Below are 254,123 nucleotides of genomic sequence, written 5' to 3'. Positions count from 1 at the left end.
ATCATATCGAGCTAAAAAAAAAAAGCTGGATGCAAAAGACTACAAATTGTAGGATTCTTTTTAAGAGAAGTTCAAGAGCAGACAAAATTAATCTATGGGGATAGAAGTAAAAATGGGGGGGCGCCTGGGTGGCTCAGTCGTTAAGTGTCTGCCTTCAGCTCAGGGCGTGATCTCAGAGTCCTAGGATCGAGCCCCATATCGGGCTCCTCCGCTGGGAGGCTGCTTCTTCCTCTCCCACTCCCCCTACTGTGTTCTCTCTCTCGCTGGCTGTCTCTCTCTCTGTAGAATAAATAAATAAATAAAATCTTAAAAAAAAAAAAAGAAGTAAAAATAGGGGTTACTTGATGGGGATGGGAGAGTATTGACTGGGAAGGGGCATGAAGAAGCCCTCTGTAGTGGTAAAAATGTTCTCTATCTTGATGTGGGTGTGTGTGTATGCGTTCGCTGAGTTGTGAGATTTATACATTTCGCTGTAGGTATATCTCAACTAAAACAATTCAGACCGTAACACTCCTGTTTCCGATAACACATTAAAAATAAAAATCCTCCCTCTCTGACCCCCTCTCCTACCCCCCCTCCTCTCACTCCCCCCTCCCCCGACAGCCACATTGACCGCTTTACTGTTCCTAAACACCTAACACCCATTCCTATCTCAGGAAACCACCTTTGCTCTTTCCTGAGCCTTCCCTGACCACGCTGACCCCATCTCACCCCCCCGTCCCCTACCCCCCATATTGTCTTCTAGACACTCATCACCCCCTGACATCATATATACTTCTCCGTGTATTTTCTTCATGCCTCGGCTCCTACACGAATGTTAGCTCTTAGCTCCATGAATGTCTTATTCGCTCTCCAGAGCCGAGAACAGTACCTGGCACAGAGAAGGTACTCGATACATATTTGCTGAATGAATAAATTAGGTTTGTTGAAATAAGAGCTGTAAGAGCAGACAAGACGCGAGATGACAAGCCCTCTAGGAATTGAGCCAAAGAGATTCACTACCAGTCTGGGGATAGGGGGTGGGGGACAAGTAAAAGAAAGCTTCTTGAAAGAGATGACCCAGGACCCAAAGCAGGCTTGATGGCCAAGGTGTGGAAGTGGGAGGTCAGGGATGAGGCGCTGGGAGGCACTGCTCAGCATTGTGAGCTGCCCCTGCCCTGTGGACAGGTCACAAGGGGAGCCAGATGTGTGGGGGCTGGACAGGCTCTGCCCTCCTCAAAGGGTGCTGGTCCCACTTTGGAGGACTCCATGCCCTGGGGCAGGATCATAGGGGCCAGTCCTTTCTGTCTCTGCTCCTCTACCCCGGGGAGGGCATGGAGAGTCGTATGGGTTATTCCCCTTATCCCCATCTTGGCCATCTTCAGACCCACCCGTCATCTGCTCCCTTTCGGGGGTGATGATGAGAATTGACATTTGGAAGGGTGTCCTTTACCACCCACTATGCTTGGCTTTATGTGCGTTCTCTCATTTAGTCTTCCCAACAAAGAGGTTGGCTCTATCAGTCTCACTTTCCAGGTGAGAACTGAGGTCATGAGAAATTTCTCATCAGGGACACAGAGAGGCCAGGTCTCAAAGCTCGCGAGAATTTGAACCCAGTTATTCTGACTCCAGAGCCCACAGTTTAAGGTCTGCACAATCCCGACAGTTTGAATAACTAAGCAATGTCCAGCTTGCACTCACCAGACTGCAGTGGCCACCTGACTATAGCTGGGGGGGTGGGGTGGGGAGACTATCCTTTCTGCTCCTTTCCTCCACTCTGCCTGAGTTCTGCCTCCCCGTGTGGAGAGTGCCCAAGACACGAGACGTGGTCAAGGGCTCTGTGGGCTGTGTGGGGAGAGGACGAACATTCTTAGTAGCATCGCACATCCCAGGCTGGTCTAGCAAGGAACAAAAGGGTGACAATGATTTGGCGTGGTCGGAGGACCAGCAAGGTAAGACGCCCTCCTGATCACGGGTAGAGAGGCGAGTGTAGAATTTAAGCAGTGCCCTTTGAATCCACTAGGTGTCACCACCAAAATTACTTTCTCTTCACTCTTGGCGTTAGTGAGGAGGGTAGAGTCTTTCTTGGGGGAATATTGAATCTCTCTTACGGTCTACCCCCAGGCATGAGTCAGAAGTTTGACCATCCCTGACTTCCCATTTGTATCTTTCATTCTGCTCTTTCTTTCTTTCTTTTTTTTTTTTTTAAAGATTTTATTTGACACACAGAGAGAGCACAAGTAGGCAGAGCCATGACAGAGGCAGAGGGAGAAGCAGGCTCCCCACTGAGCAGGGAGCCTAATGCAGGGCTCAGTCCCAGGACCCTGGGATCATGACCTGAGCCGAAGGCAGACGCTCAACCGACTGAGCCACCCAGGCGCTCTTCATTCTCCTCTTTCTGCTGGGGCTTTCCCATTTAGCATTTAAACCCTCTCAGCTACCCCCCCTTTAAAAAAAAAAATTGTATTTATTTATTTGACACAGAGAGAGAGACAGCCCGCAAGAGAGGGAACACAAGCAGGGGGAGTGGGAGAGGAAGAAACAGGCTCCCAGTGGAGCAGGGAGCCTGATGTGGGGCTCGATCCCAGGACCCCAGCTGGGACCATGACCTGAGCTTAATGACTGAGCCCCCCAGGCACCCCCTCAACTCCCCATTTTTAAAAACACTTTCCTTGACCCGATATGCCTGCTCCAGCTACTGTCCCCTCTCTCACTTCCAGCTCAAGGCCAATCTTCTGGAAAGGATTATCTCCACGTCCTCATCTCCCATTCATTCCTTTTTTATTTTGTCTTGTCTCCCCAACTTTTCATCATGAATCAGCTCAAACACAGAAAAGTTTAAAGATTAGTAGTGAATATCCATAAAACCTTCTAGATTGTGTAATGACCATTTTGCTAAATTTGCTTTTGTTGTCTCTCTCTTTTTCTCCCTTTTCTCTTTACACACACACACACACACACACACACACACACACACTTTTTCTTTTACCAAGCTATTTGAAAGTAAGTTGCAAATATTAATATCATTTCACTCCTAAAAGCCTCAGCGAGAACCTCCCAAGAATAAGAATGATTTCCTACCACAGCATCAGCACACCTAGGAAAGTCAGTAGTAGTTGTACGTCACCTCATATCCAGTCTCCATTTGATTTTCCCAATTGTCTCAAAAATACCTTTTTAAAAAGGTAAAAAAAAAGAGGGGTGCCTGACTGGCTCAGTCAGTTTAGCATGGGACTCTTACTCTTTTTTTTTTTTAAGATTTTATTTATTTATGTGACAGAGAGACAGCCAGCGAGAGAGGGAACACAAGCAGGGGGAGTGGGAGAGGAAGAAACAGGCTCCCAGCGGAGGAGCCCGATGTGGGGCTCGATCCCAGAACGCCAGGATCACGCCCTGAGCCGAAGGCAGACGCTTAACGACTGCGTTACCCAGGTGTCCCGGGACTCTTACTCTTCATCTTGAGGTCTTGAGTTTAAGCTCCACATCGGGACCAGAGATTACTTTAAAAAAAATTAAATCTTGAAAGAAAGAAAGAAAGAAAAAAGCAAGAAAGCAAGAAAGAAAGAAAGAAAGAAAGAAAGAAAGGGAAAGAAGCTTGATCCAATCAGGGCCCATGCATTGCGTTGCGTTCTTATATTTCTTTTGTCTCTTTTAATCTAGAAGAGTTCCTTTGCTTTTCTTTTTTTCCAACGACATTGACTTTTCGAAGTCTAGGAGAAATGTCTTGTAAAATGTCCCAAGTTCTTGACCTGTCTGATTGTTTCCCCGAGCTCTTGTTCACTTGTACTTTCATCCCCTTTAATGTAATTTACATTTTTCTGATAGTCACGCTTAAAAAGCAAGAAGAAACAGGAGAACTAATATTCATAATATATTCTATTTAACTCAATATATACAAGATAATATTATTTCCACATGTAACTGACATAAAAATACTAATGAGATCTTTTACTTCGTTTCGTAGTAAGTCTTTGAAACCTGGCGTTCATTTTATACTTGCAGCATATGTCAGTTCTGACGAGTCACCTTTTAATCGTTGAATAGCTACCTGTGGCTAGCAGCTTTGTAACTGGACAGCATAGTTCATTCTAGGGGTTTTCTGGAGCTTAAATATTTTAGAGGATAATATGGGTGATGCTGGTAATAGCATTAACAGCATTACACCAGGCAGCCAATAATGCCAGGTTGGCTCCCATGAGTGATGGCTGAGTTTCTCAAGGCGGAATTGCCAGATCTCTCCATGAAAAAGATACATTTTTTTCTCTCTTTGTTGTTAGTATGTGGTGATTTTTGCTTCTTGCAAAATATCGTGTTTATCCCAATCATTCATTCCTGTTAGGAAGTTATTTTTAAATGTGTCATGTAATTTTTCAATTGCGCAAAAGTTTTAAAGATTAATATAATGAACACCCACGTCTCCCCACCCAGCTTCAGAAATAAAGCCATACCCTGCCGTTGAGGTCCCGGGTGCCTTTCCCTAATCACATCCCCTTCCTTTCTCCCAGAGACAATGGCTTCCCCGAGTGTGGTATCATTTCCGTGTGTTTCTGTAAACGTTTACTGTGTACACAGACATCTCACAACAATATGGTTTTTGTATTCTGGGGGGTAACAATTTATCCTTCACATGCACTATTTATAGTGTACAGTTAAATGGCTTTTATTTTATTTTTTTTAAAGATTTTATTTATTTATTAGACAGAGAGAGAGAGACACAGCCAATGAGAGAGGGAACACAAGCAGGGGGAGTGGGAGAGGAAGAAGCAGGCTCCCAGCGGAGGAGCCCGATGTGGGGCTCGATCCCACAACGCCGGGATCACGCCCTGAGCCGAAGGCAGATGCTTAACCGCTGTGCCACCCAGGCGCCCCTAGTTAAATGGCTTTTAGCATAACCACAGAGTTGTGTGACAATGGCCACAATCAAATTTAGAATGCGTTCATCACCTCGAACAGAAACTGTACAAGAGCGTTCATAGCAACATCATTTGTAATAGCCAAAAAGTGGAAACCACTCAGTGTCCATCCACTGATGAGTGCGTAAACTAGATCGCGATACATCCATAACATGAAATATTATTTGGCCAGAAAAAGGAATGAAGTGCTGAAACATGTTACAGCAGGGACACACCCTGAAAACATTATGCTGCGGAGAAGCAGCCAGGCACAAAAGCCCACATGTCGTGTGAGTCCCATTTACAGGAAATGTCCAGCATAGGCAAAGCCACAGAGAGAGAGAGTGGATTCGTGGTCGCCAGGACACAGAGAGTGGCGACGGGAGGAAGGCAGAATTGGGAGAGGTTATTCACGGGTATAGGGTTTCTTTTTGGGGCGATGAAAACGTGCTGGAATTAGTGGTGACAGTCGCACAAAACTGCGAATATACTAAGACCTGCTCAACTGTCCACTTTGAAGTGAGTAAAAGGGTTTCTGTTTACGGGAACTTTGGTTGCTTGACTTGGACACACGTCACCGCAGTCTCTGCTCTGTCTTCACATGCTTTTCTCCTGTGTGTGCCCTCTTCCTGCAAGGACACCAGTCATTGGACTGGGGCCACCCCGATCCCCGTCACCTCATTTTGATCCACGCAACTTCAACCGGACTAATTCTATCTCCGGAGATCTTATTTCCAAACAAGGTCAACTTCTGAGGTTCCAAGTGAATGTGAATTGTGGGGCGGACACCGTTCAATCCACTTCAAGATCCTTTACCCATGGCTTAAGTGGGTTATTTGTCTTTTTATTATTGAGTTTTGAGAGTTTTTAATAGTCACATGTTTTAAAACTTTATATAAATACTGTCCTCCTGGGTACCGTGTGCGGCCACTTTCCCCCCCTCAACATTACGCTTGTGAGATTCACCCAGGTCAATAGGCGTAATTCTTTTTGTTTTTAATATCATATTTATTTATTTGAGAGAGACAGAAATAGCGAGAGAGAGCACGAGCAGGAAGGAGGAGGAGAAGCAGACTCCCTGCAGCGTAGGGAGCCTGACTCAGGGCTCGAGCCTGAGACCCTGGGACCATGACCTGAGCCGAAGGCAGTCGCTTAACGACTGAGCCACCCAGGCGCCCCCATAGAGGTAATTCTTAAAACAAACAAACAAACAAACAAACAAACAAACAAAAAAACCAGAAACATACCAGTTTGTTTGGTTTTGTTGCTTTTTCATTCTTCAACCCCCTGCATCTGGTGTCCGCCCTCAGGACTCACTGAAACTGTTCTTGTCAAGGTCACTGACTCCCATGTTACCACACTTATCTGTTCTTTCACTGGCATTTGATATTTTTGACCATTCTTCCTTCCTGAGCCCTTATCACCGCTTCCAGGACACTATGTTCTCAGGATTTCCCTCCATCCTATTTATCTCCGTCTCCCTTGTAAGCCTTGTCCCTCAGCTCGGTCCTTGCACATGGGGTGCCTTGGTTCTGTCTTAAGCCCTCTTCTCTTCTCACTCTCCACCTAGGCTTAGAGTTCATCAATTTCATTCTGTGTAGGGATCTATAGCTGCCTAACCAACTATTCTAAACTTAATGGCTTAAAACCACCACCGTTTTAGAACTTCTCATGATCCTCCAGGTTGATGGGGGCTTGGCGAGACAGTTCTGTTGTCTTACTTGGGGTGTCTCATGTGGCCGCAGTCAGAAGGTAACCGGGGCTGGAATGTCCAAGATGACTAGTTCGCTTGTCTCACACTCTGGTGGCAATGACTGGACTGCTGGGATAGCTGGACCTCTCTTTCTCCAGGTGAAAGCTTCTCTCTCCAGATGACCTCTGCAGCAGAGTAGCTGATTTCTCACATGGGAGATCAGGGGTCCCAAAAGCAAAAGTGGAAGCTTCTGGGTCTTCTTAAAGCTTAGTCCTGGATCTGGTACAGCATGACTTCTGCTGCATTAAAGGTTGTCACAGGTCAGCCCAGACCCAATGAATACAAGGAGTCCTGCGATGGTCGGGCCATCTTTGGAGAGTAGCTACCACAGTTTAGGAGTCCCAAATTGCTAGGATTTTTCTTCTAAGTTCCAGACCCAAACATGTAGTGGCCTACTGGACCTCTCTTTCCTCCCTCCTCACCAGGTTCCTCAGGCTCATTCACAGCCCTGGCCTCTCTAAGCTAAGGAGTTACGTGTTAGTACCACATGCACACAGGAGTTTAGCCGGAAGCTTGGGAGCCATCTTTGGCTCCTCCCTGTCCTCAGCTCTCACATTCCACTTCTTAAATATCTCTAGAATTACTTCTTCTCCATATCTACTGCTCATACCTAATAATGATCATGGCTAAGATTAGTGGGTTCTTTCCAAGTATGTACACACTTTGGACACATTCCATCCAGTCTTATATCACCATTTCATAGATGAGAAGCCTGAGAGTGATAGAGGTTGAATAACTTGCTCAAAGTCTCACCCTATTCAGTAGTGGGGAGAACTGAAACTTGAGCCCTTTGGCTCTGGAGACAGGCAGCCTTGCCTCCAAAGCCTTTCTGTCCAGCTGGTGCCCAGCTGCCCCTCAGTTCAGGCAGCCATCATCTCTCACTTCGAGGTCCACAGCAGCCTCCCAACAGGTGTTTCTGCCTCCAGTCTGGCCCCATCTAATCTATCCTCCATCCTGCAGTCTGAGGGATTTTTCTAGAAGGCAAAAGGGGTCATGGCACCTCTCTGCTTAAACCTTTCAATGGTTTCCCTCTCACCCAGAAGATAAAAATCTAACTTTTCACAATGGATAATAAAGTGCTTCATACATTGGCTCCTGTCGACTTGACAGTGTACCTTGGGGCAGTGGTTTTCCATCGGGGCATTTTGGAAATTTGTGAAGGCTTTTTTTTTTTTGTTTATCACAACGATAAGGATGTGCTATAGGCATTTGGTAAGCAGGGGTCAGGGATGGTAGAGCGCTGTGATGCAAGGGACGGATCCACATAACGAAGAATTATCCTGGGTTCCACATGGCTTTCAATGTCTGATTGAACATTCCATGTGAAAAATCCACGTATTAAAAAAAGATGTATCTAAGCCTATATCTCCATTAACCCTATAGCCAAGGGAGGAGGGGACAGGCTTATTTCTGGCTCACCCTTACCAGAAATACAGCCCTGTATCTCTTTGGGGTCCCATCTTTATGACGAGAATCTTTTGTTAAAATTCCCCAGTTGAGGAGGTTCTGAGGTGTTTCCCTTTTCCATCAGACACTGACAGAAGCTCAGGTTCACTTAGTTAGGCAAATGTCCTCAGAGCAAAAACCTGCCTCGGTGTTCTACTTACCTCTTTCTAGAAACCCTGCCTTTGTTTACTTTGCTTTGCCAACGTTCCTTACTTTTTCATCAAAGCATTTAAGTGTTTTTCACGGCTCCCCACTTCGTGCTTCAATACTCAGCGCTGGAGATGTTCATTTGTAGAGATCCAGATGCATCTTCCTGCGTCTCACGCTGATTCCGTGGATGTTCAGGCTGGTCTGGTACCTATCCAGCTCGACTCAGGGGACCGGCTGAAAAAGGGGTCCCCTACTCCTCCGCCATCTTAACTCCTACCTCTAAGATGTTTTTCAATATTATTCTTTTGTTGTTTTTTGGGAGGTCTCCCAGGTACTTGGCCTGTCATTTTATCGAAAAAGTATAAGCATGAAATATTTTTGCACAAACTTAATATAACCTGTGTTGTTTTGTGCTGTTGAGAACTTTACTAAGAGTCTTTCGCCATTTTGGGAAATGACACCACAAATGACAACGCAGGGGCACTTGGTATGGGCATTAACAGCACAGACTCTGGAGACAGTTCTGCTCTTTTGTGGGAATGTGACTTTGGGCAGGATGGCTAACCATGCCGTGTCTCGGTTTCTTCATTTGTAAAATGGGGGTAATAATACCTATCTCAGAAAGTTATTGTGAGGATTGAATGAGTTATGACATGTGAAGTTAGGCCAATGTCACATGGTAACACGATGTTAATTAAACGTCGGATGTTATGAAGACTTCTTTGACCTAATTCCTCATAAGTTTGCCTTTCTCGCAAGTTCTGGCTCAAGCTAGCCCATCCAAATGCTTGAAGTTTTTGGAACGCGCCATGGTGCCTCTTTTCTTGCATATACCTTCCCCCTGCTCTGGAACACTTCTCTCTCTTCTGCCTCTGCGTAATTCTTATTTTCCCATCAGGCCTCACTTAGATGTCACTTTCTTCATGAAGCCCACACCTAGTTCCCCAGGTGAGATGTCCCTGTATTCCACCCCAGTGGCTGCCTTTATCATAGAATGGTGTTACAGAGAATGCGGGGAGCTTATGTTAGCAACAGTGGGCAGGGAACGCCTCTGAGGAGGGGACATGTGAACGAAGGCTTGAAAAATGAGGAAGGGGCAGAGTAGAGCCAGTACAAAGGCCTTGAGGACCCACTTGGTGCATAGCAGTGATAGAAAGTAGGTCCACACAGTATACGGTGAGCAAGGAGGAGACAGAATGGACATGAAGTTGAAGAACTTCGAGTGTGGTGTCTACCATCTCCCTGACCCAATCACTCACCCCACCTTCAGACATGCAGGACTACATACCTGAAAATCTTTACCTTTGCACCCACTGATCCCTGGGCCTGGAATGTGTTCCCTGCCTTCTCTGATTGGCAATAAAATTCTACTCATCCTTCAAGGCCCAGTTCAAAACCACTTACGAAACCTTCTCCCATTCTTCGGCAGGAGTTCATCACTCCCTGTCTGACCTCTCACGGCACAGATGTCCCCATGGCACTAATTACACGCTGACTTATAGCTCAGCTAGCTGTTTACTCACCAGGCTGCCCGCCACACAGTGAGTGCCCTGAGAAGAGAGGCTCTTAGTCACCTCCGTAACCATCTGATGGCGCCCAGCCACAGGAGGGTCTCAATGAACGCCGCACACTGCCTAGTGGGTGCAGCCCAGCACTACTCATGGCAGAACAGAAGGAAAACAAAATTAACACAACTTATGGTTTATCACGTATTCCCATTCATTACTTGATTTGAGCCCTCCAACAACCCTATGAAACAGTCGAGACGGGCTCTATTAGCCCCATTTTACAGCTGGGTAGCTGAAGCCCAAGGGCATACAGCTAGTGAGTAGTGAGAACTAAATCCCAATCCTGTCCCCTTACTTTTTTTTTTTTAAGATTTCATTTATTTATTTGACAGACAGAGAGACAGCCAGCGAGAGAGGAAACACAAGCAGGGGGAGTGGGAGAGGGAGAAGCAGGCTCCCCGCTGAGCAGGGAGCCCCATGCGGGAGGATCCCAGGACCCTGGGATCACGCCCTGAGCCGAAGGCAGACGCTTAACGACGGAGCCACCCAGGCACCCCTGTCCCCTTACTTTGGATTCAACTCAAGGAGGGATGACAGAGAGAGGCAAAGAGCATTTTGAGGATATAAGGCAATGGGGTTAGCTATGGTGGAAAAGAGCTTTTGTGAGTGAACTAGGGAGAGATCCTTACTCAGCTGGTAAGGAGTTAGCAGCAGCCCCACTAGGGAGGGCCCAGGATTCCTCTCCAAAACCCAAGCAGCTGGAGGAGTCCGCAGCAGCATCCCCCAGCCTTGGAAACTAGGGAACCCCCCGGCCCGCGAAAGAGACGGGTGTTAAGGTCAGGTGGCTAAGATGACGTTAAGGATGACAAGTTAGCAAGGGCCTGCCTCTCTGTTGCTATGACAACAGGAGCTTGACTACTGGGCTTTGCAAGGTTGACTGAGGAGGGTCCTTCGTTAACTCGAAATTAGGGAAAGACATTTATGGGGTGGGTGTGTGCGTGCACGCGCGCGGTAAAATAAAGATGGAAAAGGTATATTCAAGACTAGCTCAGTCATTCTCCGCCTCGGCAACATGTTAGCTTCACCTGCGCAATTTTTAAAGCCTCGATGCCTAGGCCATAACCCAGACAAATTAAATCAGAATCTCGGGCTTCCCCATCTGCTTAAGTCTTCGCCGATGACTCTAATTGCAGACAAAGTTGCAAACCCTGCACTTAGAAGGCAGGCGGAACGCTCGCGACCTTCCCAAGATGGCGGCTACCCTACGGCTTCCGCCTTTACGTGCGCCGGCAGGGGGCGGGCTTTCCAGGGGCGCATGCGTATAGTGTCTCTTCGCTCCCAGCTCCCTCCTCCTCTTTCCCCCCGCCTCCATTTTGTTCGCGGACGCTGGGGACGGTGGGAGCAGATCCATTTCCGGGTTGGCAAAAGGGGCGGCGGCGGCGAGAGAGGGAGCTTGCTGGGGAGCGAGCAGGACGGGACGAAGCCGGAGCGGAGGTGGGGGAGGATTCGCTCCCGGGGCAGCTGTGGCCAGGTCGGAAAGAGGCAGAGGAGGCTGGGTATGTCGCTGAGGTGATCTGCGGACCTGAGTGGGAGGGAGGGCCGGGGGAGGGGAGGAATTGGGGCGGGGCTTGAAGAGAGAGGGGATTTTGGGGGAGGGGCCTGAGGGAGTGAGGGGGTCCTGGGGGCGGGGTCTGAGGGGTGGATGGAACGGAGTGGGGGGGCTGGGTCTGAAGAGCCTGGACTGGAGCGTGGGGAATCTAAGTAGGGAGGAGTGGTCGGGAATTGGTGTGGGGCGAGCGCAGACTGAAAATGGGAAGGAAGGTTATTGAGAGACAGGAAATAAGGGATCCTGAAGGGTTGGGTAAGGTGAGTAAGACGGCAACTCGGAGTGAGGGACAAGTAACCGTGCGCAAAAAGGGAGATGGGGAGGGAGGACCTGTTGTGAACAGGTAATTGACAGGATGCTCTGAGTGAGGAGGCCACTGTGACATTTTGGGGATTGAGTTGGGTGAAAACCAATGGCCCAGAGGATGATTCGGGAAACTGCTTACACTTGAGCGAATCTAGGAGCGTTGGTTGAGAAGGAATCAGAATTGAGTTAAAGGTTGGATTGAGAAGTGCTGAGTTGCTCATGGGAGCAACCTAGAGTTGAGGGTTCAGATTGGAGTGGTGTTGAAGTGAGGGAAGATGGAAATCTTAAAGTCTTAGACGTGGGCAGTGTGTGCTGTTGAGTTACTGATCAAGAAGGAAAATTCTTAGAACACTCGGATGAGGAGCTGGAAGAAGCTGGTGTGTACTGGAATTCATATTTTTAAAGGGATTTGAATAATCTGTTACTGCTTTGGACCCCCCCGCCCCAGGAGCCACCTCCTTTTTCATGGTGTTATTTTTGCCTTAGTGTTTTCTTCATGACTTAATGTTTTCACCGACTTTTTTCTCGTCTTACAAACCAAAAGAGAACCTCAGGGAATAAGGACTGTTCTAGCATACCTATGGATTTACTAAGTAACTTTGAGGCAAGTCATTAAACTGTCTCATTTTTTTTCCCTTTGAAAGACAGGTTTGGTTCCTCCCTGCCTCTAAAAGATTGTGTTAACTAAATGGGATCTTTAAAGTGGTTGCAAAGAAGTGATCTCTGAGAATATAATTGAGGTATCGGTATTTAGAAGACGTGTGTCTCTCAGTTTCTTCTTTTCAGCCTTGCTGCGTATGTTGTGCCAGGGAATAGCTGATTTTGATTTGATACATGTCCAGTTTTTTAACTTTTCTCAAAGTCAACTTTTAGTAGCCCCAAATTTCATATTATTGTTTTACATTGTATTGACTACCATCCAGATGGAGATAGGGAAGTTAGCACTGGGGCTGAATGAGGTCGATTGATGAAGAATGTGAGAGAATGCAGTGTCTTATTTTACTTTTTGACAAACACTGACTTTCCTCATGAACTCTGAGAATTTACTGAGAAACAGTATTCTAGACAGTTGAGTCTTTTGCTTTGGCCTAGGCACGTTGGCTTCATTGCCAGGTGGTGGGGAGCAGTGTGCTTGTGGACAGTTTTAGCTTCTTTATTGTTAATATTTTGAAATCTTGACTATTCCAGTTTTTTCTTTGGGCATAATATTCTAAACACTTTGCCCATAGGTGAACTTACTTAATTTAGTTTAGAAAAAGTGTTCCTGAAAGTCTTGGCATTTCTGAGGTCTGACGTGGGTTTGCTTAAGAAGAGGGCAGTTTCCAATTCTACCTCATACTTGATATCAGAGTAGTGTTTACTTCAGTTGGTGCTGATTAGTTACGTGATGTCCGCACAAAGGTGAAATGCAGGGGAAGGTGGAAGGTGGTGGGTGGTGAGAACAGTGGAGTTTTCAGGTTTTATTAGTGGCTTTTAAGAGGGGAAGGGAGAAGCCCTGTTCCTTTTGAAGAGAAGATTGTCAGATGTTCTTTCTTGACCTCTTTGGGAGAGTAACCTAGTGTACTTGAGTCTTTTTTTCCGTTGCTCCGAAGTGATTCTGAAAATCACGGGCCGCTGGTTCGGGCTGTTCCAGCAAACCCTAGTCTTCCTCCTAACCCCAGCAAGAGCAGGAAGAGCTGCAGGCTATAAAGTATATACTGTACGCTTATTTGGGGTTAAAAACCTGCTTAATATTTTGCTATTATTTCAACCACAGGATCTCTTTCTGTTTTGTTTTGTTTTGTTTTTTCTTCCAGAGGGTTTGGAAATAAGTTATGGGAGGCTCAGAGGTCTGCGCAGGCTTTTGGTATAGCCTGCTTCTTTAACATGATTTTCCATTTTTCCTGTCCTGTCACATTTTTCCATTGCTCTACTTGAGCCAGTCTTAGGTGGAAAATGGCAAATTACACATTTTTCCCCTCCTTTTTAGTCTCTGGTGGACATGTTGTCTGTGTCACAGTTTGATACCTCCAAAATGAAAGGATTCTTGACTGCTTCAAATGGGGAGGGTGACAGAGCTGAGCCGGGTTTTGTGGACCAGAGAATGGATTCTGTCAAAGCAAAGAATAGTTGCAGAGACACAAACTGGGACCTTAAGCTGTGACTAACATTTTGGCAACACGCTTCCCTTTGCCAAGTAACTTCCTTTCTTCTCGAGTGTGATTGTTGATCTCCTTCTCAAAGTAGGCTCTTGTTGCTACTGTTCTCCACACAACTCCCGAGCAGAAGTTGGCAGAGTTCCGGTTGAGGGACTATCTCTTGAGGGATATGTCCCGGATTAGAGTAGGTGGGGTGTTCCATGTCAAAATGAGGGTCATTGGCAGATCCTGAGAGCTGCTCTGCAAGGAAATAGAGGCAGTAGTTTTTTCTGAATGTTCTTGCACTCTTTTATGCTTTTTCTAAATTCAAACCTGTTTCTTATTCATCTGCTGATTAAATGCAAAATCATTGCCTCTGCCTAGCTTTCAAAGTCCAGGGCGCTGAGGAAAAGAGAGAGAAAGAATTTCCCACATTTTTTTGTTCCACTCTCACTCCCAGTCCTTTTAGCCTAGGAAGCCACAGGCTAAACTCATGAGCACTTCTTGGTATTATTATAGAGGGGTATTTTATTTTATTTTTTATTTTTAGAGAGTGCACAAGTCGGGAAGGGCAGAGGGAGAGGGAGAGAGAATCTTAAGCAGGCTCCACAGAGAGCGCCGAGCCCGATGTGGGGCTCGATCTCACAACCTTGAGATCATGACCTGAGCCAAAATCAAGAGCCGAATGCTTAACCTAGCTGAGGCGTCCAGGTGCCCTATAGAGAGATTTTTTAAAATGCCGAATAGAACTTTATGGAGAGGGGTACCTGGGTGGCTGAGTCAGTTGAGTGTCAGGGTTGTGAGTTCAAGCCTTGTGTTGGGCTCTGTGCTGGGTGGGGAGCCTACTTGGAAAAAAAAAAACAACTTTATGGAGAAAGGCAATGTTAGTAGGGAAAATAGGTGATTCATTTGCTAGTGTCTGTGTCTGTGTCAGTCTTATATCTCTTGAGATTTTGCCCTAACATGGAGAAAGAGCATTTGGAGGCAAGTAAGTTATCCAATTTGAGAGCCAGGAATTGGCTTCTAACTTGCCATATAACATGGCAAAGTTCTAACAATTTAGAATGGCTATACTAAGTACTTGGTTCTACTTAGTAAATGCCTTTTCAGTGTGTTCTACTTAGTAAATATTCTTTTGTTTTTTAAGGGATAGTCAGTTGAAGATAACTTTGTCTCCAATAGGTCTTGGGATGGATTATGAAGATCATTTCTTGCAGTCAATGGTAGTGGCCCTTGTAACATTGGAGATAACCCCAAAACAAATCCTCTGTCTGGTGGCCCTGGATTCAGGACAATCCTGCCATCGTTAGCCCAGAATATTCTGTTCCCCATATGCAGGTTCAGATCCAAAGGTTTTAACTCTCATCCAGGGCTTTGATTGTGGTAACAAACAGGATTATTTGGAGTTATGTTTAATCTTGTCTGTGATATTTCTTTACTGAAGAATGTCTTCAAGTATGGCAGATCTGTATATCTAAGGAATGCATATTGATTTCCTCACCTTTCTTATAATTGGTTTTCAAAAAATTTTTAGTTTTTTGAACTTTGTGGATTCGGATTAAGCTCCATTTAGATTTTGAGGCCCTCTGGTGAAAATAATTTGTTTTTAGTCAGTATTTATGATATTTCTTCAGTATTAATTCATTGACCTAATTTCTAAGCTTATAAAAATGCTGAATTCAGTAATCCCTTTTTTCTCCCAATAATTCCTTCTGACTATGAAAACATTCTCCATATGTCCAGATTGGGACAATTAGTTGCCAAAAAAAAAAAAAAAAAGTGGAAATTTTTTTCTAAAGTGGTATAATCTAGTATGGGACAGGCTATCTGAGATTTGTGGATAAGTGAGTTTTCCTTCTGTCCACTTCCTCCTCCCAGTGCTCAGCTAGCAGGCAGGATCACAAAGTCATTTAAACTCCATCGCTGTCTTAGAAATAAGGATAGGACTGTCTCTAGCAAATTCTATTTATTTATTTATTTATTGTTTAAAAAGTTTAATTTTATTTTTAGTAATCTCTGTACCCAACGTGGGCTCTACCTGACCCTGAGATCAAGAGTTGCACACCCTTCCAACTGAGCCAGCCAGGTGCCCCTGGCAAATTTTATTTTTTAAGAAGATAATTCATTCACATGATTCAAAATTTGAAAGTTAAAAAGAATGTACACTGAATAGTCTATCTTCTCTGCTTGTGTATTCATTCATCTGTCCAGTTGTCTTCCAGGGGCGGCTGATGTGTTCAGTTTTTTTGTTTTTTTTTTTTTAAGATTTTATTTATTCGACAGAGATAGAGACAGCCAGCGAGAGAGGGAACACAAGCAGGGGGAGTGGGAGAGGAAGAAGCAGGCTCATAGCGGAAGAGCCTGATGGGGGCTCGATCCCATAACACCGGGATCAAGCCCTGAGCCGAAGGCAGACGCTTAACCGCTGTGCCACCCAGGCGCCCCTGATGTGTTCAGTTTTTTAAGATCTTTTCCAGAGATAACATGTACATATAAAGTGTGTGTGTGTGTGTGTTTATGTAAATATATATATATATACCAAATATATATATAAATTTTTGCTTTTTCTATAGACAAATGTAGCACGCTGTTAGTACTGTCTACATTTTTTAAAAACTTAAATTTTGGCAATCATTCCATATAAGCAATAAAGAGATTTTGGCACCTGCCCTACACTGGTAGACATTTTAAGTATTTCCAGTGTTATGCTATTACCAATTATGCTCTGGTGAATAACCATATACATTTGGCCCTTAGCATGTGTGACTGTATCTGTAGGGTAAATTATAAGTAGAATTGCTAAAGCTGATGTGTTTTTAGCCCTGTTTCTCGTTTATTTGCCAGGAATTTTTGAAGCTCCTACTGTGTGACAAGCACTGTGCTTCGTCTGTAAACAGAAGTGACTTAGCCCTTGCAATTATGCAGCTGTATGGTCTGGTGGGGAAGACATCCATTAAACAATAATTAATTACTGCTGCTGTAAATACTGTGGAAACAGCTAACGGGAAGCCTAGCCAGGTTGGTTGAGAAACAGGCAATGAGGGAATGTCCTTAAAGAATTGGCTTTTAAGGCTGAAACCTAAAGGATGAGGGGCAGACCAAAGAGTGTTGCAGATGGAGAGAATGGCATACGTGAAGGTCCTGAGGAGGGAAAGAACACGGCTATTTTGAAGAATTGAAGAAGGTAAGTTCCAGTGTGTCTGGAGCTTAGGGAGTGAGAAGCAGAGAGGTAGGAGGTAAGGCTTAGGGATGTGAGGTCTCCAAAAAAACCACATAAAAGTGAATTTTGAGCCCAGTCTTTACAGGAGAGATTTTTTCTTTTTGTCAGTTCTTTTCACAGATACTAATTTACTGGGGTTGATGCTGAAATCATCAGTATCATAAAGAAATCTGATGCCTGTACAATGCAACATGTTTTCTGTAAGAACTTCTTTGGATAAAGGCTGTTCTTTTAGTCTTGATTTCTTTTAGGTCAAGCAAATTAAACTTGCATGGCTGGGTTAGGTCTTAAAATTTTAGGAATCTTGGAAATTGGTTTGGAGGTTAGTGATTATTGGGGAACCATTCTGAGATTCTGGGGGATGATGAGTCTGTGGCCATACTACCCTGAACGCATCCAGTCTTGTCAGATTATGGGGGATGATGAGATGGTTAGTTTGCCAGACCTGCTATTTAGGAACAGAAAACCTATTTAATTCTAGAGAATATTGACTGTTTTTTGTAAGCCTCGTAGGGCTAGAGAGAGAGCACAGATGTTCTCATTACGAACTGGTGAATATAATACTCTGTCGTACCCGTCATCTAGGCCATATGTCTTAACATGATGCATAACTCTTGTTGGACATGCAAATGAATCAGTAGCCCAAGGGCCATTATAACTCTGAATATATGAAAGCATTTTTATCTGCAAGTATTGACTTTTGTTCAGAAATCACAGTACTCTTGCTCAAAGCCCAGATGGTCCTGTTTGATTTAGTACCTTTCTTGTGTAATTGGATCAGCTTGCCCTGTTTTCATAACTTAAAGTAGAATCCTGGTTTAGCAGCCCAACACTAGTGAGCAGGGAATGAAAATGTGCAGATTTTCTAGCATTTCAGCAAGAAGCGTCTGTGTATCTGATGGCTTAAGGGCATTAGAGCGGGAGAAGAGACTCCTCAACAATGAAAGTGACAGCTTTGTTATTAGATTATCTGTGGTGAGTTGGGACTTAATATATTATCTTTGAAATGAGGCATGACACTTCTCTCCATGTGAAGTCTGGATCAACATCTTATGGAGCATCTGTTTAAGTTTTCTTTCAGGCCTTTTCTAATGGAGACTGTCATCACTGGATTTGCCTTACTTCTGGCTGCTCTCTGAATAGGCTTTTCCACTTGTCTGTCTGGGGCGTGTGGAATGAAGGCTGGCACATGGAAGCTGAGGCCTGGTCACATGAGACAGGGCTACCCTACAGTGAGAAGAGCCGTTTTTTGTCATCAGTGACTAGGTTTCAGCTTCCCTTGTAAACAGCCTTTTAATCTAATTAACAGTTTCTTTAAAACAAACAGTTTCTTATAACTTCTAAAGATATGACCACAGATGTTGGTTGTTTTTGTTTTTCAGTTGTGTTAATTGAAAACAAAACAAAAAGAGGAGGTGAGGTAATTGATTTTAAGATCCATCCCTCTGTTTTTGTACCTACCTTTGAAATTAATTTTGGTCATGATTTCTTACGGTGGCCTGGAAGTTCCTTGCATATCTGACATGTGGTAGAGTAAACTTGGTGGTGGTGAATGTTGTTAGGTGACACCCAGGCTGTGGCAGAGATTGAGGTCACATTAGGCAGCCTGCTTTCATTGGAGTTGAATCTGAGACACAGGTTCCTGAATTAAGCATAGTGGCCTTTTAATTATTTTGGTTGGTTTGAGATTTTCTGCTGTTCTTAATTACAGTGTAACAGATCCAGTATGGACCTTACGTTTTGAAATTTTGGTTAGTCTGAAGTTTGATTTTGCTTATACAGTGTTAGGATTTTTTGGTTTTTAGTAATTAAATTAAATGTTTGGATTTTGTAATTGACGTAGTAAGAATACATAATTTAAACAGTCAATAGTACTAGAAGACTTATAATTAAAAGAACAGCTGCTCCATCTTTCCTTATTTGTCCTCATTTTTAGTACTTTCAGTGGTTTTTTTTCTGATGCATATTATTTTCATATTTTTACATGGTATGCTTATACTATGGTTATACAGTATGCTTACACTGTTATTTTTTGTTTTTTCCAGTCTTAGATATCTGTTGAACTTTTATGGAAGATGATTTTTGCATTTTTTTTTAAAGATTTTTTAAAAAGATTTATGTATTGTATATGTAGCAAGAGAATGCGTGCACGCATGCGCAAGCTGGGGTGGGGAGGAGGGCAGAAGGAGAGTGGGAGAAGCAGACTCCCCCCCGAGCGTGGAGCTCAACACAGGGCTTGATCCCATGACCCCCGAGATCATGACCCAAGCTGAAATCAAGAGCCACCGAGGCGCCCCAGAGATTTTTTTATTTTTAAGTAATCTCTACACCCAATGTGAGGCTCAGACTCAAACCCTGAGATCAAGAGTCGCATGCTCTACCAACTGAGCCAGCCAGGTGCCCCTGATTTTGCATTCTTGTACTGCTACCTACCCTCAACCCTTCCTGCTCTCCTTCTAATACAGATCCATCACAGTTTTGATTAAATCAATATTTTGTATGTTTTTGTATTATATGTCAGGGTTCAATCAGAAAAACAAACCATTCTTGATGCTTCAAAGAGAATATTAGACGCTTACAAAAATCATTGGAAGGTCATTGGAATGCCACCTCGCAGGGATTCCAAAGAAACTGCTGCTATTAATAATCTTGGCCATCTTAAACACCAAAGCAGGCAATTTGTAGAATATTGGAAACCTGCAAAACCACATATCTGTCATCTGTTGGAGGCCACACACCTGCTCATTGCTGCTAGAAGAGCAATAATGGCACATACCTTTCTTACATCTTCTAGGCCTTGAATGAATGACTCTGTACTGATGGAATTTAAACCACAACCCCATTGGCAGAGCATTCTGGGAAATGTAGTTCCCAGGTTTTCAGTCTCGCCTTCCATCCCCCATGAGCCAGAAAGGGGGTAGAGGTAAATGTAGCCTAAAGAAGAAAAATTAACGTCCAATATAATGACTGTCTGTACTGTATTTATACTGTATTTCCTTATACATTTTCACTTTACATGTAATAATCACCATTCTTTTTTTTTCTTCCTTCCTTCTGCTTGATTATCAATTGCTAATTCATCCCTAAACTTCGACAAAAGTATAAATCTCTTTTCAGTACAAATACTTTAGTGGAGCCTCTTCCAGAGGCTTTATGAAAAAGGTTTCCATTGGAGAGGGTGCATTTTGGGGAGCCTTACATGTTTCTGCCCGCACACTGGTTGGAAGTTTGACTAGATATAAAATATTGTATTGGAGATGGCATTTCTTTGGAAATTTTAAGCCTCGTTTTGTGGTCTTCTAATTTTTTTTTTTTAAAGATTTATTTATTTATTAGACAGGGAGAGACAGCCAGCGAGAGAGGGAACACAAGCAGGGGGAGTGGAAGAGGAAGAAGCAGGCTCATAGCGGAGGAGCCTGATGTGGGGCTCGATCCCAGAACGCCGGGATCACACCCTGAGCCGAAGGCAGAAGCTTAACCGCTGTGCCATCCAGGCGCCCCTGGTCTTCTAACTTTTAATAGTAGTATTGTGAAGTTTGATGTTATTCTGATTCTGGATTCTTTGTATAGAATTTGTTTTTTCTTTGAAAGATTTTAGGTGGTTATCTTTACCCCAGGTATTCAGAAATACAGTGATACGTGACTGTGTACCTTCGTGTGACTATTCTAAAATTCATCATGGTTGGCATTTAGTGGGCCTTTTCAATCTGAAGCTTATTTCGATCCGTCCTTGGAAATTTTCTTGTATTATATTTTTATAATATATTCTTTGATAGTTCTCTCCTTTCTCTTTCCGGGAACCCCTGTTATCCAGATGGCAAAATTCCTACACTGGTTCCCTTAATTTTTTTTTTCCCCTTGTGATTTTGTCTTTTTTTCCCCCCTCTTTCAGTTTTCAGGTATTCTGAGCTTTTTTTCCCAGCTCTTCTATTGTATTTTTAATATTTGCTATTGATGTTTAAATTTCCAGGAGCTTTCTTTTGTTCTCAGAACTTTATATATAAAGTATTTTCACACGTTGTTAGGAATTCTGTTTTGTTTACTCTGATTTCTGTCTTTTCTGTTAGAGATTTTCTCCAAAAGTCTGGTAATTTTTGGCTGTCTGTTTACTTTTGAGAATGAGGCACTTACAAGCTCTGAGTTTGGAGCCCTGCCTCATCAAGTGGTAGGCATCACTGTAGGGTGTATTGGCATCTGGTCGTTTTTCTTGGAGAGGACTCCTCCAGTCTCCTGCCTAGAGAAGACAAGCCCAGCAGCAGGTGTTTTGGAGCCATGTGGGGGAAGAGAGCTAGGGAGGGGGAGAGGTCTCATGATTGAGTAGATAGACGTTCAGTCGATCTCCCTATTTTCAGTATGGTACTCCTGCCCTAGGCTGTAACTGCTCACTTGGTTCAGAGGTTCTCTGCCTGGCAGCATGGGCAAGGGAAAGAGGGAATCTTTCTTACGTAGACTTTCAACCAGTTCTCCTGTTTTAGCCCCTTCGACACCCCTTTGTTCAGAGTTACCAGGTGCCTTCAGTTTCTGAGCTTTTTCTGAGTGTCTGTGGTGGGAATTTACTTTCTGCTGCAAGCGTTTAACTTTTTCCTTTCCGTGAGGTTACTTGTCACTAGTGCATGTGCCTTCCAGCTTCCAAAATTTTGCTGACATCTTTCTGCTGTTGCATCCTTTTCCATTTTCTCTGTTTTTTTAGGCTCATGCCTTTAAAAACATCCCTTTGCTGTCATTTTAATGGTGTTTCATGAGGGAACACTGATAAATGCCTGCCACACATTTATGTTTAACCAGCATAGTCATCAGCTTTTCCTTGCTGCTCTCCATTCAGTCACAATAGTGTTGGTGTAATTGAGTACTAATACTCCCTCAGAACAATGTTTTTCAGACTTCCTTAACACCAAGAATTACTTAAGGTGCTTGTTGAATATACAGATCACCAGATCTCTCTGCTGGAAGATTTCTGATTTTAGTAGGTCTGAATTAAGGCCCAGGTGTGCGCGTGTGTTTTAAACAAATGCCCTAAGATGTGTCTTATCTTCAGGCAAGTTTGGAAACTCTGTTTTAGAAGGGCCTTCTAAACCTTTCTTGCTCCCAAGTCTCTGAGGCAAACTTCTCAGGCTCCACTTAATATTGCTTTTGTATTCAGACTGTGTTTTAGTCTGTCTGGCTTTGGTCTGGATTTTTAAATTAGAGTGTGTGTCCTTCATCTGATTAACTCCTCTCTTCTCTGGTTAAATGCTGGCTGATGGTAATAACTTTGGTCTTATGTGACTCCCATTTTTTTAGCCAGCACTTCTAGACCCATTGCTTGGTTGCTTGGTTCCTGGCCTGTGTGGGTGGGGAGGAAATATTAGTTATGAACATTGAGCTACTTTCTGCATCATTTCACTGTCCAAATCCAAGAATCTGTTAAATTTTTTTTGCTGAAGTGGAAAATTGACTCAGGCTTTGAAAACAGATGTATTAATTATCTGCCTTGGATTTATGCAGCATCATTTTTGAAGATATTAAAGGCTGTGATTTGAAGTTTGGTTTTAACTTTGATAATATGAAAGGGTGCATTGTCTTCTCCTTTTTGTGCTGTGGATCCCTAAGGCCTAGAAAAGAAAAATGGCTGTACCTTTTACTACCAGTCTGTAAGGCACCTGGAAATGAGGTGTTTGCAGCTGCTTCTTGGTTGCTGTGAATTGCTTGGCAGTCAGGAACCAAATAGTACATGTCTTATAATGTTGTAGAGGCCAAGTGTAGGATCCTATTTCTTAGTGTAGGATCCTATTTCTTAGTTCTTGGAAATCTTGTGACTGTTACTAGCTAAAATATAGCCTGAGGAAGTCATGTTGGCTCTGACATAGAGCCGATTTACATTCTAAGATGAACAGCTCCATAGAAACGGCTCTAATATGTTTTTGCAAGTTCCTTTGAAATGATTTTGGTGAATGAAGTCACAAAAACAGTGTGAAATCTAAAGTGTTACTGTCTCACAGATTATTGATCACTGGCTGTGTTATGAAGCACTACTTTGAACTGTTACTGATTTATTGCAGTTGGCTGTTTCTGTACACCTTCCCCCACCTTTCCAATACTTTAGTGTTTTCAGGTTAACAGGATTTTTTCTTTACTTCGAGGGGTGTAGTAGGGGCTGGTGATGTTTGGTGAGGTCATTCCCTGGTCTCTATTTAGGATGATTTTCAGACATTTAATTTACAGTTGCTCTTGCATTAGTTAATCTCTAGCCATCTTTTTTATGAAGCCATTCTTTGCAGCTGTGGTTATTTAATTGAACCGGAGTAGACTTCTCATTGATTTGCCATCATTTTAGGTAAGAGGACTTGGCTCCTGGGTTGCCCCGTATCTGGGACTAACCTGTGGTATCTAATATTTACTACATCAAGGTGTATATGAATAAGTAGACTTCTGAGTTTGTTTTTAGGGCTTTATTTTATGTATGTATGTATGTATTTATTTATTTTTAAAGACTTTATTTATTTATTTGACATGGAGTGACAGCAAGAGAGGGAACACAAGCAGGGGAAGTGGGAGAAACAGGCTTCCCGATGAGCAGGGAGCCCGATGCGGGGCTCGATCCCAGGACCTTGGGATCACGACCTGAGCCGAAGTCAGACTGCTTAACTGACTGAGCCACCCAGGTGCCTCTTTTTCTAGGGTTTTAAACAAATCTAGGACAAGAGGAAAGTGTCAACATTAGGAAGAAAAGCTGCATCATTGTGATGTGTACTTACGTTTCTTGCTAGAGAAATTATATTGAAAGGGTTTCATCATACAGTTACATATCTTTATTCTCCCTCTTTCCTTTTCTCTTTCAGGGTTGTGTGCTGCTTGTAATAGTGAAAAATCATTGATGTGGGGAGTAAAACAGTCAGGCTTAGTTGCAGGAGTTGAAGTATTTTCAGTTTAAATATTCATAGTGCATATGTGATTTTTTTCTTTATTACTTGTTTTGGATCAATCAGATTTGCTGCATAGTTGAATTTCCATGATGGAACATGCCTGCAGTTGGGAAAATGATTTTTTCCCTTTCGTGGAGTAACCTTGGAGTTTTAATTAATTCCATCTCTGTGCATGACAGAAATCTGTTTCACCAGAATTTTACTGAATTGAATTTCAAGGGGAAGGTAGCACCTTCTCCATTGAGAGCTGAGGGCTGTGGATTATTTTTAAACTATATAAAGCTTTTTTTGCAGGGTCGGGGGAAGGGTGGTAAGATCTCTATAACATGAATGGTATTCTAGTCTTTCTTTTTATTTAGAGAAACCAAAATGCTTTAGTGGAAACCCTCCACTATATTCTGCCCTAGAACACATAAAGGTGTGTTCATAATTCTGTGTTGACATCAGTTCCCATATAATTATAGGAACCTGTTTGGCTCCTGCTGTTTGTTAGTCTCCTGGAGTGGCATGTGAATACTCTTAGGTAGGTTCTGGCACTTCTCCCATGTTGGGGTTCTTTGGTTTGGGAACTGGATGCCATTGTGTTTACTGTGGTAATGAACTCCTACCTGGCCATGCTGTACTGCTTTTCAGGAGCAAAATTGAAGGGCAGGTGAACAGGCAGACATTATCATCAGGTGATTTTTTAACCCTGGAAGGCTTCCAGTTAGTATCTAAGTCCCTAGCTGTGCTTAAACCAAGTGATCGTGTACAGTCCTTGGGATTGAGATAACTGATTGAACTTGTTTACTTTGGGCATGGAACTGTTAGTTGGTTTAAACTTCTTTAGTATAGGCATATTGGATGGAAAAGGATACTACTTTTAAGGGATTTGGAGAATGGCCTGTAAGGTCTCAGATTTCATCTTCTACCACTCTTGTCTGTACTCTGTTCTAGCTACCCTCCTTTCTTACTAGTTCTCCGACATGTCAAGTTCATTCCCATCTTGGTCTTTTTACTTGCTCTTTTTTTTAATTCTTCTTGGCGTGCTCTTCCCCCAGATGTTCACAGGGGTTGCTCTGTTCATGGAGAGACTTCTTTGTAGAGAGCTGGCCCCCCTCCTTGCAACCCTATCTAAGAGAACACTCCTCCATACTCCTCCTGTCATCCTTCATGATTCTTTTTTTTTTCTTCAATTCTTTTTATCAGTGACTGAGATAACGAGATTTTGTTTCCTTGTTTATCTCTTCCACTAGAATGTAAGCCCCAAGATTGTAGAAACTTGTTCAGCTTCTAGAACTGGGTTTATCAACCTCAGCATTATTGACATTTTGGACTAGATGATTCTTTGTTGTTGGGACTGTCCTATGCATTATAAAATGTTTTCTATTCACTAGATGCCAGTAGCACCCCCTAGTCATGATAATAAAAAATGTTTTTTTCTGGACATTGCCAAGTATTTCCTGGGAGACAGAATCATTCCCCTTAGAACCATTGTTACAGAACAATGCTTTGGCACCATATTTATTGAATGGATTAAGTGATGGGTGCTCAAGTATTCACTGGATGATAGATAAATTTATGAATGAATGAATTTAGCAAGTTAAAAACTTTTGGAACACTAAACCACATAGCCTCCTTGTTTCTTCCTTTCCTTTTCTTTCTTTCTTTTTTTTTTTAATTTTACTTATTTGTCAGAAAGAGAGAGAGACAACACTCACGCGCTCAAGCAGGGGAGCGGCAGGCAGAGGGATAGGGAGAAGCAGGCTTACCCACTGAGCAAGGAGCCCGATGTGGTTATCGATCCCAGGACCCTGGGACCATGACCTGAGCCTAAGGGAGATGCTTAACCAACTGAGCCACCCAGGCGTCCCTCATTTTGAACTTGTTTGATGTGAATGTTTCTAGTGTTTGTAGTGTGGTTATGAACATTTGATTGATTAGTGGGTTTCAGTGTCTGTGCTTGGAAGTTTTGCTACCCTACCTACCTGGGTTATTGAAGCCACATTAGGCAAGGTTGTAGTTCCTTCTGGCTGGGATTAAAATACACCAAATAAAAACCCCATTTTGCATTGTGACTTTCTTTGTTTCAGAGCAACTGGTTTTCTATTTCCGCCAAACATTTATGTTCCATCTCTGATACTATTAGATTTATTTTGATTTGAACTGTTGAATTAGAAGAATTCCATTGAGGGGAATGTCTAGAATCTTTCCTCTTGAAATCACAACTCTCTTTTCTTTAGATGATCTGGAGACAAGAGTAGGCAGAGTTATTGGTCTTTCAGAGAGGGTCTTGAAATGTCTCTTTCATCTGTCTGTTTCTTTAAATTTATTTATTTGACAGAGAGAGTGTGCCAGAGAGAGAGAAAGCACCAGCGGGGCGAGCAAGGGGCAGAGGGAGAGGGAGAAGCAGACTCCCCACTGAGCAGGGAGCCCGACATGGGCCTTGATCCCAGGGCCCTGAAATCACAATCTGTGCCAAAGGCGGACGCTGAACCAACTAAGCCAGCCATGTATTTAAGAAAGGAGAGAGGGGTGCCTGGGTGGCTTAGTCAGTTAAGCGTCTCTGCCTTCTGCTCAGATCATGATCCTTCCGCTCAGGTCATGATCCCAGCATCCTGGGATGGAGCCCTGCATCAGGCTCTCTGCTCAGCGGGGAGTCTGCTTCTCCCTCTCCGCCCCCCCCCCCCCCCCCCCGCCCCTGTGCTTGCTCTCTCTCCCTCTCTGAAATAAAAGCTTAAAAAGGGGGGGGGGCACCTAGCTGGCTCAGTTGGTGGACCATGTGACTCCTGATCTCCGGGTCATGAGTTTGAGCCCCATGTTGGGCATAGAGAGTACTTTAAAAAAAAAAAAGAAAGAAAGAAAAGAGAGAGTTTTCTTATTGATATCCCAAATTCATATTCATATAACTGATTCTTGTAAAACTAAGGCCTTTGAGACTTTGCTGAGGGAGGGAGCCTACTTTTTAAGGTTAGTTTTTTCCCTCTGCTATGGGATTTTGTTGGGTACTTCAATACAAAAACTGTGATTTACTTGGTAATCAAAACTGAGATGAAAGTGCCGTTACCTAAGGTCTCTTAGTATGAAAGTAGATAGCATTTAGATTTAGATTTAAAATTTTTTTTTCTTTAAAAATAACTTGCAATTGAAACTTGAGTTTTATAATAGCAGAATGCCATTTGAATAAAGGCCCCAAATGGTAGTGGTAACTAGAATACTTTTGAGATAATTTTAAATATTTGAAAAAAGCAATAACTAAATTGGATTCTTCATTTATCAAATGTGAAAGGTCACTGTCTTTGTACTTGGGAAGTCTCCTGCTCCTAAAAGTAGGAATACATATTTGGAATGAAATGTTAAGAAATTGAATAGAAAAATAGGTTTTGAAATCTTTTGAGGAATAGAAGAGGGTGTTTTTTAAAAGTGCATTGCTTGAGTTTTATGAAGACTTATCTCTGAATTCTGTGAGAAATTTGACATCAGGAAGATTTGAAATAATGCTCTCTGATCTTGATTTCAAAGAAACTGACTCCTGAGGATGTGAAAAGCTTATTCTGTCATGGTTTCTAAGATAGAAGGGCTTAAGAAGGGAACGAGAATTGGTGTGTTGCTGAGCTGGGGCAGCCTCACAATATTTCTGAAAATCAAGGATTCTGAAGAACACAGATGGTGAGGTTTGTAGTTCTAATTTAAAAGATCAGAAAGGAAAGTCTTAAAATTCTGTGAAGAACCCTTTTTTCTCTTCTTCTTAGGTTTAATCTCAGGAATGTTACTTTTAAAAAATTGCAGTACACAGGAAGGCTGAAATTTGTCCTTTGATTAAAAGTAGTTGGTCACTCAAATTTGTCATTCTGTGGGGCGCCTGGGTGGCTCAGTCAGTTACGTGTCCAACTCTTGGTATCAGCTCAGGTCTTGATCTCAGGGTTGTGAGTTCAAGCCCTGCATTGGGCTCCATGCCCAGCATAGAGCCTACTTAAAAAAAATTGTCATTCTGTTATAAAACTTTATTAAGTGTTTTTGGTTCACTTGTTTTTAACTAAAAGTAGTTTTCAAAGCAGACCCTCTGCTTTGGATAAGTGATTGTATCAATATTAAATTAGTTTTAATAAAGCTTTTGGGGATTTTCAAGGGAAGGAATGTTGTATTAATGTAAATTTACTTAAGTTGGGCTGCTCTTGGGAAACATAGAAAGAGCTGTTTGTATTCTATTAATAAAATGGAAATTTGGGGTGGGTTGAATTTTCATTTGGGGAAAATAGTAGGAAATTGCTATGCCAAACCAATTTCCATCACAGATGTTTTTTGTGGTCATTAGTGAAATAGCAGGGGATCAGAAGATCTAGATTTGAGTGCTAATTCTGCTGTTTACTCCAGAATGATCTTGGGCAGCTGCCCTTAGATCAGTCTTTCTCTGTAGTGTGCATGCATGTGATTGCACCCACTCCTAGAGCTTTAGTGTCCTCACCTGTAAAATGGGAGGCAGTGATACTCTACCACAGTGTGGCATTGCGTACTCAGTGTCACTAATAGGGTCACGCAGTCTTTGTGGAGGCAGAGGAGAGGTTGAGAAGCACTGCTGGTTGTCAGCACGAAAGCCTGTCTCTTGATGAAGGTGATTTTTTTTTTAGTGGATCTATTTTGAAATTGGAGTTTGAATTGAGCCTATTTTAAGAAGGCATCTGTAACTGTAATATATTAGTGGTCTTTTCCAGTGGATTGCTTTAAAAAAAAGATTTGCCTTGCTAGAGAATTACTGTTTTGCCTTATAAACGGTGCTCATTGTCAGGCATAAGGTTGTCCCTCTAAGTGATTTCTTACTTTGTAGCGTGTAGGTTGGATCAGCCGTGGATATGAAAAGAATTAGGGACTGGTCTGAATCTCTTTTCCTGGTCATTCTAGGAGGCCGTTTCAGTCCTGGCAATGGCAAAGGGGTAGGTAGAACTAGAAACTCAGAAAAGGCAGGAACTGAGGTTGAAAATGTTCGTTTCTGAATAGATTATTATTATTATTATTATTTCCTATTGTTTTCTGCTAGCTTTATTTTTCATTTGTTTATTTTTAAAGATTTTATTTATTTGAGAGAGAGAGAGAGGGATTGCACAAGTGGTGGAGAAGAGGGAGAGGGACAAGTAGACTCCCCACTGAGCACAGTGCCTGAAATAGGTTTCGGTCTGAGGACCCTGAGATCATGACCTGAGCCAAAGGCAGATGCCTGAGCTACCCTGGTGCCTTCTGCTAGCTTTTTAAAAAAATGCTTTTGGGGGAGGCGCCTGGGTGGCTCAGTTGCTAAGGGTCTGCCTTAGGCTTAGGGCGTGATCCTGGAGTCCTGGGATCAAGTCCCACATCAGGCTCCTCCGCTGGGAGCCTGTTTCTTCCTCTCCCACTCCCCCTGCCTGTGTTCCCTCTCTCGCTGGCTGTCTCTGTCTCTGTCAAATAAATAAATCAAATCTTAAAAAAAAAAAATGCTTTGGGGGAACTACCAGAGTGAACCCAGAGAATTCAAATGAAGAAAGTTTTTTTTTCTTCTCTATATCTTTCATTTTAAATTTGCATGTCCCCCCATTATAGATAGATCATGAGGATTTACTATTTTGATCAATTTTTATTTTTTAAGATTTTATTTATTTATTTATTTAAGAGAGAGGAAGAGCATGAGGTGGGGGAAGGCGCAGTGGGAGAGGGAGAAGCAGGCTCCCCCGCTGAGCAGGGAGCCTGAAGCAGAGATCGATCCCAGGACCCTGGAGATCATGACCTGAGTTGAAGGCAGATGCTTAACCAACTGAGGCACCCAGGCGCCCCTATTTTGATCAGTTTTTAAAGTCTAGTATGTTAGATCCCTGGCAAAGAAAAACTAGTGTTAGCTTTGAAACCAGACATCAGAAGGTGTTTCCCTTGAAGGATGGTCAGCTGCTCGATTCTTTTTTTTTTTTTTTTTAAAGATCTTATTTATTTATTTGACAGAGAGAGAGACAGCCAGCGAGAGAGGGAACACAGGCAGGGGGAGTGGAGAGGAAGAAGCAGGCTCCCAGCGGAGGAGCCTGATGTGGGGCTTGATCCCAGGACTCTGGGATCACGCCCTGAGCCGAAGGCAGACACTTAACGACTGAGCCACCCAGGCGCCCCAGCTGCTCGATTCTTGAAGTGAGTTCAGACACCATTCCCATGGGAACCATCTAGCCAAAGTCTAGTTGTCCAAAGTCTACTGTCCAGTTCTTTATGATTGGAGCAAAAAGCTCTGTTCAGCATCCAGCCTATAGTGGCATTATTGGAAGGGTTGGGATTGTGAAGACCTTCACAGTCGTGTTTCTGATCAAATTCTACCTGCCTCTAAAGGTTCTTGGTTTTTAGAACCTTTGGAATATTTGCCCTTTCCTTTCATCATTGAGAAAGTGTTTAAATGGTTTTGAGAGCATTGAGGGAACTGTTTAAGTGGTTACTCCTTTATTCACAGGGAAATTTTGTTCACCTGTGTAAAGAGTTCAGGACCAAACTTCCTCAGTGGATTGCCATGCTGATTTTGATCTTTTAGGCTTGGCTTGGTACACATGGTCTCTCATCTCTGCTAGGGGCTACCTGTGAGATTTCCTATGTCCTAATCTCATTAATCACCTTGCTTGGAACCAGTTCTTCCGTGGATTAATTTGTGAAGTTGATTACCCTGTCTTGAACCTTTCTTGTCATGTGTAAGTTGTACTCCCAGTGATAATGTTATTTTGGCTTCGATTTTGGACAGGGGGTCAAGAAGTGGGATTTCCTTGGAACAACTTTTTGGGTGAATTATTGTTCTTGAGTTGTAGTTTTATTTTTGCCCCCTACTTTAATGTCTTAGCGCAAGACACTCCTTGGTTTTAGTCTCATTTGTAAAGTGAGGATCCCTTACAGACTGTAACAGGAGGACAGCTATATAGTTTTTGTGACCTGATAAGTAGCTAAATTCTCACATGGTATTTATGCTCTGATCAGATTCCAAGGATGTGACTATACGGGGAGTCAATAAACTATGGCCTACGAGTCATATCTGGTCCATGGTCTGTTTTTATAATGCCCATGAGCTATGAATGGTTTTTACATTTTTAAAATGTAAAAATGTAGTTTTAAAATGTAAAAATCAAGAGAAGGAGAAGACAGGCTACACACTGGGAGAAAATATTTGCAAAAGACACATCTGATAAAGGACAGTTATCCCAAAGAGACAAAGAATTCTTAAAACTCAGCAATAAGAAAACGACCATATTAAAAACTGTGCAAAAGACCTAAACAGACACCTCATTGAAGAAAATATACAGATGGGAAGTAAGCGTATGAAAAGAGATTTAACTTCATATGTCATCAGGGAATTGAAAAATTAAAACAGTGAGATTGCACTACTACAGATCTATTAGAATGGCTCAAATCTAAAACACTGACAGCACCAAATGCTGACAAGGATGTGCAGCAGCAGGAACACTCCTTCATTGCTGGTGGGAATGCAGAATGGTACAACCACTTAGACAGTTTGGCAGTTTATTATACAATGCAACTCTTACCATAGGATCTGGCAGTCACAGCCAGTGGTATTTACTCAAATGAGCCAAAATGTATGTCCCCACAAAAACTGCACAAGAATATTTATAACAGCTTTATTCATAATTGTTAAAACTTGGAAGCAACCAAGGTGTCCTTCAGTAGGTGAATGGGTAAACAAACTGTTGTACATCCAGACAGTGGAATATTATTCAGCACTAAAAAGAGCTATCAAGCCATGAAAAGGCATGGAGGAAATGTAAATGCATATTACTAATTGAAAGAAGCCAATCTGAAAAAGGCTACATATTATATGATTGCAACTATATGGCAGGCTGGAAAAGACAAAACTATGGGGACAGTAAAAAGGACCAGTGGATGGGGGAAAGGAGGGATAAATAGGCAGATCATAGATTTTTAGTGCAGTGAAACTATTCTCTATGATGCTACAATGTGTGTAGTTGTTGTTATACATTTGTCCAAACACATAAAATATAGCTTGCCAAGAGTAAGCCCTAATGTAAACTATGGACTTTGGATGGTGATGAGGTATCCATTGTATCAAATGTCCAACTGCAGGATGTAGATAGTGGGGGAGGCTGTCTGTATATGTGTGTGGGTGGAGGGGAAACAGGAGTATATGGATACTCTGTACTTGCTGCTCAATTTTGCTGTGAACCTGAAACTACTCTAAAAACTAAGGCTTATTATTTAAAAAATGTCAAAATAAAACAAATCAAAGAATAAAATGCGACAGAGACCCGTATGTGGCCTGTAAAGCCTAAAATATTAATTTTCTTTTTTTTTTAAAGGGGGACGGAAAGGTGCAGAGGGGGAGAGAGAACCTTAAGTAGGCTCCACACCGAGTGCAAAGCCTGACACGGGGCTCGATCTCACGACCCTGAAATCATGACCTGGGCCAAAATCCACAGTCAGCCTGACACCCCCCCAGGTGCCCAGTATTAATATTTATTATCTGGCCTTTTACAAAAAATGTTTACCAAGTCCTGGACTCTATCACAGAGGAACTAGGCGGTGAGGTGCTTAGTTTCTCTCTCGTGTCATGCCCAGTCCCCTAATTCTTCTGGGTACTCATGAGTGTCTCTGATGGCAGAGTTGTTCTCATTGAACTTGTTTCATCTGCAGGTATATGAGTGACCTAAAGCTGCAAATTAAAACGGAGAGAAAGCAGTGCCAACTGCGAGCAGGGCAAGGATGCCAATTCCTCCACCTCCTCCACCGCCCCCTGGTCCTCCTCCACCTCCCACTTTTAATCAGGTAGGTAATCTTTCCACCTGGCTATCTCAAAACTTTAATGGATACTCAGGGCTTCCTGGTGTAAGGCATACTGTACTCAAAGATATGTGGTGTGGAAAGAGAGTAAGTTAAGGCAAGTCTGTCTTCGTTAACTCATTCTGGTTTCTGAAAGGTCCTCTTAGGACTATAATGGCTTATCTTGTTTTCTTGTCCTGGTTCAGTCTAAATGGAGATTTGGACAGATCACATCAGAGCAGGAACTAGTCTTTTGCCCCTAAAACTATTTGTCTTGTAAAGGTCAGTACAGCATTTCTCTGGCATCATTGAGGAAAGGGACGGCAACTCTTAGTGGTTGTTTCTCGCTATTATTTCATCTCTTCCTCTTCTACTCCAAACCAGTTCATCCTAAAGCCAAGTCCGTCAAGTCTACCAGCCCATCAGAAAAGAAAGGAGTTTCTGGAAAATACTATTAAGAAGACTTAAAGGTTTGAAAATGGGAGGGAGAAAAACCAGTGTGGCTTCTGAACCAAAGAGGCAACCACTTTTACTATATGTGGATTGTGATATCTGGTGTCACGTGAGAAAGAAGCAACCTGGGTGCATTATCTCATTTTTTTTTTAAGATTTTATTTTATTTTATTTTTGTTTTATTTTATTTTTAAATTTTTTAAAGATTTTATATATTTATTTATTTTGAGAGAGAGAGCAGGGAGAGGGGGGAAAGGAGAGAGAGAATCTCAGGCATACTCCACGGTGAGCATGGAGCCTGACAGGGGGCTTGATCTCACAACCCTGAGATCATGTCCTGAGCCAAAATCAAGAGTTGGACAGTTAACTGACTGAGCCACCCAGGCACTCCTTAAGACTTTTTTTTTTTAAGGAACCTCTCCACCCAAGTGGGGCTCGAACTCACACCCCTGAGATCAAGAGTTGCATGCTGTACTGACTGAACCAACCACGTGCTCCTGCTTTATTCAATTTTGTAAAACTTAGAAGCGAAAGGAGCTATAGGGAATGAGTACCTGGGAGGGGGGTGTTATTTAACAGATGAGAAATAGTGCCTTAAAGTGTCGATATATGTTTGTGTTAGGTATGTAACAGATGACAGAGACCTGGCGAGGCATATGACTTAGAAAATCCAGATAATTTTACTCTATGCTTCTATATTGCTTGAGTCTTTCCCCACAAGCTTTATTTATATAATTAAAAGAAAGAGAGGGAAAACATGCAGATAAGAAAAAGAAGCAAATAGGGGCGCCTGGGTGGCACAGCGGTTAAGCGTCTGCCTTCGGCTCAGGGCGTGATCCCGGCGTTCCGGGATCGAGCCCCACATCAGGCTCCTCTGCTATGAGCCTGCTTCTTCCTCTCCCACTCCCCCTGCTTGTGTTCCCTCTCTCGCTGGCTGTCTCTGTCTCTGTCAAATAAATAAATAAAATCTTTAAAAAAAAAAAAAAAAGGAAGCAAATAAAAATAATCTGTAATATCATTGCCCAGAAATGAGACAATTTCTGCCTTCAAAGGCTCCCAGCACAATGGGCGAGATAGACAAGTCAACAGGGAAATTCCATGCTATGCAGGCATAAATGAGGCCACAAAGAAGCATGCCTCACATATTGGCTGGAGGCAGTGGAGGCAGTCGGAGAAGTCTTCTAGCCAGGAGGTGATACTTGAGCAGAGTCTTAAACGATGAGTAGTGTTTAGCCAGAAAGAGAAGAGGGAGGGCAGGTACTTGGTATTGAGGAAGTAGAATGAAAGGGTGCTGATTTGTGGGAAAGCATACTCAGGATTGGATCATTGCTTGAGGGGCTTGGTGGGAGAGGCAAAGGCTGAGGGTTTTCGCTTTTTCTCCAGGCAGCGATGGGGTGGTTGTGTATTTTCAGTTGCAGGAGTCACCTGACTGGGCGTGTGTTAGAAAGGTCGTCCTTCACAGTATAGACGGTGATATGGGGTTGAGACTGGAGACAGAGAATTGAAGACTTGGAGATAGAAGCCTGTTAACAGTTGAAAATCTGAGAGTTTGCATTAAAACCATGAGGATGGACGAGATATCGATGAGGGACACTTGGAAAGTAAAATCTTATTTGGTGACTGATGCAAGGAAGAGGAAGGAGTTTGGAACAACTCTAGTTTGGGGGATTGAATGACGGTGCCATTTACAAATCGAGTTTTGTGGAGGAGGATGTGAACTCAATTTTAGATATGTTGAGTAATGTTTTAATAATTTTCTCTTTACAAAAGTAATATATTCAAGAAATTTATGAACTATAGCTGGGGCGTGTGGCTGGCTCATTCGGTAAAGCATGGGACTCTTGATCTCAGAGTTGTGAGTTTGAGTCCCACAGTGGGCGTAGAATTTACTTAAAAAAAGAGATTTATGAACTACGGGTAAGCATAAAGGAGCAATTATCCATAATCCAGCAGTTCATAATAGTTTTATGTATATCCTTCCCTTCCTTCCTTCCTCCCTTTTATCTCCTACTTTTTTAAAAAGGAGGCTGTGCTGTATATACCTACTGATTTTTTTTGTTTTCTTTTTCTTCTTCCACCTCCCCCACACTGCTATGTGTACTGAGTTCTAATCTGCTCTTACGCATTAATACATCGTGAATGGCTTCTCACATCATTAAATGGTTAGTGATATCGTTACAGATTTTTTTACTGTACTAAAATGTGGCAAAAATTAGAGAATGCCAATAAAAATAGAAAATATTAAGCTATTAATAGTTAATCTTTGTTAATATTTTATATGTTTTATGTATTTATTATAGGAAAACTAGAAAATTCAAATAAATACAAAGAATTATTACCCAAAATTAATTTCTGTTGATATTAGTGTATATCCTTCTGGAAATGTTCTGTGGGTATGTACCTTTTCTTTCACTATAACTACTGCTTATTGAGCACCAGGCACTGTGCTAACCTCTTAAAAAAGAGTTCTTTAATTTTCAAAACTACCCTGCGAGATAGGTTCTAGTATTACTCTGTTTTATGGAAGAGAAAATTAATCTTGTTAAATGTTTTGTTTTATAATATTTTTTTATTTGATTGTGTCAAACATTTGCTGTCTAAAGATACTTACTTCCACATCTTTAAGAGCTTAACTGGCATTCCCTTCTATGCTTATGTCATCAGTGTTCCTTTTGATTGAACTTTTAGGTTATTTTCAGTTTTATGCTATTAATAACATCTTTGTGTACTTCTCTAGTTGTTTTCTTAAAGTTAATTCCTAGATAGAATTCTTGTGTAGATTTTTTAAAGGCACAAGGGGTGCCTGGTGGATTAGTCGGTTAAGTGTCCATCTCTTGATTTTGGCCCAGGTCATGATCTCGGGGTCGTGAGATCCAGCCCTGTGTCGAACCCTGCATTCGGTGTGGAGCCGCTTAAGATTCTTTCTCTCCCTCTCCCTCTGCCCCTCCCCACCGTTTCTCTCAAAAAAAAAAAAGAAAAGAAAAGTGGAGGGGAAAAAAAGGTGTTTGATACATAAACTACTTTCTGGAAAGATCATACTAATTTACCTTCCTCTGGATAATTTTTGTACCTGTTCCCCTAAATCCTTATGGCCACCATAAGACAGTTACGTGTTCTGCACAGTTTTTGAGCATCCTCCACGTGCCAGGCACTGTACAACAGTGAGCAGCGGACCCTGCCTTCATGAAGTAGCGGTCTCCTCTTAAAATTTTAACTTTTACCGGTTTCATTGGTAAATAATGATACTGTGTTTTAGCCTGCATTTTTAATTTTTTTTCCCGTATTTGCTGGCTCCATGATTTCTTTTACATAGCGTTCATACCTTTGCTTATTATCCTATTGATTTATAAGTCATCTTTATGTTAATACTGTATAGAGTTAGGATACTACCTTTGTGCGTCACAGATGATTTTTCCTTCAAGTCTATCATCTGCTTACTATATTCCTAAGTGGATAATTTATAATAAACGAGTCTTCCAGTTTTTCCCTGTATTTTAGTTGTCATGTCCTTCCCCTTACCTATTTTTTTCATATAGTACTTCTATGGGTTATTTTTACATTTATATTTTATAACTCAATTAGAATTTGTTTGAGAGTATGGGGGCGCCTGGGTGGCGCAGTTGTTAAGCGTCTGCCTTCGGCTCAGGGCGTGATCCCGGCATTCTGGGATCGAGCCCCACATCAGGCTCCTCTGCTAGGAGCCTGCTTCTTCCTCTCCCACTCCCCCTGCTTGTGTTCCCTCTCTTGCTGGCTGTCTCTCTCTGTGTCAAATAAAGAAATTAAAAAAAAAAAAAAAAGAATTTGTTTGAGAGTAAGCCATGAGGTAGAGATTTAACTTGATTTTTTCCCCCAAACTTAGCCAGTTATTATTAGTAGCTTATATTTAGTAATCTGTGCTTTCTGCATTGCTGAAATACACTTTTATTATTTCTTTTTCTTCTTTTTCAGAATTTTTTATTTATTCATTTGAAAGAGAGAACTAGCAAGAGCATGGGTAGAAGGGAGGGTCGGAGGGAGAGGGAGAAGCAGATTCCCTGCTGAACAGGGAGCCTGACAACGGGGCTGGATCCCAGGACCCCAGCATCATGACCTGAGCCAAAGGCAGATGCTTAACCGACTGAGCCACCCAGGCACCCCCACTTTTATTATTTCTTATATAGACTTGAGTTTGTTTATGGACTTTGTTTTGTTCCATTTATCTAGCTCTCTGTCCCTGTACTCCTGTTGTAGTTGGTCCTAGCTTTTGATGGTACTAGTTCCATTTTCTTAGTTTTTTTCCTATACTTAATCTTCCAGATGGATTTTAGAATCATTTTTTAATGGTTTCCAAAAATTCCACTGTGTGCTTAATTTAAAAAGCTCTACATTTAGAAATTGTGTAAGGAACATGGTATGATGTGTTGCATTTTAGGTACATGTGGGATATTCATTTGGAGATATCCTGTAGACATTGGCACATATGGTATTAAGCTCAGGGCCAGGAGTGGTGATGAGATATAAAGATTTGAGATACTTGGGCTTTTCAGTGGTATTCAAATCCTGTGACTGGGTGAGCTTGCTCAGGGAGATTTAGATGGAGGCTGAGGATAGGACTCTGAAGTGGCATTTAACAGGTAGGTGGAGGGTGAAGAACTCGAAAAGAAATATGGTGTTGGAAGAGACTGTAGGGTAAGTGGGAAAGGCATGGGCTTTAACACAGACCAGCTCTGCATGTACTAACCATGTGACATTAGCTTTTCTAAACCTTCATTTCCTCATCTTTGGAGCAAGGAGCCCAACACAGGGGTCGATCCCAGGACCCTGGGATCATGGCCTGAGCTAAAGGCAGCTGCTCAACTGACTGAGCCACCCACCCAGGCGCCCCTTGTTTTATTCTTCTTAAGATTTTATTTACTTAGTTATTTGAGAGAGTGTGTGCACACGAGCAGAGGGAGAGGGACAAGCAGACTCCAGGCCAAGCGTGGAGTGTGCCATGGGGCTTGATCTCACGACCCCAAGATCATGACTGAGGTGAAACCAAGACTCCGACTGAGCCACCCAGGTGCCCCAATATGGTCTATTTTATAACATTGTTTAGAAGATAAAGTAACAGGGGGGCGCCTGGGTGGCTCAGTTGTTGAGCGTCTGCCTTCGGCTCAGGGCGTGACTACGGGGTCCTGGGATCGAGCCCCGTGTCCACGTCGGGCTCCCTGCTCCGCTGGGAAGCCTGCTTCTTTCTCTCCCACTCCCCCTGCTTGTGTTCCTTCTCTCTCAAATAAATAAATAAAATATTTAAAAAAAGAAGAAGAAGATGATAAAGTAATAGGGAAGAAATACTGTTAGTCGAGATAAGAATTTTAGAGTCAACTGTCTGGGTTGGGATCCTTGCTTTACTATTTACTGGGTGCATGGCCTCAGGAACTGTTCAACTATTCGCACTGTCCAAATGGGTAATGTTGATAATACCTATTTCATAAAAATATTTCAAGATTTAAATTAGATGATGGAAGTAAAATCCTTAGCCTGAGGCATTGTAGGGACTCAAGTCAGTGTTTGCCTTCATAACATGTAAAGCTTCTAACACACAAGCCCAGCACACAGGTACTCAGTAAGTGTTAAGGCCTGCCCCCCCTTTTTTAAAGAGAGAGCGTGCGGGGGAGTGGGGGGGAGGGAGAGAGAAAATCCCAAGTAGGCTCCATGCCCAGGGCCTGATGCAGGGCTTGATCTCATAACGCCAAGATCATGACCTGAGCCGAAATCAAGAGTCAGACCTTAACTGACTGAGCCACCCAGGCGCCCCAGATAAGGCCTCCTTTCAGAATGTTCTGCATAGGAAGGGGACCTATACCCTTCACAGAAGGCACAACAGAAGAAGGACTAAAGAATGAGAGCACACATTGGTACCGATATTTGGTGCAGGATCTGATTAGGTTAGAGGGTCATTAATGAAATCCAGCTTGGCTTACGGTATTTATCCCAAGCTCCTGGTAAAGGGAACTATTTAGGATGAATAATTACATTTTCCCCTCTTCCTCTAGGCAAACACAGAGCAGCCCAAGCTGAGTAGAGATGAGCAGCGGAGTCGAGGTGCTCTCTTACAGGACATCTGCAAAGGGACCAAGCTGAAGAAGGTGACCAACATTAATGATCGGAGTGCTCCCATCCTTGAGAGTGAGTCTAATCTTCATTTCCTAGTGAGCCACCAGGATCCCAGGATTGACTTGGAGACTTGGCTGGCCTGTCATTTTTATTGTGGGGCCTTAAGTGGGAAAATTTTGTCCTTCAGGAGAGTTTTCTTTGAATGTTCTTTGGCTGTCTTCACATCTTTTCATTTAAACACCTTAGAATTTTCTTTTTGACCTTTGGGACACATTCTCTGGGGGAAGACTCCCATCTCCTACTGTAACTAGTGCTCCTTACGGCACATCCATGGCTGTTCTCCGAGGAGACCATCATGTTACTAAAAACCGCTAAGCTGAAGCTAGTGAAGATGTTATAATTGCCACAAGTGTCCATTCTGCTAGGCCTCTGGAGAGTTTGCTCACACCTGGATCCCTGAGTCCCTGGCCCCCTTACCATCTGGGACTTGGAAAGGAGAGCCCAGAGAACTCTGCTGAATGTGTCTTGATCCTGGTTTTCCCTCTGCCTTTCCTAAATAAGGGAAATTTGACTCCTTGTTCCTTTTGTTCTTTCTCTTGCATCACAGTGAGGAGTTTCATCTCCACATGAAGCTGTGGAGCTGAGAGGCCTAGCCTTTTTTTTTTTTTTTTTTTTTTAATGCAAAAGCAAGATTGGTTTGTTTGCAAATTAAAGCCCAAATAGAAGAGGGGTTTCTCCTCAGGATTAACTTGGTCACCAGCTCCCAGCATGTGAAGTGAAAACCCTAATGGTATGCTTTCCAGAGCCGAAAGGAAGCAGTGGTGGTTATGGCTCTGGAGCAGCTGCCCTGCAGCCCAAGGGAGGTCTCTTCCAAGGGGGAGTGCCAAAACTCCGACCTGTGGGAGCCAAGGACGTTTCAGGTATCTGATCAGTACTTTCTTCGGATATTTCCCAAGTGCGTTAATTTCTGATTAGTCCCAAGTGGGTCATCTAGGGTTAAGGTGTGTTGTAGAGGTGGGAGGAAGGAGAAGTGGGAGCAGGGGAGAAGTTACAGAGTAGAATAAAGCCAAAGCTGAGAGATTAAATAAAAATGTGTTCAACTTGTATTGGCAGTATTTGTCATGGGCCCTGAGCCTGAAACCACATTAAAATCCAGAACTATACAGGCATTTAACCTGCTACCATGCAGGTTACACTAAGGAGGCTGGGTGAAGTAGAGATACTGACTAACGTGTATCTAGCTCTGTTGATCGAGTGCTGTCTGGTGTATTTGTAGAGAACCTAGCTGGTAAGCCAGCCCTACAAGTCCCCAGTTCTCGAGCTGCTGCCCCAAGGCCACCGGTGTCAACAGCTAGTGGGCGCCCTCAAGATGATACAGACAGCAGCCGAGCCTCACTCCCAGAACTGCCCCGGATGCAGAGACCCTCGTTACCGGACCTCTCTCGGCCTAATACCACCAGCAGTACAGGCATGAAGCACAGCTCCTCTGCCCCTCCTCCACCACCCCCAGGGCGGCGTGCCAACGCACCCCCTACACCTCTGCCTGTGCACAGCAGCAAAGCCCCGGCCTACAACAGAGAGAAGCCCTTGCCACCCACACCTGGACAAAGGCTGCACCCTGGTCGAGAGGGACCTCCTGCTCCACCCCCAGTCAAACCACCTCCTTCCCCTGTGAATATCAGAACGGGACCAAGTGGCCAGTCTCTGGCTCCTCCTCCTCCGCCTTACCGCCAGCCTCCTGGGGTCCCCAATGGACCCTCCAGTCCCACTAATGAGTCAGCCCCTGAGCTGCCACAGAGACACAATTCTTTGCATAGGAAGACACCGGGGCCTGTCAGAGGCCTAGCGCCTCCTCCACCCACGTCAGCCTCTCCATCACTACAGAGTAATAGACCACCTCCCCCAGCCCGGGACCCTCCCAGTCGGGGAGCCGGTAAGTGCCTGGAAGCACCTTTTTTCCTATCAGATGTAGAATTGAGTTTATCTTCTCACCTTTTCCTCCAAAGCTCTCCTTCAGCGATTGAAAAGAAAAAGAATTCACTTACTCATTCAGCAGGTTTACTGAGTGCCTTTTTATGTTTCAGACTCTGTTTTTAGGGAAACAACAAACAGTAGAAAAGACAGAAGATTCCTCTTCTTTGGACAGTCAAGCAAATAAATTAGTTTAAAAAATTATATATGTAGATCTATATGTGTGTGTGTGTGTGAGTATGTATATATATAAAATCATATAATTATAAATATATACAAATAAAACTATAAAATTATATATATTATATGTTTTTATATATATATATATATATAAAGACAGTATGTAGATGTTTTAGAGAAATACAAAACAGAGAAAGGGAAATAGGATATACTGGGGTAGAGGGTGGTGGTGGTATTTTTTATTGCAGAGGTGGGGTGAGAGTAGGGTTAGGGAAGGCCTTACTGATAAAGTAACAATCTGAAGAGAGTGACGGAGTAGGCTAAGCAGTAATCTGGGAGAATAGGTATTGCAGGCATTGGGAACAGCAAATACAAAGGCCCTGAGACTGGGGACAGCAGGGAGGCCATTGTGGCAGGACTGGAATGAGTGAAGGGGGAAGAGTGGAAGGACGAGGAGGTCAGGAAGCTAGATTCGAAGCTAGATTTGCACAGGAGAACACTGTAGGACTTTGTCAAGACTGGGATTTACTCGGTGAGATGCTGAGCCCCTCTAGAGGCGTTGGAACGGAGGAGAAGTGTTGCTTTAGCTTTTAAAAGGATGACAAACTCAGGGCGCCCAGGCGGCTCAGTTGATTAAGCATCTGCCTTTGGCTCAGGTCATGATCCCAGGGTCCTGGGATTGAGCCCTGCATTGGGCTCCCTGCTCAGCAGGGAGCCTGCTTCTCCCTCTCCCTCTGCTGTTCCCCCTGCTTGTACTCTTTCTCTGTCAAATAAACAAAATCTTTAAAAAATAAAAAATAAAAGGATGACAAACTCTGGTGTTGAAAACAGACTGCAGGGGGACAGAGGTGGCAAGGGAGACCACTTCGGAGGCTGGTGCAGTAAATCAGGCAGATAGGTAGGGCCGCAGCAGGTTTGGGGGAAGAAGACAGGTGTTCACTTTTAGACAAGTCAAGTTTGACATGCCTGTTAGGCAAACACCAGTTCGTTATTTTCTCTTGGATTTCTGTCAGACTCTGAAGTTGAGGGGAAAGGTCTGGGCTAGAGAAATTTGAATGATATTGAAAACCACATGCTGGATAAGCTCCCCTAGGGAGTCAGTCTAGATAGAGAAGAGGTTGAGGCCTTTATATTAGAGGTCAGAGAGATGGAGAGTAGCAAGCAGAGGAAGCTGAGAAAGAGTCTATAGTGAGGAAGGAAGAAAACGAGAGGATGCTGGAAGGATGCCAAGAGGGAGTGATCAGCTGTGTTCAGGACTGGAAACTGAGAATGACATTGGTCTCGGCAACATGGAGTCTTTTGAGGGGGACCCCCAGACAACATGATATCCTTTTGATAATTTCGGTGGAGTGATGGAGGATGAGGGTGAAAGTCTAATTGAGATGTGTTTGGGAACTTGGGAATAAGAGGAGAGGAATTGGAGATAGCGATGTAGAACTCTGTTTGCTTAAAGGGGAGCGAGGGTGGGGGCGCAGATGAATGGTTGCTGGAGGAGAATGTGGGATTGAGGTTTGGGACCCCTCCCCTCCAAGATGGGAGATATTTCGGCATCTGTTTGTATACTGATGAAATGATACAGTAGAAAGGGGGGAAATTGCCTGAGTAATGTTTTCAAGAAGGCTAAAAGGAATGGAATCTGATTCATAGGTAAGGGGTTGACCTTAGATAAGAACACAGATAGTTCTTCCATGGTAACAGGAGGGAAGGCAGAGTGCATAGGCATAGATGCAAGTGGGTAGGTGGGCGTAGTGGTAGGATCATGTGCAAAGTTTTGTGTGTGTGTGTGTGTGTGTGTGTGTGTGTGTGTGTTTTAAAGATTTTATTTATTCATTTGACAGAGAACAAACAGGGGGAAGAGCAGAGGGAGAAGCAGGCTCTCCGCTGAGCAGGGAGCCCGGATACGGGGCTCTATCCCATTACCCTGGGATCATGACCTCAGCCAAAGGCAGATGCTTAACTGACTGAGCCACCCAGGCACACCTTCTGGTTTGTTTCTTATTGGTGAGATAGAAAGCAAGGACATCCACTGTGAATGAAGGGAGGGAAGGAGAGAGAGGGACATGAAGTGGTCCTCTGGGAGCATGGGAGAGTGAAGGGGATGGGGAAGTGTTCTGGGATAAGCAGCAGCATGAAAGGCCCACTCAGGATTAGGAGCTGTACACTCAAAGTGAGATTAGCACAGTGTGTGTTCAGCTGTGTGTTTGCAGGTACTAAGTGGGGGCAGCATGGTATTTAACCAGGCTTAGCTTTTTTAGGCATGTGGGACACTAAGGGAGAAAGAAAGCTAAGGGTGTAGGTCAGAGAATGATTGTAATAGTGGACCATGAGCCTAAACTGGGTGAAGAGGGGAGTAAGGAGCTCTAGAAAAAGTAGAAGAGGTTGTATAGTCTCTTTACAAAATAGCATGACTGAAAGTAGAGCATTAGGGAGACCATGAAGCTCTCTGGGACCTTCTTGGACCCAGGAATTTTGGCTCCCATGGCCTCTTATATCATTGGACTTTGAGCCACATCCTCCACAAATGGCTTTTGAGCTTTTAAACAGTCCTTGCAGGTTTGGATCATTGATTAAGAAATTAAGTCATCAGAAAGCACGTATTGAAAGTCCATTAACCTGTGCTGCTGCTTGGCGAGGTACATGGAGAGTTGGTGTTCTAGAAGCTGGCCGGCCAGCAGACGGCAGTTGTATGGTAACCTGTACATCCCTGACCCCATGTCTCCCTGGCTTTAGCCATAAGAATCCTAGTCCTAAGGTGGTCTTTGATTCTACAAAGTTTAGGTTAAAAATTATTTTTTAACTTAGGGATTTTTTTTAAAGATTTTATTTATTCATTTGTCAGCACAAACAAGGGGAGCAGCAGGCAGAGGGAGAAGCAGGCTCCCTGCTGAGGAAGGAGCCCAGTCCCGACTCTGGTCCCAGGACCCCGGGATCATGACCTGAACTGAAGGCAGACGCTTAACCAACTGAGCCACCCAGGTGTCCCAGGGATATATATATATTTTTTTAAACTTTATCTAAGCAGAGCCCATATCTTTCTAACCCTATCCAGGAATAGAAACAGGGAAAAAAATATAATTTCTGGGGCGCCTGGGTAGCGCAGTCGTTAAGCGTCTGCCTTCGGCTCAGGGCGTGATCCCGGCGTTCCGGGATCGAGTCCCACATCGGGCTCCTCTCCTCTGCTGGGAGCCTGCTTCTTCCTCTCCCACTCCCCCTGCCTGTGTTCCCTCACTCACTGGCTGTCTCTCTCTGTCGACTAAAAAAAAAAAAAAAATATATATATATATATATATATATATATAATTTCTGTGGGTTTAACTGAGTTGTTTTATTTTTTTAACTTTAATTAATTTTTAAAAATTAAGCTATAGGCCTAATGTTGGTCTTGAACTCAAGACCCCGAGATCAAGAGTCACATGCTCTACTGACTTAAGCCAGCCATGCACCCTGAATTGGGTAATTTCAGATGTCTGCAGACTTCTTGCTTCCCACTTCTCTGTTCTTTCTTTGTGGTTTCTTTAGAAGAATGTGAAATTATGAGCCTTGTTCTTCTGTCCCTTAGCCATCACCAACTTTGAGGCCTGATGGAGGCCTCGGGCAGCTTTCCATCTCTGTAACCAGAGCAGCAGTTCTTAGAGTGATAACACTGAGAGAAAATTGAGGTATTTTAGTCAGAGATCCTGTGAGTATTGGGTCTCTTTGTTGTGTGACATTGGGCAGATTGCTCTGATTCTCTAAGTTTGTTTCCTCATGTGTTCATAGTACCTTCAGGGGTGGTTGTAAAAAGTATGTATGAAAGTGCTTTGTAAACTGTAGTATGCTGATAACTGTTAGTGGTTTTATGCAAGGGTTTCCAGGTAGTTCATGGATTTATCTCTATTATTAAATCATATTATGACAATATTAAGTGATAATATACTTTTGTTTCCATATGAATTATTTACATTTGGAAAAGTATGGAGTCTTCTGTCTTCCCAGGGTGCTCAGGGACCAGTTTTATTGGTCCATAGCATTTCTGAATTTTTTCTTTGCAGAGTAAAACACTTTTTAAGGGATTTTTTTTTTTTTTTTTTTTTTTTTTAAAGAATCAGTACCATCCTGCTTTCCTCAGAATTGGGTTTATCTAGGTTTACAAAAGGTGGTCTCCCACCCCAAGGTTTCTTTTACAAACTGCTTCTTTCTTACGGTCCTTGGGTTCCAGTTCTGTCACTTGAAATGGTCTTAAAACTGTATGTGGCAAAGAGCCCAGAAACTTCCTGGAGATGGCAAAACCTGGTTGGGGTGACCCTGAGGGAGGGCACCAAAGGAGCAAGCAGATTGTCTGGGTTGGCTCTGATCACTGCCACCTGCCCATTGTCTGGCTGGTGTCCTTTTGAGCCTACCTAACCCTGCCTGCCTTACACTCCCTGGCCCTCCCCTAGAGAGATACAGACTCTTAGGGCCCTGAGAAATCTGGGTTTGAGGGAAATACTTTGAAGGTGGACTCAAAGAGCTGCAGATTTGGGATGAAATCAAGCTTCAGAGATCTGTTAGGTGGTGATAAGGAGATTTCTCTTTACTTATTGCTTCTAATAGCCCTTGTCCATACTTAAAACCTTGAAAAGAGTGAGGGAGACATTCAGAGTGCATCTTAGGGAAAGTGAAAACTAACATTTACTGGGCCTACAGTGCTGGACCCCTTGTCTACATAAATCATCCCATTACTGTTTCATTCTTAACTGCGGTCACTCTACAGAAATTCCGACAACAATTCAGGAGGAATAAGAAGATACACTCTTGGGTGTCTGGCTGGCTTAGTCGGTAGAGCACGTGACTCTTGATCTCAGCGTCATGCATTCAAGCCTCACGATGGCTTAGAGTGTACTTAAAAAAAGATGATGATGATACACCCTTTATCACTAATCCTTGTTGTCTGTTAAGCCGAGTAGTCTCTCCATGAATTATTTAGGAAACAGCTATTTATCAGACATGGCATTGGTACCAGAAGATAAACTTCCATCTCAGTGGGTTATACATTTTAGGGGGAGGTAATATAGTACCTGGGGTAGTTATGAAAAGCAGTGTGGGCGTAGTGGAAAGAGCAGATGTATGCTGACTCTATGAGATCTGTGACCTCAGACAAACAACCTGAGTCCCAGTTCCCCCATTTGTGAAATGGGGATAGTACCACATACTTTGCAGGAGTGGTGGAAGAGTTTTTAAAGATGTAATGCCTGTGAAGTACCCGGGACAGTGCCTGGAATATAACAGAAACCAAATAAATGGTAGCTGCTCTTTTTGTTAGTTAATGAAAAGAATAGAACGATATAATATAAACACCTTACTTAGAACCTATTCCAGTGATGTTGCCATGTCTTCAGACGTGTTGTTGATGTTACCTTGATTTTTGTCTTTTTTTTTTTTTTTTTTTTTTAAGATTTCATTTATTTGAGAGAGTGAGTGAGAGAGAGAGCACACAAGCAGGGGCAGAGGGAGAGGGAGAAGCAGACTCCCCACTGAGCAGGGAGCCCGACATGGGGCTCAATGCCAGGACCCTGGGATCATGACCTGAGCCAAAAGTAGACGCTTAACTGACTGAGCCACCCAGGTGCCCCACATTTTTGTCTTTTAAGAGTGAAGTGGAGGGGCGCCTGGGTGGCACAGCGGTTAAGCGTCTGCCTTCGGCTCAGGGCGTGATCCCGGCGTACCGGGATCGAGTCCCACATCGGGCTCCTCTGCTATGAGCCTGCTTCTTACTCTCCCACTCCCCCTGCTTGTGTTCCCTCTCTCGCTAGCTGTCTCTATCTCTGTCAAATAAATAAATAAAATCTTTAAAAAAAAAAAAAAGAGAGAGTGAAGTGGAGTCAGATGTAGGTATGAATATTTTTATTGATGGTTGTGCAATCTCAGAAATGAGATATGAGGGGCACCTGGGTGGCTCAGTCAGTTGACCGTCTGATTCTTGGTTTCAGCTCAGGTCACGATCTCAGAGTTATGAGATCAAGACCCGCATTGGGCTCCGTGCTCAGCACAGAGTCTCCTTATCCCTCTCCCTCTGCTCCTCCCCCAAGCTTGCACATGTGCGCACATGCACTCTTTGTCTCTAAAATAAATATATATGTAGGTACGTAGATAGATAAAATCTTTTAAAAAAATGAGATATGGACATCATATAATATTTACTGAACTGTCTGGTTAGAAACTGGGTTTGGAAGCAATTCCCAAAGAGACATTCCCAGTTTTTTTGAGCAATGAGCCTATCATTGGAGATATGCAATTCTGCAGATGAATCTACTATACATATCTTGAGAATCACTCATTTTGGTCTCTACTACTAAGTGCTAGAGTAAGTGACACAGCCTATAAATGCTATGGGAGAACAAAGAAGGAGGGGATTAGAATAGAGTGCATTGCTTTGGGAAAGCCTGTAGAAGATGGGGCTTGAGTGGAATCTTAAAAAAGAGAGGTAGGTTTTATAGTAAGGGAAGAGGGAAGGCATTTCCGCATCTTTTGGGGGAGTCACAGGAGCAAAGCATATGTGGTTTGGTTTAGTCAGCACATGTTGATTGCGTACCTACTGTGTGCTGTACATGTGGCTGAGCTTGGGAACTCAGATGAATGGACACGGCCCTGACTTGGGAAGAGGCACATAAAATGAGAAATTATAATACAATATGGTAGTGTAGTAGAGAGATACAGAGGCGACAGTGGGAGTCTCAGCCTAGGAATCAAGCAAGGAAGAGGGGAAGGTGAAATCAGGCTCCCTGGCGTGGTAAGTTGTTGTGTAAGAAAGGAGGATGATGTGGTGAGACCCAGTTGGGGTTGAAGCTAAGGATTTGAAACTTCATGATAGAGGAAATGCAAAGCCCTTAGAAAAGTTTGAGCAAGTATTTTGGAGGAGATTAGTGAGTCGAAATGAAGAATGGATTGGAATGGTAAGAGATGAGAAGCAAGGAGAACATTTGGGAAACTTTTTGCAGTAGAACAGGCTGAATATGAGAAAGCCTTGAATTAGGATTGTGGAGGAAGGCATGGAGAGGCAGGGAAAAGATATCAAGAGTAGGCAAAGTTCTTGACTGACTTGTCACAGGAAATGAAGAAGGTCACACATTTATTCTGGACTTTGGGATCTGGAAGAATGTTCCCGCTTAAATAGGGGTGAGAGGAGGGTGAATCTGATACTCGACAGGCTGCCCGGAGGCTCCCGGAGCCCAGATCTTTGGGAAGGCACCAAGGCACTCTTAGCGCACGTCTCTCAAATTCCCCTACCCCTCACCATCTCTGTATCTCAGCCTAAACTGCCTTGGATTTTCCTTGCAGCTCCTCCACCCCCACCACCTATGATCCGAAATGGTGCCAGGGATGCTCCCCCTCCCCCCCCACCATACCGAATGCATGGGTCAGAACCCCTGAGCCGAGGAAAGCCCCCACCTCCGCCCTCAAGGACGCCAGCTGGGCCACCCCCTCCTCCTCCACCACCCCTGAGGAATGGCCACAGAGATTCTATTACCACTGTCCGATCTTTCTTGGGTAAGTAACTAGCTGTTTTAGTCTCATAGTTCTGTGGTGACTTCACTAATTCCAGTGGCCACTCTAGAGTGGGAATGGTCACTAGGTATCCTTTGTTCACAACAGTTCCTCTCCTGATTTTCCCTCAGACTTTTGGGCCCCCTCCATTGACAGCCCTTGCCTTATGCAAATTCTAGGTATGAATGCTTTAGAAGAGATTGAAGTAAAATCAGTAGGTGTTGTGGTAATAACTCTGAAGCTGTTCTCTTGCTTGGATCATTTGTGGTTAGCTTTTAGGTCAGAGACTTTATCCTTTTCAGGATTATTCAGACAGGAATGATGTATCTTCTTAGGACGGAGAGGGCCTTTTCTGGACCTTTAAAAAACAACAAAAACCCATGGTGCACAACATTAATAATACAGAGCCACTACCTAGCTGTCCTACTTTGAGGAAGTCACTTCGCTGCTCTGGGCCTCGCTTCCCTCATCTGTGAAATGAGGTGGATGAGATCAGGAGTGTATGAGATTTACCTTTTTCAAGGTTAATAAATGAGTCTTAGGCCCCACCTAAGAGATTCTGGTTCATTGGGTCGAAGATGGAGCTGCAAGCAAAGGTTGTCCATCAGGTTTCCTCAGACCCTCTGTTGAGGACCCCTGGAAAGATCTGTACCATCTCCTTCAACCCTAACACTCTAGATTCTTGAATGGTTGCCCTCTTCTCTGTCCCCAGTCTAGTCTTTTCCTAATTAGTAGACCAGGGTTTTTGGAATGTGTTTGAGCCACACTGATTGAAAATCTGAGCCTTCTTCTAGAGGGGACACGTAAAGTGGGAGCAGAGGCCATGAGATGCTGTCCCAACTCTATTGTAGAGCTAAATGAGGGTAACCTGGGCCAGAGGGGCATTATCTGGTCAGATCTCTCACTAACTGGTGACAGAAATACCCATTTTAGGTTAATGTCTACCGATCTGTGGATTCAGTTCAGTTGGTTTCCCATGGTGACAGTCTCTAAAATGACTGTTAACTGAAACAGAGCTGTATTTCCTTCTCCTCCCATGCAAACTGCTGGGCTCCTTTCCTGTTAAGTGCCTGATTTTTGGTGGAAAAATTTGAAGAACTAATTTGAAGACTCAATCCTTAATGTAAAGAGCCTCTGAGCATATCCTTTGTGCGTGCAAGGTCCATAGAAAGATGCTGTTGCTGGCCTCAGGAACCTTGGTTTAGTGGGCCAGGCAGGCCCTCATGGTCCATCAGAATTTGAGGGAGATAGCGGGGTGGGGGGTCAGAAGTGGTACAGAGTGTGTGGAAGCACAAGGAAGGGTGATATGACTTAATATTCTGTTCCTTTCCCAGATGATTTTGAGTCAAAGTATTCTTTCCATCCAGTAGAGGACTTTCCTGCTCCAGAAGAATATAAACACTTTCAGAGAATATATCCCAGCAAAACAAACCGAGGTGAGAAGAGTAGTCCATGAAAGTTTTTTCTATAATTCCATAGAAAGTAGAATTGGTATGTTTTTCTTAGATTAAAATTTGCTTCTTCTCATCTGCATTTTCTTAAGAAAACAAGGAAACAACAAAACCAATCCCTAAATTTTACAGGTTAGCTTAAAGAGCCTGTCTCTCGTATCAGGAATGTTTGGGTTATTCAGGGTTTGGTGGTTGACCTTATGTATGTGGTTTTCATTTTTATATTTTTCAGCTGCCCGTGGAGCCCCACCTCTGCCACCCATTCTCAGGTGAAGCCTGGCTTGGTCCTGTTCCTCAGGAAAAGGATGGACCCTCTCCTCTGCTCAGATGGTCCCTTCCATTCCCCTGAAACCTGCATGAGAGCTCCTGACGTGTTTCTACAGTGCAACCCACCTCTAGACACCAAGCGTCCTCCCCACTCACCTCCATCTATGCATCTCGTCTCTAGACTTGGTGATTGGACTCTTTATATTGACACTAGGGTCTCAAGCCCTGCATCCATCCCTCCTCTCGCAAGCCCTGCTAGCCAGATGAGGAAAAAGCTTCCATGTCTCCTGCTTTCCTCTTGGGGAAAGGTGCCTTGTTGTGGTGAATGAACTCATTGTTGGAGCAGGGTGGAGAATTGTACTCCTACTTTCTCCTACCCACTGTGGGGGAAGTGTGGCGGGTATATTATATTTCCTCATTTAGGAGGCTGGCATGGCCAGGACTTCTGGGGGTGGGCATTTTTAGTGAAACAGGAAAGGAATTTGCAGAGATGTGATCTGTTTTAAAGGTCAAGTTTGAAGAAAGGGCAAAGAAATGGGTCTGCTTTCTTTTTAGGGGTATTTTGGTTTTGCTCTCACCCCACCCCATGCAACCACCCAAGGGAAAAGTTGGCTATTATAAACACTAAATACTAATCAGTTGAACTAAACACCTAATAAAAAGAGAGGGAGAAATAAACTGGGGATCCTCTTAGAGCTAGTCAGTTTCTCTGCAGCAAAGGGACCAGGAGCCATTTGTGTCCTCTGGGACTCCCTGCCTATTTGCCTGTTTCCTCAGGGTGCTGAGGCTGAGGGCTGTTATTCCTCTCTGCACTGCCCATCCCCTCAAAAGAAAAGTCACTTTGATTCCTTATGGATTCACAAACTCCCAAAAACCTGCAGTGGGAGGTGGAAAGATAGGGCGTTGGCCTTGACACCACTTAAGTCTTTTCTGACTGGCCCTGAAGGCCTGCTCAAAGACTTTAGCCCCTGATGGGTGCCCAGGATGACGAGGGAAGGGTGAAGCACCTCGTGGAAGGGATCAACTCTGTGGGCTATGAAGGACTTTAAAGCCTGCTTGTTCCAAAGTTCACAGCCCGTCTGACTGAGCAGGTACTTCTCTTCCTGTCTCCATTACTCTTGCCTTTGCAAGACTGCAGGGGTTAACACAGCAGAATAGAGAAGGGTGAGGAAGCTTATGGGGACAGTCAAAGATTCCTCTGTGCCAGGAAGCACAAAAACTTTGGTGAGGTGTGCCTCAGTCCAGTTGGTCTTCCTTGGCAGCCAGCAATATGTTTCTTCGTCTTCCAGGTCCTAGTTCAAGGGCACAGAGGAAATAGAGGGTCCCAGTGTAGGTAGGAACTGAGCTTGGATGGTGGGATGGGACTTCACCATTCTCCAACAGCAGGATGAAGCTCCTGGGCTCTACACCTGGGATGGTTTGGTTTGCTACAACTCTTGCCAAGTGCAGGGACTGCTCAAAGCTTGGAGTGAGAGCAGGGAAGGAGCCAGGGCTGTTCCTTGAAATGGATAGGGAAAGTCAATTAAAAATTTTCACCAGGTACATCACAGGCTTAAATCGCCTTAGGGACCTCTTCAATCTGTTGTATCACAGACTAAGGATCTGTGCATGGTGCCCAGAGAAACCCAAGTCTTCCTGTGCCAGATGGGAGAGCTCTCAACTTGGGTTCTTTGTACAAGGTCTGCTATCCTTTGCCATCCCCTGGACTACATCGACTCTTGGGACAAACCATGATGAGGTCTGTCACCAAACCTTTTCTGATCATTCTCTTTATCATTTTTATTTTCAAATCTGTTAGCAGTTATCTCTCAGCAGTATCCCCAGCATTCTGAAGCCAGTAGTGCTGAGACAGGGCACGAGTGGAGGGAAAAAGAGAGAATACAAGAGTTAACCCTGCAGCAGAGTTCCAGGGGAGATGCTGACCAGTTACTGAACTTGGACTGTGAAGTCTTCCCATTTGTTTTTGAAATGGGAGTTGATGCCTTTTGTACAATATTATCAAAGTATATCCTTTTTTTTTTTTTTCCTTTACTCAAACATAGAGCATCAAAGTAAGTATCACAAGTAAAAGCCAAACCCCAGCTTTTCCCTGGGGCTGATATCTTCCTCCTCTGTGACCTGCTGCCCTTCATATTCCCCAGCATTTGGACTGTGTCACATGGGTATTGATTGTATTCTCATTTTCTTGGCCTCATGAAAAAAGGCCCGGGCCTAGATCTAATCAGAGGGATTTTCTTCTTGAGAGCATGTTGATGGCACAGTACCTATTTAAATGTCTTTGCCTTATACATTATTTGGTCCCTCTGTTAATAGATTTATTATCATGTATATTTACTATTGAAGAATGGGAATGTGATCCTTATAGTTATTGATCTATTTTGTATGTTGTAAAAAGCTTGTAATATAGATTTAAGGTGGGCTGACTTCAAGAGCACTAAAACTTCTCACCTTTTAAACTGCTCTTTTTATCTGCTTGTGGGAATGTTGTCTCTTCAGTGGAAGATTGGGTGGTCTCATGTTGAGACTCTTGCCCAGTCCCATTAACCTCCTTATTCCCTCCCAGAAGGAAGAGACATTGCCCAACTAAGCATCAGGAAGCTGTGTTATAAGCCCTTGTGTGGATTTGGTTTTATGATGTTTTTCTCTAGTGGGAAAAACTTAGTTGTTTCTTTCCACCCTTTCAGGGAAGCAGAGCAGTGGCTTCCAGGTTTTTAAATGAGCTAGATGCCCCCTTTTCCCCACTCTTCTTTGGTCACCAAACTTGGATCAAATCACTTTGATATTCCAGGTGTGGCTTTTCTGTTTTGGGGATTTCTTCCAGCTGCAGCACCCCATCATCCTCACATCCTGGGCTCCCAGAGTGAGGGTGCTTAGGGCTACCCCACCTGATGGATGTGAGGCTGCTTGTCTCCAGAAATGCATCCCAGCCCTCCCAACTGGCCAAGGCAAGGAGACTAGCCACTGGCCATTGCACTGGGGGCATCCCCTCACCCCACAGCTTCCCAACTTGAAATCCAGATTTACCTCCGGAGAGAGGTGAGAAAAATTGTAAATAGACTTGCTACAGAGCAACTCAGGGTTGGGTGTGTTTTAATTCTCCTGATCACTTGAAATAATCTGTAGGCCGAGTGCTTATGGGAGTGGGGGAAAAATGTGACTCCAGGGTCCTTTCCTTCTGCAAAGCTCTGGGGGTGGAGTATAGGGCATCTGAGGCCCTTTGATGGCACTACACTGAGCTGTCTGTCCTTCTGGAAACCCAACCTACAATCAACTGCAAATCCAATTCTTCACATTCCAGTTGTAGCCTTTCTTTCCCTATTGAATCTCAGTCCCTGGCAATGTGGCCAAGGTGGCTTTCTGTAAGCCGCCCTGATTTAGGGAATGGAAGGCATTACAACTCTGCCTTCAAGACTCCTCTCTTAAAAGCAAAATGAAACAAAACTACAGTCACCTTCAAAACACATGCAAAAAGAAGGATAACTGTTTAACTGAAGGAAGGATTTGGTTCCATTCAACTCCACGGTCATCGTGCCTTTACTTGTGTTAGATTTCTGTGCTTTCTTCTTCTCTCTCTTTGAAGCAATTAAAATCTTCCTTGATAACTCTTTCTTTCTATGCTTGTTTCTAACAACTTAGTGGGTTTCCTCTCTAATTGTCTTAAATCTCATTCCACTGGTGGCAGAGGGGCCAAGCCTTCTTTTCTCATGTCTAACCTTTGTCCTTTCCCATGGGGACCAGCATGGAAGTCCTAGTCAACACTGAATAAAAGACTAGAGTGACGTGTTCAGTGTGTGTGTGTGTGTGTGTCCATCTTTGCATGTGGATCAGTTTATTTTCTTTAAAAAAATAATTTATTGTATGATTTATTTTGGAGTTATATTCCAATTGCAGTGCTCCCTCTCCCAATAAGCAGTGATTCCCCCCTCCCCCCTCCCCCACCCCTCTACAATGTATAATCTGGTCTCAGGTTGGATTCTTTGGTACATTTCTTTCTTCTGGATGCTGTGCAGTTTAATTAAACCTTGCTTAAAAACAAAAAAACCTGAAAATTGTGTACTCTTGTCTGGAACACCACCTCCAGTGGTGGCATAGGGAGGGGAGAACATCTGTTGCTTCCGGTGAGTGTAGTGGTTTGACTCTAGAACCTCTAAGAAGGTAGCCACACTGACGGGCAGAAGCATCTGCAGCTTCCCAGGGGTCTTACCTCCTCCCTTCCTGCTGTGTTTTGAATATCACAGTTCTCATTAACCATGCCCACCTGGGTGACTCTGGTAGTTTTGGTCATCATTTATGTTTGCCACCTACCTTCCCAATGCCCATGATTTCAGGAGACCCAGGAGGCGCTCTGGCCTTGTGTCCTCTCCTTACATCTCTTAGGGTTCTTTCTACCTGTGTTGCATGGCAGATTGTCCCATTGAGGTATGGAAGAAAAGGTGGGGGCAGAGCAGACAGACTGTGTGTGTCTATTTTTACTGGGGGTGTTGGCTTTTATTCTTCCCTGCTTTTTGTGTTGCAATCTTGGCTGGCTTTCTTGAACTTTGACTTCGGGTGTGAAAACTGAACCAGACATTCTCTGCTTACTGTGGTCAGCTGACATAATCACCACTAAGACTTAATGAGCTCACCTTGCACTTTCATCACTAGGAAAGGTCTTGAAATTATTTCCCATACTGATTCATAATGGGTGTGTGTATGAATCACTTTCACATAATTTAGATATAAAAACCTATGAGAGGGAGGGGGAAAAAGGCCTCCTCTCATTTTCATCTATACTTGCCAGATTGGCTGAATCTCTGATTATTTGACCCATCATTGTTATTAATATGATTAATAAACTACCTATTTATTGATTTAATTGTCCTCCTGTGACTTTAAATAGCCCCCAAACGGAGCTTGCCTGAATGACCCTCAACTTCCTAAACCACAGGTTTCTCTGTCCTGTTGGGGTGGTATTGCTAGTCTGTGTGTGCATGCATGCGCACACACAAAAAGATACTGGACAGGTCCTTCCAGTGTGATTTGATTCCTTCCCTCATGATACTGTGTATCAGCAGGTGATAAGGACACTACTCTCATTACTGGGACACAGCTGTTTACTGTGAATGTTTCCGTTTTAAGTATTGCTGGCCTGGCCCAGCCACAAACTGTGACTTGCTGCAGGCGTGCTGCCTGTCTCTGACTTCCTATTACTCTCCAGACAGAGGTAAGAGAACTAAAATGTCAACCTCAGGATCCTAACCACCCCAGAGGATAACTACAGAGAAATGCTTCGCATCTGACCTTACTGGAGCCCAGTCTGGATCGCTTTTATGCATAATTGAATTCATTTTCCGCTCCTAGGTTTAGGGGTGTGAGATTTAAAGGACTAGATGCTATCCAGCCACAAAAAGTGTTCATGAAAAAGGTGGAAATTCATTTGGCAGGGATGTCCTTTTCGTTCCTGCAGCAAGCATTTATTGCATACTTTACTCTGTGCCAGGCACCCCAATATGAAGACGAATAGGACTGGCCTTTGCCTCCAAGGAGCTCGGAGTCTAGTAGAACACTTCAGGCAGCTACCAAGAGAAACCTATGTAGGTTATTAAAAGGCTTTATGGCAGTTAGCCAGGGAAGGCGGGTGGTGTGTGGCATTCCAGACAGAGGAAACAGCAAGGACAGAGGCCCAGAAGCAAGCAACAGTCTGGTGGCATGTGCAGCATGTTCATGTAGTATTGGAAAGGGAGAGATTCACATAGGTAACTTGGTAGAGACCTTTCAATCAGGACCTTCCGTGATTCTCCGCCTGCTTCCACAGTGGTCATTTAATATTGTAGGCTTCCCCTGGACCAGTGCTTTATAGGCTTCAGGATGAATACTAAGTACTCATTGCTTCCTGGGCTCCCTCTAGCCCACTGAAACCTAGGGCGGTTTTCACCACTATCCCTTAAACCTGCTGGACGCACGTTACCAGTCAAGTTAGTAAGGACAGTTTTTAGGTGTCCTGGTTATCAAAATACATGAACATTGAAGGTTGCTTCCTGGGGTCTGTTGTTCTATTAAGAGACCAGAAATGCCATCTGGTCGAAAACCTCCATTTTATGGAAACGCTTATCCCATTCACTGCCGCTAATGTCTGTTGTAGTTTTCAGCTCCTAGAGAGCCTTCCCAAGATGTGCTCCCTCACCGTCTCTTCCTATTTATTTATTTTTAAAGCTTTATTTAAGTGTACAGAAGGCTTTCTGTTTAGGACCTGCATTTAATACCTCCTCCTATGTTTAAGTGGTCAAGTGTTTGAGCTCCTGTCAGACTTCCTGAGTTCAAATGCCAGCTCTTCCACTTACTGGTTTTGTGACCTTGGGCAAATTTACTCAACCCCTCTATTTCAGTTTCCTCATTTGCAAAATGAAAATAATACCAACTTAATGCAGTGCTTGTGAGAATTAATAAGGTGGTATAGGTAAAATACTTGAGCTCAGTGCCTGGCATACATTGAACACTCAGTATTTGTTCTTATCTCCTGTATGAACTAACTACAATTAACTGGCGATTGTAATAGCATTGTTTTCCTGTTTCTCAGCTTATTATTCTGTTTCATTTGAAACTGAAGGATGAAAGATAAATGCTTGCCATCGCCTAGAGTTGGGTTTTGGCCTTCAAGGGAACCTGAGGCTTAGCTAGGTTATTAGCTTTGGAGGCTGGCCTGTAAATTACTGCTCTAATTTATATTTTTCATTAAAAGCTCAGCTTGCCTCTTCTTCTATAGCGGTTTTCCCTGGCCCTGAAACCCTAGTGTTTAGCCATAAAACAAGGTTTTAAAATTAAGAGGCCATAATTCTCTCAACTCCCCACAATGTGTGGATTAATGGAATTAATGATAAGGGGCACAGAATGTTATTTTTATTTTTAACAAAAGCAAAGACCTGGCCCTATTTCTTACCTTTGAAACACAAAGCAGGGAGATAGTGTGATGAAGTGTAGTGTATTTCTTTGTGTATGTGTAGAACTTGACAAAAAAACACTGGGTGTCAGGAAGTCTGGGTCCTAGGCTCTTCACTGCCACCAAGATGCTATGACCTCTAATTAGCCCTCCGCACGGTGGCTTTGTGCTTTGCAGGGTTGAACATTAGGTAAATAAGCTCCTGGTATTCTGCCTGGCACTCAGAACCGCCCCCCGAATGATAGGTGTTACATGGTAGCTCGCTGAAAATGTATCCCATTAGGGTAATGAAAATGGATACGTCTGGCCGCGAGAAGGCACAACCACACCTCTGAACCTCCCAGGAAGAAGGGCGTGGAAACAGAGTCGCGTGCAGCTAAGACTACATCTCCCGCTGCCTTTTGCGGCGATCCTGGTTCGTCCTACCCAGAATCGCGCCCTCTGCAACCTTGCGTCTCTCTGCGGAGGCCCCGGATGTAGAATCCCTCTCAGCTCGGTGGGCGTGGCTTCACGATGGCTCGGAGACCTGGGGCTCTCTTATTGGTTGTGGTCCTTCCAACTGGATTGGACGCGAGGGAGGGGGCGTTGGCCAAGGCGCGCGGGTCTCTAGCGACAGCCAATCAGAAGCCTGGTCTGCCTTTGGCGGGAGGCGGTAAAGCTGGGGCCTTGTAGATTTGGCGCGAGCGCGGCTGGGCTTTACTGCTGCTGGTGTGTAGTTTATTCGGGAGCTTGACCTGAAGAATCCCTGAAGCCGTGTGCGAGAGACGTGAGGAAGAGCCGGCACTGAGGTGACTCAGCCTTGTAAGGTGGAAAGCAGAGGATTGCCTGGGGAGGCCTAGGGTCTGGGAGGCAGCAGAGTTGGGAGAGGGGCTAAGGCGAGGGCCGCTGCCTCCCTTGAGGCCCAAGGTGAAGTGAGGGGAGACGAGCTCAGATCGCCGGAGGTCTGAGGTCCGGGTAAGGGAAGGAGTAGGCTGGCAGTCGTGCGTGGAATAAAGGGGCTGAATGTTGTAGGAGGGAGATGTTCCGGGGTGGGGTTGGGAGGGTGTGGGGTGGGGACCGAGTGCGGGCGGAGGGCAGACCGTAAATGTGGCAGGGTGCTGGGCTAAACTGGTGATAAAGGCACACCCCGTGCCTGGAGTGAGGGAATCAGAAGTCCTGTAGAAATCTATTAAGATAAACTTACTGCATCACTCGAGTGGTTAAGAACTTGAGCTCTGGAGCCAGAATGCCTGGTTTGCTATGACTTTGGGCCTCTGTGCCTCCGAGTCTTCTCATCTGTAAAATAAGGATAATAAGAGTGTGGACCTCTAGGGTAGTTGTAAAACTTAAATGAGTCGGTGCCTAAGGGGAGCCTGGCTGGCTCAGTCGGTAGAGGGTTCCCCTCATGATCTCGGGGTTGTGAGTTCGACTCCCACGTTGGGTGCAGAGATTCCTTTAAAAAAAAAAGAATAAAATAAAAGTAAAGTGCTTATAACAACAGCGTTACACATAGTAGGTAGACAATAAGTGTTATTATTGCTCAGATTTGGCTATGAAGCAGAATTGAGTGCTAAAATATTGTTAGAATTTACTTATGAAATGCTGATCATTGGTATAAATTCCATGTTAGCTATTTTTCCTTCACTCTTACATATTGACTGGCTGTCCTGTTCTCTTTTTTGTACCCAGCCGTGTTGCCATCATGCCTCGAACCCGATCCCAGTCACAGGTTACAATCAGTTTTCCAAAAAAGAAGCTGTCTCGGACATTGGACAAAGCTAAAAACTCCGGCGACACCAAACTAGAACTGACCAATGTCCAGGCCACCCCCTGTTCTTCCGTAAAAATTCTGCCTCTCAGCCCCAGAAAACGTCTGGGTAAGCTATCCGTTAAATAAGTACAACTTTTTGGTAGCTGTTGACCTCTCTTTCCTCAATAATAAGATGCCTAGTCCTTTGAAGCAGCTTCCTAATAAGTTCAGGTAAGACCACTTTGTCACTTTGGTTATTTTCAGAATGATTGCTGAGTTCATTTACTGAACTTCAGAGTTAAGCCACTTGTTGAGATCTCTTTCTGAACTGCTTCACAGTTCTGGTGTTCAATTCCTTAACTTTGAACTTAGTTCTGTCAGTGTTTTAAATGACTTTGCAGTTAGCTGTCTTGTATTTTGAAGCTTTCACCTCATTAGTGGTGAAATTAAGAGAAGCAGGTGATATTCTTGTTTTAGAACACTGGTTGGTAATCCTTTTTTGTTTTAGATCATTTGTTTTTGTTTTTAAAGATTTTACTTATTTATTTTTGCAAGAGAGAGCAACCACAAGCGGGGGTGAGGGGCAGAGCAGGGAGCCCAGTGGGGACTCAATCCCAGGACCCTGGGATCATGACCTGAGCTGAAGATAGACGCTTAACCGACTGTGCCATCCAGGAGCCGAGATCATTTGTTTTTAATGAAGGGTGATGTGGAGACATTTTTGGTTGTCACAACTGAGGGAGTGCTACTGGAATGGTGGATAAAAAGGCCAGGGATCCTGCTAAACATTTTACAATGCATGGGATGGCCCCCAACAAGAATTATTTGGTCCAACATCCCAATGGTGCCAAGATTGAGAAACCTTATTTTAGAACAATCTTAAGAATTTTCATCCCACCAAACCCCTTTGCTTTCTACCAAATAGTTGTAAGATTCAGTGGTGCCATCTGGTGGCCAATAATTGCTTCTAGATGAGAGGCATTCTGTTTTGGTGGTTTTGACTATAGAAGTTTGCCTCCTGGGGCGCCTGGGTGGCTCAGTCTTTAAGCGTCTGCCTTCGGCTCAGGGCGTGATCCTGGCGTTCTGGGATGGAGCCCCACATCAGGCTCCTCCGCTGCGAGCCTGCTTCTTCCTCTCCCACTCCTCCTGCTTGTGTTCCCTCTCTCGCTGGCTGTGTCTCTCTCTGTCAAATAAATAAACAAAATCTTAAAAAAAAAAAAAAAAGGAAAAGAAGAAGTTTGCCTCCTGGGGGACCTGGGTGGCTCAGTCAGTTAAGAGTCTGCCTTCAGCTCATGTCATGATCCCGGGGTCCTGGGATCAAGCCCCACATGGGGGGTCCCTGCTTAGCTGGGAGCCTGCTTCTGCCTCTGCCTCTCCCCGCCGATTGCGCTCTCTCTCTCTCAAATAAATAAAATCTTTAGAAAAGGAAAGAAAGAAAGAAAGAAAGAAAGAAAGAAAGAAAAGAAAGAAAGAAATTTGCCTCTTTCTGGGAATAGCAGAGATCTTTGCAAGTCCTTTTACTGTCCGCTACTATGAATGACCATGTTTTGATTTTAATATATTTCAGGTGATGACAATCTGTGCAACACTCCCCATTTACCACCCTGTTCTCCACCAAAGCAAGGCAAGAAAGAGAATGGCCCCCCTTGCTCACGTTCACCTAAGGGGCGCAGATTGGTATTCGACAATCAGCTGACAGTTAAGTCTCCTAGCAAAAGAGAACAAGCCAGAGCTCACCAAAACAAAATCCTTTCCTCAGTTCGTAAAGATCAAGAGATCACAACAAATTCTGAGCAGAGATGTCCACTGGAGAAAGAATCTGCATGTGTGAGACTGTTCAAGCAAGAAGGTTCGTTCTTACATGGCAACTGTTAATGCAGCCTTGTAAACAAGGCTGGTGACCCCAAATGAAACCCAGTGGATCTTCTCAGTCACCTCTGTTGTATCTAATTGTCCTTTCACATCTGACACAGGCACTTGCTACCAACAAGCAAAGCTGGTCCTGAATACAGCTGTCCCGGACCGGCTGCCTGCCAGGGAAAAGGAGATGAATGTCATCAGGAATTTCCTGAGGGAGCACATCTGTGGGAAAAAAGCTGGAAGTCTTTATCTTTCTGGTGCTCCTGGAACTGGAAAAACTGCCTGCTTAAGCCGAATTCTGCAAGACCTCAAGGTACACTGAGAGTCTGAAATATGGTGCTCTTGCTAAAATGACATTTGGTTATTAAGGGTTAAGAAAGGTAGACGTGCTTAGGGGATTGAAGTATCCCCTCAAATAAGATGTTTTTAGTTTCATTGTCTAAATCTTTCCAAATGAAAGTAGAGCTTATTCTCTTATATGCTGTTAACTCCTCAAAGACTAGGTTCCATCAAACCTTTATCTGAGGGGGAAATATCTTTCATGTTTGCATTTTTCTAGAAGGAACTGAAAGGCTTTAAAACTATCATGCTGAATTGCATGTCCTTGAGGAGTGCCCAGGCTGTATTCCCAGCTATTGCTCAGGAGATTTATCAGGAAGAAGTATCCAGGCCAGCTGGGAAGGACACGATGAAGAAACTGGAAAACCATATGACTGCAGAGAAGGGCCCCATGATGTAAGTACTGCTCTGCTGCATGTTCTGTGAAAATCTGCAAGGTCTGCTGCCCACAAACTCACATTCTAGTCTCTTGAATTTATCAGTTTGTACAAGAAATGAACATTTCCTGTATTTGCTGTACAAGAGGTAGTTACATATGCTTAAAGGGAAAGAGAAGAGGAAAAATACAACTTCTAATTTTAAATTGGAAAAAAAAATGCTCTTAAACTAATTGCTTGAAAAACCTGTATCTTACTTTTGTGTGATGGTGGGGCTATCATTGTAACAGGGACTGGAGAGAGGACAGACTAGGACCTTCAAACTGGTGTCAGCTGTAGGAATGTGACCTGGAGTCAGCCCAGATCTAACAGATGGGAGAGTTAGGAAGGTGAACATGGATACTAATTGTTTGTCTTTATACGTAGTGTGTTGGTGCTGGACGAGGTGGATCAGCTGGACAGCAAAGGGCAGGATGTATTGTACACACTGTTCGAGTGGCCATGGCTAAGCAATTCTCGATTGGTGCTGATTGGTTAGTGCTCAGTGGCTAATGTTACAGGATGGGTCTAAAGAATTCTTTTTGTAATCGCTTCATCTTATCACCTATTTTATCTTAAGCCAGCTTTCTGCTTCCTTATCAAAATGAAAAAATTACTATAAAATAATAGTTTTAATCTAAACTCAACTTTGTTAAGTCTAAATAAAAATGACATAATACTTCATTTCAGAGACAGTTGATTTTTGGAGTATCTGGTCCTGCTTATCAGTGAACAATTCTAAACCTAACTTGAAAAGAGCATTCTAAAATGACTATGTTCATCTAACCTAATAAGTGTTGGGGTGGGCGTGAGGTGGCAAGTGGAAGCAACAGTTAGAATGCTGGGTTATAACTGGAAATTGTATTCAGCTTTCAGGGGGTTTAATTTTCCTTTGAGATGACTTGACCGTGATGATTGGTAATATTTATCTCCTTCTCAGGTATTGCTAATACCTTGGATCTCACAGACAGAATTTTGCCGAGGCTTCAAGCTAGAGAAAAATGTAAGCCTCGGCTGTTGAACTTCCCACCTTATACCAAAAATCAGATAGCCGCTATCTTGCAGGATCGGCTTGATCTGGTAAGTGCCACCCATTGTACCGCATTATGTGTCCCTTGGATGGGGAAACCTAACAATCCTGAAATATTTTTGCTTAGAGGGGCACCCGGGTGGCTCAGTCAGTTGAGCATCTGACTCTTGATCTCAGCTCAGGTCTTGATCTTAGGGTTGTGAGTTCAAGCCTTCTGTTGGACTCCACACTGGGTGGGGAGCCTATTTAAATTTTTTTAAAGTTAATTTTTTTAAATATTTATTTATTTATTTATTTTGCTTAGATTGCTTTCCTCAGCAGGGAGTTCCTGTGGGCCATTGTGAGAACATTTTTATATGAATTTCCACCCAAAGCTCCATTTATTCAATACTTCAGTGTTGGAATAAAAAGAAGAGAGGAGGGGCACCTGGGTAGCTCAGTCAGTTAAACACCCCACTCGATTTCAGCTCAGGTCTTGATCGCAGAGGTGTTGAGTTCAAGCCCCACAGTGGGCTCCACGATGGGCAGGGAGCCTACTTTTGAAAGGGGAGGTGTGGTGCCTAGGTGGCTCAGTTGATTAAGCCTTTGACTCTTGATTTCGGTTCAGGTCACCATCTCAGGGTCGTGAGATCCAGCCCCCTATGGGGCTCTGCATCAGGCTTCAGGCTCAATGTGGAGTCTGCTTGTCCCTCTCCCTCTGCTCCTGTCTGGCACCCCACTTTGGTACATGGGAGCGCTCAAATAAATTTTTTTTTTTTTGAAGAGAGGAATCACTCAATACTCCCCCCACCCTTTTTAAGTTTATTTGTTTTTAGTAATCTCTACACCAAACGTGGGGTTCAAGCTCACAACCCCAAGATCAAGAGTCACATCGTCTTCTGACTGCACCAGCCAGGTGCCCCTCAATACTTTCATAATGGCCTGTAACAATAGGGCCCGTTTCTTTGGAAAATGACCAAATAGATTTCAGTTTAGTTTTGCTAATTTCTGTTTGCTTTTTTTTCCCATTCGTGAGCCTCTACCACATGCCTACAAAATGTTTAAATGTGTGAAATTTCCATTTATTTGTGAGCAGAAAAGGCATCTCTTGGACCTAAAGGGTGACCGGTCAAGTTTAGACTTGAAATGTGAAAATATTTATGTCTGGGACCTAAATTACAGAGAGGGAGAACCTTATAGTTCATGCTGTCATCTCATATGTCTTTCCAAAGGTATCTAGAGCTCAGGTTCTGGACAATGCTGCAATTCAGTTCTGTGCCCGAAAAGTCTCTGCTCTTTCAGGAGATGTTCGGAAAGCGCTAGATGTTTGCAGGTGAGTTATGGCACTGTTGGCTGCTTTTATTAAAAAAAGAAATGCTGTTAATTGTCTCGTGTAACTCAAGTGAATGTGGCTTAAGAGGCCGCATTCTGCCACTTTTTACACTCAGAAAGGAGGACTTGTTTCTCAGTGGGGAGCTCTGCATTTCCACCGTGTTAATGTCTGAAACATTATCAGTCCATTACCTACAGAGGGAGAAACAAATGAGATGTTGCTGGCACTCCCTGTGGTGATTATAGATTGGTTAATTACATTTGTATTAAAAAAGACTCCAGTTTACTTTTCCATTAGCTGGTCTCAAGCAGGTTTATTTATGGACCTGAACCATCTTTGCCTTTAGACTTTTTTTCCTTCCTTTGCTTTTGTGAGCACCCCTTCCTCCGGTTGGTGGTCCCCCACACTTGTACTCCAGACCTCTCTCTCCCTTCCCATCCTCTGCCCCTCCTGCTGGGGAAAGCCTCTGTGTTGACTGATGAAATTCCTTCCTTCCCAGTAGGGACACTGGGTCCATTAAAATGATACTTGCTGTGCTGGCCCGCTGGTCCAACCTCCCCCTACTGCCATGCAAAAGATCCAGGTCTGGCTTATGGCTTCCTGTGGGCAAAGTGCTTTGGAGACAGCAGTGGAGAGTAAGCTCTTCCTATTGCTAGATGGCATGATCCTGGATTTGAAAGTTTCCCCTAGTCAGCAAACTACTTGAGTAAAGACTGCAGCTATGAGCAATAGTCATGTAGGCTGGTGTGGTTTAGCCTACGCATATCATATGAATATAGAACTGAGGACTCCCCTTTTAGGTCCAGTGTGTATGGGTGGTACTGGCTCTCTGTAGGCAGTCACCCACCCACATAGCCTCTCTCCTATCCATGATATTTTTTCCTCCTTCAAAATGTTATTATTGGCTTAATGTATGATGACCTACTTGGCATCTATTAAGAGGAAACCATATAGTGTTGAAAGTCTCTCCGATTCCCTGGTCCATGAATTATTTCAAGGCAACTAAGTCCCCTTTAGCTGAGACATAAACCAGTTTTGTTTGGGGGCTTTAAAATTATAAAACATGTGTCTGTTTTTGAACTTGGTGGTTTGATGTGGTGTTTGGTTTGGCTCAGCCTAAATTAATTTTAGAAATATTTTTTTTATAGGAGAGCTATTGAAATTGTAGAGTCCGATGTCAAAAGCCAGACTGTCCTCAAACCGCTGTCTGAATGTAAGTAGTTTATCTCTTTCCCATCTTCCTTTATAATTGGAAGCTTAACTTTTCTGAGGAAAGAGGTAGAAAGATGAAATGACCATAGTTAAATCCATGCTTACCCTTTTCTGTATGTCTGTGTTTTTTGTCAATTTCATCTATTTTACTTCAATCTGGCCTGTCTGTACTATAGTCCTTGCATTGCTAGATACACATTCCCCGGGGTGTTACATAAAAGGCTGGATCATAGTAAGTTTTCTTTCTAAGCTCTAGAAATGAACATTGTGGACGGTAAGGCTTGATCAGCTTCTCTCTGGGTTCTTCTGTTGAGTTCACTTTAGGTTTTTTTTTTTATTTTTTTTATTTTTTTTATTTATTTATTCGACAGAGATAGAGAGAACCAGCGAGAGAGGGAACACAAGCAGGGGGAGTGGGAGAGGAAGAAGCAGGCTCATAGCAGAGGAGCCTGATACGGGGCTCGATCCCAGAACACCGGGATCACGCCCTGAGCCGAAGGCAGACGCTTAACCACTGTGCCACCCAGGCGCCCCCACTTTAGGTCTTGATGTAGGTGAGAGGAAAGTAAATAAGAGTCGGACAGTGAGAGAATCCAGTTCAACTTGGGATATCTCAAGCCTTCAGACAAGTCTGGGAGGGTGGAGGTACAAAGATGATATTGCTACAGTAGGCTGTTATAAAAATGACAAAATTATTTTCCTTTCCGTTAGCCTTGTTCTCTTAGTCATGGCAGATGTAAAATGGCCATGAACTACATATCTTGTCAGTATTTAATATCCAGTGTTAATCTTTAGAAACAGGACAGTCTGATTTGATTGTTTCTTTCCTCTTTCACTCCACTGGTTGAGAGTTATCAAAATTGTTTCTAGCACTGTAGTTCCACAGAAAACATTTTCTTTCTTCCTTTCTTCTCTTCTTTTCTTTTCTTTTTTCTTTTCTTTCTTCCTTTCTTTCTTATCAGTTTGTTGAAAGAAAATTAATAAAAATATTACACAAGTAGCCAAACTGAGTGCTTAGGCTAATGGTAGGTAATATATACCAGTGCATGGATTAGATACTGGTTTCTCTTTAACTTTTCAAATTATTCCTTTTTCTCCTACCAATGACATTTTAGGCTTGTCAGTGCCCCTGTGAGCACCACTGGCACACACATAGCTAAAGGAGGTTGTAAGTTTCTGGCATAAATTATTAGACTAACCTAATTCCTATCTTTCGACCTCTGGTATGTGTGACTGGCTTTTGATGGTTCTAGAAAGCTATATGGAGGCTGACTTCAACTAAATGTAAGAAGGCACTTTTTTTTTTTTTTTTTTTTAAGAGAAGGGGAGAGAGGGAATCCACAAGCGGGGAAGGGCAGAGTAAGAGAGAGAATCTTAAGCAGACTCCACACTGCAGGGCTCGATCTCACGACCCTGAGCCAAGATCCAGAGTCAACACTTAACTGACTGAGCCACCCAGGCACCCCAGGACGGCTTCTTTGACACATAGGTGGGTTCCCTAGCTTTGAAGATATTCAAACAAAAGCTGGATAGATGATCACTAGTTGGGATTGTTTTGGGTAGGGAGCAAGAAGAGACCTCTAAATTCCTTTCAACTTGAAGGTTCTGCTACTTGATCAGTGATCTCTAGTTTTTCCACTACTTTTAGTTATTTGCAACATCCCAGTTATGGTAATGAAATAGAAGCAGATTGCTCTGGGGCAACTGCACGTAGTCTGAGGAAGTAGTTTAGGCAAAGGTTGTTACAGAGCAAATCCCTTCTCTGTCTTGCAATTCATGCATCTTCAAACAATGAGGCCATAGTCCTAGGCATCTTGTTGGCAGTTCCCCAACCTCCGGCCTCTGAGATGGTGCTATCTGCTAAGATATCCAATGACATTTTCTCAAGTGTTGCTCTGTCGTGGATCGTCTTAGGCAAGTGAACCAAACCTCAAAGGTCATTTGGGGAAGCTATCTAGAGGACTTATGTAGGATTCACTTTACTATCCACAGTTAGCCACTCATTTGAAACTATTAGGTAATTCTTACAACTTTTTTTCCTTTCTTAATTACCAGGCACAATCATCTTCGCTTCAGGGTTCTGTACTTTTTCATCTTCAAGATATTGGGAATTTCCAAGGCGGAATACTGTAGTCCTCTGTCTCGTCCTTATTCTTTCATGAGATGGATTCTGTCTCTCTGACATGAAATTGCGTTCTGCAGGACAAAATAGCCTACATTCTACGCAGAAAAAACAGATAACCCTATTTTCCAAGTCATCATCTTTCTGAAGATAGCACTGTCTCTCATCCTTTGACTTCTGGTTACAGAGTTGGAACCTCTGCTTTGCCACCACATGACTGCACTTGAATTTTCTTCCCCCAAAACTTAGTATCATCTGTCTCAGTACACACAATATTTTAAAAATCTAATGAAGCCTGATTTATTTACTTTTTAGGCAGGTCACCCTCTGAGTCACTGGTTCCCAAGCGGGTTGGTCTTATTCACATATCTCAAGTTATCTCAGAAGTTGATGGTAACAGAATGACTTTGAGCAAAGAAGGAGCACAAGATTCCTTCCCTCTTCAGCAGAAGATCTTGGTCTGCTCTTTGCTGCTCTTGACCCGGCAGCTGAAAATCAAAGAGGTCACTCTGGGGAAGGTGAGTTGAGAATCTCAGCAGATGGAACTGGGGTAGAGATGAGTATGCTTTGCAGAGCAGATGTTGTCCAAAGGGCCTATCATGCTCCAACTGATAGGAATTAAAAGTGGGTTTTTGAAAGGAAGAATAAATACTGGTCCCATAAAAAAGGCAACTGATTTTATTTCCCTTGGGTTGTGGTTGAGAATTTCCCATTCATCTCCTCCCCTTCATTTCTACCTTTTCCTATGAAACATGTAAAGCTCCTCTCCTGCCTGACGGGAGAGGTTTTGGCAGTATCTACAGAATGCCTGTTCAAGGATTTTATGGAAAAGAGGGAAAAATTGCAGTATTCAGATAACTTTTATAAATGCAAATTCACATTTTTTAAAAAGACTGTAAGACTACAAGAGATAGAACTTTTAAACAACTTTTGTGTTCTCCCTTGTTTCTCCCAGTTATACGAAGCCTATAGTAACGTCTGTCGCAAACAACAGGTGGCAGCGGTGGACCAGTCAGAGTGTTTGTCACTTTCAGGGCTCTTGGAGGCCAGGGGCATTTTAGGATTAAAGAAAAACAAGGAAACCCGCTTCACAAAGGTACAACTAACTGCTTCTTTGTGACAATGCTTTTAATTGCCCTGTTTTGGAGAGCTTATCTTTTTTTGCTAAAGTAAAGATTGTAAGTATGACCACAGTTAGGTAAACAATTTGTTTTTTGTTAGGTGGAGTTTAGGATCTGTGAGGATGGGACTGTGGTATGAATGAGATATTTTCTGCAGGCCATTGAAAAAGCAGCGTTTAACTTGCTTGCCTCTTGGGACAGAAGTTCAACATGGTAGAAGTTCATGTAATAAAAGCTTGGCTTTTGTGAATTCTCCACCATGAAAAGTCCGTTTCTCTTCTTTCCAGGTGTCTTTGAAGATTGAAGAGAAGGAAGTAGAGCATGCTCTTAAAGACAAAGCTTTAATTGGAAATATCTTAGCTACTGGATTGCCTTAACTTCTTTTCTCTTAGGCTAATATGCTACCCGCAAGTGTCCAGCTGGCGTTTTGAGAGCTCCGGAGTCTTCATTTTAGTACTTTATCCATTCAGGTCTGAAAACAAATATGACCTTTTTTTTTTTTTTTTTTTTAATTTTATTTTATCTTACATAATCTCTACACCCAACATGGGGCTTGAACAGAAGTTGCATGCTCTTCTGACTGAGCCAGCCAGGTGCCCCTAAAGATGGCCTTTTGTAATGTGAAACGGATATATTTTAATCTATAGATTCATGAATATTAACACTGAATGATAATTTGGGGTCTTATTTTTATGCATTAAAAATCACCAAGTAGACTCTTTTTAATTATATTCACTACTTCCACCTCTTGTGTGTCTCTAACCAGTATGCTTACATTATAGTACACAGGATTTATGTGGTGGAATGTGTCTGTATTTACCTCTTAGTCTCTTCAAGCATTGATGTATCTTAAAGAACTTTGGGGCTAGAGTAAGAAGAATGAAAAAGGACATTCCAGGAAAATAAGCAAGTCTACATGGAGATCTGGGGGACATTTTGATCAAAGAATTTCTTTTTGGAGTATACTGTGTTCGCGTTGCACATACTTCCACATTGTGACATTTTAAAGACTCATTGAGTTTCTGGGGCACTCCCAAGGTTGCGGGGGTGGTAGAAAGAATGTAACTGTACAGATTGTGAATATATTTATTTCCAAGTTGCATTCTTTGTCTTTTTAAGCACGTACATTTCAAGAGAGCTCAGACTTTCAGCAAACAATGTGAAAATTTCTCCCCAAACTGTCGCACAGTCTTAGCCGCCCTCAGATGAAGCCACTTGTTTCCAGATGCCTTCATTTGGGGTTGGATTTTCATCTAAACCTCAGATTTTTCCAGTCTTATTAGATAAATTAATCCATATGGCTACTCAAGTCTCCCCTTTTCTGGGTTTGGTTTCCAGTGGCATTCAATAGTAATTTGTGGCGGGGACACCAGAGGGCACCATGATAACACTGACGGCCTTGAAAATGCAGGCAGTGGGGCTGGGGTAGTTTTGAGGGAAGGGAGAGAAAAATTAAGTTTGATCCTTTGGGAAGATTGCTCTACTTTTATAACTCAAGCAGATGCTTGGAATGCAAACCATGTGTGATAGGAAGGGTCCGAGACCAGTGACCAAGTCTGTGCTGCTCCCTGAGCTCTTTGGCCTCTCTGACATGACTTGAGTTTAGGAACCTGATATTGTACAAATGATCTGTTGGCCACTGTTTCATTCATGCTGCCCACTGTATCCTTGCAATGTGATCTGGGCCGCAGCAGATGGTATGGGATAGCAGGACACGCAGAGGGAGCCCTCTGAAATGAACACCACCGGCCAGCGGGTGTGGTAGAGCAGAGTCTGCAGTGGCGGCTGAGTCTGAATCGGAATGTCGTTCTCGCCTTCTCACCCTGACTAGAGCGCTCACTCCCTCGGAGGGTCACTTGTGAGTGGAAAACACAGTTCCATACCTAGAAGCCCGAGAGTGTCTGGGGCTACAAGGGTTAACAAGCATAATTGCAAAGATTGTCCGAAGGCTGATGGAAAGCAGAGACTGAATGGGATTGAGAACAGATGCGGGGCTTGATTTAAATTACATTTTATTGGATGCTGCAGCCTTAAGAGACGTGACTGCTTTACAGTTTGTTTCCACACTGTGGGCAGCTGCTGTCTGTTCTGTGTCCACAGTAGGATCCTGCCCAGAAAGGAGCGGCCTCCCCACCTCGTTGTGTTTGAGGCTTGGCGCCTTCCTCTTAACTTAGGGCTTGAGTCAGGAACATGGCTTGACTCGCAGTGGGGCTGCTATGTATCCTCCATGGCTCGGAGCCAAGATCGCATTTGCAGATTCAAAAGGGCCAAATTTCTTTCCCCTCTACCTCTTTTCTCTCCCTTTCCCCTGGTATTTGGAAATAGGGTTTTCTCTGTACTGGGTGGTTAGTTTCCTTTCCCTCAGTTCTCCCCCCACTGTCAATTTCTAGGTCATTGCTGCTCTTAAGACTTCAGCAATTGGAACAGGGTTGGTTCTGTCAATGATGCGTGAAGCAGACTTAGAGTCCCTGCTTGGCTTCTGCTGCCCTTGTGGGAGCAAAAGCTGATGTATGTTTGTCAGTAGAGTCTTAAGTGTAATTCAGACAGCCGGGGCGCAGACCGAGAAGAGGAAGAAAAGTCCTTTCCTTGCTGGCTTTTCCCACTGAAGCTGAGAGCTATGGGAAGGTAGTGGGATTTTTAGAGGGCTGGGCTGGGCTTGTGGTTACTAGTTTCTGCCAGGATCGTAGCCTGTTTCACATGGAGTAGAGGCGAAGATGCTGACCCACATTCTTCCTCGTGAAGGTGGTAGGCTGTGTGTCTATATCCTGATTTATATTTCTTCAAAGAAGCAGATGAAGCTTCCATAGAGTGTTAGTGGGTATTGCCATGGAAAGAACATAGACACAATAAAATTGGTGTGAGTTTCAACCCCAGAGCTGCCACTGACATTTCTGGCTCAGCGAAGACTTGCCTGTGGCTAGATAACTAACTGGCAAGATGTGTGAGGTCCAGGCTTCCCAGAGATCGAAAATGTTGGCAGAGCCCTATTTGCTACCCACCCCCCCACCTCCGTTCCTTTACTCCCTGCCTTTATTAAGTGCCCTTTTAAGATCTACCAGTGAGACCTGGAAGGGAGGATCTGTAAGGGATATATCTTGGGGATTTTCAAAAATATCTATTGAGACATGTCGCCTTGACTACCAAGGGAAACCAAAAGAAAGAGCCAAGTTTGAGATGTTACTTACGTTTGTGTGTGTCCGCAGCACTCAGGACAGGGTCCGGGACCTGGTAGGTATTCAGTAAACGATTGTTGAATGAACCGAGAAAGGTGCCGCCTTTCCCTCCATCTCCGGGCCGTTCTCATGGGGAGCTACACGTTGCTGGTGTTTCTGCACGGAGGTGGAGCGGGCCCCTGCAAAGGAAGGGTGCTCCATCTTACAAGATGTGTCTTGACACATTGTGGAGCGTTTATTGGCCTCGCAAACGCGTACCCATCGCTCCCTCTGATGTAGTGGCATTTTGCTTGAGGCAACTTCCGTGTTGCTCCCAGGAAGCCTCGGGTTTGGGGAGAGAGTCCTAGTCCTGCCTATGGGCTGGAAAGATGGGGGCCTGTCTGGAGGTTCCTGTGTTCTTAGGGACCGGCCAGAAGCTGTGCCTCTAGTTGGTAAGGGATCGGATCGGGGAGGAGCACACCTTTAGTGTCCCACTTTTTAACTCTTGAGCAAAGTTGTGATCTCGGGTTCCTCCTGAAAATGTAAGGGGCCCTCTAATACATCCTCTTGTAAAGCTGCAGACAGTGCAGGTCTCCCTCTTCTCAGAAGTGCATTCTGTAGGGGGAGAAGGTGTGCCCTCTGGCCTCCCTTGATTTTCAACCCCAGCCCCAAGGCACTGGCAGTAGAAGCTAATTGGGTGCAAGGGGCCTGGGTAGAGGCTGTCTGAAGACTGGCGAAAGGAGAGAGCCAGCTCCTTTTTAAAAAAGCTCTAATTGAGTTCTGAATCAGCCTCCCTCTCTTTGATCCCTCCTCTGTTTCCCACACTGCCTGAAAGAGCTAGATCAGCACTTTATAACAAGGGTGCGCCTGCTGCCCACACCGCCCCCCTCTCCCGACGCTCTCCGCTGCCGCCATCCACTGCTTGTCTCCTTCAGTTAAGATAATGAAGATGCTGAGAGATAAAATGTGTATTTAATAAGGGTGGGGGTAGGGAGGCGGAAAGGGGCAGCCAGGGCCTTCCCTAGTTTGGGGCCTAGCCAAGACTCAAGCTGAAAGCAAAGCTGGAGTAAGACTTGGCCCCAGGGTGTGGGGGTTTCTGGGCCTCAATCCAGCTGACTTCACTGCCTGCTGTTTGCCCTAAATTCCCCCACCTCCACCCTCTCACCCCCACACTCCTTTCTTTCCTCTCTCCTTGCTCCTAATGGGGAAAGGGAATCTTGCTTCTACTTTATTTTCAGCTGGTAACTTGGCCTTTGGTGCGGTGCCCCCCCACCCCCAAGTCAGCTACAAGGTCGGACTAGGGCAGCCCCCTCTAGCCTAGGCCTGTAGAAGCCATGGGTTCGCGGTGGGGGGTGAGAAAAAGCTAGAGTTAATGAAGACCAGCTGCTAGTCTGGGTTCCGCCTGCAGTTAGCTGGAGGCCAGCCTTTGGTGGTGGTTGGAGGTAGTGGGGTGCATGACCTCCATCCCTGGGCACCAGGATATCCTGTGGCAGCTGAGGCTTGTGCTCCTCTCTGAGCTCGGTTTTATCCTTAGCTTGTAAGAGAGTAGTCTGTTTCCCTGTTGCCCTATTCCCCTCTCCAAGTAACACTCGGCCCTTATTGGGCTTTATAACTGTAGTGGCGGCCCAGCTGAGATCTGAGGATCTCCAAGTTCTTTTGTAAACACTCATTAACTGCCTGGGAAGAACCGAGTCCTGGTTAACAGCTGGGAGGGAACTGAGGCACGTTAGGGAGAAAGGCTTGACCTGAGCTCACCCCATGGACTCCACCCTGGGGCCTCCATCCTTCTTGTCTAGCTCCTTTCCTCAGTTCTTCCTGAAAGTCAGAGAAAGAGGTGGATCCCACTTCTGCCCTCTCCCCTTCTAGGAAGAGGCCATGCTTTCTCCCTGCCCTCGAATCATCCCTGATTTCCCCTGGCCCTTCACCCCATGACACTTGCCCTCCTCTGCCACTGCGGGAGATCTGTGCAACTCTCCTTGCAAAATATTCTCACTCCGGCCCTCTGCGGACCTCCCATCCACCTTTTCCCGCCCACCAGGCCCAAACCCCAGTGCCTCCTTTTGAGCTACCGAGAAGATCGCCGGTCTTAAACTGGGTCTGTAACCTTGATGTGGATCTAATTGTGCAAAGAGGCCCCTCCGCCCCCTATATTTATCCCAAATGGTACCTGGGAAAATATTCTGTCTCTTCACCGTCCATATTCATTCTGGTAAAGTTTCAGGATCCTATTCAGGGCTGGGTAGTGGCACTAGGTCACTAGTTGACCCCTAAGTTCTGCATCTCGTTCTTCCACTGGTGATGGGTATAACCAAAGTCCCCCAGCTCCACCTGCTCACACTCTCACCTATATGCGCATGTCTGCCCCCTTCAACGCACTCCCAGGTCCACACACTCCCGCCAGGGTATGAATCTCTACCAGTTTCCAACTGCCATCCATGTCTCACTGCCCTGTTACTTGTGGGGGCTGAGGCGGTGGGAATCACCCCCCTCCTCCCCTGGGTGGCCTCCTAGGTATTTAGGAATAGTGGGGAGGGATCTGGAGACTGTGATAGGTCTATGAGGGGGAGGATAGGAGTGAGCACCTGTCCAAAATGAATGCCTCTATCCCCAAATTCTCAATGGCTAGGCGGCTTAGCAGGAGTGATAAGGAAGGAAATCTTAACCCCTATCTTCAGTACCAAAGCCCAAATCATCTGCTGGGCTGGGGACGGGCAGGGGCAGGAAGAAATGTCTTTTTCCTCCTGTCAAATATTATCCTATCCTCTGCTAAAGTCATCCCTGTGCTGTGTATTTGAGACTGAGGGCTGTTCCGGTCCCCAGCCCATGACTCAGATCGCCGGCTTTCTCCCAGTGAGTTCCTTCTGCCCCATCAGTCAGCTCTGCACCCGCTGACCCAGTCAGGGCTGGTGGAAGAGGGCGGGGAGAGCCTAGTGTTTGGAGAGTGGGCTTTAGGACCCAACGGGAACCCGTGCCTCTTGCAGCAGCCTAACCCAGAAGCAGGGGGGAATCCTGAATCGAGCTGAGAGGGCTTCCCCGGTTCTCCAGGGAACCCCATCGCCCCCCTGCCAGCACGCACCTGAACAGGTAGGACCGCGCACACCCCTTCCCAATTCCCCCTCGGCCGCCTTCCGCCGGGCGTCCCCGCTGCTGATCTGGTCGTTTCCCTCTCGCCAGTTCAGGCTTTCCCCATCCCTCCTCCCCCACTGCTCACTGTGGTCCTGGGAGGTGGGGGCCTGGGAACAGTGGGGTGTCTGAGAGCTCGGAGCCCCCGCGCCCAGCAGCGCCCTTCCTGCACTCGCCCCAGGCACTGCCCGATCTCAGGCTAAGAATGGAAAGTGGGGGGAAGGTCTGCCCAGGCCCCACGCCCTTGCACCCTCCTTTGCAGTATTGCTTAATGCCCCTTCCCCCACCTCACCTCGACCGGAGAATTGGCAGTGCCGGGGCGATCGCGGAGGGAGCCGGAGAGGGACCTGAGCTCCCCGGAGGATTTCTCTCTTGCTTCCTCCTGGCCTCCCAGCCCCAAGAGCTCGGGACTTCGGTACCCACCCACCCCACCCCCAGCTCCCTACTCACCTTGGAGGGGAACTAATGCCCCTTTCTAGGCGCCTCTCACACTTGGGTGGCTAAAGGCTTTGCTGGAGGGTAGTGGAGGTTGGGAGTGGTTTTGGGTGACCTGTTCCTCTAGGGAAAGTTCTTTCAGCTTAGAGCCCCCATCCCTGCCAACACCTCAGCACCTATTGCAAAGACACCCCCCCCCCGCCGCCCTGTGTGTGTGTGTGTGTGTGTGTGTGTGTGTGTGTGTGTAGACCATGTGGGTTTAAGATCTATAAGCTTTGGATAAAGGTGGCTGTGTGCATTGAAGGGGAGAGGTCCCAGAGTGTGGCCCAGGCCAGAGTAGGCTCAGCCCAGATGGCTGGGGAAGGGGGTGTGGACGAGATCAGGGAGGCCACCCAGCCATGCCAGCTCCCTGGGTTTCTTGGCTTTCAGAGCCTCAGGCTCCTGGTGTTACCCCGAAGCTTCTGCCCTCCTGCCGTCTCTCTGGGAAAGGGCTGAATGGCACCTACTGTTTACGGTGGCTTATTTTTCCCTCCAGTGGGGGGCTGACAAAGCCTGCTCTCGGAAGACCTAGGGCATCTCATTCTGGTTTAGTGGGTTTGCAGAGGGGTGTATGACTTGTCTGAGTAACTGTGTGAATGTGTGTATCGCCTCTGAGCGTAGCTGACTGGGGAAGAGAGTGATAGGAAAGACTGGCCACACTTTGGGGGAACCCCTCTAGCTCTCTGTGTGGCGGAGTGGGCAGCATGTCCCCATCTGGTCACTCTGTCGAGGTGTGGGGTGTGCTTTGCATTTCTCCATGACTCCCCGGGGCCCCTAATGGTTGGTTTTGGAGGAAAGGGTGGATAATGGAGTGACTTCAGACTTAATTCTGCCCTTGACCCAGGAAGCAGAGATTCTCAGTGTGAGTGGGTATGTGCATTTATACTGAAGGCTCAGTTTTTCCTTTCTTTCTTTCTTTCTTTCTTTCTTTCTTTCTTTCTTTCTTTCTTTTCTTTTCTTTTCTTTTCTTTTCTTTTCTTTTCTTTCTTTCTTTCTTTCTTGTTTTGATGAGACAAGAAAAGAATTTATTTCAGTGAGGCCAACACCAGGAAGACAGCAGACTTAGTTTCTTCATTTGTAAAAGTGGCTATCAGTAGCAAGCCCCACTTGCCTGATAGGGACACCTCCATAAAGACCCTGTAAGACAACGTATTGGACAACCCAGTGCAAATGGTAGTTATGGCTGGGGGAGGAGAGGAAGAGGGGGTTCTAGGACAGGATTCTCTTCCTAAATCTAGGTCAGTCTCTCTGCCTTGGCTTTCCTTCCCCCCATCCTTGCCCATCTGTGGGGTGGCAGAACCAGGCAGGCCATTCCCCCCAGGGCTGTGGAATTACCCTAATGCAGGTGGTAGCAGTTGCCAGAGAGCCTGTGGTCAGAGAGGACAGATCTCTCCACCAGGCTTTTCTTCCTCTGGGGCTCCACACCTTCTCCCCTGAGCTCCGTCTCCACCTTCCTTCTGCCATTCCTGCTCAGCGTCCTTGTCCCCGTCTCTCCCCTGCCCAGTGGCCTCCTTGCCCGGCTCACTGGACAGGGGCCCTAATCGGATTGGACAGCTGAGATCTGTGTGACGGCTGAGAGCAGGCGGGAGAGAGGCCAGTGGGAGGATGGTATGAGGGCTGCCCCTGGCACTGTCCGGGCCTCCCAGGCACAACCTTGAGCCCGCGGACTCCTGGCTTGGCTTGGCCCTGGGAAAGGGATGCCAGAGGAGGCTAGGAATGAAGATTAGGGGAGGGGGGAAACCCCAGGACCTCTTTGATCTTTGGTGGCCTTAATGTCACTATCTCTGACTGAGACCTGGAGGAGAGGACAGCAGGTGAGAGCCAGGCTTGCCCTGCCCCCTCCCGTGTCCCCATGGCCCCACTTTCTTCTCTCTTCTTGTTGGGAAATGTGTTCACTTTCCCCATCTAGCCCTTTTGGCCAAATCCCCCCTTACGGGTTACATCTGGGAGCTGCTGGGGGCACCATGTGTCTGCCTCACTGTGGGCTGTTTCCTCCCCTCCAAGGTATTTCTCTCACTCACTCTCCGGGCTGGGCGCCAGGACTCCTGGGTTTCCCGCCTGCCTCCTGGTGCAGGGCTGCCCTGCAGGCCTCCAGAGAGTCGCTAAGCTGGTTTCCTTCCTCCTGTGTGGGGAGGGCCTTCTCCCTGGGCTGGGAGGTGTCAAGAATCCCAGGTGGGATAGGGGTGGGGGCACCACAGCCCCGGGCACCACAGCACCCCGACTCCTCCCTGCTCGCCTCTGACTCAGCTTGGGGGCAGCACATGCCCTGCCTGGTAGGCATGGCCTGTTCTCGCCTCCAGGCTTCCATCTTTACATGTGGGCAGCCAAGATCTTCTCTTCTTTTTAGCTTTTTTTCCCCATGGTATCTGGGGGTGGCCCTTGAAACCCCTATGTCTGTACCCACACATTTTGGGGAGCAGGGGATTAGCATAATTGAGGCTGGGGCACTATTTTGTCTTCTCTCCAGCTGGGCCAGGATGAAGGAAACCAGCACAAACTTCCCCATGCCAATTCCCTCTGCCCTCAAAAGACCAGTCAGTGGAGCCAGGCCCTGCCCTCTCGGTGCCCACAATGTGGTTGGCACTGATTTGTCAGAAATTGGGAAGGTTTCCCTCTAGACTGCTTGCCTCCTCTCTCCTCCTCTCGGAGGGAGGGCAGGGCCAGCTCTAAGACTGTAGGCACTTATGGGCAGGCCCCCCCTAGGGAAGGGGTGTGGGATGCCCCTGAGATGGCCAAGTCGGCACGAGCCCCAGGCTGGGGTGCTGGACTTGGTTTGGAGCTGGGAGTTTGTTGGGGAGAGCAGGACACGGGCCTTCCCGCCCCCCTCATTTCCTGCTTTTTGGGCAGCTGTGGGCGAGAAAGGCTGCAGGGACTATTTTTAGTTGGTCTGTCCCCTGGCAGGAGGGACGTGCAGAAAAGCACGGGGCAGCAGAGGGGCTGGCCAAGGTGAGGGCGAGCAGGCAGGCGGAGGAGTGAGGAAGAGCCGGAGGGACGGCAGATGGGGCAGGGAGGCGCGTTGGGCTGGGGCAGGGCCTTGCAGAGCTGGTCCTGACCCAGGGAGATGGGCCGGGCCAGGCAGAGGGATCCTGGGGACCCCTCGGGGCTCTCTGTCCTACTTGATTTACAACCAGAAGGGGCCTTAGAGACCGCCTAGACCATCCCTCCCCCTTACAGAGGGGCAAAAAGGCCTGGACAGGGAGATGTCCCTTGCCCTAGGACTCTCAACCAGTCATCGGGCTGCACTGGGGCCCCAACCCAGACCCCTTGCACCGATTTTCTCCCGTCAGGGTCCCTCAGCGCACCTGGTTATGCCTCCCTCCCCGACTGGTCTCTTTCCCTCTCTGTTTGTTTATGCAGGGTCTCCGGTAAACCCCAGCTTGGTTTGTTTATAAATCTCCACCGTGTGGAGAGAGCCTGTGTCCAGGCTGAAAGGAGGTCAGGGTTGGGGTTTGTTTAGGTGGCCTGTGGCCACTGGTGTCAGTCGAGGTGCTGGGCCTCTTCCAGCAGGCTCCCGGGCTGATGAGTCTGGGCCTGGACACACCTCAGCGAAGGGCCGCCCGGTCTCATTCCCTCTGAGACACCCAGAGAGGGCCTGGATTTGTCCACAGTCCTGGGATGAGTTGAGGACAGACCAAGGACTAGGCCGTAGCTTTGCAGGCACTCCAGAGCCCCCATCCCGCTGCGCCTAGGCCCTTCTGGTTGTTTGCCCGTGCCCCCAGCCCCGGATGGGAGCAGGCAGAAGAGTGGGTAGATCACTGAAGGCTTCCAGTCAGAAGTCAGAAGCGAGCGAACCCTCCTCCGGGACTCAGAGGCAGGGGCAGCCGGTTGAACTTCAGGAGGAGAAAGTTCAGTGGAGAAGTATGGTCCCTCGGAATTCAGTCTCCTGCCTCCGCCTCATGCCCGGGGCCGCCATGGTGCAGGTAGACTACGCTGGGAGTGGCGCCCCCTGGAGTTGTTCAGGGCTCTGCCTATGGAACCAAACGTGGTGCTTCTGTCCCCCACCTTCTTTCTTCCAGTCAGCTTCAGAGGCAGCTGGAAGGAGGTGTTCCAGGTGGGCTTGAATCCAACACGCCCTCCCCCACCCTGCCTCCTGCCCCCCAGCGTCCCCTATTCCTCTGTTGCCCACCCCTTCCCCAGCGAGCCTGGCACCCTGCACCGTGGGCCACAAAGTGTGGTGCAGGAGCCCCTCCCCCTCACTCCACTCAGTCTGTGTCTGGGGGGCTGATGTATCGTGCCCCCCATCAGGCCTGCTGCCCTGTGTGAGAAATCAATAGTGCACATGGATTGAGGTTGTTCAGCCTGTCGACTCCCCTTGGGCCCCCCCAACTCTCCCGGGACTTGGCGAGTCACTCAGTCCCTTTCTGGCTCCGTGTACACGGAGATACACATACCTAGCGGTTGTGGCTGGAGCGCCGAGCTCAGGAATGACTCTTTCTGTCCCTCGCGGTCTCTGTCCCTCTCACTCTCTCTTTCTCTCCCATGCTGGGCTGGCCTTAGCATGACAAATACTCTTGAACATTTATTTTCTAGCTTGGGTGGAGTGGGGGTGGAGGGGCTTAAAAGGGCAGTAGGCTGCCAGCCAGAGGTGGGGGGAAGCAGGTGGGTGAGGGAGACTGTGCCCAGGGAGGACTAGCTGGGGAGGGATTGGGTGACAGCCCACCCCATCAGCCTCTGGTAACCCAATCCGTGTACCCCACCCTCCCGATTTCCCTCCTGTTCAACAGCTTCAGCAGCTGCTGGCAGAAGCAGGGCTGCCAGAAGTGTGTGTGAGTGCATGTGTGTGCGCTGGGGGTGGAGAGGGGCTGTGGGGGCAGGAGGTGCTGCCAGGACATGTTAAAGGAGCCGCGCAGCCCGGGTACAACTTGGGTGGCAGGAGGAGGTGGGGCTGGTGGGAGAGTGGGTGGTGAGTGATGGACAGGGGGCAGGCCGCAGGGGGGCAGGGCAGCCTAGGGGTCTCACAAAACTTGTCTGCACTAGAACAGGTCCTGGCGAGCTGGGGGTGGGCAGTGATGGGGGGACAGGGGCGGGCACAGGCGCCGCTTGCCCTGGGACGCCGGTTCTTCGCCAGGGGGCGCAAGTAAGCATGGAGGACACAGCCTGCCCCTGTCCCCAATCCTTGGGCTGCGCCTGCTGGGCATCACAGTCTTGGTGACTAAGTCACTTCTGTCCTGGGGCTGGCAAGGTGCCAGGCTCAGCTCTTCTCGGTAGGTGAGTCACTGCCCTGGCATCTCCCCCGGATGCAGCTGAGTCACCCGGCCGTGCCTGCTGGGCAGGTGGGCACCGTGCTTGGGGTGGGGGGGGGGCATGTGTGTAGCCCCCAGGGTCTTCTCTGATCTGTCCCAGGCATGTCCTGGCCCCACCCACAATCCTGCAGCACGGGCGCAAGGATGGCGTTTGTCCCACGTGCGCTATGGAGGGGGTAAAGGACGAGGCAGGAGGCAGCAGGGTACTGCTGGAGATGTTTGCTTTGCAGCGAAGGGGGGGCGGTTGAGGAGGGGACTGTGGGTCAGACAAGGTGGGTGACCTTGGGCAAGGCGATTTCCTTTCTGCCCCTGAGTCTCTTTATCTGCAGAATGGCAACAGGGTTCCTGCCCCAGATGCCCCTTCAGGACTGTGTTAATCAGATGGAGTGGGCCTGGAGTGTGTTTGTGGGAGGAGCTCCCCTTGGGATGAGGGGGGTAGAGGGCAGCCAGGGAGGGGAAGAGGAGTCAGGGGCTGGGAAGGTTCCAGCAGACATCTTCCACCCCGCCTGCCTGTCCCCAGGTGGTCCTGGAGGGGCGATGCTTCCCATCCTCTCCTCACTACCAGGGGTGCTATTCTTCAGGAGTTCCCCAGAGGCTGTGAGAGGGAGGCCTTGTTTTGCTGGCAGCGTGGGCCCTCCTGGGGGGTCTCAGGGCTATTTTGTATCTCCTTTGGCTGCTGGGCGCTCTCTAGGGTTTCCTCTAGTTTGGAGAGGGATCCCTGTCTTGGGAAAACAGTGGCTCAGGCTCCTTCCACAGCCCATTGCCTTCTGTGTGCGGGAGGGGAAGGCCCCAAGAAAGAGTGTCTTTCCTAAAGAGTGAGGAGCCCCTGGGCCTGCGGCTTTTCTCTGTCTGCTCGCCTCCTACTGCCTCCTGCACTTTTCTCCCCTTCTGGGTGAGGGTCCCTGCAGGTCGGGGAAGGGGACCCTGCCGTGGGTCCAGCACAGGTGGAGTTCAGCTGCTACAGATTAAAGACTCCTGGTCTCCCACCCAGGGACCTCTCCGGTTTCTTGGAGTCAGGCCTGGGTAGGGCTAGACACCAGCTGGCCCCACTGGGTGCCCTGAGCAGGAGGAGGTGTCTCAAAGGCCTGTGGGCTGTGTGCTTAATACGTATTGTATGGGTGTCTGAGTGGCCCCTTGTGGGGAATGGGTGTGTGTGTGTGCATGAATTTCTTCCTTCGTCTGCACATGGGCCTGCCGCTGTGTCTGTTCAGGAGTGCACCCCACACTCTGCCCCGTGACCTTGTGTGTGTGCTGATGTATCTTCTATGAGCTTGTTCCGTTCTGCTCAATGTGGGTACACGTGTGCCCTGCGTGTGCACGTGGGGGTGTACACATGTGTGCCCTGAACGTGCACATGGGTGTGCATATATGGGTGTCCTGTGTGAGCGTTTGCACATCTGAACCTTGGTGTGCACGGGTGTGCATGACTCTGTGTGCTGGCGGGTACATGGGAAGGCCGCCCTTCGTGGGAGGCAGCGTACCTGTGTTTACGCATTCTTGCATTTTTGTGTTCATGGTCCTTCCCCTCTAGCCTTAGCTGGAAGGGATACTGGTAGGATCTGGGGCAGGAAGAGCCTGTGCAGGCTAGGGGTGGCTAGTGCAGAGCCCCCTCCCAGTCTGGTCTCTCACCCGGGTGACGCCCCCTGCTGCTGGTTAGGCTTAGGCTGGAAGGCCTGGGTTGGGGGGCGCTGGGGGGGAAGGGGTTAAGCGTCGGCGTCCACATCTGGGAGCCATTGGCGCATTCCTGCCCGCTGAGCGCATGTTTGCGGATGGATCTGGACGGGACAGGACGGGAGGGGCTGGGCGGGCGGTTCGCACCGGTGGACGGAAATCCAGACGAGAGCGAGAGACAGCCGGGCCTGGAGGGCAGGAAAGGGCTTGGGGAAACGCTGCCCGGGCACCCTTCCCCAGTGCCGGACCTCAGAGCGGAGCGTCCCGCCGGCCCGGCTTGTCCTCCCTTACCAAGGCCGGGGGATTAAAGCTGGAGGGAGGCAAAGAGATACCTCAGTTCTCCACCCAGCTGTGCAGCCAGTGCGATGGTGGACAGAACCCCGTGTCCGCTCCCGACCTCCGACCTCCGGTTCCTAGTCTGTAAAGGGGGGGCCGTCGGGCCGATGGCTTTGAGAGCTCTGCCAGCCGGGTCAGGCTGAGAGTCTCCTCACTGGGGTGGAGGCCTGGGAGTGTGACACTTCCCCTTCCACTGGGAAGTCCTGTGGGGGCACTTGTGGCCACTTCTCTGACGGGGGGGGGGGGGTTGTTCCTTAGTGATTCTGCTTTCATCCTCCAGTAGACTGCTAGAGGTGGGGACGTGATCCTTCCAAACGGAGCGAAGGGCTCGGAGGCGGCCTGTGGCTGTGTTAGGGACTGGGGTCCCTGCAGATGGAGAGTGATTCAGATCCTGCCCCCCCTAGAACCAGAACGTGAGCTTTCCTGGCTCCTCCAGCCTGGGCCAGGAGAGAGAAGCTGGAGTCTGGGAGTCCTCTAGCATGGAGGGGTGCTCCGGAGCGCCCCCTGCTAGCCTCTTGGAAAATCCAAGGGCCACTGCCCTTTTGGGGGAAGGGTACTTGGCGGGGAGATGCTGGGGATTGGGTTGGGCCCGAGTTCCTGCGACCCGCTCGACCTGGAGAGGTGTTTGGGGGAAGAGGAGAGGAGTTATTACTCGAGGGAGGTCTGCATACTCTTGCACTTCCTTTTTTGCAGATGAGAAAGTTAAGATTCAGAGAAAGGAAGCGACTTATTCAAGGTCGCACAGCTCTCAGTTCCAATTGATCCCTGGAGTGTTATTACTATGGGAGTCAGGGGCTTGATAGCTAGGGCCAGAGTCAATGTACTCACTTCCATATTATGCCCTCTTCCCCGGTTTAGGTGTGGGGCGTGTGTGCGCTGTGTGTTGTCTGTGTGTGATCCGTGCCCTTGCGAGTGTGGGTGTGTGTGGTTGGGGGCAAGGGATTGCGACACCACACACTGCTGTCCTTTCTCCACGGAGTCCTCTTTCCATTCTTTCCGCAGAACTTCTCCTCCTCGCTCTGAATGTCTCCTTTTGGGGCAGAGGGAGGGAATTCTCCCAGATTCCCACGGTCCAGCCTTCTGCTAGGCACGTCTCCTTTAAGACTCGCCCTTCCCTGGGTCTGTTAAGGAGGGGGGGCGTGAGCCTGTGGGCCCGCCCCTGGCTGGTGATAGGTCAGTGGGCGGGCGGAGGCGGGCCTGGGGGGGAGAGGGCCTCCCCTCCTGCTTCGTACCCTCCGCCCCCCCCCCCCCCCCCCAGTCCGGGGCTCCGGGTAAAGTTTCAGCCTCCGCACGTGACTCGCCATGGCCGCTGCCTTCGCCCCGCGCCCCTGAGCCGCGGCCCCCCAGACGGCTCCTCTCCCGGGACCCCGTACCCCTGACGCTCAGCAGCACCGAGGCGCAGGGTCAGGGCAGACGCCGAGCCCGCGGGCGCCTTGGACGGATTGCTTCCTCCCGCTGTGAGGTAACCTCTGCCCCAGGGATTTTGGAGAGCCCCCGGCTCCCGCGGGCTTCGGGGCCCCGTGGCCTGCCCCTGATAGGAGCTGCGGGCGGGGACCCAGTGCCGGGCGGGTTCCGACGGGAACCCGGGGTTTCCTGGGCTTCCTACCCCGCCGCCGCCGAGCCCAGGGTGGGGGAGCCCGGTCTGTGCGTCTGTCTGCGCCCGAGTATTCGCGCGCAGCCGTGGGGCATCTGGGGCCGTCTGCCGCGCGTGTCCCCGGAGCCCGAGCTGTGGCAGAACCGCCGCTGGGAACTCCTACTCCCTCTCGCTTTTCTCTTCAAAAACAAACAAAACAAAAAGACTTTCAAACCTGTTTGGGGAGAGATCGGATGCCCAACGGACTAGCCCCCTCCTTTCCCTCCTGTTATCTGAGCTGCCCTGTGGTTTGGGGAGAATCAGCCCGGAGGCCCACCCCCACCGGAGCAGCCGGCTGGGGGGCGGGGCTCGCTCAGCTGGTGTCCCCCGTGGAGTGAGGGGAGCCGACTGAATTGGGTGCGGGAGTCAATGCAGTCAGGGGAGGCAGGTCTCTGGGTCTGGTGCTACCATGGGGTTGTGGAAGCTTTTTGGGGTGAGGGGAGGACAGAATGGACCGGTTGTCTTTGCTCTGCTGAGGGTGTCTGGGACCTGGTGCCACCCATGAGGAGGGGAAGCTGCTAGCCAGATGTGTATGTGGAGGCGGGTGGGGGGGGGAGGGCGCTGGAAAATCAGCTTGGCTATACCCCCCCCTTCTCTGGGCACTGCCCTATTGTTAGGTGGCTCAGTGAGTAGGGGGGCAGGCCTCCAGTGTGCTAGGCTGGGGCTGGGGACCAACTCCTATGGAAATCAGACAGGAAAAGCCCTGCAGCCTTGGGAGGTGTTTCTCTGCCTCTTTCCATCCTTTCTTGGGTAGGATGCCCATGTGCTGGCATGGTGGGGTACCCTCCGCACTCACCTGGTGCCAGCTCCCTCTTCTTTTACCAGATTGCCTTCTGTCTGCGGGCTGTGTGCACATGTGTGTCCGTGTATGTTCTTAGAGGGACTTGTTCCTGAGAACACTCCCCCACTTCCCCACCCTCTGCTGCTAACTCCCCCTCATTTTTGCTCCTGACCACCATACCTCCTCCACTTCCCTGGGTGGGAGATTCAGGGATGTCTCTTGTCCCCTTCCCTGGCTGCAGTGGTCATAGGGCTGGGTTGTTCTAGGGAAGTAATTCAGTAAGGACGCCAGGCCATGCTACAAAGTGGACTCAAGCCCCAAACTCTCCTCCAGGGCCTTGTGCTTGATGGGGAGGCTGGGTCGGGGAAGCCCCAGATTGGAGTGGAGGTGGCTTGGCATCTTGGGGTTTCCCCTGTGGGGGGTGGAGATGAGTCTGGGGGAAGAACAAGAGAAAGAGTATTTGGAGCTGGAGGAAGCTGCGGGGGGGGGGTGGGGTGGTCCGGGAGTTTGTGGCTATGAAAGATGTTAGTGGACTGGGAGGGGCTAGGACGTCAGTTCCCTTGGGCATCGGGGCCATGTTGGTCCTGGGATGGAGCGGTCGCTAGGGTTAGACTGCAGTAGGCCCCTGGGAGCCCAGGGTCTTAGCTTTGGACTTTGAGGGTGTGAGTGAACCTGCATGAAATGGTCACGGCAGGAATTTCCCCACCAGACTGGCGCGGGCAGTGCAGATGAAGTAGCAGTTCTGAGAAGACCCTGGGCTTAGAATGGCTTAATCCTGGCCATCTCCTCCTATAACCCCTAAATCTCCATCCTTTGTTTGACCCTAAATGCCCCTGCTACCATTCTGGGACACTTCTCTGGTCCACCTCCTACTCCCAACCATGTGGCAGCCTGGCAGGAAGCTAGCTGTGGGCAGCCCCATCCTGATCACCCCTGTGCCTCCCCCGCTGGGCACAGTCACCCACATGTGCCATGACGTGGTTCCTGCCACCCCGTCTGGTGTGGGGGAGAGGACACTGTCTGAGTGGCCCTTCAAATCTGTTTTGGGGGCATTGACCCGGACCCCAGTTAATTAGCTCCCCTTCCCCAAATCCTCTGGTCTTGGAAGCTGGCTCTGCTCTCTGGGACCTTTCCCCCGAATCCACTTTGCTCAGATTCTAGGTTCTTTAGTGGGATAGTTTTCAGAACTGTGTGACATGAGGGTGGGGCCTGCTCCAAAAGATAAAACCTCAGTGCCCACTTCCCTGTCTTTTGGGCAGCATGGGCTGGGGCAGGGCAGGGCCAGACCTGGGCTGGGCTGAGGGGTGGGTGGGGTTGGGCCTTTTTGGAGGGCTGTTTCAGAGCAGTGGCTGCCATCTAGGGTGGTGGGCATCTGGGGAAGGTAATCCTATCCCTGTGACGAATGAACGTGGTAATCTCCACTTGCCCAGCGCCCCACGCCCCTTTCTGGTGGCAGTGGTTTTGGGAGTGTGGGAAGCTGGCAGGGTCCTGGGCAAGACAACCAGGGTTGTCTTGACTTACGGGGTTTTGGGAGAGGAGTGTGGCAGCTGATACCCCAGCTCCCAGGGCTTTGGCTGCACACCCCCTCTGATGCCTGCTGTCTGTCTTCCCTCTGTCCCCTCTCCACCCTCTGGCTGCTGCCTGGAGCCCACACGGTTTGTAGGGGGATGGAGGGTGGGGGCGAGGGCCTGGATCTCCGTGTGTGTCCAGGGAGTGTTCTGGGGATTGGCAGGATTGGCTGAGAGTGTCTGGGTGTCCCTGCAGGGTGGGCGGCGTGCGGGGACCAGGCCCAGAGTGTGAGAATGTGTCAGCGTCGGTGTGTCTGTCCCCCGTCTGGCTCGGGTGTGGGTGTCTCTTGCTCGTCTGGATCTTGCCTCCCGCTCCAGTCCCCGCCCCGCCCCCCCCCAACTGGGACCGCCTGCTTGCTCTCCCTCTCTCTCTGCCACTGGAGCCTCCCTTGCCTGTTCCTGGAATTTGGAGAGGAGGAGGAGGAAGAGGCAGGCAGACAGACCTCCCACACTCTAGCCCGCCCGCCTGGCATCATGGGGAAATGAACTAGGTGCGAGAGAACTCAGGTTTCCCTGCCTTCTCCAGACCCACTGACACACGTCACAGAGTCTAGGGAGCTAGGTCATATAGAAGGGCCTTGGGCTGTCCCCCACCTCCACCTGCCTGGCAGTGATGCCTCCTTCTTCTACCCAGCATCCTGCCTGCCCTGCCCCTGCCGGGACCTCCAGGCACCACTGTCAGCCCCAGGGAGCGGGTGGGGGATTAGACTGCTGCCAGCCTGGCCAGCACCTGTTGCCAACCCCCAGCCCTGTAACTGGAGCCGGCCATGGAGGGGGCTACAAAATGACAGGTGGAATTTCTGCAACCAGGCAACCGCCCCCCCCACTGGATATGCTTTTCCCTTCCGGCCGGAACAAGGAAAGCCTGTCCCCCCAAGTGTCAACCTGATCTCATGGATGATGTCCCAGTCCTGCCTGTGGGGGCAGGACCTGGGAGATGGGCAAAGGAATGAGTTTATTGCTGTTTGCCCTGTGATACCCTCCCACCCCCTTCACCGGCTGCAGAGCTGGGCTGGCCTTGTTTAAGTAACTGAGCTCTGCTCCTCTGGGAGGACTGGGGCGCATGGGGGTTGTGGATGGGGGTGGTTCTCTGTTAATGTTTTAATTGCATAAAAACTGGGAGCTCAGCTCCCGACCAGTGGGGAGTCTGGGTCTGGCTAGCCGCCCGGTTTGGGCTAAATATAGTCTGGGACATCTGCAGAGAAGGGGAGGGGGGTGGAGGGAGGTTCCATTCCCCCCACCTTCCGCCAAGGTGCCCTCGTCTGGGCGGGCACCTTGGAGCAGGGAGGGGGGATTCCTCAGCACAAAAGGCAGGGGAGAGGCGGCGGGGGCTGGGCTGGGTACAGTTGGGATCTCGCCTGTCTGGCGGCCAGTAGCCGCCTGAGATGAACCCGGAGGCTCAGGACAGGGCTGGAGTGGGGCGCACGGGCTGGATCCAATGGCTCTGCTCCCCTCCCCCCAGAGCTGCTTGAGGTCAGGCAGTCTCTGCGTGTCACTGCGCCCGGCTGTGTGTCACTGTGACCCACTCGCTGTGTGCCTCTGTGTACACACCTACCTAGGAGTGGCTCCCTCCCGGCCCCTCCCCCGGAGCCTTTGTCCCCTGGGTCCTACCGCAGATCCCCAGCCCTCCTTCCTTCTGTCCCTCGGCCCACGGTGAAACCTCCAGCCCAGGAATCGAGACTTGAGAAGGGGAAGCTGCGGTGGGGAGTTCTCTGATCTCTAGTCACGGCAGGAAGTGGAGGGGAGGGGGAGCCAGGGGGAGAACCGTGAGTGGCAGGCTGGGAGGGAGGGCACGGCAGCCCTGCGACCAACCTCGCACACTGCACACTGCGGTAGGGGGTGGCCGCCCTCCCGGTTGGCCCCCTTCCCTCCAGCTCCGAGTGGGGGAAACTTAGGGGAGAGCTGATTCTCCCGGGGCTGCTAACAATCATTATCACCCCCCCACACTGAAAAAAAATGTCTTCCTGTCACGTGCCCGTCACTTCCTGTCCCACTGTGGTTCCCCGGGATGTTTGTTGTTGGTTGCCATGGAGATGGCTGCCGTGGGCACTACCCTGGTTCTTGTGGAGAGGGAGCTGCCCCTCCCCCAAGACCCACAGTTGTGGGGGGGACTTGGGGGGGCCTGCCTTGGGGGCTGTTTCAGGCTGAGTGTGTGTGGTCTTTGATGCCCCAGATCCCCCAGAGTCCCCCAGACTTCTGTCTGTGGGAGGGAGTCACCGCCACCTACTTAGACCGAATGTTGGGGAGAGTGTGACCGCGTCTGGCTGTGCTGGACTGTGGCTCTGAGTCTGGCCGAGCGCACAGACCTTTCCCCTCCAGCCTGAGTCGTGCTGCCTTCAAGATGCATCACAGAGGTTCCCGACTTCCTTTTACGTTGGGAACCTTCTCCCATCTTGTGTTCTCATGGTAACTGCCTTCCACAGGGAGCTTCTGTGATTTCTTGGGGTACAGGCTGGAGTGGGAAGAGGCTCTGAGCAGGTCGTGTGTGTGTTTTCAGGGTTGGGGAGGTGGTGGTCTGCAGGCCATCCTCACCCCTGCACACAGCCTGTACAGGCTTCCGTCTAGGCGTGCAGGCCCTGTGCTTAAAGGGGAAGCCCGTAAGACTTTGTGACCCATTCTTCCCACCCCCTGTGGGCTTCCCTCTTCAGCCAGGGATGGAGAGGAGAAGAGAGTCCCCCTAGTTCTAGCCCCCAACTGGTAGGCGGGTGTAGAGGAGGAAGTTCCTGGGGGGTCGATGGATGGAGGGGGGTGTGGGGCGGGGTACAGTCTGACTCAGGCCTGGTCTGGGGTCAGAGCCAAAAGGATATCCTGAGGCAGGAGGGGGGAGCTGTTTCCAGCTTCCCTGAAGTCTGGGTCCCCAGGGAGGGGTGCTGGGAGGGGACTGGTAGTACCGTGTCCTGCTGACTGTCTGGCCTGGGATTCAGAATCTGGCAGTCTCAGCTTTAGGGCAGAGCCAAGGGGATGGGCGGGGGGTTGTTGTAGACACACACACACACACACATACACACGCGCACATGCGCGCACACACACGTGCATGCACACGCACACCCACACCCTTGCTCCGTGCTCCCGTTGTGAGAGAGCAGAGCTTCCTGCAAGGCGGAGTGGGCAGACAAGTGGCGAGGGGGCAGTTGCCAAGGTGAGGGTGGGGAAAGCCCCATGCCAGGCTGGGTCTGAGGACGGTGGTTTCCAAGCTGGGGGGTCCCCTTTGTCTGTGCCCCTTTGGTTCCCCCACCCAGACAGAGGTGCCTTTGTTTGGGCCACACACTCCTGTGGTCTGGCTGTGGCTTCAGCAGGCTCATCTCTTCCTCTTCCTGTTTTCTTCCTTCCCAGTAGCTTGCTCCCTCTCCTTGAGGCCTGGGCTGCCCCCTGCCCTTTCACCTAGTCTCTGATCCGAAAGAAGACCCAGTGGGTTCTGGGTGGCCCCTCAACCACCCTGAGCTTGGGAGGTCCTGAGCATGTCTCCCAGAGGGCTCTGGGTACAGTCCGTGAGGACGCAGGAGCTGGAGGCCCCGTCGGGCCCTCAGAGACTAGTATTGCCTTCTCCCAGACCCCGGCCTGTCCCGGGCTGGGGCTTTTCCAGTTGCCCTTTCTGCTTGGTCTTCCGTTGCCGCTGAGCCTGCGGCCTGTGCAGGTCGGGTGGCCCTGTGTAGTGGGGGCAGAACCTCGGGCCAGGCGGGGCGCAGATTGAGGGAAGATCTGATGCACTCTTCTGGGACTGAGGGCTGCATCTGCAGGCAGGTGGGCGGTGGCAGCATCCAGAGGAAGATGCTAGACTTCAGCCTTCCCCGAACCCCCCTGGGGATGTGCTCAGGGCCTGCACAGGTTTGGGGCAGGTTTTCAAACAAGTCCTAGCTCCAGTAAGGCAGGCCTGGGGTCCCAAGGGTCTGGTAGAGAAGAGGTGCCCTGCACCCGTTTTAGCATATTCCCGGTGATCCTGCCCCGGCCCTCCTGGGGTGCTGATCTCTTTCCAAGTGGGGCTGGCCTGGCTGGCTCCCTGCAGCTGGGACCCTGGTCAGCAAAAGGTAAACAGAGGACCAGAGTGGCCAGATTGTGGGCTTGTGGGGGAAGAGAGGGGTGAAAGCCTTGGCCAGAGGAACCTTTGGAAAAGGGAGAGAGGGAATAGTGGTCATCACTGCTCCCCAAACCTGCCTGAAGATCTGAAGAACTTGGAGGAGGGGAGAATTGTGGCTGTGTGTGTGTGTGTGTGTGTGTGTGTGTGTGTGTTTTCCTGGAAAGTTTATAAATAGTTCCAGCCCACTGTTCTGGTTTGAAATCGGCCCTGTCCCGCCCTGCCCTACCCTGCCAGCTCCTGGTAGGGTAGAGGGGGTCCGAAGGAGCAGGTCTTTGTTTTTACTAGGGTTCACGTTCTGTGTGTCCCCTTGCCCCCCACCCAAGTCGAGCTGAGCTTTGGGTGTCATTTGCCTATGATTCATTGACTGTCTAGAATGCTTAGGAAAGCCCCTGTGTCCCCTTCTTTTAAGCTGCCCAGTCCTGATCCCCCTCTCTCAGCTCCTCTGGGACCGCCTGACTTCTGTTCCTTGGGAGCCATTGTTGCAGGGGAGCCTGGGGTGCTGAGAGGAAGGAGTAAATAGAAGGGAGGCTGGGCCAGCGGGATTTGGGGACCCCTGGCTCCTCTTCTCTGGGGAGGAAATAGTCTGTTTCTCTTCCCCCCTCCCCTCCCCAAATCCAAAGGTTTCCCTTTTTTGGTTTGTGAAATGAAAGAAGGGAATTTGGGAAAGCGTTGTGGTTGGGCCTCCAGCCACACCCGAATATCCCATACCCACATCCCTCTCCTCAGTCTGGGGGGAAGCAGACCCTGGAAAATGGGTAATTCTCTGTCCGGGGTCTGTGCACAGATGCTAGCCCTGGCTGGGGAGAGGGAAGGGAGAGCAGACACATGGCCCAGGGAGGCATGGGGTGGGGTGGGGTGGGGTGGGGGGAGAGGCATGGGGACAGGGGCCCAGTTGCCCAGCACCTCCTTTGTGCCCAGTGCTGTGCTACGTGCTTTCCAGACTTGTCTGTCTGAAATCACACCCCCAGTTGTTGGGGGGGGGGGGCAGCTCACAAGCGAGTACAGATGCTTCGAGAGGTTAAGTGACATGCCTAAGTTCACCCAGAGTGGCAGAGCTGAGATTTGACCCTTCAAACCTCTTGTTCTCTCTGCCATCTTCATGGCTCGGCTACCTCTTGCCTTCTTCTCTGGGAGTATGAGTCTGGGGACGTAAGGACTGGGCAGCTGGGGACGCCTGGCAGCGGGGAATGTGTCCTGGCATCTTTTGGGAGAGAGGGAGGCCGCAGTGGGCGGGGTGCGTGGCTGGTGGCGGGCACTCCAGCCCCCACCCCCTTCTGCTGTGCCCAGGCGAGGCTCAGCGTATCGGAGGTGTGGGCCTGTGGTTTTCTCTCCCTCGAGGGAGGGTGTCCGTGGGCAGTGAGGCTGGCGGGCATAGGGTGGAGGCTGGATGTGGGTAGTTTGTTTTCCTTTTCTTTGGTGCTGGTTTTGATTCTCTGACGGTGTCTTCTCTCCCCCTGGGTGCAGGGAGCTGGGGCCCAGGTGCCTCCCCAAGGGTCATGGCTCCAGAGGGACGAGGCAGGGCCTGTGCTCTTTGCCCCTGCTTCGTCGTCCCTGCCCTCGCCCATCCCTGTTCCCTGGCCAGCCTGGCTCTTGGCCCATTTCTGTGACCTTTACCTCCTCCCATGGCTCAAGGCCCTCCCTGGGGAGCTGAGTAACTCTGTACCAGAGTTTGCAGGCTGAGCTGGGTTAGGGATAGTGAGGCTCTGATGGGGTTGGGGAGGCCTTTCAGTGTCTCTCTGGCGTGTGGATTTGGTGGGGAGGGGGTTTGAAGCTTGGTCCGATGTCTAACTCCTCACGGGCAGAGTGGAGACATTAATGTGGCTATAGTTCTCTCTCCTCTGGAGGCAAGGGTGGAATGCACAGGGTCCCGACTGGACTGACTGAATCCACCCTCCGCCCCCAAAAGCTGGGTCAGGGTGCCTGGGGTCTGGAGTGAATGGCTTTCTGGGCCTCAGGCTCCTGGGCCTTACCTCAAGGAGGCAGGCCCCTGTATGGACGTGGACCCACCTCAGTATTTGTCAGAGGGTGAGGGGTGCACCTCAGTGTGTGTTGGGGGGCTGGGCCCCCAGGGAGGCAGGGACAAAGGCCAGCCTGGCTGTGGGAGGGCCAGGGAATGTGCAGTTTGGGAAACTGTGGGGCCGTGGTTGTGTGTCTGCGGGGAGCTGTGTCCTGGGGCCGTGCACACAAGCCCTGAACCGTGTTCATTGTGTGGCGAAGCCCAGGTGTGGAGAGATGGTATCTCCAGGTTCCCTCTCCTCACGTGCGTGCCCGCACACACACAGGCTGGGGCACACAAGCATGCTCTTGCCCACCCGGACGCGCTTTCCATAGACCTACGTGCGTGTGTCTCTGCAAGTGTGTGTGTGTGTGTGTGTGTGTGTGTGTGTGTGTGTGTGTGTGACTGTCAACCCTGATGAGGCTCAGCCAACCCCTCCTTCCCCTGCCTGGCTCCCTCAGCTCGAGAGTTCCCGTTGTGTGGGGCCCCACAGGGGGGGGGGGGCTGGAGTGGCAGCTGGCCCAATGGGTGGGGCCCCTGTTCCTCTGACGTCAGCCTTCTCAGCCTGGGAGGGAATCAGCAGGGGCCTGGGGAGGGAAGGGGGCACCTCATTCAGGAGTAAGGAGAGAGGCCTTATGGTTGTCATAATTAGTACCAGTAAAAATCATGGTCATTAACAAGGTCCAGATTTCACTCCTGGGGGAGCAGCCTCCTCCCTAGCAAGTACCTGTCCCTGCCTCCCCCTCCCTCAGCCTGGCCCAGCTGGGCCCAGAAGTCCTGGCCTTGTCCACAGTGGCCTTGGCAGGAACTCCTCTATCCCAGGCATGGTGCTTGGCCAAATGCTGGCTGTGTGCGTGTCCCCTGGACTCCAGGTCGGAGCCTGGAGCCTGGTGCTTACGACCTGGTACGGCCAGAGCTTGGGCAGGGGGGAGGGGGGAGGACTAGAGGTTGGACATGGAGGCAGTCCTTAGTTTGGGTCTGCAGGGCTCTATTTTTCAAATTTTTCCTTTTTTTTCTTTTCCCTTCTTTTTTAAATATTTATTTTTTATTTTTAAGTAAACTCTACCCCCAAAAGGGGGCTCAGATTCACGACCCCCACATCAAGAGTTTTGCCCGCTCTGCTGACGGAGCCAGCCAGGTATCCCTGCTTTCTTCTTTTTAACAGCTTTATGGAGAGGTAATTCACCTACCGTAAAATTCACCCATTAAAGTGTACAACTCAGTGGTTTTCGTGTACTCACAGCTCGTGCAACTGTCACCACAATCCATTTTAGAAAATTGTCAGCACTCCAAAAAGAGCCCCCATAGCTATCAGCAGTCACCTCCCATTTCCCTCAGACGCACCTCCTAGCCCCTGGTAACCACAGCCTACTTTCTGTCTTCATGGGTTGGCCTACTCTGGACATTTCGTATAAATGGAATCATCAGTATGTGGCCTTCTAGAACTAGCGTAAGGTTTTTAAGGGGTATCCGTGTCATGTAGGGGTGTATATCGGTACTTCATGCCTTTCTATGACCGAATGAGCTTGTGTATGGTTGCACAACGTTCTATTTACCCAATCTAGTTGATAGACATTTGGGTCGGTTCTACTCGTTGGCCATTATGAGTAATACTGGTATGAACACCCATGTACGAGTTTTTGCGTGAACTTGTTTTCCTGTCTCTTGGGTAGATATCTAGGAAGGGAACAGGCTGGATCGTAGGGTAACTGTTTCACTTTTTGAGGAATTGCCACACTGTGGCCCAAAGCAGTTGTCCTGATGTATACCCCCTCCGGCCACGGATGAGGGCTCGGATTTCTCCACATCCTCGCCAACACTTGTTATTAGCCTTTGTGATTATAACCGTCTCAGTGGCTATGAAGTGGTATCTTGTTGTGGTTTTAAATGGCTGTGTTTCTTTGTGTCTGTGTCTTTGTTTTGGTCATTCATATAGGGTTTTCACATATACAGCATGCCGTCTACACGTCATCTATCTGTGTATGTGTATTCCTATATAAAGAAATATATCCATGCACACGTATTTGTGTGTGGATATCCTGTACCCCAAGTGGATTCGGTTTGCAGCATCCTCTCGTGAATGCTTCTCTTTCCCCCTCTCTCTCTGCTCTCGCTGCTGCCTGTCTCAGTGTGTCATGGGATCTCCAGGTCCATCTCTGTCTCTCTCTGCCCCACGGTGTTATCAGCACATGTCCTCTGGTCCCAGCTGTTCAAACAGGGTCTGGATCTGTGTCCACACTGTTGGGGGGGGGGGCATCAGGTCCTTCATCTTGAGCTCACCTCCCACCCCATCCAGGGATGTGGCATCTGCAGACAGAGTGTGTGGGTGAACTTCTTTTTAACTTTTTTTTTTTTAAGATTTTTATTTATTTGAGAGAGAGAAAGCACAAGCACGGGGAGGGACAGAGGGAGAAGCAAGCTCCCCGTTGAGCAGGGAGCCTGACGTAGGGCTCGATCCCAGGACCCTGGGATCATGACCTGAGCCCAAGGCAGACGCTTCACCGACTGAGCCACCCAGGCGCCCTGTGTGGGTGAACTTTGAGTTCATCAGTCCTCCCTGCCCCTTCATTCCCTGGGGGTAGGGGGCTTCCACCCTGGGCAGTCCCTGCCCTCCCGATGCGCTGCCCACTGGTGGCCCCCATGTCGCTAAGCGTCGGAGGTGACACCCAGGAGTCCTGGGTTCCCATTTCCCCATTTGTGTGTATGGCAGCAGGCCCCCTCCCTGCGCCTGTGGGACAAACCCATCAGGGGTGCTGGGGCTTGGATTTTGGGGGGGGAAGTGGTGTAAGAGGGGCCCCCTGGCCTAGGAGTCATTTTTCTGAGAAGTGCCAATGCTTTAGGGAAGCGGCTTTTCCTCCCCCTCCCTCCTCCCCTCAAGCACAGGGTTCTTTGCATCTTGACCTCAGGTAACCCACACTGGGGGGAGGAGGGCCAGCTGCCTGCCTCTCTAGGAGGATCCTTTGGGGTGGCAGACCCTGACCTTTCCCCTCAGGACTGTGGGTGAGAGGCCCTTTGTGGCTCTGGGCCCTATCCTCATCTCCCCAGCCTGGCTGTGCTATCCTGCCACCCCCAGCAGTGTCTGGGCCCTGCTCCCAGGCTGTCTCTGCCAGCCAGGCATGGTGCCAGCTGTCTGCTCAGCCGGGTGCCACGGGAAAATCTCCGGCCGCCCAGGTTGGGGAGCTCCACGGGGAATGCCCGTGTACCCGCTCCTCGGTGCCCACTCACCTGTCTTTTCTTTTTCTGCAGTGCCACAGGATATGGCCCCCCCAGCCGCCTAGCCAGGGCCCATCTAGGAGAGGCATCCTCTTCGGTGTCCTGAAGGCCAGCGCCGGACCTTCCCAGAAAAGTGCCAGCTCACAGAACTGCTTGACCAAAGGACCAGCTCTTGGGACGTCCCCCAACCCCCCCGGCCCCCAGCTAGAGTGGGGGATCCAGGAGGCTGCGATTAGCCCGCTGGCCTTGGACAGCAGCTCCGGGACAGAAGGGGGGGTGGGCTGACCACCCAAACCCCCTCTGGGCCCAGGCCCCATGCCCCGAGGAGGGGCAGCCTGAAGCCCGCCAGAGCCTCCTGCCAGACTGTCTGCCTCCCCTTCTGACTGTGGCTCTTGGCATGGCAAGCAACAGCAGCTCCTGCCCAACACCTGGGGGAGGGCACCTCAATGGGTACCCGGTGCCCCCCTACGCCTTCTTCTTCCCGCCTATGCTGGGCGGACTCTCCCCACCAGGCGCTCTGACCACTCTCCAGCACCAGCTCCCAGTTAGCGGCTACAGCACCCCATCCCCGGCCAGTAAGTGGGGTAGCGGGAGGGGACTGTGGGGGGCAGTGGGCCTCGGGACTTAGCCTCTGTTCCTCTGCAGGTGACATCTTCTCCAGATGATGAGGACCACTGTTTAGGCAGGCGGGGGGGGCTCAAGGATGAGAGGCTTGTAGGCTGATCACAGGGGTCATGTTTGATGTTGGGGGCGGCAGAGGGAGAGCTGCAACGACGCTGTTGCTCAGGGCTCCTGGCGCCCTCTCCTGCACTGTGCTGTTGAGGGCCTTATAAATAGCTCCAAGGATTGGACAGAGGCCGGAGGCGGGTAAACAAACCTCTCGACATTTGGTGGAAATGGCAACTCTAGGGAGAGTGGCACCCCACCTCCGCCCCAGCCCAGCCAGTGCCTCTGAGGGAAAGGGCTTGAAGGAGCAGCCTGCCAGGGCGGCTGGACCCCCCCTACTCCCCCCTCCCCGCCAGCTCCGCCCACCGTTGCCTGGTGGCTGGGGCCAGTGTCCCAGGAGGGGGCGCTCGGCTTGGACTCCGGCTGCGTGAGCCTGCATGCTCTTGGCAGGGCCTGTGTTTTCTCTGTGACTCCACCCTCTGCCATGGGGGTCGCCTGTTGGCTGGACGGGGGTCTCAGTACCCTGCCCCGGCTGGCCGAGCCAGGTAGTGGGAGGTGGCAGCAGCTATGGCCAGCTGGCAGAGTCCAGGCCTTGGGCCTGCCAGGCCGCTTACAGTAACTCTGGCCCCCAGGGCCCAGCTGGGCACCAGGCCAGGGCTTGGGGGGAGGAGGGAGCCGGGGCCTGGCCTGGGGCGGGAGGGGTTGGAAGCAGCAGAATGGGCCGTGGACAGCCGGCTGGCCGGTCAGCTGCTGACCTGGGAAACGTGTCCCACCTCTCCTGGCGGGCAGGGATTGAACACCCTGCCCCGGGCACCCACTGCCCCTCCCACGGCCACTGGCGGGCTGCCTGGCACCACTGCCCTGCGCGCCCGGCTGGGCTGGGTCAGTGTCCCCTTCTCAGTGTGGGGGCAGCACTCTCTCCCCGGAGCCAGGGAGTCTCTTTGTCCCTGGGGCAGGCCCTGGCTGGGCGCCTCGCTGCCCACACTGGCCGTCTGCCCACCGCCACCGCCGCTTCCTGGACCTCCTCCTCTGGCTACGCCACGGCCCCTCCCTCCTAGGCCCTACCGGCTGCTGGAGCAGGGGCTCCGTGTCTGTGCTCCTATAGGTGTCCCTTCTTTATGGCCGGCGACCGGGGGCAGGCAGGTACTGCCTGTGTCCACTGTCATGCCATTCACACTCCAGCTTCTGTTTCCTTCCTCTCTTCCGTCCTCACGCAGTGGTGGCGGATGGCACAGTGACCTGGGAGGCGGAGACCTCCGGTCCTGGCCTAGTCTTCCAGTCTGTGCTAGGCGACGAGGAAGGCCAGTCTGTGGGTTCGGAGTTGCTGAGGAATGGATGGGCCTGTGTGTGGTTCCTTCTGTCTACAGGGACTGAAATTCGTATTCTTGGTGGGGGTAACTCGAGCGTCTGCTTCCTGCCAGGATGGGATTTTTAGGGAGGGAGAAGTAGGAGGCTTATAACCTGGTACCTGTGGATAAGTTGTCCTTCCCCAGGTGATGGGAACAGAGCCCCAGGCACTGTTCAGAGTTGGAGGGTCCTGGGGCCTGGGCTGGGTTCTTGCCCACCCTGTGTCAGACGAGCAAATGCCATGCCCTCCTCTTAATGTTGCAAGCTTCTTCCTCTTTCTTAGAGGTGGGGAGGGCTTCCGGGTCCCCGACTTCCCACCCTGGTAACCTTTTCTCCCCAGGGTGGGGTGCCATATTTCGGGCAAGTGGAGCCTTCTCTGGCTTTCCCCACCCAGGTTAGGCAATGCCCCTTTCCTGCCCCCTCCCTCTGAGCGTGTGGGTTTCTCTACCCTCTGCTCTTCCTAGTAAACAACTTCTCTTCCTACCCAGACCCCCAACTTCTGAGCTTCTCCCCGACCTTCTCCTTCTTCGTGACCACAGGTGTAGCCACGGGCCTCAGGGAGCCAGGCATCTCCCTCCTTCTTGTGCAGGGCTGGGTGGCCTGGTGACCCCAGCTCCTCAGTCCTGGGTAGCGAAGCATGACAGATCAAAATTCACATGTGTCATTACCCTGCTCTCCCTGCCCTGGGGCTGGTGCCAGGGGTCAGGCAGTTCCTAGGAGAGGGAGACCTTGGTGGCCCCCATTCCTGCAGGGAGACACGGTCACCCTTTTTGTAGGAAACCTCCCAGATGAGGCTCTTTCCTTCCACTTCCCACCAACAGAAGGGTTTGGATAATCCCCCTCCTTTCCCATCCCTCACCCCACATGAGGAGGCTGGACCTTGGGTGTCTTGGGTGTCCCTGTTCAGAGACGCGGTGGCCTGTGGAATGACAGGTCCAGGTCACTGTGGAGAGGGTGGGTTTTGGTCCTACTCCAGTCAGGGAGCCAGAGTGGGAGGCCCGAGAGATGGTACAGGATTCCCTCCCCACGTCCGCAGAGCCCCTGGGGCTTGATCTCTGACGGCTGGTATTTACCATGGAGGGTTGGGATTCTGTGTGCATTGTGGGGAGGGTCAGGGTTGTGTGTGTTTTAGGGCTGTGGGGGGTCAAGGCTGAGTGTGTATTGGGAAGGGGGTTAATGGTTTGTATGTATGGGGTGAGAAGGTCAGAGGGTTGAGTGTGTTTTGGGAGAATCAAATCCAGAGGGGGGGGAGGGAGGAGGGGGTGTCAGTTTGTCCATGTGCTGGAGGAGGCCGTGACTTAGGGCACAGTGTCTTTAAGGGGGAGAGGTCTGTGGATTGTGCTGTGTGTTTGCGGAGGTCAGGGTCTTTCTTTCTTATTGCCAGTCTAGGCTGGAGGGGACACCCCCCTGCTTTATGGGTTGCTTACTCCCGGAATTCCACGCGGGCTGGGGAGTAGGCAGGCCTAGTTGGAGTTCGGGCTTTGCCACCTTCTACATAGGATGACCTCTCTGAGCGAGTTTCCTGGTCTGTAAAACAGGGATCTTACCAGAACCTCCCTCAAAGGCTGCGATGAGGCAAGATCACCGACGTAATGCCCTCAGCTCTGCCCCTTGCTCGCTGCATCCTTCCTGTCTCATGGTGCGGTACCCCTTCCTACAGTGAAGAGGGACCCAGGCCCCTCCTAGGCAGGAGTGGGAGAGAACGGGATTCTAACATCTGCGGAGCACCTACTCTGTGCCCCGACTTTATCTCTGTTTTACAAACCTTAATCCCTGTGACACTGGGAGAGGGTCATTGTCCCCATTTGCACAGGAGGAGACCGCGCGGTGGAGACGAAGTGGCTGGGTTAAGTGAGGAGTGAAGCCGACCCGTTTTCCACCATCCAGATAGGCGAATGTAGGAGGGTATTGTGGGGGGCACTCCTGGGTTGGGGGAGCTTTGGGGGGGCAGAGCCAGTGTTGAAACCCCCTCGCCCACGGCTGATCAGCCCCTCCTGCCCGAGGACCTCCTACCTTCCCCCAGTAGGGGGCGCTGGGAAGGCAGCCAAGCCACGCCCCCTCCCCTGTGTTTTGGATCCTGAAGGCTGGAGGGAAAGAGTGCTAAGAGGCCTGGGCCAGATCTCTATCCTGTCCTGGAAATTGCGGATACAATCTGTTCACACCCATCCCCACCCCCGAATCGGCCTGCTACAGCCCAGGGGAGTTTGTAGAGCTCGGGAGGCCCCCCTCCCAGACACTGTAGGAACAGAGTGTAAAAGCCACAGTTGTTATTATTTTGTTTCAATTTGTGGGGTGGGGGCAGGGAAGTTGGAAGCAGTCAGTAGAAGAGACAGAGATGGGAGCCCCTTTCTGTCCATATATTGATAGTGTGTCTGCCTGGAGACTGGGGAGACAGAGGAGGGGGTATGCCCCTCCTTTCCTCTCCTCTGGCACTCCCTTCCCTTTAGTCTCTGTCCTCCATCCCTCCCTTCTCTCTACTCTTTCCCTGGACAATAAGAGGGACAGCTCAGGCAGAGAAAAGTATTGCCAGCAGTCCCCTTCCTGGGGTCTAAGATGCAGAGTCAGCCAAAAGACTGTTGGATGGGATTTTGAGTGAAAAGGTGAGGGCCCCTCACCTTTGATCTGGTAGCATCGATAATGCATATGCACTCCCTCGGGCAGGACTCAGGGAAGGAAGCCTGTCCTCTTGGGCTGGCCAGGACCTGAGACATTGGGTCCGCTCCACGCCATGGCCCCTGTGCCCATGAAGATGGACCAGTGCAGGCCAGGACTACCCTTTAGGGGGTAGCATCTGTGGAAAGAGGAAGTGTTTCCCTTCTCCAAATCACTCTGGGGCGGTGCCCACACTACCTCCTTCCTCCTCCTCCCTCCTCCTCCATGGAGTCAGGCACAGCCAGTGGCGCTGGGTCGCCCAGGGTAGACTGGCTAGATCAGTAATAGCGGCCCTCCCCTCCCCATTTTGATTTCTGGGGTTGCCTGGGACCTCACCCTGCCCACAGACGAAGCAAGGCACCACGGGGCCGAAGTCTTAAAAAGGACGGCTGTTCCTGTGCGGCCTTGGGCAGGTCACCCATCCTCTCTGAGTCTGTATCCTCCCCTTTAAAGCAAGACTCTTAATGCGTTCCTGGCTGGATGAGTTGCTCTGAGGCCAGGGTGACCTGCTTGCTGATGAGAGCCTGGGGGATTTTCAAGCACCCTGCAAGAGCGGTGATGACAAGGTGGGTGGAGCCGGGGCATTGTCTTGGGGGATGGCCACCCTCTCCTGGGACCCAATATCTGTCTGGCTCCAGGCCTCCTGATTTCCTGTTTGTCATGCTCTCCAGATGGGGTTGGGGACAGAAGGGGGCTGGCACAAGTGGGGGCCAGTTCAGTTCAGCCCATACCTGCTGAGGGCCTGCTAAACACACAGCCCTTGAGGAGCGTGGGGAATGTGACAAAGGAGCTGCGGAGGAGGACGGGCCCAGGGCTGCAGGCAGCTGCCACTGGACTTCTCCCTCAGCCAACAGAACCTTCCTGCCCCCTCCCTTCTCTCACTGCCCCAGGACACTGCTGTTGCCCAGAACAGGTATCTCCCCTGGACTTCTCCCCGTATGCAGCTCCAGAAACCCTATCCACCCTTTAAGGAACATCCTGAATGCTGCTTCTTCCCAGAAACCTTCACAGCCGTTCCCCCTTCCTCATGACACTCTCGTGCCTTTGAATGCCTGTGGCTCATTTTTTTTTTCTTCCAACACTCATCTCTACCACGAAGTGACTTCTTCCCACCTAGCTCCTGCCGTGAGCTGTAATCATTTGGGAGATCTTTTCCCCAGTTACCAAGTCTTTGATGGTAGGGACAGTCTCAGATCCTTTAGTACCTCGCAGCAGTGAACACAGAGCCTAGCACGTTACTGGTGCCCAGGAGCTAGGTCACTTGGGAGGAGAGATACCAAGGGCTGTGGCAGCAGTCTGCCCTCTTCCCCGGCACTCCTCCACTGCCAAGGCGTGCGTATGTGCCCCACACCCCAGCATTCCCTCTGCAGCCCAGACACACGTGGGTGAGGCCTCACTTGGGAGCCCCACAGCCACCTGCCCACCAGGCCAGTAGACGTCTGTACTTCGCAGTCTTGGGAACTTGGCTCTTGCACAAGCCACACACCAGAGTCCTCTCCACTGCCTCCCCCTGTGCTGCTTGGACCCTTGTGGCAGATGCCAGCCGGTCTCTCCTGCCCTCCTACAAGCCATTCTTCATACAGCTGCTCGAAAGATCTTATACCACTGTAAATCAGGCCTTGCTTCTCCTCTGCTTGGAAGCTTTCTGTGGCTTCTTGCGTTTAGGATAAAATCCAAGTCATTTGAGGCCAGCAATCCCACCTGGTCTGGTGTCGGTCCATCTCTCCAGCCTGGTCTTTTGTCTATTTTCCTCTTGAATTTTAAGCTCCTGCTAACCTTCTGTCAGTACCTTGAATGACCCCCCCCATCTCTAACCCCAGGACCTTTGCACAGGCTCTTTCTTTTACTGGTACCACATTCCTTCCTGCTTTTTACCTAACTTCTAAACTTCTACTCTTTCTTTAGGTCTCTGCCTTGAGGTCCTCCCTGACTCCTCAACCTGAATTAGGTACCTACATTAATTCTCCTTCAAAGCATACTATAGTTGTTTCATAATACCAATTACCTCAGTTTGCAATTAAATTTATATATATATATATTTAGGATTATATGCTCAATGGCTGTTGCTCCATAAGGTATGCAAGAACAGGCTTACCAGAGTGGAGGCGCTCAGAAAATACTTTTTCTTGAATCAGCCTGGCATGGTGGGAATATGGGCTTTGGCAGCAGAAAGTTCAAATCCTCACTGTACCGTTTATTAGCAGTGTGAACTTGGGACAACCCACCTAGCTTTGCTGAGACCTCAGTTTCTTTATGTGTAAATAGGAATAATGCCCACTTATCTCTTGGGAGTTGCTTGAGGATTAAATGACAACATAGGTTAAGAACCTGGCTTCTAAAGGAATATCCTTGGGAAGCATGTCAATTCCTATCCCCTTTTAGAGTGGGGGAGCTCTGCTGCAGGGTCAGTGGGAGTAACAGGATACCCTCTCCTCTAGGGACATCCCCCTCCTTTATGGGCCTTCCCAACCTATGCCTTTCTTCCACTGAAACGGGCATCCCGAGGGCTTCCGGGAGGAAGTGGTCTGCTGGAAGGCACCAGCCCCTCCTCTTAGCTCTCCCCGGCCCGGACTGCGCGGTGGGGGCCGATCCCGGTTCCGCCGCTGGGAGACACCCTGGGCGGGGCTTTGCTCGCCGGAAGCACGCAGAGCTTGGGGAGGAGACCCCCCTCTGCACGCGTTTGTGCCAAAGCGTCCGCGCTGCCGCTTTGGGTTCTGGCGGGCGGCCGGCCGGAGTCACACATGATGTCACAGACAATGACACAAGCCGGGTGTCTCATTCTGACACAGCGCCTGAGATGCACAATGTCACACCCGGGACACCCAGCACGCCGCGTTCGTGGCGCAAACACTTGGCCCCGCGCACCCTGGCCCTTCGCCTCCTGCGGTCACTCTCCGCGTCTCCGGGGGCGCTCGCCGGGCCCGAGCAGGCCGGGGGCCGGCGGGTGAGCCCCGCGGGCGGGCTGGCGAGCGGGTGATGTCACGGGCAGCGGTGGGTGGGTCACCCGGAGGTGAGGCGCCGCCAGGCGAGTTCAGCGAGAGTTCAGCCGCATTGCATTAGGCAAATGAGGCCCGGGCCGGGTGGGGGGTGTGTTGGGGGAGGACACCGGGACCACCTCCTCCTCCCCGCCCCATCACCTCTCCTCCAGCAGCGCTGGGCCGGGGACTGACCAAACTACGGGGAGGCTGGGAGCCGGAACTGGGATGGGGGAGACGCCCGCCCCTCTTCCGTCCCTGCCTCCGCGCGCAGCCCCCACCTCTCCGCGTACCCTGTCTCCGTCCGTCCTCCGCGTACTCCTCCTCTGGAGCCTTTTCCCCCGTCCTTCCCTCCCCCTTTTCTATCCTCCCCCTTCCCAGACCCCCCCCCCCCCCCACCAACTCGCCCGCCACAGCCCGCGCCTCTCTCTGTCAATTCCCTGCGTTTCGCCAGCCGCAGCCGGACCCGCCGGGCAAGGGTTAAGTCAGGGGCGGTGCCTGGACGGGACGGGGTGGAGGGAAAGGGGGTGGGGCCGCCCGGGAGGGGGCGCGCAGGCTCGGGGCGGGGGGCCGCGGCGCGCACCTCGGAGACCGAGCGTCGGCGGGCCGCCCCGGGCCTGGCGAAGGCGGAGCCACGCGGGGTCCCCACCCCCACCCGGAATCCTCGCCGCGGAGAAGCCCGGCAGCCCCGGCGGGGAGGAGGAAGTGTCCGGCGCCCCCCCGCCCCCCGCTCTCCCCGCCCCGCGCCGATCCCGCCCCGGCCGGCGCACTTGGGGAGCCGCGGGACTCTGCCTCGGACAGCATGCTGCTCGAGACGGGAGCCCCCTCGAGGTGGAGCCGCTGAGTTCCCGGGCCTCGGCCGGGCGTTCCCGGGGGGAGCCGAGGGACCCCCTCCTCCCCCCACACAACTTCCCCGCTGTTCACCTGGGACTGGCGGAGCGGCCGGGCGACTTTGACGCGGGACTTCGGGCGACGGGCGGCCCCCGGCTCGGGTCGCCAGTCGGGGCTGGGGGGTGGGGGGACGTGCCCCTCGCCCCCAGCTGCTCTCCGCGGATGGCGCCGCCGGCTGAGTGAGGGAGGCGGCGCGCAGGACTTCCCCGCCCGGACCTCTTGTTTTCGCGGGGAAGATGTACGAGAGTGTGGAAGTGGGGGGGCTCACCCCCACCCCCAATCCCTTCCTTGTGGTGGATTTTTATAACCAGAACCGGGCGTGTTTGCTCCCGGAGAAGGGGCTCCCCGCCCCTGGTCCCTACTCCACCCCGCTCCGGACTCCGCTTTGGAATGGCTCAAACCACTGTAGGTACCGACCTCCCCTTTCCCATTGTAGGAGCTGGGGCTGGGGGTGGGCGGTGGAGCTTCCACTCCCACCGGGGATGCGGGCCTGGGGCGTGGTGGGGGTCTTTTCTCTACTCGTCACTTTCCCGTCTCTCTCGCTGAAACTCGGGTGCCCTTGCAGGACAGTTGGGTTCTCCCGAGTAGCCCTGGGCGCTCTTTCTGTTACATCTGGGCTGAGGAACTTTGGGGGTTTCTCCCTGCAGGAAACGTTTATCTGTCCTGCTACTTCGGCCAGGGGGAGTGAAACCCCTTGCCCCCACTTTATATCTTCTTGCTTGGAATCCAGGGCCTTCACAGCAGAGTGGTCCTTTCTCCCACTCTGGAGGGTGGGGTAGAGGCCCTGTCTGTGGGCTTCTCTGCTCTGAGGAGGAGGGGCCTCCTTCCCAGATCCCACCCGTCAAAGCCTGGAGGAGAGCCCCCTCCCGTGCAACAGCTGCCGCCCCCAGCCCTTGCCCTTGTGTCATTAGAGTCGGTGTCAGGGGACTGCTCGATGTCTTTGGTGTTGGCAGTGGGGTGTGGCAGGAAGGGGCAACTGCATCTGACACCCGTCTGCCATCCTAACCAACCCTTACATCTTGGGGAGGGGCACCTGGCCAGAGGAGGGTCATTCTGGCCCTGGACACTTGGCTGGCATCTTCGAGGCTTCTGAGCCACGAATGGGGTGGGGGGAGAGGCTGCTCTGGTGGGAAGAATCTCCCACCTCCTAACCCTAATCTGGTTTGTTCTCTGGGGGATGAGTTTGGTGTTTTGTGGGTCTAGGGCTGCTCTGGAAATGAGGGACACATCCCCTGCCGACCCAGCTGTGTCCTTTTGTTACCCTGTTTACACTTAGGGATAGGGGCTGGCACTGGGTTGTCCCTAAGAGGGACGCTGATGAGAACCCGGGAGTCCTGGCAGCCCGCTCACCTTCCCACTGTCCTCCATCTGGGTTCGGGCTCCTCTGGAAGGGAGGGGCTCTGTGCACCCGAGGGAGCTGTGAGTGCCTGGGGTGCACTCCTGGGCGTGTTCGAACCCAGCTGTGAGGTAGTGTACCTGGGTGGGAGGGAGCCGGCGCTAGGGGGCTGTTGTTACCTGGGTTGGGTTTCTTGCCTTTCCCTCCTGGGGCTCCGCTCTTCCCCCGAGCTTCGCCCTCCCGATCCGCTGCCTCCGTCCTGCCTGCCCTGGAGGAGGGGTGTTATGGGTCGCTGGAGGCCTGGCAGATTGGAGAAGGTTGAAGGGCAACTCCCAGCCCCTTTGCTCTAGGTAGAGGGGGACCTGAAGTGGAGAGACACCCTACCTCCACCCCTCCCAGAGCCACCTCACCCCCAGCCTTTCCTATTGTCCTGTCCCCTGACCTTTGCCTCTGGGGCCCAGTGGCTGGGAGGCTGCAGGCTGCAGACCCAGACTGTGGGAGGGGAGGGGTGTGTGTGTGTGCCTGCTGACTTTAGCCAAAGGGGAGAGGTAAGAGGTGTGACACCAGGACCCATTTTGCCAACTTCCAGACCTGGAGGAAGGGGTTTCATCCCAGTGGGAACATGGGGGCACAGCTGCCATGGTCACTACTGTCAGCACGTTGGCCGCCTTTGCCAGAGGACTGGGGGGAAGCTGGGATCAGAGACCTTGGCCTCCAACCCCATCTCTTCCTTCATTCCATGGGGGCAGCCCAGCTTTCCGGGGCCCCACACTGGTCGGGGGTGGGGAGCAGCATGGGAGTCCAACAGGCCTTGGGTTTGGTGAGGCTGGTGAGGGGGAAGTAGAGGCCTGTTTCCCACACTCTGTCTGGGGTTGGGTAAAGCTGGCGGTCTGGGCTCCCTTGCTCCCGGAGTCGCTGTGTAGGTGTGTGTATATGTGATTGGGGTGCCAATGGGCTCAGCCCCAAAACTGTGGGCTGGGAGTGGTGGGTGTGGGAGTTGTTCTGAAGCACAGGAAAGACCTGGAGGCTGCTGGGGGTGGGGGGTGACTTGACCCTGTCTGGTGTACAGGGGTCACCACCACTGCCTTGGGAGGGGCCCCTTGGTGTATGTGCAGGTCCTGTGGTGACAGGAGGCCTCCAGCCACCTGAACCAAAGGTGGGGAGAGACTGCAGGCTGGCCAGGGGAGGAGACCCTTCCAGTCCTGCAGGGCCCTGGGAACCTTGCCGTCTTCCCCAGAGCCCCGTTCAGGGGGCACTGGAGGACAGGGGGTATACAGGATGTGGCTCCCCATCTGTCCCCCACCAGTCTCACCGCTCACGCCTCCACCCGCTCCCAGACGTCCAAGAATGTGAAGCACGTGGATGCCCGTGGTGGGGGGAGGGGGAGAGATGCTTATCGGGGCGCTGGGCTAGGGGGCCTCCTTCCGCCGCTACACCCAGAGCTACCCCACCCTCCCCCCTGGGCTGGGTGTGGGGGGAGGAGGGGCGGTACAGGGGGGACCCCCGCCCCCTCCCCGGCCCTCCCCAGGGGCTGCGAGGGGAGCTGCGGAGGAGCGGGCGCCAGCTGGATTGGGAGGGGAGCCGCTGGCCAGGGGCCCGGCTGATTTCCTGCTGATCTCCTCCAGGAAACCGGCCCCTTGTGCGAGGCTGCGAACGGCTCTGGGGTGTGGGGAATCCGGAGCGCTGTGCCTCCTGCCCCCCGCTCGCCAGAGGGCCAGGGGAGGGGAACCTGGCAGGGCTGGCGGGAGGGGACGCCTGGCTTCCTGGGCTGCTTGCAGCCCTCGGCGGGGCGCTGGGACTCCGAGCTGATGAGGCGTGGTGCTTTGGCAGCCTCCTCCTGCAGGAAGAGGAGAGATTTGTGGGCTGGGGCCTCTCTGGGAGGGAGGTGAGCGGGGAGGGGCTGGGCCCTGACGGTCCTTCCCCCAGAGGTCGGGTGTGCAGAGTTCAGGCTGAGTCCTAACTACTGCGGAGGCCACAGGGGTCCCAGAGTGCCCCGGGCTTCCTGAGGCTGCTGGCTGGAGGCCTGGGGAGGTGGGGACTGGGCCAGGGCTCTGGGTTCAAAGGGCACAGTGCAAAACCTCTGGGCTGTTACCTGGGTGACAGGTGGGCATGTGCTGGGGGTGGGGGTGCAGGGCACACCGGAGCCTCAGAGGCAGCCAGCTGCAGTGGGCGGGGCTGGCAGGAGGCCTCACCAGCCCAGACTGGAGCTCCCACCTCAGCTCATCTCCGCCATCCTGCCAAAAAACAATTTTAAAAAGCACATTCTTTAAGTTCTATAAACACCCTCTGGACTTTGCCTTAGCTCCAAATTTCTACGGGTCTTTGCCCCTTTAGTCCGTCTCTGGCCTCAGAGCTGTCTGTCCTTCGTCCTGGTAATCCTGTGTGTCTCCCCGTGCTGTGCTGTCCGTTTTAGAGGTGGGGCATTGGAGGGGTGGGCCCAGGGCAAAGGGCGGATGGGGAGGGCAGGGGAGGGGGAGGTCAGTGCCTTCATCCTCTGCTTATTGGAACTGGCTGGGATTCTAGGCCATGGTCCCCCCACACCCCCTTGTCCTTGACCCCCCCCCCACCAGTCTGGATTGTCTATTGTTACTCCTTTTACGTCTTGGAAAAAGTTAGCACAACAAAGGGCTCCTTTGTCGCTCACCCCTCTGCCTCCTGGCCTCACCCAGGCCCCCCAACCCCGCGCCCCCCCCCCCAAGCAGCTGTTCTCAGGCCTCTTGCCTGTCTGATTTGCTTGTCTGGCCTCAGGGATGGTGAGGTGGGGGGAAAACCAGGCCAGGGCAGTTTAGAGTTGGGGCGAGCAGCAGAGGGCCAGGGGAGGTCAGTGAAGAGGCTGTGGACTGGTGGGGGTCTGGGCATCCACTATTCCTTTGCTGTAGGCCGGTGTCTAGGGCAGGGACGGGGGCACAGGGCCACAGCCATGCTGGTCGGCCAGGTTAACCAGGGACGTGGTGCCTGGGCCCCACTGAGAGCCAGGAAGGCCCTGCCAAGGTTGTTGGCCTGGTTCCCTGTCATCACCGCCTGGCAGTTCCTGGTGTGTCTGCAGGTAAGGGGCAGAGGGGTCGTGTGCAGTCAGCCCCGGGTGTCCAGCTGCTGCTTTTCTGTGTGCCTGCACTTGGGGGCCACGGGATTCATGGTTTATAAGGTGCTTGGACCAGGAGCTCTGGGACTCTCTGAATTCCAGAACCTTGTGTTTGGGGTGAGAGTAGATAGGATTCGGGGGTATGGGAGGGGGCTGGGATCTTCCTACTCAGGGAGACATCCTTGCCCTTCCTTGGCCCTGGGCAAGTAACCTTGGGAGTCTGGGATTGCCTCGGTCATAGTTCTCATCCAGCACGATACACCCCCAGCTGCCCAGGCTTTGGGCACAGACAGCCGCCACCCAGCCCAGCTCTGTTTCGCCTGGGGTGATGGGCAGGGGGCCAGGCATTGGGAGGATTTGACCATTGGGGGCTGCCCCTGTTGGCTGGGTCACCCCCCGGCTGCCCTCTTGGAACTGAATAACAGGAGGGGAGGAGGGTAGTAACCCGGACATAGTATTGAGGGCAGACAGACAGAGCATTGATAGGAACAGACCCCCCTTTGTCATGCTGCTTCCCCCCAGACAGGGCACCCAGAGCAGTGGGCTTCCGGGGCTCAGAGGGACTCTTCTCCCTGTCTCCAGGGGTCTCCCTGCTTATCTCAGGGGAATCCCCACCTGCCCTGCGCCAACATTTGCGACTCTTCTTCGCACACCCTGCCTTGGCTCCCTAGCCAAGGGATTGTTTAGGTGGGGGAGGGCTGTGGCTACTGGGGTGGGGGGAGGGAGCGGAAGCAGAGGGGGTGGGGGAGTGGCCGCTTTGAATATCCTGTTGACCCCAGTTTCCTCTGCCCCCAGCTTGTGTCCTCTTCCCTCCCTCCTTAACGAGGCCTTAACTCCTTCCTAACTTGGGGGAGGTGGGGCCAGGCTGCCCTGCGGGGCCAGGGCTTGAGAGCCAGTCTGACTCCTGCCCCCACCCTGCAAGCGTAGCCCTGTCTACATGCAAATCTGATGGTTTATCCTCTGATCTTTCTGGTTGCGAAGGTGGGGTCCTGGGTGAGTAGGCAGGAGTGATGGGGTGCTGGAAGCTTCCTTGGCAGCTCATTGTCCAAGTCTGGCTGAGAAGTCCTAGCTTTCCTGAGACTGTCCCTGCCCCAGACTGAGAGTCCTGGTAGCAGTGGTGAGGCTGGGAGAGGCTCCTGGGGGAGATCTTGAGGCTGGGTGGGCACGGTATTAGGGATGGTGACCTCGGTCTCTAACCGCTCCTCCCCTCTTCTCTCTCTAGCCATTGAGACCCAGAGCAGCAGTTCCGAAGAGATAGTGCCCAGTCCTCCCTCGCCGCCCCCCCTCCCCCGCATCTACAAGCCTTGCTTTGTCTGTCAAGACAAATCCTCAGGCTACCACTATGGGGTCAGTGCCTGTGAGGGCTGCAAGGTGAGTTGAGGGGGTCACTGGGAAGGACAGTCCTGATGAGATGAATGGGATGTCCCGTCTGCCTCATCCTGGAGTATGCCGTTGGTGGGGGATGTCTCGGAAACTGCTGCTCTCAGTTCCTTCCCCACAGAAGGTGGCAGAGCCTTGGAGGAGGGGAAGCCTGCATTAGATGATCAGGGACCCCCAAACCAGAGGCCACCCCCCCCAGCCGAGCCCCTCTCCACCTCTGCATTCTCCAGCGGGCAGGGCATACGCCCGCTCTGCTACTGTTTGATGCCCAGGTTGTCGTCGTGAGCTGGTTGCCAACTGGCTCTTGGCTAGGGACCCAGGTGGCCTGTCCCCCCCCACCCGATGGCCCTGCCTGAACCTCACCATGGCAGCCTGGTAGGGGGCAGTTAGGAGCAGGCGCCCTGCCTTGGCCTCTCCTTCAGGCGCCCAGGCTGTGGGATCCCCCGTGTCTGACTGGGTTTCCCTGTGCCCATGTTGAGCTCCAGAGGACAGATGCGGCTGCCACCTTCTCAGCAGCTGTGGGCCTGGCTTCTTCCCTTCTCCCCAGGGCCCGAGCCTCTGTCGGTGTCTTCCCCAGGGCTTGGGGCGCAGAAGCTGCTCAGCTTTGAGGCTGGAGGCCCTGGGCTGCCCCTGAGCGTGGAGTGGCTCTCCCCAGGGGTGGGGCAGAGAGCAGGGCAAAGCACAAGGCTCTGGACTCTGTGCATCTGCCTGCCCCGTCCGGTGGTCCCCAGCTCTGGTCCGGCTGTGTGTAGACCCTAGCAGCGCAGGTCTGCCTGTGGGCACGCGCATCGGCTGGGCTGGTGACCGCGTGTCCTGCTGCCTCACTCCTGATCATGTGCGGCTCTCCACCTCTCTGGCCAGCCTGTGGATGGCCTTCTGCGGCCTCTTCCTGTGCTCTGAGCCTGGGGCTGTGGGTTCCAGAGCCCGGCCTCTCTCCCATCTAGTCCCATCTGCCCCTTTTCCTGACTCACTAGCAGCCCTGAGGTCCTTTTCCCTGCGAGGGACGAAGCCAGAGCTGTGGGCATAGGCTGTGGGAAGACCGCTGCCCATGTGCCGTGTCAAGGCAGGCACAGGGATTCTTCGGGTTGCGGGGGGGGCGGTGTCCTGGTAGGTGGACTGTTTCCTTCACCTTGTCGGGCCTGTCTAGGTAGGTGATGGCCAAAGGCTTGGGGCAGCAGCTGGCCTGGCCCTGTGCCCCGGAGGCTGAGGCCACAGGCTGGCCCTGCTGCCACCACGGCTGTGGCTGACCCGACTCCTTTTCCTCCGTACCCAGGGCTTCTTCCGACGCAGCATCCAGAAGAACATGGTGTACACGTGTCACCGGGACAAGAACTGCATCATCAACAAGGTGACCCGGAACCGCTGCCAGTACTGCCGGCTGCAGAAGTGCTTTGAAGTGGGCATGTCCAAGGAGTGTGAGTGCACCGGGCTGGGCGCTCCTGAAAGGCTGGGGCAGGAGGGACGTGTGCATGGGCGCGCGATGGGAGCGCGCGTGCCCGATGCGCGGCGTGCGGGCTCGTGGTTCAGGATGTGTGTAGCTGCAAGGACCTGTCTGTCTGTCCACCCGTCTAGCCAGCTGCGTGTCCGTGTGTGGGCAGCCTTTCGTGTTCACATGCGGTTGGCTGTGTGTGCTCGCACGCGTGCGTGCATGCGTGTCTGCTTCCAGGCCCTGCTTGGCTTTGGGGCGGGGCGCAGGGCATACCTGAGGGCTTCTGGATTGTGCCTCTCAGGGGAGGGCTTGCACTGGGGGTGCTGGTTGGTATTTATGTGTGTGTTGGGGGGGGCGCGGCTGGCACAGGGATCTAAAAGCCATTGTCTGGTGAAGCCAGGGACCTGGAGTTGGAAGAGAGAATTGGGACTTCTCAGATCCCAGAGGAACTGGGGGTTTCCAGTTTGGGCTCAGCTGAGGCCCGATGGACAGGAGGGAGGGAGGGAGGGAGGGAGGGTGGGCTGGACAGGGAGACCCTCTTGTGTTGAATCATGGGTGTTGCCGTGGTGACCGGTGATTGATGATGTCAGAGATAAATGACGCTGACAGACGCCTCCTTGTCTGCGTGGCCGTTGCCATGGAGCCTGAGCCTTGGGGGATGGGGTGGGGGAGGGGGGCCGCAGGACCCCCTAGCCCTTTGTGGGGAGGGCAGTGGAAGAAGGAAGTGGGGAGGGGATGTGGGGGGGGGACCCGAGGAGCCCCAGATAGGAGCAGAGGGGTCCTGCAGCAACCTGCCACCGCTTGCCACAGGAGGCAGAGGACGCGTGGTCTGGCGGCCAGGAAGTGCTGTAGAGCGGGTGACAACTTGGGACCCTTCCCTTCAAGGCCCAGCACCTCCTCCTCCCGCTGCTTCTGCCACCTTCCACTCCCAGAGCTTTTCAGCGCAGAGGGACCAGGGTGGGGACCCCCTCTCCCTCCCACCGCCAACTCCCCCTCTCCCTCCCTCCCTCCCTCTCTGGCTGCTCTGTGCCCCGGAGCTGAGCAGCTGCCATTTCAATAGAATTAAAGCTTCCGAATGATAAACGTCTTGTCACAGCTGCAATTTTCTCTTCCCAAATTATCCCCCCCACTCTCCCTCTCCCTCTCCCTCCTCTCCCTTGCACTTTATTGAATTTGCAGAATCGACATGAGTGATCTCCAAATTATGCCAGCTCCCCCCCACCCCCACCCGCTGCCCCCTCCCCGGGCCCCCCACCCCCACCCTCTCTTCCTCCAGCGTCAGCAGCCACCACCACTGGCCCTGTGAGTGATTGTGTGTCTGGGATAATCGGCTGGTAACGACCCCATCGCTTCTTTAAAGCCGAGTGGTGTGTGCGGCTCAGCGCCCCGGGTGATTTGTCAGCTCCCCCGGCTAATGGGCCGAGAGATTCTCCTGCCCGGGCCCCCACTTTCAGGCTGGGGAGCTGCTCTGAGCCAGTCCCAGGGACCCCCCAGGGAGGCTGCTGCCCGGGAGCGCTGGGGCCAGTGGAGGCAGGAGCCGGCAGAGGGAATGGGGGGCAGGGGAGGCCGAGCACAGAGGTGGGACCCTCTGCACACTTGCTTTCAGCCCTGGACACCTGCACGCCTGGCGTGTGGGCCCGTGTAGATGTGTGCGGTTCAGGGGACACGGGCCGCCGGGGGGGGGGGCGGTGTGCGTGATGGTCACGCGCGGGGGCCGGACTTGGCGTGTGGGTCAGGTGGGCATGGAGGGCTGGGCCACGTGGACACCTTGCCTGCCCGTGCGCTCGTCTGTGCGCACCCACACGTGCACTCCCGTGTGGGCATTCCTGTGCGCGTGCGCGAGGCCCGGGCGGGTGACTTCCTTGGCGGCCGCAGCGGCTCTGTCCTGTGGGAGGAGCTCGGGCGGGGATGGGCCGCTGCCGCACCTGCTGCAGCCCTGGCCTCTGCCCTCCACAGCTGTGAGGAACGACAGAAACAAGAAGAAGAAGGAGGCGCCCAAGCCCGAGTGCTCGGAGAGCTACACGCTGACCCCCGAGGTGGGGGAGCTCATTGAGAAGGTGCGCAAAGCGCACCAGGAAACCTTCCCGGCCCTCTGCCAGCTGGGCAAGTACACTACGGTATGGCCCCAGCCCGCGCCGCACGCCTGTCTCGCCCCTCCGCACCCCCGCCCGGGCATCCGCGTCCTTTCCCCTCTTCTCCCTCCTCCTGCTGCTTCCTGATCAAGGAGCTCTGGGGAAGTGAAGCGGGTGGAGGGCAGGCCTGTGGGGGCGGCGGAGCCAGGCCGAGAAGGGGTACACGCGGAGAAGGCCCTCACTCTCCCCCGTCCTCCCAGAACAACAGCTCAGAGCAGCGTGTCTCTCTGGACATTGACCTCTGGGACAAGTTCAGTGAGCTCTCCACCAAGTGCATCATCAAGACTGTGGAGTTCGCCAAGCAGCTGCCCGGCTTCACCACCCTCACCATTGCTGACCAGATCACCCTCCTCAAGGCCGCCTGCCTGGACATCCTGGTGAGGGTCTGCTCCCTGCCCACCTGGGCCCTGCCCCTGAGTCCTGGGAGGAGGTCCTGCCATTCAGATAACCGCCTTCCCCAAACACACATCTGGGATCGATCTGTCCAGATGCCCACCAGCCAAACGTCCACCCTTCCTTTCCCCACGTGGCCACCTGTTCGCCGAGCCCCTCCGCATCTGGATGCACCCTGCTTGACCCATTCACCCGCATGCGCATCCATCCACGCTCACCCCCTCTTTCCACTGAATCTTTCACCGGACTACCCATCTGCCCATCTCTTCCGTCTAATAAAGATTCACCTAGGACCCTGTGTGGCAGGCCTTGAGCTGGGTGTCAGGAAATGGAGGTGAACACAACAGCGGCCCCTCTCTCGAGAACCTTCTGTGGGTGGAGGCAGCAGATTTGTAAACAGAGGTTACTAAACCGTGCTGAGTGTGGCTAGAGATGGGGGCGGGCTGTCCCTTCCCTGCGGGAGAGAGAGCCCCAGCTGCGGGGCCCCAGGGCAGGTGTCCCAGAGGAGGGGGCACCCCGGGTTGTATAGAGGGCCCTACCTTGGGAACAGGGTGTGACAGGCCCAAGGGTGTGAGGCCAGCTGGATTCAGGGGACTGCAGGGCATTTGGCAGGGCAGGGGGTGGCCAGGCTAGAGGCAGGATGTTGGTGGGGACTGTCAAAGTCAAGGCTGGACTTCCCTCATGGGCTCAACCGCCCTGTTCCCTCTTGGCCACTGCAGCTTCCTGGTAGGGGTGGAGTGGGAGGAGCCGGTGTGGCATTTCTGGGTAGTCCCCTGTTCCCGTGCCCCAGATGCAGCAGTCTCAGACCTGGATCAGGGTTTGAAATGGTTGAAGCTGATACACATTCCTGGAGTTCTGCTGTGCGCCCAGTCCTGGGGACTGGAGACCCAAACCTGCTATGATCCTTGTCTGCTGAAGATTCTAGTTTCCCTCTCGATTCTCTGCGTGGACCCCGGATGATCTAGATCCGCACTGTGCACTAGCCGCTTGCTGTGCGTGGCTCTTCAAATGTAAATTAATTAAGATTAAATTTAGTGCAGTTCCTCAGCTGCGCTAACCACATTTCAAGTGCCCAGTGGCTGCGTTGGCTGGCGGCTCCTATTTGCGTGGTGCAGACATAGAACGTTTCCATCACTGCAGAAGGTTCCGTCGGACAGCCCTGGCTTGGCCCCCTGCCAGGTGGTCCTGTGGGGATGCTGGTGCTGGAAGTGCTGGGGAGATGGGTCAGGTCCCTGAACTCGTGCGCCCTCTGCACCCAGATCCTGCGGATCTGCACGCGGTACACGCCCGAGCAGGACACGATGACCTTCTCCGACGGGCTGACCCTGAACCGGACCCAGATGCACAATGCTGGCTTCGGCCCCCTCACAGACCTGGTCTTCGCCTTCGCCAACCAGCTGCTGCCCCTCGAGATGGATGATGCCGAGACTGGGCTTCTCAGTGCCATCTGTCTCATCTGTGGAGGTGGGCGGGGGGCCTGGGGCTGGGGGGCCAGGCCCGGGGTGGGCGGGCGGCCCCCGGAGTCTTCCAGGGAGAGGCCCAGGGTCAGAGCAGAAGGGGACCGGTCGGAGGGGTGAACGGAGAACGCAGAGGGCCAGGGTCCGGTCTGCCGCCACACAGCAAGGGAGTAGCGGCGGACCCCCGACGTCTGCTTCCCTACTGGGGGGCTTACGAGTGAGGGCTTGAGGGTCCACCCCCCAGGTTCAAATCCTGGCCAGCTTGGGACCCTGAGCGGGTTGCTGAACTTCCTTGAGTCCCTGTTTCTTTGAAGTGTCCACCTCGTGAAGTCGATGGCGGATTAGGGGGTAACAGATGAGGCACAGGTTGCCCGCAGTGAGGCCGGGTAAATGGCGCCTGTTACTATCTGGTGGTTAAGAGTTGGGACGCATTGTGCTGGCGTCCATCCTGACGGGCGGGAGTGAGACCTAGTGGGCGTCCTCTCTTTGCTTGAGGACGGCGCTGCCGGAGTTCAGGGGTCCCATCCCGATGAACTGGGCTGTCAGGGCCCCGGATGACCCCCACCCCAGTTCCTCTCAGCTCACACTGAAGAGCCCCTTAGGGCCTTTCTCACAGCACGCAGACCCCCTTCCCCGGGTGTCCGGAGGTCCCAGGAGCAGAGATCTCCGCCTGTGGCCTGGGCAAGCGCGCCCCCCCGTGGCCAAGACTGGGAGCGCGGCTGTGTTCCTGGCTTGGCCCGGGCGGTGGCTCAGGGCGGTGGCTCAGGGGGCATCTGCTTGCTCAGACCGGCAGGACCTGGAGCAGCCAGACAGGGTCGACATGCTTCAGGAGCCGCTGCTGGAGGCGCTGAAGGTCTATGTGCGGAAACGGAGGCCCAGCCGCCCCCACATGTTCCCCAAGATGCTGATGAAGATCACGGACCTGCGAAGCATCAGCGCTAAGGGTGAGGCTCGTGCCCGGTGTGTGCGCGCGGGAGCTGGGCCCCAGCAGCTGGTCTGGGACCCCTGCCCATGTCCCGAGTCAGGCCCGCACGTGGGAGCCCGCACCCCGGGTCTTCGTGCCCAGGACGGTGCCCCACTCCTCTGGACTTGCCCGTGCCCTCCTCCTGCCCCTGAGCGCTGAGGTGGCCTTGTCACCTTTGCCTGGTAGTGGAGGGCAGGGCTCTGCAGCCAGACCGTGTGGGTGTGTGTGGAGCTGGTCACTTAACAGCCCTGAGCCTCCGTTTCCCTTCTGAGGGGGGGGGGTCACGGTGGTGTTTACAGAGTTGTGAGGTGTCAGTAGGAGAATCCGTGACACACAACACAGAGGAAGAGTCCCGGGACAACCCTGGGGACTCTGACCCCAGAGCTTGGGTTTGGAACCACTGCTGCCCCTAGACTTGGGGGCTTGAGAGAGCCGGTTTATGTCAGAGAACGAGCCCCGAGTTCCGTCTACCGTGGATGCCCATATTGGTAGGCCCAGTCCCTGCGGCCTCCCTCCTGCGGCTTCGCGAGGCTGGGGCTGGGTGCTGACCGCCGTCCCTCTTCTGCAGGGGCCGAGCGGGTGATCACGCTGAAGATGGAGATCCCGGGCTCCATGCCGCCTCTCATCCAGGAAATGCTGGAGAACTCCGAGGGCCTGGACACTCTGAGCGGACAGCCAGGGGGCGGGGGGCGGGATGGGGGTGGCCTGGCCCCCCCGCCCGGCAGCTGTAGCCCCAGCCTCAGCCCCAGCTCGAACAGAAGCAGCCCGGCCACCCACTCCCCGTGACTGCCCGTGCCCCGTGGACACAGCCCTCACCCCACGCCCTGGCTTTTCTCTGCCTTTCTACCAACCATGCGACCCCCACCGGCCCTACCCCCCTGCCTGTCCTCCCTTTCCTTGGGGACAGGAGGGCGGAGGCGGCGACTCTTCAGAGGGAGGCCCAGGCAGGACGGACTGCCTCTCCTGCAGCCTGGGCGGACGGCAGGGGCAATGTCGTGAACTGAGTGAGGACCCCTGGTCCTGGGCCTCAGGACGGAGCCTGGGGGCCTTGCGTTCATCAAGACAGCCCTCTGCCCCCCTCGCCACATCTTCATCACCAGCAAATGCCAGGACCTGGCTCCCCCATACTCAGAACCCGCAAGCCATTGCCCCCCTGTCGGGAAACCCCCCCTGCCTCGGTTGGTGACAGAGGGGGTGGGCCAGGGGTGGGGGGTTCCCCCTGTACATACCCTGCCATACCAACCCCCAGGTATTAATTCTCGCTGGTTTTGTTTTTATTTTAATTTTTTTTTGGTTTTGATTTTTTTAATAAGAATTTTCATTTTAAGCACATTTATACTGAAGGAATCTGTGCTGTGTATTGGGGGGAGCTGGATCCAGAGCTGGAGGGGGGTGGGTCTTGGGGGAGGGGAGCGGCTCAGAAGGGGCTCCCACTCTCTCTCCATGTCCCTGCACCCCCTAGCCCTCCTCCCCAGCCTTTTTCTCCTCAGTTTTCTCTTTAAAACTGTGAAGTACTAATTTTCTGAGGTCTGTCCTCCCCTTCTCCCTCTGCCTAACCACTGGGCGTGGACGGTTTCAGGCAGCCCCCAGAAGGAGGGGGCCCACCATGCGAGGGCAGGGGGCAAAGCAAGGGGGGGCCCTCAGAACGTGCTCGTGTATGTTTCTCAGCCCTGTGGCCTCGGCATGCCGCTCCCGCAGGGCTGAGATCCTCTAAGCCCCCACTGTGAAGGGGCTGGCCCAGGAGTTCGAGCTGCCCCTGTCCCCCAGCCTCACAGCCACCAGCACTGCCCACAGGGCCCCCAGACACACACACACACACACGCGCACACACACACACGCGCACACACACACACACACACACACACACACAGAGTGGACCGATGGGCCAACAGACACACTTGGCCTGAGTTCCTCCGTTTCCCTGGCCTGCCCCCCGCTCCCCACCCCATCCCTGTGCCCCCTCCTTGCCCCGCAGGACGGGCCTACAGGGGGTTCCCTCCCCTCACCCCCTGCACCCCCAGGCTGGGGGAGCTGGTTCTGCCCTGCCCTCCTTGCCCCGGGGTTGGGGTCTCATCCCCCCAGAGCCCGCTGGTGCACCTGTTACTGTTGGACTTTCCACTGAGATCTACTGGATAAAGAATAAAGTTCTATTTATTCTACACGCGCCTCAGAGCCTCACTGCCTTGCTGCCTTCTCCCGCTGTGTGGGCAGGGAGCTGGGGATGGGGGGTCAGGTATGAGCACTGGGGACCCAGCTGCCTTTGGGGCCTGCCTTGCGGCGCTGGGGTCTTCGGTGAAACAAGGTAGGCCTGCCCTTGGGAAGCCCTCTGTCTAGGGGTCTACATGGCCCGTGTCTGGGAGCTCCAGTCTGGAGGTGGGGAGGGGAGAGGAGAAAGGTTCCCACCTTCAGGGAGTTCCCTGGTCTGAGGGAGGAAGCCAGCCTCTGCCTTCAGAGAGTCCTGAGCCCTTGGAAGCCAGAGGTTGGGTCTGGGGGGTCACTAAGTGGCAGAGGAGTTCTAGTCTGGACTTGACCTTCAGGAGTGGCAGGTGGCACGGGTACCCAGGTCAGGAGCCCTTGGCAACCCACAAGAACATAGGACTGGGACGGCAGCTTAGAAGGCCACCCCATCCATCCCTGCGCCTCCAAGGACTGTCCTGCCCTCCCCTGCCTACCCCTAAGGTCACTCTGTGGGCAGAAGGTACAGAGGACAAGTTGCAAGGGAACTTGGTTGCTCCTGGTTGAGAGGATCAACTGTGGCAGGCCTGTGGTGACACCAATTCTGCCCACCCTTCACACTACACATCAAGGCCCAGAGAAGGCAGTGCCCTTGCCCAGGGTCACACAGCGAAATCGTTGCAGATGCGGGGGCCCAGTACTCAGGGCTCCCACCTCTCAGCCAGAAGTTTTTTCCTGGAACCCTGATGCCCCCGAAGGAGCGTCAAGCACTGAGGTCTGAGGGCTCCAGGGAGGTGGCGGTGGAGGCTGTGTCTGGGGTGGGTTAGCAGGGCGCCTGGGCAGGAAGAGCTCCTTCCACAGGGGTCTGCCTGCCATTTCCACTTCAGCCACCAGGTGGCGGCAGCTCCTCACGTATCTCGCCTTCTGGCCCGCGTGCGTGTGGGGACAGGGGTTCTCTTCCTCCAGTAATTTTTTTTCTAACATTTTCTTTATGTATTTGACAGAAATTTAACATAACATACCTACCCGGGTGCTTTACAGAAATCACTCTCAGACTGTAGCGTAAAGGAGAAATAAAGGGAAAGGACTATGAATTTCAGGGTGCTAATGCACACGACTGCATGGCGGATAGGACATCATCCTGTGATTGCTTCTACTTTTTAATTTAATACATTGGGATTTAAAAGAAGTGAGAAGGTTGGAAGCCATTCTGTACAGGAAGCCCAGGAAACTTAAGGAATATAGGTGAATGTTGAAATAAAAGCTGACAATGTATAATAAAACCATGTCCCCCCCCCCCCCCAATCCCCAAACAAAACCCTAATGTTTTACACGTAGAACAGAATCAGGTTTTGGGCTCAGGTCATTATGGAGAGGTTTTTCACCGTGTGACTGTCCAGCGGGACATTCTAAAGTCATGTGTGACAATTCTTTTTTTAAAGTAAGCTCTGTACGCGCCTTGGAGCTCCAACTCACGACCCCAAGATCAAGCCACGGGCGCCCCCACGCGTGATAATTCTGTATTGCAGGAGGGCATCTTGGCTTTTCTAGCCCCGGCCTACCAAATGCCAAGAGGGTCGCCCTCATCGTGGCGACTAGAGCAGCAGCCCCACATTTACAGAGTGCCCCCCCGCCCCGGGTAGTACCTTTGACCCTGGGGCTTGAGGTTGCCCTCAGTGGCTCACACAGTTTATCGTTGCTGAGCACTTTCTCAACCACCGCACAAGTGACATTCTGGGCCCAGGGATTCTGGGGGGGGCGGGGGCTGTCCTGTGCATTGCGGGGTGTTTTAGCAGCATTCTGGGTGTCTGCCCACTGGATGCTAGTTGCACCTTCCCCCCAGCTCTGACAACCTAATATGTCTGCAGACATTGCCAAGGGTTCCCGGGGGGCAGAACTGCCCAGTTGAGAACCCCGCTGTGGAGTCTGTCTGATCACTGAACTCTGACAGGTGCTTTGCACTGGGTCCGGCCCCCTCCTCCACAGGGGAGACTGACCCAAGGATGGTGGCTGGGGTACAACCTGGGGAAGGCAGTGACTAAGTCTGGAGCCTATGGCAGCTCAAGGCATTTAACCAGGCCTGGGGCAAGTTTCAGAAGGCTTCCTGGAAGAGGTGCCCCCTCCCAGCTGAAAGCCTAAGGGGAAGAGTTAGCCACAGGTGATAAATAGCTTCATGTGACCCGCAACTGTCAGCAACTCTGTGCTTTAAGCATCTTGGTTGGGATGCTGGAAGAAGGAAGTTGGAGAGGCTGGGATGGGCTCAGGCCAGGGCTGGGTCAGGAGCTGGACTTGACCCTGAGGGCGATGGGAGTGAAGGATTTCAAGCCAGCCAGCGAGCTGTTGGGATTGGAATTGAAGGGAGCAGAGCAGAGGCTGTGGGAGCACACCAGGCCACTGGTGACAGGGCTGACCCTGGGCAGCCCCCGAAGGGGTGAGAGTGTGTAAGGGGAGGAAATGCTTAGGCAGCACAATGGGAGGACCAGGTGATTGACAGGACATGGGAGGTAGGCAGAGACAGGCTTTGGCGGCAGTGGGTGGAGGTGGCCTGGGTGGATGGGGACAGAAGCGTTGAGAGGGGAACTAAGGCAGTTGGGGTTGCATTTGAGGGTCTGGTGACCCCCTCCCATCCCTTACTCCACTCGAGCCACATGGGCCTCCTTGCTGGCCTCAAACACCCCCAACATATTCCTGCCTCAGGGCCTTTGCACTTGCCATTCCCTCCACCGAGAATGCTCTTCCTGGAGCCAGCTTCATGGCTAGCTCTTTGCTATGCTCCGTTCCAATGTCACTCCTCAGGGATAGTGACTGTCTCGCCCTATTCTGACCAACACCTGGCGGTAAAGTCTATTGCCTGCCTTCCCACCAGAATGTAAGCTTTGCAGAAAGTAGGTTTTGTTCACCACTGGAGCCCAACATCTGGGTCTGCTCTGTTCAATACAGCAGTCATTAGTCACATGTGGTGACTGAGTCTTAAAAACGTGGCTGGTCCAGGGGTGCCTGGGTGGCTCAGTCGGTTCTGGGATCGAGTCCCACTGAGCAGTGAATGTGCTCCCTCTCCTCCCTGCTGGTGCTCTCTGTCGCTCTCTCTGTCTCAATCTCTCAAACAGATAAATAAAATCTTAAAAAAAAAATGTGGCTGGTCCAAATTGAGATATGTTCTAAGCATAAAATACACACCAGATTTCAAAGACTTAGTGCAAAGAAAGAATAAATATCTCTTTAATATTTTTTAAAAATATCGATGATGTGTTGAAATAACATTTTGGATACAGTGGGTTAAAGAAAATATGTTATTAAAATTAATTTCATCTGCTTCCTGTTACTTTTTAATGTGGCTAATGGGAAATTTAAAATTACACATGTGGCTCACATCCTATTTCTATTGAACAGTGCTGATCTTGAGCATTGCCTGGCATATAGTATGTGCTCAACAAATTTTTCTTGAATGAATACATCTGGAAAACAGCTGGATAGCCACATGTGAGTTTGTTGGAGGTCCAGGCTTTGCACACATAACTGTCGTCAGAGAAATGCGGCACACCACAAGTGTGGATAAGCCCCCGGGCCTTGGGGGCACCTCCAATTCCCTGAGAACGCAAATTTACGAAGCATGTACTCTGGGCCAGTGTGGAGCAAAGCAATGGCTCCAGCAGGCGCGCTCTGCCCGGGGATGCACGGGTGCCTCGGGGACATCTCGCTCCGACTTGGGGGTGGGGGCTCTGAGGGAAGGCATCTATTTCTTCCCAAATGAGACCAGAAGGTAGGTAGGAATTAGCTGGGGTGGGGAAGGGGTGCTGCGGCGAGGCAGGCTGGCCCAGGCCAAGAAACAGCATGTTCAAACACCTGGAAGGAGATGGGTCACTGTGCCTGGCAAGAAGAGAAAACTCAGTACGGTTTGGAGCACAGAAACCATAGGAAGCCCGTGCCATGGGGCTGGGGCAGGAGAGGACAGGGCGGGACTTCGGAAGCCTCAACAACGGTGTGACTTACCCTGATGACAGGGAGCCCCCCAGGGCGCAAGCAGGAGGACTAGGAGAAAATCAGGCAGGTCTTGGGGAACAGCAGCAGGGTGAGGGGGTGAAGCTGGGAAAGAGTCTTGCCTTCTGACCCTACTGCCCACCCCCAGTCTACTTCCAACAAAGGGAGGGCTTGGCCACCTTGCCCAGGCCACACAGTCCAGGGTGTGGATGGTGCCCACAAGCCCTACCACACAGAGGCCTGCCCAGGGTGAAGGGGTACCTCTCTCCTCCCTGCGTGGGCTCCATTGAGAGGGGAGAGCTTCAGGCAATGCCCCTGCAGGTGCGGAGGGAGCCATCGTGGCTGTTGCTGGCACCGTATCAGCGCGCTCTCGCCCTTTCTCTCTCTCTCTCTCTCTCTCTCTCTCTCACACACACACACACGCGCGCGCGCGCAGTCATGCACACACACAGAACCCACACAGGGCTGCCCATGCACACACAGCGAGCCCACACAGGATGCCCCTGTGCCTACACACACGCACACACACAGCTCACGCGGGGTATACGCATGCTCGCACACACGCAGCTCACAGTCCAAATGTGTACATGTGTGCACACACATAGGGAGCCCGCACAGGGGCCACACCTCTGTCTGAACAAGGAGAGGCCCGCGGGAAGCTGGTACCATGGTTCCTTTTTTTGGGCACCGCCCGAACCTCCAGTTTCCTCTCTGCTATGGCCTCTTGCGCGCTTTCTCTCAGTCCCGGGCCGCCTGGATCAGGGAGGGCAGCAGGACCCGCCTCCGTTCATCCCCCGGCCCCCACTCCACCGAGAGCACCTGGGAAGTGCTTGCGCAGGGTCCCGGGGACAGTCTTCGCGGAAGCACCTGCTGCCCGCCTCTAGATGGCCAGGTCCTGGCGCACGGTGGCCAGGGACGCCTTGCTGCGGCCGCTGCCGCCTTCGCTGTCGCCGGCGGGGGCCGGGTGCGCGTAGGCGGGCGGGCCGCAGGGGTCCGGGCGCGGGCGCCGGGAGGGAGGGACCGGCGGCGGCGGCGGGGGCGGCGGGGGCGGCGGGAGCAGCTGCTGCGCCTCCTCGTGCGCGCGGTGGCGGCGGCCGTCGCGCTCGGCCCCCTGGCGACCGCGCCCGGCGCGCGGGCGGCCCTTGCAGAGCAGGTGGCCCAGCTCGGCCACGCTGAGCAGGGCCGACAGCAGCCCCACGGCGAAGTAGAAGAGCACGAAGACCGTCTTCTCGGTGGGCCGGCTCACGAAGCAGTCCACGGTGTGCGGGCACGGAGGCCCGGCGCACGCGAAGTGCGGGGCCACGCGGAAGCCGTAGAGCAGCGCCTGGCCCGCCAGAAAGGCCAGCTCCGCCAGCAGGCGCAGCGCCACGCTCAGCAGGTAGCAGCGGCGGCGCGGGGGCGGCCCGGGGCCCGCGTCCGCGCCGCCCGCCTCCTTGCCGGCGCGGTGCACCGAGTAGATGACGAAGAGCACGGGCGGCGCCGAGAGCAGCAGGATGTGGAAGAGCCAGAAGCGGTAGTGGGAGACCGGGAAGGCGCGGTCGTAGCACGTCTGGCGGCAGCCGGGCTGCAGCGTGTTGCACACGAACTCCTCCTGCTCGTCCTCGAACACGGCGCCGCCCACCGTGGCCAGCACCAGGATGCGGAAGATCAGCATGAGCACCAGCCACAGGCGGCCCACGAGCGGCGACTGCAGCTGCACGGCGTCCAGCAGCGAGCCCAGGAACGCCCACTCCCCCATGGCGCTGCGGACGGGCGGGCGTCAGAGGCCGGCGCCGGCCGCGACCCCCCACCCCACCCGCAGGCTGAGGTCGGCTCTCCCTCCTCCAACTTTGGGGTGAGGCCTGGGGTTAGCTGGGATTTTGTGGGAACTAGGGAGTCAGCCGGGGGTGGGGGGCAGGCGGTGTTAGGAGCTCCTCCGCTGTGGGTGCCCTTCTCCGTGGGACTGACGGGCGCCGGGGAGGAGCCCCACCCTGGTGCTCTAGCCAGACCCCCACGGGCTTGCTTGGTTGGACCGCTTGCTCCTCCAGAGTCCACATCAGTAGGGAGTGAACTTGGACATCGGGACGGGCAGCCACCGACGGCATTGTAGAAGCAGAAACCCAGGGGTGCCCTTGTGTGCTCAAGGATGCTTTCCACGGGCGACCATGGTGCCTCCAACCCAGGACTCCAGACCCAACTCGGTACCCCTGGGAGGGGTGGGAGCCAGCAGACCCGGAGGGACCTCACCTCCTTCCTCTGCCCACCGTTTCTGTTTCTCTTGCCCTTCTTATTGCAGTGAACTCCTCTCAGAATTGGGGTGGGGGGAGTGGACGCAAAAGTAGTCCCACTTCCTTAACTCTATCCTTTGTTCTAGGTGTCTCCTCCCATCCCAGCGCAGAGTGGCAGGAATAGGGGCGCAGCCCTCTCCCATCTCCTCCCTGGTGTCCCTCAACTTCCAGCCTCCCACATCTCCTGAGAACCTCCCCCAACATGCACACATTCACACAGGTCCCACAGCCCCCTGGCGCGCCCAGACTGTCGCCGGACCCCACTCACCCTTTAGCTGGAGCTGAGGTGTTAGAGCTGAGGGAGGGATCCTGGGAGATGGCTGGGACTTGTTCCTCCTAGGCCCTCTTTCATTTTTCCCTTTCGGATTTGGCCAGGACAGATGACAGGACAGAACGGCTGAGAGGGGCTTGCTCTCCCCTTCTCTTAAAGGGACAGGGTGACCCTGTTGGCTGGCTCCACCCTTGGGAACAGACACAGGGCCATACCCCTTGCTGGGCTTTGCCAACCCTCCCTTTCTCCCTAACCTACTCCTACTCCCATCCCATTGCTGTGTCTCCTTCTGGGAATGGGGGAGGGGTTAACCAGAACCAACCGCTTTGGGGGGGTGGTTATGGAAGCCCATGGAATAGACTCCCTCAAACTGGAAAGCCTAGATCCACTGTCAACTGTCACCTTCAAGGCTGGAGACAGGTTTGGTGCTGAGTTGGGGGCAGCAGCTCTGTCACTACTGGCCTTGGAGCTCTTCTGGGCCAGTCTCCTGGCTTGTCAACTGAGGACGCTGGGCCACCTGACCCCCAAGTTTCCTTCCAGCTCTATGTCTTAAAGCTAAGGTCCCAATCATATTACAGAGAATAAAGAAAACCTATGCCCAGGAAAAAAAAAAAATCCCATATGGAAACCATTAAAGCATCAAGAGTGGTCAGTATTGGTGGTTAAATAAAACCTTTTGCTTTCTTTCTGCTTTTCTATAATTTCCAGATTTATTATAATAAGCGTGTTATTTTATAATGGGAAACATAAATAGACTTCTAGAAGGCTCTGAATCACGTTCGATGACTCTAGGTGGCAGGAGACGCTGTCCCTTAGGGGAAGAGTTAGGATGATTCATGGTGACCTGAGTGGCCAGGAAGGGGACACCCCCAGGTTGAGACATTTTGTTCGTCCCCTGTGGGCCTTTCTAGGAATCTGTCCAACACGCACGCCATTCTCCTCCACCTGTGCACCTGCTCTCGACCAGGCCCTGCCCTGAGCCCATCACACAAATTAGCGCATTTAATCCTCTTGACGACCCCGGCAGGAGGGAAGCTAAGACTTGGAGGGTCTAAGCCACTTGCCCACAGTCACACAGCACGTAAATAGCTGGTCTGTGTCTTATGCCTGGCTTGACTGGCTGGGAGCCCATGTGCTTAAGCCCATCATGGAACTGGCCTCCCTCTCTCCTGCTTGGGTTTCCCAGGGCCTGACAATCCCCTAGGCTTTTGTTGGGTCTGGTGGGTCCAGACTCTGGAAGTGGACCATGCCTGCCCAGCTCTGAGTGGGGAGGCCAAGACTTTCCTCCTCCTGACATTTCCTCTTCCCTTCAGCCATGGGGGCCTGTATAATTTTCCATGTGTTGACAGGGACCCCCTGGCCTGATTTCAGGAAGGGGTGGGAAATGTGCCCTTCACCCACACCGGCTCAGGGGCCCAGCCCAGCCTGGAAAAACCCTTGGTTAATGATGGATGTGCCGGGGAACTCTCCCCACTGTCCTGCAGAGCTCCCTTGGGAGTGGGCCTGGGTGGGGAGACACTGCCTTGGACAAAGTCCAAAGGAAAGCACATGCTGGGGGCCCACATTCCAAAAACAGGATGTGGGGTGGGGGCATGGCTGACTTTCCCAGCCCTGACCTCTGCCTGCTCCTGGCAAAGCTGCTCCCCGACCCCCAACCCCCAGTCCCAGCCATGGGGGCTCAGGGACTGTCCAGGAATGGTCCCTGCCCTGTCCTCATGGCCCCTGCTGGGTCAGGCCACTGGCCCAGCCTGGAAAAACCCCATCAGGCCGTCTGCCTGTCAGGAGCGGAAAATGGCAGAGGCGGTGGGCTTGGGTGGGGCAGGAGCATGGTCCCGCTGTGCTGTCCCCAGCCCCTGATGCCACAGGGCCAGACACAGGAGAATCTACAATCTCTGGGCCCAGCCTCCTTCCCAGATAGCGCTGTTCAGCCTGAGAGGAGGTGTCACTGATGCTGCCCAGGGCTGGTGACACATGGCCCCATTCTTGGCCATACTTAAGATCTGGAGCTGGGCTGAGAGGCCCATCGTGCACAGGCTCACAGTCAGTCTCTGTCCCAGACACTTCACCCTAATCTGTGGGGCTGTGGCGCCAATTCCCATTCTGTCACACATGGACACACGCATGCCGGCGTGGCGCGGTTGTACCCAGTAAGTGACATCATCAAGACACGACTGTATTTTCTCTTCCCTGTACCCCTCTAACAATTTTTAGTCTTTACAGAGATGTTGCCTTTTAGTGAGGCCTTCCCTAGCGGCCCTCCCTGGAATTAACCCCCTACTTCCTGTCTCCTTTCTCAGCTCTATTTTCTTTGCACTGATCACTACTTAACATACTTGGTATTTTTTAATTTTCATTTTTTATCCTGCGTGGCACCCATCTCCTCCAGGAGCATGTCGGCTCCCTGAGGGCAGGGCCTCTGGGGCTTTGCTCACTGTCCTGTGGCAGCACCTAGAACAGTTCCTGCACCTGGTAGATGCTCGATAATTATCTGTCAGTGGATGAATGAAGGCGGGGGCAGACCATCTGAGCCCCAAGACTGTGTGTCGCCTGCCTCAGTTGCTCACTCGGATCTCCTCTAAAGCTTGTGATCACTTAAATGGCCGATTTAGTCTCAGACCAGTAATCACAATGTCCAGTCCTGGGTAGAAATGAAAACGCCAAAACGCGTTAATGGTAAAATTCCTCCCTCCGCTTCCTTCCCTCTCGGCCTGCGTGGGAAAAGTGCGGGCCTCGGAGGGCGGGGGCGCTGGGTTCTGGTTACTCTGCAGCACCTCCCTACCACCCCCCACCCCTTCTGCTGCATAGTGTCTGACCCTTCAAACCCTTTCCCGGCCTGAAAATCCTCCGGACAGGCGACCTTCTGTTCACAGGTGGCCCCCGCTCCTCTCTCTTCTCCCCCGGCCTTCAGTCTGCGGCTCCCAATACATCCCTCCGGCTCTGCGCTTTTCTCACCCGCGGGGACCCGCTAACCCGCTACCTCCTCCCTTGGCTGTATAATTATTTACGATTAGGTTTGGCTGTAACAGCAAAACTACTAACAGTGGCTCAAACAAGAGAAGCTTGTTTCCCTCTCATATGAAAGGAGGAGCGCGATGGGCTGTTCACCGGTGGCGGGGCGGCTCTGTTCTCCAAAGTACTTAGGGCTGCAGGCTCCTTCCAACCCCGCCCGGGGTGGGGCCCACGTTCTCCTCCATCCCGTCAGCCCGATCCCAGGCAGCACATGGAAGAAGGGATGAAGGCGGGAGAAGTAAGTGCAAGGACGTCGCTCTGAGAAAGTCCCGAAGCTACCACGTGACCGGCTGCTTCGTATCATTGGCCAGGATGACCTTCCGCAAGGAAGGCTGGGAAATGTAGTCTTTTTTTAGCCCCCCGGGTGGCCTTACACGCCAGAAAGCGGAATTTCACCCTCACTGTCACAGATGTGCTCCTGTTATTGGCCCTCTCCGCTGAGGTGGGATTCAGGGAAACTCAGTTCCCCCAAGTCTGCCCCCACCAGCGGAATAGTTCTAGTCAGGTTCTCAGTGGTTTGGGTGATGCCCACCCACATTGGTGAAGGTGATCTTTACTCAGTCTGCTGATTCAAATGCTAGTTTCTTCTGGAGACGACGCCCTAAGAGACACACTCAGCTATCTGGGCATCCCTTAACCCAGTCAAATTGACACATACAATTAACCATCACATCCTCCTCAGATTTGCAAGGGTGCTGCAGCTGAGTGAAAGACACCTGAGAGTGATTCCTGGAGTGGTTCAAGTTCAGCATCGTAGTAGAACTGGAACCCACATATTACTTTTATAACCTGAAAAAATTATGGTTATTTTCATTTGGAAAGTAGACATGTAACATTTACTATTTTTGTAAACTATAGGAAGATGCAAAGAAGAAAACAAAAATCACCCAAATCTCATTATCCAAAGAAAAGCAGAGGACATTTTGCTGCAACTGCAGTTGGCCTTTCAATGCACATAGCATTGGTCTGGAACTTCAGCTTGCATCAGAATTAACTGGAGTGCTTTTTTCTTTTCTCTTTTCTTTCTTTCTTTCTTTCTTTCTTTCTTTCTTTCTTTCTTTCTCTTTTTCTTTCTTTCTTCCTCCTCCTCCTCTTTCTTCTTCTCCTTCTTCTTTCTTCTCTCTTCTTCTTCTTCTTCTTCTTCTTCTTCTTCTTCTTCTTCTTCTTCTTCTTCTTCTTCTTCTTCTTCTTCGGAGGCTTCCCCCGCCCCCCGCCCCCATGGAGCCAAACATGGGGCTTGAACTCACAACCCTGAGATCAAGACCTGAGCTGAGAGCAGGAGTCAGACTTAACAACCCAGGTGCCCCTAACTGGAGCACTTCTTAAAACAGGTGCTTTTAAGTTACCCCGTTCTGGAGTGGGCCTGATCATTTGAATTTCTAACAAGCTCTCTGGTCGTGCTAATACTGCTGGTCTGGGGACCATACATAGAGAAGCACTGGTATGCAGTTTACACCTTTGCTTTTCCAAGTTGGGTCTCCAAACAGCAGCAGGGATGTCACTTGGGAAATTGTTAATAATGCCACTTCAGACCCCATGCAGACCTACTGAATCAGAATCCGCCGTTCAACAAGACCCCTAATGGATTTGTAAGTACAAGTTTGAAGAGCATTGGTTTATATGTGAGCCTCACACTGTCTAAAAGTTAGCTTTTTAAAATTTATTATTGTTATTATTATTATTATTTTTTTAAAGATTTTATTTATTTATTCGACAGAGATAGAGACAGCCAGCGAGAGAGGGAACATAAGCAGGGGGAGTGGGAGAGGAAGAAGCAGGCTCATAGCAGAGGAGCCTGATGTGGGGCTCGATCCCAGATCGATGGGATCACGCCCTGAGCTGAAGGCAGACGCTTAACCGCTGTGCCACCCAGGCGCCCCAAAATTTATTATTTTTTAAAGATTTTATTCATGAGAGAGAGAGAGAGCGAAAGAGAGAGAGTGAGCATGCGTGAGCCAAGCAGGGGGAGGAGCAGAGGGAGAGGGAGAAGCAGACTCCCCACTGAGCAGGGAGGCGGATGCGGGCTCAATCCAGGCCCCTGGGATCATGACCTGAGCCGAAGGCAGATGTTTAACTGATTGAGCCACCCAAGTGCTCCTAAAAGTTAGCTTTTTACTGCAGTATTTCTACACAGTAAAATGCACCATTTTATAATATAATTTAATGAGTTCTGATACATTACACAGGATAGTTTTGGTATCGTTTCCTCCCCACTACCTAACACAACTTTCCTGTTGTTAAATGTTCTGGAAAAATGACTTTTAATGACTCTGTAATACATGGTAAGGGTGTACCAATTTAACCAGTTCTTCCATTGTAGTACACTTATTCTGTTCCCAGTTTTTCACCAGTGTAAATAATGCTATAATGAATGCTTTTGGACACAAACTTTTTGGTTTCTTGGACTTCAGAATAATTTTCCAGAAGTGGAGTTACTGAGGAAAGGGACACTGGGCAGGTCAGAACAGACATCCTTCACTCTAGAAGCCAAAGTTAATGAATTAAAAAATGTTTTTCTTTGGGTTTTAGGAAAAAATGGCCAGAAATCACTTAAAAAATTTCCTTGCAGCAGGAACAGTGGGATGCAATGTTTTAAAAGAACAAAAAGGCTTAGTAAGCTTATTGTATAATTTATCAACGGATGCCAGTTTTGAATCCCTTATTTTCTCAATAACTATTCTTTTGTAATTCTAATTGATGTAATATGTATTTAAGCAACGTTTCATGTGTAGGAAATAACTATTCTATAAAAGGTCTAAATGTACATAACTAGGTTTATTAGCACTAGAACTTTTTTTTTTAAGAATTTATTTATTTATTTGACAGAGATAGAGACAGCCAGCGAGAGAGGGAACACAAACAGGGGGAGTGGGAGAGGAAGAAGCAGACTCATAGCGGAGGAGCCTGACGTGGGGCTCGATCCCATAACGCCGGGATCACGCCCTGAGCCGAAGGCAGAAGCTTAACCGCAGTGCCACCCAGGCGCTCCGAGCACTAGAACTTTTATCTTCTAGAATGTCAATTGGCTTAAGGAATGAAGTCAAGAGATGTATTCAGTTGGAGTCTTAGTTAGCAAGTGCTTTACTGATCAGGAGCAAACTTCTACTTTTAAAAGGTAAATGTTTCGGACTTTTTCCTTTCTAAAGAGGGTTTATATGCTTTCCTTCTATCAACAAATGAGTACTTACCAGACAGGGACTTCACCTCTGATTTGCAGCCTGCTTTCTTCACTCAGTAAGGTCCTGGGTATCTTTTCATGTCAATCAATAATATACATGATCATTCTTAAGGAGTACCTGGTATTCCTCATTGTACCATAATTTGTTTAAACTGTTTGAGCTTTCTTGTTGGACACTTAGATTACTTTCAATTTTATTAGAAACTTCATTAAGCATCTTTGCATGTGACTTTTTTTTTGAGATAATTGTAGATTTACATGTAGGTTTTTTTTTTTTTTTTTTTTAAGATTTTATTTATTGAGAGAGACAGAAAGAGAACGAGGGAGCATGAGCTGGGGGAGAGGCAGCCTCCCTGCCAAGCATGGAGCCCCATGAAGGGCTTGATCCCAGGACTGGGATCACGATCTGAACGGTGAGGGCAGACGCTCAACCACCTGAGCCACCCAGGCGCCCCTTACATGTAGTTTGGAGAAACAAGAGATCCCTTGTGTACTTTGCCCCACTCTCCCCTAATGGTAGCATTTTGCAAAATTATGTGACTAGGATATTGAGATTTCCTGTTTCTGCGCGTTTACGTGACTTTTTACACATGTCCCAATTCTTGCCTTTTTTTTTAAATTTTTTGAGAAAGAGGAAGAGAATGTGGGGGTGCAGAGGGAGAGGGAGACAGAATCTTGAGCAGGCTCCACACACGGTGCAGAGTCTGACGTGGGGCTCAATCTCATGACCTGAGGTGAAATCGAGAGTCAGTTGCTTGGGGCTCCTGGGTGGCGGAGTCGTTAAGCGTCTGCCTTCGGCTCAGGGCGCGTGGTCCCGGCGTTATGGGATCGAGCCCCACATCAGGCTCCCCCGCTGGGAGCCTGCTTCTTCCTCTCCCACTCCCCCTGCTTGTGTTCCCTCTCTCGCTGGCTGCCTCTGTCAAATAAATAAATAAATAAAATCTTAAAAAAAAAAAAAAAAAGTCAGTTGCTTAACCGACTGAACCACCCACGCGCCCCATGTTGCAATTTTTCTCTTGAACTACATTTCTTAAAGTGAGAATTGCTAGGACAGAGTTTGACCTTTTGGCCCAGATTCTGATGAAAGGGCTCATTTTTCCAGATCTTCATCAACCCTTGGGGCCAGGTTTAGGATATCCCTCTGTAACTCAAAATTACTTTTCTTTTGGTACATTTTTTTTTTTTTAAAGATTTTATTTATTTATTTGACAGAGAGAGACAGCCAGCGAGAGAGGGAACACAAGCAGGGGGAGTGGGAGAGGAAGAAGCAGGCTCCCAGCGGAGGAGCCTGACATGGGGCTCGATCCCAGAACGCCGGGATCACGCCCTAAGCCGAAGGCAGACGCTTAACGACTGTGCCACCCAGCTGCCCCATTCTTTTGGTCCATTTTTAAATGATTTTGTTTTTGACATTTAAATACTGTCTGTTTGAACTTAAATTTGATATAAGATGTGAGGAAGGGATTGGACTTACCTAACATTTCTTTCTAAATGATTGGCCAGTTGCCCTAATGTCATTTACTGAGATCATCAAGTAGTTGTCCTGATTATCAAAAGTTGTTAAAGGGATCATTAAAAAAACAAAACAAAACAAAACAACAACCACGCATATTTGAAACTACTTGTTCATGGAGGGCCAAGGCCTTCTTAGTGTGAAGGAGAACTTTGTACCAATGTATAAAAACCCAGGGAAAAACCTGATTGGCCTTAATTAGGTCATGATGCCTATCTCTTAGACCTATTACTATGGCCAGGGGCTAGTAGGTAGGTACATCAGCAAATGATCAGAATAGTTGTCAAAGGGAAGTACAGACGGATGTATTTTAGAGTAAGGAAAAGGGTATACTGCAAGGGAAAAAAAGGGCAATCAATGGGTTACAATGTTTAGAACATTTTATTGAAGTAAAAAATTGTTGGAATTAAGTGAAATAGAAAAACATAATAAATATTTACAAAAACATTGAAAACAACACTCATGTCACACACATGTAAAAATGCAGAAATGTCTTAAAAAGTTTGTAAGTTGAAAATACGGAGATTTCTCAGAATCGATATAACCGCTCAGTGCTGAGTATGGATGGCATTGATATAAGATCTTTGAGTGAATGCTGTCCCCCACTTTCTTGCAATCCAATGCTCCCTAGAAATTTGCTCTTTGGGAGATTCAAACTTGGAGATAGCCCGAGGGGACAAATCAAGAATTGAGACAGTCACAACACTAATTTTCTTCACCCTATTGACTGTGTTGAGGTTATACGAACACAGCCAGGCTGTTTTTCTTCAGCCCCTGCTAATATTCAAAAGGATATGAAGAATATGAGCAAGTTCTCATTACTTGAGCAAAAATTCAGCACATAAAAGGCTGAGTGGGGAGTAGTTGTACTAGAACGATAAAATTCTATCTGATGGAAAATTACCTATAAAACTAAGGTAAAACAGAATTAATCATGCTCTATCTCATATTTACTGAAAGCAGGAAAGGAGGCAGAGTAGACACTTTTATAATAATTTTAGCTTAATGAGTGGTCAATATATTATGCTGAACTGACCACACGACTGTCTCCAGAGTCCAGAAGAATTTAAAATCAGATTCTAAAGACAAAAGAGAAGACATTCCGAACATAGACAAAGCAGAGAAGAAAACAATGCCCACGAGGTGGTCACTACTTAGACAGTATTATAAAACGGTAATAGATCCTTGGGCTCTACACACTTCACTTCGGTGGTTCTGGATTAAAACTACCTCCCCAAACAAAATTCAGAGGGGAGGAAATTAAGGGACTCAGGTAACTCTAAAACCAGTCTTGGGCTCAATAAGACCATTACTTAAAATAATCACATTTTAGAACAGATCATCTTCATCTGATTCTTCGAGGTACTTTATAGGTTTCTTTGCCCGTCCAGATTTGGCCCGAGGAGCCACAGCTGAGTCTAAGTCCAGATGGAAGTCCTCACTCTCCCCCTTGGATTTCTACAAGAGGAAGTCCAAGTAATTTGCACAATGTTAGTCTGACAGCAACATTTCACTGTAAAAAATACATTAACAGACTACAATTCAAGGAGTTTCCCTCCTCCTAATAAGCAGTAAGAAACAGATCTAGGGCAACTCATTGACTAAGTGGCATATTTTTAAATGTAGCTTTGTTACAACTACTAAAAGCTAAAAGGATTATGAGATTTATGTTTCTTTATTTATTTGAGAGAGAGAGAGAGAGTGAGAGAGCATGAGTGGGGGGAGGGGCAGAGGGGGAGGGAGAGGGAGAAGCAGGCTCCCCACTGAGCAGGGAGCCTGATGCAGGGCTCGATCCCAGGACCCTGAGATCAGGACCTGACCTGAAGGCAGACACTTAACCATCTGAGCCACCCAGGGGTCCCTACACTTATTTTCTTAAAAATGTGTCAGATTATTAAGAGCAAATCTTGGTTATGTATTTTAAAACACCTACACCAAAAGGACTGTCTAGGATAAATACTCACCTTGTTTGTGACTGTTTTAGAAATCATTTTCTCAAAATTAGAGTCAGAATCATCAGAAGTGGATGGCTTCCTTTTGCGGCGAGTTTTGGTTTTGGGGGGATCAGGCTTTTGAGGCACATCAGAATTCAAGCCTGGATCCTTTCTGCTTCCTTTTGGTGCCGCCCTTTTTTTGGCACCTGTAGTGGAGGTGGAAGACTGACCTGCAAGTCAACACAGGCATTCGTCACGTGTCTACTCTTACATGAATTGTTCTCACTGTGAACTTTCTTTAGCAAGCTGTTGATTGCTTACATTTAATATAGGAAAAAATCTAACAGAGCTGAAAATACATTAGAGAATCAAAGTATTCTTTTTTTTTTTTGTCCATATGAGAGTATTTTTTATTGTTTTATAAGCCAATATTCATTTAGATACATATTTTTTACATTTACATTACTATCTGAAACTCCAAATTTTAAACTTGAATTAATTTTCTTCTGCCTGAAGAACATGCTTAGAGAATCAAAGTATTCTTAAGCATCTAATTTTTTTTATAGGTTTATGTTTTACATTAAACTTCTGCACTGTTTATAAAATCTGTCCCTGTCATAAAAATGAGCTAGATAATGCCTGGCACTTTGAGAAACATGCTGATTTTAAACCTTTTGAGCACCAATTTTGATTACAAAGATCTAAATATTTGCTTCCATTTGGAAAAGGTTTAATTCCAATATTAATAGTAACTTTTGGGAGTAAAATAATTGAAACTGACTGTGGCAGACAGCTACTTAATCTTAATATTAACCCATCTCAATGATTGAGGCTCACTTTTTGCTGCTATCTTCTTCACCGCCACCTTCTTTTTAGAAACAGGGTTTATAATTTCAGTTTCAGCTGAGAAATCAGCAGCAGGAGAACCTGGAGAAAGTGGCACACTGTCCTTGGCATCATCAGTGTCAAGGTCCATTACTTCAAATGGAAAGGAAAATAATACATATAAGCAACACATAAAAATCTGTTTCCTGCTCTGAATCCCCATTTAAACAACAAGTCTGTGATTCTTCTAGAACATTTAAAACATACTCTTATAACTTTGATCTAATTTCTGGATTCTTCATCAGCAGTTACTTTTTGTACCTCTAGCACCCAGCACAGTAAACAGCAAGCACGGGATGACTTTTAGTATATTAAGTGTAGAACCCCTTTCTGTGCAAAACTAACCCTAATGAACAACACCAATGTAATGCTAATAAAAACCCACGTTTATCTTCAAAGGAAGGACTTAGATAATGTAGTTAGATTCAAACTCAGCTGGACCTGAGTGTCTCAGGGAAGCAGACATCTCACTATTTTTACTTAAATACGTACCTGACGTGGCACTTTTCTGTGGCTTCAGTTCTTTAGTAGTATGTCTAGAATAAAAAAAAACAAAAAACATCCTGACAACCAATTCTAAATGTGTTAAGTAACAAAGAATATAGCATTGACTGCTGGCAACAATCATGATAAAATCCATATTAGAGAAGATACTTACTTTGGGGAAGCTTTGGTCTTAAGAGGACTAACATCTGATGGGACAAAATCCTTATCTTGAGTATTTTCATCAAAATCTGAGAAATCGTCATCTGAATCCAAATCCACCGTGAATTTGGTTTTTGCTATTAAAAAAACATACATAGACAAAGAATAAAAGAGGGTAACAGAAATATTTAATCCACAGATTGATATAACTTTATGAAGATTTAAGCTTTCGTTTAATCTCTTAAAAGATGCTTTTGTTTTTCCAAAAACTTAATAATTACTGCTCTAAGATATAACAGTTTCTGGGATTAATGCCACTCAGATCTTTCAGGACATCCAGCATTGTTCACTTTTTCTTACTTGCTGCTCTCCGTGGCTCTATCTCTCGTGGAGGGACATCAAAGTTACTTTCGTTACTGCTCATATCTGATTCTGAATCAGACCAGGGGTTTCTCTTCTTTCCTTTTTTGATTGGTTTAAATGGCAATGTAGCTTGCTTCTTTGTCTTGGTACCTAGAAGAGAGATAGGAATTAACCATCTTTACATATTCTTCGACTCACTTTTCTCTGTCTATCATCCATCCATCTTTCAAATATTTACTGAGCTCGGTGCTAGTATTGAGAATATGATGATGAACAGAAACGGACAAAGTCCCTCTTCCCGTGGAGTTTATAGCTTGGTCATTTAATCTCATAAATGAATTGTTGTCACCTCCACAATGTACATGTACCCACACTGATCTCACCTTTTTCTCAGTCCCTAGAATGGCTTTAATACTGCTTTAATTTCTGTTCTTGATAAACCTCTTGCAGGTAAAATGCCATGGTCTCCCACTTCTTGTGCCCTCTCATTATTTGAGAGTAATCAAACTCATGGGAACATGAAAGCTCAAAATACTCAACTGATTCATTGGTTTTATATGCTAAAAGATCTCTTGCTAGGTTTAAGGTTAAAGGTGTATTGCATTTGAAGGTCAATATATAATTTTGCACAGTATGGCATACTTTTATTATTTCTTAAGATTAATACTAAGATGTTTCCATTTGTTTCATTCATCTTTGCATTTCCCACAGAACACACACTATCTATTAAAAGTAGATACTCAAGGTTAGACTTATATAGATCGATCAATGGAATAGAGTTGAGAATCCATAAATAAACCCTAATATTTATGGCCAATTGATTTTTGACAAGGGTGAAGACAATTTAATAGGGAAAGAAGGTTTTCATTATGGTGCTGGGACAACCAGATATCCACATGCAGAAGAATGAAGTTGGACTCCTTCCTTATGCCACATAGAAAAATTAATTCAACATGGATCACAGACCTAAATGTAAGAGTTAAAACTAAAACTCTTAGAAGAGGGGCGCCTGGGTGGCTCAGTCATTAAGCGTCTGCCTTCGGCTCAGGGCGTGATCCCGGTGTTCTGGGATCGAGCCCCACATCGGGCTCCTCTGCTGGGAGCCTGCTTCTTCCTCTCCCACTCCCCCTGCTTGTGTTCCCTCTCTTGCTGGCTGTCTCTCTGTCAAATAAATAAATAAAATCTTAAAAAAAAAAAAACCCAACAAACTCTTAGAAGAAAACAAAGGGGTAAATCTTCATGACTTTGGAAAAAGATTAGACATGATACCAAAAGCACAAGCAACAAAAGGAAAAACAAAGATAAATTAGACTTCATCATAATTAAAAACTTGTGGTTCAAAGGACACTATAAGAAAATAAAGAGATAATCTATAAAATAGGAGAAAGTATTTGAGAATCATATTTCTGATAAGGGACGGGCATCTAGAATACATAAAGGAATCTGGGGCACCTGGGTGGCTCAGTTGGTTACACCTTCAACTCTTGATTTTGGCTCAGGTCATGATCTCAGGGTCATGAGCTCAAGCCCTGTGTGGGGCTCTGCGCTCAGGGTGGAGTCTGCTTCAGATTCTCTCTTTCCTTTTCTCTCTGTTCCTCCCCCACTCACGCACCTGTGCTCTCTCTCTAAATAAAATAAAAAAATTTTTTTAAAGATTTTATTTATTTATTTGACAGAGAAAGAGACAGCCAGAGAAAGAAGGAACACAAGCAGGGGGAGTGGGAGAGGAAGAAGCAGGCTCCCAGTGGAGGAGCCTGATGCGGGGCTCGATCCCAGAATGCCAGGATCACGCCCTGGGCCGAAGGCAGCCACTTAACGACTGAGCCACCCAGGTGCCCCAAAATAAAATAAAAATCTTTAAAAACATTAGAGGGGCGCCTGGGTGGCACAGCGGTTAAGCGTCTGCCTTCAGCTCAGGGCGTGATCCCGGCGTTATGGGATCGAGCCCCACATCAGGCTCCTCCACTATGAGTCTGCTTCTTCCTCTCCCACTCCCCCTGCTTGTGTTCCCTCTCTCGCTGGGTGTCTCTCTCTGTCGAATAAATAAATAAAATCTTAAAAAAAAAATAAAAATAAAAACATTAGAATACATAAAGAAATCTTACAACTAACTCAACAACAAAAGATAAATAGCCCAATTAAAAAATGGGCAAAAGGTCTGAATAGACATTTTCCCAAAGAAATATAAATGGCCAATAAGCACATGGGAAGATACTCAACATCATTAGCCAATAGGGAAATGCAAACCAAAACCACGAGAAACCACTTCATATCCACTAGGATGGCTAGAACAAAAAAAAGTGACAAGGAATGAACTGTGCTGGTGAGGATATGGAGAATTGGAACACTCATACACTGTTGGAGGAAATGTAAAATGGTACAGCTGCTCTGAAAAACAGTGTGGCAGTTCCTCAAAAGGTTAAACAGAAAAAAATCATATGACCCAGCACAATTCCACTCCTAGGTATCTACCCAAAAGAAATAAAAACATTAAGTCTGTATAAAAACGTGTAGACAAATATTCATAGCAGTGTTCACAACAGCCAAAAAGTGGAAACAAGCCAAATACCTATCAACTGATGAAGAAATAAATAAAATGTGATATATTCATACTATGAAAAACTATTTGGCAATAAAAAAGAATGAAGTATCGATACATGTCACTACATTGATGACCTTTGAAAACATTATGCTAAGTGAAAACTACCAGGGACAAAAGACCAGATATTATATGATTTCATTCAAATGAAATGTCCAGAATAAGTAACTTTAGAGATAGAAAGTAGGTTAATGGTTGCCTAGGGGGAGGGGAAATTGGTAGGAAATGGGGAGTGAACATTAACGGGTAGTGTTGCTTTTTGGTGCAAAAAATTGTTTTAAAACTGTTGAGTATACTAAAATGATTGAATGGTATACTTTATTTATTTTTAAAATATTTTATTAATTTGACAGAGAGGAAGAGAAAACGAGCAGGGGGAGCTGCAGAGAGAAGGGGAGAAGCAGGCTCCCCACTGAGCAGGGAACCCAACATGGGGCTTGATCTCAGAACCCAGGGATTATGACTTGAGTCAAAGGCAGATGCTTAATCGACTGAGCCACCCAGGTGCCCCTGAATGGAATACTTTAAATGGATGAATTTGGTATGTGAATATCTTAAGAAGTTAAAAAAAGTAGATACTCAATAAGGGTATAATCAAATGGTTAGTAGAATTCTTAATTCTATTTAATTTACTAAGTACTACTTATATCCCGGGCATGGTGTTCAACCTTAGGGATAATATAAACACGACGAAGATGTGCTCACTATTCTTAAGAAGCTTTATATATTAATATATATTAGAGCCTTATAGTTGGCTAGAAAGTGGAGTTTAATAAACTCAGTGTGTTTTCTTTAGATCCCAACTAAGGAATTCAAGTAGCCAAATTAACAAACTATTTCAAAATGATCTGTTCTAAAATAAATCATATCCAAGGACAGTATTAGGGAGGTTCAAGTAAACTTTAGACACAGCCTTCCATCATGTTACTCAGTAAGGACTTACTAAACATCTATGAGGAATGTACTAGGTAACAGACACAATTTAATCTCAACTCTGTACCATTCTACTTAAAATATTTTAATACCTGCTTCTCTTTTCTGTTTTTTCTCCAACCTTTGTTTCAGACCTTCTAGTTCGATACCGTCTTCTGGAGGGCTCCCTTCAGTGTTTTCATTCTAAAAGAGAATAAGACAAAGATGGTCAAGTTCTGCTAACTTATTATTTGGAATAATGTAAGGTCAAATATACAAATATATAACTGGTCGAAGAGTGATATTTTCCCTTAAATTTTGGTTAAGAGCTCTGAATAAAGCGGATGGGTATGATTTTTTCAAGATACTTAAACATTAAAAAAAAATCAGGCTCACAGGAAAACAAAGTTATGATTAGATATAGGATTAATTGCAAACTATGGGATAGAAATTTTATAATATCATTTGTTCAATTTAAAGCTAAAATAAGTTTTAAGTATTTATGTATAACTTTTCAAGAGTAGTACCTTAATTTTCTTTTTAATTTTCTTTTCCGCCTCTGCTTTCATCTCTATGGTCACTCGGGGGATGACTCTTTTCCCGCATGGAGAAGGCAAAACTTCAGCCATTTGTGTTTTTTTCCCTTTTGCTTTCCCCCCTTTCCCAGGAAGTCCTATTTGTTCTTCTTGTTTTTCCTTTGTTTCAACAGCCTACAAATGGGGTAGAAGAAAGCAAGTTTATAAGTCAACAAAGACACTACAAAATCGAGGCTACTTGCCACAACTAAGCATGCCATCAATTATAGTGAAGATATAATTAAGGCCCACTTTGACAAGTGTGGACACAGAAGATTGGGTTCTGCTCTTGATTCTACCATTTAAGCTTTCTGAAGATAAAAAGGGGAAACTGTGTTAGGTTAAAATATGTAGCTACATATACACATATTTGTAAATTCAAATAAGAAGGGAAAGGATGGAATTCCACTTGTACATCCATACCGAAGTGTAATAATACAGAACTGCATATTAGCATTTTAACTTAATTTATGAAATGCTTTTTCTTATCTTAAAATAATGTTGGAAAACAAAGCATATTAGTGAGATTTAGGTAAAAAGTATCTTCTGAAACTACTGATTAGCTAGCCCTGAAGGTAAACATTTTTGTCCTTGTAGGTTGACTGGGAGACTGGGTTGGTGTTTTTCCATATTTAATTTCTCTTCATCGTCTCAGTCCCAGTAAGTTAGAAATCTGCTCCTACCCTTTCCTCTTTGTCCAAAAACTTCTAGGTAGTATGCCTCTGGCCATGATTTACTTCATTCTAACAATCTGTTCTTTTTTGTGTTATCGTGGAATGTTTCCTTATGCCTCTTGTATTCTTTCTTTCTCTCTTTGTAAAAAATATATATATTTGTTTATTTATTAGAGAGAGTGAGAGCAGAGCAGGGGGAGCAGCAGAGGGAGAGGGAGAAGCAGACTCGCCAACTGAGCAGGGAGCCTGATGTGGGGCTTGATCCCTGGACCTGGAGACATTGACCTGAGCCGAAGGCAGACGCTCAACCAATTGAGCCACCCAGGCGCCCCCAACTGTGAAATTTCTTGACAAAGAGGTATCTTGCTAGAATGTACTATTTCATTAATAAAAACTCTAACATGGTCAGTTATAAACTACACACCTCCAGCTCTTCAATAAAAGCAGCCAAGTCTTCTTTCCACAAATCTGATGGACTCTTTCTCTTTAATGTTTCTAGCTCTTGCTCCTTCATAAGATAGTAAGAAAATTAGAGTTAATTTTGGGCATAAATAGCACACAATTTTCATGAAGCACAGTTTTTACTTTCACCATTGGAACAACTTAGCAATGTTACTCTCCACCAACAACTCACTTTTTCATTTCTCAGCTTGCACAGTTCATCTTTCTTCTCCTTGGTGAGATACCAAAGAGGCATATCAAGAAGGTAGTTGAAGGTTGGTCCAGAATCTCGTACAGAGTCACTCTTTTCAGCTTCATTTTCATTGTCACTCTCTTCATTCTCTTCTTCGTCTGGTGCCTAGTGGAGGAATTAAAATGTAGCTTTAACAGGAAATATGAAATAGAGACACTAGATTATACAGTCTTTAAGAACATAGAAAATGCTAACCAAGAAATTACCTTTTGCTGGGCTTCTTTCCAAGCCTTCACGGGATCTGAATCATATCCCCTCTGAATCAGAACTTTAATTAATTCTTTCTTAGGCTTATTTTCTATTAAAAAATGTAAACAGAAATAATGGTTTTGAGCAATAATTTAGAAAAGGAATAGGTTTTACCATATTAATTCAAAAGATTAAAATTAATAATTAAACTGTCCTTGTCTTGCATAAATCTGTACATCCTGGTTTAGAGAAAAGTGTTTTCCTAAACCACTGACAAATGTAAGTTGCCACAAGGGGGACAGTCAAATCACATTATGAAACTGTTGATCTAATTATAACTCTTAAAAGGACAGAAGACAATCAAACCTTTATTTCTGATAAGTCTCTACCTCAATTATACTCCCTTTTGAAAATTTTAACATTTGATTGGGCGAGATTTTAGTGCCACCAACCCAACCATTGATTTCTCCATGTTGTACCCATTCCTTTTTAGAGTACCTCTCTTCCAATGACTACTGCAGTCAATTTATTACACTTTGAGGGATATTAAGTTATTAGCTACAAGATATTTTGGAATGAATTTCTGAGCACCATTTTTTATCAATTAACTTTACACAGATTATATGTTTAGGCCCTCTACATTTTTATACTCAAGAAGACTGCATAGTCCCATTATTCCCTAAATTCCAGTCAACTAGACACAACCTTTACTTTCTGTTTTCTTTGAATTATGTTCATTATCACTCATTTTAGCTTTGTCTTAAGCAATAATTCTATGAAATTAAGGGGTGGTTATGCTAGTGTTATCAGTTTAAAAAATATTCACGGATTTGAACATGTAACTATTAAGTTAAACATTTTTGTGTACCACCAGAAAATTATTCTGTAATCACCAGGAACTCATGTTGCCATGTTTTGGGATTTGCTATTGTTGCCTGGCTTTCCTAGTTAGCCCTGGCCAGGGTTGAGCTATTTTTTTTTTTTTTTTTTAAACTTCCTTACAACCCAGCTTTTATCAGAACTATTTCTTTCCAGGTCACTTAAACCCTGACTTAATTGCTTCTAGAATGTCTTAAAAAAAAAAAAAAATTCTGAGACATGACTCTCAGTCTTCGGTACACAATTTAGTTGTAATATAAGCTATTTATAATCTTCCTTCTGGCCTTTTTCTCCCCTCAGACTTACCATCTCTTCTCTTGATCACTTTACACAGGTACCTTTCTATCTCTCTATTCTCCAAATGTCAACTAAATCATGATTTCTCAAGATGTAATCTAAGAAAAGCTATCGGAACTAAATGATTTTGCCCTCCCTCCCCACCATTACTCTCCCCCATAATGCTTAAAATTTGGCATAATTGTAGTTGTAGTACAGACAGTTATTAACCCAAAAACTTACCAATGATTATTTTGCCATCTATTTTCTCTAAGATAAAGCGAGCCTGGTTGTTCAGTTTAGCAGATTCAGCACCAAGCATTCCTAGAAGCCATTCTTTTCTTAATCCATAATATTTAAGCCTGAGTTCAAAGAAGTCTCTTAGAATATCCAACACTGTGTCATATTTCTTTAAACATCCTACATGGTCAAAAAGCACCTAGAAAAGAAAAACAAGATTAGAGTCAAGAACAGATAAATTGGCTAAACTTTAATGGTTTTAGAGAAATGACTTTATTCTTCAAAAATATAAAAGTATTCTAGGATATCCTTTTAAAATCGATATTAATTGAAACATGGGTGCCTCTTTTAAAATAAGACATACCATAGAGTTGCATGTGAGGCTAGTTTGGAGTTTGAAGACTTTGTGTAGTCCCACTCTCTCTGCCTCTGCTAGTTTCTCTTCAGTCATTTTCACAACAAACTTCACAGTGGTGTCTGTATGGTATTCCCTATAATCTGTTATGAGAGGTGGTGTCTTCTCAGTTCCGTTCAACATGGGCTCTAGAACCTGTTCTTTATATGTCTAAAGAAAGATATAATCCTTTTGTAAGTGTCTAGAATACAGGCTTAGGAGTATTCAACAAGTAGTAGTACACAAAAATCAAAGGAGAAATCCACAATTACTTACCTGGGTCCATGTTCTGATAGGAAGCTCTGAGATTTCAATGGTTGTGGAATTAAGAATAGCCACTTCACCACTTATCACATATTGATTTGGAGCCAGCTCTTCAATAGTACCCCTGAAGTTCTTGTAACTTGGAAGCTAAATTGGTATTTTAAAGAAGAATAGGTTTTTTTTTTTTAAAGATTTTATTTATTCATTTGAGAGAGAGAGAGAGACAGCCAGCGAGAGAGGGGACACAAGCAGGGGGAGTGGGAGAGGAAGAAGCAGGCTCCCAGTGGAGGAGCCTGATGTGGGGCTCGACCCCAGAAAGCCGGGATCAGGCCCTGAGCTGAAGGCAGACGCTTAACGACTGAGCCACCTAGGCGCCCCTAAAGAAGGTTTTCTAAATGTGACACTAAAAACAGAAATCCCAACAGCATTAAACAATAAATCTAATGAACATTAAAGTATGAAATAAATTTTATGTGCCTTCTTTATATAGTCTACTGAATTGAAACCAGAGGAAAAGGAAGGATCCTGATATACACAGAATAGTTACCATTGGCAAAGGTTCTTCTCCATCCATCAAACGCCTGATATTATTTACAACTTCACGAATATCAAAGTTGGGGATTTTGCAGGACCACCCAGTACCGATTCCTTCAGCACCATTTATCAGCACCATGGGTACAATAGGAATGTACCATTCAGGTTCAACACGTTGATTGTCATCATATAAAAACTTTAATGTGTGATCATCTTTTGGTGGAAATAACAACCGAGCCAAAGGGCTAAAGAAAACAATCAAAGAATGTTATTTTACAAAAATACTGACTTTGATACTTAATTTGTGAAAAGGACATGTTATCTTTTATCTATGCATGAAAATTACTTTGCCTTTACTTGCTGACTAATGATCATTTAACACTCTTTATTGAGTACTTTGTATGTGTCGGGTACTGCAGACATAAAGTCCCCAAGGAGCTCACATTCTACTACAGGGAGACAGGCAATGCACGTACATCTTGTCAGATGGTGGGATAAATGCTAAGTAAAAAAAAAAAAAGCTAAGAAAAAGTAGGTAAAAGTGATGGAATGATTGAAGGTGCTAACGAATGGTAACACTTTCTGAAAGGATAACATTAGAGCAGAGAAGAAATTGAGAGAATAAGCCATCATGAGGTTATCTGGAGAAAGAGTGTTGTACGCAGAGGGCCCAGTAAGTAAAAATCCCTGAAGAGAGAGTGTGCTTGGCATGTTTGAATATAGGCAGAGGCCAGATGTGTTTGGAACAGACAGTATGAGATGGAGTCAAAAGATATGGGGAGTGGGGACATAGATCATGTAGGTCCTTTAGATTTTACTCTAAATGAAAAAGTTGGAAGGTTCTGAACCAGAGTGATCTATTTAAAAAAAATCAGTTGGCTGTCATAAGAAAGAAGGATGGTAGACTGTATTATAGCACTTTAGATGAATGGGGTGCCTTAGTAAATACTGAGAGGGTAGTCAGGTATAAGAGATTCAGTTGTTGGAGCTGTTGAGACTAGATGGATGGGTTATCATCCATGGATAGGAAGAAGTGAGTATAGCTAGTGGAAAGAGAGCTAATGAAGGAGCTTAAGGGGCAGGTCAGTAGTTAGAGGCTGGGAAGATGAGAAGGACCTAGCAAAGAAGACAAATAAGGAAGAAAGACAACGGTCTGGTATCTTGGAGGCCAAATAAAGAAGAGTTTCAAGGAGGATGAAGTGATTAACTAGCTAACGCTGCTGAAAGGTTGAATAAGGGGACAGTGGAAAATTGACTATTCATAATATACTTCCCATAGACTCATAAAGAGTAAAATTTCAACTGTGGTATTTAGGAAGAATTAAGTTCTTCTTTACTCTGACCCCAAGTCTACAGCAGGGTTTCGCAACCTGGGCATTATTGACATTTTGGGTCAGATAATTCCTTGTTATGGAGGTGTTTAGTGGTAGCTCTGGCTGCTGCCCACCTGACATAGCACAGCTCCCCTAGTCATGACAATCAAAAATGTCTCTAGACATTACTACACCTCCTGGGAGATGGGATGGTGGTGCAAAATCTACCCTGGCTGAGAACCACTGCTCTGTACGATGAAAGTGAAGAAAATATAAGAAATGGAAGTAAAAACATTTAGTTTGGCAAGGAAACAATACTTCTAAGAAATTCAAAGGCACGGCTATCAAACTGAAATAGAATTTAGACTTTCTGCTCATTGTAAAGAGTAGTGTAATTGAACTTAAGTCAGCTAGTTTTAAAACAATTAATACTCTAAGCATCTACATCAAAAGTACATTTTCTGATTAATTGAATTTTTATATTTTTGGTCAACTAAATGTCACATTATTTCAAAATTGGAAATGGCAGTTCACTAGAAACTGAAGGCATACTCACCTGAGCATTGTGAAGATATATCGAGGACTAGCAGAATCCTTGCCACCATGCAGCCTAGTACCAAACTGACCAATGGGCTGCAAGAGGTTCAGATTATTGCTACCCACAAAATTCTGAGCCAAATTGATAATGGTCATCATTAGTGACATCTGGGGGTGGAAAAAGATTTGTTAATCTGTAGGCTTCTAATAATATTCCATTATTATGACTAAGCCTCACTATAATCCTGTAAGGTTTTATGAGGTATAGATGTTTATTGACTCTTCCCAGATAATTACATGGTCTATGCATCTAAACTCAAGACTTCTGGCTCCAAATTCAGGGGTCTTGCCTTCCAATAATTTCTGTTAAATCCTATTCAACCTTGAAGGCATAGCTCTTCTCTTCACCCTCAGCAGAATGAAATATTTCCTCTTTTGTGTTACAACACTTTGTTCATTTCTATTCTAGCATGTATCACTTTATTCTGTAGTTGTGTGTGTGTGTGTGTGTACGTGTGCGTGTGTGTGGGGTGGATGATTAAACTGTGATTATACCTTCAAGTAAGGAACATATGTGATTTTTTTATATACCTGGTTCATGGTAAGCTTTCAACAAATGTTTGTTGGGAGAACGTTTACTGAATGCCCACTATGTTTTTTTTTTTTAAGATTTTATTTATTTATTTGCCAGAGACAGAGAGGGAGAGCACAAGCAGGGACAGCGGCAGGCAGAGGGAGAAGCAGGCTCCCTGCTGAGTAAAAAGCCTGATGTGGGACGATCCTAGGACCCTGGGATCATGACCTGAGCAGAAGGCCGACCTTAACCGACTGAGTCACCCAGGCGTCCCTGAATGCCCACTATGTTTTGATTGAAAGCAATAAGTGAGATAATCATTACATTTAAAGTTCTAGAAACCTATAGGCAACCTAGTTCTTTAAAATATAATGAATGCAAAAAAGCAATTTAATCACAAAATAAAAAAGGAATATATGTTTGTATAAAACCAAACAATTCAGAAATATAAAAAAATTAGAAAGTTGTCCTTTTTAATTCACAGGATAACCAAAGTTAACAACCTGGAGCACACCCTTCTAGGTATTTTGCTTTAAGTACTGTTCTGGCTCTTTTTCTCCTCACTGACAATGGACTATGGATATTCTCAATGTCAGTACACACAGATTTACTTCAGTTATATAATTGATTTCAGGCATAGATGTGTCACAATCTACAACAATTTTTCAATTGATGGACATTTTCAGTGACTAAATTTTAGCATCACAAAGGTATATTAAACACATCTTTGAACATAGATCCTTACAGATTTATGAGTCTCCTTACCAGAATATAATTTTTAGAAATAGATTTGTTAGGTCAAAGGGTAAGCACATTTATAGTTTGACAGATTGCACCAAATCGTCCTCTACTATGGATGAACCAGTGTTCATCTCACCAAGCACTCTCACTAAATGTTTGGAAAATGATTTGCAGGTATTATTGCTATAGTGCTTTCTGGAAACATTTATGGACTGTGTGTTTACCTCACCATGATGATAAGAGGACATCTCAGCCACTGACCCAGCTAACTGGGCAACCTTCACCTCTCGCTTGTCATTCCGTTTGAAACAGGTAAACAAAACCTTTCTTTGACCTGGTTTCAAACCTTCAAAATGAAAGAGGTACAATTATTAGTATCCTCAATTTAACCATTTCTGGACATTGATTTCTATGTATGATAAAAACAGGTTAACATCTTGGAACTCACCATCCACCATAGATGGGATAGATCTCTCGTTATCAGAATTTGAGAACAGGATAAGTTCCTTATTTATGAAGTCATTATATGTCAGGTATGTGGTAGTTTGCCCATACAAGTAATCCTAAGGGACCAAAGAGGGTTATTACATGATCTAGTTTAAAAAAAATCATTGATTTTAACAATGCTTAACACCAAAAATAAAACAAAGACATCTTCAGCATATCAATTCTATGATAATTATTAAGTCCCTCAAATATACCAAATTATGTAGAAGTACTTTACAGGTTTTAAAGATAAAGCAAATTTAATTGCTGCACAATTAGGAAAAACTGCATTGCCTTTAAAATTTTTCAGGCCCCATACATTTATGCAGCAGTCTAAATAAGCACATTTATATAGTTATCTATTATTAATTTTTTTACTGAAGCAATTAGTCATTGTGTTGTAGGATATATAAGATTTTTTTTTTTGGATTGAGAGAGTGAGTGAGCAAGCACATGAGTGGGGTGGGGAGAATCCCAAGCAGGCTCCCAGCACAGAGCTCCATGTGGGGCTTGATTTCACGACCCTGAGATCACAACCTGAGCCAAAATCAAGAGTTGGACATGCCCGACCAACTGAGCCACCCAGGTGCCCACATATATATAAGATTTTTACCTCAGGAAGGCCAAGTAACTTCCGTTGCCTTCTATCCTCCATGAAATGAGTTAGCCATTCCTTTCGATCATCTATCTGTTTCTTGCTAAAGGCCTACACATTAGAGATAAACAAGATGTCACTGGTATGAACAATATCCCGAAATCTCTTATATAAAAACTAAACAATCAATAAACTCAGTTTCCTAAAACATATGGTCCCTTTCTCTAGGATATGCTTACTAAAAACATTCTATTATATAAAAATTTATATGTTTCAATCGACTAGCTAAAGCAGTGATTTACAAAACTAGAATGTATGTATGAAAGAGAACTCAAACTGACCAGGCTGATGGCAGCATCATCTTCAGGACCAGAATATTTGAATTGAATACGATGTCTTTTCATATCTGCAAAGTATTCTTTAGCTTCTTTTGATGTGCTGGTGCCCAAACCTACACAACCAAGAATATCAAGTTACTCCATATAATCTTGTACAATTATATATAACAAAATGAGAAGTTCTATATGGGTTTCCTTACAAACCTTTGTAGTACTTGACTTTCCATTTTTTATGATTTGGAGTAGAACTCTTCCATTCTTCAAATTCAGGAAGGCTATAGAATGCCATTTCTTGTTTGTTTTTAGACACCTGTGGTAAAGAACATTGCTGTCGTATTACACACTGCTGAGTCCCCTGTATACCGTACATCACTGGGGTTATATGCTATATAAGCATTGAGTAGGGGCCTTAAAATATCCATTATGGTAATTTAGAAGTTAATATACCTTTACAATGGGAGTGATAAACTCTTCCAGAAAACGATGCCGTAGAAGAGAGGGCCAGTTGTGATGGATAAAATTAATCAGCAGGCCTTTGATATGGGAACCATCTTGGTCCTAGAAATATTTGGAAAGCCAAAACACAAAAGAATTATTTTGAAACTAAAAAGATGATTAACCCACTGGTAATTTCTCTAAAAAAAAAATTTTTTTTTTAAAGATTTTATTTATTTATTTGACAGAGACAGCCAGCAAGAGAGGGAACACAAGCAGGGGGAGTGGGAGAGGAAGAAGCAGGCTCCTAGCAGAAGAGCCTGATGTGGGGCTCGATCCCAGAACGCTGGGATCATGCCCTGAGCCAAAGGCAGAAGCTTAATGACTGTGCCACCCAGGCGCCCCTCTAAAATTTTTCTACGGGGATTAAAAAAAAAAAAAGAAAAATCCACTCACTTAACCTGTATATGTAACACACATGTGATGAATAAATCTCCAAGTTAAGCAATTTCCTTCCATAGCAGGAAAGCAATGCAACAATTAAGACATGTTTAATTTAGTGTATAACAATCTAAAATATCTGGAGGCAAATCTGACCTGATCTGTCATAATCATTATCTTTCCATAACGAAGAGTCTTCAATGAATCTTCATCTTCATAGTTTTTCTTGTACTGAAGACCCACAATCTTGATGATATTGTTAATTTCGGCATTTTCCATGATCTGAAATGGACATATACAAAAAAAGGTAATGTTCTGTTTATAAATTTGAAAAGAAATAGGACAGTGTATGTTGTTTGGGTTTTCTGGAGCTCCAGTATTTTCAGTTATTATTAGCCTATACTTTAGTCAGAAAGATCTGTTAAGATATGCTACAATGTACCCAATTTCTTAAAATAATAATAAACTATCTAAAATATATTTCAAAATGCTCAGTGAGGGAATGAAATACAAGCATGAAGTCCTGCATTGTAAAACTGGATTTAGATTCTAAAGATAGTTTTACCTGTTTATGAGAAGCTTCTCGAACATTGAGTATTTTTCCTCTAAGTGGGAAAACACCGTATTTGTCTCTCCCAACCACACCAAGGCCTGAAACAGCCAAAGTTTTAGCTGAGTCTCCTTCAGTCAGGATGAGTGTACACTCATTGGAGTTTCGACCCCCTAAAATAAAAATACACAAATTAATATTGGCACATTTAGTTCAACCTCAAATATACTAACTTAGAGGTGCTATCAACAGTTTTGTGATAAAACACTAATAATTAGATATTAGAACTAATGTTCATAGTAAAAAAAAAAAAGTCCTAGTTTTTTAGACTATTTTTTTAAGAAGATTTTGTTTTTAAGTAATCTCCATACCCGACATGGGGCCTGAACTTACAACCCTGAGACCAAGAGTTGCAAGTTCCAACAACTAAGCCAGCCAGGCGCCTCTTATGCTCATTTCTTGTACATTTATACTGTGGCTGAACATTCATTTGGTCATATTATGTTAAAAATATTATTGGTGGGGGGCGCCTGGGTGGCTCAGTCGTTAAGCGTCTGCCTTCAGCTCAGGGCATGATCCCAGAGTTCTGGGATCGGCCCCACATCGGGCTCTTCTGCTGGGAGCCTGCTTCTTCCTCTTCCACTCCCCCTGCTTGTGTTCCCTCTCTCGCTGGCTGTCTTTCTCTCTGTGAAATAAATAAATAAAATCTTAAAAAAAGAAAAAATTTATCGGTGGGTACCGGGGTAGCTCAGTTGGTTAAGTCTCAGGTCATGGCCAGGGTCCTGGGACCGAGTCCCTCATTGGGCTCCCTGTTCAGGGAGAGTCTGCTTCTCCCTCTGCCCTTCCCCCCTGCTTATGATCACTCTCTCTCAAATAAATAAATAAAATCTTAAAAAAAAATTTGTTAGTGACAGGGTTTAGAACACATTACCCCAAAATAGGGTACTTGGCATACTGAATATTTTAAGCTGAAGGAGTTTGAGAAAATGCTAGAAGCAAGTTCTCTCTGAGCTTACCCCTCAACCTTCTACCTTGAAGCAGGTCACGAGACCCTCATGTGAATAGTGTCCTCCATACACCACAGAGGAAGGGAACATTCTTATCTTCCAGAGTGACACTGAAAAGTATGTGAATGAACAGGTCTCATTGAGCTTCCTCCAGTTTACTATACTTAGTTCATACTCTGCCCTTATCATATCTTTCCACTCTTCCTCAAACGTAAAACACTCAGGTTCTTTGGGTCTTCATTTCCCTATGAAAGCTCCTGTGTCAAGTAAAATTTGTATTACATAAATTTGTGTGTTTTTCATCAGTTAACCTGTCTTTGTCAGTTTAATTTTCAGACCCAGACAGGAACTAAGAGGGTTGAGGAAAACTTTTTCCTCCCCTACATTAGGTAATAGATCATTATATATTCTTTTTTTTTTTTTAAGACCTTATTTATTTATTTGACAGAGAGAGAGAGTGAGAGAGAGCGAGTGAGCACAAGCAGGGGGAGTGGTAGGCAGAAGGAGAGGGAGAAGCAGGCTCACCGAGCAGAGAGCCCGATGCGGGGCTCGATCCCAGGACCCTGGGATCATGACCTGAGGGAAGGCAGACGCTTAATGACTGAGCCACCCAGGTGCACCCATATTCTATTCTATTCTATTCTATTCTATTCTATTCTATTCTTTTCTTTCTCTCTCTCTCTTTTCTTTTTTTTTTTTTTTTATAGGCTCCATACCCAGCACAGAGCCCAATGTGGGGCCTGAACTCAAGACCTGAGCCAAGATCATGAGTCAGACTTTTAACCGACTGAGCCACCCAGGCACCCCAGATCACTACAAATTCTTATTTTATACTCTTTTTTTTTTTTTTTTAAGATTTTATTTATTTATTCGACAGAGATAGAGACAGCCAGCGAGAGAGAGAACACAAGCAGGGGGAGTGGGAGAGGAAGAAGCAGGCTCATAGCGGAAGAGCCTGATGTGGGGCTCGATCCCTTAACACCGGGATCACGCCCTGAGCCGAAGGCAGACGCTTAACCGCTGTGCCACCCAGGTGCCCCTTATTTTATACTCTTAATACTCATCTCAACGTTAATGTAACAGCGAAAAATTAGAAATGATCTAAATGTTCAATAACAGGGAATTGGTTGATTTTTAACCATGTAAAAATATTCTGTTGAATATTACATGTCGAGGGGAAAGTATCCAAGGTATGCTGTTAATGAATAAAACAAATAACCACCACCAGATTTAAAGTTTAGAAGCATTATTAAATGCGTACCTGCATCATTGGCATCATCGAGTTTGGGAATTCCCTTGATTCTGTTATGTTTTACAGCTGAACACTTTTTATTTAGTTGGACTTGGGCCTTAAACTTCACCCAGTTTAGTATGCTTTCCACAATACCACAGCCAATTGCCTGAAAATGAGAAGATTCATGTTAGGGAAGAAGAATGATCAGAAATCTAGAATACAAATGAGCGCCTATAAAAATAATTGAAAGTTTGAAAAGAGGTAAAAAAAAAAAAAAAGTAATTTTCAGACAGAAGATGACACGTGTTCCTGTCTTAGGTTATCATAACTGAGGAAATGGTTCCGTTGAGTTATTCATTCAGTAAATATTTACTAACTACATATTTACGTTGTGCTAGGCCTTAGACCCATGTTGGAGATTTAGTGATTAAAACAAATTGGTCACGGTCCTTGTCCTCCTGGACTTAAAGATAACAATAAGGAAGATGGAAATAAAATGAGAAATTGCAAGCATGAGGAGTGTTATGGATAAAACTGTGCTACATCTAATAACATACGTCCAGGGAGAAGGGTAGAAAGTAAAGACTTTCCTGAGGAAATGACACTGAAGATCTAAAGTAACTTGCCAAGTGAGAAGCATTTCAGGCAGGACTGAAGTTTAGACAACACAGGAAAAAGTGGTACTGAGATGAGGTTGTAGATGGCAGGGTCTTGTAGGCCACATTAAAGAATTTGGACTTAAAAACTTAAAAAAAATTTTTTAAAGACTTCTTTATTTGAGAGACAGACAGTAAGAGTGTGTGCAAGTAGGGGAGAAGGAGAGAATCCTAAACAGACTCCCCACTGAGCACGGAGCCCAACGTGCCATCTCCGTCTCACAACCCATGAGATCATGACCTAAGCCAAAAATCACAAGTCTGACGCTTAACCAACTGAGCCACGCAGGTGCCCCTGATTCATTTATTTTTTTCAAAGATTTTATTTTTAAATAATCTCTATACCCAACATGGGGCTCAAACTTACAACCCTGAGATCATGAGTCACATACTCCACCAACTGAGTCCAGGTGCCCCCGGACTTTTCCTAAGAGTGGAAGTGACCAAAAGACTTCAAAAGAGAATGAAGACAAAAACGTGTGCTTTAAGACAAAAAGACAATACTCAAGAGCATTGCAAAGAAAGGACTGAAATGTTATGAATATTAAGAATCATTATAGTAGGAGACCTGGGTGGTGCAGTCGTTAAGTGTCTGCCTTTGGCTCAGCGCGTGATCCCAGCGTTCTGGGATCAAGCCCCACATCAGGCTCCTCTGCTAGGAGCCTGCTTCTTCCTCTCCCACTCCCCCTGCTTGTGTTCCCTCTCTCACTGGCTGTTTCTGTCAAATAAATAAAAATAAAATCTTAAAAAAAAAAATCATTATAGTAATACAGAAAAGAGATGACAGTGAGAGGCTACTGAGGTATCCAAAAGATGAGTCTTACTGACTGGATTAGAGGAGGCAGGTGGGTAAAGAGAAGGCTCGCAGCTTTATTTATGCAACCTAGTGGTTGGTTGGGGCCTTTTACTATGACAGGAAATAGTTCTGTTTTTTGGGTGGGGGAAGCTCCTTGTGTAGAGGTGAGTATGGACAGAACTAATTCCGTTTTGGATGTGTCGAATGGAAGCCAACTTTAGGCAATGTTTGGTAAACAGTGAATTCAGAAGTGATCCAAACTGAATGGTGATAATGTAATGTAATGGGGAAGTAGAGGCATATGGATGGTAATTAAGGCTATAATTTTCACCAGTGATGTGAAAGCTATTTCTTATTTCCTTTTCAGAGGCAGAAGACATGTGGGAGGAGTCTTGGTTTTTGCAGAGCAGAGAAGTGCGATGGACAATAAAGCAAGGTGCTTCTATTTCTTATTTCCTTGTAAGTACTCATAACTTTTTTTTTTTAAAGATTTTATTTATTTATTTGAGAGAGAGAGTGAGGGAGAGAGAGAGAGACAGCAAGCATGAGCGGGAGAGGAGTGGAGGGAGAGGGAGAAGCAGACCACCCCCCCCCCAGCTGAGGGACAGACACCCATCCAACTGAACCATGCAGGTGCCCCAGTACTCACAGCTTTGATGAATTTTTCACTTAATTGGCATGTTGATCCAAAGCTCTTGACTTGTAAAGTCATGTTTTCTTTTGTCTGAGAGTCAAAGGTTGGGTTTTCAATTAAGGAATTCACAAAAATCCACATGTGATTTTTCACCTGCAGGAAAAGTTGATATTACATTGTTAAAAACTTACGATTTATAGTCTTTCTCTTCTTCCTTGACTTTAGAAAAAGGAAAGTGTGCTAAAATACCATACCTGATGTGCTTTTACTGCAACACCACCCTTGTTCTTCTTCTTCACAACATCAACAAGTTTAGTCACAATCTGATCAGCTACATAATCAACATGTCTGCCACCCTAATGTGGAAAAATACCAAAACTGTAAAGCTCAGGATCCTCAAAATTATAAAAATGATCAAATATTTTAAAAAATCTAATTTAGCTTTCCTTATGCCAGGGCAGCCAAATATTCAAGTTCATTTTATTTATTAAAAGCAATAACACTTCTATGTAAAGATAAATCATATAATACAAAAATAAAATTACCTTGGAAGTAGCGATGCTGTTGACGAAGCTAATTTGCTGAAAGCCTTTTTCACTCATTGTTAAACATACTTCCCACCTGGGGTTTACTTGTTCATGGATAATTTTCAGTGGATTGCCAGTTTCATCTACCTTATCCTTCAAATACATATCTACATAGCTACGGAATCCTTTTACCTATATAGGAATTAAAAGTTATGGTATTAGAAAAAAGTTATAAAAAGTATTCAGTGGGAGACCATGAGGATTTTTCAAAACTAATGAAATGATGCTCACTGATGGGCATAAGAGATGGTCACTAAAGAGCACAAAAGGATTCCTTTAGGAGGTTGTTTCAGAAAGACATTTCCTTTAATGCGTTTAAAAGAGCTAAGTAAAAAAATGTGGCATACTGTTTTCTTTTCAGGAACATATCTGAGAAGTGGTAAAAAAAAAAATTCGGAGGGGGGAAAAATCAATTTTGCCTCTGACATGATCATATAAAGTCCCTCATTGCCCTTAACACCCTGGAAAATGCTTACTGGCAGCTTATTTCCATTGAGAAAGACTTTGACATCTTTAGTGGATCCAGCAATATCATAAGCTCTTCTAACCATCAGTGCAACGATATCTTTATCTAGGCTTTGCATTTTAAACTTGGACAAGTCAGGCTGGAAAGTAATGCATGTATAATCTTCCCCATTAAAGGGCTTGAGTTCCATCTCACCAGCTCTCCCCATGTTATCCATCCATGTCTGTGGGAGTAAAAAATAGGAAGATAAAAAATTCAAGTCTTTTCAAAACAAACTAGAACTAAACACAAACTTTTAAGTCCTAAAAAATAACTTAATGTATATTCATGAAAAATTTTCCATGATTTAATAGCCTATAAATTATGTTAAATTAAACCAACCACTAATGCTGTTATAAACTGCTAAAGTACAATTTATAATTGAGGCACAAGATACTTATTTACTTGCCTGTTTGAACATTTTCTTGTATTCTCTACTGGCTGTTTCCACAGTAAATCTGGTACTGAATATGTTACACAATTTGGCCCCATAGCCATTTCGACCACCTGAGCAAATAAATGTAAAATACTTTGTTATCACTGGCAATGCTAATCAATTATAGAGATTTATTCCAATGTTTTTAACTTTTATGCCACAGTCATTTAAAAGATGTGTTTTTTTCAGTGACAAAGATGTTATTTTCCTCTATACTTTACCTGTTACTTTCTTTTCATCATCATCATAGTTACTAGAAGTTAGGAGCTGTCCAAAGATGAGAGCTGGGACATACATCTTCTCAACTTTGTGTTCAACAACAGGAATACCTTTCCCATTATTCCATATGCTAATTAAATTGTTCTCCCTAAGAAAAAAAGAATGAAACTTTTATTGTAAAACAGATGGTAAACTAGTGCTTGATATTTTTTATACTTAAATATCATGATTCTTAAAACATAGAAATTCGTGAGTCTCAATTTGACTGTTTTTCATACATATCTTCTGAAATTCAGCATGAACTACCTTTCCCACCATGCTTAGTTCCTGACACTCCTGAAACAGGAGCCAAGAGGAAAAAAAAATTAATCCTTTTCCAACACCTGGGCAGACACTGATAATGCTGAAAAAACATGAAATTTTAAAATGTTAGGATAAACAAAGGGAAATGATTTATGCCCAATGGAAAGGAAAAATTTGGAAACTATTATTTATACTGCTTTCTTTTTTTGTTTTTTTAAAGATTTACTTATTTATTTGAGAGCGAGCGAGCAAGCGTGTGCGCATGAGTGGGGGTGGGGGTGGGGCAGAGGGAGGAGAGAGAATCCCCAGGCAGACTCCTTGGAGGGTGGAGCCCTACTCCAGGATCAATCCCAGGACCCTGAGATCATGACCTGAGCTGAAATCGAGTCTGACACTTAACCGACTGAGCCACCCAGGTGCTCCTATTATACTGCTTTTCAGTGGATCACCTATTTGTACTGTCCTAGCTTCCTCAGCTTTCCCACCCAACAAAGCACATTGCAAAACAAATATGAAAGGGAAAAACATAACCAATTATAAACTTCCCTGCTCGCCAAAAAAATGCTAAAAATTTATTTGGACTTATTTCTCTTAGTTATTTTAAGTTAATTCTCATAAGATAGTACAGTTTCGTTATAACCAGACAAACACTATGGATCTTATTCCAAGTAGTACTTAGTATTATCTACAAAAAAGACTAAAACTAGCTCAACATTTTTTTTTAAAGATTTTATTTATTTGTCAGAGGGAGAGACAGCACAAGCAGGGGGCAGAGCAGAGGCAGAGGCAGAAGCATGCTCCCCACTGAGCAAGGAGGCCGATGCGGCACTCGATCCCAGGATCCTGGGATCATGAATTAGGCGGAAGGCAGACCCTTAACCGACTAAGCCACCCAGGCATCCCCACCATTTTTTAAAGACTACGATATCAAGCTCTTATTAGCATTCGAGTACATCATTAACACACTTCTCTCAAAGAACCTAAAGCATAGTTTATGCCATAACTGACCAGGCTAATAAAAAGGTGAAACAAGCTCCTTGAGTACCGACAAGGGGACACCCAGCATTTATAACCAGAAATGTTAGATCCAATTATTCTCTATCACCACCTGCTGGTTTACTATTTGAATAGCATCACGAGAAAGAGTAAAACCTCTAGACTCCAGAATGCTTAGACTTATTGGAGATGCTTACTGAAAAATTTAGGGATGAAGTGTCATAATTTATTTTGAATGTAATTTATTTTGTAATGACTCAAAAAATATAGATGGAGCAAATATGGCAAGGCATTGATAACTGTTGGATCTAAGTGATAGGTATTGTAGATTGTTCATTTTAGCATTCTGCTTTTCTGTGCTTTTACAGAATTTCATTTACTAAAAACTCCAACGTTAGTATAAATCAAAGTAAATGTAACTAACAGTAACAATGAGCTATAACAAACTAAAGACCATGCAAGAGACTTACGGGTCAATTGTGACTCTAATACAAGACATATTTGGGTCCCTTTGTTTGTTGTCTGCAGCATTGACTGAAAGAAAATACACATTTGTAAGAAATTAAAATATTTAAAAAAACATTAAGATATGGAAAGTAAAAAGTCATATTAACGAGGTGTTAATTTAACATTTATTCACAGTACTGTTTCTAGGAAAGAATTCAACTTGCTAGACTCCAGTAAACTGCCTCACCTTGCCAGCTATTGTTTGAAATGATAGGAGTTCTGGTTATAGAGAGTTTGCTAGAAATGATACTTATGAAGGATTCGACCAGTAGATATTTATGTGAAAGAATTTACTCACCTAGAATCTCATCAAAGATTTTGTACAACCCAGGGACAAAGGTGACTTCCCTATAGTTAATGCCAATATCTTCATCATAAACCCACATTTGCTAGAAATAAGGCAAAGAAATATAGTTACTTTTACTCTCTCTATATTTATTCTGTTTTATCATCATGATTACTGTAAAGTCTTTTGGATTAAATACTACAATATACATATGATAGCTTAGGCCAGTTCCTGTGACATTCAAAGTACATGGAATATATAGAAAATTAACCTGGAAAAGTATGCATTTTAACTACTTCATAACTTCATTTAATTACTTGGCTTTACCTGGGTCACTAGTTCCACAGAGCCAATGTAGGTGTCTGGGCGGAGCAAGATATGTTCCAGTTGGGTTTTCTTTTGATAGATTCTTTCAATAGACAGTCCTTTCTTAGCATCTGCATTTTTCTTTGTTTTGCTGATTTGCATATTTTCATTTACAGGCTAGCAATTTTGGAAAATTGTAGAAAAGGGATTTTTAATCGGAGGTTTATTAAAAACTGTAAACAAAATACCCACTGTAATGATTTATGCACTCTGACAAATCACAGTCTTTTATCAGGTATTTACATCGTTTTGTACAAACACGGCAATTTAAGTTAACTTCAGCCAAGTTCTCAGGTTGTCAGTCAGTTTGAATAAACATGTATTATCTCAGCAAGTGCATGTGACACGGAACTATTTTCCTTGAATGTTTTAGATGTCATCAATAAAATACACCCACTTCTTTCAGACATTCCACAAATATTTACTGAGTGCCTGCTATGTCCCAGGCACATAAGAGTCTAGTCAGCAGCAGTTTGGGGGCCCATCGAGTCAATCCTTTGGCCACCTTAACGTTTTGAACACAGGAAGGACATATTTTGAGCAACTCGGGCCTGCTGGCTCCTCACTGGGAACATCGTGCCATGCTCTGCACCTTCCATGGCCAGGGGCATTCAATCCCGTTTTCCAGAGAAGGGTAGGAAAATATCTGACTGTGCCGCTTAAAGTCACACGCGGGCCATTATAATACAGGCCAGTTGAATACTGCCTCTAGAAACAGTAAAACAGAACCCAACACCCCAAAAGCCAGCGTAGCCGATCATATTTCACTACTAGCACCATAAAGGGGGGGGGTATCCTCTTCACGATCACGCCGAGCCCAGGAGACCCGGGACCACGCGGAATACCGGCTCCCAGCCGGCGGCGATGGGACCACAGCCCAGGAGCCTAACCCTTCGCCGGCAGCCAGAGAGATGCCGGGCCGCGCTGTGGGTCCACGACCCGCCCCTTCCGCGAGCTGTACCTGCAGTGGTGACACCTCCATGGTGACCGTCGTGAAAGGGCTCGAGAACCCAGCAAGCGACTAAACCGGCGGGACTCTCGAGACCACCGCGGAGCAAGCCGCTTCTCCACAGACGCTCGTCGGTTAGAAAAGCTCCTGCAGGCGCAATTGAATCTTCCCGTAGCCCGCCCAAACCAGATAAGCCAATCTCTGACTCGCTCTCACCGGCTCCGTCCCGAGGAACCAATCGTAGCTGGTTTTTTATATCCACCAATGAACGCCTGAGTTGTCCGGGGGCCTGTTTGAACAAACCAATTAGGCAAGGGAGGCGGGACCACAGGGTTTTCAAAAGGCACCACTCGGAGTTGTCGCGGAGAGACCGACAGGGAACCTGGCCAATGAGGAGGGTTCTCGGTATCCACAACTCTGAAGAGACTGGCGATGCAAGTGAGAAGGGGTTTTCTGAGGTGCAGGCTGGGGCAAAAGGAGGAAGGAGAAGGATTCCTCGGGGGCTGCTAACTTATTTCAGATTCCTGAAATCTATAAGCCGTCTTCTGTCCTGAGGCTTTTTAGCGAGAGGAACGGGAGTCCTAGCTTCATTTTCATGAGGAAATTTGGGCGCTGGCTTTCTGGACTGGCAGCCTGGCGACTTGGTGAAGCGAACAGATGCTGGTGTCTGCCTCAACTTCCCCTCCCAAGAATTTATTTTCGAAGAAACAGAAGTGCTACAGTTGTGGTTTTGGGATATAATAGAAGGGCGTGGAGAGGCCACGCAAAATAGAGAGCAGTATTCAAGTCCCCCCAATAGAGCGGCTTTGGGTTGCAGCTGGTCAATCAAAAGGAATAGTTTGTAGTTACCGCCTCAGGAACGGAGGACGGGATTTAGGGGCCATTCTAGGACAGAAACGTTTTCCTCAGAAAGCCAGTAGGATGCCCTGCTGCTTGTTACTTTTACTTTCCTCTGTTAAATTCCAGGAATTCTGCTGTCCAGAAAAGCTGTTCACGTGTGACGAGAACATGCCAAAGACCGAATTAAAAAAAAAAAATTTTTTTTAATTCTGCCGTGTAAATGTTGGAGTGGGTTTATTCTGTCCTTGTCAATCCACGATATTAAAATGACAATGTGTTTTTTTCCCCCCTTACAAGATGCTTGAAAAAATACCTGCACGATTTGAAAGACTGCTAATTCTGTCGTCTGAACCACCTCCCTCCAATCGGTATTACCAGAGTTTCTATCCCCGCTGGGCAATTTGCCAGTCACGTGGTCTTGATGGAGGCAGGCTTTTGGTGCTTTGGTTTTCTCTGCTGAAAAAAGAGTAAAAATAACAGTAGTACCTCAGCGGCGCCTGGGTGGCTCAGTGGGTTAAGCGGCTGCCTTGGCTCGGGTCATGATCCCGGGGTCGTGGGATCGAGCCCTGCCTCCTCAGGTTTCCCGCTCAGCGGGGAGTCTGCTTCTTCCTCTCCCTCTGCCCTTCCCCCCTCCGCCTTTGTGCTTGCTCTCTCTGCGTCTCTCGTACAACCCAAAACAGTAGTACCCGAGAGTTGTGTGAGGATTACCTGAAATAAATGTAAGGTGTTTAGAATAGTAAGTTAACAGTATCAGAATCAGGAAGCAGGAATCTTCCTTAGGCTGGCACGACAATTTATGGCTTTAATTCTTTTTTTTTCCCCCCTTCTAAAAGAAATCAGAGGTCAACCAATTGTTAAATCATCCCAGCATATCCAATGCCTACTCTGCTAGCAAAGCCCCAAAGAGGGCCAGTGTGGAGGCTGGGGGTGACGGGGATGAGAGGTGGGGTGGCGGTGGTTGTGGTGGTGTGACCGGAAGTCTAGCATGGAGGTAGCCTATGGGCTAGTGTGATTTTTTTCACCTGGCCTCCAGTAATTCCAAGTATTTCATTCCACTCCCCTCACCGCATGTGTTGATGGGATAGGCAACCTCCAATACACAGGATCACCCAGGGTCTCAGAGCAGTTGTAGGGAAGCCCACCCAATCCAGTAGCTTCTGCCCATCCAAAAGGCTGACAAGGCCTGGGCTCCAGGGCAGCCTCTCATTCTCTGCAGTCTCCCCAGAACAGAAGATGTTCTGACAGAGATCAGCCATTCTACCTTCTGCCTCCTGGAACACAGAGACCCCACGTGGTAGAGGCAGGTGGGCATGCTTCCTCAAGGATGTCAGCCCAGCCTCTACCTTTCTTGGCCTCTACCCTGTAGCTCATCCCAGCCTGCAGTACCTTGTAAGACCCATCTGTGGATGAGGCAACAGGAATTTAATAAGCAGCTCCAGTCCTATTTTCTGGGACCCTGCAGTTGAGCTGGACCCTGATTATGTGAGGCTCTGTTCCAAAAACCCAGAAGCAGAACTGTGGAGTCAAAAGGACTCTGGAGTCACACCTGCTTGAGTAAAGCAAAACAAAACAAAACAAAACAAAACAACAAAAACCTCCCTGAGCCTCAGTTTCCCCATGTTATCATCCTTTATTAAAACCACAGAGGGCTAAATAAGATATGGAAGCACTTAGGACAATCTTCCAGCCCTCTAACAGGATGGTCTTGTGGGGGGTGGGGCTGGGACTTCTCTTTTGGACACAGCTGTCTGTCAGCCCTTCTCCTTTCCAGAGCCTATCACAGGGTGTTCTACAGGACTTGTTGGGGGCCACTGAGGGAAGTCTGAGATGGGTGGGCTTGGGAGGCATTGTCCACAAAGAGGGAATTCCAGGTGACTGCTAGCCACTACTCCTGGGAGGCAAGAAGGGGTTGGGAGTCAGTTGCAGGGTGGAACTGGTGGGCTGAGGGGGCAGCTACCACAACCTTATTACCTCCCCCCAACTTTATTAGCTACTCTGTGCCTTGCCCCCATCCCTACCCCTACCTGGGGGCAGCATTAAGCACTAGAGTCAGACTCCTGGCCACAGCACTTGGCTGGATGTATGACCTTCGCAAGTCACTCAGTCTCACTGTGTCTCCATTTCTTTACCTAAAATGAGGATAATCAGAGTACCTCCGCATAGAGGAGATAACACATGTGTAAAGTGCTTAGGGTATTGCTTGGCAAATAATAAATGCTCAAAACATGTTAGCAGTTACTACCTCTACTCCTTTTCAAGATGTTCTCCTGCTTCCCTTGTCAATTCTCCAAGTCCTCTCCACCAAAACCAATGCAAAACTTCCCTTGTTTAGAGAGTCTTCTTAGACCTTTTTTTCAAGGCTTCCTTCAGTTTGGAGTACATTTGCAAATGCAGATGAGTTCCTTTGATAAATATTCTTCGGTTTTCTTATGGGTATTCGTGTTTTCTGTCTCTCCACTCAGCAGCAGGGGGAGGGGGTCCTAAAGAAGCTGTGTCTCCATCCTCCACCTGGAAGTTCCTCTTGAAAGTGAATTATTTCTTTCCTCTAGCTGGCTGAGTGGATGGGGCTGGGCTGAAAGTGTGGCTGTGGATTTGGGGGTTGGAGCTGGTTAGGCTAGAGCTCACTGGGAATTCCTGAATGAGGCTGGGCTGGCCCAGGGTCTCGGGTGGTTAGGGTTGGGGCAACAGGCCCTGTTTACCTTGAGGTTAATGACTGGCAGGGTCCAATCAGTCCTTTTTACCAGGGATACCAGCTTTGGGTGGGAGGAGGCCAGGAAAGCCCAAAATGTCCCATAGAGCTCAGCCTCTCCCTGCTGGTGGCACTGCAGGTCTGTTTCTTGGACCATTAATAGCCCCAGGCAAAGGGACAATGAGGGCCACCAAACACAGCTGGGAAGAGAGCAAGGGAGGCTACAGGGGGAAGGAACTCAAGACCAGAGATTAGTCCCCAGTAAGTCCCCTCAGGGGTTTCTCTCAGCAGTCTGGCAGTCCAGTATCTATCAAAATTTTAAAAGTGTACATACCTTTTGACTCAGTAATCTAACTTCTAGGTATACTGATACACTCCCACAATTGTGTGTGTATATAAAATTATTGCAATATTGTTTTTGTTAGAAAAGAACTGGCAGCATGGAATGGAATGATATTGTGAAAATTAGTAAAGGGCATCTGACTTTTAGTTTGGGCTCAGGACATGATCTCATGGGTCATGAAATCAAGCCCTGCATCAGGCTCCGCATTCAGTGAGGAGTCTGTGTGAAGATTCTTTTCTGCCCCTTCCCAACTTACACTCATGCGCTCTCTTTCCCTCAAAAATAAATAAATAAATCTTTTTTTTTTTTTTAAGATTTTATTTATTTATTTGACAGAGAGAGACAGCCAGCAAGAGAGGGAATACAAGCAGGGGGAGTGGGAGAGGAAGAAGCAGGCTCCTAGTGGAGAAGCCTGATGTGGGGCTCGATCCCAGAACGCCAGGATCACGCCCTGAGCCAAAGGCAGACGCTTAATGACTGTGTCACCCAGGCGCCCCTAAATAAATAAATCTTAAAAGAAAAATAGACACATAGATCAATGGAACAGAATAGAAAGCCCAGAAATAAACCCACGATTATATGGTCAATTAATCTATGACAAAGGAGACAAGAATATGCAATGGGAAGAAGTCTCTTCAGCAAATGGTGTTGGTAAAACTGGAACAGGAACATGCAAAAGAATGAAACTGGACCACCTTTTTACACCTATACAAAAGTAAACTCAAAATGGATTAAAGACCTAAATATGAGGCCTGAAATATAAAAATCCTAGAACAGAGCACAGGCAGTAATTTCTCTGACATTGGCCATAGCAATATTTTTCTAGATATGTCTCCTAAGGAAAGGGAAACAAAAGCAAAAATAAACTATCAGGACTACATTTAAAAAAAAATATGCACAACAAGGAAAACAATCAAAACAAAAAGACAACCTACTGAATGGAAGAAGATATTTGCAAATGATACATCTGATACGGGGTTAGTATGCAAAATATATAAAGAACTTATACAACTAAACACCAAAAAATCCAAATAATCCAATTAAAAAATGGGCAAAAGACATGAACAGATGTTTCTCCAAAAAAGACATATAGATGGGCAACAGACACATGGAAAGATGCTCAACATCACTCCTCATCAGGGAAATGCAAACCAAAACCACAATGAGATAGCACCTCACACCTGTCAGAATGGCTAAAATTGAAAACATAAGAAACAACAAGTGTTGGTGAGGATGTGAAGAAAAAGGAACCTTCATGCACTGTTTGTAGGAATGCAAACTGGTGCGGCCACTGTGGAAAACAGTATGGAGGTTCCTCAAAAAATTGAAAATAGAGTTACCACATGATTCAGTAATTTCATTCCTGGCTATTTACCCAAAGAATACAAAAACACTAATTTGAAAAGATATATGTACCCTATGCTTATTGCAGCATTATTTACAATAGCCAAAATATGGAAGCAACCCAAGTGTCCTATCTATAGAAGAATGGATAAAGAAGATGTGGTACGTACACACACACACGCGCGCGCGCGCGCGCGTGTGCCAAGGAATATTACTCAGTCTTAAAGAAGAATGAAATCTTGCCATTTACAAAAACATGGATGGATCTAGAGGGTTTAATGCTAAGTGAAATACGTCAGTCAGAGGAAGAAATACTTTATGATATGTGGAATTTAAGAAACAAAACAAACGATCAAAGAAAAAAGAGACAAAAAACCAGACTCTTAACTATAAAGAACAAACTGGTGGTTACCAGAGGGGAGGCGAGTGGAGGGATGGGTGAAATAGGTGAAGGGGATTAAGAGTACACTTATTGTGATGAGCACTGAGTAATGTATAGAATTATTGAATCACTATATTGTACACTTGAAACTAATATAACACTGTACATTAATTATACTGGAATTCAAAAAAATAAAAAAATTAAAAACAAAGAATTTTGACCTGATAAATACACATTTAGACAAGTAAGGAAAGTATTCTATTCAGGGATGGGAAAAATCCAGGGTAAGATTTGTCTTTGATAAGTAAAAAGGAACAATTGATAGCAGAGGTGCTGATGTAAGGAAGTTCCATGTAAAGAAAAAGTTTCCAATTCGAGCTGTTCGAGAATGGACATTCTTAGGACATAGGGACTTCTTCTACTATTGAAATGTTGAAGAGTCTAGATGACCACTTTCTAGATATGTTGTAAGAGAGATCTCTCCAGAGTGAGGGTTGGACTCAATGAGCTATAAGATCCATTCTGACTTTAAGATGTTATGGTGATTTTACCTAGGAGTTTATGTTTCTGTAAATTGTGCTCTAAATTGTTTATCATATTCAAACATTATCCTATTTAACATTAATATTTTGCTAGTTTAACAAAGAGTGATTTTTCAGAAAGCAAAACCAAGCAGAAAAATGTAACATAGTCCCTGTCCGGAGGAGCCTCTGCTTGGAATGATCTCTGTGATGGTTACTTTTCTATGTCAACTTGGTTAGGTTATGGCACCCAGTAGTTTGGTCAAACAGTAATCTAGATGTTGCAGTGAAGGTATTTTGTGATGTAATTAGCACTTAAAATCAGCTGACTTTGAGAAAAAGTTTTGTAATGCCTCTATAATGACTCTGTAATGTTGGTGGGCCTCATCCAATCAGTTGAAGGCTTTAAGGGAAAAAAATGGAGGTTTCTCAGAAAAGAAAGAATTCTGCCTCAGGACTGGAAGAGAAATCCCACAAGAGTCTCCACCTGCCAGTCTGCCTACAGATTGCAGACCTTCCAGACTCCACTATCAAAGCCAATTCCTAAAAATAAATCCTATTACATATCAATTTTCTGAGCGCCAATTATGAACTAGACACAGTAATAAGCACTCTACATAATTTCCCCCCTAATCTTTATACCAACCCTTTATACTGAGGAAACTGAGGATTAGAGGGGTTAGGTAATTTCCTCAAGATTGTAAAATTCTACTTATCTTTCAAGACACAGATCCAACATCACTTCCCTTTGAAGTTCTCCATAACCACACACTCTGGGCTCCTCTCTGCTTTCTTGGCATCCTGTGCATTTCTCTCTGTTACATAACACTGATCATGGTGTATTTACCTGCAGGTCTCCCTCTTCAGACCACAAGCTCTTCCGAAGGCAGGGATTTGCCTACTCCTTTGGAACCCTCAGCACCTAGTACCATGCCCACTCCCCAGGGGACTCTCTGCGAAAGCTATCAGTATTATCATTGTCCACCTGGGGGCAGCATACCCAGCAGCAGGCCCCCTTATGCAGGAGTGCACAACTCTGGAGGGGCAGCCCAATAAAGTCAAACCCCAAAGAGAAAGGAAAGGCCTACACATGCCTCTGTTTACTACTCCCTGGAAGCTGGGACCCACTGTACCAATAGTTTGCTCCATCCCCTTGAGATTCAGTTGAAGACTGAGTACTCATTGCTGACATTGGCTGGGCTGCCCTTGGGAACGTTGGGGCTGTTCCAGGGCTTTTGCACCTTGAACTCAAAGACTCAGTGAGGGAACTAATGGAATGAAAACCCAGAACAGGCAGAAAGGGTCAGCTGCAAGAGTCCTACTCAAGGAGACTTTTCCGGAATAAGGCTGTATCCCCATGAGGTGAAAGGGGAGGAGGAGAATTCTGCACTAGGGTGAATGAACCCTGCTCCTAACTGGAGTGGGTAAAGAGAAAGGCCAAGCAACCTCATTCGCAAGCCCCTTACCTCCAACCCTTGTCTTAGATGTTCTGCTCTTCCCATATCACTTCTAAGGACAGGGTAAGCTGGGGGTGTGGACAGGTGAGGGGCTCCTACCTCAGTGTGTCTCACCTGAGCTCAGCAGACAGGATGTAGATCAAGTCTCTGTCTCAAGTACAGACAGGGCAGTCACAGGGGGTCTCTGTAGATACTTTCCTACTCTCTTACTTGGGGTTACCAGGAGGCGGAAGGTATGTCTTGGGGGGTGGTGATGGTGGTACTTGGGGGCAGCAGGGAAGAAGGGGGAGAGCATCCATTCATGCCAGAGCACTTTGAGAGAGGTGGGACAGGTGAAGGAATGAGGGAATGGCAGGGTATTACCGATGACTTAAATTTTGAGCAAGCAGATGAGAGAAGAACAGATGAGGGAGGCATCTGGAATCATTTATCCAGAGAAAATAAAAATATTTTCATAGGCTTCACTGACACATAAGAAGCGACATGTTCAACATCACATACAATTTCCAGCCTTTTGACTATACACACTACCTCCTCAAAGCTAAAGGAATTAACGATGGAAGGTGAAACTTAAGAGGCATATGAGGATATTCCTTCAGGGAGGAAAAGGAAGTAGAAGAGAAAGAGGGAGAACAGCCATGCAGGAGAAGTGCTCTGGCCTGTTCTTTCAGGGAGAGCCATCTAAGCATAGATCATCTTTCCATTTGGACCTGGGGCTCCACGAGGTCCCTGCAAGCCTCTTTCTCCAGGAAAACTGGGCCGCTTATTGAGCCTCTCTCTCCCTTTTGGCTCTGTCCTGGGAAGAGAGGAAGGACACAGGATGAGACAAATGATTCAGCCCCAGAGGAAGACCCCCAAAGGGAGAGAGATACCAGCAGAGGTGGGGTTAGAGGGTCAGCGATCCACAAGTGTTACTGAGTATGTATTATGTGCTAGCCGCAGACCACACAGGATGGGTGGACACTGTGTCTTACATGTGAGCACATTTATTGTAGGAAAAGGTGTAGGGAAGGATGGGGGAGGGGTTGCTAAAGAGAAGGAGGGAGTGAAGACATAAAGGGAAGAAGAGGAAAGAAAGGCACAATTGTTGATGTCTAGTAACTCACATTCTAGTTATAACAATAAGACAACTGGCAAAAAAGCTCAGTGACAAGTGAACAGTCCCTGGAAAGAAGTTAAAAAGAGTGTTGATGGAGGTTACAGGAGGGCCTGGAATAGAGGAGCTGGGCTAGGGTGGGTATCTTCTTCTTCGGGAGAGGGGATTCTAAGGTGGGTGAATTTTAATTTTTTTTTTTTTTTTAAGTAGGCTCCACACCCAATGTGGGGCTTGAACTCACGACCCTGAGATCAAGAGTCACATGCTCTACCAACTGAGCCAACCAGGTGCCCCTAGGGTGGACCGTCTTCTCACCTGTGGACCAGGCTGGCTTGGAGGAGACTGTTGTTGGTTTTTTTTTTTTTTTTTTTTTTTTTTTAAAGAGAGAGAGAGAGAATGAGAGAGCCTGTGTGCACATGCACGTGCGAGGTGGGGCAGGCTCTACTCCTAGTGAGAAGCCTGATGCGGGGCTCAATCTCACCACCCTGAGATCATGACCGAAGCTAAAATCAAGAGTCAGATGCCTAACTGATTGAATTACCTAGGTGCCCCCTGGAGGATACTCTTGCCCAGGGGACCCCACTGGTCCCTGAGCTCCATGGGAGCCCATCTGGGCCTGGCAGTGAAAAGCCAGGGTAGCCCCAGCTCCAGGAAGGCCTGGTATCCCCAGGGTTCCTGGGAGCCCATCAGTCCCAGGCCCTAAGTATCCAGGGTGGTCCTGGGAGTCTTCATGGCTAGGGTAGCCCTGAGGTCCTGGGGATTCTGGAAACCCTTGGCAACCAGGGGGACCAGGAGGTCCAATTCCATCCTGCACCTGGAAGGAAAGGCAGGAGGGGTGGAGGTGAACCACAGAGCTGGCAGTGTGTGTTTCGGGGCTGGGGGACTCTTGTAGGGAAAGGCAATGGGGCCAAGCCAGAAGCTGTGATGGGAGTAGAATGTGTGTGTGGGAAAGTGCCCACGGCCCTGAGATTACTTAGGGAAATTCGAAATATCCTGGAGGTGGGACATTAATTGAGTCATCCATAGTTCTGGGTTCAAGGCCCTATTATAGTACTTGGGCACACTTACAGAGATTGTCTCAGGAGGAATCTGGCTTCTCAGTTTGAGATTCCTGTTGCCAACTTTACCCTACGCGATTCAAAGGACGCTTAACCAACCTTCTACCCAAAGAACACTATCATTTCTCATCCACCCACCACTTACCCATTACCCACTCCACCCACCTACCATCCAGCCAGCCCCATCCGCCACTTACCCTCCCACCCACTCACCATCTACCCATTTTTCCACACCCACCATCTACTTACCACTCACCTCCCACCACTCACACATCATCTACCCCTTACCTCTGGTCTGACTTCTGCCTTCAAAGGTGAGGCTGATCTGGGGCTACAGGGTGTGCTGAGAGGCCAGGGATTGCTGGGGGCCCAGGAGGATTAGGGGACTCTGGGCTCCCCATAGGCCCCCTCTCACCAGCAAAGCCAGGAGTCCAGTCCTGGGGTACTCCTCTCCCCTTGCTCTCCCTGTTGGGTCAGAAGGGCACGTAGTAGAGATAGAAATGGGGATGGGAGAGTGAGTTTTCTCTCTCACTCCAGCTCCTCAATCTTCCTTCTGTTCCTCTATCCCAACCCCACTGCCATCCCAGAAGGTCCCAAAGTTCCTGAAATTCCCACCCAGACAGGAACTTACCTGACATTCAGGGGGACCAACAGGATGGACACACCTAGAAGATGTGACAGGAGCAGGGTTGGATCTCCTTGGAAGAGAGGAGATTAAAACTGGCTCTTAGATTACCAAGTTCAACCTCCTCATTGTACAGATGGGGAAACTGAGGCCCAGAGAGAGATATAACTGCAAGTGACAGCAATGAGACAGCAAGCTGGCCTGGAGGATGGGGGTGAGAAAGCCAGTATGTCTCCTAATATGGTGGGGAATGGGGTCACCTGGACCTGTCACTTAAAAAAAAATTTTTTTTTTTATTTATTCATTTGAGAAAGAAAGAGCACGGGAGAGAGAGAGAGCAAGCATGGGGGGGCTGGTGAGGGGGTGAGGGTGAGAGGGAGAGGGAGAAGTAGATTCCCTGCTGAGCAGGGAGCCCAATGGAGCCGGATCCCAGGACCCCCAGGATCACGTCCTGAGCTGAACGCAGATGCTTAACTGACTGAGCCACCCAGGCATCCCTGGACCTGTCACTTTCTACCCAGTTCTGAAATTGGCAGAAATCCCAGAAAAGGTCCTTGGGAGGTGTGATGTTGTGATAAGAAATAGGTGTTTGGTCTTTCTTTGTTCTGGCACAGAGCTAAAACCCTTGGAATTTCCTAAGTGATCAGAGCCATAAAGGTGTCTTTTGTTATATTAATTAGGTGACTTTCTGAAAGCCCCTAGCTAACCTGAGGATGGGGGCTGGTTGCCAGGGAGCCACCCCTGTGATCAGAGAGTGGGAACTGTTCCCACCCCCTACATCTGAGGAGGGGAGAGGTGCTGGAGATTGAGTTCAATCACCAGTGGCCAATGATTTAATTAATCATGCCTCTGTCTCCATAAAGGGTGGGGTTCCTCCTCTCTTTCTGGGCCCCACCCTAATGTCTTCTATGATTCTGATACCAATTCTGATGTGTGGATTTTCCAACACCATCAAACAACTAGTTCTCTGAACCCTGTCCTTTGGGGTCCCTGCCCCATTCCTTGACGAGAGTCAGGGTGGGAGTATGGGGAGAGGACAGGCATTCCTAGGACCTATGTGCTTCCTTACCTCCGACTTGGGTTTGTGAACCCCCGGGGGTCTGATCTGAGAAAGAGTTTACCTGGAACTGCAGAGACCACCCCCCTTTCCAATCTAGCACCTTCTGAGAGCCCGTGGGTGCTGCTGGGAGAAGGCCCTGGCTGGATGTAGGCTCTGACACCCTATCCAGCTTGGCCGCTACTGCTTCATTCCTTCATCTGAAGAATGAATGAGTGAGTGAATGAATGAATGAATGAATGAATGAAGAGGGGGAGTCTGGACTGGGATCTTTGGTTTCATATCTATCTATAAATCTCTCCCATCTCTCCAAGTTCTTCATTTCATCACATCTATTCATCTTTCTCTGCCTTCCATCTCTGTGTCCTACTCCTTATTCAGTCCCTTCCTCTCTTGGCCTTCCCCTTGTTAGTACCCTCTCCCCTTCTTTCTATCCTTCCACCTCAAAGCATCATAGACTCTTAGAATCCAAAAAGGTCACAGTGACGACACCACTCGTTGGTAACCTGCTTTCAGGTACGTACGTCCCTCACTTACATAGGTAGTCTCGCCTGATCCTCCTTAACAGACTTTTGGAGTGAAGTAGGGCCTGACACCCCTATTTTATAGATGAAGAAATTGAGAATCATCATGGTGAAGAGACCAGCCCACGGTACATGGCTAATCAGGACGGAGCCGGGATTTGAACCCCTGGCTTTGACTGCAAGATTAGAGCTCTCTGCCTCCAACCTGGGGGCAAAATTCTCCATGGCAGGCTGTCTGCCTTTCCCCTGGCTGGGGGCCCAACTTCTCCTGCTTTTTAGATCATTAAGACTGGGTGGGGGTGAGGAAAAGACTGCACACATCTTGAGGATTACTGGCTCCAAACATCAAGTCTCTGGAAACAGAGAGGACTGAGGGTGTGAGGGTGGGAGGAATCCAGGTTTCAGGAGAAGAGAAGGTGGGGGCTATGTGAATTCGGGACTCCAGGCAGGATGGCCCTTCTTTTTGGGCCCACTCAGCCTTGTCCCTTTGCCCTCAAGTTCTCTCCAGCTCTCACCAGCCATCTTTAGGACTATCCCTACGTCTCTCAGGACAAGGGAAATCAAAGACGGCAACAGAAGAGGTCCCTGGCATGGAAGGCCTGGTGGGCCATGTGGCTTTTCTCTGAGACCCTCTCTTCCCACAGCTGGGGCTATATCCCCAGCACCCCAACTAAGGGTACCAGAATTATCAGATTGGTGCTAGAGCTGGGCAGGCAGGGAAGGCAGAATAGCTTCTGGGCACACAGAAGCCTGACAACTGGGGTGAGGAAGACAAGAGCTGCAGGAGCAAGAGGTGCTATTTGGGGTTGAGCAAAACTCTTCAAGTCTGTGGTGCCTCTGAAAGTGGTGTGGGGTGCCAGTTGGACTCCATCATCACACGAATGGGTTTAAATCACATGTAGCTGCATGTGACCTTAAGCCAGTCTTTTTACTACCTGGAACACCAGCTGTACAATGGGTTTATAGGGTTACCATGGTGATAATAATAATAATGGCTGGCATGGAGCCTTACTGTGTGGCAGGCCCTGTGCTAAGTGCCTCTCTGCGTTGTTTCTGTAAGTTCTCATACAGCCCATCAGGATGGGCTGCCATTAGCCCTCCTTTACAACTGAGGGTATTTAAGGATAAGAGGGAGGATGTCACTTGGCCAAAGTCATAGAGCTAGTAAATGGCAAATCCAGGTTTTAGTGCAGGCATTTTGGCTCCAGGCTCTTAACTCACTCACTTGGCTGGTCATGGCTAATGACCAATGCTCCCCAGGGCACTTACTATGTAGCAGGCACCATTGTAAGTGTTTTACACAGATTTATTCACTTAATCATTATAGCCACTCTATATAATAGTCACTTACTGTGAAAGACGAGGACACTGAGGCATTGAGAGGTGTGCTAACTTACTCTAAGCCTACTGCCAAGAGTCCAGTCAAGGCAGCCTACTTGAGAGCCAGCATTTTTTAAAAAAATAAAAAGTTTTTTCTTAAAAAAATTAAAGTAAAGGGCGCCTTGGTGGCTCAATTGGTTAAGCGTCTGCCTTCGGCTCAGGTCATCTCTGGGGTCCTGGGATCGAGCCCTACGCCCCACCCCACATTGGGCTCCCTGCTCAGTGGGGAGCCTGCTTCTCTCTCTCCCTCTGTCGCTCCCCCTGCTCCTCCTCTTGTCACACTCTCTCTCTCAAATAAATAAATAAATAAAATCTTTAAAAAAATTATAGTAAGAAAATGAAAGTACATACAGAATGGTGCAGAAATAAGAAATGTTCAGTTCAACGAATGTTCATATGGTGAATACACTATGTAACTAAATAATAAACATCACCTGTACCCCATGAGGCCCTTTCTAGTAACGACTTCCACCATTCTCCCCAACGGGAACCCCTATCCTGATTTCTAAACCATAGATTAGTTTTGCCTGTTTTTGAATTCTATAGAAATAGAATCCTACAGCAGTAAACTTTTGCTCAGTTTGTGATTCCTCTATGGTGTTGGTATGGCAGTCTTGTATTCAACTATAGATTTACTCATTCTACTATTTTTTTTTTAAAGATTTTATTTATTTATTCGACAGAGATAGAGACAGCCAGTGAGAGAGGGAACACAAGCAGGGGGAGTGGGAGAGGAAGAAGCAGGCTCCTAGCGGAGGAGCCTGATGTGGGGCTCGATCCCATAACGCCGGGATCACGCCCTGAGCCGAAGGCAGACGCTCAACGACTGTGCCACCCAGGCGCCCCTACTCATTCTACTATTGATCCCAGTGTTTGGCTATCCTGAATAATGCTGCTATGATGTGTTTTGGAATACACACACACACACACACACACACACACATTTCTAGTGGGTATATATCTCAGGGTAGAATTATTGGTTGCTTCCAAACAATTGTACAATTTTTTTTCTTACTGGCATTATATGAGAGTCCCTTACTCCACACTTGGCACTGTCAGTATTTAAAATTTTTACCAATCTGGTGGATATAAAGTGGTATCTCAGTATGTTTTTCCATATCTATTTATTAAATGAGGTAAAAGCAAGCACTCTGTAAGCTTGTCATAACAACCGTATGAGTGCAGGTATCATTCCCATTTTGCAGATGAGGAATGGAGGCCACAGTTTCTTCTTTTCCCCTTCCTCTCTCGAGTCCACTCACCTTTCCTGGAGGCCCCTTCCCCGCTTCTCCCCAGTGGGATTGGGATGCCTGGTTATCATCAAGTTTGGGAGGCCCCTCAGGCCAGGATGTTCTCCTGGGGAAGGAAAAGAGGAAGGCTGGGGTGAAGTGGACAGGGGTGGGGAGGACAGAAAGGATGAGGCATAAAGAAGGGTGTGAGGAGATTCTGGCTCTTGGCGTGGGATGAGGGGGCCAGAAGAGAGGTCTGGGCATATAGAGAAGGCATGACTGGGGATATTTGTGAACTCCCAGTGCTGGGGTGGAAAGTGGAGGTTTGTAGCCAGGGAACAAGAACCCATGTTTATAGGGATGTTGGGGACTTCTCTGGATCCCAGAGCCTCTTTCTGGGGTTTTGCTAAGTCAGAGGAGTGTGTGAGATCTCTCTTTTGAGAGGTAACTCTGGGTTCAGCAGTCCCTTGGTAGAGTCTCTTTGGAGTTTTCTAAGAGGTAGGTAACACTCTGTTCCCCAGGGTTGGGGGAGTAAGAGACAGGGCCTAGAGACCCTCCAGAGAATGTGGGAGAAGGACACAGGGTCTACTCTGATTCTGGGCTTCTGACCTGTCAGGCCAAGAGGCACCCTGGCAAGCAGATACCCTGCACTTTGACTCAACAGCTGTCGGGAGAGGCAGGGCAAATAATTCCCCCTTTCTAACATCTGTCATTCTCCTCCCAGAGTCCCCTCTGTGTCTGTACTTTTGCAAGCGTCATCTGCATAGATTCTCCCAGGTTGGACCTCCTTCTCCCACTCCCACCTTCCTTGAGCCCTTAGTCCATGGCTCACTGGCAATGCTCTGGCAGCAGAAGCAGCATGGCGCAGGGCACTAAGTCTGTAGCACGTAGTAAATATATTTGGCTTAAGTCTTGGCTCTATTAATTACTAGCTGTGTGCCCTTGAGTGAACTTCATCACCTTTCCGGGCAGTGACAGAGCTCTCAAAGGACCCAACATCATTCACTTGGCTTGTTTCCTACACAGGTTTTGGCTAATGAGAAAATGATTCCACGGGTGCCAGTTGGCTTGGAAATAGTGCAAACTCTGCAGTGTTGGGAGCCATGCTGGCATAGGGCCTAAGACCGTGCAAAAAGACTCCAGAGGTTCTAGATTCCTAGACTGCCGAAGCTGGAAGGGGCTTCACAATTCGATGAGTTCCCCTCCCCTATTTTACAGATGAAAAACTGAAGCTGAGAAAGGGGAAGTGGCCAAAAGCTGACAAGTAGCGGAGCTGGTCGGACTAGAGATATAAAACTGAATCCCGGCCAGTTCAACCGCAGATGGGCTCTCCTCTCCCCTCTGCATCCTCTGTCTGGGTGTTTATTTCTGGAGCCACATGTCCTGAGGGAAGGACCCAGGCTCTAGCCTCTGAACCAGACTTCCCTCTGCACCGTGGGTTCTCTGTGGAGATCCTAGCTCTCTTGATCTGTTCTCTCCAAGTACGGGGCCCTGGTGCCATTGAGGCAGCTGTACTGTTGTGCCACTGCTCAGCCCACACCTGGAGTGACTGTGGAGAATGCCCTCCCTGGGGTCTGGACATCAGCAGACATGGAGGGGAGTTGAGCCCCCTACTCAGTGTGGGCACAGTGGGAAGTCCAGGGCAGCCAAGGAGGGGCTGGGAAGCCAAAGTTATGGGGAGGCCTGAGGCCTATTTCCATGCCACTGCCTCCTCCACTCTGTCCCCCTACAGCCACCTTGCACTCTGTACCATAGTCTTTTGCCCTTGGCATGTGTTTAGAATACTTCTGACAGCTATTTTGGAACACTGTAAAACATAAAAGTTTATCATATAAACTCTGGAGCCATACTGCCTGGGTTCGGACCCCTGTTCTCCTTACTTGTTGCGTGACTTAAGTGAGTAAGTTACATACCTTTCTGTGCCTTAGTTTTCCTATCTTAAAGGGGATAATGATAGCCCCTACTTCATGAGATCGCAGTGAAGGGCACGGGTGAAGCACTTAGAACCACGTCCAGCACATGGCCCGCGCTCAGCACGTGTTGACTGCATTATTATATACCCTTGTCTACTCTGTAGGGCAAGCCCATGAGACTGGGGGTTCTCTGAGGGCAGGACTGTCAATTCTCTAAGAAGCCCAACCTGAACCCTAGTAGAGGTTTGAAACTGAACCAACAAGGGAGCGAATTAGACTCTAAGCAACAAGCCAACAAGGTTGTGGGCTGGCAGAAGTGGGCAGGGAGTGGGGATTTTTCTCCTTTCTCTGTCAGGAGCACCTTCCTGGCACCCTGGGTGCCCAGGAAGCTTAGGGACAGACAAGGATGTGAGAGGGAGGCAGAGGTTCTTTTTCTTTTTTCTTTTCTTTTTTTTTTTAATTTATTTTATTTTTCAATAATCCAGTGTGGGGCTGGAACTCACAACCCCGAGATCAAGAATCACATGCTCTTCCAGATGAGCCAGGCTGGTGCCCCACAGAGGTTCCTTTTCTGGTAGAGTCCTGGGTTGGAAAAGATGACAGGGAAGGAGGGCCACGTTTCTGCCTCTGGGGGCTCCAGGAGGTGCTCTCAGTCCTCAAGGAGGCAACAGTCAGGTGGAGAAAACCAATGAGCAGCATGTGTACCCTATTTCTTGGGTTCCAGAACCCTTTCTTATCCATCATCTCATTTTCTCTTGCAATCATCCTGTGGGCTAAGCCCAACTATCTCTCTCTTGCTCTTTCTTTTTTTTATTTTTTTGTTTTTATTATGTTTTTAGGGTTAATTTTTTTTAGTTGTATCTTTGTTTCAAGAGCATGCAAAAACCACTGGAGAACTGAATTCAGAATTTTGGTGGTTTTTTTTTTTTTTTTTCTTTTTAAAATAGAGGATGAAATGACCCTTCAAGACATTAGGTGGGTATCCAAGGTCACACAGGTCTTAAGCGGCTGTGCTGTAACTTGAAGTCAGGTCCTCTGACTCCAAATCCTGCACCCTTTAGGTAGTCTCTCCTGAACACCAGCAAGCCTGGGGGGGTGGGGGGGACACTAAACCCAGTCCTCTGAGAGCCTCCAGTCTGCTGGGGGGAACACAAGTCCTGCCACCGGGGGAGAATTACAGTTTCCAGCAGGGTGGGATAGGAAGGAGCAAACACTATGTGCCCATTGTAGGCTGGGCAATTTGCACAAGCCACTCTTTTTCTCTCTCCCCTCCTCGCCCTTCTTTCTTTCTTATCACCAAGCCCCATTTTCCAGGTAAGGGCAGTGAAGCTCAGAGTAACTTGTTTCAGTTTCCCCAGTGAGTCTAGTGGCAAAGCTGGGATTGGAATCCAGGTCAGCCTGATGCTAATATCTGTGCTTTTTCCTCTACATTGGAAGATGGTTGGCTCACAAGTCACCTTCTCCATGAAGTCTTTCCATGCCTTGGATGTAGAACTGACCGCTTGTGCATCTGGGTCCCTGTGGTACCCCATATGGATGTCTCCCAGGGCACCTGCACAATTCTTAGGCTCCTTTTATTTATACGCCTGTCTCCCCTCTACTAGGCAGTGAGCTCCTTGAGGACAGAGTGATCTTGGCCATCTCTGTGTCCTCAGTATGTGGCACAAAGCCTGCAAATAATCAGCGTCCAGTAAATATGTGTTGCATGAATGATGGGGAGGTGCTTGGGGATGGCCTACTTATGTCTATTTTCCTCCTTCCTTGGAACTAGCCCAGACAGTGATATTGGGGGGGGGGGCACCAGCAGATGGATGGGGGATGCTGGGGTAGAAGTCTGGGCACCTGTCTCACCTGGAGGCCTTTCTGGATTTCCCACACTCACCTGCACTCATGCTTCACCTCCAGGTACTTCTTTGCTTTCAGCCCAGCCTCTCCTGCACTCCTTCCTCCATGTTCCAGCACCTTTAGCTCTCCCAGGTTTGCTGTCTATGGGGCAAGTCTGGCATTGGTATCAGAACCATCCTTTCTGGTCCCATTTTACTCTCATAAGAGCTTTAAGAGTCAGGATAGGTGGAAATGACCTACCGCTATTTTATCGTTAGGGACATTCAATCTCCAAGGAGTGGTATCCATCTTTATACAGTAAGGTGGTGGCAGAACTGGGTTCAAGATGATGGAGGGGGATATGGCTGGGGGAAGTATCCTGAATGAGGGACAGGCTGGGCTTCCCTCAGGCACGTGAGGAAGAGAATCCCAGCATCTGAGCCCCACCAGAACTCTCCAGACCTTCTGCAGTCTTGATGATTGCCAGTAGGTGCCGTCAGTTTGCAACTTTTTGGTTCTGTCCCTACAAGTTCAGCTTCCAGCCCCTCTCTTCCTCCTATCACCTGGACAGTCTACACTTGGAGAAAGTAGGAGAGGGCCTAATTGCTGTGAGACTGCTGCCCTGGGAGAGGAAGCAGGAAGCAGGAAAACGGTCTCTGATCTGCACTCTGGCTTGGCTGCCTTGCTGCTTTCTAGGCTAAGCCAAGCCAAGCCAAGCCAAAATAAATAAAATAAAATAAAATAAAATAAAATAAAATAAAATAAAATAAAATAAAATAAAATAAAAAAATCCACAGTGGGTCACTGATTGCGCCCTGACAGGCACTCTTACCCTGAAACCAGCTCCAGGACAGCAGAAGCCTTTGTGGGGGAGGATGGGTGAGTACCTGGGGCACCAGAGAGAGAACCTAGGAGACGGGTCTCCGCTCAAATGTTAATCTAGGGTCCCTCCGGATCCCAGGACTGAGGCAAGGGTGGGGGAAACAGGCACCAACAGGATCTCACAGAGGGCCTAGCTAGCCCCAAGCACTAGCCCAAATAGCAACGCTGGCTGAATTAGGAAAAGGCACCCCTACCTCGAAATGCTTGGCTGCCATCTGCTGGAAAACTGTCATAACAGCTACAGAAACCTACAATGACCACAAGAGAAATGGTGCCCCCTGGAGTTGTGCGATGCACAATTTGCACACTGCGAGTGGCAATCTCCCTAGCCAATCCTCCTCTGGGGAGGGAGTCGGGCAGTAGAAGCAAACATCCAGGCAGGAAGAAGAGGCTGGGCACCTCCTTCTCCAGGAGTTCGGTGGATTCAGTTCTCAGGAAGGCAGAGTGGACCAGGACCCAGATGAGCCCTGGCGAGATAGGGCGCGCGCGCGCAGGGAGGGGGAGAGGGTACTTGGAAGGGCGAGTGGGAAGAGAGCCTACTAACTTCGTAGGGCCATGAGGCCCTTCTGGGTCCCTCGTTGGGTGCTTACTTCCCTTTCCCCACTTCACCCGACTTGGTCTCCAGTGGTTGGGACTGGAAGCACTAGGGTGGGGTGGAAAGGACTCTGGCCCGGGAGACTGAATCCGCGGAGCCCGGAGTCCGGGCTAGGAGGTCGCGTTCTTCGGGGGTGGGGGGTGGGGCTGCAGCCGCCTTGGCGGGGTAGGGGAGGAATCCTCCAAGGTTGGGGGAGGGGGCCGAAGAGCAGACCCTTGGCGTCTCCTTTTCTTTCTCTCCCTTCCCAGGCTCCGGTTCAGAGGCGCTCTCGGCGCCTGCCACGGCTTCCAAACTGCTCCGCTTCCTTCTGCCGCAGAAAAGGACTTTCAGATGTTGTAGCGGCGGCGGCGGCGGCGGCAGCGGCGGCGGCGACTCAGGACAGCGCCCCCTCCCCCTAACGGCCGCCTCTCCCCCCGGCGCCCCCGCTCCCCCACCTCTGGGAAGGCGCTGGGGGTGTGGCCAGGGGCCGGTATAAAGTCCGGGGGAGCCGGTCCCGGGCAGCCGCTCAGCCCCCTGCCCCCCGCCGCCCGCCGCCTGGGCCGGGCCGAGGATGCGGCGCAGCGCCTCGGCGGCCAGGCTCGCTCCCCTCCAGCCCGCTTGCTAACTTCCCTGGCTCCGTCCCTGTCCGCCCGCGGGGCCGCCCCGTCTCCCCGCGCCCTCCGGGTCGGGTCCTCCAGGCGCTCCGGGCGCTCTGTCGCCGTGTGTCCCTGCTGCCAGTCTGCGCGCGCGTTCTCCCCTTCCGCGCCCCGCGCCCGCGCCCCGTCTTAGCTCGGTCATGCTGCCCCTCTGCCTCGTGGCCGCGCTGCTGCTGGCCGCCGGGCCCGGGCCGAGCCTGGGCGACGAAGCCATCCACTGCCCGCCCTGCTCCGAGGAGAAGCTGGCGCGCTGCCGCCCCCCCGTGGGCTGCGAGGAGCTGGTGCGGGAGCCGGGCTGCGGCTGTTGCGCCACTTGCGCCCTGGGCAAGGGGATGCCCTGTGGGGTGTATACCCCTCGCTGCGGCTCCGGCCTGCGCTGCTACCCGCCCCGGGGGGTGGAGAAGCCCCTGCACACGCTGATGCACGGGCAAGGCGTGTGCATGGAGCTGGCGGAGATCGAGGCCATCCAGGAAAGCCTGCAGCCCTCTGGTAAGGTGCCCCTGTCCTTGCATGCCCTACCCGGTGTTCTCCCCTCGTACAAGCCCCTTCCCCACTCAGGCTGGCCTGGAAAGCCCTTGAAAATCTCCTGCGAGTTAAGGAGGAGGCAGGTACCTGGCAGGGCTGGACTGGCATGGGACAGGCTCACCCAAGGAAACTGCTGTTGAGTCCCTAGCAGCCTGTTGCCACCAGCAAGGAGGACTGTCCCAGCCCACCATCTCAAACCTCCCAAGGGTGCCTATTTGGGAAGAGAGGTCTCAATGGTAGTCCTGGTTGCTGGTGCAAGAGTGGAACATAAGCTGACCTGGTCCAGCCAGCAGCCTGCAAGTGAGCGGCCTAGGGCCAGATAGCTAGAGGATGGGGATGGTGGTCGTGGTGGCTTTCCCTTCCTGATCCTGGAACTTCCCTCATCCTGGCCACGTGTGAATCCCCAGGGGTCTAAGAAGCCAGGGCTTGGCCTTTTGACATTGTGGTGGGGTGGAGTGGGACATGCAAATTAAAGGGGCTTTGGGGGTGAGGGGCCTCAGAGTTGCCCCTCACCCCCAAAGCCCCTGGGCAGCTCACCTTGCTGTTTGAGAGGTATTGGGAAGACAGAGGTCTCTCTGCCAGGCCTGAGCACCCCATCCTGCTCTGGTATACAGGCACCCGCTCCTCTCTCCCGGCAGGTGTCATCTGAGGTGGCAGAAGAGAAGTAAGTCTTGGCTCCCAGCCCAGAGCTGTAGAAACCTAACGGGTGTGGGATAGGGAGTAGAGAAAGGAGAGAGAGAGGGAAGGAGAGGGAGAGGGAGAGAGAGGGAGAGGGGGAGGTGGGAGAGAAAGAGGGGGAGAGAGGAAGAGGGAGAGGGAGAGGTTTAGAAGGCCCTTTGCCCTAAACTCATTCTTACACTTTCTCTTTTTCCATTTCTCAGTGAGCCTCTCAGTTTCTTCTTATAATCGTTCTCAGTCTTTCGTTCTTTCTTACTCTTTTGTTATTTCCTGCTGAGTCTCTCAATCTCTAGTTTCACCACCAACATTCCTGTGTTCTCTCTTCCTCAATGTCTTCTCCCTGTTATCAGTTTCTCTTTCTCTATCTTGTTTCCTTTCTGTTTTTGCTGTCCTGCTTCTCTCTCGTTCTCCTCAGCCCCTTTCTGTTGCTCTTTCTCTCCATGTCTCTGTTTCTCTTTCTCTTTGTTCCTGTCTTTCTCTGTTACTTTTGGAATCTCTCTCTCTGTCTGCTTTTCTGTATCTCTGCCTCTGTTTCTTGTTCCCTCTCTGACTCTGTTTTGCTCTCCCCGTGCCTCTGTCTGTGTCTGTCTCTTTTCCTGGTGCTTGAAGCTTCCATTGTTGCAGTCCGGATGCTGGGACTCTGGCCCCAAGCTTCCTGCCCTGGGTCCCAGACCGTTCCACTTCCTCAATCCTCTGCCGCTTGTTAGCGGAGGAAAGCAGGATGCAGGGAAAACAGGAAGGAGGTGGACCCCAGGGGTCTGGGCCTCAGGCCTCTCTGCCCTTCCTGTCCCTAGGCAGTGAGAGATGGGTCAGCAGAAAACATTCTAGGACAAATGCCAGCCTGGCACCCGGCACATCTGGGAAACGGGGGAGGCGGGGTTCCTGAGGGAGTAAGGCACTGATCCTGGGGCATGGAGGTCGGTGCCAGTGGGAGAGGAGGGGTATTGGTACCAGACCAGCTTGGGAGTGAGGGCTGAGCCCTTGGGGACCTCTTTCCCTTCATATCTCCATCCACCACTGGCCAGTGGGTATGTATCTGGCACCAGATTAGAATGGGTGCTAGCCTTCTCCTCTCTCACTGACTTGAACTCGGGGCAGAAGAGCCCTCAGAGGGTCTTGAGCACCCCTCCCTCCCTGACTGGGTAGGAGCACCCCATCCTGTAGTGGAGGAAAATCTAATCCCCTAGGGGCTTTGGGGGAAATGGTATGAAGTTTGTGATTGTCCTGTGGACATCATGCAAATTGGCCTTTATGTCCCCTTAGGATTAGGGGGTCCAGGTCTCTAACGTCCACCCCATCCCTCCTTGCCTGTCCTCTACCCATGCAGGGTATGCAAAGATCTGGAGAGGGAAAGGGCTAGCCTGGAGAACCCTGGGAAACTAGGTACCTACTAGGCAAGCTGTGTCTGTGCCTTCTCACCTCCTAGTCACCACAGAAGCATCCCCTGCGCCATGTGAAAGGTGCCCCCTAGAGTTGTGCGACAGCCCTGCAGGGTCGCTGGTGAGACAAGATGGCCAGAGCTCAGGCCTTATCCCCACTATTCTCTCTAGCCTTTCACTGTCAATAGGCCACTGTCCCTCCTAGGTCCCAAGGCTTGGACCCTCTTGCCTTGTGGATAGTTTGGCAGAGGGTATCAGGCTCCTCTTTCTGCCTTTTCGTCTTGGAGCTAAGCTTCAGCAGGTGACTGGGGGAGGACAACTACTTGGCATGCCCCTTCCCTTGGCCTGCTATGTCTAGCTGCCTACTCTTTGCCCCAGGAACGGATTTCCTCCTTCCATCTTAAGCGTCTGTCCCCTAACCTCCCCATAGCCCTCCTGTCCCAGCTTTCTGAGCCAGAAAAGGTTGTGGATTAACACTGCTCAGGCCCCCAGAGGTGGGGGTGGGGTGGGATGTGTGCGTCAGAAGTCCACAATGCTGCATCAGTGGACTGACCCTTGACTCATGGAATCTGGGGGAGTGGACAGCGGGAAGATCAGTGTTTGGACTGGGGCGCTCCTAAACTGTGCTCTTGGGTCTCTCTGGGACAGGGTTAGGGAACAGACAGACTGGGTTAATTTTTAGTCAACGCAGCAAATATTGTCCCCCTTACTTCAGTACTGGGAATCCAGTCATGTCATGGGAACAGGGCCTTCCCAGAAATTCTGTGCCTTGGGGGAGGTAGGGGGAGGAGGATGGCTGCTTAACATTTTTTCTTTAGTATTGGCAAAGCCAGAATTATTGGTGCCTCGGGTATCAGGAGTCTTTCCATTTAAAGACATAGGAGCTGCAGGGATAAGTCTGTCCTCCTTCCCCTCCACCCAGCCTACTACATTTCCTCATCTGTAAAATGAGATGACAACGGGACCTGCCTCACAGGCTTGGGGTGTCTGGCATGGAGTAAAAGCCCCATCGGTTAGAGCCATGATGAGGATGGTGACTGAGAAGAAGCTGAGAAGATTTCGGTTGAAGCTTAAATCCTCCTCTGATGCTGGGACTTTGAGGGACAGTAGGGCAACTGAGCAAAGTAGGGGGACATTCGGAGGAATTGAGAGGGGTAGGGAGGAACTTGGTGCTTTTTGCTGCTGTGAACATGGGAAGGACAGGCCAGCTTTCCTCCAGTCTGAGGTGGGCAGCGTGGCACAGCGGTGAGGAGGATGCCCCGTGAGCCAGACCTCGAAGAAAGGGCTGGGTGATCTTGGTTTCTCTAGACAGAGTCCAGAGGAAGAAAGAAAGGGCCTTTCTTGCAGGGAGGGGGAGTGAGCTGTAACTCTGTGTCTGTCTGGCTGGGCCCACCCACCTCACAGCCTCACCCTGGGTGTCTTGAAGGGGACCGGGGCTAGAGTTGAGGAGGGACTCATGGGGTTGAAATCAGGCTGCCAGAAAGAGGAAATCCTCCAGCTTTGACCATGAACTTTTCAGCCAATGGTGCGAAAGCCGTGAAGTCTTGTCTCTCTCTGGGCGCCTTACCCTCGGTGGCTAGAGCAAAGACCAAGGTTTGTGCTGTGGTTCCGCGTTGTTGGCCTAGCTCCAAGCAGGGCCTGGAGGAGATGACCCGGCCTTCCTTGGAGGTCCCATCCCCTAAATAAGCCTTTCGGAGATCAGAAAGTCAGATCTTTCAGGGGGCTAGGTCCGACTCTGGGGGGACCCACAGGGATTAGGGTCTTTCCAGAGGGCCTCACCTGGGTGAGCAGTACCAGGTGGATGGAATTCCTGAGTAAGCAGGGAAGTAGCGAGTATTTAGCTAGCTTTGGAGAGGGGAAGGTTAACATTTTTCAGAGGCCCAAGGCTATGACCCTCACCCTCCCAAACCCAGGGTCTAGGGGTGGAGCCTGGGGTGGATCCTCAGTCTGCCTGTTAAGCAAGGCTGGGCGAGGAAAAGTTACAGATTAAATGGAAAGTCAACAAGCCCTGGTGCAGGCGGAGTGCCCTGCCCCGGGTCTGTGTCTCTGCCCAGGGCAGGGTCACACTGTCCGAGTGCACATGGACGTGCATGTGTGGACCAGTGCGTGCCTGGACACGTGATTGTTTGTATATGTTTGTAGTTCTTGAGTCCTGGCCTGTTCTGTGTCTGTGTACATAGATATAGATATACTCCGTGTACCTGTGTCCCCATGAGAGTAGGTGAGCAGCTACTCTCCCTATCTGGTGCATTCTTCTCTAAGCTTAGGCATGAGGTAGGGACAGGCCGGGACCAGATCTGGAGAATGGCAGAGCAGCTGGAAGTTGGCATGCTTGGCGTTAATGAAGGATTGCTCTCCTCTGTGGGGTGCCCCTCTGCTGGGGTGAAGCAGTCTGGCCGAGGACAAGAAGGGTCCCAGTATGGCACTGATGAGTATCTGGGCTCAAGTATGTGTGTTTTGGAGGCTTGTAGGATTCTTCAGTTCTTCAAAAAATAAAAAAGGAAGCTTGCCTAGCAACAACACAAAAGTGGGGAAACCAAGGAGGGGGAGGCCAGGCACACTGACTGCTTAGCTTTCCGTAGGTAATCCCCTTAGTGTGACATGGGGCCTTACCCCCACAAGAGCATAAGCTATGCTTCCAGCCTTGCCCTATGGCCTTTGCGCTCCAGGTCAGTGAGCAGATCCAGTTGTCCTCTCTCTCTCTCTCTCTCTCTTTTTTTTTTTTTTTTAAGATTTTATTTATTTACTAGAGAGAGTGAGAGAGAGAGAGAGAGAGCGAGCAAGCACAATCAGGTAGAGGGGCAGAAGGAGAGAGAGAGAGAGAAAACCCAAGCAGACTATGTGCTGAGCGCAGAGCCCTACCCCTACTTGGGGCTTGATCTCAAAACCCCAAGATCACGACCTAAGCCAAAACCAAGAGCCAGATGCTCAATTGCTTAACCAACTGAGCCACCCAGACACCCCAAACAGTTGTCCTCCTTAATCATGCCTCCTAAGTTAAGGGATCAATAGTTCATATATATCCATTAATAAGCCCCCAAGTGTTAGTCATCTGTGAACTTCAATTCACAGAAACTCAATGTTGGGAAGCCTAGTTGCAGTTACATTTCTACTCCAGATCTCTCTAGGTTCTTGAGACCTTTACCATCCCGATGCCCTACACGTCCAGGATGGGAGGCTCTCTACCTCCATTTGTTATAAAACTCTTGCTTACTTCTCAAACCTGAGAACATTCTGCCTGCTTACCAAGAGGAACAAGCATCACCGTGCAAAGTAGTGATTCCCTTTATGGCCGTGAAAAGAAAGCAAACTCAAAGGAAAGACCAAAATCTTTCCCAGGTTCTAGGGGTGCCCTTCGAATTAGCATCATGGGCTGTGGCAAATGAGTCCTTTTGATCCTTTCCAGCCTTTTCCGGGTAAAATGGTGGCACTTTTGTTCATGTCTCAGCTCAGCCTCTGTTCTTTCAAGATTTGGCTCTAATTCTTTTAGGTCTTCCATTTCCTCTTCCTCTCCATTATCCACTTCCAGCCTACACCCCTGAAACACTGTGACCCCTTCCAGAAGTCTTATGCTTTTGTACAAGGTGGATGCAGGGGCAAGGATCACTGGCCAATCTGGGCCTTTTGGCCAGAAAGGTTCCTTGGGAGGGTCTTCAGGGAAGAGCCTGGATCCCAGATCTTTTCTCTGGTTCTGACCTAGGGTTTGGGGTCCATCTTCTTACGGCCCCCTTGCCAATCCCGGTCTTCTGAAATTTACCCACATCTTTTGCTGCCTACATCACTGGGAGGTCTTGCTATAGTGGATTCTCCTTGGTCGGCTTAAGAACTTGATGTTTTCTCTGAGACTGGAGTTCCCTCCAGACTATGCTTTTGGATGTTAAATACGCAGAAAGATAGATTATTTCTATCTGCTCCATTTATTTATTTGTTTATATTTATTTATTTATTTATTTATTTATTTAAAGATTTTATTTATTTATTTATTTATTTTTTAAAATGATTTTTTATTATATTATGTTAGTCACCATACAGTACATCCCCGGTTTCCGATGTAAGGCTCGATGATTCATTAGTTGTGTATAACACCCAGTGCACCATGCAATACGTGCCCTCCTTACTACCCATCACCGGTCTATCCCATTCTCCCACCCCCCAAGATTTTATTTATTTGACAGAGAAAGAGACACAGTGAGAGAGGGGACACAAGCAGAGGGAGAGGGAGAAGCAGGCTTCCCGCTGAGCGGGGAGCCTGATGCAGGGGCTCGATCCCAGGACCCTGGGATCATGACCTGAGGCGAAGGCAGATGCTTAACGACTGAGCCACCCAGGCTCCCCTATCTGCTCCATTTATTCCTTACCTTTGATTCTTCTTTCTAAACCAGCCCTCCACCCATGACAAAACCTTCCCATCCTTGGTGACTCAATTTTATAAATAACCTTTGGTATGGAATCTTGACAAAGACTTTCTGAAAGTCTAGATTCCTCCTTGCCTGATTTCCCTGTATCTACTTGCTTCCCCCCACACTGCCAGAACTAGGAGAATAAAAAGAGAACTAACCCCCCAACTGACTTTGGCTAGACGGAAAAATACCATTTGACCCGGAGGCAGCTCCGGGACTGCTGCCACGCATGGAGGAAGCTGCTAACTCCTCAGGAAAAAAATCCTGACGCAAACCAGATGTGACCTTTTGTCTGGCTGCCAACATCTGGAATGCTGGCAGAGGCTTTGCATTCAGGCCGGCAGCGAGCTGCCAAGCCCAAGCATTTTAGAGGTGACTCCGATCTGCAGAGAGGTCCTGCAACCTCTTTCTCCAGCTCAGCCCTGTATTCTGGTTTTGGCTGCCTGGAGGTTGGAGTAGTGGTTACAATTCTGGGACTTCTGGATCGGGTCATTCTTGATAGAGTCTTCAGGAGATCCCAGGGAGAGGGTGCAGGTCCAGCCTCACCACCCCCATCTCCGCATCCCCAGTGCCCTGGCTCTGGGCAATAGACTTTGGATGGAGTCTAAAGTCCAAGGATGGGAGATGTTGGGGTCGGGGAACTGAAAGGAGGTGTGAGGGTGTTTTTGGTCCTGCAGCCACACAGTGTCACACACACGCACACACACACACACCCACATTTTCACATGTAGGCATACACACCCACTCCCGCTTCTTCTCTCCTGTTCAGCCAATGGGGAGAGCCTTTTGGGCCAGATTTCTTATCCCTCATGGACATTCTGATTTTGGCCATGGGGAAGAGGGGTAGCAGAGCCAACAGATCTGAGGATCCCCTGGTTGGCTCAGCCAGATGCTGAAAAGAGCAGGAAAGGAGACAGGAAGAGAGAGCAGACGGAATGGGGGATAGTAGGAGGAGTTGAATGGAGGAGGGTGTGAGATCTGGTGGGGAGGCCCCTGCCTGCCTTAGACCTCCCTGCAGGGCCCAGGGGACCCTCCTGCTGTCTGCGCAGCTGCAGCTGGTGACTCATCTGAGGGCTGGACTGGGTGGGGTGAGGGACAAGTCAAGGACTTTAAGAGGAATATTCTCCTGCGGGAATCCCAGGAGAGTGGGCAGGAGACAAGGGTGTTGCTTTCATCCCCCCCCCCCCCCCCAAGGTTCCCCATGCTTTCCCAGAGCCAGGCTGGAGAATCTCCAAGAAGAAAGCAAGGTGGGAGGCTGGGTTGGTGTGCTGCCCTGTCCTTTCCTGGTGCTGACCTTTCCCCATCTCGGCCTGACTGCAGACAAGGATGAGGGTGAGCACCCCAACAACAGCTTCAGTCCCTGCAGCGCCCACGACCGCAGGTGCCTGCAGAAGCACTTCGCCAAAATTCGAGACCGCAGCAGCAGCGGGGGCAAGATGAAGGTCATCGGGGTGCCCCGGGAGGAAGCTCGGCCCGTGGTGAGGACCTCTGACCTACAAATACTCATGTGCGCAGGCACACACACCACTGGCACCACCACTAGATCTGGACGATGTTCATTCGGCAAACGGTCGCTGGATGCCTGTTGTGTGCAAGAGGCACCTAGTATGCGTCATCAGGACCGAGAGAATCCTCATTCCTTTCCTTGAACCTCCTTTCCTCTCCATCAGTTATGTGTATATTGATGCAGTCGAAGCAGTTGTGAAGTACTGAACTACTTCTGTGCTGGTTTGTAAATAGTGGTCGCCCAAGCCTCCTGGTGTTTCTTAGCTCTTCTCTTGGATTCTCCATGCAGACTTTTTCAGTAACTAAGGGGTTAACACTAGCCACAGTAGGGGGCCTGGAGACCGTGCCCCAGGGTCTGGCTAATGTCCTTTCTGATGGATCTGTGCCTGGGTCCTACCAAGTTGTTAATTGTATGACATATGTAGGACATGTGTATGACATTGTATGACATCAGCTATCCCTCCTGCTTAGAAATCCGTCCCTTCCCAGCCACCTCCATAGGTTTCCACAACCCCTTCCCCACAAAGTCCCTTCCATTCACACCCTTCCTTTTTAGAACCTCTTTTGGCTCAGGATCCTCTCTTCAGTGTCCTTCTGCTCTGTCCACCAGGGTCCCCTGAACCCAGTGGGCCCTGCCCAGCCTCTGGGCCTTGAGCCTCCTTTCTGGGCCTTCAGTCCTGATCTCACCAACCCCCACCCCCCCCCCCCCCCCCCCGCCCCGGCCTTGGTCTTCCTATTTCTCTTCCTTCTGCTAAGCAGTTTCACTCTCCCTTCCTCCAGCCGCAGGGCTCCTGCCAGAGCGAGCTGCACCGGGCCCTGGAGCGGCTGGCCGCCTCACAGAGCCGCACCCACGAGGACCTCTACATCATCCCCATTCCCAACTGCGACCGCAATGGCAACTTCCACCCGAAGCAGGTGGGTCTTCATCCCTGCTGGCTCCGTCCTGGCCTCAGCTCGTGGGGCGTTCTTGGTCTCTCTACAAGATGGTTCGGGAAGGAGATCTCGGGAAGGGGGAGACCTCCCCACCCAAACCTAACCCCTTGGACCCTCCCCCAGCCTTAAAGCCTCAGCTTATTTTGCCCACCACACTCATTTTGGAGATGAGGAAACTGAGGCCCAAAGTCCCGGAGTGAGTTAATGGCAGACCAGCTGTCCTGCCTCTCCATCCAGGGCTCTTTCCATCACCTCTGGATTCACCATTTAGCACCCCTGCCAACCTCTACCTCCCAGCACTCTCTCATTCCCCATCTGCACTCCGTTCTATGAGTAGTTCTCTTTCGCCATAGACTGTCTTAGGTTTCATTTGGGGATGGAGGGGCTCAGTCATGAAGGGTTAAGGAGGAAACTCAGCCTGCCCCTTCCCCTAAGCTGAGTAACCAAACCACCTGGGGTACAGTCAGGATGGAGGTGAAGCCAGATCTAACAGCTGGGAATGGGAGCTTTGGATGGAAGCAGAGAATGGAGGGGGGCAGGAGAGAAAACATGAATGCGGGGACCTCCATACTCCCTCATGCCCTTGGAACATGGGTCCCTCTGATGAGCCCTCAAGAGGCAAGGATGTTCAGCAAGGTGGGCCTGCCTCAGCCCCATCTCTGACCCAGGAGAGGGGCGCTTACTCGGAAGGGTGACGTATCTGGGCAGAGCCTTGTGCTGGGTGTGGCCTGGGGAGTCCTGGCCTGGGTCTTTCTCCAGCTCTTTGTGGGCATAGACACATGCATTCTCCCACTCCATGTTCTACAGGGAGATCCACAAAGTGGGCTGCTACTCAGCCAATAGAGGCCTAGGTCGGAGGAGAAGGGCTGCTGCCGGGTCTGCAAATCCCAGGATGGCATGAGGAGGTTATGGGGTGGTGTGCAATGAGTGCAGGACCGGAAAGGGCCCCTCAAACTGGTACCAAACCTACTCACAAGCTTTATCCCAACACCAATTTTATCCTTGTCCCATTTTTTAGAAGATTTTATTTATTTATTTGAGAGAGAGAGAGAGAGTGCGAGCAAGCACAGGGGGAGGGGCAGAGAGACAGGGAGAGAGAGAGAATCTCAAGCAGGCTCCCTGCTCGGGGCTCCATCTCAAAACCCTGAGATCATGACCTGAGCCAAAACCAAGCGTTGGATGCTCAGCTGACTGAGCCACCCAGGTGTCCCATCCTTGTCTAATTTTTAAAAACTTTTTTCCCTCATTAAAAAAAGTTAATATTTATATTAATATAAATATATTTACATTAATATTAATATTTTCTAGAGCAGTTTTACGTTTACAGAAAAACTGAGCAGAAAGTACAGGGTTCCCATCTACTCCCTCACCCCCAGTTTCCCATTAACGTCTTGCTTTAGTGAGGTACATACGCTACCACAAATTGAGGGACTGATATTGGTCCATGGTTTACATTAGGGTTCACTCTTTGTGCTGTACAGTTCTGTGTGTTTTCTTCCCCCAATTTTTATCCCACTGAAACTTCTGACACTTGAGCCCTTTATCCCTAGACCAGTGTTGACCTCTGAGACAACCTTCGCTTCTTGGCCGAAGATCTCTCTACTCCATGAGCTCAGAGGGTCCGTGCTCATGAAAGAGCCTCTGCGCTCAGAGGCCATCTTGGATCAACTGTCTGACTTGGGCTGGGCTGGGATTGGGGCAGGCTGCCTGGGAACTGACCTCTCATACCCTTGTCTTGGCAGTGTCACCCGGCCTTAGATGGGCAGCGCGGCAAGTGCTGGTGTGTGGACCGGAAGACGGGAGTGAAGCTTCCGGGGGGCCTGGAGCCAAAAGGGGAGCTGGACTGCCACCAGTTGGCTGACAGCTTCCGCGAGTGAGGCCTGACAGGAGGCAGGGGGCTCCGTGCCCCCTGCCACCCCTATCCCCTAGAGGCTACAGAGCTGACCTGGAACCTGGGTCTGAGTCCTGGCTCTGCCTCTGGCCCAGAAGTTTCCCTTTCTGTGTGTGTGTGTGTGTGTGTGTGTGTGTGTGTGTGTGTGTGTGCATGGGTGTGCCCTTGGGGTGAGCCAAAGCCTAGGGGTGTCTTTGGGCTTAGATAGTCCGAGAGGTCTGAGAGTTGCAATGGGGAGCCCTGGTATGTCTCCAAATTGATCCTGGATTCATTCCTTCCTTCCTTCCTTCATTCATCCAGCCATCTAAAAACATTTATTGACAACAAACTACATGCCAGCTCTAGTTTTTTAGTCCTGGGTGCTCTTATTCTGACTTTGTCTGATTTGGGCATGTGGGGTCACTTCCTATTAGCTGAGCACAAGCTTGTGGGGGAAGAGAAATCCCATTTCCAGAATCAGAGAAGGAAAGTAGACATGTACGTTGACTTTTGTACCTTGTACCATTGTCCTTCCCCTCACTTTAGTCAGAGGACAGAGGCTGTAGGGAAAGTGTGGGGTGGTAGATGATTCAGTGGTCAGGAGTCCCAGACCCACTCTGAAAGCTCAAGCCTGCCAGGCTCCCCTTCTTCTCTTCCCCAGTCCCCTCCAAGGGGAAGGACCTATAGAGACAAGCTCACCTTTTGGTCTGGTGTGCCACCTGCTGGGTTGCCTGGCTGCCCAGACCCTGCTGTGAGGGAGGGAAGAAGGTCGGAAGAAGTCAGGCAAGACAGAGGGCTGAGGAGGTGGGGCCCATCTCTGAATAGTCAGGGTGGGAGGAAAGAATGCACAATGGGACTGCCTGTGCCTGATGGAACAGAGGACACACATGCTGGGGGGTGAAGGACTTGCCTGGCGTCCTGCTTCCTCCCGTGTTTGCAGTCACAGTCACAAAGTCGCCAGAATGACTCCATCCTTCCAGTGGCTCACTGCCTGTGGCTTTGGCTCCTTATATCTCCCTGCCCTCCAGGAATTTCTGGCTTGACTTGATGGAAGGAGACTTAGGGACCTACCAGTTGGCCATGATGTCTTGTCTTTTTTTTTTTTTTTTTTTAACAAAACAGAACAAAACAAAAGAAAAAAAATCTAGACAATTGTGTTTGGTTGATTTATTTATAATTAGAGACAAGGATGCACCAGGGGTGGGAAGGGGGGGTCATCGTGTGGTCCCCAGACCTGTCCTACATGGTAAGAAGACTGCAAAGGGTCAACCAATTCACCCTCCTCTTCCCTGTAGCCCCTCCCTAGGGAGTTTCCCTGTCCCCAAAGTCATGCTGTGGGTGTTCAGACTCCTGGGGGGCAAATAATGGCTTCCGAAGGAGGGCAAGCAAGGACAGACCTGCTGGGCCAGGGCTATTTCTGGGATCATGTGGTGTGTGAAGCTGCGGTATCTCCTAGGGCATCAGGCAGATTGGATTTGCCTCTGGATTTGATGTATTCATTTAGTGGGGAGGCACTTCCCTGAAGTTGGGGAAAGGGGGTAAACTCCAATACATTCCACAGCTCTGACTGCCTAGATTCCTTAATGGGGTAGTTGGGTCGTGATTCGATTCCGAGAGGTTGGGAGTAGGGGCATCTTTGATCTTGCTGTCCTGAGCTCAGCAGGCTGTGGGCTTTTGGTGCCAGACCCAGAATTGGTGCGCATGTGGTATGACTGGATTTCTGGTCCTCTCCCACTGCCCTCTCCCCCATCTCTGTGCTGTGTGTGTGTGTCTGTGTGTGTGTATATGCTGGTTGCCTGGGTCAGGGCCCCCTCTCAGGAGGTCACGGGCAGCCTGAAGGCCCAGTGCACCATGTCTGTTGCACTCTGGGGTGTTCCCTCCTGTTGGGTTGTCTTCTGGATTCCTAGCCCCTCCCCAGCACCAGGGGCGCTCCCAGGCCTTTTAATTCACTGGCTTCTGACGAGCTGGCCTCTTAAATCTGGGCCTGCAACCCGCATCTCTCCAGCTCTGCCTCAGTGACAGCATCCCACAGCCATCTGGTCTCCCTGAGGCACCACAAGCCCCTGCCAGCAGTAGGAGATTAAAGAATAAAGTGGCCTTGGCCCCCTGACCCCCCTTCATGGAGCCCCCTACCGCTTGGGCTGAAGCCAAGGCATGTTGGGGTAGGAGGTAGGCGCAGGCTGACGAGTTGTAGGTCCTTAAACCAAATAAATGTAGAGAGAGTATCTCTTTCCCTAAAGCATCTCTTTAAATTCCCCTTTTTTCTCCAGCCCCCCTTCTCAATGCTCTACCCTGGTACTGTTGGCCGTGGGTACTAGGAGGTCCTTTTCCTCTCGTGGGCCTCCAAAAAAAGCTGGATCTGCTTGGGAAGAAGCTGCGTATGTGGCCTGGGCTGTGCCTTTGTTATATCTGCATATTTGTGGTGTGTGTGTGTGTGTGTGTGTGTGTGTGGGTTTGAGTGTGTGTGGACACCTGTGTGGATATAGCAAAGTGATGCTTTTGAATATACGAAGCGAATATATAAGGTGAGATGTGAACGCATGTGTACCAGGCGTGGGTGTGTGTAGAGGAGATGCTAATTCGAGGGGCGTGTTTATGCGGGCTGTGCGAATCTGTGAATGTATGTGATGTGAGGCGGGAGGGATAGAGAAACTCAGAGTATGTATGTACTTCCCTCCCGGCTATGAATGAGTGGCCTTCACTGCAGGATTTGTGGGAGCCTAAGCACCAAAGAACAGAGGATATGCACTTTGGGAGAGGGGGTGAAACATCCCACAGAAACACTGCCCCCCACCCATCCCCGGCGCTTGCCTCCTCGATCTGGGAGCCAGGGCCCAGGTGTCCAAAAAGAAGGAAATAAAAGCAGCCCCGTGTCAATGTGGACACCCTCTACCACTGCCAGGCTGGAGGAAGTACACTGTCCCGGGCAGTGGGGAGACCGAGGCTCCAGAGAGGAATTGCTAGTCCCCCTAGCCCCACCCCCTTCCTGCCCAGCCGTGCGTCCAAATCCTTGGACCGTCACTCCAGTAGCCACAGGGCATCCGCATGTCTGGCAGAGGTGGAAGGGAGGAGGCAGCAAGGACTAAACTCCGGTGTCCTGTTGGGACCTACCCAGATAAACTTAAAACTGAAGTCCTTGAGCGCTCTGCTCTGCCTCCCCAAGAAACGTTATTCGCCTCCATTGTGGCTTGGAGTAGGCGGGTGGGAGGCGCCCCACCAGGATCCCCTAGCCCATTGGTGCCCATCTACTTCAGGCATTTGGTTTCCATTTCCCAGCTCATTAGTGGAGATGAAGCCCTGCTGTCGTTGAGGGCTGGGGGCTGGGTTTTCCACCGGCAAGCCAGCAGGGTGGGAGTAGGGAGAGAAAAGGGGAGACTTGGATTGACTCCAGCATTGGATTCGGGCGGGGGCATCTCTGAAGAGTTGGCCAAGCTTCCTGCGGCCCCTCCTCCTAGGAAGGCCCCTAGGTTCCAGCTCCGGCAATGGCTTCAGTTCCTTCCAGGACAAGGCTGCTTGTCCCAACCGCTCTGCCCTCTGGGCCAGATTCAGCTATACCAAGCTGCTCCAGGAATGTTATGAGGCATGCAGGACTTGGGGTGTCTGCTTGGCCCCCCTTCCTGGGGGGGGATATGACTGTGTGGTAAATGACCCTGCAACATTCCCAGCTGGAGAAACTCCCCCTGCATTCCAGACCCCTATGGCAATGTCACCTCTGACCTAGAAAGAGAAAGTCAAGATGATGTGGGAGGCACGCTGGCAGCTGCGACAGAAGACAGAAGACAGAAGACAGATGAGGGTCGTTGGGTCCTGGGGCTGTCTTAGGGAAGAGGGGAGGAAAGGGGTGGTTTGTGAGTCAGGGGAGAGGGTCAATGGAGAGGAAGTGTATTCACGGGGGAGGAGAGACTTAATGAGAACAATAAGTGGGGGAGAGACAATGGGACAGACCTTTGGGCATACCCACGGTGGGGAGGGGGCAGGGGGGAGTCGACACCACTTCAGCCAGCCAAGGGTCTAATTAGATCTTCACTGTCAGAGTGATCTGTCCCTTCTATGTCTGAGGCCCCAGGGGCTGAAGAGAGTTAGGGTCAGGGAGTAGAAGTGGGGGTGCCGAGGATAATTAGAAACAGGCTCTACTGAGTGAGCAGGCGCCACCAGGACCATTTCTCCCCTGAACCCCTCCTCTCTTCCCCAGGTCCCCAGCCCCCTTCTCCACGACCTGGACAATTCCAGCCAGACTAGGGGAGGGGTTGCTAGAGCCTGGGAGTAGAAACCCGGTGGGATTGGCTTCCCGGGCCCTTACACAGTCTCTAAAGTGCAAACAACATATTTTCGCCATGCGATGGTATTTAATTACACATAAAAACAGAGCCATTAAACTGAAATTAAACCCTTGTTGGAATCACTTAATTCAGGGCATGACAAATTGCTTTCAGTGGAGGCGGCAGTGAAGTCCCCCCAGGGAGAGATGGAGATTAGCGGCTTCCATGGCTGGCTGGGTCCCCTCGTTCTCTTTAGAGCTGGCTCCCTTGCCAGCTCTAAATTCTGAAATTGGGATCGACCTTCTTCCTAAAGACCACCCAAGCCAAGGGTAACCTCTAGGTTTGTTTAGGATGATAGAAATGGAGTGTTGGAGAATCACAGAATCACTGTCCAAACCAGTTTTAGACAATACTGACCCATTTTATTGGTGGGGAGGTTGAGACCCAAGTGCCAAAGTCATCCAGAGCCAGGATTAGGACCCTGGCACCAAGCCATGACCAGGAAGGCTGTTTTTTTTCAGGCTCATATCCTTTCAACCTGCGCCTGGAGACAGAAGTTGGGACTGGGCAGGTGAGGGTTGGGGAACCTCCCTCGTTGGGGAGGGTAGATTTCTCCAGAACTAGGCTCCCACCTGATCCAAGTCTAGAGATAGCAAGGAAGGAAAAATGGTGGCCCTGGTCGCTTACCACCTGGGTGAGGTTGGGCAGGTGAGACTTCTACTCCTATAAGCCACAGTTTTCCCATCTGTTGAAGGTGGGATCATAATTCCTGGTAAGACTGGTGGGCGGAATGCATGAACAGGGCTCGGGGCCGAGTTCAGTAAGTGGTTCTATTAGACTTCCTTCTCAGGACCCCTGCTTCCGCATTTGTGATAAGATCCATTTGGGACCTGGTGGTTTCCAGGAACTTTGCTTGCTCCGACTCTGTTTGCAGCCCTTTCTCCTCCTTCCAGGCCCCTCTTTCCTTCCGTTTCCCACTCTCCTCTGTAGTCTGCTTTTCTAACATGGACAGAGGTCTGGGGTCTGTACTGCTGCCCCTAAGATTTGCCTGCCTCACCTAGTCTTCCAGTGGCTGTGTGAGACCCACCTGGGAGGTAAAAGGAGATCTAATAGGACAGGGGCTGCACTCTGGGGAGGGGCTGGAGTGGGGGAGGTTGTGTGCACAGCCTCCCTCCCCCATGTGCCCTCTATGATCTGGGAACTTGCTCTGATTGGAACCAAATGGGTCTGTTGTGGCTGGAGGCATCTCAGAAGTTCTTTCACTTAATGCAACCACCGCTCCCCCCCCAAGGAGGGGAGGTGGGTGTAGTTTAGGGAAGTCAGGGCCTGGGGGGTTCTCTGTGCTGGGGCTAGGACAGAGAGTCCTTTCCTTCTTTCCTACTCTACCCACTAGTGGCCTGGGAACTTTTCTATTCTCTCAGGAAGGGTGGAAGCGGGACGCTGGCCAGCTGAGGACAAATCTGTCACTGAGGCTTGGGTGGGCAGCCCCCAGCCATCTGACAGCCTCTTCTGGGAGCAGCAACCCCTCCCCCACCTCTGCAGTGAAGCTCAGCTGCAGGTTGCCAAGTAAGGCTGACTAGGTCTGTACACTGTCTCCTGCAGTGGCCTCAAGGTCATTGCCCTTCCCCTTGGCCTCCTAGGCCTTGGTAGACAGAGAGGTTCCTGTGTTGGGGGTTGGGATGGAAGGGCTGGGGCCCCGGGTTCCCGTCATCGCAGGCCTGGCAGCGACCGGGCTGCAGATGGCCCCCCCCGGCAGCCTGGCGGCCAGCACAAATGCTTTACAGCTGTACCTCTAGTGGCTTGCCCCAGAGAGACTGGAGACAGAGGCAGGAAGCTGGGGGACACAGAGGGGCACACATGGATTGCTGGGGTAGGTGTGGGACAGGCCAGGACAGATGCCCAGCAAACCCAGGTTGCTGGGCAAGTGAGAATGGCAATGAACCCGGGGGCCTTGAGACAGAGGGAAAAGCTTCCTTACCTGCAGGGGCTGGAATGGGGGTTTCCTGGGAAAGGATTGTGGGGTGGGGGGCTAGCTGCCTGGAAGGGCCAGGTCTCAGGGTCCCTGCCTCCCTCCTGGGTCCTGGTCTGTGAGCAGAGCCAGAGCTTCTAAGTTGGAACAGCAGGGAGGGAAGCCCAGTCTTGTCCCCACCCAGGGGAAATTGGACCAGACTACTCGGGAAATAAATTCAATTTTCCAGCATCAGGGAAGGTTAGTGGGACAATAGAGGTTTTTTTCCCCCAAAAACCATAAGTAAAAAAAAGTCCAATTGTCTTTGGCTGAGCTGTTTCCCAACTTCATTTCTCAGGCTCGGTTCAAGGCTTCCCATTCAAAGTGACATGTGACTGCTCAGTGACCCTGGCCTGATCGCTGGCTGTGTGAGGGGTCAGGCTGGGCCAGCCCGGAACTGTGACCACCCCCACTTCCAAAAGCCCTGGGCAGTCCTTGCCCCATGCAATGAGGGAGGGGTTGTGGTAAAAACAAAAACCCTCCCCAAAAGAGATTTCGAATTTAGGGGTGGGTGAGTCCTAAATCCCAGGCAGTAGGCCCAGAAGAGTTTATGTAAGAAATGTAAACTGGGTCCTTAAAAGTTTTGAAAAGTTTTTTTTTGGGAGAGGGGTGGGAAGTTTGCCTTTAAAATGCAAAGGGGTGGCTCAGTTGGTTGGGTGTCTGCCTTTGGCTCAGGTCATGATCCCAGAGTCCTTGGATCGAGCCCCCCGTTGGGCTCCCTGCTCAGTGGGGAGCTTGCTTCTCCCTCTGCCTGCCACTCTCCCTGCTTTTGTTTTCTCTCAAATAAAATAAGTAAAATCTTAAAAAAAAAATGCAAAGGGATTTTGTAAATCCCTGCATGGGGATGTTCTTGGGGCTCTAATGAGAGGAGCCGCCCCATAGGCTGGGGAAGGGCTAGACTCCGTTTGTGTTCTCTGCAGATGGTGGCCTTGTAGGGGACTCGGGGCCCTGGCAGAAGAAGGGAGGGTCAGCACAATCCAAAGTAGAGGGCAGGAGTGGGGGGAAAGCAGAGGCTGCCCACAGGCAGATCCCATAGTTCTAGGGTAGGAGGTAGTGGTGGGGAAGACCACACAGGAAGCTTTGGGGAGAGCCAAGCAGCATCTCACTGGAGAGGGGTACATGTGGGGGGAGAGAGGATGGCTCTAGCCTGGTGGCAGAGAAAGGTCACTATCAAGAAGACCAGGGCTGGGAGCAGCCTTGACGTTCTTCTCCAGCTCACCCATTACATAGATGGGAAATGGAGGCCCACTGGGGTCTGTGACTTGCTTGTCTGAAGGCATAAAAGAGCTGGTGGAGGAAGTGGATTAGAACTCAGGGCAATATTCTATGTGCACCATCCCCCAGTGAGTGCAGGGGGAATGTTTGGGCACCTACCCTTTCCATAGGAAAGGACTCTTCAGGCACCAGAAAGGGGAAGCTAAGTAAGGGCTCTAGTTGGAGAGGAAGGACGGAGGTCCTGAGGGAAGATTCTGGGATTCTGGGTGGGGGATTATAGGGGGAGATGTGCCATTTTCCAGGCAGAAAGAGGGAGGGGTGACTTTGTCAACATCCCGAGCAGACTGGTGCTGGGGACCTACCCCCTGATTTGAGAGGAGGGGTTTGGCAGAGACAAGAAGGAGGGGCAGACAGCCTTATCCTGGTGTATGTGGAGGCAAGGGATTGGACTTGATGACCTTGGGTTCAATAAGCTCCAAATGTCATTGTTATTGTCATCGTCACCATGGGTTTGGGTCCAGATTGCTTGGGTTCAAATCTCACTGCTCTACTTATTAAGGTTGGACCCTGAGAGACTGACTTAGTCTCCCACTTCACAGTTCTATATCCATCAAATGAGGATAAATAATAGTACTTATGTAGTATTGCTGTCAAGATTAAGTGAGATAGGGGTGCCCGGATGGCTCAGTCGGTTGAGCATCCGACTCTTGATAAATCATGAAGCTGGTCAATGGCAGAGGGGACCTGCCACCCACGTCTGCCTGACCCCCTCAGGCTTCTAAGTCTTGATGCAGAAGAGGGAAGTTCTGTGTGTGTGTGTGTGTGTGTGTGTAGGTCCCATCTCAGTGTTCACGGGCGTCACATCTGACGCTGTGAAGGACAGAGCATCTCTCCTGGGGCGCAGGCAGAGCTCTTCTCCATTCCCTGCCCTTCCGCAGGATGCCTAGTGCTGCACTGTTCACATGACAGTTCGGCACATGTTTGGTGAAAGGGTGAGTGAGCAAGTGAGTGGCATTTTCCCTTCTTCTTTCCCTTCTCATGTTCTCTGCTTCCTCCTCCTGGCTCGCCTCCCTGGCCTCCAGGCCTGCTGCAAGCCAAGCTCCACTTGACTTCCTCCACGAGACTCGACTGCACGGAGGTAAAGGCTGAGAAGACTTCTAGGAAGCAGAGGCTTACAAAACAAGCCCTGGGCTGCCTCTAAGGGCAAGGGTCAGGAAGAAGAGAGCCCCAGCAGGGCCAGCACAGGGGGAGTGTGGGAGTAGGGAACGTGGCCGGGGCAGGATTGAATTGTGTCCCTCCAAATTCACAAGCCCTAACTCCCAGTGTGATCGTATCTGGAAATAGTATTTTTAGGAGTTAATTAAAGTGAACTGAGATCAGAAGGGTGGGGTCCTAATGCTAGAGGCTTAGTGGTCTTATTAAGGAGAAGAGAGAGCTTCCCCTCTCCAGGAGCACACACTGAAGAAAGGCCATGTGCGCAAACAATGAGAAGGTGGCCGTCTGCAAGTCAAGAAGAGAGCTCTCACCAGAACCCAGCCATGCTGGCACCTCAGGCTCCAGAACGGTGACAAAGGAAGTGTCTGTTGTTTAAGCCACCCAGTATTGTGTTATGGCGGCCTGAGGAGACTAAACCCAGTGTAACTGGGAGGCCCTGGTCCTGCTCTTTCCCACGTGGCCCTTTAAGTCAGAAGAACCCAGGACCCAGGCCTAGATCAAGTAGGTTCCTGTCCCAGGCTGTCTTCTTAGGCTTTTATCCCTTTCCCGGCCTGAAGTCCCAGGTTTTCCCAGCTTCCTCTTCCAATCACACTTCTCCCCAACCCAGGCCTCAGATCCTGTCTCCTGCCCCTACAGTCATCTTTCTGAAGAACAAATCTGATCACTTACTCCTTGGCTGAAAAGCCTCTGATGTCTCCCCATTGCCCACAGGATGAAACCCAAGCAGGTTGCCATGTATGATTGTGCATTGCACAACCCGTGCAACTGTACACAAAGGGTCTTGAGTCCAACCTCATTCATTCCTTCACTCATCCATTTCATTTAACAAGTATTCGTTCCCTAGGCATTCTCAGCTTAGTGCCCAAGGTTCTTGAAAATCTGGCTCCTGACTCTCCTTTGCTTCCCGTCTTATTTCCTTGGGCACCACATACTTTAGCAACACTGAACATGGTTCCATCTCACACCTTGTGCTTCACACACAAATCCATCCGTCAGCTTGTCTGAGAATGCTGAGGTAGGATGGGCCCAGATTTGGGATCCTATTTCTCTGCCATTTCCCAGCTAGGAGAATATGGGTAAGTTAACCCTCCGAGCCTCAGTAAAATGGGATTAAACATACATAACCTACCTCACATTGCACTTAGCACGTAAGAGCCTCTCAATAAGAGTTGGTTTCTCCACTTCTTTACGTGCTAAACTCCTTTTCATTCTTGAAGACCCAACCCGAACGTTACCTCCTTGGTTATCATGGCCCTCATTCCCTCCAAATGGATAAAGTTTACATTCCCTGTTTCTACCTTTTCCTGCCAGTCCCACATGGCACTCACAAAGCTCTGTTAGAACGCTGTTGCACTGATCTGGTTTCCTGGCTCACATGAACAAAGCATCCAGCCAGAAAACCCTTGTTGCATGAAGCAAGGCAGCAATCTCTGGGTTGGGAGGCTTTCACCTCCCAGTCCTGTCCTGGTTCCAAGCCCTCAGCCTGTTGGATAGCTTGAGAGTTCAGGACAGGAGGCAGAGGATGAAAGAACAGAGGTGAGCAGACGGAATCGGGGGGAGGTGGAGGGGTGAGGGTGCTTTAGCCTTCTGGGGAGGTCACTCTGCCGCCAGAAAGGAGGCAGGGTTTAGAGAAGGTGGCAGTCTGAGGCTTGAAAAATGGTTGGCAGTGCAGGTGGCTGCCCCTCTCCCTTCCCATCGCCTCGAGCTGGGCTTTGCTGTGGGTCCAGCCACCTGGGGAAACTGCATGGGACAGGAGTGAGAGAGAGGAAGGTTTTTCTGTAAAGAGGGAGAGGACGGACAGGTTTGAGACAGGAGGGTCAAGAAGGAATGAGCTGGAGAAAGGTGAGGAAGGAGAGGAGAACCCGGAGCAGGGAGGGTGTGGGAGGGGTGTATGTGTGTGTAGACAGTAGGATGGGGAGGGCTAGAAAGTTGGGAGGGGTGACATTGGAAGGTACTGGGGAGGGAGGGTTCAGACCAAGGGCTGCAAGACCTGGGACCTCCTGAACAGAAAACTCTTGGGGTATGAAGACTCCTCCCCTCCTGGCTCCTGGCTTGGTGGCTGTCCTTCCTCGCCTCTGCTCACCACCCCTCCTACCCTTGCTGGGCTGGCTGCTCTGCTCATCGGTAAAAGTCTAAGTCAGGTTCTTTGTTGAATCTTCCTGCAGGAAAGATGAGCTGTGGTAAATACAGCAGAGATATTACCTTCCATGGACTTGGTCCACGGCCAGGTGGACGGGGGCTGGGGCGGGAGGCTGGAATTGAAGTTTGGTAGTGGGAGGAGAGGCGGGGCTCCTCAACAGCCATTCAAGGCCATTGGGTGGGTCTGTTTGCAGCCCCTCCAGGGCAGCTCCTGCCCCTGGGTCACAGAACTCGGTCTAAACAGAAGAAACAGCTCCCCTTCTAAGGCCCCTTAGGAGAGTGGATTTCCTGAGGCCCCTCCTATACCACTTGGCAAGGCTTGGACTGCCGGCAGGCAGAAGCTAGTGGTAGAATCCCCCCAAGCTCGGGGTGGGATGATGAAGCCATTGTCTATTTCTCTAGTGCTGAGCTGGTAGCTCAGGGCTCCTGGGTTCAGAGACTCTTCCCGACTCCTGCCCATGTTGCACCTGCCTCTCCTTGCCCCTCAGGGAGCCTGAGTGAGACCTCAGAACCTGTCAGGGGGGCCACACAGACTCACCTTCAGCCCTGGGCAAGATCTCAACTCTCTCTCTTCCTGGCAGAATGTCACGAGGAAGAAAATCACGTGAGTGGGCCATGTGGGGGACGCGGAATGGCTGAAGAGGTGGTTTGTGAAGGGAAGCCAACGCAGACTATACCGCTGTGGCCAGGGGTGTAGGAGCGAGTGTTCCCTACAACGCAGTCACCACCTGCCAGCTCAGGTCCCCCTCTCTGTTCAGGTCTCCACCTCTGAGGGGGCTGCCCTGAATGCCTTAGAACTAACGGTTATGCCAAGACAGACACTTTATTTTCCATGGGAACTACATAGGCATTCATGGGTAACAGGAGGGGCTCTCTGCCAGACTCCTGAATATGACCTTGAGAACTTATCTAGTGTTCTCTGCTCTCCAGGGATGGGGCAGTGCCTCGGCACAGGCTGGGTGGGCTGCTCTCAGCCAGTCCTGCCAGCCCAGGGCAGTCTCAGTCCAGTTTGGTTTCCTGGGTTGAAATCATAATCCATCAGTCCCGACTTTGGCCGAAGATAATGATAATGAAGTGGTGGCAGGGCCCACGGCTGGGAGGGGGCAGGCACTTGCTCCTTGTAGAGCAAAAGTGGGTTTCTTCTCTGAGCCTCCTCTTCCATCCTCACGGTGTGGTTTTCTTAGGACCCTAGGCCTGGTAGACAAACGATTCTGGCTTCCTGGGAGTCTTGATGGAGGTGCGGTTGGGGGAAAGACCGCCCAGCTTCTCTAAACCTCTTGAGTTGGCTGCCTGTCTGCATTCATGACTCTCTGCTGCCCCCGTGTGGCTGTAAGGCCAGTAGATGCCCTACTGCGGGGACCGTCTGCGTGTGTCTATGTGTGTGTTTTGGGGAACAGGGGGCACTCAGCAGCACCCGCGCTGAGGCTGAACCAGAGAAAGCTGGCCCTTGTGTCTGCTCTGGAGAGCAGGGGGTTTCCCTGCCCCCACCTCCCTCCTGTGGGTTACATAAGCAACCTTAGGGCAGTTGTGACGCCTGCTGGAGGACACTTGCTTACCAAAAAATTGAGAGAAAAGATGGGGCTGATACTCATTTGCAGTGGTGGGGACTAGACATCAGGAACGTGAGGGCAGCTGGGTGGTCTCTGCCCATGGGGACAAGTTCCCCCTTGCTAAGCTGCCCTGACAACCGTGGCCACATTGGCCTAAAGAATCCAGGGCAGGCAGATCCTGCTTAGTCCTGGGGACAGCTGCCCAAGAAGCCATTATGGAAGTGGGGAAAGGAACAGATATGGAGGGAAAGAGAGTCCGACCGTCCCTCCTTTGGTCGATCCTTGCATATTGTCTCTCCCAGGTCAGCCTTGGGCTAGGGGCCATGGGTCCTGACCCAGCACCTGCTCTTCTCCATGACAGACGGTCGCAGGTCTCTAACTCAGGCTACTGTGTTGGTAGTGTCCAAGCTGACGGAGTCAGCGGGCTTCAGAGGTTGTTTCCATGCGGCCTCCTCAGATGTGGGTGTGCTTCAGAATCACAGGGAGCGTGTTAAGATGCCAAGGTCTGAGAAGAATAGCCAGTCCTGTCTATTGGCCTCTTTTCCATGGTTGAGGAAACTGAGACCCAGCTGGGTCTGGATGAAGGTCACTGCTGACGGTCATAGGGTTTCCAGGGTTTCAACGTGGTACCGTTCTCCTCCAGTCCAATAGATTGGCTCATTAGTATGGCCACAAGCCCCCCGCTCATGGGTTCCAGCCCTTTTGCGATGTCCGGGAGGGGAAAAGGAAGCTCCCTCCCTCTACATTCTTTCTGTGTCCTGCAGCAGGGCGCCCACCAGGCTGATGACCTGGGAGGCTGGCTGGACTGTGTCGTACTCTGCAAACAGGTGGCACACATTCTCCTGTGACTCTGTTTGGCTCTTGGCCACAAACCCGAAGATCCTGGTAGAGGACACAGCCTGAGTGAGGTGGTGGGGCCCAGAGAGGCTGGGAGGGGTGATCTCAGCTAGTATGGTGCTCTGCCCTGCCCTTTCCCCAGCTCTCGGAGTGTAGGATGGGCCTCCTCTGTCAGACTGGGAGATCCTTGAGCTCAAGACTGAGGTTTCCCTCCTTTTGAATGGGGGCTCCCTGAGGACAGGACCTGTGTATTCCTAATCAGAGTGGAAGCTTCCTGAGGCCAAGGATGTGTCTTGACCATCAGACTGGGGCATCCCCATAGATTAAGGCTCCCAGAGGTTAAAGCTTGTGCCTCCTACATAAGACCAAAGGCTCCCAGGCTCACGTCTCCCCCTTCAGACTGGAGGCTCTCTGAGGACCAGGGCCCGTGCTACCCCCATCAAAACCATGGGCTCTCTTAAGGTCAGGACAGGGCCTCCCTCCTTCCCCAAGTTTCTCCTCTTGTGGGGTCCCAGGTTCTGGCCCAGGGAGATATTTTAGGGTGGTTGACAGGGCACAGGAAGGCCTTACCAGGAGGGCTTGCAGTACTTTTGCCACCTGTGGGAAAGGAAGATGGACAGGAATGAGTACTGAGGTTTCTCTGCATTCCACAGGACTCTGGCTCAGCAGCTGGGGACAACGGCCAGCGGCGACCACACCGCACTGGGTCCCACCCTCCCTCCTCCTGTTGCTCCTGGCCTCTCGAGGCTTTGTCTGTGACCCCAGTCCCAGAGTCAGCAAGGAACCTCAATGGGCAGCTAGGCCCTGGATGGCTTTGTGAGTTTGGCCCAGCCTTGAACTTACTTCCGTTGCTCGGGGTCCATGCCACAGAAGCGGAGGGTGGTGAGGGGGTAATGGCGCCGGAAAAACACCCTGGAAGAGGCAGGGAGAGAAGGAGAGCTGGGGAGAGCCTGTCTCAGTGCCATGTCTTACTTCCATCTCCTCCAGCTCTCCCAAAGTCAGATGCCCTGCTCTCCAAGAAGCCTCCCAATTAGACCCCGTATAGCCTGCCATGACTTTTCCCACTGCTGGGCCCTGGGGCACATGTTTGCACTTCTCTCTTTTCTTTTCTTTCCTTTTTTTTTTTTTTTTTAAGATTTTATTTATTCACTTGAGAGAGAGAGTGAGAGAGAGAGCACTTGAGTGGAGGGGCAGAGGGAGAGGGAGAGCAAACTCCCCACTGAGCAGGGAGCCTGGCGCAGGGCTCAATCCCAGGACCCCGAGAGCATGACCTGAGCCGAAGGCAGACGCTTAACTTACTGAGCCAGCCAGGCGCCCTGAACTCTCTTTTCCTGGAGTGAATCTGCCTTGTGTCCTGCATATTCATGTTTCCTACACTCTCTCCGCCCCCTGCCCACTGTGTCACTTAACTGCTTGAGGATAGGAATGATGTCTTGCTCATCTCTTATTCCTCCAGCCCAGGACCAGGCTCCTGCTAGACTGTGAAGCCCTGAGCCCGGGCAGGAGTGATTTCATCCACTGTGTTGAAGTGGACAGCCAGAGTCTGGCCTTCTGCAGGTGTTCCATCAATGGATGCAGATTTAACCAGTGCCCGGTGAATATTGGCTAATTCGATCTCCACTGGTCACAGGGAAGGGGGACTTTGGTAGATGGTCATTGGCATGAGGCCCAGAGAAGGCAGAGAACTTGCCTGGAGTCACTCAGCAAGTCACTGACCACGTTGGGTCCAGGATCCTGAATCCTACCTTCATCACTGATCCACGGTCATCTCAGGCATCCCCTCCAGATCCCCCTGCCCCGCCCAGCCGCCCCAGGGCAAGGGAAGTTCCTTACTTCCTCTGGACATCGGTCAGGGTGATCCCTTGCTCAGTGACTTTGAAGTGAACCACCGTGGGTGTGGGGAGGATGTCCCTCTCAAAGGTGGTTGAGATGGCCTTCCGCACGGCCAGGGCTCCACTCAGGGTTTCTACACTCACGGAGGTCAGGTACAGGGCGTGGCAGCCTGTGGGATGGAAATGCCGTGCTTAGGCTTTGCCAGGATCCACCATGTAGGGGCAGGTAGGGTCCCCCAGGCCCTGGCGCCCTCTGCCCTGAGCCGGCGTCAGGGCTCTTCCTTCTTCAGGAATCCAGTGGGGCTCCTCTGAGCCACCAGCCAGGCAGGCAGGAGTGTGTGAGTGACTGCAGTTCGAGGCCAACCCCAGAGGACGTTGGGGGCATCTGTTGCTTTGCATTGCCCTGGCCTCGGGCCCTCTCGGGTGGAGTAAGGGAGGGGCTGCTGCTCTCTGTGTAGGGATGTCCAGGCAAATCTTCCTTCTGTCCAGAAACATGGCTGGCAGTGCTTCCACCTCCACCCACCCCGGGGCCTGGTTCATTGTCAAGAGAAGGTGGAGAAGACAAGAATGGGGAGGGGGCACTCGGACAAGCGCTGATCTGTGCCTGGCCCCTGGCCATGAAGAAAAGCAACCTTTCCCTGGTAGAAACCCCCAAGACTTGGACCCAACACTTCACAGAGGATCCCAGACCCAGAGATCACCTCTAGGGCAGGTCCCTCAGAACCAGAGAGGCCCCGGCACATCCACGTGTGCCCATGTGTGTGCAGGACGGGGTGTAAGCCTCACCAACCTCCTTCTTTCCTGCCACCCCCGTGCCCCCCACCCCCAAGCTTGCAGACTCTCACCTCCAGCTTTATAGGGACGGGGAAGACCATGGGACACCTTGTTAAGGGTGAAGAAACAAAGCTGTAACGGGAACATGTGTGGACCTGTGTGTGCACATGTGTGTGTGGGGGGCTGGGAGGTGCCCTCCGGGGGGGCACAGCCAAGCCAGGAGCCTCCCCCATGTCACTCACCTGCAGATTTCTTCAGGCAGGAGGCCCGGCTGTCTGTAGTGGGGTCTGAGGAGTCTCCGCCTCCCAATTCTGAGCAAAAGCAAAGTAACAGGCCCCAGAGGGGGCGGGGGTGGAGTGAACGGACTCTTCTCATAAAAACACTAATCCCTTTGAACATCTCCCACCTCCGCCCCCACCTTCAGGAAGCAAGCCGTTGAGAAACCTGGTGTGATTACCGTAATTAGACAAACGGGGCCACTTGGGGCTACCCAGATGCCTCACTTGCAAGGCTTTTGATCCCTCCTTTCCCTCCTCACTCCTCCAGCCCCTGGACTGCTGCAGTCACCTGGTCCTCAGAAGCCTCCCACCCTCCTTTCAGAGCCCATCCCAAACCCAGGCCTTTCTTTGCAGAAAGTAAGCAGGCTTTCCCCATCACCACACTGGGGGCTCCCCCTGCCCTGACTCCTCTCCCAGAACCCCTTTGCTGCTCCTCCTGTACACCCGGAGATCATCTACTCCGGCTGGCGGTGCGGCTGGGCTGGGGGCTCTGGATGGGACTTCCTGACCTCAGTTCGCGGTCTGACCTGTGTGCCTTTGGGCAAGTTACTCAGCTCCTTGAGCCCTCCTTTTCCCATCTGTGAAATGGGGATAACACCTATTTGACACAGTTGTGAGGGGGGAGTGAACAAGGGAGTGCCCAATAAAGGGTGGACCTGGAAGAAAAAAACCAACCCTCTCCAAACCGGCTGATTTATTCTCCTTTCATCCTCTCAAAGAAGGCTCCCATTTATCAAACACGTACTCTGTGATAAGAGCCTTGCCTAGACCGGCTCATTTAACCCCCAGCCAGTCCTGAAGCTAAGTATGATGATGGCTGTCCCCATTTCATAGAGGAGGAAACAGAGGCTCAGAGAGGTCGACATTCTCAAATTCTCAAGCCAGGAAGTGGAAATGCTGATGGATGCTAGGCGAAGGACGTTCAACTGTGATACTAATCCATAAATAAGGTGAGACGTGACTACTAGGAGTCTTTCTAGTAAGAACAGTCATGCCCAGTGCCCTGGTGTTGCCTCTTGGGGGCCCAGACCCACCTTTCTGTGGGATGGTGAGTTTGCAGGGCAACGCCAACGCCATGATGGAATGCTGGCACACAAAGGCAGAGAGGCTCCCTGCAAGGAAACAGGCAGCCCTGCGTGAGAAGGCTTCCCCCAGACCAGTCTCCCAGCCCAGGAGTGTGGGGCCCACCTAGCAGCCTGCAGGCGGGAGAGGCTCACCAAAGTAGGGCTCCTCGTCTGCTCCTTTGAGATGCACCCCCTTGGCGGAAGACTCGATGAGGAAGTGGCGGATGAGGTCACTGTTGTCGTCACCTGGACAAAGACGGGAGAAAGAGTGCATGTGGATGGGAGTTCCAGAGCCCGGTGTTAGTCGAGCGCTGACCAACTCATTCCCTGACCTGCCTCCTCCCGGGCCATCCAGAGGTTAACTGGTTCATCCCCCTGCTTTGGTGTGGGACTGCTGGGTGGAACCCTATCTTCAAGGCCTCCCACAAAGGAGGTGCCAACATGTTTGCTCCAAGGCTTCTGCGTCCAGTAATTCTCCTCTCAGGAGATCTTTCTCTTGGTCTCAAGAGCACCAGGGATGGTCCTACCGACTACTGAGATCAAATCTTAATCCTTCAGCCTGATATCTCTCCCCCTCTACCCACTCCTTCCCAGGTACTGTTATTCTCTACCAGATGGTCCCTGCTGGAGCTAGGCTGGCCCTGGAGGGCGAACAGTGCCCCTCTGCCTCCTCTCCGCCAGTCCATGGCTTCCTCCTCTCTGTGCTCATTGGCAAGCCTTCCTTGATAACCAACACTGCCCCAGAGGTCACTTTCTTATTGGGACAGAGTGGCATAGTGTAGACAGCATGAAGTTGGGGTTTCCATCTTTGCTTTGGAGGGGGTCATTAACTAACTCTTGCAGCACCATTTACCTCATCCATTTTTTTTTAAAGATTTTATTTATTTATTCGACAGAGAGAGAGAGAGACAGCCAGCGAGAGAGGGAACACAAGCAGGGGGAGTGGGAGAGGAAGAAGCAGGCTCCCAGTGGAGCAGGGAGCCCGATGCGGGGCTCGATCCCAGGACCCTGGGATCATGCCCTGGGCCGAAGGCAGACGCTTAACAACTGAGCCACCCAGGCGCCCCAACCTCATCCATTTGTTATATGAGAGCTATACTTCTGGGGTTTGGGGAAGGGCTGGAACTTATACCTTGTACTATAATGATCTGTTTCCATCTATCTCCCCAGCGAGGTATCCCAGTGCAGGCTGGGTGCCCAGAGATGTGTGTTGCGTGTGCGAGACCACCGGAAAGCATGCGATAAGCTATCACACGTGTGATAAACTGACACATACACGTGATAAGCTAGGGCACACACATTAGTACTACATTCGGTTCCTTCACAATAAAGCTGGTCTGGACAGAGGGGGGTGCCCAGAGGAGAGCATCCTGGAGAGGGGCTGGGAACTTCCTCCTCTTCCCCCCATGAGAGCAGAGGAGGGGATCTGGGGACTCCAGGAGGCAGAGTCAGCTCAGGCTTGCTGTGGAAGGAGCTCCTTGCGGAGCCTTGGTGCAGGAAGGCAGCTGGGAGAGCGCTGAGGTTGACCCCCCTCCCAGGAGTACTCGAGGGCCTGCGGCAAGGCAGCGGTGGAGCTGGGACTAGAACCTACCACAGCCTCTGTGAGGCCATGAGTGAGGACAGAGACTGGGGCGTACCTGATCGGTTTGGGGCAGGCGTAGGGGCCTCCTGCACCTTCAAGGCAAGGCCAAAGGAGCCTCGGTAGGAGGAACTGTCCCTCACGACGAAAGCCCCTGGCTCCTCCTTCCTCAGCAGCTCGATTGCTGGAAAAATCCTTGGGTCAGAGACAGTTACCCCCCCTCCACCTGAACACCCCTGTCCCTCAGCCCCATATAATCTTCATAGAGCAGACATTACAGAATCACCTTGTGTTCCCAGGAAGTCCTTCCTATTGTCTAATGTCCACTCTTCCTGCTGCAGTCCCTATTTCCTCAGGACATGAGGTTCGCACGACACCCCCCTCCCCTGGATCTACCATTTGCTATTCCTTCCCCTGCCATGACCCAGGGCCCCATCTGCCTGATGCAAGGTGCAAGACCCAGGCTTGACTCCTGGGTCACTCATCCCTTGAAACAGTGCTTCCTTTTACCTTGTTCCCGGGAGATGCTTGGCTTAAACCAGTATTTAGATGTGTCCATCACAAACTTCATGGTGGGCTGCATGTCCCTGGTGGGACCTGGAGACAGAGAGGGGGGACCCTTTAGGCTGGACAGAGGGGAGCTGAGAGACCCTTCCCCTGCCTCTGCCTGGTAGTCCCATTCAACCCACCCTACCCCACCCCAACCCCACTGTATCTCCGACGGCCTACAAGAGGCAAAATTTAACAGAAGAATTCAGGGCTTGGCGCATCTAGGACCTAGGAGTCTCCCCTTGTATCCTTGGTAATGAATCACAAACAGATAAAATCTCAGTTTAATGAGAAACAGTTTCTCAAATCTTGTGTTGTCTGGTGTGGACTGAAAGAAGGGATAAATAAGGGAATGTAAGATGCATTGCATGTTTGGTTTTACCCTCTCTTCCCCCTTAAGAATCCTACAAGTGTCTTGGGGGGCACATTCAGTTTGGAAAAGAAAATGAAAGAAAAGTTTGAGGAAAGGAAGGCAGTGGATCTGGGTAGGTGAGCCTGTGTGGAAGTCAGGGGACAGGATTCCTGACTCTGATTTGGGACAACTGTCTTGCTCCTGGAGCCCAGAGGGGACTGAGTGTACTAAACAGTCTCCGAGGGTTTTTTTGACGTTCCAATAGCCTAGGTAATTAGCATGGATTTTGTTTTGAGAATAGTTTGCAGAATTTGTTTAGACCCCAGGGTATAATTAGTGACATCCTGGGGCATCACCAAACCAGGATGGGAATATCACCGGACTCAGTAAATGTGTTCTTTGTGATGACAAAATGGCCATTTCCCTGGGTCCCTAAGGCAGAGAACAGTGGTTTTCAATTTTGGCATTTTGAAAAGGTGTGTTGTGGCCAGTTGAGAGTAGCTCATTATAAAAAAAAAATGTACTAAAATCTGCAAATGATTTGCCCTGGGAAAACGATCAGAGCAGACTCAACGACACGCCTGTCATGCCATTTTTCTCTTGCTTACATTGACATGGCTTCCTGAATGGCAGTGTGGGCCAGAGTGGACATCACGCCCCCCAGGAGTCACCCTGATGCTTGTGGCTGAGTGAGGGGGGAGCAGGGACAGTGTCCCTGGGGCTCTGCAGGGGTTCTGCTCTGGAGAGGCGAACCCTGTGGGTGCTAAGCCTGAGCCTCTGTGTTTACTGCTTTGGGTTGTGGCTGGTTTTGTTCTTTTTGGATGCCTGAAGTCACAGAGTACGGGAAGGAGGGTGTTTGCTGCTTTGTGGTTTTTAGCTGTCTGAATTGGAATGCATTGTCTCCGTCGGCTCTGTGTGTGCTCGTCATCCACGGACGTCAGAGGTAGGACTGACTCTCCTTCTCCCTCTCTTGGGTTAGTCATCAAGCCTGCTGTTTTCATATCCCGAGGGTCTCCTGGCTCTGTCCTCTCTCCTCCGCCCTGCCCCGCCCTGGTGCAGGCCCCCGTTACAGCTCGTCTGGACCACTTCATGATGAAAATCAAAACAAAACTGCTCTCCCTGCCCAGGCCGGGCCCTGCAATTCATCTGCCACGCAGCCAGCCGCCGGAGTGATCTATTGAACGCGTACCTCTGACCCCATCACTTTCCTGTTCTAGACTCCCTGCTAGTTCCCCCCACCACCCCCCGCGGCCTAACGGGTAAAATCCATTCTTTAGCTTGGTGTTCAAGACCTTTCCCAATCTCGCCCCAGATTACTCAATTACTTCATCCCACACCCAACACTCCAGTCATTTCTTAAACACGCATGTACTTCTACACCTTCCTGACCGCGGACTTGCTGTTCCTCTGCTGGGAATGCCCCTCCTCTCCTGCTCTGGCTCCAGACATTTGATCCACTCTTCCAGATCCAGCTCACATATCACTTCCTCCAAGGAGCTTTCCCAGTTTTTTACACTAAAAGGATCGCCCCTTCCTTTGTGGTCCTTTAAGACTTAGGACATCTCTTTACTCCTGTGTTTATTCTACTCTATAGTGATCCTTGGTTTTTGTCTCTCTTTCTAAACTGTGTCCACTCTCTTGTCTCTACTCTTTGGCAAAGTGCTTGGCACACAGTAGGTATTCAGCGTGTTGACCTGCTATTGCAGAAACCCACTGATGCTTTGTCTATTTCCCCAAGCCAAACCTCACAACGGTTCAAGAATTGGTTTACAACATACCCTCCGAGGACGTGATGAGAGGGGCATCTGGCAGGGTTTGGCTGTGGCTCCTGGTGGCTGGACAAGAGTTGCTAGAAGTGGCCCCGGGTCGGACAGAGTCCTGGTGTCCTGGGATCTGCTGGGATGGGGGAGACCCTGGTTCTGGGCAGCCGTTGATCAGCACGATGGGTATGTCCACCATGGAGTTGGTGATGGATGGCGGGCAGCTGCTGGCATGCTCCTTGGCCAGTGGCGGGGAGTGAGTTGTTCTGGGCTGGCCCACGTTTGGGGTGGGGTTGCTGGGGACCTGGAAGTCACTGGCTCTTGTACACAGCGACACTTGGCCAAGGCTGTGGAGGCTAGAGGAAGAGCTGGCTGGGCTTTCCAAGGATCTAGAAGATGACTGATGACTGGAGACGCTGGAGTGGAGGAGGGACTGGCTGCTGCAGGGAGCGCACCAGAGAGGCAAGGTGTTAGGGTGTCAGTGGATTCGCAGGAGCCAGAGCCAGGCTCTGGAATCTACTGATCTGGGTGCCCATAGCTCTGGTTAAATAGAGTATTGCATACTCCATCCCCCACAGCCCAAAGCAAAGTGCATGCCCACCTGATCCCCAAGGGATGCTGAAGAAATGTCCCTGCACTACAAAGTCTTTGTCATTTAAAGCAGCTAATGAGCTGATCCCCTGCAGGTCCTGTGGGCTTATGCTGGACTGGAGCCCCTCTGCCTTCCCAGTGGGGCAGGTCTGACTGAGCTGTCACACAAGTACCCAATATTCCCAAGAGCCCTGCGCACAGGCTGGACCATGTCCACGGCGGATGCAGAGGGAACTTCCCAGCTGGAGGAAGAGGAGGAGTCCAGCTCTGCATCCAGCCAGACTTCTCTCTGAGCTCAGAGGCCCATGCCAATGGCCATGGCTGTGGAATCCCAGCCTCCTTGCCAAGGACTGCCTTGGCACATCGGCTTTGGAGTCGGTGTGGGGGGCAGAGGTCCTGTGGTTTGGTCCTCCTGGGCAGGATGGGTGTGTGTGTGCAGCTCTGCTGTGAGGCCAGCAAACTGGGCTGGGGGTGGAGGAGGGGACAGGCAGGTTGCCTCCCTCTTGCTAGGTTTTGCTAGCAACAGAGGAAGGAGGCTTTTCTTTCCTAAATGGTTTATCCTAGGCCTCCAAATTTATTTACATCCCTGTGTTTTGAGGTTTAAAAAAAATCCCTTCTTTGAGATGTGTCGTTTGAGTGCTAGAAAGGATACAGGTGAGTCTCATGAACGTAACAGTTCTTTTCCCAAGAGGTAGGCATAAATCAAAATTTTTGTATGTTGAGTTATACTCTAAGTGCTTGAGGAAAGCTTGAGACCCAAATGGCTGTGAAGGCATAAAAGAGAATATTCACTGTTTTGTTTTTGGTGTGTATCCTGATTTTGCTCAGATAAAACAGGGTGCCTGTCTATGATTTTAGGGTGTGTGTGTGTGTTGCAGAGGCAATATCAGAAGCTAGAGTAGGAGCGACCTACCTTCCGAACACGTAGCTGACATCGGATGCTGGGCTGGCTGACAACACAGAGACCCTGCTGCCCCGCTGTGGGGCCAGGCCCCCCAGCCCCTTCTCCAAGCCTGGAGAAGCCGCCAGTGGGGAGCCCAAGCCATGGGGGCCCGAGGCCTTGTTCCCCATGCAGGGGATAGAGATGCTGGGAGAGGGTGGGGGATGAGAAGAGGGAGCCCCAGAGGAGGGTGGGGGGCGCTGGTGGCCCCTGCCTTGGCTCCCAGAGAAGATGAGGCTCTCGCTGCTGCTTCGAGTTTCTCGGGGGATGTCTCTGGAAAGTAGGAGGCCACCACTGCGCGGGGAGCCAAAGGGCGGGGTGACAGATGGACTGGAGCAGCACTGGGGGCCATCGTGACACCTTGATCTGGTGGAGGTCACCTCGATGTACTTTATGTCTGGGGAGAGAGCAGAGCACTGGTGAAATCCAGGAGGCTGGACTCACAGAATAGGAATGCTGGAAGAGTCCTCAAGACCGTCTGGTCTCCCCTCCTTTAGAAGGATGAGGAAATCAAGGCTCAGAGAGAAGTTTGCTGGATTACGATTAGTACCCAGCTCCACCTTCTAAGCACAGTTCCAAAGTCCCCCTCCTTGTGATTTCTTCCTTTGGTGGGGAGATGCGGTGTAATGAACATGGCCTTGGAGTCTGACAGACCTGGGATTCAGATCTGGCTCTGCCACTTACTGTCAGAGCACTTGGCCAAACGACTTCACCAACTCGAGCCTCAGGTTCCACACCTGTGGAAAGGGGTGACTATAGCCAGTCTCTTGGTGTTACAGTAAGGATGAAATGAGATGAATGTAGGCGGCATAACACTGCTCCTGGCACATGGTAAATACTTTAAGAGAAGTTTTGCCACTTTCCCGCCAAGAGGCCTGTATGAATGTCCCCTTCCCCAGGTTGAAATGACCGCCTAAAGAGGGTGCCAGTCACATTTTCTGATGCCTTCATTGCTCAGGGCAGGTGAAGGCTGTTTCTACATCTGTGCCTACACTCAAAGCAGGGGTTCTCATGCTTGGGTGCACACTAGAATCACCCGACGAGCTTTTAAAAGTCCTAATGCCCAGGCTACACCTTCTGCCAAATAGATCAGACTCTCCGGTGCGGACCCAGACCTCAGGCTGTTTTAGTTCTCCAGCTGATTCCAATGGGCACCAAGCCACAGCACTGTGGCCCCCCGCCTAGCAGCGGCATGTCACCTGGGGGCTGGTCAGATGTGCAGAATCTCAGTTTCCACCGCAGGCCTGCGGAAGCAGAATCTGCATTTTAGCAAGACTCCCTGGAATCTGAGCGCACTTTAGAGTTTGAGAACTCTGTTTCAGAGTAGGAGCTCCCAGAGGCCAGGGTTTGCTACGTTATCAAGCTGTGGACCTCCCAGGCCATGCTTTTAGCTGGTACACAGTTGTTGGTTATTAAACACGCCCCAGGGTGGTGACTCACTCCAATGCTCTTTCTGTTCCCCAGTGGGGGCACCTCTTGTTCTGAGAACTCGCGCCTCCCTGGAGTGGGGTACCCTGTGGTTTTCCCCATGGTGAGTATGGATACCCCTCCTCCTGATCTGGGGGAGGGGAACTGTCCTTGGTGCTGTTCCAGCAAAGGTGGTGGAAGGTGGGGGCTACCTAGCTGCTCCCTCCTGGAGGCCTGTTGAGTCCTGCCTCCGGCTTCCCAGGATGGAAACTGGGGCAAAGTCAGCGGGAAACTGCACTTTCAGCTCCTGTCTGCCAGCCTCCCACCCCCTTGGGCTTTGGCATATGCACCAACTCCCGCCCACTCTATGGAATCCCTGCCTGCCCCAGCCCGCTCCCGGGTAGGACCTCAGAGTCTGCTCGGGGTTACTGCCTCTGTCTGAGCCTGCTTGGGCTGGGGTGGGGGTGGAGGATTACATCAGATGGGGGGCTGCTGGCAGGCTGACCTGGGCCTGCTGTTCCAAGGGGTGTAGGAACAAGCCTGGCTTTGCTGTCAGACAAACCTGGGTGTGAGTCCTGGTTTTGCCACTTTCCCGCCAAGAGGCCTCAGCTAACTTTCCTAACCACTATGAGCCTCAGTTTCCTTATCTGCAAAGTGGGGATCTAAAACCAACCTCCCGAGGTTGTGGTAAGGATAAAAGACACTGATGAATGGTGCCTGGAGCCTGGCCCATGGTGAGCTTCGGAGAGCTTCTGCCTGCCCGCCTGCTTTTTGAGGTCAGTATTGCCCAGATGGCTGACACTGTCCAGCTAAGGTGGGAGTCCCACTGCTGAAAGCAAGAGAAGACTATTTGGCACAACGTGTTGTGGGTTCTGAAAGAGTAGAGGTCTTGGAATGGGGTGGATTCTTTTGGAAGTTTGGCCAGCACTTCTATTTTTATAGGACTTTATAGTGTTTATACCCATAATCCTCTTGGCTCTTATGCCCAATGCCAGCGGGCATTGCTTTTACAGAGGAGGAAACTGAGGCTCCGAGAAATGTGGCAATGGAGTTGGCCTTTATTGCAGAATTTTTAATAAAGGCTGGCATTTACTGAGTGCTGTGTGCCAGCACTGTTGCAAACATGTTCCCTATATTAGCTCATTTAACCCTCACAACAACTCTATTGAAGTAGAAAATATTACGAATTCCGTATAAGAGATGAGAAATCAAGGCTCGGAAAGGTTAAGTGAGATATCCAATGCCACACAGCCAGGGAGGGGAGGAATCTGACTCCCGCTCCTGTGCCGTGTTTGGAGGGCCTCTTCCAGGACGAGGGACTCCTCAGGACCCTTTCCCAAGGCCTTGCTTTGTGAAAAGGTGCTTGGCTGCTTTGGGGGAGGGTGTCTCGGTGAAGCTCCGGGCTTCCGCTCGCTGGGTCATCCAAACAGCCGACCAAAGGCCTTGCTCAGGGCACTGAGCAAGCAGAGCAGAGTGGGAAGGGAGGAAGGAAGGAGTCCTGGAGCTGTGAGTCACCTGCCCTGAGGTGCATGTGGCTAGGGAAGGTGGAGGCCCCCCACACCCTCACCTGGGTGCAGCCACTGTTTACAGACCCTTGGGGCAAGTCTGAGCAGTGCTGGGTGGATGCAGGCGCCAGCACCAGGCCGGGCTGGTGGAAGGGGGCACGTGGGCGGGGGGCAGAGATACAGTTATTAAACACCCTTCACTTGGGGTTGGCAAATAGCCTTGCCTGGCAGAAATGACTGGAAAATGAAATGTGGGTGCCTGTTCCAAAGATGGGGGGGGGTGGCGGAGATGGATATGGTGCTTGCTTGGAATAGCCATGCTCCCTGTGGGATGGGAGCCCCCCAGGGTAAGTCTGAAGGAAGGTAAGCAAGAGGCAGGGACAGGGAAGCTGGGGGAGGTTTGGGAGCAATGTGGGAGGTGGAGCCCCGAAGAGGAGCCTGTAGGCTGCCTCCAAACAGATTTGTTCTTCGAAGCTCCGGAGGGCAGGAAACTAGCTCCAGAGAAGAGAGAGAGAAAGGCAAGAACGCAGACTTTGGAGGCCGGAAGCCCAGGCTTTGAGGCCTGACCTACAAGCCACTGGCGGTGTGACCCTGGGTCATTACTTCTCCCTGAGCCTCGCTTTCTCATCTGTAAAATGAGGCTACCACGTTTCCTTCGCAGGGTAGATGTCGAGATCGTGCACTACGAAATCTATCTACATATATTTAGGGGAGGGAGAAACACGGGATAGCCGATGCTTCACTTTTAATTTTGCCAAGTGAGGACAAAGAGAAACAGTGAACGTCTGCTAGCACCACAACAACAGAACATCTTCCCTTTGACACCCCAAGAGAAGGAAGGATGAGAGGCAAAGGGAGGGCGTCCCACACGTTTGGATACATTTGGTCCCGTGAAAACTCACCACAGTGCCCAGAACTAGCTACGTAGCCACGGGCCGGCAAGCTCTCTGTCACCGGTAGTGGTGGTCTGAGGGGAGGGAGGGTTTTGGGAGGTTGAGATGCACGGGACAGGTGCCACCCATCACAGTGACACACTATTCGCGATCAGAGTGACCGCAGGGAAGGAGTTTCTAACAGGGAGCTGACGATGCCGGCTGTCTCAGGAGGTAGTGAATTCTCATCACCACCAGTCACGCAATGGTTAGAGGAGAGGATTGTCTTATTCCATCAGAAGACGCTAGGGCAGAATGAGGGGGCTTCATCAGAACTCTCTGACCACTGTTGGCTGCCTGCTTGTCCCCCGAACCCCTCTGCTACCCAGAGTCAGATGGACACATACCCACGGTGGCAGGTTGTGTCCAGGGCATTTGAGAACACAGACTACTGACCACTGCCCCTTACAGGAAGGGGATGTTGTCAACATCCCCACCCCATACATGTGGACGCTCCACAGAGACTGGTCTTGCCCCAGCGGGCCTTGAGTGTGTGGAACCCATGCCTTGGGGCATGAACATTAAAGCCCTGGGCTTGCTCCTGCCAACGGTAATTAGACCCAAGCCACCCTCCTGCAGAGACATGCCTGTGACTGGCCTCAAGAGGCAGGAAGATCTTGGGGGGGTAGAGGTGGTTCTTTTAACAGCCCTGGCAGGCAATGCTCGATGGGAGGGGCAGAAGGTAGGTTGCAGACTGGGAACTGGGACGCCAAAGGACCTGGGTGCTGGGCTCACTTCCACCCCAGACCCATAGCCTACCCTGGGGCGGGTCCTAAATGCAACCGCAGTGTTTAATTAAAACAGCTACCATTTATAATGACTAACAACATGTCAGGATTTCTGATAAACACCCAAGTGTTATTTCTCTTAAACCCTGCAACCCCTTTGAGATAAGAACTCATCTCTATATTACAGATGAAGAATACGAGACAAAGGAGTGAAGTCACTAGCTGGTGTAAGGTTTGCCCACCTCCAGTGATTAGGCTAGACTGGCCCTTACTGAAGTCCCTCAGCCTCAGTTTTTTCATCTGTAAAATGGTCATAGGATAGTTCATGGGGCTAGATTGGGAGGATTAAATGTTCTCCTGTAAGGTGCTCAGCACAGAGCCTGGGTATTATAAGTGCTCAATGAGTAGAAATTCTCATGGACCCTATTTCTAATCTCAATTGTACCCCTTAACCCGTTGCTGATCCTTTAAACCCCTGGAGACCTCGGTCTTCCAGCCTGTGTAAGGGGGAGGCTCCTCCTTGACCCTCATCCTCAGCAAATACTTGAAACCTTTTGTCTGGGAAATTGACACCAGATGTAGCGATTTCTAGATTCCCTTGGATGCAGTGATATATTGAACTTGGCTTGTACCAGCTTGCAAGAGCTGATTGTTAAATTTTTAGGATTTTTGTCCAGCTGATTTCTAAACTCGGACATTATTTAAAAATTAAATTACATAAACCTACAATGAAATAACCTACAATAAAAACAGAAGTAATAAATTCAATTCATCATATCCCAATTATTTAACTGGATTTTGCTATTATCCAGACTCTTTTTTTTTTTTTTTTAAGTTTTATTTGTTTAGGGGCGCCTGGCTGGCTCAGTTGGTTGAATGTCCAACTCTTGCTTCCACTCAGGTCATGATCTCAGGGTCGTGAGACTGAGCCACTCTCAGGATGGAATCTGCTTGAGATTCTCTCCCTCTGCCCCTTCCCCTGCTTGTATGCTGCACACCCTCTCTTAAATAAATAAATAAATAAATAAATAAATAAATAAATAAATAAAATCCTTAAAAAAAAGTTTTATTTATTTAAGTAATCTCTTAAACCCAGCATGGGGCTCAAACTCATGATCCTGAGGTCACGAGTCGCTTGCCAGCCAGGTGCCCCACTATTATCTCTAGTCTTAGGTTATTTTTATCTATTGTATTGGTATGGTGGAAATATACATAGACTGTAATGGCCATCTATAGGTATTTCCAGTGCTACATTCAGTGACATCGTGTTGGTAGGTGGAGATTGGCCATGGTGGGAGAATCTATACTGTGAAATTTGGCAGACGTTTCCAATCAGGGCTTTCTGCCACCCCATCATGGAGCTAGTTGCTAAACATTTATCAGCACACCACTGCTTACACACAGCAGGGTCCCGCCCTAAATAGACTGAATTCTGTGTCTTTTCAACCCCACTACTTCCAGCTTGGGCCTCCCCGGAGACAGACTCCCCTAAACAGGGACAGGGGCCCAGATAGCAATCCTATAAAAGTTTCAGGGGACCCAGGTTAGTAAGAGATATACTACAGAACAGTGAGGTTCAGGGACTCCGCATTTCTGGAGCTCTTATTTACATGCATGGCATTGTATGAAATTTTTATATCTATATTAACTTATTTAAAGGCTCTGAAAAATCACATAAAACAGGTATCCATCACTTCCGAACTCAGTAACAAAATAGAATTGGATAGTGAGGGAAACTTGTATATATTTCTTTTATATAGGAAAGAAAACAGAGAGATTAAGTAACTTGTTTAGGGCTGCACAGCACCTCCCAACAGGACATTGTCCCCTGCTCCTCGGATTTGATAGAAAAGTCCTTCTTCCTCATGAGGTCTGGTCCCCAAGCACCCCCTCCTGGCACTGGGCCCCAGGTCCTTACCCAAGGCTTCAGGCTCATCTTTCTTTTTCCTTGAGGTAGTGCTCTGGGTGGGCTCCGCCCAGGGGCTACCAGCTCTTGGGGGGAGCAGCTGGAAGGTGGGGTCCAGTTCCAGAATCATCTGGTTGAGGCTCTCCAGTGAGAAGTCAATGTAGGAGTCGAGGTCCTCCAGGGTCCCTGAGGTCTGCTCACTGGGGGACTGCAGGAGGCAGCTGGCTTTGGCTCCAGCCTGTGGGCCCTGCTGGAGCCTAATGGGGGGCCCCTTGTAGGGTGTGGGGGCCATCAGGGCTTGGGCTCCCCAGCCTTCTGTGGTGTAGTAAGGACACTGGGGTGGCAGGCTGGGGCTGGGTGCTGGGTGCAGGGCCCTCCTGGGTTCTTCGCAGGGAGTCAAGCCGACTGCATGGCCTCCTGCCAGCAAGGGGCCGGACATCACTTGCGACATGGTGGGGTCAGTGAACGTTGGTTTACCTCTAGCCTCAAACCAGCCTCACTTACACCCCAGAGATGTCGCTTGCTGACCAGGAGCTCCCAGGACCTGAAAAAGGCCAGGTTTGGGAACTGAGTAACTTTGGTAGTTGAAGCCCCTCCCACTCCTCCCCCCAAGCAAAGGCATATTTATTCATTCATGAAAAGCATGGATACTAGAGCCAGACTGCCTGGGTTTGCATCCTGGCTCTATGACTTACTAGCTGTACAATGTTGGACAAGTTAATTAACTTCTCTGAGCCTCAGTTTTCCTTAACTATAAAATGTGTTAAGATTTGTAACATGCTTAGAACGGTGCATGGCACACAATAAGCATTATGCAGGGGATTGTCAAAAATCACTTCAATAGAGTTTACTGAATCTCTGCTATGTCACAGACTTCTTTATTAAATAAATACCAGTTAATATTTATTGAGTCAATACTATGCATATATATTACACATAGTCTTTTAAACTCCTCCTAACAACCCTATGAGGTAGATACTGTTATTTTCTATTTTATGATGTGTGAATGGAGGGACAGAGAGGTCAGTAACTTGCCCAAGCATCATACTGTGTCATACAAGTGTCAGAGCAGGATTGGACCTCGGGCTGCCCGATGTCAGGAACCCTGCATTTAGCTGCTACTGCGTGTGGGCCAGTTAGTGAAACAGACAAGTAAGCAGGTGAGCAATTATAAACAGCGTTACCATGGAGAGGAAAAACAGAGGAGACTCTGTAGGCACTGGTGCAGAGGTCAGGGAGGACTTCCTGGAGGAAGGGCCTTGGATTCCTAACTCCCTATACTATTTGGAGTACAAATGCAGAGGGATCATTGAGGTCCAGGGAGGGCGTATGATTTGCTTGAGGTCGCACAGTAAGTTAATGAGCAAAGTCAGGCTCCCTGGTCCCCCATGGCTCCTGTAGGCTCTGTTGCCAGACCTCTCCTTGGCTGGGGCCTGGAGGGGCGGTGCATCCCAGGCACGGGGAAGAGAGTCTATAAATGGCAGTGGAAGGGAATAGGCCTCCAAGCTCCTTCCTCGGGGCAGCTGGGGACACGGAGCTGCGGCTCTTTCCTCACATGCTCCAAGTGGCCCAAGTTTCTTGGGGCAGGATCTCAGTGCATCCTGCAGGGTTTTTGGCTGGGCCCCACAGAGGAGGCTGGGGTTACTGACTTTGCAGAGCACATTGGGGGCCTGGGTTATCACTCAGGACCAGAACCTAGGATGCCTGCTTACTGATTGGAAACTGCTCTCGTGCTACCCTTTCCTCCATGGGCCTCAGTTGTCCCATCTGTATGATGGGACTATTATAATAACAGAGCTTAAAGTTTACTCCTTTCATTTTCTCGGTGGTTCTTTGAGGAGGGTACTCTTACTGGGGGGGCTGGAGAGGTTCAGGGATTTGCCTAAGGTCACAGACCCTGCAGAAGCCACTGGCAGAACTGCATTTTGAACGCAGGGACTTTGAACCTGGGCGTTCCTGGCTCCACAGTCCCAAACTCTTAACCCTATGTCACTGCTTCATAGATTTAAGACCCTTTTCACGCCTGCCCCTTCTGGGATTCTGGAACCCAGTGGGACGGGCCTGGGATTGAGCAAAAGGCAGGCAGCCCCTCAAGCTCTTGTTCAAACTCTTCTCACTTTGAATACTCCCTGAATCCCCAGCATACCCCCCAGGGCCGGGGCTAGGTCTCACTCCTTTACTCCTGGACCAACTCACCAGCCCACTTCTCTAGCTCTTTCTTTCCCTCTCTAAGGTGGAGGGGAGGGTCCCTGGGGCTCCAGACTCTGGGTGTGTGTCTGTGTATGCGCGTGTACTTGCCCGTAAACATGGGAGGGCTCGGACCAGCTCTGCCCTATTCATAGGTCCCTCCCATACCTTCCCCCTTCAGATTTGGACTCAAATATCTTTCTTTGTTCCCAAGGGCTCCGGAGGCAGGGGGATCCCGAAACCTTGGCAAATCCCCATTTCCACTTCGCTGACTTAATTTCTCCCTCCTGTCATGAGCCCAGGTCAGCAAAGGGAGAAGATAACAGAAGGTGAAGCCTGAGCTTCCTCAAAAGCAGTCTGCCTCAATAGCTACCCCCACAACCCCGTCCTTGACCAGAGGCTTCTGATTGTTTCATCCCCTCCACCCAGATCCAGTGAAGCAGAATTTGGCCATGGCCCCCACCCCTGGCTTCCTGGCAGCCTCTGGAGTGCCCAGCACAGGGGGGCGCTCAGGGCCAGGCTTTGTGCTCTGCACTGGGAGGCAGGAGGCCTGGGTCCTCGTCCATTCCCTTCCAAAGTCTCTGCGACCTCTGGCAAGCCTCTTCCCCACTCCCCCTGCCCCTCCTCCGGACCTTGGTTCTCTTATCTGTACACGGAGGGGTACAGATTTCATTCTCTTAAAGTGCTGAACTCCGGGGTCTGTGATCCTGGGACCACCTCTCTCATCTGCAGCCTCCTCCCATTTCCCTCTGCTTTTACTTCCAGCCCCCAGGACAGGTGGAGAAGCTGAGGACAAAGCGTTAAATGAGTCAGGCTGGTGAAGGTGCTGAATCTCCCTCTCTCCTTAGAGAATAAAGGCACATACCTGGTGTCCAGGGCAGGCTGACGGCTGTGTTCACTCCTGGCTCCTCGGACCAAGACTGCTCAAAGTCCAGGTGAGACGTAAGGGGAGGTGCAGTTCACCTCCAGACCTGCCTTAAGAGCAGGTGGCCCTCCCTCCCTCCCTCCCTCTTCCCCTCCAGGCGCTACACGTGGCTGATAGCCTGCAGGCCCCACCCCTCCTGCGTCGTGATGAGCTCAGGTGGGGCTGGCACGGGCACGGGCATGGGCCTGGCGGTTGCTGGGGCTGTGCGTGCATGTGTGTGTGTGTGTGTGTGTGCGCACGTGTGCATGCGTGGGCGTGTTTTCCAAGCTTCTTGCTTGCCTGCCCCCTCACCCCTCCTAACTGCCTCTTGTTGTGGGGGGGAGAGGGGTCCATGTACCATGTGGTCAGTGGAGCTGTTAGAGACAAACTCTGCCCTAGGGACAGGGTCTTGTTAGGACTAAGGTGTGCTGTGGGCATTCCTCCCACCGTGTGCCAGCCAGGAGAAGGACCACGGGCTGGCAGAACTAGCAGAAAGTGAAGGCCTTGGCCTAGGAAGGCAGCATGCCAGTGGGCAGGAGACCCTTCCCATACCCGCCCCCTCCAGACTGTCTGGGGTAGACACAGGGTAGGGGCCCACTGGAACTAAGACTGGGCATAGGTCTTACATTTTCTTGTTCTTTCTTCTTCGCCTGGGAATGGGGCTTCCGGCTCACTGGGAGGAGGCTCGGAGGGTCTGGAGGACTTCCAGAAGGGCTTGGAGCCACACTTCGCTTCACTCACTCACAGGCTATCCTTCGGCATGGTCTGGTCTGTGCCGCAGGGTGAGAGTTCCACGCAGGGGTGACGGCAGAAAGACCAGAAGTCTAAGCGTCCCCTCTCCCTGGCCCCAACTCCCTTCTTGTTCTGTGCCGGGGTCCCAGAGCTTTGTGAGGGGCCATCCAGTCACAGTGGGGGAGGGCACTGGTGGCAGAGCTGAGCCAGGTCTGGGCAGATTGGTCTGGGTGAAGTCTCTAGCTCAGGGACTCATGGTGATCCCAGCAGTGGCTAATCTCAGAGATGGGCGGGTGGGCTGCTTGGTGACCCCAATATGCTCAATGGAAATGCTTTTGGCCTTAAAATTTTTTTTTAAAAAGATTTTATTGATTGATTGATTGATTGATTGATTGATTTAAGAGAGAGAGAGTGTATGAGGGGGAGGGAGAAGAGGGAAAGAATCCCAAGCAGACTCCACCCTGAGCCAACCCGATGGTGGGGGGGCTTGATCTTACAACCCTGAGATCAGGACCTGAGCCGAAACCAGGAGTCAGATGCTTAGCCATCTGAGCCACCCAGGCGCCCCAGCCTTAAAGTTTTTGTTGCCCTGTGGCTTTGTGGAGGCATGGTGAACCAGGATCATGGGAGGCCAGGGAGCAAAGGTGGGCAAAGTTACAAAAAGGTGCTCCCTCCTGATGGTCGCATTAAAAGTCATCTCTGGATATCTGTGCACCCCAACTGGTACACGGCTCGGGGAGCAGTTGTGTCTTTGACTGGAGAAAGTGAGGTGGATGCAAGCTGCGAGCGACAAGCCAGGGTGCATGGCACACAGTGGCCTCCCCCTGCTGCTCAGGTGGGGGTGCGGAGTGGGCGGGGCAGTGAAGACGGACAGCTGCTGAGTGCGTCTGCCGTGGTCTGCCGTGGCAGGGGCAGGTCACAGGCAGGTGATTGCCTAGGGCCTGGCGTTAACCCTGGCTCCCTCCCTGGGGGCTGGCTCAGAGGACAGCCTTTGTGGCAGTTCTTCGGGATCTGGAGGCCCCCAGCTTATGACCCTGTGCCTGAGGTCATCGTCTTTCTTGGAAGGTGTGGCTTTTTTGGTTTACATTTGTCCACTTCCTACACCTTAAGCCAGTCCTAGGAACACTGATTCCAGCCTCAGCGGCCTTACGGACCCTGCCTACCCCTCCCCATGCCGCCGTGCCTCTCTCCCACTCTCTCTCTGCTCCTCTCCTTCCCCTGCATTCCCCCGGACATGAGTCTCCCCAAGCGGTGGGACAGAACTTCTTGCTGCGTCTATGGATGTGATTGTGTGATTTTTCTTCTTCAGCTTGTTGATGTGATGGAGTATGTTAACTGATTTTCAAAAAGGCAGAACATGCATCTTTCTGTACTTCTCACCCTCCCTCGCCTCTGGAGTCCTGGTTAGGCAACAGGTTTTGTCGATCACGTGGTCTTGGGAACACGGCTTGTGGCTGCTGGTCAGCATGGTTGTGGAGACACCGAGATTCTGGGGCTGCTGCCTTCTAGCAGCCAGTGTCCAGCTTTATGGGTGTGGAGATGTTGTTGCTGAAACAACTTCCTGCTCCTGAATCAGTTAGGTGATGGTTCTTGAGGTCAACAGACCTTGGGTAGCTCCTGATTCTTTCCCTTCCTGAAGGTGCCAGAGGAGGGCAGGTCCTAAGGTGAGTCCCATGTTTTCCTGGGAGCCATTCCTGCAGGTGCAGCCTGTTCCTCTAGCCTTTCTGATGATTTTGTAAGCACAGAACGCATGAAATTCCTTTCTGCTTAAATTAGCTAGTGCGGTTTCTGTTTCCTGCCTGTGGGTGATGCTGGTCCGGGGGAGAAGGGTATGTGGGTTGCCTTAAGCAGCCTGGCTGTTCTGTTATGGGCAGTGGAGATAAAGGGGATGGTTTTAAGCAGAGTAGGACCAGGGAAGGAATAACATGAACATATTTGTGCCATAGAAAGATCTTTGCTTCAGGGAGATGTCGAGCCCCCTGACAGCACAGCAGAAGTGCAGGCCTTACTTTTCTCTGGAATTCTCTCTCCTTTGGGGCTAAGACAGATGCGAAAGATGTTGGGGAGGGATGTTCTTTGCTACAATGAGGCACAGAACTGACCAGGGTGGTTAGCATCCTGCATGTTCTAGGCTTTATTTGCAGCATGCAAGACTACAATTAATAGCAGGAAGGGCTTCCCAAAAGAGATGTTAGTGAGAATTTTGGTACCTAAAAACCAGGTTTTGCATCAAGGTCCAGAGAGAGCAAAGCAGGTAAAAGGTCGGAGCTGGCCCTCTGGATGCCTGAATTCACACCCGGTCTGCATTGCCATTTGCTATGATGCTCCAGGAAAGATAGTTACCCTCTCAGGGCCTCTTGATTCTCTCTGAGCTGGAGGAAAGTTTTGTTTTCCTTCCCCTGTTAGAGTGGGAGGGGCGAGGAGGAGAAGAGGGAGGGCGTTCTGGAACTTACGAAGGGGCTGCCCTCAGAAGGCAGAGTGGTCTTAGGTTTCACTCTTCTGTACCTCTGGCTCCTTAGCTACAAAATGTGTATGCCTGAAATTCCACCTGCAGGCCAGGTGAGCCCCAGTCCAGGAACATCTTTGTTATGAATACCCCTACCCAGGACAGAGGGCGCCCCATGCAGTCTCTACCGCCAGAGCTGGAGGGGGGCGTCCCTGGCCCTGCAGACATCCTTGAACTCAAACTGTATTGTTCATACGTCCCATCAGTAAAAAATGTTGGGCAGGCACCCCCGGTAACTGAATTTATAAATTATATACATAGAACTTTATATACATGAACTATATACGCGAACATATGTTGGTATGTACATTACATAAATATATGTACATTACGAAAGGCATTCGGTACATTATTCATATACGTACAAATCAGATATCATGTATATTATTCTATCATGTCCATTGTAAAACCATAGACATAGAAATGAAAAATGTAATAAATAAAAACCATGTTTTAAAGTAATGTTTATGGACTTTCATTTAATCATGGTATAAAATCCCTTTTTTGCTCTCACAGTGAGAGCAACGCTTTTGAATATGCTTCTTTATTTTTGAAAAGCCTGGTTTAACACTTCGTAGAGCAGTGACTTGAATGCCTAGTACTAAATTCGGTTTACTTAATATTCAGGTTTCAAGACTGTCACAGCTGAAAAGGAGGCCTCATGGAAATACCTAGATCCAGACGGATGAGATGCCCTGTGGGCTCTGCTCGTTAACTCATGACATTCATTGTTCAATTTTCGGTGCCATCCACCAATTATGCAAAGGTTTTGTTCAAAATTGACTTTCAAATTTCCATCTTCTCTCATGTCAATCAGTTGTTCTTGCAAAGAAATCGGAATATGTTGCATTTTAATACTTTCAGCAAATGGATTTTAAACCCACTCAAACTCTTCATTTGGAAGACGTTTAAGCAAGTTAAAAAAACTCCTTTTTTTTTTTTTAAGGCGTCGATAGGAAAGATCGTGGCACACACAGGATTTTCAGCAACAAAATCTTGCAACAGTGGGAACACTTTCAAATCTTATTTCTAAATGCTGTCTATATTATTTTCCTTCCAAAAAAGTTACTTCCTCAACAACTGTTTAAAGTTCACCTTTATCCTGATGAAAGAGATTTCATCTTTGGAAACAGCAACTGTAGCACTCAACAGACAACCCTTGTTTTCCCTTTATGAAATGTCACATGAAATCATGTCCTAGGATTAGGGGGAGGCACTGCTCTTTTCTTGCTGTTTCTTTGCAGAAATCTTTTTAGGCCACTTGTCCTTTTGTCAGGAGGCTTCATTTAATTAGAATCAGACATTACAATCTGCTAATTCCACTGAACTGGGCATATGTAAGTGTCAGTCTGTTACAATCTGTTGCAAAGTGAGCAACAGAGTGAGGGTTCCACTCTCAAGCTGTGGCTCGAAGGGGCACCTGCACCTCCCTCCAGACCTTGACTAATGCAGGGGGATGTGATTAGCCGAGAGGGGTACATAACATCTGTATGTTAAACATTATGACGGCCAAATTCCTTTCTTGCTTTTAGATGAGAATACATGTGAATGCATATACCTTGAGTTCTAAAATTCCTCTTCCCCCATGCTGGTGGGTCGTTGTGTGTTACCCTAGGGGTACGTGTGCTTTACTTTGAAGGTTGGATTTCACTGATCTGATGCATCACTGAGGCTCAGAGAGGGACACAGGTGGGGAAAGGGGTGACCTGAGGGCCCATGGCAAGTGGTGACAGAGCCAGACTGACACTCGGGTCCTTGCCTTCTAGGACCCTCCCCTGATACTAACAGGCATGTGAAGGCAATGCAGGCTGGTCTGTGCAGTCTGCACCCGCCCTGCACAGGGTTCTGTGGCTCCAGGAATCCCTCCCCTCTTGGGGCCCAGGGTGGGCTTCTCGTTCTCCCTAGGGAAGTGGAGGTGGAGGGACACTCCTAGGGACATCGGTGCCTGTGCCCCAACCCTGACCAGGAACAGCAGTGACCCAAGCCAGAAGGGTCCAGTTCCCTCTACCTCAAGACTTATCTCATGGGAACTTTGCTTACCCTAGAGCAATCACTGCCCACCTCTCTGCTCCAAATGCTAGCCTTCCTCCGTCAAGGACCTGCGGAAATGCTACTTCTTCCATGAAGGCTTCTGCCTGAGCCTCAGGCAGAATTAGTCTCCCCCAGGGAGCACTTTGCTGGTCCCCTTCCTTTATGGCACGCCCTCCCCCCCTCCCACCTGGGGTTAGAGCAGAGAGCTCTGAGTCCTCTCCACCCACTAGGCCAGGAACAACCTGTGGGAGGGGCCACCAGGCTTTTGACGCTGTACCAGGCCCAGCAGGGATCCAGAGAGATGAAGCAAATGTGGTCCCTGCTCTGGAGGAAGCCAATCCCCGAAGGGATCCCTGGCCCCTAGAGGAAGGAGGAAGGTGCTGTGTGATCCTGCATAGCCCTAGGCTCAAAGCGAGCTCATTGGATGAGCAAGGCTTCCTGCCGAGCCTAGTAGGTGAGTAAAAGGACACACTGTGCTCTCACGCCTCCCCGCCCCCGACCTCTGCCAGCAGGCCCACTCTTCACTTCTTGAGCTCAGCTCTGTGGTCATGGCTTGCACCTGGCCAGCCCTTGGCCCGCAGCACCCCTGGAGCCTTTGGTTTCGTCCTTGTGGGAGCTCAAGCAGAGAACCCGGTCAGGTCCATTGGACTTCTGACCTGTGCAGCTGTGAGTTAATACATGGGTGTTCTTTTAACCCACTATGTCTGGGCTCATTTGTTACACAGCAATAGAAGACAAATACAGATGCCCAAACACCCTGAGTCTAAATATTTAAAAGCTATAAGTCAAGCTTGCACACCATGAGTAAAGTATGTTCTATCAACCCATCTTGACGTATATACGTTCATAATGACCTTGAAAGCCAGGGTCAAATTCATAATTCTCTGAAGACTTAAAATTTGATGCCAGCAGGCAGCTGCCCAGGGAGGGGTGGTCCCTGGATCCCCGTCCCTGGCCTGTGGTCTGATCCCTCTTCTCTTCATTCCTGGATCCAGCCTGCACCAGAAGGGGTGGATGGCCCAGGCCAAATAAGCTAAATTCCATCTACTCCCCTGTAAACAGCTGTCCCTTGTCTGCCCCTTGGGCCCAGGGTGCAGTTTGCCTTTGGGAAAAGGAACTTGGAGAAATCTCAGGGTGTTTAGGCAGGAAATACATCAAGTGCATTAAGTGTGGTCTAGAAGGGAGGCCATGCGTATTCTCTGGTGGGTTCCTCCACTCGGATCTTTGGACCCCTCATTCCACAAGGGCAGCTAGAACAGGATCCCTCTGCAGCAGGGGGACCCAGGGCCTTTCTTTTTTCCTCTGAATGTGGTAAAATAGATATAATATAAAATTGGCCAATAGCCACACTTAGTACACTCACAATGTTGTGCAATCACTCTCTCTACCTAGTTCCAAAACATTTTCATCATCCCTAAAAGGAAACACTATACCCACTAAGCAGTCACTCCCTATTCCTTCTTCTCCCAGGCCCTGGCAACCACTGATCTGAATTCTGTCTCCATTCATTTACCTTTTCTGGATATTTGGCATAAATGGAATCACACAATGTGTGTCTTTGTCACTGGCTCCTTTCACGTAGCGTAATGATTTCGAGGTCCATCCAGGTCGTAGCATGTTACGGTACTTCATGCCTTCTTACGGCCAGATAATGTTCCCTTGTATGAAGACATCACAGGTGCAGGGGACCTTTTTTGTCCGGATCTAAGATGATATCGGCAGGGGATGGGGGAAATCGGCTGGTGGCGCTGCTACTTTGTTCTCTCCTCTGTGGGTCTTGGGGTCTGTCATGCTAGAATATGCTGCTGGGGCCTGGGGACCCAGGGAGACAGCCAGTCTCACCACGTCCCCTAGTCTTTGCAACCTGATCCTGAAATCCTGCCTGGCGGTGGCGGCAGCTTCACACGCAGCTGGTGTGGGCCCGTCCCAGGAGGGTGCCCCCGGTTTGGGGTTCTCAGCTATCTCTGGTCAGGGTGCCCCGGCTGAGGCCAGGAAAAGCTGGAGCCCTTCTCTGGTGACAGTTCTGAGGTCACGCAGGGGAGGGAGGCTGTCGGTGGGGGTAAGGGGTGCGTGGCCTCGGGAGCTGGGGTTGCTCAACCGCTGGGCCTGGAAGGCCATGGGAGTCCAGCCTGGCACCCGGCGAAGTCGGCCCCACGCCCAAAGGGATGCTTAGATCTTCACTCGCAGAGCCTGTTTTCCAGAGAAATTTAATTCCACATTGTTTGTTCTCTGCTCCGCAGACGCCTCAGCTGAGGAAACCACGGGAATCTCATTTGAAGAAGAATTTGGCCCCTGGAGCCCCCTCCCCACTTGCTGGTGGGAGGGTGCCAAGCCTTTGGTCACCCGCCACCAGAACTGCAAACCCCAAGCCACAGGAATGCAGCGGGGTTACCTGGGGACAGAGGGAGGGTGGCTGGACAGTGAGTGGGCAGCAAGCCTGTGGGTCTGTGTCACATGGGGGTCTGCTGTTTTGGGATGGGAGCTCTGGACTTGGAGCCCCCAGACCTCAGGGTAAAACCAGGCTCTGCCACTGGTCTAGGGTCTTGGGTGGTCACATGTGTGGCTAACCGCGCTCACCTGGCCGCTCTGGCCCTCAGCCAGGATAGGCAAGGAGCTGAGCTTGGTGGTGAGGGAAGCCACAGAAGGGGGTGTGTGGGGAGAGGCAGGCAGGGGAGGAGGCGAGTGAGGGAAGAATTTTCTAGTCTTGTGCTCTGGAGGCTGACCTGGGACGCGCCCAGCACTAGCAGGTGCCTTCTAGTATCAGGAGAAAGGACCCACATCGGTGATGGGATCAATTGTGGGTCGAGCGCTGCTCCAGGCACTTTGCAGTTCCATACATTCCTCCCTACAGCGATCTTTCAATGTGGACGCCATTATTCTCTTTTGTGGACGAATAACCTGAGGAAGGTGAAGGGACTCCCCCAGAGGAACAGGTGCAAGGGCAGAGACTGGACAGAGGCAGTCGTCCCCAGATACTATTCTTTCCACACCATGTCATGGGTCTCTGACTTGGCCCTCAGGCTTGTTTCTTGGTGGGATTACAGTCAAAATCTTAGTATTTTTGAACTAGAATAGACCTGATGTAAGTTGCCATTCTGCAGACGGGGAAATTGAGACCCAGAGGGGGAGGGACTTGTCCAGACTCACCCACCGGATCGCAGATCTATTACCCGATGCTCATTGACCACTTGGCCCCCATGGGTAGAGAGGTGTCCCTGGAGCCAAGGCTGTCTGTAATATGCAGTGGGACAGACACTTTCTGCTCTGCCAAGTTCAAAGCCTATCTATTGGTCTGATCCTGTCTCCGGTCCTGAGAGAGTGTAGACGGCTCTGTGCACCCTGTCCTCACTAGCATGACAACAACTCCAGCTCTGGTTGACAGAGGAGAGGAAGGCCTACTCTATGCTATCTTGTCCTCAGAGGTGTATGTCACCTGTGTTGACTGCTTCCCATCTTAGCTCAGCTGCTGTCACCTGAGCCTTGTCACTTCATTGGTTGGCCAATGTTTATGGAGGGCTTTCTGGGAGCAGTCTACACACTGCGTGCTGGGGAAACAAAGATGAAATATGTCACTGCCCTCAGGCTGGCCAGTGGTGGCGTGGTCAAGGGAATGGCAGGACTGAGGGACTGTTGTCTGTTGGTTGGGGGCAGTGGGGAGAAGGGCATACGTTTCTGGGCTTGGGTGACAGGGTAATTGGGGTGCCATTCATCCCAACAGGGAAACCGGAGGTGTAGGTCTGATGGTGGGGATGGGGACTCAACTGAATTAAATTTAGGACGTGATGATTTGAGGTACTCAGGGGAATTTAAGAGGGGAGGTCTGGTTGATGGTTGGTTGATATAAAGATTTGGAGATCAGGGGAAAATTTAGGACTGGAGTTAGAGATCTTGGGGTAATCCCTTAAATTGAATGCAGATGAGTTAAGGGACCACAGAATGCTCTGGAAGCGGTACAGGATGACTTTGGCAGAAATGGTCAGTGCCCTGTCCATATCCCTCTGGCGCTGCAACCCTGCAACCTTGCCAGACGGCTCTCTCTGCAGCAGGAGAGGCTCAGCCTGTGTGTAGGACAGGCCAGGAGTGTCCCCAGGGGTATGGAAGCCACAGCTCCCGCCCCTTAGGAAGTGTGCCCTTCACCGTCTCCCAGCGGTTCTCAAGTGGGGTGGAGCTGGTTGCCCAGGCTGCACATCAGCCCCCCTCTATGGACTTCCTCCCCTGCTCTGTCCCACTTCCATTTTCCTACCAGTGCTTCCTGGGCTCACCGCCCAAGTAAATGACCTGCATGCTCATTCTTGTCTTGGAGTCGGGTCTTGGGGGACCCCAACCCGAGAATTGGTTTACTGAGATAGGATGAGAGTCCTGTTGGAGTAACTGCTTCCCACCTACTGGTACCGTGACTCTAGCGGGCCTAGAGGTGGCCCGCAGGGGTGTTCACCTCTGTGCCTCCAGCACCAGGACAGCCAGGTCAAGGGATTGCTCAGCAAGCTGTTGAGTGTAGGGATGGATTAAACCCACCAGAGGCTTCTCCTTGCTTTTAGGATCAAGAGCAAACTCTTCAACAAGTCACGCAACGGTCCTTCCTACCTCTCCAGCCTCATGTCATGCCATCCTCCCCTCCGATTGCCAAACTCCAGATCCCTTCCCTCTCCTCCCATTACATTTTCCACTCTCCTTCTCCCAGATGGGACATGTGGTTTTCTCTGCCTCCTCTGCTCCTTTGTCCCAACTGCCCTCCGCCTCAGGGAAGACGTCCTGGACCACCCATCTCCAGCCCAGCCCAGTGGGGTCCTACTGTTCTCTTCTCCCATTGCACTCGGTGTGTCTCGGCATGCTCCCTAGCAGACACATTAGTTATAGGCTTCTGGAATTATTTAAATAATGTTTAGACTGGTATTTTTCAAACTTTTTGTTTGTGACCCACAGCGGGAAATACGTTTTATGTTGGGACCCAGTTCACATAATACATAAATAACGGAAACAATGCTTTTCTTTACTGTGTGGGATACACTGATACTTTCCATCCTGTTCCATCCCGTCTCATTCCATTCCTGTCTGTATTTCATTTTTAAATATGCTGGCTGTGACCCATTACATGGACTGCAGGTTTGCAGTCTGAAACTCATCTGGGCACTAAGCTGGATGCCTGTAAACTCAAGATAGTAGTCCACTTTTTTAATTTTAATTTTATTTTTTAACTTATTTAATATTTTTAAAAAGATTTTATTTATTTATTTGACAGAGAGAGAGAGCACAAGCAGGGGGAGTGGCAGGCAGAGGGAGAGGGAGAATGCGGGGTTCGATCCCAGGACCCTGGGATCATGGCCTGAGCCGAAGGCACCTGCTTAATTGACTGAGCCACCCAGGCGCCCAGAGTAATCCACTTTTTAAGGAAAGATTTATTTATTTATTTTAGAGAGTGTGAGCAAGCCCGAGGTGGAGGGGCAGTGGGAGAGGGAGGGAGAGGGAGGGAGAGAGAGAGAGAATCTCAGAGCAGGCTCTCAGCGGGAGCCCGATGTAGGGCTCCATCTCACGACCCTGAGATCAGGACCTGAGCCGACACCAAGAGTCAGACGCCTAACCAACCGAGCCACCCAGGCGCCCCCAGATCCATTACTCAGCATGGTATTTGCAGGGCATAGCACGGCACCCGGCACAGAGAAGGGTGCTCCATCAATATTTGTCGAGTGACCGAATGATAATGTACGAACACGTATGAATAAATGAATGAATTGCAAACCCCACCCAGACAGGAAAGTGTGGCTTTGATCAGATTCTTCCGTTACTGAAAAAACCAGCCCACTTCCTGCGGCTTTGATCTGCAGCCTTCATTCTAAGCTGCCCTGCTTCAGCCAACAGCTCCCCACAGCTCATTTCCTGCTTTTTGGCCACCTTATCTCTCTCTCTAAATATTCCGCAGCTTTCCCTTTCCGGGGGAATATGCAGGCCCCCCTGAGTTCCTTCTCCCCACACCTTTGGCACAAGGTGGGGGGCTGACCTCTTGGTTCAAGTACTTCCTGAATCCCAGCCCCCCATGGTACAGGGCATTTCTAGGTCAGGTGTGTCCCTGGGTTGGGCTGGGCATTGGTCCACATGCTGCTGATGGTCTTTGGGGTGAGAGCGACATGACTATGGTGTATGGACATTGATGAAATAACCATGCAAATGCATGATTACAAACAGAAAAATACCCTGAAGGAAAAGCTGGGGTTGCCTTGAGGATATGTAACGGGGAACTGTCCACTGGGGATCAGGAAGGGCTTCCCCATGAAAGAGACAATCTGAGATCTGAAGATGGCAGAATTTAGGCAGGTGAAGAGGATAAAAGGGAGAGAAAGAGCTGGTAGGGAGGAGACTGTAAGTGCAAAGGTCCTGAGGTAGGAGTGATAGCAGTTCATTTGAAACGCCAAAGGAAACTCAGTGCCACAAGGAATGAGGGGCTTACAATGACAAAGCTGGAGAGGTAGATAGGCATCAGCCCCTGTGGGCCAGGTTAGATTTTGGATTTCTCCCAAGAGCAGTGGGAAGCAACGGTGTTTGAAGAAGTATAACGACACTGTGTTTTGCAAGATCCTTTGACTATATGATGGCTGAAGGATGGAGATGGTGGTCAAAGTGAGGAAGCCAGGAGACCAGTTCGGAGGCTGTGGCATCTCTGAGACGGAGTGGAGATGCTGGCACCTGCCCGGCCTTAAGAAATACTGTATTTAGTGGGTCGTTTATTCATTCAACACTTCGAAACACCTACCAGGAGTCTGCTCTGTACTGAGTACCTTCAGCCAGAGTCAGGCTGGTCTCTGTCTTTAGGTAGCTCAGTCTTTCTTGAGGACAATCGAGGGGCATCTCAGCCAGGTTGAAAGGACAAAGTGCTCTGGGAGGTTCGGATGGCATATGCCTCGAGAGTGGGTGCCTGGAGTGGGTGCTCTCTGCAAACGCTGTCTGACCTTCTGGCAGAGAGAAGGCAGGGTTCTGGCAGGGGAATCCATTAAGGTCTCCTCTCCAGCCTGCCATCATCTGTGGGACTCTTGACCCCAGGAATCTACCTGGCACCCCTCCCTGCGGAGGCCCTGGGAATAGGGGAGCCTCAGGGTGTGAGAGGACACGGGGTCTCCCCAAGTGCCTGAGGCAGCTGTGCCCACCAGGCCAGGTGAGGGCCCAGCCCAGTCCTCACTCTCTTCCGGCCTCTGAGTCACTTTCCTTGGAAGTGCTGTCTTTTGCAAACCTGCTTACTCACAGTCTCCACCCTCAGCCTTGCCCTTCCCTGGAGGGGGGAGTAGTGGAGGAGCCCAGAGGTGTCTCAGGTGGCGGGCCTGACCTCCTCCCCCAAGTCAGGCCTAGGTCTCCCCCTCGGAGTGCGAGCTCCCTGAGGGCAGGGATGTTTCTTTGCTTTGAAAAGGGGGCTCCTTCAAGGCCTTGAGCTGTGTTTCCTCCCAGAGGCCCCATTGCCAGTAACCTTCCCACCATCCCCGTGCCCCTCGAGAGGTTCTGAAGGCCTTTCCCAAAGTCTGAATGGCGAATGGTGGGATGGGTTTGTGGGGCTGCAGCCGCTGACTCCCCATCTGTCCTTTGGGTGCTGAGGGCTGGACTATCGGGGGTTCCAGCAGGGCTCAGGCCCTGGGCTGTGGGGAGCATTTGCAGTCTTCGAGGTGGTTCCCCACTCTGCCCATTTCATCCATAGAGCCCCAGGGCCCACTCCCTGCTGTGGCTGGGGATGGGGCAGAATTTATGGGGTTGTATGGTGTTCAGGCTTCTGATCTCAGGGTGGCTTTTATGTCTGCCTTGGGGTGCTGACAGCATGCACCCTCCCCCCCTTGCCTGACCTCATGGTTCTACTTCTTAGACCAGGAAACACACCTGCATGAGAAGAGGAAGAGCTGCCTTTTGGAAGGTCAGAAGGAGAAGAGACTCTGCTGACCAGCACCAGGGCCTTGGGGCAGCCCCACCATTGGTCCCCAGGGCTAAGAACTCAAGGTCATCCAATCTAGCCCCCTGCCTTCCTGCCAGGGAGGGATCCTCTCCAATGTGAGCTGTGGAATGAAGTGCCCTCCAGTTCTTGCTCTGGTCTTACTGCATTTGGGTCCTATTCAAACCTTCTCCGATCACAGGGAGGGGAGCTTGGGACAATAGGATACCTGCTCCCCACCCCCTTTCTCCCGGCATTCTGTGTCTTTGGATGGAGTATCATGGCGCTGTGGGACGTTCAAGACGGCGATGGGTTTAACAGCTGTGCAGAGGTGATGAAGGGAAAAGGGAATGAATTGCCAACAAGCATTCTACTGGAATCTTCTACAACTGGTGGGTCCGGGAGATAGCTCCACAGGCTTCAATGTACAGGTGAGTCCAGAAGACCATGTGGGACCGGAGAACATCCGAGGGTCCAGGCACAGCCTATGTCTTTGAGGACTGAGGAGAGAACTTGGGAATAGCACCCAAATTTGGCGGGGCAGGACCACAGGGAGCAAAAGAGGGAGACGTTCAAGGGCGCCTGGGTGGCTCAGTTGGTTGAGCATCTGACTCTTGGTTTCGGCTCAGGTCCTGATCGCAGGGTCGTGGGATCAAGCCTGGCATCGAGCCCTGCATCAGGCTCCGTGCTTAGCGGGGAGTCTGCTTGAGATTCTCTCTCCCCCAACCCTCCCCCCACTATCCTTCTCCCTCTCTCAAGTAAATAAATAAATCTTTAAAAAGAAAGAGATGTTCAGAACGTTCAGATACTGAGGAGGGAGGTGTTTGGTGGAGGTGGCCTCAAAGAGAAGCCATATTTTCAAGACTTCTGAGACCAACAGTGGGGGAACTCAGGAGAAGCGAACCTGAGAAAACTGCCCTGACCCACTCCAGCCCCCCGCCTGGGAACGTCCTCTTAAATGGACAGGGGACTCCTGGTTTCAACACACACAACAGAAAAGATGGCAAACAAACCCTGTACAAAAGTATTCCTAAGCAACAAAGTAGGATGCTGGACCCTTTCTTCAAAGAGGCTTGCCCCTGAGTGCGGATGAGTAGAACAGTTAAGTCGAAGCTAATCTCGTCGAAGGAGGGTGGGCATTGAGAAAGGCGTAGGCACCCCTGCTTGGCCTGCCCCGTCCTTCTGCACCCCCACTCCCCGGGGGGGGGGTCCTGTACAGCTTCATGTACTTCCGCCTCCTGCTGGGCAGTGACAGAAGGCTGTCCTGTGTGTTGGGCTGTGGCAGCAGGAAAGCAGGAAGGGGTCCTGATGGGCTCCTTCCCAGTGCTCTTCTCTTTATATCGTCTGTTGTCACTGCCCGTACCCCTCTGTTCAGTGAGTGCCTTTTCTTGCCAGATCCTGCAGGAAACCATGGAACCACCCAACGAACCCATGTCCAGAGTCACTTGGTGGCCCCTGAAAGAAAAGAAGGAAGTGTCAAAGCCCCATCTGACCCACGGTTTTTGGGTGGATTTGGGGATGTGGGAGTGAGCTGTAGAACTCTCTGGTCCTCCCCGGCCAGCCTGGGCTGGCTGCAGGGTGTGGTGGGAGTCCGAAGGTCTGGGTGTAAACCTGGCCCCAAGTCCTCTGCAGCAGTGAAACTTTGATAGGCCCCAGTTTTCTCACATGTAAAACGTGCCCCACCAGCCTCCTGTTGCCAGAGACAAGATGCCCTGAGTGAATTCTACTCTCAGGAGTCCCCTGGCCCACTCTAACCCTCAGTGAGCATTCCTGTGTGTCTTCCTCAGTGTGGGAGGTGTCCTCACAGCCCTCCCTGCGTTTCCCGGGGATGAGTGGCTCTGCATGGAATGTCCTCCCACACCGTGAGCTGTAAGAGTGGACCATGGCTGAGGGGAACTCCCTGTGGTCACCTCACCTACCTCCCAGACACATACAGACACAAACACATACACATCCTGAGGTCTTGAAGAGTTTGCCACACCCTGGAGAAGGCTCTCCACAAAGCATTCCCTCAAGGCCCTGAGTCACCCACTCCTTCACTCTGGGCACCCCGCTAAGTGGTATTTATGCTTTTAGTGATCACACATCCCTGTGCACGGGAGCCCACAGCGGTGGTGGGGACAAGTCCCCGTTCTGCCACTTAGCGATGGCACGCTGCTGGTCACAGGTTTTTTTGCTATCCTCAGGTTTTTCCATCTATAGAATAGAGATGATAGTGCCCACCTTACAAAGTGGCTGTGAGACAGAGGAGATAATATGTGTGTGACAGGGTGGAAATTATTAGGGCATGAGTGTTCCTTCCCAGGCATTCCCTCCTCCCGGCGCGTTGGAGCAAATTCGGCTTGGCTTACTCAATTGCTTTGCCTCCCTCAGCCTCTGAGGACGGTGCCGACTTGTCAGAATAATCGTTGGGCAAATGTGATGTAGAATTGAGAGGAAAGAGGGTCGGGGCAGGGCTAAGAGAGGAGGGACGTTTGAGGGAGGAGAGGCGGGGAGAGCAGGGAGATCCACACAGCTTTGCGGTGGCCTACGAGTCCCTTCTGTTGGGGTTAAGGCATTCAAATCAACGAGCTGAGTTATTTTGAAATTATCATTTTTTTTTTTGGGTTGTCTTCATGGATGATAATATACTCCTTGAGACTGGACCACTTGGGTGATGACCTTGAAAGCGATACATACGTGAAATGCTTGGCGCACGGTAGGGACGCAGGAGGCACCACGGCCGGCGCTGTATCCACGCAGTTTTGGATGATGCTTGTACGCATGTGCACTGTGTCCCACACTGAACTGGGTGTTTCCTGGATGTGGGCGTGACCGCATCAGCCTGGGAGCTACGCTTTGTCTCCCCACCCCATCAGACTGGGGACTTCTTGAAGATAGGGGCTTTGCATTCTTCGTTAGGCCAGCGACTCCCCGTGTGGGCCGTATTCTTCCAACCCCAGGCTCTGTGTGAGGCTCTGGAACAGGGTCCTGCTTACAGATTGTGTCACATCTCTGTTTTGCCTGACGAATGGCCTGACCCTGCCTGGGTGGGAGGTGAAGGTAGAGGAGGAAGAGGGGAGAGGCCCAGGCCCAAGATGTGTTCTTCTGCCATGTGCTGCCTGGGAAGGTAAAGAGAAGAGTAACAGAGAAAGCATCCTGCCCCAGCCCAGCCCCAGAGCAAAACATGTCATTCTTGAGAATGAAAAATCCTATCCCCACCCAGTGGGTTCCCATAAATCCAGGTGAGCTCTGTCTAGCCCTCCTGACTCTGTCTCGTGGGGCGGGGCAAGGGCCAAGCCAAACCAAGGTTCTGTCTCGTGGAGCTGAACGTGTTTACTTGTGTTTGGCATAGTGGCAGGGTTGGAGGCACAGGTCATTATGACAACAGCTCAGAAACTCCTGCAGGAAAGGAACGAGGTGTTTGCAACGTGGACAAGTTCGAATCTGTCTGTCTGGGTCACGGCTCGGTTTTTGTGTCTCCGCCTGGCAGTTGTTTAAGGCTGTCCATAATCCCGTTTAGCTTGTTGCAATTCAATTATTTATGTATTCCAACATTTCCTGAGTGCCTACTATGGGCCAGCTACCGTGCTGGGTGCTAGGGAGGAATCTTAAGAACCAGAGCAGGACGCTGCGTTTAAGGAATCCTTCATGGGAGGGACAGGTGTGTATACAGCTCTTCCTGTTGCAGAGAGACGGGAGCTACAACAGAGGTGCGAACAGTGAATCTTCTGGTAGGTCGGAGAGGACTCTGTCAATGTGGGAATGTCCGGGTTGAACCTTGAAGACTGAGTAGGCGCTCGAGAGGTGGAGAAGGGGGGAGGTGGGAATAGTGTGAACAAAGTGGGGCACAGCATGAGGTGGGAAGGAGGGAGAGTAATTAGCATTTATTGGGCACCTACTAGCCTCCAGGTTCTGTGCTAGGTGCTTGGCTTTGTATGACCTCATTCAATCCTCCCAGTAATCAAGGAGATAGGTATTGACTAGGAGACCAACATGTGGAGAGAGCAGATGATTGAGCCAGGTTCTGAATCAAGTTTGTCTGAATCCGAATAATCATGTTCTTTTTACCAGACCAGTGGTTTCTTGAGCATATTCTATGAAACTCAGGATTCTGAGGAGGTGCTTTAGGGACATGGCTGATTTTAGTTTCATATTTAAAATATATTTTAATCAACACACACTCAAATGTTGTGTAATAAAAAAAGTTTTCCTTCCTTCTCTGTGCATATTTTTGAATTTCTTGAAAATGTGTCATTGATTAGAAAGACTGCACAGTCTGCAGAGGTCCATCCATGTAAAACTGTAAGAGAACACGCCCATGCCCACCACCCTCCATTACACGGCAGATGGGACTTCTAGTCCACGATGGTCAGCACATTGTCTCTTCTTTCTTCAGAAATGTCTTAGAAGAATATTAAACATATACACCTTTCTGAAGAAAAGGTTAGGGGAAGGGTATCCGTGGACAAGAGAAACCTCAACACATTTCTGGAGGAGTGCTTTGATGGAGGAGTGGGGACGGAGGAAGCAGGATAGAGGAAGCCGCAGTCTGGAATGCGCATGGCGGCGTCTGCAGCCAAGATGGGGGCTGACCTGCCCACAGAAGCCTGAAGGAGCTTGGGACTTGGATTTGCTGGATGCAGTGGAGGGTGGCAAGGGGATATGTGGCTGAAGATGGGGGCTTAAGTGAAAGTCTATAAATGGGACAATCGACTTCCTTGACCCTTGTATGCAAAGTGCTCAGCCAGGCATGCAGAGTGCTTGACTCTACTCCGTACCCCTACATTACTTCTTCCCCCTAAAATGGAGAGTCTTCTTTAAAAAAATTGAACTGTTTGAGGAAGACTAGGAAAGCTGAATTTGAAGGTGGCATCCTCGAGTAAAGCGCAGTGCAGGCTGACATTTGGAAGTCCCAAAGCATAAAGAGCAGCTCACTCCGAAACAAACTGCCATTCATCTCTTCTTATCCATGTGCACAAAGCTTCCAGGAAATTTTTCTCCTGCTTGATTCTTAAATGTGAATGGACAACCACAAGCCAGAAGCTATTTAAGGAAGAAATATGAAATAGAAAGACAAAGATAAACAAACGGAAAATAAGACCTCTGAGGCAATCAAAACAATTTATAGGTAGAGGTTAAAAGGAGAATTCAAGAAGACACTGAATTTATAAAACATGAGTAGTGTTACCAAAAAAAGGAACAATTAGGGAACAAAATAGTCCCAGAACATGAAAAATATAACTAATATTCAGTAGAAATGTTGAAAGTTGAAATCAGGGTAATCTCTCAGAAAATAAAGCATAAAGTAAAATAATCAAAATTTATTAGAGAATAGATAAGAGAAAAAAAAATGCAGGAAGTCCACATTTGATGAATAAGTATTTTAAGGAGAAGGGAGAAAGCAGGGAAGAGAATTTTCAAATGAACAATTGAACAGAATTTCCCAGACCAAAAAGACTCAAGTCTTCAGACTAACAGCTCATCGAGCCCCCCGCCCCGGAAAGAACACGCAAGATTTAGAAATTTCTGAGTACTCAGAAAAATGAGAAGACATCTCCTAAAAGTTTCCAGAGAGAGAAAAAAGTAACCTACGAAGAAATGAAAATCAGAAAGGCACCAGATTCTCACCAGCAGTGCTGGACGACAGAAGACAGTGGAACAAGATCTTCAAAATTCTGAAGGAAAATGACTTTCACTTTAGAATTCAGTACCCAGCTAAACTGTCTCTTAGGCACCAGGGCAAATCAAAGACATAATGGAGACAGATCAGGGCTGAGGACGTTTACTTGCCACATACTCTTTCTTAGGAAGTTACTTGAGGATGAGGACGGGCTGAAGTAAAAACAAGGGGGAAACCAAGAAAGGGGAAAACACAGAATTTTTGTCAGCCTGCAAGTTAGCTTGGTATGTGGTTTTAATTAATGAGTTAATTACTTTAGTATGTTTTTGTTAGGTTTGGGCATCAACTGTAAAATGAACTGAGCTTCCAATCATTTTATGCTCTGACAGTGTTTGCACAGGGGATAATCTCTCTCTTGAATGTTTGCCCCCCTCCCCACTATGTCCAACCCACTTAGATTTTTATTTTTAAAAGATTTATTTATTCATTTATCCATCCTTCCATCCATCCATTCATTCAAAGCAATCTCTCCATCCAACGGGGGGCTCAAACTCATGACCCCGGGATCAAGAGTCGCATACGCCACCAACTGAGCCAGCCAAGCATCCCCAGATATTTTTTAAAAGAAGCAATTCTTTGACAATATTGTCTATGTTTTCTTTCATCATTGTTTGGTGACCTTTGTGGCAGGACAGAATGTCCTCTGGACATTCTTTCCCTTTATTTGAAAAAACTCAAGTTAGAAATTAAATTTCATAGGTCCTCTTGCAGAGAGGTAGGGCAAGGGACACAGCTCGGGCCAATGAGAAAACACACATGTCCTGAATGGACTTTCCGGGAACGCTGTTATTTTCCTGATAAAAGGGACAGAGTCACCTGTGCCTTTGCCCTTCTCCCTCCTGCCTGGAGCATAGATGGCATGCCTAGACCTGGAGTAGAAATCCCGTGAGCACGAGGACAGAAGCCACTTGCTAAGAAAGTGCAGCAGAGAGACAGAATGAGTGCTGGTCCGGGGTACATCATGGAGCTTCACGCCAACCCAGGACTGCCCACCTCGGCACTTCCTGTTGCATAAGAAAAATATATCCTTATTAGTTTAAGTTACCAATTGTTCCATTTTCTGTGGCTTCCCCCCGCCCCCCCTGCCCCCCAGCAAATTCACCTTTCAACTGACACCATCCTTAACCTCAGAGCTGCTTTCTGGAACACAGAGGTGTTTAGGGTTCTATGAAAAGGTGTCGAGTACATTGGAGGCTGTCATTAAGGAAGACAATTTTCTCTTCTCCCCGTTCTCCCATCAGCCCATAAAATAGGAACGTACATCCTCTTGGAAGTACTGGGGAGGAACCTTTCGACTTTCTGGTCACCCCCTTCCTGTTTCCTCCGTGTGAGAGGGGGAGTGACCTCTTGGGTTGGTGGGGCAGGGAAAAAGGTATCAAGTGTGCATTGCTCAGCCTGTTCCTGGCTCTCGCTCTGGGACTGACCTAACCACAAGCCGCATGCTGCTCTCTCTGCTCCTGCCTCCTCCAGGCGATGAGCCCCAGGGCAGGCCCGGCCCTGGCCCGAGAGGACTTCAATAGCCCAGCTGCTCTGCTGTGAGTGGGTGGGTAAGGTCACATCAGGGGAGAAGGAAAAGGAAGCCCATTTGGGTCTTGGGTCCAAGCCACATCCTCCAATCCATCTGGACCAGCAATAAAGCTAACATTTTAATCCCTACTTGTCTCCTGTGACTATTTCTCAATTGGATCAGAACTTGGAAAATCGAGGGGTGTGATTACTAGCACCCGCAATACCCAACATCTGGTGCATGCTTAGCCCCAGTGGGAAAAGCCACAGTTAGATGAAAACAATGGTTTAAAATTTTGATAATTATTAGACAGTGCTTCTCTATACTTAATTGGTTATGTCTTTTGATCTCACTATAAAATGTGTATCACTTTTTTTTTTTTTTCCCAGGGTCAGAGGCTGCATTGAGAGCCACAAGCCTCTTCTAGGTGTTGTTACCACTTACTTGCTCGGTGGCTTGACTTTTCGGGGCTTCAGTTTTGCCAGTTATAAAGTAAGTGGGTTAGACTAGGTGAAGGATAGGAGCCAACCCAAGCTTTGATATTCTTTCATTCATTCAACACAGTTCTACTGAGTAGCTGATTAAAATGTGCTGAACGTTCCGTTGGAGGCTGGTTATACAATATTGCACACGGAAAAATGAGGACCCCACATCTTGGGGTTTAGAACCCAGGAGGAGACACAGAGATCGAATAAGCACATAAATAAAGGTACGGTTGCAAGTATCTCACTCTTCCTCAATACAATTGGAATACATGAGCGACTGGACTGGGTACAAACTTCCTACTGAGCACCCCTTACCCAGGCTCGGGGGGCCAGCAAGGCTGTTCGGGCAGCCACACAAGGTTTGTGACTGTCTTAGAACCGCCGTGCTCCGGAAGACATAGCAGAGAAGCTTCCAAAGGGCCGGCCTTTTGGATTAAAAAATGGCTAAACATTTTTTTTTGAAAGTTACAAATTAATAACATGCTTGTTATAAAAATTCAAGCAGTACAGAAAAAATAAATAGAAGAGAAAACATCTTTCCCTCTCCCTCTCCAAGCTCCCTTGGAAACAGAAACAACGGGTAGAGATGTGGTTCCTTCCAACAAGCTGCGCACCCCATGGTAGGCTCCCGGAAGGCAGGGACGGGACCTGCCTTATTCACTGCAGTATTCCTAGTGGGTGCTCAGTAAATATTTGTTGAATGAGTTAACACATAAGTAAGAATTAAACATAAAGGCTCAAATACAGGTTTTGTAGAGATCAAAAAGGGAATCGGGGGAAGTATGCTTTTTTTCTTAACCTTGGGGTTTTTTTTTATTTTATTTTTTTACACTCAAAAGTCTATAATGAATCTCCTTCCATATATTGATTCCTAGTTTATCCGTTCTCTTTGTTATGGGTGGAATGGTGACCCCCCCCAAAGGTATGTTGAAGTTCTAATCCCTGGTACCTGGGAATGGGACCTTATTTGGAAATAAGATCTTTGCAGATGTGATTGAGATCAGATGAAGCCACACTTGATTCAGATGGGCCCTCATCCAACATGACTGGTATCCTTATAAGAAGACAAGAGACAGAGATGCAGGGAGAACGTCACGTAATGACAGAGACAGAGACTGGTGCGATGCAGCCACAAGCCGGGGAGCGCCAGGGCTTGACGACCACCCCTGGAAGCTGGGAAGAGCAAGGAAGGATTCCGCCCAGAGTCCCAGAGGAAGCATGACCCTGCTGACACCTTGATTTTGGACTTGGAGCTTTCAGAACTGTGAGGCAATGAATCTCTCTTATTTTAAGCCACTCGGTTTGTGGTACTTGTTACAGCAGCCCTAGGAAATGAATACACTCTTCCTGAAAGAGATTTAGGCTGCTTCTAATGTTGTGTTGTTGTAATCGTGGTGATTGCCACCATTTTCTGAGCAGTATGGCTGGGGCCTGGCCCTATTTGGAGAGTGGAGCCCTAGAATTGGTTCTTTTTGCCAGAACCCCTCGGAACAATCATAGACTCCAGCCTTGGTGCCTCAGACTCTGTTCCTACCTTGGCAGGGTTGATAAAATACAAGACGTTTGTGTCCTATTTGAGACAGACCTATTCTAAAAAGTTATTTGTTGCTTGCCTGGAATTCAAATTTAACTGGACATCTGTATTTTTATTTGCTGAATCTGGCAACCCTCAATCTCCAGGCTGTGGGCAATTCACACTGTAACTGAAGGAATGCAAAGATCTTGATTTTCTGCAGGAATTCTGGAAGATCTCTCTTTGTCTTAGATGTCTGATTCTCCCCTAGCACCCTGCAAGTTCTCAGTGGAACCCAGATGTCCCGCAGGGCCCACCTCTCCCAGAACCAATCTGAGCCTCCCTCCTGCCCAACATCAGTGCTCCTTCGCTCCCCCCACGCCCCGCCTTTCTCCCTCGGCCTGCCCCTTCCCTTCCCCATTCACCCTCACTGGGTTTGGACAAGACAGACGTGGACCTGGCCCTCAGGGAACTAACTAATCAGTCTCCCATGTGCCCACTGAGATGGGAGAAGGACACTCTGTTGGAGCCTGTGACAGCGGTGGACAGGGTCTCCCGAACCTGCACGACTTAACAAATCCCCCAGGGCTTGTTGAGAAGGCTCTTCTGAGTCAACGTCAGAAATCTCCAGGGAGTGGACCTGACCTAGCGTGGAGGGTCAGGGGCGGCCCCCGCAAGGAGATGACATCCAAGCTGAGGCTGAAGGTTCAGTAGGGGTTCGGCAGGTGAGGCTTTGGGGCAGCTGGGGGTCCGGGAGAGGCAAGAGCAGAAGCTCATGCGGGGAGCGGGGCAGGGTCTGGCCTGGCTGAGACCAGGAAAGAGGCCGCTGTGGCTGGAGTGCAGAGGGCTGAGAAGAAAGGGGGAGTTGACCTTGGGAGAGATGAGGCCACTTCTGGCCAGGCCTTTTTGGCTTCTGCAAGCGTCTGGTGGCCCCATCCTCACACGGCTGCCCTGCCCCTCCCCAAGGAGTGCACTCCCCAGGCTGGGCCTTTCTGCTAGGCGAGGTGGGAATCAGATGCTGTGACAGCATGGACGTCAGCTCCGTGGGGCAGGGGACATTGGACGGCAGACTGTGCGAAACGGGTGTGGGAGTTTGCCGACAGATCTAGAAAATCTCCATATTAGACAAGCAATGTTGGAAATACTGGTTTTGTTATTGAGAAGATGCTAGAAGCGCTCCAATATGTGGTGGGCATACCGCACGTCCTGGTATAGTCCCTTCCCTCTGAGTGTGGGCTGGACTGGGTGACTTGCTTCTAATGAATAAAATATGGCAAAGGGAACGAATGTCACTTTTGAGATTAGGCTAGTAAGGACGGTGACTTCCATCTTGCTCGAACCCACTCTCTGTGGCTCTACTCTCTCACTGGCTCTGCTGAAGCCAGCTGGCGCCCTAGGAGGGGCCGTGTGCTGAGGAGCCCTCCCACCGACAGGCGGCGAGGAAATCAAGGCCCTCGGCCCAGCAGCCCACGAAGAACTGAATCCAGCCAACAACCGCTGAGTGAGCTTGGCGCTTTCCCAGTGGAGCTCTGAGCTGACTACAGCCCGGGACGGCACCTTTGTGGCGGCCTGAGAGAGGCCCTGAAACAGAGGACTCCGCTAAGCTGCATGTGGATTCATGACCTTCAGAAGCTGTGAGATAATAGAAGTTGGTTAAAGACACTTAAGCTTTAGGGTAATTTGCAGCAGCCGGTCACTAATACCAAGTATGACCTGGAAAAGGCCAGCCACACTTGTCACCGTCCTAACATGTATGTTCATGTAATTTGAACTCCTGGGGGGCACACTAATTTTGAAATCTTCTTCCCCCACCCCCCACTTATTAATAAGGGAGAGATATTGTACATCAGCGTCCATGGTCTGTGTATGTGACCACCGGGGTCAAGCTAGAAAACAGACATTGCGCCAATCACCTTTGCAGAATTTATTTTTATTTTATTTTATTTTATTTTATTTTATTTTATTTTATTTTATTTTATTTTATTTTATTTTATTTTACCTTCACAGAATTTAGTATACAGGGGCGCCTGGGTGGCGCAGTCGTTAAGCGTCTGCCTTCGGCTCAGGGTGTGATCCCGGGGTCCTGGGATCGAGCCCCACATCGGGCTTCTCCTCTGGGAGCCTGCTTCTTCCTCTCCCACTCCCCCTGCTTGTGTTCCCCTCTCTTGCTGGCTGTCTCTCTCTCTGTCAAATAAATAAATAAGATCTTAAACAAAAAAGAATTTAGTACATACCACTTTATTCCATCACAACACAGTATGAAAGGTGAAGATCACCAATAACCAATAATCAAAATCACGCTGTGAAATTCCTCTATGTTATCAGGATCTGGGGCCTCGGCAACTCAAAAGCCGAGAATCATTTAGCTTGATATTGTTGCTGCATTTCAGCTTCTCTGCCATTTCCTCGGGGGCGGTGGAGGCTACGAATCTATTTTGAACACGAGCAGAGATTTCTCTCCCTCTCTGTGTCTCTGATCAGCGTGATTAGTTGAATTCGCTGGCTGGGGGGGGGGGGGTGTGGTGGTGACACAGCGTACAGTAAGAGCATTCCCCGTTCCCGTCACAGCCACCCAGCTGCAGCTTTCCAGGCCTGATTGCCCATTGTGTGGATGTCCCAGTTTACTAAACCACTTCCCTACTCTGGTTCCCAGTTTTTGACCTTTAAAGAAAAGACTCCAGTACACACATTTATGCAGATAACACTGGGCTTCCGTTGGAATTATTTCCTTGGAATAAAGTCCTAGGAATGAGAGTATTGGGTCAAAGGGAGAGAAACAGCTTTACGGGTGTTGCTATGAGATGCTTTATTGCTTTCGAAGGAGCTATGCCAACCAACGTCAACAGTTTAGAGCATATGAGGGGGTAGCTTCAGGGCAACGAGCTATTCACTCCTAGGAAATCAGCTCCCAGGACCTTCAAAAACCACCGCACAGATGAGGCCAGTGGGGTGCAGCGTACGGTCCTGCCCTGGGAAGTAGGAGGTCTGAAGGTCTAACGTCAAGGGGCCGAGTAGTTAACAGCGTCAACAGCGGGCAACAGGTCCTGAGTTCAAATTCTGATTTGCCCTTTAATCTTTCTGAGACATTTTTGTCACTTATCAAACAGGAATTATAACAGTACTGAACCTCGCAGAGGTGAGATGAGGATTAAATGAGCTATTACATGTTAAGCGATCAGGTCAGCGCGTGGGACAGCATGCGGTAAACACGAATAAGTTATTATTTATCCTTCATAATTCTCATTATTACCATTTCTATTATCTAGGGAACTGAGGCGCGGTCTTCATGCTTTGGTCCTATTTCTTTAGTGGCGAAAACCATCTCTTCCTCTGGGCTTCTGCCCGAGACCCCACCAGGCTTTTGCACGCCCCCCCCCCCCCCCCGCAGGTCTCCTTGTCTCATCTTGGTTTTGAGGCATTGAGTCCAATGGTCTCTGGATGCCCCCTGGTGGACAGCTGGCTTTCTCGTGTTCTACCCCCCCCACCCCCTCCAAGGGGAAAAACCAGCCCTGCACTTGTGAGGGACCAGATGCCTCTGTGTGTGTGTGTGTGTGTGTGTGTGAGTCTTGGGATGGGGGAGTCCTCTATTTCCGCAGATAAACCGGGAAATAGCACATCATGACATCCTCCTCACCAGGTGAAAAGGGGAGGGGTCTCTATCTACTACGTACACAGGAACGGGAACTGCTTGTGCTGGTTTGCACGTGTGTACCTGTGCGTGTCGAGCTTGGTACCACTCTCCTTGTCACATGGGTCTCATGGGGTTCCATTGGGACTATCTGGTTTGAGAAGTGAAAGCACTGTGTAAACATGAGGCCATTATTATGTGTAAGAGCGGGTATAATCACTCAGTTTATCCATTTGCTCATTTGGACGTTACTAAGTGCCTACTATGTGCCAGGTCTCCCGAGGTCTGGGGACACAATAGAGACAAAGACAGAATCTGTGTCTGTCCTCTCCCAGTCTAGTGGGTGAGACAGATGAGTAAACCATTGCAGCACAGGGAAGTGGAAGAGATGCCAAGGAAGACTGCCTGGAGGAGGGGGCACCTGAGCTGGCCATGAAACTGTGGATGCTACAGCCCCGCCCCAAGCTTTGAGGCAGAGGGGATTGTGCAAAGAGCACTTGAGGGGTTTTAGAAGCAGATTTTAACCCCAACTCACTGAGCCAGTCCTTTTCTTTGGGCCTGTTTCCTCCGGGGGTAAGCCAGTGGGTTGGCCATGATATCTACAGTTTCTGTCGACCTTGATGTTTTCTGATCTTTTATTCCCTCAGCCTGTGGAATGTTCTTTCCTTCTACTCTTCTGTTATACCCCATCCCCTTTCCTGAAGAAATGAAAACCAGACTGAGTGATAGAGATTGATATACCCACATAGGCCATGTGTGTGAGCACCCGCATGCGTGCATGGGCTCCTGCGTTTCCCGGCCCTGCCTTGCTAGAAACCCCCAGGAGGGTCAGAAGTGACCTGACAAGGGAGAGGTGGAATGAAGGTGAGTTTTTCTCCTGGGGGCAGAGTGGCCGTGAGGACTCATCAGACACAGTGCCTTCTACGGGGCCAGGTCACTCAGCTTCCTGGAGCCTCCTCCCAGATCAGCAAAGTACACAGCCACCCGGCAGGGTTTCTGGTGGCGATCAGGGTTGACATATGTGCAGTGCCCCCCACTCTGCGTAAGACCTAGTGGGCTTTTGGAAAATAGGACTAAAAAGCAGTTACATTTAAATATATCTAGTGAGGCTCAGACACTGGTCTCTGCAGGGGGGAAGATGTGACTAGAACACCACCCTGAACCTCCCAGTGACAGTAACCTGGGGGGGGGGTGCGTATCGGACATGTCTCAAACGCATTGTCGGTGACTCTGCTGTCCGGTTCCAGTTAGAACGAAGTTTATTAACTGGGTAACTGGAGCCAAGCTACTTAATCTTTTAAGTTTTAGGGTTTTCATCTCTAACACGGGGACTCACCAGCGACTCCCTCATAAAAGTGCTGTGAGGGTTAACTGAGCTAACGAACATGAGAGCTTGTAAGAGCGCGGCTGGCGTATACTAGGTGCTCAGTACGTGGGGAGCTGCTTGTATCGGTCAGGATAGGCTAACTGGTGTAACAAATAGGCCCAAGAACGTGGCATGACTGAGAGATGATAGAAGTTTGGTTTTTGCTCCCGTAATGGTCTCAGGAAATCCCAGGTGGCCAGCGGGGCTCATTTGGAGACCGGTGCTGACGACTTTGCCAACTTCAATGTGCAGCTTGAAGGGTCGCCTCGATCACGGGCATCCAGGTGGTGGTGGGGAAGAGTGTAGAGAAGGCATGCCAGCTTCTCACCCACCTGGCCCTGGAGTGCCGCTTCTGCTCACATTCTACTGGCGAATCACATGGCCTCATCTTAATGCCATGGGGGCTGGGAAATGTCATCCTGGGCGGGCAGCCACTCCCCAGTGCTGACTCCCTGTAGGACCGAAGGAGCGGCAGACTCCGGGAAACAATATTTCTGTTACTTTTATTATCGCTCTTCCCATCCAGGGCAGAGCGTAGTAAGCATTGGATGGGAGGTGAAAGCACAGCGAGAGCCCAGCAAAGGGGGTGATGTATTCTGACTTCTGACGTGTGTGTGAGTGTGTGTGTCTGTGTGTCTGTGTGGCAGTGAAATCTGAGGGGTCTTGAAGGAGAGGCAGGACAGCCACAGGGGGAGATGGAGAAAGCTCATTGCAGCCGATGGGAATCACATGACCAGAGTCAGGAGGGAGGAAAACTCAGGGAGGGGAGAGTCGGAGGCGGGAAGGGGTGGAGAGGTGTGTTGGCAGCTCCCTAGGAAGGCCTGGAATGTCAAGATAAGGGGGTGAAAACACAGAGTCATGCATGGTCTTTCTGCAGTGGCGTCCAGGGGAGTAGGTGGTCATGGAGACAAGAGGGAGAATGGGGGAGGAGGTGAGGAAGGAGAAAGACAAAGGAAGTGGGGGAGGAAAGTCTGGGGTTCCCAGAGGAGCGGCTGGAAGGAACAGAGGAAAAGTGGTCTTGCGCCGACCCAATCCCCACCCTTCTCCCAGGGGCCTCTCAGGTCCCCCGGTTGTCACCTGGCAGCCTTCTTTCTTGGCGGTCTGCCCACTTGGGGCCCAGCCTTCCACACCCTCCATGCAGGGAAAGGTTTTATCTCTTCTTTCTGCTTTGTTCTCCTTCCAGGAAGGAAGTGGCTCCAGATGCTGTGGGTGGGACATTCCTTGGCTCTACTCCCTGTTCCCAGATTTCTCATGATTCCTGGTGACAGAGCTGGCACCTCTAACCAGCCTCAGAGAGGGGCAGAGCCTTGCTCAGGAACACCCTGCACCCCAGGAAATCTGAGTCTCGTTTTGAGCCACCCTGGCCCTCTAGGTGCACGACCTGCCTCCAGAGACATGCCATGCTCATTCTGCTCCCCCCAGATCTGCCAGGCACCTGCCGTGTGCCCAGCACCGCCCGGGGCACCAGGGAAGGCGTGCTTTTGAGAAAGCAGACGGGTCTTTGCCCTAGGAGCTCACAACAGACTGGGGAATGAGATATTCTTTAGGGAACTGTAAACCTGGTGAAGTAGACCCACGGGGAGCCACGGGAAGGGGACTCACATTAATGTGTGTGTTGGAGGAAGTGGCATTTGTAATGCGTCACGAAGGAGATCCAGGACTCTGACAGGGGAAGATGCCTGCGCGGCGATTTCAGAGGGAAGAAAGAGCCCAGCGAAGGAGGACAGGAAGGGAAATGCAGGCTTTGGTGGGGGAACACAGGCCAGTCCAGTTTAGCTGAAACGAAGGGGGTGATGGGGAGTCGTGGGGACGCTGAGGAGGGTGGGTTAGACAGAGGAGGGCTCGTATGTGACGGTTGGGTTTCACTGAGAGGCAGCGGGACCCTTGCGAGGTTTCCGGGCAGAAGAAGGATGATGCGGTGGCCGGTGGCCTGCCCTTTATGTGGGATGCACTTCCAGCTGCCCTCGCCCCGTGGCGGGGTGCTCCACCAGCCCGCGGGGCAGTGCGGAAGTCAGGCCTGGAGTGACACTGACCACGCTGAAGGGGCCAGAGGACTTGGCAGCGGGAGATTCTGCTTCTGGGCTCAAGAATCAAGT

At 49.5% G+C, this 254,123-nt stretch overlaps 7 protein-coding genes, 3 long non-coding RNA genes and 1 other non-coding gene across 22 annotated transcripts; 4 read left to right on the top strand and 7 right to left on the bottom strand.

Moving 5' to 3' along the window:
• The first annotated feature begins 11,099 nt into the window (after positions 1 to 11,099).
• On the top strand, positions 11,100 to 55,386 carry WIPF2 (WAS/WASL interacting protein family member 2). Of its 2 annotated transcripts, none has more exons than XM_026512902.4 (8): positions 11,100 to 11,284; positions 32,508 to 32,639; positions 39,104 to 39,236; positions 39,968 to 40,084; positions 40,441 to 41,097; positions 48,612 to 48,821; positions 50,153 to 50,254; positions 50,502 to 55,386. In XM_026512902.4, exons 2-8 carry the CDS (start codon positions 32,577 to 32,579, stop codon positions 50,540 to 50,542), a joined length of 1,323 nt encoding a protein of 440 aa, XP_026368687.1. In that variant the 5' UTR covers positions 11,100 to 11,284; positions 32,508 to 32,576; the 3' UTR covers positions 50,543 to 55,386. The 2 variants fall into 2 exon arrangements, with proteins under 2 accessions (XP_026368687.1, XP_057173819.1); XM_057317836.1 differs by lacking the exon at positions 11,100 to 11,284 and adding an exon at positions 29,852 to 32,313.
• Positions 54,365 to 75,073, bottom strand: LOC113265494 (uncharacterized). 3 transcript variants are annotated; one of them, XR_003320032.4, is made up of 4 exons: positions 74,822 to 75,073; positions 71,779 to 71,945; positions 58,636 to 58,727; positions 54,365 to 58,294 (listed from the first exon to the last, which is right to left on the bottom strand). It is a non-coding gene; the product is annotated as an uncharacterized LOC113265494 (long non-coding RNA). The 3 variants fall into 3 exon arrangements; XR_003320031.4 differs by having other exon boundaries at positions 54,365 to 58,250; positions 74,822 to 75,072; XR_008961199.1 differs by lacking the exon at positions 74,822 to 75,073 and adding an exon at positions 72,025 to 72,687 and having other exon boundaries at positions 54,365 to 58,250.
• On the top strand, positions 58,094 to 69,076 carry CDC6 (cell division cycle 6). Of its 3 annotated transcripts, none has more exons than XM_026512894.4 (12): positions 58,094 to 58,240; positions 59,121 to 59,308; positions 60,749 to 61,030; positions 61,155 to 61,354; positions 61,601 to 61,776; positions 62,184 to 62,290; positions 62,737 to 62,876; positions 64,038 to 64,138; positions 65,287 to 65,351; positions 67,788 to 67,990; positions 68,428 to 68,568; positions 68,881 to 69,076. In XM_026512894.4, the coding sequence occupies exons 2-12, from the start codon at positions 59,134 to 59,136 to the stop codon at positions 68,968 to 68,970; spliced, it is 1,680 nt and encodes a 559-aa protein (XP_026368679.1). In that variant the 5' UTR covers positions 58,094 to 58,240; positions 59,121 to 59,133; the 3' UTR covers positions 68,971 to 69,076. The 3 variants fall into 3 exon arrangements, with proteins under 3 accessions (XP_026368679.1, XP_057173816.1, XP_057173817.1); XM_057317833.1 differs by having other exon boundaries at positions 58,094 to 58,253; XM_057317834.1 differs by having other exon boundaries at positions 58,094 to 58,258.
• On the top strand, positions 74,637 to 118,724 carry RARA (retinoic acid receptor alpha). 6 transcript variants are annotated; one of them, XM_026512897.4, is made up of 9 exons: positions 74,637 to 74,829; positions 95,892 to 96,433; positions 110,030 to 110,178; positions 111,461 to 111,602; positions 113,573 to 113,733; positions 113,949 to 114,125; positions 115,401 to 115,605; positions 116,384 to 116,542; positions 117,131 to 118,724. In XM_026512897.4, exons 2-9 carry the CDS (start codon positions 96,256 to 96,258, stop codon positions 117,346 to 117,348), a joined length of 1,389 nt encoding a protein of 462 aa, XP_026368682.1. In that variant the 5' UTR covers positions 74,637 to 74,829; positions 95,892 to 96,255; the 3' UTR covers positions 117,349 to 118,724. The 6 variants fall into 6 exon arrangements, with proteins under 6 accessions (XP_026368682.1, XP_057173818.1, XP_026368681.1 ...); XM_057317835.1 differs by lacking the exon at positions 74,637 to 74,829 and adding an exon at positions 76,987 to 77,156; XM_026512896.4 differs by lacking the exon at positions 74,637 to 74,829 and adding an exon at positions 83,854 to 84,054.
• Positions 76,395 to 80,047, bottom strand: LOC130544709 (uncharacterized). The gene is made up of 2 exons (XR_008961200.1): positions 79,734 to 80,047; positions 76,395 to 79,374 (listed from the first exon to the last, which is right to left on the bottom strand). It is a non-coding gene; the product is annotated as an uncharacterized LOC130544709 (long non-coding RNA).
• Positions 118,725 to 123,595: 4,871 nt separating the features above from the next.
• Positions 123,596 to 125,920, bottom strand: GJD3 (gap junction protein delta 3). The gene has a single exon (XM_026512893.4). The coding sequence runs from the start codon at positions 124,451 to 124,453 to the stop codon at positions 123,596 to 123,598; it is 858 nt and encodes a 285-aa protein (XP_026368678.2). The 5' UTR covers positions 124,454 to 125,920.
• A 7,392-nt stretch (positions 125,921 to 133,312) lies between these two features.
• Positions 133,313 to 160,718, bottom strand: TOP2A (DNA topoisomerase II alpha). Its single transcript, XM_044389256.3, has 35 exons — positions 160,514 to 160,718; positions 159,514 to 159,669; positions 159,199 to 159,289; positions 158,864 to 158,927; positions 157,097 to 157,242; positions 156,849 to 156,946; positions 156,411 to 156,623; positions 155,893 to 156,066; positions 155,602 to 155,703; positions 155,363 to 155,500; positions 153,289 to 153,427; positions 151,036 to 151,193; positions 150,627 to 150,752; positions 150,042 to 150,152; positions 149,799 to 149,904; positions 149,598 to 149,707; positions 149,275 to 149,367; positions 148,624 to 148,738; positions 148,400 to 148,521; positions 146,880 to 147,028; positions 145,024 to 145,255; positions 144,489 to 144,623; positions 144,183 to 144,383; positions 143,822 to 144,017; positions 142,441 to 142,532; positions 142,175 to 142,339; positions 141,965 to 142,048; positions 140,819 to 141,001; positions 140,405 to 140,495; positions 136,778 to 136,930; positions 136,431 to 136,554; positions 136,265 to 136,308; positions 135,725 to 135,865; positions 134,918 to 135,117; positions 133,313 to 134,411 (listed from the first exon to the last, which is right to left on the bottom strand). Exons 1-35 carry the CDS (start codon positions 160,532 to 160,534, stop codon positions 134,283 to 134,285), a joined length of 4,602 nt encoding a protein of 1,533 aa, XP_044245191.2. The 5' UTR covers positions 160,535 to 160,718; the 3' UTR covers positions 133,313 to 134,282.
• An 8,671-nt stretch (positions 160,719 to 169,389) lies between these two features.
• TRNAK-CUU (transfer RNA lysine (anticodon CUU)) lies at positions 169,390 to 169,462 on the bottom strand. Its single transcript has one exon. It is a non-coding gene; the product is annotated as a tRNA-Lys (tRNA).
• Positions 169,463 to 177,388: 7,926 nt separating this feature from the next.
• LOC123001791 (uncharacterized) lies at positions 177,389 to 185,776 on the bottom strand. Of its 2 annotated transcripts, XR_008961230.1 has the most exons (5): positions 182,278 to 185,776; positions 181,958 to 182,065; positions 179,045 to 180,567; positions 178,842 to 178,945; positions 177,389 to 177,541 (listed from the first exon to the last, which is right to left on the bottom strand). It is a non-coding gene; the product is annotated as an uncharacterized LOC123001791 (long non-coding RNA). The 2 variants fall into 2 exon arrangements; XR_007191566.2 differs by having other exon boundaries at positions 177,389 to 180,567.
• IGFBP4 (insulin like growth factor binding protein 4) lies at positions 180,553 to 193,333 on the top strand. The gene is made up of 4 exons (XM_026512891.4): positions 180,553 to 181,384; positions 189,198 to 189,355; positions 190,164 to 190,298; positions 192,059 to 193,333. The coding sequence occupies exons 1-4, from the start codon at positions 181,036 to 181,038 to the stop codon at positions 192,191 to 192,193; spliced, it is 777 nt and encodes a 258-aa protein (XP_026368676.1). The 5' UTR covers positions 180,553 to 181,035; the 3' UTR covers positions 192,194 to 193,333.
• Positions 193,334 to 203,826: 10,493 nt separating this feature from the next.
• On the bottom strand, positions 203,827 to 224,794 carry TNS4 (tensin 4). The gene is made up of 13 exons (XM_026512890.4): positions 224,659 to 224,794; positions 221,619 to 222,150; positions 215,102 to 215,525; positions 213,616 to 214,037; positions 211,447 to 211,533; positions 210,995 to 211,120; positions 209,511 to 209,603; positions 209,328 to 209,405; positions 208,258 to 208,326; positions 207,243 to 207,411; positions 206,253 to 206,321; positions 205,980 to 206,006; positions 203,827 to 205,454 (listed from the first exon to the last, which is right to left on the bottom strand). Exons 2-13 carry the CDS (start codon positions 222,055 to 222,057, stop codon positions 205,313 to 205,315), a joined length of 2,145 nt encoding a protein of 714 aa, XP_026368675.2. The 5' UTR covers positions 222,058 to 222,150; positions 224,659 to 224,794; the 3' UTR covers positions 203,827 to 205,312.
• Between the last annotated feature and the right edge of the window lie 29,329 nt (positions 224,795 to 254,123).

Source organism: Ursus arctos, unplaced genomic scaffold (assembly GCF_023065955.2).
Source record: "Ursus arctos isolate Adak ecotype North America unplaced genomic scaffold, UrsArc2.0 scaffold_24, whole genome shotgun sequence".
In the NCBI taxonomy this organism is placed as follows: Eukaryota; Metazoa; Chordata; class Mammalia; order Carnivora; family Ursidae; genus Ursus; species Ursus arctos.
Note: the sequence above shows the minus strand (reverse complement) of the source record. Positions and strands in the feature narration are given on the sequence as shown.

Coding starts and splice junctions, on each gene's coding strand:
- WIPF2 (XM_026512902.4), top strand. CDS start 32,577: ATGCCAATTCCTCCACCTCCTCCACCGCCCCCTGGTCCTCCTCCACCT. Junction 39,237..39,967: donor GAGTGCTCCCATCCTTGAGA/GTGAGTCTAATC, acceptor TATGCTTTCCAG/AGCCGAAAGGAAGCAGTGGT. Junction 41,098..48,611: donor CCCTCCCAGTCGGGGAGCCG/GTAAGTGCCTGG, acceptor TTTTCCTTGCAG/CTCCTCCACCCCCACCACCT.
- CDC6 (XM_026512894.4), top strand. CDS start 59,134: ATGCCTCGAACCCGATCCCAGTCACAGGTTACAATCAGTTTTCCAAAA. Junction 62,291..62,736: donor TTCTCGATTGGTGCTGATTG/GTTAGTGCTCAG, acceptor TCTCCTTCTCAG/GTATTGCTAATACCTTGGAT. Junction 67,991..68,427: donor AAGAGGTCACTCTGGGGAAG/GTGAGTTGAGAA, acceptor TGTTTCTCCCAG/TTATACGAAGCCTATAGTAA.
- RARA (XM_026512897.4), top strand. CDS start 96,256: ATGGCAAGCAACAGCAGCTCCTGCCCAACACCTGGGGGAGGGCACCTC. Junction 113,734..113,948: donor AGCTGGGCAAGTACACTACG/GTATGGCCCCAG, acceptor CCGTCCTCCCAG/AACAACAGCTCAGAGCAGCG. Junction 114,126..115,400: donor CCGCCTGCCTGGACATCCTG/GTGAGGGTCTGC, acceptor CTCTGCACCCAG/ATCCTGCGGATCTGCACGCG.
- GJD3 (XM_026512893.4), bottom strand. CDS start 124,453: ATGGGGGAGTGGGCGTTCCTGGGCTCGCTGCTGGACGCCGTGCAGCTG.
- TOP2A (XM_044389256.3), bottom strand. CDS start 160,534: ATGGAGGTGTCACCACTGCAG. Junction 156,947..157,096: donor TGATGAAAAGAAAGTAACAG/GTAAAGTATAGA, acceptor TTATTTGCTCAG/GTGGTCGAAATGGCTATGGG. Junction 156,624..156,848: donor ACAAGAAAATGTTCAAACAG/GCAAGTAAATAA, acceptor TTACTCCCACAG/ACATGGATGGATAACATGGG.
- IGFBP4 (XM_026512891.4), top strand. CDS start 181,036: ATGCTGCCCCTCTGCCTCGTGGCCGCGCTGCTGCTGGCCGCCGGGCCC. Junction 181,385..189,197: donor GGAAAGCCTGCAGCCCTCTG/GTAAGGTGCCCC, acceptor GCCTGACTGCAG/ACAAGGATGAGGGTGAGCAC. Junction 190,299..192,058: donor GCAACTTCCACCCGAAGCAG/GTGGGTCTTCAT, acceptor TTGTCTTGGCAG/TGTCACCCGGCCTTAGATGG.
- TNS4 (XM_026512890.4), bottom strand. CDS start 222,057: ATGTCGCAAGTGATGTCCGGCCCCTTGCTGGCAGGAGGCCATGCAGTC. Junction 215,526..221,618: donor AGATGAGCCTGAAGCCTTGG/GTAAGGACCTGG, acceptor CTCTCTCCCCAG/ACATAAAGTACATCGAGGTG. Junction 211,534..213,615: donor TCTCATCACGTCCTCGGAGG/GTATGTTGTAAA, acceptor CTCTGTCTCCAG/GTCCCACCAGGGACATGCAG.